Source organism: Hyperoodon ampullatus (assembly GCF_949752795.1).
Source record: "Hyperoodon ampullatus genome assembly, chromosome: 9".
NCBI classification, from domain to species: Eukaryota; Metazoa; Chordata; class Mammalia; order Artiodactyla; family Ziphiidae; genus Hyperoodon; species Hyperoodon ampullatus.
The window spans coordinates 24,547,417-24,835,774 of NC_136922.1; the positions used below are offsets into that span (position 1 = coordinate 24,547,417).

General features: G+C 45.2%; 4 protein-coding genes and 1 pseudogene across 6 annotated transcripts; 2 read left to right on the forward strand and 3 right to left on the reverse strand.

The window, feature by feature from the left end:
* The first annotated feature begins 9,688 nt into the window (after positions 1-9,688).
* DBNL (drebrin like) lies at positions 9,689-22,123 on the forward strand. Of its 2 annotated transcripts, none has more exons than XM_079710853.1 (13): positions 9,689-9,811; positions 13,465-13,520; positions 15,400-15,512; positions 16,125-16,199; positions 17,199-17,345; positions 18,142-18,219; positions 18,523-18,674; positions 18,782-18,827; positions 19,249-19,342; positions 19,943-20,038; positions 20,118-20,254; positions 20,488-20,584; positions 21,065-22,123. In XM_079710853.1, exons 1-13 carry the CDS (start codon positions 9,729-9,731, stop codon positions 21,202-21,204), a joined length of 1,314 nt encoding a protein of 437 aa, XP_079566979.1. In that variant the 5' UTR covers positions 9,689-9,728; the 3' UTR covers positions 21,205-22,123. The 2 variants fall into 2 exon arrangements, with proteins under 2 accessions (XP_079566979.1, XP_079566978.1); XM_079710852.1 differs by having other exon boundaries at positions 18,785-18,827; positions 20,142-20,254.
* Positions 22,124-22,999: 876 nt separating this feature from the next.
* On the reverse strand, positions 23,000-25,291 carry PGAM2 (phosphoglycerate mutase 2; the record flags this gene model as incomplete). The annotated part of the gene is made up of 3 exons (XM_079711466.1): positions 23,000-23,166; positions 24,592-24,772; positions 24,878-25,291. The coding sequence occupies 3 exons, from the start codon at positions 25,289-25,291 to the stop codon at positions 23,000-23,002; spliced, it is 762 nt and encodes a 253-aa protein (XP_079567592.1).
* Positions 25,292-77,407: 52,116 nt separating this feature from the next.
* On the forward strand, positions 77,408-139,779 carry VOPP1 (VOPP1 WW domain binding protein; the record flags this gene model as incomplete). Its single annotated transcript, XM_079711304.1, has 5 exons — positions 77,408-77,461; positions 112,024-112,082; positions 125,081-125,158; positions 130,066-130,202; positions 139,589-139,779. 5 exons carry the CDS (start codon positions 77,408-77,410, stop codon positions 139,777-139,779), a joined length of 519 nt encoding a protein of 172 aa, XP_079567430.1.
* Positions 139,780-155,759: 15,980 nt separating this feature from the next.
* Positions 155,760-221,891, reverse strand: LANCL2 (LanC like glutathione S-transferase 2; the record flags this gene model as incomplete). The annotated part of the gene is made up of 9 exons (XM_079711718.1): positions 155,760-156,075; positions 158,664-158,736; positions 161,511-161,687; positions 172,150-172,332; positions 175,273-175,419; positions 176,778-176,925; positions 178,041-178,248; positions 196,587-196,704; positions 221,703-221,891. The coding sequence occupies 9 exons, from the start codon at positions 221,889-221,891 to the stop codon at positions 155,960-155,962; spliced, it is 1,359 nt and encodes a 452-aa protein (XP_079567844.1). The 3' UTR covers positions 155,760-155,959.
* A 15,550-nt stretch (positions 221,892-237,441) lies between these two features.
* Positions 237,442-237,813, reverse strand: LOC307057900 (mitochondrial intermembrane space import and assembly protein 40-like; annotated as a pseudogene). The gene has a single exon. The product of its transcript is annotated as a mitochondrial intermembrane space import and assembly protein 40-like (transcript).
* Positions 237,814-288,358: the final 50,545 nt, after the last annotated feature.

Sequence of the window (288,358 nt, forward strand, 5' to 3'; positions counted from 1 at the left end):
GGTGAATGACATGCTCAGATCTGTGTTGTAAAAAGAGCCTTCTGGCTCTTATGTGGCCTGGAGTGGGCCAGACACTGGAACAAAGGGAGAGTGGAGGGTATTGTGAAAGTCCAGCAAAGACTTCATCCGAGTGAATGACCATGGAATGGATACCGAGGCAAGAACTATACTTGGATGATGTGGAAGGGCAGAACTGACAAGACTTGAAAAAGAGTATGTGGTGAAAGTGAGAGAGGGAGGTGCACAAGATGGGTAGCTGGCTGGATGGTAGTATTATTGCCTGTGTTGGGGAATCAGACATTGTGAGGGCAGGGAGCAGGGTGCGGGAGATAAGGAGGGTAGGTTTGAACTTACATGTGTGAACATGTAGGCTGGTAAGATTTACAAAAAGGAGAACTAGGAGTAACAAGCTTGGACCTTGAGGATGACATGGGAACCGTAGATGTAAGGTAATTGAGGTCACAAGGCCAGGGAGAACTTTCCTTGGTAGGAACCAATAAAGGAAGTAAGCAGAACTGGCTTCACCAGTATGTGACTCATAAGGTCTCACAGGGCCCCTTGTGAAGGGCCCTGCCCTTGGTTTAATGCTGTGCAGTCACCGTCTTGAAATTCTCAATAATTTTGACCAAGAAACCCCGCATTTTCATTTTGCATGAGGAACCTGCAAATTCTGTATCAAGACCTGGAAGAAACAGCCCACAGTGGTCAGAAGACATCACTGGGATGAGTTAGGAAGCCCTGGCTGCAAGTAACAGAGACCCAGCCACCCTTGCTCACAGAACTGAAGGTCCATAGAGCTTTGGAAGTGATTTTGGAGCTCCTGCTCTGTTTTTGTGAAATTCTCTGGACTGAGTAGCTCTGGGCCCCAGAGCCCACTGGACATACCCTGGGAGACAAGGAGGCGTTGGCTTCCAGAAGTTCTCAGAAAGCCCAGCAAATCATTTTTTTTTTCCTTTACCCCTTGTTATGAATCATTTCACATGCTCATTCTTGAACTGGTGGATAGTAAGGGGTGCAGCTCCTCTTAGACCTGGGGCTGAAGGTGAGTCTGCCTCTCCTGAGGGACTGGAACTGAACAGGAGCTCTTCAAGACAGAGGAAGAGGAGTGGATGCCAGCAGTATGAGGCCTGATCAGTAGGTGGCCTTGCACTAGCTGTCCCCTTAGCTCCCAACCCACAGCCCTTGCCAACCAACTTCATACCTTTTTAAAAAGATTTTTCCAAAGAGTTGAGTATTTGTGCATGAACTTTCAGTTTATTGATAAAGTATTTCCTTCAATTAAACAAGAATTCACATTTAAAAATCTGAATATGTGTCAGTGTAACATTTCTAAATGTCTTCAACAGGGACAGGAATTTATGTGGCAGCTTTATATTTATGTTTACATTAATGATTATTTTTTGCTTTTTAAGGTAATATGTATCCTTTAGAGAAAATTTGGAAAATACCCCAAAATGCAGTCTTTTAAAAAGTCATCTGTAGCCCCATGAGATAATTATGGTTAACGTTTTGATAAGATTTCATTCCAGTCTCTTCAGTGTGAATGTATACTTCTGATTATCATAGTCACATGGTACATCCAGTTTTATATTCTGCCTTTTCCCCCTCTTTTTACCTTAATGTTGTTTCATGACTTTTACTCCTATAGTCTTTAGAAACTATAATTTTTAATGATTGCATAATACTTGATTTAGCTTTTCAGAAGAAGTTAACTCTTTTTCTGACTATGAATGTTAGTTGTTCTTCAGACAGAACTTGGAAAATCAGGAAAGTATAGATAATACCCTATTTCATCTACTCTAAGATGAACTTTTTTTTTTACATTTTCACATCTCTGAAATTGGGATGCTGCTTAAAATCGCTGTCAGCCCGGCAGCAGCTGTAACTTGGTTTTCACCGTCTGTATGTGAAAGCCATGTCCCAGCAGTGTATATTGAGGTTAAGTGCATTGTTGGTGTGTTGAGTAATTGCTTTAAAAATGTCTTCAAGAAGATACTGTGGGAGGGAGACACAGGAGGGAAGACATATGGGGATATATGTATATGTATAGCTGATTCACTTTGTTATAAAGCACAAACTAACACACCATTGTAAAGCAGTTATACTCCAATAAAGATGTTTAAAAAAAAAGACACTGTGACTTAATGCTGAAAATAAAAGCTTTTGTGGACACAGGCACAGAAGCAGAACAGTGGGGAGTAAGCTTTATATCAATGGAATAAATGTTGCTGGAGAAAGGACTGCAGTTCTTTGTTTCCACATCAAGCTAGCCAGATGCTTCATAGACCACAGAAAGGAAGGTTCCACCTACCCTCAGGTCGGTGAGGCTGGGTCACCTTTATTCACCGAGGTTTGTGCAAAGAGATTGTGTATTGTGGGCCTTTGCGGAATGGGTATCAATGGCTTGGAAGAAAACTCCAGAAGCAGTATAGTGGAGGACTGTTTAAGAATTGCCACATCATCATTGCCTGAAAGGCACAGAGGATGATCGTGAGGACATCCGTGACCCAGGGTTAGTATTGGACTCTAAACGGGAAGAATCAATTTATTTATTTCACTTGTTTTTCCTTTTTTGTGTGTGTGGTATGCATGAGTGATTGAAAAACAAAAGCATGTGCCCAGGTGAGCTTAAAGCTGAGTTTTAAAATAAAAGTTTTAAGTGTAAAGGATATCATATGATATCACTTGTGTGTGGAATTTTTTAAAAATGAGACAAATGAACTTATTTACCAAACAGAAATAGATTCATAGACATAGAAAACAAATTTATGGTAACCAAAGGGTAGAGGGTTGGGGGCGATAAATTAGAAGTTTGGGTTTAACAGATACATACTATAAAATAAACAATAAGGACCTACTGTGTAGCACAGGGAACTATATTCAATATCTTGTAATAACATATAATGGAAAAGAATCTGAAAAAGAAAAAATATATATATGTGTAACTGAATCACTTTGGTGTAACCCAAAACTAACACAACATTGTAAATCAACTATACTTCAATAAAAAAAGATTTTTTCTAAAGATAGCAAGAACACAACCCACAGAATGAAGGAAAATATTTGTCAAATATCTGAAAAGGGACATGTGTCCAGAATATGTAAAAATTCTTACAACTCAACAATAAAAGACTGTCCAATTAAGAATAGAAAAAAAAAGAATGCATTTGGTCTTAGTTTAATTGCCAGTGTGTTTTCTTTCTTAGTTGTATATAAGATGGTCGTACATTGAATGAGATCTTGGATTCAGTGAAACAGTAACATAATTGAGTGTGTAACTATTTAAAGTGTAATGGTTTGCTTAACTATTTTCCTCTGGTAATCTGCTATGCTTTAACCTTTTCCCTCTTCAGGACTCACTTTTATCATCAATGTTATTTATAACAATAATTATTACACAATTTTAACCTGCGTAGTCCTTTACAATTTATAAAATATATTTTTTATGTGTTTATTGAATAGGTAAGAAATTCCCATGATTCAAAATTCAAAAAATACAAAAGGGTTTACAGGGGAAAGTCTCCCATCCACTCCTGTCCCCAGCCATCCAGTTTTTCTCCCAGGGTGTCATCAGTGTTATTAGTTTCTTCTGTACTCTTCCAGTACTAGATATCTCTACCCATTCCTCATTCTTCCTTTTTGTAATAGTAATGACTGCATCCTCTGTGCACTGTCAGCCTTGACTCTACTGGGTATACTTGGGAACGGTTATACACATTACAAAATTATAGCCAAACATTAGTGCTGGCCGGTTGGCAGGCACGTGTTATAATTACAACTGAACAGATAATTATACTGAGGCCCAAAGAGGTCAAAGTTATTTTCCCAGTGACAGAGCTGGGACTCAGACCTGGGTCTTCTAGACACTATTGGGAAAACACAGGAATGCGATATATTAGTGAACTAGTTTCTTTCAAATCACACTGTTCTTCCTTGAAATGCCAGTTAGCATTTGAAACTCCTTGGTGCTAGTTGGAACCTGTCAGTTGAGACCCACTTCTGGGCCTTCAGGAATCATCAACTCTTAGTAACCTTTCACCACACCTTTTATGAGGTATATGCGCTCTAGGGACAGGGAACAGCCCACGCAAATGCCTGCAGGTGTGGAGAAACCTGCTGAGTTGGGGGGAATTGGCCAGTACTGCTAGCTTTTCCTGCCCCTGACTGCTCATCTGGTCTCTCTGGGATTTGCCTTAGTGCAGAGGGTATAAACAATCCCCTACAGAGTGGTAGTGGAGGTGTGGAGGACACAAAGCAGAGGGAAGCAGGAAAGGAGCTGTTCTGAGGTTCCAGGAGCCATACTGCATTTTTGAGCATGTCCTCTGGTCCCCTCACATGACCTTAGTTGTTCCCCAAGCTCATTTCTATTGTGACAACTAGCAATGCTGAGTACTGAGTGCTTACCAAGTGCAACCTATTTAGATACATTAGATACTAGCTAAGAACTGACCAGTGGTATACTGGTAGGTGTTTAAAAACCAACCCTCTGGGGCTTCCCTGGTGGCGCAGTGGTTGAGAGTCCGCCTGCCGATGCAGGGGATGCGGGTTCGTGCCCCAGTCCGGGAGGATCCCACATGCCGCGGAGCGGCTGGGCCCGTGAGCCATGGCCGCTGAGCCTGCGTGTCCGGAGCCTGTGCTCCGCAAGGAGAGAGGCCACAACAGTGAGAGGCCCACGTACCACAAAAAAAAAAAAAAAAAAAAAAAAATGTCGGCAAAGTTGTAGTTAAACCGCAAAATCCCCATCACCAGTGTCTTCTGTTCCTTTGAGCCTTATGGAATTTCTGCTGACTCCTTGCTGCGGGCCCACCCATCTACAGCAGGGAGCTTGGCTGATGCACGCATGTCTCCAGGTCTATGAGGCTGAGGCCTCAGGCAAGACTTGAGAAGCTGGAGGCCCTCACAGCAAGAGTGATGTGAGCAGCAAGCGTGCCTTCTCTGTGGCCTTTGTAAATGGTTAGGGTGGCAGGAAAGAGCACTGCTCCTCCTGTGAGCCACCTCGTACCGACCTGTGGCTGCCCCTCGTAGCCAAGCCTTACATGACAAGCAGACGGCACTGGCCACTCCCCACCTGAGGGCCTGGGTCCCAGACCAAGGTCAGGACTGCAGCCCTCCCACCTTCCTGCTACTGACTGCTTACTCCCTGTTTAAATCATAACAGGGACTCAACTAGGAAGGTTTGGGTTGGTTGGTTGGTTGGTTTTTAATCTGTCAAGATGTGAAGTATTTGTTTACTGGATTCCACTTACCATGCAGCATAAATAAGTTTTCTTTTTAGGGCAGGAAAAGCAACGATTTCATTTCTCTAACTCTGTAGTAATGTGGCCGTGTGTGGCTGGAGCAGAGAGATGTAATCCTGGTGGTTTTTAAGAAAATGGTTTTCTTGCTAATTGACACTTCTGTGGAGGAAGACTGAATAAACACCTATTCTTTCCTACTGATGGCTGTGGTCTGAATGATTGCGTCCCCTCAAAACTCCTATGTTGAAATCTTAACCCCCAAGGTAACGACATTAGGAGGTGGGGCCTTTGGGAGGTGAGTAGGTCCTAACGGAGGGCATGGCATTAGTATGCTTATACAGGAGGCCCCCAGAGAGCTCCTTTGCCCCTTCCACCATGTGAGGACACGTGACGGCCATCTATGAACGAGGAAGTGGGCTCTCACCAGATACCAGATGTACCAGTGCCCTGATCTTGGATTTCCAGCCTCTAGAACTGTGAGAAATGAATTTCAGTTGTTTGTAAGCTGCCCAGTCTGTGGTGTTTTGTTACAGCAGCTCGAATAGGTGGAAACCCTGGGGGACACTGCTGTGGCAATTCTTTTTCTTAACGTTGTTGACTCCTTCTAGGCAGTGGGCTCCGAAGGCGTTTACCAGCATGGTCCTTCCACACTTGGGCCCAGAGGCCTTCAGGACACAGCTGCCCTCAGAGTGTGAAGGACACTGACCATTTGGAGCCCTGCTTTCCTACCCTGGATCTGTTATCCAAACGCACCAGGAGAGCATCAAGAAGTAAAGAAGATCTGAGTCTATCCACGTGCAAGAAGAGTATACAGGCTTGTGTGAATGACAGAGCAGTTTGCTAAGGAGAAGAGAGAAGAGTCCTAGGAATGACCTGTGGAGACATCTCACATTCTCAAACCAAGGAAAAACCAAAAAGAGGGAGATGGCCAAAAGGAAATAGGAACTCAGGAAAAGCAGGAGTGGGAGGGAGAGGGGCGTGGACAGGATCTACACACAGCAGCCAGAGGGATTTTTTTTTTTATAAATAAATGAATAAATAAATAAATGTATTTATTTATTTATGGCTGTGTTGGGTCTCGGTTGCTGTGCACGGGCTTTCTCTAGTTGCGGCGAGTGGGGGCTGCTCTTCGTTGCGGTGCGCAGGCTTCTCATTGTGGTGGCTTTTCTTGTTGCGGAGCACGGGCTCTAGGCACATGGGCTTCAGTAGTTGTGGCACGTGGGCTCAGTAGTTGTGGTGCACAGGCTTAGTTGCCCCGTGGCATGTGGGATCTTCCCGGACCAGGGCTCGAACCCGTGTCCCCTGCATTGGCAGGCAGATTCTTAACCACTGCACCACCAGGGAAGTCCCCAGAGGGACATTTTAAAAGCATCCCTAGATCAGGGACTTCCCTGGTGGTCCAGTGGTTAAGACTCCATGCGCCCAATACAGGGGGGACCCGGGTTCGATCTCTCGTCAGGGAACTAGATCCCACATGCCGCAACTAAGAAAGCTCCCACGTGCCACAATAAAGATCCCACATGTGGCAATGAAGATCCTGCGTGCCACAACTAAGACCCGGCGCAGCCAATAAATAAATAAATAAACACAAAAACATCCCTAGGTTACGTCCTCTCTGTTTAAAGCCCTCCAGGGATTCCATCACACCTAAGAATAAAGTCCTCCCCCTGATCCACAGGGTCCTACAGGATCCAACCTGCACCCATGCCTCCTTCCCTCTCTTTTTCTCTGGGCTCCCACCTCAGAGCTCCAGCACCTCTTGTTCCCTCTGCCTGGAACACTTCTCTCCAGGTCGTCCACAGCTGGTCCCCCACCCTCCCACCCCCGTATCCAGTCTCTGCTCCTGTGTTACCTCTGGGAGGCCTTCCCTGATCTGTCAAGCTGAAATAGGCTACCACACACTATAGCAGGAAGTGGAATCCTAATGTCCCCACCTTCCCACACCAGGCACCCCCTCAGCCTTCTTTCAGTGGAGCCTGGGTCTCCCTGCTCTTCCCTCATCAGTATGGATGGACCTGGTCACCACACTGAGCTGATCTAGTGCCAGAACAAAGAGACCTGCCTCTTTGGTCTGCACAGCCTGATTCAGGCAAGGTAGGGCCTCCCCCAGTTGACTAAAGTGTTGAAAAGTGCTCTCTAGTAGGCCTTTGGGATCCAGGACCCCCAGGCTGGGGACTGGCAACCAAGTGGATGAAGGAAACTGGCAACTAGGATGTGTTTAAATAGGAACATTCCCAGGGAAAGAAGAGAAAACAAAGACACGTGGAGCCAAAGAAAATAAGGAACAAGAACAATACGACTGTCTGTGGGTTGAACTCCCCTGGAATATGGAGGCTAAAGGGACTGGGGTGGATCAGAAAGTCACCTGAAGGTCAAGTCTGAGGAAAAAAATGACAGCAGAGATGTTACTGAAGACAAAAAAAAGACTAGAAATCGGGAGAGCTGGGAGGCCTCCATTTACTAGAGTTCATTTTTCCGATGCAAACACATTAGCAAAGTCAAAGTGGAGAAACGAGGAGACCTGTACACTGCAGAAGATCCAGGGTGGTTGGGGAGTAAGGAGGGCCGCAGACAGAGCTGCTGAAGGCAAGGAGTATTTGGCCAGGACCGAAGGTTTCCCCAGGGAGGGACCAGGTAACTGCTCTGCCCATCAGAGAGATGTCAAGAGTTTCTGCCTGTAAGACAAGCAACAGTGATGTGAACAGAAATGAAAATGGACATAACAAATGAAAAGTATTTGTGCCCAAATAAGGTTTACAAGCCCTTAAATGCGCAGTCCAAACCCCAACACCTTAAGATTTTGGTAACTGATTTGGCAGCAAAATCTGACCTGAACTGCCATGAGGCTATTTAGAGTCTTTCTATAACCCATTTAACTGATTTTTCAGACGTCACTGCAGAAAAATGAACACGTTTGATTACCAGACTCTGCTCGGGTTCCTGTGGTAGAGTTTATAGAGTATAAAGGGTATATGCGATATTTTCTTAAAGCTGAACGACTCTGAATTCCAAAGCATGGAATTCTAAGGGGCTATGGGACTGTGGATCTGAATTTTAGGGAAGTGGGGGAGTTCTCTAGGGCAGAGAAGGAAGCTATGAGCTGATGTGGGCCGGACATGTGTCTCTGTTTCCCTCCAGGTAGGTCAGTCATAGTCAGGTGCAGGTTGAGGCATGGTGGGCCCCTTCCATCAGTCAGCCAGGGCCTGGAAAGAACCAGGACCTTGATGGAGCAGGACCCTATGGGGCCTTCCCGGGGCAGACACCCCGCCCCTGCCACCATGTCCTCTGCCTGCCTCTTGTCTTTAGAAAAACTTTAGCCTCCTAGGCCTTCCCTAAGTTCCAAAGAATAAATTTAATCAGAGAAGTGAGAAAACGCAGAAACAAAGGAAAACAGTCAAGCAAGACAAAATAATAATAGTTTAGCCACTAAACAAAGTCAAGGCCCTTTACTGCCTCCTCAAAGGCTATAAATATTATTTGGAGCCATATCCTTGAGCTATTTTTTGCAGATACTGAAGCCCCCACTAGCTGGAAGAAGTTGACTGCGTGCTGTCCACAACCCAGACTGGTTGGAACCAGAAGGTTGACCATGTTGATTACCGGTTACCTCATCACCAACCAATCAGAAGAATGTCCACGAGCTGATCACACACCCCTCAGTCCCCTTGCCTCACCCTATCTTTAAAAATCTTCCCTGAAAGCCAGCGCGGGGAGCTCAGATCTTTTGAGCGCTAGCTGCCTGGACTCCTTGCTTTGGCGCCCTGCAATAAATGCTGCACTTTTCCTTCACCACAACTTCACGACAGTAGATTGGCTTTACTGCACTGGGGCCAGTGGACCCAAGTTTGGTCGGGTAACAGGACCAGCACGGGGCAGGTTCTCATCTCTCCTCCGCTACCGCATCCTCTACCTCACTATAAAATGCAGGTGAAGTCAAAGAAACACGACAGCACTTTGAGTTAGGTTTGTGACAGTGTGACCATCACTTAGTGTTCATTTTTATTCTTCTCATTAATTCATGCCTGCTTCATTCATAGATAAAATTTCTTTTGAGGGTCCACACAGAGGGTCGGGGGATCCCGTGCCTGTCATGAATCCAGGATTCTCAAGCAAGTGCTTTAACTGCAACAAGAGTTGAAGAATAAAATGCACGGTGCTCCGTGAGTGCAGCGAACAGGGGGCTGGGTGGGGTCCCTCCGCCGGACCCACAAGGCGCGCCCGGGCTCGGCGGGACAGAGCACGGGGACGCGCAGAAGGCCGCGCCCTCCCTCCACCCCCTCGTCCAGCTGTCTGCAGACCGCGACCCGCACGCGAGCCCCGACTCCCCAGCAGCCCTCTAGACGCCTAGCCAGCACTCTCCCGCTCCCGCTGGCCCCGCCTGCACCGCTTCCGCTTCCGGCGGTCGGGGCGGGGCTTCCGGCCGACGGGCGGGGCGTTGGGCCGCCCGGGCCCGGAAGCGGCGGCGGCAGCGCGGGCACCGCAGGGTCGGCCATGGCTGTGAACCTGAGCCGGAACGGGCCGGCGCTGCAGGAGGCCTACGAGCAAGTGGTCAACGAGAAGTCCCCGACCGACTGGTGGGCGCCGAGGCGGCCGGGGGCGGGCCGGGGGCGGGCCGGGAGCGGGCTGGGGCCGGGGAGCCAGGGGGCGCGGAGCCCTGTCTGCCCAGCACCTGCGCCACACCCCGGGGGGGGCGGTCCCCACCCTGTCACCCCTTGCCCCACCGTGCGTGGGCAGGTTAAACCCGGCGTGGGGGTCTGGTGAGTCCCCAGCCCTTCCCCTCCGCTGGCCACCGGTCTCGGCCGTACGGGCCTCGTTGATGCATCCTGTGCTTGGCTGTGCTTGAGGGCTTCGCCAGGTTCTCCTTTCTTGCCCGGGGACTTCCGTGGACAAAGGGGCCCTCCACACCCCTTCTTGAGAAAGCGGAAGCTACGCCCGTCGTCTTCCAAACGCTGTGTTCAGGGATGGCACTCTGAGGGTGGTCTGGCAGCCTTGCTTTGGAGATGTCAAGCAGGAAGGTGGAGGGGTTTAAGTCCCTGGTTCCCTGTGAATATGTATTCGAGAACCTCCCTTTCTCCAAGAAGAATATACTTCATATTCCTGAGCTATGGGGAGATGAAGGAAAGGACGATGCTGGTTATGTGTTTGGAAAGAGGTCCCTTCCGTCCACCTCCCAGTGACATCCTTTCCTAGGCTGTCGGTGTTAGGGGCTTTATAGTTCTGGAAGCTTGGATCTGAAGTCTCTGGGAGAGCCCTGGGCAGCCCATACATAGGGTCTGCTGTCTGTCCTGCAACTAGGGTTGTTTTTTGCATGGTAATTCTCTGTTACCTTCCTTTTTGCTTAAATTGTGTTCACTGACCAGTTTTGAGAACTTGTACTTCCAAGAAATATGCTGAGTACGATCGAGTGAGGTGACCAGCTTTTGGGGTGGGAGCCTTTTCCCATTGCCTAGGGAGGGGCCCGCTGGGCGTGGCTGAGCTACTGTGGCTCTCTCCACTTGTCAGGTGCTACTGCTTTCGCATGTCTACTTTCCCTGGTGCCCAGCACAGAGTGGCTTTTGTACAGTGTACTGTTGTGACACTGAGGACATTGTTGCCTTGCCTTTCCTTCACCCCCAGGCCTTTTAGGGAAGAGCTTCAGGACACCAGCTGCCTGAGTCTGCAGAATCTCTGGGGCCACGTCAATGTGGGCAGGTCCCCATTCACTAGCTGAAAAAATATCTAGACCCATGTCACTTCCCTGCTTAAGCTCTGCAGTGGCTTCCTGTTGCATCATAAACACAGCCTGGACTCTTTGCCATGGTCGACAGGCTCCTGACCGCCCCTCCTGTTTACCGTGCTGTGGTCACACCTGTTTACCACCACTCTAGCTTTCTTTCTTTTCCTTAAACTTGCAAAGCAGTTTTCTCCTCATAGCCCTTGTTCTTTCTGCTTCCTCTGCCTGGAGCGCCTTTCCACATCATCCTAGGGAGCTCCCCAAACTTCATTTCTCAGCTCTGATGTTGCCTTTTTGGAGAGGCCTTTCTGGATTCCTGTCTCCCTGGCTGCAGTCACATTTTCCCATCTCCCTGGTTGACTGCCTTCAGGCATGCACCAGACACCCTCACTGATTTTCTTATCACCTTTGCTCTTCACCAGAAAGAGTGGGGTGGTCCCCATCTCTGTCCCTGATGTAGGGGTCCTGAGAGCAGTGCGGAAGAAGTGGCAGAGGATATCAGAGCAAGAACAGGTGGTCTCCGGTGTGGCGGGTCATAGCAAGTTTCTCATGCAGAGTGGGTGCTCTGGGCCAGGCCCTGGAGCCAGCTGGGATGGAGAGCAGCCACAGCATCAACTCTCCATACCGGCTCTCTCTCCTGGTTCCCCCAGGTGGTTCTTCCCCTAGATTGTGGCATGTTTGCTCACTTCCTGCACCCACTGCACTATCTGACAGTACGTTAGTGTTGATGTGTGTGTGTATGTGTGTTTGTGTGTGTGTTTGTGTGTGTGTGTTTTGTTTTGTTTGTCTCCCATTAGAAAGTAAGCTCCACGGGCAGGGCCTCTTAGGGATTATTTGTAGCTGCATTCCCATCGCTAGCAAGCAGCAGGTTCTCAGATTAGGTTTTTGGAAAGTGACTGAATTATAAGGTGCTCAGTGCCCCATACTCCTTGTGCTATATGCCTGCACAAGCCAACACACCATTTTTTTTTTCACGTCGGTTTGAAAGAAGGGTTGTTTGATTGAATCTGGGATGAGCCTTTGAACCGGGAACATTCAGGAAGGAGCCCAGGGTGGAGGGGAATGAAGTCAGAGGGGTAGGTGGCAGGCACGGAGCGTGGCCTTTGCTAGCTGCTGGATCCCTTCTTGGAAAAGCTAAGCTGAGCAGCCATCTCTGTTTCTTGCTGCTTGTCCGGTGCCCCTGTCTTCTGCAGCCAGGGGCTTCTTTCCTCCAGGAGGAAGGCTGGTCAGGACTCTGGCCACCAGAGTCTGGATGTCTGCTACCACCCAAGTCTTCCTTTTCCATTTCTCTGAGTGTTTCTCTCCTTCTGCACTCTCTCTCCTCTGCTGGGAAGCAGTGGTTCTTTCCTGGCCGTCTGTCCTCCCTCCCAGCCAGATCTCTGGACCTGGGTCTAATTTCTTCTGACTTTCTCAGGCTTAGGCAGCTCTGCCCAGTGGCATTAGCGAGGCCCTGAAGCTGAGTGGAAGTTGACGTGGTTCCTGTCAGACTGTTGACCCTGGAGCTTCTGTCTGGCGCGCCTCAGCAGGCCTGTGCCGTGGAGCATGGGGTGATGATACCCCAGACCGGGTTTTGCCTTTGACTTGCTGTCCGATGGATTAGCACCCTCACCTTGTGGTCTGCCAGCACTCCCTGGAGCTGAGCTGCTGCACAGTTCATGCAGATGTCTGGGCTTCATGTGGACTGCACAGAAGCCACCTATTCTAGAATGTTCTCCATGAGTGACCTTTGTTCTGGTCAAGGGACCTTCCGTGGCCCAGATTTAATACAATTTACCGTAATTTATAAGCCCACATCTTTACCAGAGTTCTTATGAATAATTAGGCTTACAGGAGAAGGGCGATGTGACCCAGGATCACCTGTGGAGACCTAAGGCTCTGCTAGATACAGCACGTGCCCAGCCAGGGAGCCTGTCTTGTGAGGAGCGTGACTCCACGTTGAGTCATGGCCCCTGTGGTTTCCAGTGCCATACACAACCAATAAAAGCCTGTGTGTGCTGGAAGAGCCTCAGGCCAGACAGACCTGCTCCACCAACCCTTCAGTCTTCCCGGAAGACCACAGATATACACAGGGTCATTGAAAATGCACATATTTCTCCTTCCTGCTTCTCCTTGGGGTGCTTTGGTTTCAGGAATATGCAGGTATCTTTTGTTTGTTCAAATGCACATACATGGTAGCTAGGTGAGTATTTCACACATAAATGTGTAGACGGTTGCCATAAAACTTCACAGCTTAGTTTTCTTCCGAGTAGATGTGTGCTCCCCGTCTCCGTAGGCTTGTCCTCACGATAGGCCGCTCTGGTAAGTCGGGCCGGCTGCAGCTGAGAAGGCTCAGCCCTGGGAGGCCCAGCGGCCTACTGAGGTCCTGCCTTGTAGTTCAGAGTGGGGTCTGTGTCAGCCTACAGGGTTACTGTCAGACTGAGCTCTTTGGGGTGCAGCGTGAAGCCTTGGTGGGCACAGTGAGGGCAGATGGTGACCAGGGCACTGGCTGTAGAGCCTGTTTGTGTTTTGTTTCAGGGCCCTCTTTACCTATGAAGGCAACAGCAATGACATCCGTGTGGCTGGCACTGGGGGTGAGTATGGTCAAGCGAGGAAGCAAATGGGCTCTTATGGACCATCAGGAGGCAGAAGCCCGGGAGGGAGGGTGAGGTGCGTGGAGGGGAGAGAGTCGTGACATCAGTGCTCCATCTCTGCTGGCGTTTCAGCCGTCACAGCGGGAGGAAGGGCACTCAGGGTGCATAGGTGTCCCCTGCATGTGGCGTGACTGCAGTGACACCTCCCCTGGCTAAGGGTGAGCCTACCCCACATCAGTTTCATTCAATGTTCAGGAATTCCCTGGTACCCTGATCGGGCTGACTGCAGCCAGCCAGGCAGGACAGAGGCTTCCACTGAGCAGTGTGGGCCCCCCCGGCACTCACAGCTCCTGGCCAGCTTTGGGTTTCAGATGTTTCTAAGTGAAAATACCTTCTCCTTGGCTTTCTCTGCCTGGTGGTGCAAGGCAGCACTGCTCTCTGTCTGTGTTGTAGTTGGAAGAGCTGAGATGGGAAATAGGCCAGCCCTCTCCAGCTTGCAGGCAGCCCAAGGCCTGGCCTGTGCTGCATCCTTAGCCCTGGGCTGCAGCTGGGAGGGTAACAGTCCCACAGAGCTGGGTGCTGGTGGTGGAGGAGAAGGTGAGACACATCTTTCCCTCTGTCCTCTTCCCGGTGGGCTGAGTGTCTGCAGGGCACACCCTCAGCCAGGAGAGGTCACATCAGTGCACATGGTCCACTGGGACAGGGTGACCTGGAAAAGTGCTACTCAAATACGGGGTGATAGGAAGTGCCTCGGGAAGAAGAGGCTCTTGGCCAGTGCTGGGCAGAGGGGTAGAAACTGCAGGCCCCCCACCTGATACCCCTGACTCCTCGTTCTCAAGGCCGGCTCACCTGACCTGAGTGACACGGCTTCACTGTTCAGTGCATGTTCACTAGCATGTTCTCTCCTTGCCCGTGAATGGTTCTGATGACTTGTTGGTAGAAAAGGCCTCCCTCTTTCGAGTGCCTCTCCTTGGTGGTCCTCTTTCTAGAAGGACTGCCACTGACGGTGGTCTCAGGTGCAGTGTGACGCCATAGGGGACTGAGAATTGCAGAGTTCAGCTGAGTGTCATACCACCATCCTCAGTGGTATTCACAGGCTCTGCTGTAGGAGCCCAGAGCAGGGCCTCAGGACTGCCCCAGGTTCCCTGGAGCCCTTTAGCTAAAATACCTGATCCAGGTCCTTCTCACAGTCTGAGGAGGTTTGGGATACCTGATGAGAACCCAAAACTCTAGTACATGCTGGGGCTCACAGCCTGAGTGTCAGGGGAGAACGGCATAGGGTGGTTCATTCCTGTGCCCCATCACTCGCTTATCCCTGCTCAGAGAGTCTAAGAGCTGAGGCCCTATATGGCGGAGAGTTAACATCTGCTTGGGACCCTCTGGGTGGCCCTGGAGTCTGAGCAGATGTGTTATTCCAGGGCGGTTTGTGGAGTCCGGGCAAATGGTAAAATTGTTGCAGAGCCCCTCCATCTGGAGGTCTGGTGCCTGCCTGGTTTGTAGCATAAATGACATTTTTGCTTCCAGAATTACCTGTGGGTTTACAGGAGTGGTTTTTAGACTAGTGTGGCTTAAAAAATCACCTGAGGTGCCTTTCCTTCCTTCCTCCCTCCCTCCCTCCCTTCGTCTTCATTGCTTCTTAGGGGCTTTCTCTTGTTGTGGTGAGCGGGGCTGAGGTGCTTTTCACAAATGCAGATCCTGGGTCCCATCCAGTTCTCATAAGCCAGCTTAGTGCGGGTAGGCCTAGGAATGTGATTCAGATGTAGATGAGGCTGAGAACCCTGGTTTAGAGGCAGCTGGGGTTTCCTTTCCTGATGGACCAGGTGCCAGGGTGGGCGTGGGGTGCCTGGGCTGCCCCTGACTCTCCTTGTGACTGCTGCAGAGGGGGGCCTGGAGGAAATGGTGGAGGAGCTCAACAGCGGGAAGGTGATGTACGCCTTCTGCAGAGTGAAGGACCCCAACTCCGGCCTGCCCAAGTTTGTCCTCATCAACTGGGTACGTGGAACTGGAGGGCTTCCGAGTTCTCATCTGGGTGAGACCCGGAAAAACTCCCTTTTCGTCTTTCATGCTTTGCCTTTTGTGACTGGAGCAGAAGAGGACTTGACTTTAGAACAGCTTGAATCCGGTGAATGGACAGAAGAGTGGATTAATTCAGTGTGGCCCAAAGAATACGTAGGGCCTTGCTAGTGCAGAAGTCACTGTTCCAGCCCAGAACTACTCCTGTGAAATGGACTACACACAATCACAGGGCACTCATGTTCTTGTCCCCTTCAGGGTAGTCATCCTGAGGGAACAGAGTGCCTGGATTAGGGCTGGGAGGGCACTGGGAGTATAGGACAGGGGCTCTAATGAAGTGGAGCCCCCTGGGTGGGGACTAGGGAATCCTAAGGCAACACCCCACAGTGGACGCTGGCGACCGTCCTGCTCCAGGAACCTCCCTGACTCGGAGGTATGGGGGCTCACCGTGTCCTCTGCTTTGGGGTTGCGGTTTGCTCTTTCCCGGGACACAGGGAAACTGCTGAGTCCCTGGAGTGGGCAGTGGCTTTGCGGGGAGACCTGGGTCACACCGAGGAATTGGCGGGTCACGCTGGGTGTGCTGTGTTGCAGACCGGCGAGGGTGTGAACGACGTGCGGAAGGGAGCGTGCGCCAGCCACGTCAGCACCGTGGCCAGCTTCCTGAAGGTGAGGGCTGCTCCGCACAGGGCCTCCCAGAGTCCACCAGGTCCCTAGGTTCCTGGATGTGAGTGAGCGGGAATCACAGCCAGAGTGGGAAGTGTACCTCAGTCCCTGTGCTCTGTCTGGACTTCAGGGCATAGCCAGAGGCTGCTCTCCTGCCCAGGAGGTAGCCAGAGCCACCTGCAAGCTGGCTTCAGTGGGAAGGAAGGACGAAGGACCTTGGGGAGGCCCTGCTGGAGCTGGTCTTGGGGTGGGACTAGGCCTCGGGCTGCATCTGTTTTATGAGGACAGACTTCTAGCAGTTCTAGCAGGATTTGGACGAGAAGGAAAGTTGCTTCTGCTCGCAACCTCAACGTGCGTGTTCCCTTTAGCGCATTCTTTCTAGTCCATTTCTGCACGTATTTATTTCAGACATCATATAATGGAACCTTGTTTAACTTCAAAAGCATTTTGTATCAAAAAGCATTTGTTGTTCACTTGTCAGCTTACTCTTTGCATTTCTTTGGTTACTGGCAAGGAGGCTCAGGACTTTGTTTTCTGGTTCTGCCAATGCTTCTTCAGACGCACCTCAGTTTCTCCATCTAGGAGCTGAAAGAGAAGGTCCCAAGCTTATTGGTATTTCATAACAACAAGGTCATAGTTCTAACTTCTCAAGAAGAAATCAGTAACTTGCTTTTTGTAGAAAATGTGCTTGTTTCCAGGTGACTTTTAAAGTTGGATTTCATTCACTAGAAAGAAGCCCTTTAATGCTGGGGCTGTCTTGTAGCACCACAGAACGGGCCACACCGTGGAGGGCAAGGGCCTCCCACGTGGGCTGGGACAAGAACGATGGGTTTCCCTCAGCCGGTTTTCCGGAGACCTTGGGGCGAGCGTGCCTTGGTTCCTGGCAGGGTCTCCCGACCCTGAGCGTGGTGCAGCCGTTGTGCTGTGCAGACCGAGGTGTGCGGCCTGTCCTCTCCTGGGGTTGCAATGCTTCTTCTTCATTAAGTGCTGCTCCTGCTGCAGGGGGCCCATGTGACCATCAACGCCAGGGCCGAGGAGGACGTGGAGCCCGAGTGTATCATGCAGAAGGTGGCCAGGGCCTCCGGGGCCAACTACACCTTCCACAGAGAGAGCAGCCGCTTCCAGGACACGGGCCCCCAGGCCCCGGTGGTGAGTGCCCTGTGGGCCTGAGGTGGCCGGGCAGGAGCGTGCGGTTCTAGCTGCCGGACTGATTCGGCCCGCACTCAGCGCTTCCTCCCTCAGGGGCTGGGCTCCCCCTGCCTGGCTTCCGGTCCTGGAGCCGGACTGAGGTGCAGATGGTGACCCCGAGCCTGACAGGAGCAAGAGCTGCCTGCTGGTGAGGCGGGTGCTGGTGGGCATGAGGCGTGGCCTTTGACCCTGCCTGGTAGTTCCAGAGCCTCTTGTGTATGCTCAGAGGTTCTCTGCAGGGAAATTCCATCCACCCTCCAGGCCGTGGCCCCAGAGTGTCCTGTGCCGCCCTGGACGGTGGTTGCTTTGGAGAAACTTCTGGTGGTGGACAGGGCAGGCCCCTCTGAGCTGTGGGCAGACAGACGCCTGTGGGCCTGTGGTCTGGTGCAGGATGGGAGCTGGGGTTCTTGGAGAGCCTGTGGGTGCTGCCATGGCAGTCAGCTGTCTGAGGGCCCCCTGTCCAGAGGCCTGCCTCAGAACTGCCCCACCTCCAGGAATCTCGGGCAGGCCAAGGGGCCTTTCCTGCCTTGGCTTCCATCCACAGGGGCCTGGTGCAGCCAGAGACTCGTCCAGTGTTGTCTGGGGTTGAGCTTCCCCACTTGCGGTTTCCAGGGCCTCTCAGGCCCTTTTGGTATCAGTCTCCTTAAGGGTCACTGGGCCAGGCGCCACTCCTTCTGCCAGGTGCCATCCTAACAGCTCTTTCCTGCGTGCTGTGCTCCTGTCAATGACCCTACAGTGAATTCTCTATCCGCCTCAGGGCTCTGTGTACCAGAAGACCAACGCCGTGTCTGAGATCAAAAAGGTTGGCAAAGACAGCTTCTGGGCCAAGGCAGAGGTAAGTGCCGCCCAGGGCATGAGGATGAGAGCTGGCATTCGGGCTGGTCCTGTGTGCACCAGACAGGAAGTGGTTTACCTGCTGTGTCTCGGTTTTCCTTACCGTGAGCTCCTAGAACAGATGGCCCTGGTAGCACCCATTCGCAGATGGTTGAACTAGGGGTCAGAGGTGTTAGGGAACAAGGCCAGCGAGTGTTGCTGTAGAGCCCACGCTTGACCGTGGCCCCTGCGGGCTGCCTGGGCGGGTCCACGCTGCCGGCAGCGCTGAGGCCGAGGGGTCAGCCGCCTGTGGCTCTCCCCGCAGAAGGAGGAGGAGAACCGCAAGCTGGAGGAGAAGCGGCGGGCGGAGGAGGAGCGGCGGCGGCTGGAGCAGGAGCGCCGCGAGCGGGAGCTGCGCGAGGCCGCCCTCCGGGAGCAGCGCCACCAGCAGCGGGACAGCGAGGCCGGGCCCCCCAGGTGAGGCGGCGCTGCCCCCGCCTCCTCTCCCCTCCCGAGGGCTGTCCCCCAGGGCGGGGGAGGCCGGGCTGAGGCCGGGCTGCAGCTCTTCCCTCTGCCCCTCCCAGCAGGCAGGGTGAGCAGCAGGAAGTGCCTTCAAGGAGCAGAGAGGAGGTGAGTCTCGGTCGCTCCCACCTTGAGGGCCAGAGTGACGCGCCCGGGTCCCGGATCTGCTGAGGCTCGTCCGGGACAGGTGCGCAGGCTGCCTGCTGTGAGCCGTGGTGGCCGCGTGGGTCCCTCCAGATGCACACGCCCCGCCCAGCAGGCCCGAGGGAGGCGCTTACTGGGAGGGGCCTGCAGCCTGCTGGGGCAGATTAGAACGTGGGACACGTGGTGTGTCAGGGCCGTCAGTGGAGAGGAGAGCCGAGGGCAGAAGCTCAGGCCGGCATGGACCTCCGCCTGGTGCTGGCAGAGGCCTGTGAGCCCCTCAGCTTCGGTGTTTTGCTTCCTGACCCCCTGCACAGCTGCAGGGAGCCAGGCAGGCCGATGGCTCCCGGATCCTCATTCACTGCCGGCTCCGTGCGCGCTCCTTCAGGAGCCTGTCTGTCCACAGCCAGCACACCCACGGGAGATTTTCAAGCAGAAGGAGAGGGCCGTGGCCGCCATGTCCACCTCCAGCCCCCAGCCAGGTGAGACTTCGCTCTGCGCCCAGCTGTGAGGCAGGGGAAGGCTGAAGGGGAGCCTGGGGTCCCAGGGCAGGGCCCCCTGACTTAGTGACAGATGTTTCAGAAGGTGAAAGGGATGAGTAAGGAGAGCCCGTGCTCATGAGTGTCGCTTCTGGCCCGGGAGCCGGGGACCCAGGTGTCCCCTTCCTGCTCTTGACCTGGTGGGACAGGAGGGGCCGTGTGTGGCTCTAGAGTGGACACCCTCCAGCCCCGGCCCTGTAAACCCCCCAACGTTGGGCTGTTAGCTGGGTCTCGGGCCTGCATCAGTCACCTCTCTGGCCCCCAAAGGCTATATCGGACTGCACTGCTGGTCAGCTCTCCAGCCCTGCACGTGGCCCCCAAGGGGCTGCTTGGAGTGTACGATGTGTGTGTGTATGTGATGTGTGCACAGCGGGTGGCATTCCTGCAGCTGCTGCATGTGCCTGTTCACTCCCTGTGTGACAGCCACTGTCCCAGAGCAGGTCCACCCTCCGGGCAGTACAGGGCACAGAAGGGGCAGAGAGGACTCGGCTCTTCCCACTTTCCAGCAGTGTGAGGTCTTCGATGTTTACCGTTGGTTTGCAGGCAAGCTGAGGAGCCCCTTCCTGCAGAAGCAGCTCACCCAGCCGGAGACCCCCCTCAGCAGAGAGTCAGCTCATGCCACCTCAAGGCCCAGGGCAGGCAAGGCTCTCAGCTGCCCTGTGGGGGGTTGGGGGGTGGGAGGGAGACGTGGCACGTCCTCTCCCCTCCCCTGGGTCAGAGTGGGCCGTGTCCTCCCGTGCAGATCTCCGCGAGGAGCCAGTGCCCAGCGCCCCTCCGTGCTCAGTGCCGGCGGAAGAGGAGGCCGTGTACGAGGAGCCCCCAGAGCAGGAGACCCTCTACGAGGAGCCTCCAGTGGTGGGTTCTGTGCAGCAGGGCAGATGGGTGAAGGGCCCACGTGCCCGGAAACGCGCTCCTTGGCCGTATCCATTCCGTGGCTCCCTACCTGTGAATCGCCTTGTTTAATTTTGGAGCATCCCGTGCCCCGTGTGCCCTCCCCCCAAGTCTGCCGTGAGCCCTGGTTACAGGCAGGGTTGAATCTGGGTAACCACGATCCCAGACTTCTCTTCTTCTTTCCCATCCGTGGGCAGGTGCAGCAGCAAGATACCCGCTCTGAGCGCGTTGACCACTACCCGGGGCTGAGTGGGAAAGGGCTCTGTGCCCGGGCCCTGTATGACTACCAGGCAGGTAACGTGCTGCAGCCCTGCCACCTCAAACCACAGGGCCCAAGCTCAGGAGGCAGGATTTGCCGACTCCCTCAAGGGGAGAGCCCGGGGCGTGTCGGAAATGAAGACAGGAGGGTGAGAGGGGAGAGTGGGTGGGTGCCCTGCACAGCTCAGGCCTCCCCCCGTGCTCCGGGCAGCTACTTGCTGTCCACTGGTGTGAATCCCAGTTGCCTGCCTTGTTCTAGTGCCGGAAGGTGTGACCAGAGAAGAGGGGCCAGGCCTGGATGCCGGTGCCCCTGCTGACCCTGGGTAGAGGCCTCGGGGAGCAGGCTGATGTGTGGAAGTGCTGTGCTCCAGCCTTTCGCTGGGACAGTGAGGCCAGGGCCAGGCCCTTTCGGAAGGTGTGTGCTGGGGGAGTGGCCCCAGGAGCAGCGTCAGCACAGGCTGTGGGCTGGCTGGCCCAGGGCCCTCAGCACTGCATCTGGGCTCACCTTCTTTGCAGCCGACGAGACTGAGATCTCCTTTGACCCCGAGAACCTCATCACGGGCATTGAGGTGATCGACGAAGGCTGGTGGCGTGGCTACGGGCCGGACGGCCACTTTGGCATGTTTCCCGCCAACTATGTGGAGCTCATTGAGTAAGGACCCCCGACTGCTGGCCGAGGCCGAGGGCTGTCCTTCCCTTGCCCACCCAGACGCGATTTCCTCATTGCTGGAAGAGGTGGCGTGAGGGTTGTGTACGGCACTTCTCTGGGAATGGGATCCCCTGATGAGGGCAGGCCCTTGGGCTCCCTCTGGCTTGGGTGGCTCGGCCTCTGTTGCCCCAAATGCAGCAATAACCTGGTGATCTCCAGACGTGCTTCCAACAGCAGCTTCCCAAGTCCTCCCAACCAGCCTGGTCCTTGACCCCCAACAGAAGACATTGAGCCAAGCCCTGCCCAGAGCCAGCCTCTCAGTGACCTCTGCCAAGGAGTATGGCACTGCTAGTCTGCGGGGGTGGTTCTGAGCAGGGGCGTCTAGAGGTCTCCTTCTGCACTTGCCTTTTTTTCCTTTTCCTCTTGGCTTTAAGGGACGGTGTCTGTAGCTATCAGTGACCCTTGGGAACAGTGAACTTAGAGTTTATGACCAAAGTCAGAGTGGGTCATGACAATTTTGGTAGCAGTCTTTCTGGAACCTGCTCTGTGCTCCCCATTTCTCTGTCCCTCTACCTGGGCTCTGGGCAGTGGAGATAGGAACAACCAAGCCCCCATCTAAGTATGTGAAAGAAGAGGTGAAAACATCAACAGACACTACGTGTCCTTCCACGTGGCTCACTCTTGTCTGCTGGCCCCGGTGTGCGCCTCAGTTGATACGGTTTAGGGAAAGTAACCATGGTGGCCTGTTCCTACTGTTTTTCCTTCTTTCTGCCCCAGCCCATCCATGTCTGCTTTTGGAGTAAGAATTGCCCCACACCGGCCCTAGCTCCAATCCCCCCTGTTGCAGCCCTCATGTGTGCACCCTCAGACCTCTGACCAACCCTTAGCCACCTGGAGGAGGCATAAAGGTCAATGTGTGACTGCAAGTCAGCCTCCTGCATTTCAGTTCTTGGGGAGGGGCCGAGGGCCCCCCTGACCCCTGCCATGGGGAGCCTCCACCCACTCAGGACAGCCAGTGTGCACATGTACCTGCAGTGAGGCACCTGCACCCACAGAACGTCTGGGGAATTCAGCTCTTACGCTCTGGGAGGTGCCAGGTGGAAGCAGCTTGGGGCAAAGGATGCACTGAGGGGGCTGTCGGCCCAGGTGGTGGCCAATCCCAGTGCCCCCTCCCCACTGGCTGCAGATGGCGTTTCCTGTCTTCTTAGGCTGAGCTGCAGGCAGGCCTCACCATGTCCTGATTTCTTAGGACAGCCTCCAGGGCCCACCCCAGCTATGAAAGCCCCATGAATCAGGTATTGCCAGCTTTGAGGCTACCTGTGGGCTTGTCTGCCCCTGGACAAGGGGACCCCCGTGGGGCAGGGCCCTTCCCACCCTGGGGCAGCCAGGACAGTAGAGGAAAACCAGTGCGAGGGAAGTGGTGTGTTGGCCACAGTCCTCACTCACCATGGGGAGGGCTGGGTCACTTGGACTCTCCTGAAGTGACCCTGGGCACTCGGATTTAGAGCAAGGTTACCAAGTGGCTCTTCTGCTTTGCGGGTCATCGTAGGGGCTTGTCAGGAGCCACTCGATAGCCGGGGATAGGAAGGCTCTTGGCCTCTGTGTTTCCGGGGTCCCTGCACCCAGTGGGGGAGGCTTGGGCAGGCAGCAGGGGCCCGGGGCTGTGTGTGTGGAATCCCGGGCTCCAGGCCCGTGAAACCAGCCCTGAGTGAGCCCTGAGTGAGCGCTGGGGGGCGGGCGTCCTGGGGCCACACTAGCCTGAGGCAGTGAGAGGATGTGCCTTTATTGCCAGAGCCCACCCTTCACTTGACCTTGCCCTGGGCAGCCACAGCTTCCATGGCCTTGCGCACGGTCTCCTCGTCACCCAGGAATCGCATGGGCTTGGTGGGCTTCAGCGCCTGGTCCAGCTCGTACACGATGGGGATCCCCGTGGGCAGGTTCAGCTCCATGATGGCCTGGTCCGACATCGCTGGACCAGAGGAACAAGGGTCCTTAGGCCCTCCCAGCCTGTCTGCCAGGCAGCCACCTGCTCTCGCATTTAGCAAACTTCGTGACCTTTAAGGGCCACAGGGCTGTCAGCCAGGCAGCAGCCCTCCCACCCCGACAGCAAGGCCGCAGAAATGCTCCTTGAGAAGGTCAAGGCAGCACTGAGACAGCAGCCTACAGAAATAGCTGTGGTGAACCGAGGACCTCGCTCCAGCCCGAGCTGTCCTCATCTGGGGTGACGCCATTGGTCCCCTTGGCCCAAAGTGAACTCTGGTCAGACTGGTGGGTGTTTGGGATCAGGAAAGACCTTAACCACTTGGCTTCTAGAGAGTTCTAGTTTCTGGACGTCCTAAGCAGCAGAGCAGGGCTGCTCCTGAGAAGGGGGGTGTGATAGGGACGGCGAGAAGCACTGCCCGTGGCCGAGGTGGAGGGGACGCCCTGCCAAGTGAAGAGAGTTCTCTGTGGAAACCCGACCCAACCCTGCTGGCCTCCCGAAGACCTGGCCTGGAATAGCAGCTCGACCTTTGGTATTCCTGTCAGCCCGCCCACCCCGCTGGTGCAGGGAGGCCTTAAGGGAACATGCTCTGGGCAGTGGGAGACCCTGGTCACGTTTGCCTCCGTGCATTCGTTTCTCCTGGACCAGGCTGCAGGGAGCCCCCAGAAGGGAGGGAGGGCAGGTGGTCTTTCCATCTGCGAGGCTCAGTGCCAGCCGTGAGGCGTCTGTGTGGACTCAGCCTCAGGAAGTCCTCAGAAAGGCGGACAGGGGCTTCCATGGAGGAAGCTTGTCATGCTGGGAGGGGCTGCTCCCCTTTTAGCGGAAGCCAAGCTACCAACCTAAGGTCTCTGGCGTTCTCCGCACCCTGCACCCTTCTTTTGACTAGTCTTTTGCCCTGAGTGGGTGAGCTGGGGTGCGGGCAGGGCCCCACCCTCAGTCCCATATCCAGCAGCTGCCAGTGAAGTGACTTGACCAGGGTCACTCAGCAAGCTGGGATTTGGAGCCAGATGGCTCAGCCTCTTCAGGGGTGGGTGTCCTTGGGCAAGATGCCACCCCCGGGCCTGCCTTCCTCGCACCTGAGGCTTGTGTTGGGGAAGCCGGGCCAGCTGTGGACCCCTGTGCAGGGCCTGGGCCCTGTGTCAATGGCAGCACACATTTTCACCCAGAATCTTCAGGAGACTCAACTGTTAAACAGTGTCCCAGTACACACGGCGAGTGGATGGTTCTTTCTTACAGAGCTGTTTTTTCAAGTGGTTTCTCACCCCTCCCAGTCCAGTTCACAGTTTGGAGGCCCTGCCCTGGGTGCGGATGTCTGCGAAGCCGCCTCGGTGAGGCAGCCGGGGGCTATCTGGTTCAAGGGGACGTGTCACCCAACCCGCCTCTGCCCACACCCTGTGTGAGGATGGGCCTCACCTTCCAGGTGCTTGACGATGCCCCGCAGACTGTTCCCGTGGGCTGCAATGAGCACTCTCTTGCCAGCCTTGATCTGGGGGACGATCTCATCATTCCAGAACGGCAGGGCCCGGGCGATGGTGTCCTTGAGGCTCTCATGCGTGGGCAGCTCCCCCGGCTTCAGGCCTGCATAGCGACGCGCCTGGGGGCACCCGTGCTGCTGTTCACTCCCCAGACAGCCCCCCGCCCCCGAACCTGGGCCCCCGTCCCCAGACCTCCCCTCCAGCCCCGCAGCCCAGCCGCTCACCTTGCTGATGGAGTTGTGGTAGGGGTGCTTCTCATCCATGGGGGGTGGAGGGATGTCAAAGGAGCGCCTCCAGATCTTCACCTGCTCCTCCCCGTGCTTGGCGGCCGTCTCTGCCTTGTTGAGGCCAGTGAGACCCCCGTAGTGGCGCTCGTTGAGGCGCCAGGTGCGCACCACAGGCAGCCACATCTGGTCCGTTGTGTCCAGGATGGTCCAGAGGGTGTGTATGGCCCTCTTCAGCACCGACGTGTAGCAGATGTCAAATTCCATCTTCACGTCCTTGATGGCCTGGGCCCCCCTCTTGGCTTCCTCAGCCCCCTTCTCGCTCAGCTCCGCGTCGAACCAGCCGCAGAAGCGGTTCTCCTGGTTCCAGGTGCTCTCGCCGTGCCGAACCATCACGAGGCGGTGGGTGGACATGGTGGCGGCGGCGGGCACTCGCGGGCTCCAGACAGGGACAGGTGATCCCCAGGCGCCCCCAGCTTTATAACGGTGCCCAGCCCCCGCCCCAGCCAACTGCCAGTCAGCATTCCAGGCCTGACGGGCGGCAGCAGGTGGCCGGCAGCAGCGCTGGGTGGAAGGCAGGCCGAGAGCCGGACTGGAAAAATGGCCTCATCAGCCACCAGGCCCCACGTGCCCAGAGCCCAGGCTGGGCGGGGCTGCCGAGCAGGGCTGGGCATGAAGGGCAGAAGTCCGGGCCTCCAGCAAGCCTGAGAAGGGGGCTAGCGGGAGCGCAAGGGCTGGCCGGGGAAAGACTCCCCCTGAGGGCGGGGCCCCGAGCCCCGTCAGCCTGCCGCCTGCTCGCGGGGGCTGCCGCTGTCGGGCAGGGGCACGGGGAAACCCTGACTGCCTCCTCCGAGTCACTCAACGCAACCGGGGACAAGCCTGCGTCTCGGGAAGTACACTAGCCTGGTGTCAGGGAGCCGAGGGTTGTGAGTACGCACGTGTGTCCGCCCACCCACACGTGCGTGCCTAGGTGCGCGTGCACGTGCTGCGCACCTCCTACTGCATGTACACGTCCGTGTGCCTCGCGCTCAAGTCTGTGTTGCCTGTGCGCACACCTGCGTGCGAACGTGTGAGCTGCCAGGAGGTTCCCCCCGGGGCGCTGTTCTGCTCCCCCGTGAGTGGGGTCTGTATATTGGCAGGGGATCTTCCCCGGGACTCCTGACCGCCCTCCTCAGGTCCTTCTGCCCTGGCAGGCTCTGTGCCCCAGCCTTGCCCGCAGGATGAGCCCTGTGGAAACCTCTGGCTGACAGCCAGGCTGGGAGGGGCTGTGCTGTCATCTCCACACAGGGGAGGAGGAAAGGTGGCCGTGGGCAGAGCAGGGGAGCTGGTGAGCACCATAGCCCTGGGGAGAGGTCTGGCCTTGTGGGAGGTGGCAGCAGTGTAGGACAAGGGCTGAGCTGGGCAGAGCTGGGTTTCCAGGAGAGCCAGGGGTAGCTGGGGGCCTGGCTGCTTGGGCCAGAGAGGAACAGAAGGTTTTCTGCTTTCTCATCCCTTTGTCAAGTTCTTATCCACATGTGCCACACTCTCCCACCCTAGTTACCTTCACCCAAGCCAGGCTCACTCCTCCCAGCTGAAACCACCTTTGAAAAGAAAAAGAAAAATCCAGGATTCATGTCCCCAAGGAACCCCAGAATCAGAGGTACTGATTATTAGGTCTGTGCCCAGTTTATTAGGAGCGCCCAGAGGTAGGCCGAGGTTGGGACTAGGGGGCAGTGTAGAGTTGGGTGCAGGCCCAGGACTAATGCATTCAGGTTTTGGGGGACAAGGGCTACTGCGATCTGGGCTGTGAAGAAACGAAGCAGAGCGGCGGGGTCAAGATGCCAAGTTGCAGCTGCACCAGCAAAGAACCAATCCTCATAGAACAGCAAACAAGTGTGTGTCAGAGAGGCATAGAGGGGCTGGGCCTTGTGTCCTGACGAATGGGGATCACTGGAGAGTCTGAAGCATGGTTATATTTTAAAGTCCCTTGCCGCTGTGGAGGCAGGATTGGAGGCCAAAGGCCCTGGTAGAGGTGGTGGCTTTGGGTTAGGTGAGAACAAGGCTGCTTGGCTTGGGCTGGGTGCAGGTGGTGGCGTGGTAAGGAGCTGCTAGACTGGGGGGCCACTGGGGCCTTACTGACAGCCAGAGGGAGGGACGGGACATGCCTTCCTGCCTGTCTGATGGCTGTTGAGAAAGCCAGGGACCTCAGAGGAGAGTTGAAGCCTGAGAAGACTAGACACAGCTTCTAAGCCTTGGCTCGCTCCAGCCTGACTCTTACTCATTCAAAAAGTATTTGCTGGGCATGTCTGGTGTGCCGGCGCTGTTCAAGCACTGGGCAAGCAAGGCCCTGCTCATGGGGGTCTCCATCCCAGTGATGGGAGATGGACAACATGTGACGTGTGGCATGGTAGGCAGTGATGAGGTCCATGGAGAAGCGAGCAGGGGGGCAGGAGGGCTGCTGTTTCAACAGGACTGTCCTGCGAGGGTGGAGCGAGCACCCTCCACTGGTCTCTCGACGTGACCACAGCTATAAATCCTGGACAAAGGCAGAAAGCAGATCTCAGAGAACTGAAAAGTCAGTAGCAGGCAGATGAAGCAGATCAGATTCCAAGTTCCATGGTGAGTTTACCATTTTTTTTCTCCCAGGATTGCCCAGCTTGAAACCTAGAAGTGTCCCCAGTGTGGACAGAAAGGGCTCCAGAGAATCCCTCTGGTCCAAGGAACAGAAATAAAGTTCCTACAGGCCCCTTCCCTTTTTCCCTTTCTTACCCACCACAGCTCCTGGGCAGTAATGTAGAGGTGGCAGCGTCAGCCAGGCAGGCACCTGAAACCCTGAGAGAAGAGCTACCCTCTAACCAGAGGAGGTGAGGCCACAAGAGTGTATGGCAAACACCCGCTGCTTTCTCTCTCCTCCCTCCTGCAGCGGAGGACTGGATGCAGCTGCAGGGGCTGTGCAGCAAGGGGGGGTGGAACTAAGGCCCCAGATTTCTGGCTGGAAGTCTTGGAAAGCAGGCCCCAGGGAGCTGTCAAGTATCAGGTCAGGCATGAAGAGGAGGGAGATTAGGTGAGTGATGCAGTACAGTTACAGGTGAATTCCTGGGCTCTGACCCAGGCTGACCCACTGGTGACCTGATTACCTGCCAAAACAATACGATCAACATTCTCCTTAGGATTTAAACAGACTCTCAAAATAATATTCAAAATACCTAGGACAATTTTGCATGTGACTGTTCAGTTCTCCCAAAACCATTTATTGAATGTCCTTTCCCTATTGTATATTCTTAGCTCTTTTGTTGTCAATTAATTGACCACATGTGGGTGGGCTTATTTCTGGGTTCTCTATTCTGTCCTTTGGTCTATGTGTGGGTTTTATGCCAATATCATACTGTTTGATCACTATAGCTTTGCAATATAGTTACAAAGAACTGTGATGTCTCCAGCTTTGTTCCTCTTTTTCAAAACTGCCTTAGCTATTCATGGTCTTTTGTGGTTCCATACAAATTTTAGTGTTTTGTCTTTTTCTTTTTTGAGAAAAATGCCATTGGAATTTTGATAGGGACTACATTGAATCTATAGATTGCTTTTGGTAGTATGGACATTTTAACCATGTCAATTCTTCCAATCCATGAGGATGGAATATTTTTACATTTATTAGTGTCATCTTCAGATTTTTCATGAATGTCTTAGTTTTCGGTGTACAGATCTTTCACCACCTTAGTTAAATTTATTTCTAGTTGTTTTATTCTTTTGATGCAATTGTAAATAGGATTTTTAAAAATTTCTCTTTCTTCTAGTTGTTAGTGTATAGAAACAGACTGATATTTGTGTATTTATTTTGTATTCCGAAACTTCATTGAATTTGTTTACTAGTTCTGACAGTTCTAGATTTCTTCTAAATTGTTGAATTTGTTGGCATAGTAGTTTCTTATGATCCTTTGTGTTTTATCAGTTGTAATGTATCCTCTTTCATTTATAATTTTGTTTGAGTCCTCTCTCTTTAATTGATGAGTAGCTAAAGGTTTGTCTATTTTGTTTCTTTTTTCAAAGAACCAGCTCTTAGTTTCATTGATATTTTCTGTTGTCTTTTTAGTCTCTGTTTCATTTATTTCTGCTCTGATCTTTGTTGCTTCTGTCCTTCTGCTAACTTTGGGCTTTTCTAGTTCCATCAGGTGTAAGGTTAGATTGTTTATTTGAGCCCTTTCTTTTTCTTAATGTAGGTGTATATTGCTATGAGCTTCCTTCTTAGAACTGCTTTTGCTGCATCCCATATGTTTTGGTATGTTGTATTTCCATTTTCATTTGTCTTAAGATGTATTTGGGTTTCTCTTTTGACTTCTTTTTTGACTCATTGATTGTTTAGGAGTATGTTGTTTAATCTCCACAGGTTTGTGAATTTTCCAGGTTCCTTGTAATTGATTTCTAGTTTTACACCACTGTGTCAGAAAAGATGCTTGATATAATTTGTCTTCTTAAAATTTATTAAGACTTGCTTTGTTGATATTATCTATCCTGTAGAATATTCCATGTGTGCCTGAGAAGAATGTGTATTCTGTTGATGGATGAAATGTTCTGTATATGTCTGTTAAGTCAATCTGATGTAATGTGTAGTTTTAAGTCCACTGTTTCCTCATTTTCTGTCTGTATGATCTATCCATTGTTGAAAGTGGGATATTAAAGTCCCCTACTATTACTGTATTTCTGTCTACTATTCCCTTTATGTCTGTTAATGTTTGCTTTATATATTTAGGTGCCCCTATGGCAGGTGCAAAAATATTTTTTTAATATTTGAAATTACTCTTGTTGGATTGACCCTTTTACCTTTATATGACATTCTATGTCTCATACATATATAATTTTAAGTGATTTTATTTTTTTAAATTTTTATTGGAGTCTAATTGATTTACAATGTTGTGTTAGTTTCAGGTGTACAGCACAGTGAATGAGTTATACATATACATATAGCCACTCTTTCTTAGATTCTTTTCCCATATAGTCCATTACAGAGTATTTTGTGCAGAATTCCCTGTACTATACAGTAGGTCCTCCTTAGTTATCTATTTTATTTTTTTATTGAAGTATAGTTGATTTGCAATGCTGTGCCAATTTCCGCTGTGCAGCAAAGTGACTCAGTTATACCCATGTATACATTGTTTTTTTTAATAGTCTTTTCCATTATGGTTTATCACAGAATATTGAATAGAGTTCCCTGTGCTATACAGTAGGACCTTGTTGTGTATCCATTCTAAATGTAATAGTTCGCATCCACCAACCCCAAGCTCCCAGTCCAACCCTCTCCCTCCCCCGCTCCCCCTTGGCAACCACAAGTCTGTTCTCTATGTATATGAGTCTGTGTTTTGTAGGTAGGTTCATTTGTGCCATATCTTAGATTCAACATATAAGTGACATCATATGGTATTTGTCTTTCTCTTTCTGACTTACTTCACTTAGTATGATAATCTCTAGTTGCATCCACGTTGCTGCAAATGGCATTATTTCGTTCTCTTTTTACGGCTGAGTAGTATTCCATCGTATATATATATATACCACATCTTCTTTATCCATTCATCTATTGATGGACATTTAAGTTGTTTGCATGTTTAGGTTATGTGAACAGTGCTGCTATGAATATAGGGGTGCATGTATCTTCTTGAATTGTAGGTTTGTCTGGGTATATTCCCAGGAGTGGGATTGCTGGATCATATGGTAATTCTATTTTTAGTTTTCTGAGGAACTTCCATACTGTTTTCGGTAGTGGCTGCATCAGTTTACATTCTCACCAACAGTGTAGGAGGGTCCTCTTTTCTCCACACCCTTTCCAGCATTTGTTATTTGTAGACTTTTTTTTTTTTTTTTTTTTTTTCTGTACGTGGGCCTCTCACTGCTGTGGCCTCTCCCGTTGCGGAGCACAGGCTCCGGACACACACAGGCTCCGCGGCCATGGCTCGCGGGCCCAGCCGCTCCGCGGCATGTGGGATCCTCCGGGATCGGGGCACGAACCCGTGTCCCCTGCATCGGCAGGCGGACTCTCAACCACTGCGCCACCAGGGAAGCCCTATTTGTAGACTTTTTAATGATGGCCATTCTGACCAGTCTGAGGTGATACCTCATTGTAGTTTTGATTTGCATTTCTCTAATAATTAGTGATGTTGAGCATCTTTTCATGTGCCTGCAGGGGCTTCTTTGGAGAAATGTCTATTAAGGTCTTCTGCCCATTTTTCGATTGGGTTGTTTGGGTATTTTTTGTTGTTGAGCTGCATGAGCTGTTTGTATATTTTGGAGATTAAGCCCTTGTCTATCTCATCATTTGCAAATATTTTCTCCCGTTCCTTGGGTTGCCTTTCATTTTTTTATGGTTTCCTTTGCTGTGCAAAAACTTGTAAGTTTGATTAGGTCCCGTTTGTTTATTTTTGTTTTTATTTCCATTGCCTTGGAAGACTGACCTAAGAAAACATGATTTATGTCAGAGAATGTTTTGCCTATGCTCTCTTCTCGGAGTTTTATGGTGTCTTATGTTTAAGTCTTTAAGCCATTTTGAGTTTATTTTTGTGCATGGTGTGAGAGTGTGTTCTAACTTCATTGATTTACATGCAGCTGTCCAACTTTCCCAGCACCACTTGCTGAAGAGACTGTCTTTTCCCCATTTTATATTCTTGCCTCCTTTGTTGAAGATTAATTGGTGTGTGGGTTTACTTCTGGGCTCTCTATTCTGTTCCATTGATCCATATGCCTATTTTTGTACCAATATCATGCCGTTTTGATTACTGTAGCTTTGTAGTATTGTCTTAAGTCTGGGAGAGTTATACCTCCTGCTTTGGTTTTTTTGGTTTTTTTTTTTGGTTGATTCTTATTTATTTATTTATTTTGCTTTATAACAAATTTAATCAGTTATACATATACATATGTTCCCATATCCCCTCCCTTTTGCATCTCCCTCCCACCCTCCCTATCCCACCCCTCCAGGCGGTCACAAAGCACCAAGCTGATCTCCCTGTGCTATGCGGCTGCTTCCCACTAGCTATCTACGTTACGTTTGGTAGTGTATATATGTCCATGCCACTCTTTCACTTTGTCACAGCTTACCTTTCCCCCTCCCCATATCCTCAAGTCCATTCTCTAGTAGGTCTGTGTCTTTATTCCTGTCTTACCCCTATGTTCTTCATGACATTTTTTTTTCTTAAATTCCATATATATGTGTCAGCATACAGTATTTGTCTTTCTCTTTCTGACTTACTTCACTCTGTATGACAGACTCTAGGTCCATCCACCTCATTACAAATAGCTCAATTTCATTTCTTTTTATGGCTGAGTAATATTCCATTGTATATATGTGCCACATCTTCTTTACCCATTCATCCGATGATGGACACTTAGGTTGTTTCCATCTCTGGGCTATTGTAAATAGGGCTGCTATGAACATTTTGGTACATGTCTCTTTTTGAATTATGGTTTTCTCAGGGTATATGCCCAGTAGTGGGATTGCTGGGTCATATGGTAGTTCTATTTGTAGTTTTTTAAGGAACCTCCATACCATTCTCCATAGTGGCTGTACCAATTCACATTCCCACCAGCAGTGCAAGAGTGTTCCCTTTTCTCCACACCCTCTCCAGCATTTATTGTTTCTAGATTTTTTGATGATGGCCATTCTGACTGGTGTGAGATGATATCTCATTGTAGTTTTGATTTGCATTTCTCTAATGAGTAAAGATGTTGAGCATCCTTTCATGTGTTTGTTGGCAGTCTGTATATCTTCTGTGGAGAAATGTCTATTTAGGTCTTCTGCCCATTTTTGGATTGGGCTGTTTGTTTTTTTGTTATTGAGCTGCATGAGCTGCTTATAAATTTTGGAGATTAATCCTTTGTCAGTTGCTTCATTTGCAAATATTTTCTCCCATTCTGAGGGTTGTCTTTTGGTCTTGTTTATGGTTTCCTTTGCTGTGCAAAAGCTTTTAAGTTTCATTAGGTCCCATGTGTTTATTTTTGTCTTTATTTCCATTTCTCTAGGAGGTGGGTCAAAAAGGATCTTGCTGTGATTTATGTCATAGAGTGTTCTGCCTATGTTTTCCTCTAAGAATTTGATAGTGTCTGGCCTTACATTTAGGTCTTTAATCCATTTTGAGCTTATTTTTGTGTATGGTGTTAGGGAGTGATCCAATCTCATACTTTTACATGTCCCTATCCAGTTTTCCCAGCACCACTTATTGAAGAGACTGTCCTTTCTCCACTGTACATTCCTGCCTCCTTTATCAAAGATAAGGTGACCATATGTCCATGGGTTTATCTCTGGGCTTTCTATCCTGTTCCATTGATCTATCTGTCTGTTTTTGTGCCAGTACCATACTGTCTTGATTACTGTAGCTTTGTAGTATAGTCTGAAGTCAGGGAGCCTGATTCCTCCAGCTCCATTTTTCGTTCTCAAGATTGCTTTGGCTATTTGGGGTCTTTTGTGTTTCCATACAAATTGTGAAAAATTTTTTTCTAGTTCTGTGAAAAATGCCAGTGGTAGTTTGATAGGGATTGCATTGAATCTGTAGATTGCTTTGGGTAGTAGAGTCATTTTCACAATGTTGATTCTTCCAATCCAAGAACATGGTACATCTCTCCATCTATTTGTATCATCTTTAATTTCTTTCATCAGTGTCTTATAATTTTCTGCATACAGGTCTTTTGTCTCCTTAGGTAGGTTTATTCCTAGATATTTTATTCTTTTTGTTGCAATGGTAAATGGGAGTGTTTCCTTGATTTCACTTTCAGATTTTTCATCATTAGTATATAGGAATGCCAGAGATTTCTGTGCATTAATTTTGTATCCTGCAACTTTACCAAATTCATTGATTAGCTCTAGTAGTTTTCTGGTAGCATCTTTAGGATTCTCTATGTATAGTATCATGTCATCTGCAAACAGTGACAGCTTTACTTCTTCTTTTCCAATTTGGATTCCTTTTATTTCCTTTTCTTCTCTGATTGCTGTGGCTAAAACTTCCAAAACTATGTTGAATAAGAGTGGTGAGAGTGGGCAACCTTGTCTTGTTCCTGATCTCAGTGGAAATGGTTTCAGTTTTTCACCATTGAGGACGATGCTGGCTGTGGGTTTGTCATATATGGCCTTTATTATGTTGAGGAACGTTCCCTCTATGCCTACTTTCTGCAGGGTTTTTATCATAAATGGGTGTTGAATTTTGTCGAAAGCTTTCTCTGCATCTATTGAGATGATCATATGGTTTTTCTCCTTCAATTTGTTAATATGGTGTATCACGTTGATTGATTTGCATATATTGAAGAATCCTTGCATTCCTGGAATAAACCCCACTTGATCATGGTGTATGATCCTTTTAATGTGCTGTTGGATTCTGTTTGCTAGTATTTTGATGAGGATTTTTGCATCTATGTTCATCAGTGATATTGGCCTGTAGTTTTCTTTCTTTGTGACATCCTTGTCTGGTTTTGGTATCAAAGTGATGGTGGCCTCGTAGAATGAGTTTGGGAGTGTTCCTCCCTCTGCTATATTTTGGAAGAGTTTGAGAAGGATAGGTGTTAGCTCTTCTCTAAATGCTTGATAGAATTCGCCTGTGAAGCCATCTGGTCCTGGGCTTTTGTTTGTTGGAAGATTTTTTATCACAGCTTCAATTTCAGTGCTTGTGATTGGCCTGTTCATATTTTCTATTTCTTCCTGATTCAGTCTTGGCAGGTTGTGCATTTCTAAGAATTTGTCCATTTCTTCCAGGTTGTCCATTTTATTGGCATAGAGTTGCTTATAGTAATCTCTCATGATCTTTTGTATTTCTGCAGTGTCAGTTGTTACTTCTCCTTTTTCATTTCTAATTCTATTGATTTGAGTCTTCTCCCTTTTTTTCTTGATGAGTCTGGCTAACGGTTTATCAATTTTGTTTATCTTCTCAAAGAACCAGCTTTTAGTTTTATTGATCTTTGCTATCGTTTCCTTCATTTCTTTTTCATTTATTTCTGATCTGATTTTTATGATTTCTTTCCTTCTGCTAACTTTGGGATGTCTTTGTTCTTCTTTCTCTAATTGCTTTAGGTGCAAGGTTAGGTTGTTTATTCGAAATGTTTCCTGTTTCTTAAGGTGGGATTGTATTGCTATAAACTTCCCTCTTAGAACTGCTTTTGCTGCATCCCATAGGTTTTGGGTCGTCGTGTCTCCATTGTCATTTGTTTCTAGGTATTTTTTAATTTCCTCTTCGATTTCTTCAGTGATCACTTCGTTATTAAGTAGTGTATTGTTTAGCCTCCATGTGTTTGTATTTTTTACAGCTCTTTTCCTGTAATTGATATCTAGTCTCATAGCATTGTGGTCGGAAAAGATACTTGATACAATTTCAATTTTCTTAAATTTACCAAGGCTTGATTTGTGACCCAAGATATGATCTATCCTGGAGAATGTTCCATGAGCACTTGAGAAAAATGTGTATTCTGTTGTTTTTGGATGGAATGTCCTATAAATATCAATTAAGTCCATCTTGTTTAATGTATCATTTAAAGCTTGTGTTTCCTTATTTATTTTCATTTTGGATGATCTGTCCATTGGTGAAAGTGGGGTGTTAAAGTCCCCTACTATGATTGTGTTACTGTTGATTTCTCCTTTTATGGCTGTTAGTATTTGCCTTATGTATTGAGGTGCTCCTATGTTTGGTGCATAAATATTTACAATTGTTATATGTTCTTCTTGGATCGACCCCTTGATCATTATGTAGTGTCCTTCTTTGTCTCTTCTAGTAGTCTTTATTTTAAAGTCTATTTTGTCTGATATGAGAATTGCTACTCCAGCTTTCTTTTGGTTTCCATTTGCATGGAATATCTTTTTCCATCCCCTTACTTTCAGTCTGTATGTGTCTCTAGGTCTGAAGTGGGTCTCTTGTAGACAGCATATATATGGGTCTTGTTTTTGTATCCATTCAGCCAATCTGTGTCTTTTGGTGGGAGCATTTAGTCCATTTACATTTAAGGTAATTATCGATATGTATGTTCCTATTCCCATTTTCTTAATTGTTTTGGGTTCGTTATTGTAGGTCTTTTCCTTCTGTTGTGTTTCTTGCCTAGAGAAGTTCCTTTAGCATTTGTTGTAAAGCTGGTTTGGTGGTGCTAAACTCTCTCAGCTTTTGCTTGTCTGTAAACGTTTTAATTTCTCCATCAAATCTGAATGAGATCCTTGCTGGGTAGAGTAGTCTTGGTTGCAGGTTTTTCTCCTTCATCACTTTAAATATGTCCTGCCACTCCCTTCTGGCTTGTAGAGTTTCTGCTGAGAGATCAGCTGTTATCCTGATGGGGATTCCCTTGTGTGTTACTTGTTGTTTTTGCCTTGCTGCTTTTAATATGATTTCTTTGTGTTTAATTTTTGACAATTTGATTAATATGTGTCTTGGTGTATTTCTCCTTGGATTTATTCTGTATGGGACTCTCTGTGCCTCCTGGACTTGATTAACTATTTCCTTTCCCATATTAGGGAAGTTTTCAACTATAATCTCTTCAAATATTTTCTCAGTCCCTTTCTTTTTCTCTTCTTCTTCTGGAACCCCTATAATTCGAATGTTGGTGCGTTTAATGTTGTCCCAGAGGTCTCTGAGACTGTCCTCTGTTCTTTTCATTCTTTTTTCTTTATTTTGCTCTGCAGCAGTTATTTCCACTATTTTATCTTCCACCTCACTTATCCGTTCTTCTGCCTCAGTTATTCTGCTGTTGATCCCATCTAGAGTATTTTTTATTTCATTTATTGTGTTTTTAATCTATGCTTGATTCATCTTTAGTTCTTCTAGGTCCTTGTTAACTGTTTCTTGCATTTTGTCTATTCTATTTCCAAGATTTTGGATCTGGGAAATAGAATCTTGGATCATCTTTACCATCATTATTCTGAATTCTTTTTCAGGTAGACTGCCTATTACCTCTTCATTTGTTAGGTCTGGTGGGTTTTTATCTTGCTCCTTCTCCTGCTGTATGTTTTTCTGTCTTCTCATTTTGCTTATGTTACTGTGTTTGGGGTCTCCTTTTTGCAGGCTGTAGGTTCGTAGTTCCCGTTGTTTTTGGTGTCTGTCCCCAGTGGCTAAGGTTGGTTTAGTGGGTTGTGTAGGCTTCCTGGTGGAGGGGACTAGTGCCTGTGTTCTGGTGGATGAGGCTGGATCTTGTCTTTCTGGTGGGCAGGTCCACGTCTGGTGGTGTGTTTTGGGGTGTCTGCGGACTTTTTATGATTTTAGGCCACCTCTCTGCTAATGGGTGGCGTTGTGTTCCTGTCTTGCTAGTTGTTTGGCATAGGGTGTCCAGCACTGTAGCTTGCTGGTCGTTGAGTGAAGCTGGGTGCTGGTGTTGAGATGGAGATCTCTGGAAGATTTTCGCCGTTTGATATTATGTGGAGCTGGGAGGTCTCTTGTGGACCAGTGTCCTGAGGTTGGCTCTCCCACCTCAGAGGCACAGCACTGACTCCTGGCTCCTCAATTTGGGATGATTTGTTGTCTATTCATGTATTCCACAGATGCAGGGTACATCAAGTTGATTATGCAGCTTTAATCCGCTGCTTCTGAGGCTGCTGGGAGAGGTTTCCCTTTCTCTTCTTTGTTCTCACAGCTCCTGGGTCTCAGCTTTGGATTTGGCCCCGCCTCTGCGTGTAGGTCGCCGGAGGGCGTCTGTTCTTCGCTCAGACAGGACAGGGTTAAAGGAGCAGCCTCTTCGGGGACTCTGGCTCACTCAGGCAGGGCGGGAGGGAGGGGCACGGAGTGCGGGGCGAGCCTGCAGCGACAGAGGTCGGCGTGACGTTGCACCAGCCCGAGGCGCGCCGTGCGTTCTCCCAGGGAAGCTGCCCCTGGATCCCGGGACCCCGGCAGTGGCGGGCTGCACAGGCTCCCGGAAGGGCGGAGTGGACAGTGACCTGCGCTCGCACACAGGCTTCTTGGCGGCGGCAGCAGCAGCCCCAGCGTCCCACGCCCGTCACTGGGCTCCGCGCTTTCAGTCGTGACTCGCGCCCGTCTGTGGAGCCCCTTTAAGCAGCGCTCTTAATCCCCTCTCCTCGCGCACCAGGAAACCAAGAGGGAAGAAAAAGTCTCTTGCCTCTTCGGCAGCTCCAGAGTTTTCCCGGACTCCCTTCCGGCTAGCTGTGGCACATTAGCCCCCTTCAGGCTGAGTTCTCGCCGCCAGCCCCAGTCCTCTCCCTGCGCTCTGACCGAAGCCCGAGCCTCAGCTTACAGCGCCGCCCGCCCCGGCGTGCGAGCAGACAAGCCTCTTGGGCTGGTGAGTGCCGCTCGGCACCGCTCCTCTGTGCGGGAATCTCTCCGCTTTGCCCTACCCAGGTATGTGGGGAGTTTCTTGCCTTTTGGGAGGTCTGGGGTCTTCTGCGAGCGTTCAGTAGGTGTTCTGTAGGAGTTGTTCCACGTGTAGCTGTATTTCTGGTGTATCCGTGGGGAGGAAGGTGATCTCCGCGTCTTACTCTTCCGCCATCTTACCCGGAAGTCCCCTGCTTTGGTTTTTTCCTCAGGATTGCTCTAGCAGTTCTGGGTCTTTTATGGTTCCATGTACATTTTTGGATTGTTTATTCTAGTTCTGTGAAAAATACCATGGGTAATTTGATAGGGATCGCATTAAATCTGTAGATTGCTGTGTGTTGTATTGCCATTTTAACGATATTAATTCTTGCAATCCAAGAGCATGGGATATCTTTCCATTTCTTTGAATCCTCATTTATTTCCTTTATTAATGTTTTATAGTTCTCAGCATATAAGTGTTTCATCTCCTTGCTCAGGTTTATTTCTAGGTATTTTATTTTCTTGGTGTGATTTTAACAGGTTTTTTTTTTTTTTTACATTCCCTTTCTGATATTTCATTGTTAGTGTAAAGGAATGTAACTGATTTCTGAATGTTCATCTTATATTCTGCTACTTTGCTGAATTCATTTATTAGATCTAGTAGTTTTTGTGCAGAGTCCTTAGGGTTTTGTATATATAGTATCATGTCATCTGCATGTAGTGACAGGTTTATCTCTTCCCTTCCAATTTGGATACTTTTATTTCTTTTTTTTTTTTTTTTTTTGTCTGATTGCTGTGGCTAGGACTTCCACTACTATGTTGAAGAGAAGTGGTGAAAGTGGGCATACTTGTCTTGTTCCAGATTTTCGTGGGAAGTCTTTCAGCTTTTCACTGTTGAATATTATATTGGCTGTGGGTTTGTCATAAATGGCTTTTATTATGTTGAGATATGTTCTCTCTATTCCCACTTTGGTAAGAGTTTTTTTTATCATGAATGGATGTTGAATTTTGTCAAATGTTTTTTCTGCATCTATTGAGATGATTGTGTGGTTTTTGACTTTTCTTTTGTTAATGTGGTGTATTACATTGGTTGATTTGTGTATGTTGAACCATCTTTGTGAACCTAGCATGAAACCCACTTGGTCGTAGTGTATGACCTTTTTTTTTTTTCAGTATGTGGGCCTCTCACTGTTGCGGCCTCTCCCGTTGCGGAGCACAGGCTCCGGACGCGCAGGCTCAGCGGCCATGGCTCACGGGCCCAGCCGCTCCGTGGCATGTGGGATCTTCCTGGACCGGGGCACGAACCCGTGTCCCCTGCATTGGCAGGCGGACTCTCAACCACTGCGCCACCAGGGAAGCCCTGTATGACCTTTTTTATGTGTTGTTGGCTTCGGTTTGCTAATATTTTGTTGAGAATTTTTGCGTCTATATTCATCAAAGATATTGGCCTGTAATTTTCTTTTTTGGTGGTATCTTTGTCAGGTTTGGGTATCAGGGTGATGTTGGCTTCATAGAATGTCTTTGAGAGTGTTCCTTCCTCTTCAGTCCTTTGGAAGAACTTGAGAAGAATAGGTATAAGTCCTTCTTTGTATGTTTGGTAGAATTCTCTTGTGAAGGCGTCTGGTCCTGGACTTTTGTTTGTAGGAAGTTTTTTTAAATTACAGATTCTATTTCATTTCTAGTGATGGATCTGTTCAAATTATCTATTTCCTCTTGATTCAATTTTAGTGTATGTTTCTAGAAAGTTATCCATTTATTCTAGGCTGTCAAATTTGTTGACATATAATTGTTCATAGTATTCTCTTATGTTTTTTTGTATTCCTATGATATCCGTTGAGATTTCTCCTTTTTCATTTCTTATTTTGTTTATTTGGGTTCTCTCTCTTTTCTTCTTGGTGAGCCTGGCCAGAGGTTTGTCAATCTTGTTTACCCTTTCAAAGAACCAGCTCTTGGTTTTGTTGATTTTTTTTCTATTGTTTTTTAATCTCTATTTTATTTATTTTCTCCCTGATCTTTATTATTTCCTTCCTTCTGCTGATTTTAGGTTTTGTTTGTCCTTATTCTTCTAATTCTTTCAGGTGGTAGGTTAGGTTGTTTACTTGAGATTTTTCTTGGTTTTTTTGATTGTTTGTTTTATGAAGACCTGTATCTCTATGAACCTCCCTCTAAGAACTGCTTTTTTGCCGCATTCCGTAGATTTTGTGTGGTTGTGTTTTCATTGTCATTTGTCTCGGTATTTTTTAATTTCCTTTTTGATTTCCTCATTGACCCATTGGTTTCTTAGTAGCATGTTATTTAGTCTCCATGTAATCATTGTTTTTTTTTTTTTTTCACTTCTTTTCCTGTGGTTGATTTCTGGTTTAATGACACTGTGGTCAGAGAAGATGCTTGAAATATTTCTATACTCTTAAATTTGTTGAGGTTAGTTTTGTGCCCTAGGATGTGGTCAGTCCTAGAGAATGTTCCGTGTGCACTTGAAAATAATATATATTCTGGGTTTTTTGGATGTAGTGTCCAAAAGTCACTACAAAAATAGTGATTGAGGGCTTCCCTGGTGGCGCAGTGGTTGAGAGTCCGCCTGCCGATGCAGAGAACGTGGGTTCATGCCCCGGTCCGGGAAGATCCCCCATGCCGCGGTGCGGCTGGGCCCGTGAGCCATGGCCGCTGAGCCTGCACATCTGGAGCCTGTGCTCCGCAACGGGAGAGGCCACAACAATGAGAGGCCCACGTACCACAAAAAAAAAAAAAAAAAAAAAATAGTGATTGAAAATATCACTATTTAAAATGAACAATTAGGGGCTTCCCTGGTGGCGCAGTGGTTGAGAATCTGCCTGCTAATTCAGGGGACACGGGTTCGAGCCCTGGTCTGGGAGGATCCCACATGCCGCGGAGCAACTGGGCCCGTGAGCCACAACTACTGAGCCTGCGCATCTGAAGCCTGCGCTCTGCAACAAGAGAGGCTGAGACAGTGAGAGGCCCGTGCACCGTGATGAAGAGTGGCCCCCGCTTGCCACAACTAGAGAAAGCCCTCGCACAGAAACGAAGATCCAACACAGCAAAAAAATAAATTAATTAAAATGACCAATTAACTCTAACTCTTCTGTTGTATCATTAGGATCTCTGTTGCCTTATTGATTCTGTCTGGAAAATCTGTCCATTGATGTGAGTGGGGTGTTAAAGTCTCCTACTGTTATTGTATTACCATCAATTACTCCCTTTATGTCTGTTAGTATTTGTTTTATGTATTTGGGTGCTTCTATATTAGGTGCATATATGATGATTAGTGTAAAATCCTCTTCTTGTTTTGATCCTTTTATCATTATATAGTGTCCTTCTTTATCTTTCCTGATAGCCTTTGCTTTAAGTCTATTTTGTGTGATATGAGTATTGCAACTCCCACTTTCTTGTCATTTCCATTTGCATGAAATATCTTTCCCAATCCCCTCACTTTCAATCTATGTGTGTCCTTTGCCCTAAGGTGGGTCTCTTGTAGGCAGCATATTGTAGGCTCTTGTTTTTTTATCCAGGCTGTCACTCTATGTCTTTCAGTTGGAGCATCCAGTCCTTTGATATATAAGGTATTTATTGATACATATGTATTTATTGACATTTCAAACCTTGTTTTCCAGTTGATTCTTTGTTTCTTCTTTCTTCCTTTCTTTTTGTTTTTCTTTTTTGTGGTTTGATGATTCCCTTTTATTTTATGCTTGTGTTCTCTTCTTTTAGGTTTTTGTGAATCTATTGTATGTTTTTGATTTGTGGTTGCCCTGTTTTTCAGTATGTTAACCTCTTCCTATATCTGCTTGCTTTAGACTGATAGCCATATAGGCTCAAATGTTCTAAAAAAAAGGAAGAAAAAAGCAAAAGAATTTGCATTTTCTTACCCTCCTTCCCCACATTTTATGATTTTGATGTCCCTTTTTACATCTTCATGTTTATCCTTTTGCTGTTCCTTGTGCTTATCATTGCTTTCACAAATAGGCTTTTTTCTTTTTCTTCTGTATACTGGCTAATTTAAGTGATTTACTTTCCAATTGTGATTTCCTCCTTCCTGTTTCTTCTGCTTCTTTTCTATCTAGAGATGACCTTTCAATATTTCTTTTAGGATAGGTTTAGTATTGCTGTATTCTTGAAGTTTTTGCTTGTCTGAGAAATTCTTTATTTCTCCTCCTATTCTAAATGATAATCTTGGTGGGTAGAGTATTCTAGGTTGAAGATTTTTCTCTTTCAAGATTTTTAATATATTTTGCCACTACCTTCTGGCCTGCAGTGTTTCTGTAGAGAAATCGGCTGATAGCCTTATGAGGGTTCCCTTGTAAAGAACTCTTTGTTTTTCTCTTGTTACCTTTAAAATCCTCTCTCTATCTTTAACTTTGGCCATTTTTATTATAATATGTCTTGATGTAGGTCTGTTTCGGTTCATCTTCTTTGGAACCCTCTGTGCTTCCTATATCTGGACATCTGTTTCCTTCTTTAAGTTTGGGGACAATTTTAGCCATAATCTTTCAAATACATTTACATCCTCTTTTCTCTTTCTTCTCCTTTTGGAATCCTTATTATGTATAGATTGGCCCGCTTTATATTATCCCACAGGTATCTTATATTGCTCTCATTTATTTTTTTAATTTGGCTTTCTGTCTGCTGTTTTTTTTTTCGTTTTTTTTTTTTTTTTTTTTTTTTTTTGTCTGCTGTTTTGATTGGGTAATTTCCATTAGTCTATCTTCCAGGTCACTTATTCTTTCTTCTGTATTATTCGTTCTGCTGTTCATTGCCTTGAGCTCAGCTTTTGTCTCAGCAAATGAATTTTTTAAGGTTTCTTGGCTCCTCCTTATGGTTTCTAGTTCCTTTTTACAGTAATCTGCATTTCTGTTGATAGCCTTTCTTAATTCCTTCAGTATTTTTATTTGAACTCCTTTTTGAACTTGGTGTCTATTAGACTGAAGAGGTCTGTTTCATTGTTTGTTCCTTCAGAGGAGTTTTCTTGGTCTTTTAACTGAGGATGGTTCCTTTGCTTCTTCATTTTGCTTATATTTCTCTTAGTCTGTGAGTTTAGGAGAAACAATTATCTACTGTAGTCTTGGAGGGCTATTTATAAGTGGGAATGTCCCTGTGTAGCTTGTATGGGTTTAATATTTTTTGGCATGAGGGCTGTTTTTGGTTTGGATGCTTGCCATCTCTTTCGTCAGTGTGTGCTGGCTGTTATCCCCTTGATAGGGGGTGAGCAGGTGCACAGCTCCTGTAGGCTCCCAGGAAGGCAGGGGCAGCGGTTGGCTCCCGATCACAGGTCCCTCCACAGCGGCAGTGGCGGTGGGTCATGCGCCCCCAGGGAAGTTGGCCCCAGCCCCCACGGAGGTGGAGCAGTGACCTTCACCTGCTCACAGGACCCTCGGCGGTGGCAGCGGCAGCAGTCTGTGCCAGCCCCTGGAGCTCGTGTAGGTGATGCCCTGCTGCCTGTGAACTTGGAGAAAGAAGCTCCTATGGCAGGCCGGTCCCTCTCCTTGTGTGCCCCGCAACAATGGCACCTTGCCTCTCTGGTGGGCCCAGGCTTTTTCTGGACTCCCTTAGTTGTGGCACACTACAACCTAGCCCCCTCAGGCTGTCTTCACACAGCCAGTCCCAATCCTCTCTCCGGGGTCTGACCTCCAAAGCCTGAACCTCAGTACCCAGCCTCCACCTGCCCCAGTGGGTGAGCAGATGAGTGTCTCAGGCTAGGGAGTGCCGGTCAGCACCAACCCTCTGTGAAGGTCTCTCTCCACTTTGCCCTCAGCACACCTGTTGCTGCACTCTCCTCTGAGACTCTGAAGCTCCCCCTCTGTCCCTGCCAGTGAGGGGACTTCCCAGTGTGCAGAGACCTTTCCTCTTTCACAGCTCCCTCCCAGAGACGCAAATTCCATCTGGATTCCTTTCTCTCTTTTTTTACTTTTGCCCTACCCAGGTATGTGGAGATTTTCGTGCCCTTTTGGAAGTCTGAGGCCTTCTGCCATCGTTCAGTAGATGTTCTGTGAGAGTTGTTCAACATGTAGGTGTATTTCTGATGTATCTGTGGGGAGAAGGTGAGCTCCACTTCCTACTCCTCCGCCATCTTGATCCAATCTCCCTAGTTATCTATTTTATATACAGTAGTGTGTACACGTCAATCCCAATCTCCTAATTTATCCCTCTTCCTCCTTCCCCCCGACCAGTAATCATAAGTTTGTTTCCTACATCTGTAACTCTGTTTCTGTTTTGTAGATAAGTTCATTTGCACCTTTTCTTTAGATTCCACATATAAGAGATACTATATGATATTTGTCTTTCTCTGACTTACTTCACTCAGTATGACAATCTCTGGGCCCATCCGTGTTGCTGCAAATGGCATTATTTTGTTCTTTTTTATGGATAAGTAATATTCCATTGTATATATGTACCACATCTTTTTCATCCATTCATCTGTTGTTGACATTCAGTTTGCTTCCATGTCCTTGCTATTGTCAGTAGTGCTGCAATGAACATTGCGGTGCATGTATCTTTTTGAATTATGGTTTTCTCCAGATATATGCCCAGGACTGGGATTTCTGGATCATATGGTAGCTCTATTTTTACTTTTTAAAGGAACCTCCATAGTTTTCTAAAAACGTTTTCGTTTTTAAAGGAACCTCCATAGTTTTCCATAGTGACTGCACCAGTTTACATTCCCAGCAACAGTGTAGGAGGGTTCCCTTTTCTCTGTACCCTCTCCAGCATTTATTATTGTAGGTTTTTAAAGATAGCCATTCTGACAGGTGTGAGATGATACCTCACTGTGGTTTTGATTTGCTTTTCTCTAATAATTAGTGATATGCCTGTTGGCCATCTATATGTCTTCTTTGGAGACATGTCTATTTGGGTCTTCTGCCCATTTCTTGAGTTGTTTTTTTTTTTTTTTTTTTGATATTGAATTGTATTAGCTGTTTGTGTATTTTGGATATTAACTCCCTTGTCAGTCACATCGTTTGCAAATATTTCCTCCCATTCCGTAGGTTGTCTTTTCATTTTGTTGATGGTTTCCATTGCTGTGCAAAAGCTTTTTTAAGTTTGATGTAGTCCCATTTGTTTATTTTTCCTTTTATTTCTTTTGACTTGGGAGACTGATCTAAGAAAATATGGCTACAATTTACATCAGAAAAAGTTTTACACATGTTTTTGTCTAGGAATTTGTTGGTGTCATGTCTTATATTTAGGTCTTTAAACCATTTTGAGTTTATTCTTGTGTATGGTATAAGGGAGTGTTCGAATTTAATTGATTTACATGTAGCTGTCCAGCTTTCCTAGCGCCACTTGTTGGTGTCTCTTTTTCATTGTATATTCTTGCCTCCTTTGTTATAGATTAATTGAACAAAGGTGTGTGGGTTTCTTTCTGGGCTCTCTATTCTGTTCCATTGATCTATGTGTCTGTGTTTGTGCTAGTAACACAATGTTTTGATTACTAGAGCTTTAAAGTATAGTCTGAAGTCTGGAAGGGTTCTGCCTCCAGTTTTATTCTTTTTCCTCAGGATTGCTTTGACAATTCTGAGTCTTTTGTGGTTCCAGATAAATTTTAGGATGCTTTGTTCTATTTCTGTGAAAAATGTCATAGGTATTTTGGGTAGTGTTGCCATTTTAACAATATTCTTCCCATCCAAGAGCATGGGATATCTTTCCATTTCTTTGAACGGTCTCCTTATCAATGTTTTAAAGTCTTAGGTTTATAGTTCTTTCACCTCCTTGGTTAAGTTTATTCCTAGGTATTTTTCTTTTTGGACACGATTTTTTGTTGTTGTTCCTTTTTTTTTTTTAATTTATTTTTGGCTTCATTGGGTCTTCATTGCTGCGTGTGGGCTTTCTTTAGTTGCAGTGAGCGGGGCCTACTCTTAGTGGCAGTGCACGGGCTTCTCATTGCAGTGGCTTCTCGTTGCAGAGCATGGGCTCTAGGTGCATGGGCTTCAGTAGTTGTGGCTCACAGGCTCTATAGAGTGCAGGCTCAGTAGTTGTGGTACATGGGCTTAGTTGCTCTGTGGCGTGTGGGACCTTCCTGGACCAGGGCTCAAACCTGTATCCCCTGCATTGGCAGGCGGATTCTCAACCACTGCACCACCAAGGAAGCCCTTGGACATTATTTTTGATGGGATTTTTTTTTTTTTTTTTGCTTTCTGATATTTCATTGTTAGTGTAAAGAAATGCAACAGATTTCTGCCTATTAATCTTATACCTTGCTACCTTGATGAATTCATTTTTCTAATGGTTTTTGTGTGGAGACTTTAGGGTTCTCTGTATGGAGTATCATGTCATCTGCAAATAGTTGCAGTTTTACCTCTTCCCTTCCAATCTGTATACATTTTATTCCTTTTTCTTGTCTGATTGCTGTGGCCAGGACTTCCAATACTATGTTTAATAGAACTGGTGACGGTGAGCATCCTTGTCTTCTTTCAGACTTTAATGGGAAGGCTTTCAGCTTTTCATCCTTGAGTATTATGTTGGTTGTGGGTTTTCATGAATGGCTTTTATTATGTTGAGATATGTTCCCTCTATACCCACTTTGGTGAGAGTTTTTATCATGAATGGATGTTTAATTTTGTCAAGTGCTTTCTCTGCATCTGTTGAGATAATCGTGTGGGTTTTGTCTTTTCTTTTGTTATTGTATCATAATGATTGATTTCTGTATGTTGAACCATCTTTGCAAACCTTGAGTGAATCCAACTTGAACATGGAGTATGATCCTTTTTATGTATTGTAGGATTTCGTTTGCTAATATTTTGGTGAGGATTTTTGCATCTATATTCATCAAAGATATTTGCCTGTAATTTTTTTTTTTTGGTAATGTCTTTATCTGATTTTGGTATCAGGGTGATGGTGGCTTCATAGAATGAATTTGGGAGTGTTCCCTCCTCTTCAATCTTTTGCAATAGTTTGAGAAAGATAGGTATAAGCTTTTCTTTATATGTTTTGTAGAATTCCCCAGTAAAACCATTTCATCCTGGACTTTTGTTTGCAGGGAGTTTTTGTTTGTTTGTTTGATTTGTTTGTTTTAATTACAGATTCCATTTCACTTCTAGTGATTGGGACATTCAAATTATGTTTCTTCTTTTTTTTTTTTTTTTTTTTTTTGCGGTACGCGGGACTCTCACTGTTGTGGCCTCTCCTGTTGCAGAGCACAGGCTCCGGACGCACAGGCTCAGCAGCCATGGCTCACGGGCCCAGCCCATCCGTGGCATGTGGGATCCTCCCAGACCGGGGCACGAACCCATGTCCCCTGCGTCGGCAGGCGGACTCTCAACCATTGCGCCACCAGGGAAGCCCTATGTTTCTTCTTGACTCAGTTTTGGCAGGCTGTATGTTTTTAGAAACTTGTCCATTTTTTCTAGGTTGTCCAATTTGCTGTCATATAACTGTTCGTAGTATTCTCTTTTGATTTTTTTGTGTATTGCATGATATCAGTTGCTATTTATCCTTGTTCATTTCTTATTTTGTTTAGTTGGTCCTCTCTCTCTTCTCCTCAGTGAGCCTGGCCAGAGGTTTGTCAATTTTGTTTCTCTTTTCAAAAAAACAAGGTCTTAGTTTTATTAATCTTTTCTATTGTCTTTTGGTCTCTACTTTATTTATTTCCTGATCTGTGTTATTTCTTCCCTTTTGGCTTTGGGTTTTGTTTTTTCTTATTTTTCTAGGTGGTAGGTGGTAGGTATTTTCTTTTAGGTGGTAGGTTAGGTTGTTTGAGATTTTTCTTGTTTCTTGGGGAAGGCCTGTATGAACTACCCTCTTAGAACTGCTTTTACTGCATCCCACAGATTTTGTAAGGTTATGTTTTCATTGTCATTTGTCTTGAGGTATTTTCTGATTTCCTTTTTGATTTCATCATTGACCCATTGTTTTTTCTAGTAGCATATTATTTAGGCTCCATGTGTTTGTTCTTTCCCCGTTTTTCTTTTGGTGGTGGTTGATTTCTAGTTTCATACCATTGTGGTCAGAAAAGATGCTTAATATGATTTCCATCCTCTTAAATTTGTTGAGGCTTGATTTGTGACCTCATATGTGGTTTATCCTAGAGAATTTTTTATGTGGGCTTGAAAAAAATGTGTATTTGTGTATTTGTTTGTGGTGTCCTGTAGATATCAATTAGGTCCAACTGGTCTATAGTGTCATTTAGGACCTTTGTTTCCTTATTGATTTTCTGTCTGGAAGATTTATCCATTGATGCTAGTGGAGTGTTAAAGTCTCCTACTATTATTGTACAGTTGTCCATTTCTCCCTTTCTGTCTGTTAGTATTTGTTTTATACATTTAAGTGTTTCTATATTGGGTGCCCATATATTAACAAGTGTAATATCCTCTTTTTGTTTTTATCTCTTTATCATTATATAATGTCCTCATTTGTCTTTCTTTATGGATTCTGTTTCAAAGTCTATTTTGTCTGACATGAGTATTTCTACCCCCACTTTCCATTTGCATGAAATATCTTTTTCCATCCCCTCATTTTCAATCTGTGTGTGTGTCTTTTGCCCTGAAGTGAGTCTCTTGTAGGCAGCATATTGTAGGTTCTTGTTTTTTTAATCTAGTCTGCCACTCTATGTCTTTTGATCAGAGTGTTTAGTCCATTGACATTTAAAGTAATTATTGATAGGTATGTACTTATTTCCATTTAAAGTCTCATTTTCCAGTTGATTTTGTAGTTTTTCCTTGTTCATTACTTCTTTTTGTTTTTCCTTTCTGGTTTGATGATTTTCTTTTGTATTATACTTGAATTCATTTCCTTTTGGTTTTTGTGAATCTATTGTATGTTTCTGATTTGTGATTACCTTGGTTTTCAAGTATGTTGACCAATAACTATATCTCCTTGCTTTAAACTGATAGTCTTAAAAGTTCAAACACATTCTAAAAGATCTAATTTTTTTTTACTTCCCTCCCCCACATTTTGAGATTTTGATGTCCTATTATACATCTTAATATGTATACTTTTCTGTTAATAGTTGTTATAATCACCTTTACAAAATTTTTTGGTTGTTTTTTAATCTATGTACTAACTTATTTAAATGATTTTCAATCCCTTTATATATTTGCCTTTTCTATCTTGATTTTCCCCTTCCTACAGATTGTTGCTTCTTTTCTATTTGGAGAAGACCCTTCAATATTTCTTTTAAGGTTTTCTATTGCTAAATTCTCTTTTCATTTTTGCTTGTCTGAGGAATTTATCTCTAAATTATCTCTCCTATTCTTAATGATAATCTGCTTGGTAGAATATCCTAGGTTGCAGGTTTTTCCCTTTCAGGATTTTCAATATATGCCACTCCCTTCTGCCCTGCAAAGTTTCTGCAGAGAAATCAGCTGATAGCCTTAGGGGGGTTCCCTGTAACTGACTCTCTGTTTTTCTCTTGCTGCCTTTAGAATCCTCTCTTTATCTGTAAATGTTGCCGTTTTAATTCTGATATGTCTTGGTGTGGGTCTGTTTGGGTTCATCTTGTTTGGGACCTTTTGTGCTTCCCATACCTGGGTATCTGTGTTCTTTTTTAGGTTTGGGAAGTTTTCAGCCATAATTTCTTTAAATACATTTTTGATCCCCTTCTCTCTCTCTTATCCTCCTGGAACCTCTATTATGCATAGGTTGACATGCTTTAAATTATCCCATGGATCTCATATGTTGCTTTCACTTTTTTTATTTGTCTTTCTCTCTGCTGTTCTGGTTGGGTGATTTCCATTATTCTATTTTCCAGATCACTTATTTCTTATTTAGTCTGCTGTTCATTGCTTCTACTTGGTTTTTATCTTGGCAGTTGAATTGTCTAATTTTGATTGGTTCTTCTTTATAATTTCTAGTTCCTTGTTACAGTGATCTGCATTTCTATTGATAATCTTTGTTGATTCCATTAGCATTTTTATTTTTATTTTTTTAATTTTTGTTTGTTTGTTTGTTTGTTTTGCGGTACGCGGGCCTCTCACTGTTGTGGCCTCTCCCGCTGCAGAGCACAGGCTCCGGACGCACAGGCCCAGCGGCCATGGCTCACGGGACCAGCCGCTCCGCGGCATGTGGGATCTTCCCGGACCAGGGCACGAACCCATGTCCCCTGCATCGGCAGGCGGACTCTCAACCACTGCGCCACCAGGGAAGCCCCTCCATTAGCATTTTTAATACCTCCTTTTTGAACTTGGGTTTTCATAGACTAGTGAGGTCTGTTTTATTATTTGTTCTTTCAGAGGATATCTCTTGTTCTTTTAGGTGCGAGTAGTTCTTTTGCTTTTTCATTTTATGTAACTTTCTCAGTCTCTATGAATTTAGGAGAAACAGTTATCTTCTGTGTTCTTGAAGGGGTTTTCTTATGTGGGAGCATCCCTGTGTAGACTGTGTGAGTCCAGTATTTTTGGTGTAAAGGCTGTTTTTGGCATGGTTGCCAGTCATGTCTTTGCTCAGACTGTGTTGGCTGCTATCCCCTTGATAGAGGGGTGATTGCTATTGTGAAGTCTAGAAACTGTTTTGGATGTTGGGCAGGGCCTCCTCTGCTCTGTGGCTGCTACAGCCCTGTTGGGGGTGGGGTCTGCTCTGCAGTTGCCGCCTGAGGGTTGGGTTCGATAAGTCTCCGTTGCCCTTGACTGCATGCCCTGTCCCAAAGGAGGTGACTGCTGAAGCAAGTGAAGGCCATGTGGTCACAGCAAACCCTATGCACAACCTGTGCAGGCATCTGCGGTCCTGCCCAGAAGCAGTACAAGGTTGAGTCCCTTTCTCTGTTGTGTTCGTCCTAAGCCTAGTATTAGGCTGTGGTGTGGAGTGGGCTGGTGCTGAGGGCTGTGGCTCTAAGAGACGAGGAGATTTTGCTTCCACCTGGGACCTGGGCTAACTCTGTGGCAGACCTCTCCCAGGACCTATCTGCCCCAGATCTGGCTCCAAGTTGTAGTGCATAGTGGGTGGAGCTGGAGTGCTCCCATAGGGAAGCAAACTGCTGTGTATTCCTCTCCAGGGCCTGTCCACGGAGATATACGTTTCTATAGGAGCACCAGGTATGTGCTCCTACAAAGCCCACCACAGCTGGACCCCCCCCCCCCCCGCAGTGCAAGTGCTGACAATGGGCTGGAGGCCAGATGCATCCCTGCCACGCCCATGCTAATGGGCTCCTCAGTTCAGCCTGGAACACACCCCAGACCCTCTGGGCTGTCTCTGCACAACTAGACTAAGTCCTATCCCGGGGACCAACCACCCAAGATTTAGTGTCTAGCCACTGCAAGTACTAGCAGCCCCCCTCACCTTGCATGTTTCAGACTGGAAATTGCAGTGAGGTGGCAGCTGCCAGCACCCGTCTCTCTCTGCCCTGCTTACAAGCAAGCCAGCATGAGTGCACTCCTTGCAAGCAAAATCCAGGGTCCTCGAGCCCCTCTGTCTGTCCCAACGGACCTCCCAGCAGGCAAGGGGGCTCTCCAGGCGAGGGTCTGCTAATGTGGACCTTCCTTTCTTCACACATCCCTCCCAGGGGCACTGGTCCCATTCTGATACCTTTTTTTTTTTTCCCCGTCCTAGACACTAACATGGACATCTTTCTTGCAGCTTTGGTCGTATAAGAGATCTTCTACCAGTTTCCAGTTAATTTCTGTGAGAATTAATTAATTAATTTATATTTGGCTGCATTGGGTCTTCATTGCTTTGTGCACGCTTTCTCTAGTTGCAGCGAGCAGAGACTACTCTTTGTTGCGGTGCGCGGGCTTCTCATTGTGGTGGCTTCTCGTTGCGGAGCATGGGCTCGAGGCATGCGGGCTTCAGTAGTTGTGGCACGTGGGCTCAGTAGTTGTGGCTAAGGGACTTAGTTGCTCCGCAGCATGTGGGATCTTCCCAGACCAGGGATCGAACCCATGTCCCCTGCATTGGCAGGCGGATTCTTAACCACTGCACCACCAGGGAAGTCCCTACTCTGCCATCTTGATCCTCCAGACCAAGCTCTACATTTTCATACCCCCCCACCACCATGTTTTTGTTTTTAATGTTACAATTAAATTTTTTTTGTATTTTGTATTCACTAACAAATTATTGTATTTGGTTATTTTAAGTACTTTTGCCTTTTAACCTTCATTAGGTTTAAAGGTGATTTATAGATTTCTAACTGATTTATCCTTAACCATTACAACATTAGAGTATTCTGAATTTAACTTTGTATTTAACTTTACCAGTGAGATATATATTTTCAGATTTTTTTGTTACTAATTAACGTCCTTTCATTTCAGTTTGAAGTCCCTTTAATAGTTTTTGTAAGGCTAGTCTAATGGTAGTGAACTCTTTCTGCTTTTGCTTATCTAGAAAATTCTTTATCTCTCATTCAATTCTGAAGGACAGCTTTGACAAGTAGAATATTCTTGGCTGTCAGGGCTTTTTTGTTTTGTTTTGTTTCCAGCAGTAGTTTCTGATGAAAATCTGCTGGTAATCTTATGGGGGTTCCCTTGTAGTAACAGGTTTTTTTGTTTTGTTTTGTTTTGTTTTTCCTCTTGCTGCCTTTAAGATTCTCCCCTTGTTTTTAATTTTTGACAATTTAATTATAATATGTCTTGGTACGAGTCATTTTGGATTCATCTTACTTGTAACTTTATGGGCTTCCCGGATCTGGATGTCTGTTTGTTTCCCCAGCTTAGGGAAATTTTCAGCCGTTATTTCTTTGAATAAGCTTTCTGTCCCTTTCTCTCTTCTTTCTAGGACTCTTATAATGCCTATATTGGCCCAGTTGATACTGTCCCATAAGTCACTTAAACTATCTTCACTTGTTTTCATTTTTTTTCTTCTTTCTTTTCTGATTGGATGAATTCCACTTCCCTGTATTTGAGTTAGCTAATTTTTTTTCTGTTTGATTTAGTCTGATGTTGAATCTTTCTACTGAATTTTTCAGTTCAGTTATTATATTCTTCAGCTTTGTGATTTTTGTTCATGACTTACTTATGTTTTCTGTCTCTGTTGAAATTCTTGCTTAGTTCATGCATTGTTCTTCTGAGTTTGCTGAGCATCTTTATGACCATTATTTTGAACTCTTTATCAGGTAAATCACTTACATCCATTTCATTTAGATCTGTTTCTGGAGTTACATCTTACTTTTTTTTGGAACATATTCCTCTGTTTCTTCATTTTCCTTCATTCTTTATGTTGGTGTCTGTGCATTAGATGAAATAGTTACCTCTCCCAGTCTTGACAGAATGGTCTCATGAAGGGGATGAACCTTATCATTTAGCCTGTCCTGAGCTCTTGGCTTTCTCTCAAACCTTTGTGATTGTCCAAGCTATCTTCTTATGTTCTTAGTGGCTCCTAGTAGTTGAGAGTGTACCAAGATCAGCCCTAGATATGTGCTGACTTAGAAGCCTGACCCTCAGGCAGCAGATTTTAAAGTAGGCAAATAAACCTCTTTCAAGGAAAGACTGCAAGATGGAATTTCTATCTGCGTTCTCTGTGCTGAACCTTGGGAAGATAGCTGGTTAAAACCTGTTTCTTTGAACAGACCTGTGGGACCCCACAAATGCAAGCCTCACTGGCCACCAGAGACAGATGATCAAAGGGTATGTCCTTTGGTTGGCAGCTGCCAAAACTAGGGAGTCAGACGTGTGCACAAACTCTTTCCAGGGAGACTGGTGAGCAGTTTTGATGTGGGTATTTTCTTGTTCATCTGAGATGTGGGAATTGCTTAGCTACTTTATGGATTTCTTTTAGAGGGAGTTGCTTCTTGTGTAGTTGTAGATTCAGTGTACCCAGAGGAGGAATTGAGTTCAGGAACCTCCTATGTTACTATCTTGGACCGGAAGTCAGAACTAGTCAGCTTTGGCCAAGGAGATGCCAAGGATACCATAGTCAAGGGCTTAGAAGTTGTAAGATGTTGTAGTCAAGTTTATCTGAAAGCCTATACCTCAGTCCTGACTGTTGAGAAGGAAGTCCTGGTAGGTGCTTAAGTTTCCCCAGCCGTCTGAGAAAGCTTTTACAAAAATAAATTCAAATAGATTAAAGATTTGAACATAAGAACTGAAACCATAAACCTCCTAGAAGAAAACACAGGGGAAAATCTCCTTCATATTGGTCTTAGCAATGATATTTTGGATTCTACATCAAAAGCAAAGGAAACAAAAGCAAAAATAGACAAGTGAGACTACCTCAAACTAAAAAGCTTCTACACAGCCAAGGAAACAATCAACAAAAGGAAAAGTTAGCTTATGAAATAGGAGAAGATATTTGCAAACCATGTATCTGATAAGGGATTAATATCCAAAATATGTAAGGAACTCATGAACTCAATAGCAAAACCCAAACAATCTGATTAAAAATAGAGGAAGTGAATAGACATTTTTCTAGAGAAGACATACACATGCCCAACAGGTACATGAAAAGATGCTCAACAACACTAATCATCAGGGAAATGCAAGTCAAAATCACCATATTACCTCACACATGTTAGAATGGCTATCATCAAAAAGACATGGGATAACAAGTGTCAGTGAGGATGTGAAGATTTTTCACACCCTTGTGCACTGTGGTGGGATTGCAAATTGGTGCAGCCAGAATGGAAAACAGTATGGAGGTTCCTTGAAAAATTAAAAATAGAACCATATGATCCAGCAGTCCTCCTTCTGGGTATATAGCCAAAAGAAATGTGTTCATCAGTGGATCAATGGATAAAGAAGGTGTGTTTGTGTGTGTGTGTGTGTGTGTGTGTGTGTGTGTATAAAATTCAGCCATGAGAAAAAAAAATCCTGCCACTTGCAACAATGTGGATGGACCTTGAAGGCATTATGCTAAACAAAAAAAGTAAGAAAGAGAAAGACAAATACTGCATAGTATCATTTATTTGGGGAACTTAAACAACAACAACCAAACTCATAGAAACAGAGAGTAGAAAATTGGTTGCCAGAGACTGGAGAATTAGGGAGAGTTTGATAAAATGGTACAAACTTTCAGCTATAAGATGAATACGATCTGAGGATCTTAGGTAAAAGATGGTGGTTACAGTTGACAGCACTGTATTGTACAATTGAAGTTTGCTTAGAAAGTATAACTTAAATGTTTTCACAAAACAAATAAACTTTGTATCAGGCCCCAGGAAGCACTCCACTTTCTAACTTCCATGCTACCCTTTCTTTTCCTTCTTGTCCCTTCCTGGCTACTCCCTGCTCAGCTCTCATATTTCAATCCTGTTGTTACTTCTTCCAAACCTCTGCTTCTCTAACTCATCTGCTCATCTGGCATTGCTGTCCATTCTATGTCCAGTCTGTGTCTTGAGAGCACTGATTAATTCTACTGTAGCAGTTTGAGTGTTTCCCAAACTGTAGCTGTAATCTCCCTAACAGCAGGAATTATATTTTATCTTTGTATCCTGACAGCTGGAAGGTACCTATGGATATACTTCACAAAAGTTTGTAGATGAATATATATAGATACATATCTGTCTTTCTATCTCTAGGATACAGTCCAAAGTTATCCAGTATATGAAAATCAAGGACACTTCAACATGTAAGAAAATAGACAACAGATGTCCACCCTGAGATGACATAGATATTGGTATTATCAGATAAAGACTTTACAGCATCTCATAACCATGCTGTGACAAGTATTGGAGAACATTCTTAAATTGAATGGAAATACAGAAAGTATCAGCCAAGAAACAAGATAAAAAGGTGAACAAATGGAAATTTTAGAACTGAAAAATAAAAGTAACCGAAATTTAAAATCCAGTTGATAGGCTCAATAACAGAATGGAAATGACAGAAAATAGAGTCAGTAAACTTAAGAATAGTTTGGGAAAAGATAGAAACTTATAAATTCATGAAGTTCAGTGAATCACAATCAGGATAAACAACCAAAAAAAGGAAGCCCAGAAACATCATAATTAAACTTCTGAAAACTAAACACCAAGAAAAATTCTAAAATCAGCTAGAGGAAAATGATGCATTTCATGTAGGAGAACAATTCTTCAAAAGGCTATGGATTTATCACCAGAAGCTGTGGAGGCCAGAAGGAAGTGGAACATTTTTAATTGTTGAAATGAAAGAATTGTGGTCCATGAATTTTATATCCAGCAAAAATACCCTTCAGGAGTGAAGGTGAGATAAAGACATTCTCAGATTAAGACAAATTAAGAGAATTCATGACCAGAGCACCTGCTGTAAAAGAAATATTAAAGGAAGCTCTTCAGGCATAAAAGAAATGATACTAGAAGGAAACTCAGAACACCAGGAATGCAGGAAGAACACCATAAATGGTAAAAAAAAAAAAAAATCTGGGTAAATATGAAACTATTATTTGCCTCTTCATATATATATGTGTGTGTGTGTGTGTGTATATATACACACATATTGTGTATACACACACACACACACACATATATATAATTATAACATTGTCTGATGGGGATTTCAATGTATGTAGATGTAATACAACTACAACATGAAGGGAAAAAGGTAAATGTACCTATATGGTGGTGAGGTTTTTACATTCTACTTGAAGTAGTAAAATATTAATCCTAAGTAGACTTTGAAAAGTCACTATATTGTATATTATAATTGCTAGAACAACCACTAAATAGTATGTATACAAAGAAATATAATCAGGAGAAAAGAAGGGCAGGGAAGAAGAAACAGAACAAAACCCAGAAAACAAATGACGTAACAGTGGACCTAAACTAAAACATGTCAATAGTTTCTTTAAACAGAAATGGTCTTGCCTAGGAAAAATGAATGATTTTCTGTATACCAACAGTAGGAACTATGTTTCCTCTCTGCTATACTAATCTACTCACACCACTTTTAACACAAAAGATGTGGGGTTTTCTCCATCAAGCTATTCTCCAATTATCAGTAGACACTGATAGGGTGTCCTACAATTTAACGGAATTCTGACACCATCTACCTGGACATAGCATCAGAACCAGTTAAGAGCTCAGAACCACAAAACTGCTCCCACTTCAGACACTAATCACAAGTCCCAGGTACCTGTACCTCTGATGGACCAGCTGTAAATCAGGGCTCCCACGGCCCCCTCCTTGGGTTTGATAATTTGCAAGAGAAACTCACAGAACTCATGGAAACACATACTTTCATTTACTGGTTTATTATATAGTAAAGGATATGATAAAGATACGAATAAACAGCCAAATGAAGAAGTACATAAGGTGAGATCTAGAAGTGTCCCAAGTGCAGGAGCTTCATTTGGGATGATCCACCCTCCTGGCATGTGGTTGTGTTCACCAACCCAGAAGTTCTCTTAATGCAGTACTTTAGAGATTTTTATGGAGGCTTCATCACATTTGCATGATTGATTATTAACTCAATCTCCAGCTCCTCTCCCCTCCCTGGAGAATGAAGGGTGGGGCCATAAGTTCCAAGCTTCTAATCATGGCTTGGTCTTGCTGGTGACCAGACCCCATCCTGAAGCTATCCAGGAGCCCACCAAAGTGCTTTATTGGAACAAAAGACACTCCTTTCACCCAGGAAATTCCATGGGATTTAGGAGCTCTGTATTAGGAAACAGGGTCAAAAACCAAATATTAGAACAAAAGGCACTCCTAGCACCTTTATTGCTTAGTAAATTACAAAGGCTTTAGGAGTTCTTGCCAGGAGATGGGCATGAAGACCAAAATATATATTTATTATTATATCACAATATCACAGGTCTAAACACACCAATTAAAAGATAAATGATCCGTTTGGACTTTTTAAAATAAATTTATTTATTATATTTATTTATATTTGGCTGCATTGGGTCCTCGTGGCTGCACACGGGCTTTCTCTAGTTGTGGTGAGCGGGGGCTACTCTTCGTTGTGGTGCGAGGGCTTCTCATTGCGGTGGCTTCTCGTTGCGGAGCATGGGCTCCAAGCGCGCAGGCTTCAGTAGTTGAGGCACACGGGCTCAGTAGTTGTGGCTCACAGGCTGTAGAGTGCAGGCTCAGTAGTAGTGGTGCGTGGGCTCTAGAGCACAGGATCAGTAGTTGTGGCACATGGGCTCAGTAGTTGTGGCTCACGGGCTCTAGACCAGGCTCAGTAGTTGTGGCGCACAGGCTTAGTTGCTCCGCGGCATGTGGGATCTTCCCCGAGCAGGGCTAGAACCCATGTCCCCTGTGTTGGCAGGCGGATTCTTAACCACTGTGCCACCACCAAGGAAGCCCCCCGTTTGGACTTTAAAGTGGCCCAATTCCATACTTTCTTCAAGAAACTCACTTTAAATATAATTATATATTTAGGTTAAAGTAAAAGTTAATAACTCATTCTATGAGGCCAGTGTTATCCTAATACCACACCCTGTGAAAGACATCACAAGAAAACTACAGACCAATATCTCATAAATACACACACAAATATCTTCAATAGAATACTAGAAAACAGCATCTAGCAACAAATAAAAAGGATTATACACCATGACCATGACCAAGTGGAATTTGTGCCAGGAATGCAATATTGGTTTAACACCTGAAGGTCAATTAATATAATACACTATATTAATAGAATATTTTGTCCTTTGACAAGAACAACACACAATTAATAGATGCAGGAAAGGCATCAGTCAAAATCAAACACACTTTCATGATAAAAAAATACTCAACATTAGGAATAGAAGGAAACCTCCTCAATCTGATAAAGGGCATCTACAAAACAGTCCCGTAGCTAACATTACATTTAATAGTGAAAGGCTGAGACCAGGAACAAGACAAACATTTGTTCTTGCCAAGTCTATTCAACATAGGACTGGAGGTTCTAACCAGGACAGTTGGGCAAGAAAAAGACATAAAAGGCATCCAGTTTGGAAAGGTAGAAGTAAAACACTATCTTCACAGATGGCATGGTCTTATGTATAGAAAATCCTAAGGAATCCACCAAAAGAACTAATAAACAAGTTCAGCAAGGTTGCAGTATACAAAAATCGATTGAATCTCTATACACTAGCAATGAACAATCAGAAAATGAAATCAACAAAAGAATTCCATTTACAATAACATCAGAATAAAATATTTATAAATAAATTTAATAAATGTGCAAAACTTACACATTTTCCCTACTGTCCAAAAGTAGAAACCTTTCATAAGCTGAAATTGCATAAAGCAAAGAAGCAATCCATTAGGACACATCTTGCTAGTGGATGCACAAAATAAATTGAGATAAAGCTCAGATGCTCACAGACATAATCAAAGCCATGGTGGTAGCTTGATGCTGAGATGCTGGGTGTAGTTCCTGGGAGAGGAGCTTGGAAGTGCTACTCCGACTGCTCAGGTTGCTTCTATAACAGCTCACTGCAAAATAAACGTTGAACACTATTTTTTGTTTTTTGCCTTTTTTAATAAAAGCAAAAATTCTCTTTAATTTCTTTTAGTCAGCAAAAGCAGGTACTAATGTATGTCTTTTGTAAAAGTGAAGTGGTGTAAAGCAAACTTTTGAAAAGCAGGGGATACCTATATTCTGAAAATTATAAAACATCACTGAAAGGAACTAAAGGAGATATAAGTAAATGAAAAGTTTATTAATTGGAAGGCAATATTGTTAAGATGGCAGTACTCCTCAAATTGACCTACAGATTCAATGAAATCTTCCAAAGTCCTTAAAAAAATACACAGCATGAGAGTTGCAAGTTAAGTTTTATTTGGGGCAAAATGAGGACTACAGCCCAGGAGATGGCATTTCAGATAGCTCTGAGAAACTGCTCCAAAGAGGTAGGGGGGAAGGTCAGTACATATGTGATTTTGGTGAAGAGGGAGTACATGCAGTCAAGCACATAGTTCTTTTTGTTTGTTTTGCGGTACGCAGGCCTCTCACTGCTGTGGCCTCTCCTGTTGCGGAGCACAGGCTCCGGACACGCAGGCTCAGCGGCCATGGCTCACGGGTCCAGACGCTCCATGGCATGTGGGATCTTCCTGAACTGGGGCACGAACCCGTGTCCCCTGCATCGGCAGGCGGACTCTCAACCACTGCGCCACCAGGGAAGCCCAAGCACGTAGTTTTTGCAGAAGGTCTCATGAGGGTTACTGCTAGTCACAAGAAGCAGATGTCACCATGAAGGAATTTAGTGCTTTTCTAGATATGAGGAGATTCAAGAATTGGGCTCATAAAATCAGCTCCTGAAAATATCTAACTATCTGAAGACATGTTCTGCCAGTTTTTCTCAGAGCACAGAGTGCCTCATTCCTGATCTCCACCCTGAATTCCTTTCACGGGGTTTTGAAAGTAATCAGGTGCAGCGGCAACCAATTTAATCTTTGTAGAGGTAGATGGCAAGTGCCCATGGCAAGTGCCAATTTGTAGTTGGCAATCCCAAGTGGCTTCTTTGTAGATATTGCCAAGCTGATCCGAAAATTCATAGAAAAATCAAGAGACCCAGAATAGTTTAAAATATTTTTGAAAAAGTATAAAGTTGGAGGACTCACACTTCCCAATTTCAAAACTTTGTACAAAGTTACAGTAACCAAGTTGGCCATGGTCCTAGGATAAGGATAGATATATAGATCAATGGAACAGAATTGAGAGTACAGGAATAAACCTTCACATTTATGGTCAACTGATTTTTGACAAGAGTGCCAGAAAAATTCAATGGGGAAAATGTAATCTCTTTAACAAATGGTGCTGGGACAACTGGGTATCTACATGGAAAATACTGAAGTGGGACCCCCTACTTCACATCACATTAAAAATTAACTCGGGCTTCCCTGGTGGCGCAGTGGTTGAGAATCTGCCTGCCAATGCAGGGGACATGGGTTCAATCCCTGGTCCGAGAAGATTCCACATGCCACGGAGCAACTAAGCCCATGCGCCACAACTGCTGAGCCTGTGCTCTAGAGTCCGTGCACCACAACTACTGAGCCCACGTGCTGCAACTACTGAAGCCCGTGCACCTAGAACCCATGCTCCGCAACAAGAGAAGCCACTGCAATGAGAAGCCCGTGCACTGCAATGAAGAGTAGCCCCCGCTTGCCACAACTAGAGAAAGCACACATGCAGCAATGAAGACCCAACACAGCCAAAAATAAATAAATAAAATAAATTTATTTTAAAAAATTAACTCAAAGTAAGTCAAGAACCTAAATGTAAGAGCTAAAACTATAAAACTTTTAGAAGAAAACTTAGGGGTAAACTTTTGTCATCATGGCAATGGTTTATTCAATATGACACCCAAAACACAGGCAACCAAAGAAGAATGAGATAAATCGGACTTCATCAAAATTAAAACATTTGAGCTTCAAAGGACACCATTAAAAAAGTGAAAATATGGGAATTCCCTGGCAGACCAGTTGTTAGAACTTCACACTTTCACTGCTGAGGGCCTGGGCTCAATCCCTGGTCGGGAACTAAGAGCCCATAAGCTACATGGCACAGCCAAAAAAAAAAAAAGAAAATGCAACCCACGGAATAGGAGAAAATACTTGTAAATTATTATCTGATAAGTCTACTATCCAGAATATAATAAGGAAAAAAAATTATGAATGAATAATAAAAAATTAATTCATTTTTAAATGGACAAAGGGCCGAAATAGAAATTTATGCAAAGAATGGATACACATGGCCAATAACCACATGAAAATATGCTCAACAGTATTAGTTATTAGGGAAATACAGGTGAAAAGCACCAGATACATCACACTTACTAAAGCAGTTATAATAAAAAAGGCAAAAAATAAGTATTGACAAGGATGTGAAAAAATTGGAACCATTCTACATTGATGGTGGGAATATAAAATGGTGCAACTACTTTGGAAAACAGTCTGCATGTTCCTCAAAAAAGGCAAACATTAGAGTTACCATATAACCTAGTAATTCCACCCTTAGGTGTATATACCTGAGAGAAATAAAAACATGTCACATACAAAAACTTGTACATAAATATTCATAGCAACATTATTCATAATAGCCAAAAGGTGAAAATAACCCAAATGTCAATCAACTGGTAAATGAATAAATTAAATGTGGTCCATCCATATAATGGAATATTATTCAGTTATAAAAAAGAAATGAAGTCCTGACATATGCTACATTATGGATGAATCTTTGAAAAAGTTATGCTAAGTGAAAGAAGCCAGACACAAAAGACCACATATTGTATAATATTCTTTATGTAGAATGTCCAGAATAGGCAAATCTGTAGGAACAGAAAGTAGGTTAGTGGTTGCCTAGGGCTGGGGGGTTGGAGGAGGTGTACTATGGGGAGGTTGAGAGATAATGGCCAAAGTGGTTAATGTTCTAAAATTGTGATGATGGTTACATGACTTTGTGAAGATACTACCATTGAATTGTGCCCTTTAAATGAGTGGATTATATAGTATACGAATTAAATATCAATAAAGCTGTTTTTAAAAAGTAATAATATATATAGATTAGAAAGAAAGGGATATATATCATGCAAACACTAGTCAAAATAAATTTGAAATGACTATATTAATATCAAACAAAGTAGATTTCAGAGCAAGGAAAAATCAGGAATAACAGTACTGCACTGGGAAGGTGAGTCCCCGGAACATTTGGTTGTTAGGCTGGCAGGTCTTACTTTCAGGAGAACTAGAGGGCTGTGGGAAATAGAGACTCCACTCTTAAAGGGCAACACAAAATCTCACGTGCTCCAGGACCCAAGACAGAAACAGTAATTTGAAAGGAGCCTGGCTCAGACTCACCTGCTGACCCTTAAGAGCCTCCCATAGAGGCAGGAGGCAACTGGAACTCACCCTGGGGACATAGATACTGGTGAGAGTCATTATTGGGAACTCATTCTACCACAAGGACACTGGTGTTAGCAAGCACCATTTTGCAATCCTCCCTCTAGCTTATTAACATCATGACCCAGTGCTGCCCATCAGCCTGTTGGCACTAGTCATGGGATACTCCAGGCCAAGCAACTAGGCAGACAGTGACACAGCCCCACCCACCAGCAGACTAGCTGCTGTATGAACCTCTAAGCCCCCTGCTGCACTGAGACCGAGCCACACCCACCACAGGGCCCAGGACCCGCCCCCATGCACAATGGGGCTGGCACAAGTTCCAGGACCCATGGGCCCCCACAAACAGCCACCCCAGGATCTGGACCTACCTACCAGAAGGCCAACACCAGCCCTGTGACACCCTCAGGCCATGATCCCATCCACCAGCAGGCTGACACTGCCTCAGGACCCCCCCAGGCTATGGTACCATCCATCAGCATGCTGGTGCCAGGACTGAGACTCCCTAGACCATGCAGACAGCTGTGAAAGGACCTGCCCCCACCCACCAGCAACCAACAAACTTCATACTAATCAGGGTCTGGCAACCAACAGGACTAGAGACCAGCCACACCAACCAGCATGCCCACAGTAGTCAGCCTATCATAACAGAAGGGCCTGTGCAGCTCACATAGAGGACACACCTAGAGCATATAGCTCTGGTGACTAAAGGGGAGAGTGCTGCTGGGCCTCATAGGATGTCTCCTACATAAGGCCACTTCTCCAAGTTCAGGAATCATAACCAACCTACCAAATACATAGAAATAAAAACAGAATTAGGTAAAATGAGGTGACAGAGGAATATGTTTCAAACAAAGGAACAAGGTAAAACCCCAGAAAAAGAGCTAAGTTAAGTAGAGATAAGCAATCTACCCTACAAAGAATTCAATGTAATGATCATAAAGATGATCAAAGAATGTGGGAGAAGAATGGATAACACAGTGAGAAGTTAGAAGTTTCTAACAAAGTGTTAGAAACTATAAGGAAGAACCAAATATAGATGAAGAATACAATAACAAATTAAAAATTCACTAGAAGGAATCAACAGTAGATTAGATGATACAGAGGAATGAATCAGTGAACTGAAGACAGAGTAGTGGGTCTCACTCAAGCTGAACAGAAAATAATTTTTTTAAGTGAGAACAGTTTAAGACACCTGTGGGACAACATCAAGTGTACTAACATTCACATTATAGGGATCCCAAAAAAAAGAAGAAGAAAGAAAAGAGAAAAGAGCAGAGAAGATATGTGATGATGTAATAGATGAAAACTTCGCTATCCTGGAAAAGAAAACACACACTCCATGTCCAGGAATCACACAGAATCCCAAACAAGATCAACCCAAAGATGACCACACCATAAGACACTGTAATTTAAATGGCAAAAAAATAAACATAAATAGAGAATATTAAAATCAGCAAGGGCAAAGCAACTAGCTACTTACAAGGAAACTCCCAAAAGACCATCAGCTGACTTTTCAGCAGATATTATATGAAGCTGTTGCACCCAACATAGGAACACCTCAATACATAAGGCAAATGCTAACAGTCATAAAAGGGGAACTCGACACTACCACAATAATAGTAGGGGACTTTCACACCCCACTTTCACCAATGGACAGATCATCAAAAATGAAAATAAATAAGGAAACACAAGCTTTAAATGATACATTAAATAAAATGGACTTAATTGCTATTTATAGGACATTCCATCCAAGAACAACAGAATACACTTTCTTCTCAAGTGCTCATGGAACATTCTCCAGGATAGATCATATATTGGGTTACAAATTAAGCCTCGGTAAATTTAAGAAAATTGAAATTGTATCAAGTATCTTTTCTGACCACAATGCTATGAGACTAGATATCAATTACAGGAAAAAAATCTGTAAAACATACAAAGACATGGAGGCTAAACAATACACTACTAAATAGCCAAGAGATCACTGAAGAAATCAAAGAGGAAATGAAAAAATACCTAGAAACAAATGACAATGAAAACAACCCAAAACCTATGCGATGCAGCAAAAGCAGTTCTAAGAGGGAAGTTTATAGCAATACAATCCTACCTCAAGAAACAAGAAATATCAAACAACCTAACCTTCCACCTAAAGCAATTAGAGAAAGAAAAACAAAAAAACCCCAAGTGGGCTTCCCTGGTGGCGCAGTGGTTGAGAGTCCTCCTGCCAATGCAGGGGACATGGGTTCGTGCCCTGTTCTGGGAGGATCCCACATACCGTGGAGTGGCTGGGCCTGTGAGCCATGGTCGCTGGGCCTGCGCATCCAGAGCCTGTGCTCCACAGCGGGAGAGGCCACAGCAGTGAGAGGCCCGCATACCACAAAAACAAAACCAAAAACCAAAAAACAAAGTTAGCAGAAGGAAAGAAATCATAAAGATCAGATCAAAAATAAATGAAAAAGAAATGAAGGGAACAATAGCAAAGATCAATAAAACTAAAAGCTGGTTCTTTGAGAAGATAAACAAAATTGATAAACCATTAGCCAGACTCATCAAGAAAAAAAGGGAGAATTCTCAAATCAATAGAATTAGAAATGAAAAAGAAGTAACAACTGACACTGCAGAAATACAAAGGATCATGAGAGATTACTACAAGCAACTATATGCCAATAAAATGGACAACCTGGAAGAAAAGGACACATACTTGGAAAAGCACAACCTTCCAAGACTGAACCAGGAAGAAATAGAAAATATAAACAGACCAATCACAAGCACTGAAATTGAGACTGTGATTAAAAATCTTCCAACAAACTAAAGCCCAGGACCAGATGGCTTCACAGGCATTCACAGGCGAATTCTATCAAACATTTAGAGAAGAGCTAACACCTATCCTTCTCAAACTCTTCCAAAATATAGCAGAGGGAGGAACACTCCCAAACTCATTCTACGAGGCCACCATCACCCTGATACCAAAATCAGAGAAAGATCATAAAAAAGAAAACTACAGGCCAATATCACTGATGAACATAGATGCAAAAATCCTCAACAAACTAGTAGCAAACAGAATCCAACAGCACATTAAAAGGATCATGTACCATGATCAAGTGGGGTTTATCCCAGGAATTCAAGGATTCTTCAATACCTGCAAATCAATCAATGTGATAAAGCATACTAACAAACTGAAGGAGAAAAACCATATGATCATCTCAATAGATGCAGAAAAAGCTTTCAACAAAATTCAACACCCATTTACAATAAAAACTCTCCAGAAAGTAGGCAAAGAGGAAACTTACCTCAACATAACAAAGACCATATATGACAAACCCACAGCCAACATCGTTCTCAGTGGTGAAAAACTGAAACCATTTCCTCTAAGATCAGGAACAAGACAGGGTTGTCCACTCTCCCCACTATTATTCAACATAGTTTTGGAAGTTTTAGCCACAGCAATCAGAGAAGAAAAAAATAATAAAAGGCATACAAATCAGAAAAGAAGAAGTAAAGCTGTCACTGTTTGCAGATGACATGATACTATACATAGAGAATCCTAAAGATGCTACCAGAAAACTACGAGAGCTAATCAATGAATTTGGTAAAGTATTAGGATACAAAATTAATGCACAGAAGTCTCTTGCATTCCTATACACTAATGATGAAAAATCTGAAAGAGAAATTAAGGAAACACTCCCATTCACCATTGCAACAAAAAGAATAAATACCTAGGAATAAACCTACCTTAGGAAACAAAAGACCTGTATGCAGAAAACTATAAGACACTGATGAAAGAAATTAAAGATGACACAGACAGATGGAGAGATAAACCATGTTCTTGGATTGGAAGAATCAACATTGTTAAAATGACTCTACTACCCAAAGCAATCTACAGATTCAATGCAATCCCTATCCAACTACCAATGGCATTTTTCACAGAACTAGAACAAAAAATTTCACAATTTGTATGGAAACACAAAAACCCTGAATAGCCAAAGCAATCTTTGAAAGGAAAACAGAGCTGGAGGAATCAGGCTTCTGGACTTCAGACTATACTACAACGCTACAGTAATCAAGACAGTATGGGGCTTCAATGGTGGCACAGTGGTTGGGAATCCAACTGATAATGCAGGGGACACGGGTTCAAGCCCTGGTCTGGGAGGATCCCACATGCCATGGAGCACCTGGGCCCGTGTGCCACAACTACTGAGCCTGCGCTCTAGAGCCAGCAAGCCACAACTACTGAGCCCATGAGCCACAACTACTGAGCCCGCACGCCTGGAGCCCATGTTCCGCAATGAACAGTAGCCCCCTCTCGCCGCAACTAGAGAAAGCCCGTGCGCTGCAACGAAGACCCAAAGTAGCCAAAAATAAATTAAATAAATAAATAAATAAATAAATAAATAAAATATCATTAAAAAAAAAAAGACAGTATGGTACTGGCACAAAAACAGAAATATAGATCAATGGAACAGGATAGAAAGCCCAGAGATAAACCCATGCACATATGGTCACCTTATTTTTGATATAGAAGATAAGAATATACAATGGAGAAAAGACAGCCTCTTCAATAAGTGGTGCTGGGAAAACTGGAGAGCTACATGTAAAAGAGTGAAATTAGAACACTTGCTAACACCATACACAAAAATAAACTCAAAATGGATTAAAGACCTAAATGTAAGGCCAGACACTATAAAACTCTTAGAGGAAAACATAGGCAGAACACTCTATGACATAAATCACAGCAAGATCCTTTTGACCACCTCCTAGAGAAATAGAAATAAAAACAAAAATAAACAAATGGGACCTAATGAAACTTAAAAGCTTTTGCACAGCAAAGGAAAACTTAAGCAAGATGAAAAGACAACCCCCAGAATGGGAGAAAGTATTTTCAAATGAAGCAACTGACAAAGGATTAATCTCCAGAATTTACAAGGAGTTCATGAAGCTCACTATCAAAAAAAAGAAACAACCCAATCAAAAAATGAGCAGAAGACCTAAATAGACATTTCTCCAAAGAAGACATACAGATTGCCAACAAACACATGAAAGGATGCTCAACATCACTAATCATTAGAGAAATGCAAATCAAAACTACATTGAACTATCACCTCACACCAGTCAGAATGGCCATCATCAAAAAATCTACAAACAATAAATGCTGGAGAGGATGTGGAGAAAAGGGAACACTCTTGCACTGTTGGTGGGAATGTAAATTGATACAGCCACTATGGAGAACAGTATGGAGGTTCCTTAAAAAACTAAAAATAGTACTACCATATGACCCAGCAATCCCACTACTGGGCATATACCCTGAGAAAACCATAATTCAAAAAGAGTCATGTACCACAATATTCATTGCAGCTCTATTTACAATAGCCAGGCCATGGAAGCAACCTAAGTGTCCATCGACAGATGACTGGATAAAGAAGATGTGGCACATATATACAATGGAATATTACTCAGCCATAAAAAGAAACAAAATTGAGTTATTTGTAGTGAGGTGAATGGACCTAGAGTCATACAGAGTGAAATAAGTCAGAAAGAGAAGAAGAAATACTGTATGCTTACACATATATATGGAATCTAAAAAAAAAAAAAAAAAAGGTCTGAAGAACCTAGGGGCAGGACAGGAATAAAGATGCAGACTAGAGAATGGACTTGAGGACACGGGGAGACGGAAGGGTAAGCTGGGACAAAGTGAAGAGAGTGGCATGGACATATATACACTACCAAATGTAAAATAGATAGCTAGTGGGAAGCAGCCACACAGCACAGGGAGATCAGCTCGGTGCTTTGTGACCACCTAGAGGCGTGGGATAAAGAGGGTGGGAGTGAGACGCAAGAGGGAGGAGATATGGGGACATATGTATATGTATAGCTGATTCACTTTGTTATAAAGCAGAAACTAACACACCATTGTAAAGCAATTATACTCCAATAAAGATGTTTAAAAAAAAGTTATTAAAATTCGGATTCTATGTTCCAATTGGCTTGAAACTGAATCTTAGTTATGCACACACTATTGGAAAAAAAAAAACACGTGGCCCTTCTTCATGTGCATTTCTAACTAAATGGACTGATGGGACCAAAGGCAATTTAGAATATCAGTGGCCATATGGGAAACTTTTGAAATCTCCAACCTTAATTTCCTTAAAAAAAAAAACTGGACTACAATAGATTAAAGTTTTCCAGAACTGAGTGGAATGCTTATTTTGATTGGTATTTTGAGTCTTCCCAAGGTTATCAGTGGTCTAAAATGGCCTCTCTTCAAAATAAGATTTTAAGATTAACTGGGGCAAACAAATGATTAAAGAAAATCAAAGGGCTCCTGAATCTGCAGGCCTTTCTTCCTGGTCTCTTTTTCTCAGGTTTTGTGTCCTGGGCTGTCCTGTCTCACTCAACTCCTGTGCTCAGACTCCACCTTCAGCACCATCTTCCTCCTTCTCTTCTGTGCTGCCTATGCCTCCTCTATACCCTCAGCTCCCTCACACTAATTCTCTCACCAAACTTTTACTCTTCTCTGAAACTCTCTTCTCCTCTGAAACTATCAGAATCTGTCCCTTTAATATTAAGCCTTCTGAGGATCCCAAGGGTAAACTCTTAATTTCTTACACTCCCTGGACTAAAGCTGAACTGTGAGCCAGTCAAAAATTTCCCAGAGTAATGCAGATCCTCATAAATTTACTGAGGAATTCAATACAGTCATTCAAATGTATCAGCCTGGTTTCACTGACTTATTCTTGTTCATATGCTTGTCAGCAAAGGGCAGGCCCAGCACTGAATGAAAACCACTAACTGGGAAAATCCTGAAAGATCTCTAGAGTTACAACTGGGAGGCCAACCCTCTTGGCTATATATAATAGGCTAACTTATTATACAATCAGGCTCAGGCAATCGCTAGATGACTTCACTGAGCAATGCCTAGGGCTCTTCCAAAGTCTGTTGGTTGGAACAAAATTCAGTCTTGTGCACAAAAGTCTGATGAACCTGTTCATGAATATTATAATTGAGTTCAGGTTGTTTTTAAAGAAATGTCTGTAGAGAACAAACTTATGGTTACCATGGGGGAAGGGAAGGTGGATAGACTGGGAGTTTGGGATTGACATGTACTCACTGCTATATTTAAAATGGATAACCAACAAGGACCTACTGTATAGCACAGGGAGCTCTGCTCAATATTATGTAACACCTAAATGGGAAAAGAATTTGAAAAAGAATTTAAAAATAAATAAAGAAAGAAAAGTCTGGTCTTCCAGATGTTGACTCCACTGAGTAGCTTTTAACTCTATGCTTATTAATTGGCCAGACCAGGAACTTTCCCTTCTAGTAAAAAGGACCAGGATGGAAAGGGAAACTATGTCCACTCCAGGTTTGGTTAGTCTGGCAAACCAGTCCTCTCACACTCCAGATGAGTCATCTCAAAGGAAGACTGCTAAAATTCATAATCTTCAACTCCAGCAAATGAAGGCCCCTAAACAAAAACAAAACCTTCCTATTTGTTGCTGCTATTATTACCCAGAGCCAGGACACTGGAAAAGAAATTGTTACAATTCAAACTCTTCAGGTACCTGCAGCCCTCTAACCAGCCTTTCTAATGTACTCCCAATTCTCAAAGATGGGGCTCCGTAGACGGGGCTCTTCCCAATTCTCCCTCCTAATTGGCTGGGAGAAACGTTTCTCCAGAGGGGGGATGAATCTCTTCCAGTACGAATTGACCCCAGAGCCACACTCTCAGTGCTCATCCACACTACTATAAAGCAGCCCCTGCATCAGAGGACTAAAACTGTTCAAACAGTAGGGATCTCTAATGAACCTCAAGAGGTTCCTGTCTCTGAACGTATTCCGCTTTATTTAGGCCCTTTGAGAGATACACACCCTTTTCTCCTGGAATTTCTCTCCCCAAAGGGGAAAATGATTCTAGAAATTGACAGTGGTCATCAAAGTAACCCACCATGTGAATTAAATGACCCTTTGACATCTTTTATTTGTCCCATCTCTGATGGTACCAGAGCTGATTCTGGAAACACTGATCATTTGTCCCTATTGAGTCAGCTACCACCCTCCTTATGGGCAAAATCTCCAGCTGACCCCTCAAATCCTCTTAATCAATGTCCTACAAGTAAAGAAGCCCTTAAAGGTATAAAGCCCATAATAGAAGATTACAAGGCTCAAGACCTCATATTCCCTTGCACTAATCCCTGTAACACCTCCATTTTACTGGCAAGAAAATCTAAGGACCACAGGTGGAGGTCTGTCCAGGACCTCCAAGCAATAAACAACTTTAAAAAAAACCCATTATTTATTTTTGGCTGTGTTGGGTCTTGGTTGCTGCGCACGGGCTTTCTCTAGTTGCTGCGAGCAGGGGCTACTCTTCCTTGCGGTGCACAGGCTTCTCATTGTGGTGGCTTCTTTTATTGTGCAGCACGGGCTCTAGGCGTGGGGGCTTCAGTAGTTGTGGCATGTGGGCTCAGTAGTTGTGGCTCATGGGCTCTAGAGTGCAGGCTCAGTAGTTGTGGTGCACGGGCTTAGTTGGTCTGTGGCATGTGGGATCTTCCCCGACCAGGGCTCGGTCCCCTATCCCCTGCATTGGCAAGCGGATTCTTAACCACTGCGCCACCAGGGAAGCCCTAAACAACTTTTTTTTTTTTTTTTTTTTTTCCCGGTACACGGGCCTCTCACTGTTGTGGCCTCTCCCGTTGCGGAGCACAGGCTCCGGACGCGCAGGCTCAGCGGCCATGGCTCACGGGCCCAGCCCCTCCGCGGCATGTGGGATCTTCCCAGACCGGGGCACGAAGCCGTGTCCCCTGCATCGGCAGGAGGACTCTCAACCACTGCGCCATCAGGGAAGCCCTAACCAACTTATTTTTTAACACCTTGTTGTTCCTAATCCTCAGATGTTACTAACATCCATTCCCACTAGAAGCCAATTCTTTACTGTAATTGGTTTATGCTGTGCATTTTTTAGTATTCTGGTTGATGAACGAGCCAATATCTTTCTGCCTTCATTTGGGAAGAAAAACAACTCACCTGGACAGTAATGCCTCAGGGTTATACTGAGAGTCTTTCTTATTTCACACCAATCCTGAAGGCTAACCTGGATGACAAAACATTCCCTAGAGGTTCTACTTTGTTGCAATGTGTAGATGATTTGCTTCTTTGCTCTCCTTCTCAAGCCTCCTCACAGGAAGAAAGCATCCACTTGCCGAAGCTTTTAGCCTTAAAAGGACATAAGATCGCCAAAGAAAAATGCAGTTTGCCCAAACCCAGGTTCAATATTTAGGGCATCTGATAACAGAACAAGGCTATACTTAGATCCAGATAGACTTCATGGTGCCCTAAGTTTCCCCAAACCCAAAATTAAGCCCCAACGGGGAGGTTTTCTCAGGTTACTGCCGAAATTGGATTCCAAGTTCTCTGTTATGGCCAAACCTCTGTATGCTCTACTCAACAGTAACAACCCCACGCAATTTTGTAGGAAGAACTGAACAACACAGCCTTCAAGGCCGTAAAGGCCTTGATGAATCCACCTGCCTTTGGGCATCCCAATGACCAGATTCCCTTTTTCCTTTTTGTACTATATATGAAAAGGAAGGAAATGACCTTGGGACACTCACCCAAAACAGGGGGACCACCATTGATTCATAGGGTATTCTAGCCAGCAACTGAATCCTGTGGCCTTGGTTCTTCCTTAGAGCCATTCCAGCTGCTGCCCTTTTGGTTAAGGCCTCCAAGAAAATTGTGGCATCCCTCTTAACCATTTTTGTACTTCATGCAGTAGAAGCTCTCCTGAATTGTCATGACACTCAACATTTCTCAGCCAGCTGCCTCACTCCTATGAAGTCTTTATGTTAACAGCCCGTCCCATAACTCTTTCACATTGTAATAACCTTAATCCTGCTACTCTTCTCCCCTCTGTCACTGGCAATACTGATTGCTCAATGCTGACGGGACACCTCCTGACTCCTTGTAAAGATCTACAGGAAATTCCGCTGGGTAACATAGACTTCTCATGGTTCGCTGATGATGACAGTGGCAAATATCGTGCTGGGTGTGTTACTGCAACTCCTTTTGATGTTGTTGAGGCAGCAACTTCACCTATGGCTACTTCAGCCCAACAGCATGAATTATATGCTCTTATGAAAGCTTATACTTTAGCTAAGGGCAGAACTGCCAATATTTATACTGATAGTAGATATGCTTTTGGAGTACCTCATGATTTTGAAATGCTGTGGGAGCAATGTGGCTTCCTTACTTCCAGTGGAAGTAGGATCTAAAATGAAGTGTTGAATGCAATACTTGTATCTGCTGTTTAAGCTATCAGTAAGATTCCAGGGCACTCTAAACTTTATTCTCTGGAAGCTAAGGGAAATCACCTTGCTGACATTTCTGCAAAGAACGTTGCCCTTCAAGGGATCAACAGCAGTCAGACCACTTTCACAGTGCAAAGGCATATCTTCCCAAATGATAATTTAGAAAAACTGGCTAGAGGAAAAGACTACTCCCACCTGGGGAACTCCCCTCGAACTTCATAATGATGGAGGAACCCATTTTACTGGCCAGGTGCTTTGACAAGGCTATGCTGTTTGGCCGGTTTTACAACACTTTCACTGTGCTTACCACACCAATCCTCTGGTTTCGTGGAATGCACTAATGGCACCATTAAGACTCAACTGGCAAGATTTGTAGAGACCCTCCCAATAGATTGGTCACAAGTATTGCTGTTGGTCCTTCTAAATCCACCTCTTTGGGAACTCATAAACTCTCACCCTTTGACATAGTCACAGGATGCCTAATGTACTTGACTCCTGCCTCTTTTCACCCACAACTGATAAGAGTTACTCCAATATTGCAAAGGCCTAATTGCTTCTGTTAAAAATAACCATCTCGGGCTTACCTGGTGGCGTAGTGGTTGAGAGTCCGCCTGCCGATGCAGGGGACACGGGTTCGTGCCCAGGTCCGGGAAGATCCCACATGCCGCAGAATGGCTGGGCCCGTGAGCCATGGCCGCTGAGCCTACGCGTCCGGAACCTGTGCTCCGCAACGGGAGAGGCCACAACAGTGAGAGGGCTGCGTACTGCAAAAATAAAATAAAATAAAAAATAACCATCTTTGGGGAATGCAATCTTTTGACAGTGCATTCTCAGGAGATAAAGACCTTAAGCATCACACCTTGCAAACTGGAGCTTTTGCCAGTTGGAAAAGACACCTCCAGAAGGATTCTCTTCAACCTCACTGGAAAGGTCCCTATCAGGTGCTGCTAACCAACCCTTGTGCTGCCAGACTCCAAGGAAAATACTTGTGGATTCACATGACACACCTAAAAATAGCACCAAACCCTGACTGGACTTGCACATCATCTGGTGACCTGAAAGTAAAGATTTATCAGAATTGAAGCAGATGACATCTGATGAGACAACTTTCCCAAGACAATCAGACCAGGCCTGCTACAAGTTTGTAGCTAAACCTTTGACGATGACCTAACACTTCAGATGATCTCCAATGTCTATGATCTTGATAATAGATGCACTTCATATAAAGTGCCTGAGAATTCTCCCTCCTACTGCTCCTTGTTCCTTGAATGTGACCTCGATAGGTTTTCCATCTGTGTACTTTCCCTCTGATGTGGGGCACTCTACACCCAGGAAACATTCTTCCTAACAGTAAGGGATAAAAAGTCACTGCAACTAGAAAAGCTATTCATTAGCAATGCTGTCACAAAAGGATCTTGATCAAAAGGGGTAAATGTAAAAAATTAATAAACAGAAACCTCAATTCAATAGAGTCGGGAGACCAGGAGAGCTCTCACAGCCTGTGATGATAGCAGAGCCCAGCAGGAAGAAGAAAGACTCCTCTTCTTTCTGGGAAAGGACTCAGGCAGAAGAACACAATGGACTCTTTACTTTAGCCATCCCAGTGTTACTGACACAAGCTCATGTGTCCAATGCACAGTGAGTCCAAACAAACCAAAATGTCTGAATTTGGAGCAAAGAAAGGTTTATTGCAGGGCCAAGTAAGGAGAATGGGCATCTCGTGCTCAAAAAACCTGACATCCTCGACTTTTCGGAGAGAAGTTTTTACAGGCAAAATTTGGGGTGAGGGCTGCAGGGTGTGTGACTTTCTTCTGATTGGTTGGTGGTGAGGTAACAGGGCGGTGCTCCAGGAACCTTGTGCTCAGCCTAAAGTTACCATCCTCCACCTGGCTGGGGGCCTTAGCTCCTGCAGAAGAACTCAAAGATGTTGTTATGTATACGCCTTGAGGAGGAACCCACACCCTGCTTTAATCACTGTACTATTGTTTCTTGATTGCTCCTGCTTTGTTTCTGAATTTCCTGATTAGCAATTGTCTGAATCTGCCCTTTGGTATTCAGGACCATATAGGAGGCTAAGGCCTTTTTCCTACAAACAAAAAATTGGGGAAACAGATAGGATTTGTACTTGGGAGGGTCCCATAGGGTCCTGCTTGGTTTCACCAACTTCCTTTTCCCCTCTATGAAAGTGTACTCTTTATTTTTAATTTTTTAATTTTATTTTGGCCATGCCACACAGCTTGCAGGATCTTAGTTCCCCAACCAGGGATTGAACCTGTGCCCTTGGCAGTGAAAGCACAGATGCCTAACCGCTGGACCACCAGGGAATTCCCCAAAGTGTACTCTTTCCTTTTCCTGCTGGGCCTTGCATGTGGCTAGCCATGGTCCTATACCTCAAACTGTAGTTCTCTGCTGATCTTGTAACTGAGGAGGACCCTATGGGGCCTTCTGGGGACAGGCCCCTCCCCCATACCTCTGCTTTAGTTCCTCTCTGAAGCACCTAGATAATAGTATGGGATGCACATTTCCTGAGTGCCTTTGCAGATGTGAAACACTATCCCCACTCCCCCACCGAATGGAAGAACTACTTGATGATCCTGAGCACAGAGCCCCAGGCCTCCTGGAGCCTAAGGACTGATAAAGTGAACCCCTGTGACACCGTCCTGTAGCCTCACCATCAGCCAGTCAGAGAATGTTGTACAAGCTGATCATCTACCCTGCGACACCCCCCACCCCCCTCATGGCCTTTAAAAATGCTTTGCCGAAACCCTTCGGGGAGCTCAAGGCTTTTCAGGGAATGAGTCACCTCATCTCCTTGCATGGCCTTGCAATAAACCTTTCTCTGTTCCAGACTCCGACGTTTTAGTTTGTTTGGCCTCACTGTGCTTTGGGCACACAAACTTGCGTTAAGGATCGCAAATAAACCCATCTTTGCCGTAGAAATAACTGGCAGTCATACTTGTTTCAGGTCAACAACCCATTAATGAGGGAACCAGAGGATGACAAAGCTGCTTCAAAGGAGAATGCAGGCAACTGACTATGTATACATAGCCAGTGAAAAAGAGGAGAAAAGGAAACTCTTGGGATGAGATCGATAAATCAGGCAGAAACCTGGTTAACATTCTGAGCTGGCAGAGGTCATTTGCATTTTTACCAGATGAAATCATTTACATCAACAATGGAGGAAAAAATTTGCATCTCTATTACACAACAAAGCTTGTGTTTGGTTTTCTACAAGTTAACTTCTACCCTTAAAAGAGTAATAAAATGCCCTCGTTTAAAATAGTAAGTCAAAGTTACTAAAATCCCAGGCAGTACCCTTGGTGGTCTTGTCTGATAGTGTATTACCATGACAATGAAGGCCACCAAGCATCTTTTCTGCTTGACTTGCAAGTTCTGGTTCCAACAGGTGTGGTCTGGTGGTGCATGTTTTATAGTCATCAGATGAGTACATATGTTGAAGTCTGCAAAGAGTTTGGGACATGCATTAGGTAACATCTATTTCCCTGACCCCTCCCTTCACCTCCAGTCACCCGTAGGTTCATGTCCTTTATTATCCTGTACCCCCTGGTGTGTGCACTCAGCACTTTGCATCCTATTCGTGTAAGTAACTATTTCTCCCTTTAGACACCAGGCAGAGTTTTCTTGCCCCCCTCTATGTACTGGCTCTCCAGCTCAGGGTCTGGTACAACTTACAAGTTCAATAAAATGCTTGTTGAATAACTGTATAAATGAGATGGAATCTGAGCCATGTTGTGAACAAAACATGGTAGGTACGAGGTAGTGGGGGGAAGAAAGTCAGTTCAGCAGAGGCAAGGACATCGCAAACTTACTAGCAGGAGGGTGGGCTTCAATGTGGGCCAATTGTGCGGGGAGTACAGGCAGGGCCAGCACAGGAGGATGCGGACATGAAAGCACCACATCTAAGCGAGAGGTGAGGCGCAGGGATTCTTCCATTCTCCGTCTGCCTCCTCATCCTTTGGCTGTCCTTGCCGTCACACGTCGCGAGGGTGCACCGCCCCACGGTGTGCAGGGATGGGAGGGACAGTGAAGAACCTGGAGGCACACAACGGGTTCACTTCGCTTCTTTTAAAAACCTTACCAGGTCTATTCAGGGTTGACAGGGCGGTCTCCTAGGAGGGAGGAAACAGCTGGCCCCTCCCCTCCCACCCGCCAGCCTCCGCGACTCATCTCCCAGCTCCTGGCGCGCGCACTCCGGCGAGGCTGACCCTGACACCCAGTAGCTGAGCCGGGGACGCGCGAGCCGGGGGCGCGCGAGCCGGGGACGTGCGCAGCGAGGGCTTCGCGGCTCAGTCCGGCTCCCCGCCCGCCAGCCGGCTGGCCCTCTCGTAGGGGACGTGCTGCTGACTCGCGCCTGCGACCAGGAGGACGCGCAGCCATGGGCCGCCTGGCCGGGAGTGCGGCGGCGCTGCTTCTCGGGCTGCTCGTGGAGGTAGGGCCGGGCCGGGCGGGGCTGAGCGGGAGCGGCACCGAGGCGCCCGGGAGACCGTGTGCGGGAGTCCTGAAGGCTGAGGGCCGAGAGCCACGGCCTCACGGACCGGCATGAGCCCCCGTGCGGAAGGCGTCCGCGCCCTGGTGACGGGGTCGTCCCATCACTCCCCGCTCCTCCGACGGCCCTCAGTCCCCCCGCCCCGCGTTACCGACTCTCGCGCGTGGGGAGGACCCGGGAGAACCCTGTGCGCGCTATGCGCCCGACCCCTCCCCTCCCCTCCCCCGGGGGCCCGGGGCTGGTGGGGCTGGTGGGGCTGGCGGGCGGGTGGTCCCTGAAGCGGCGCAGGCGCAGAGTCAGGGCGACCAGCGGTTTGGGGCTGGGGAGGGGGCGCCGCCGGGTCGGGGCGCGACCGCGCGGAGACGCGGATGAGGGAGGTGTCACGGGTCCGTGAGTGAGATGGCGGGACTGAGCAGGAGGAAATGTCCCCGCCGGTGAGGATGAGGCGCAGTCTTCCGAAGCGAGAGAAAACCCCCGAAGAGCCGGGGTGGTGGGTGTGGTCTTTTGGAGCCGAGACAGGGGACTTGTTGAAGCCACGGCGGAGGAATTGCTGGTGACCGCAACCTCGTGGGGACCTCGGCTGCCCCCGGCCGGAAAGTTGCGCCCTCGGATGGCGGCCACCCCCTTCTTGCAAAAGCGGGTTCTTTAAAATGGGAGTTAGTGGGGCCCTAGGGTGCAGTCTGGATTAAGGTTTGTTCTATTCCCTGCTCACTTCCATTATTTTGAATGAAATTTTATTAAATTAATGAAGTCAAAGTAAATGAGTGATGAGGTTCTTACGTTTTCTCTTTTAGGTAGTAAAACTCTGGAAACGACTCCTTGGTTTTCTTCATGTATAAGGAAATCAATGTTACAAAATGTTGGGAGGGAGAGTCTGAGCTCTCCTGAAAAGAAGGTTGATGGAAAAGTTTCTTGCGCCCGGCCCCGCCATAGCAAAGACTTCCTGGTTTTGTTCTTCTGTCTCCCTGGCTGAGTGGTTCATGATTTTGTGGAGTGCCCTCCACTTGCGTCCTTTTTGTTGATTCATAATTTTATGACCTTAGGTATCACATCTCCTGGGTGATCACCAGACAGATAATGGAGAAGTGAATCTGAGACCACTGTTCACATAAAAGCGCATGCATCTGTACCTACACATGCGATCCCCCCACTTTTAAATCAGCACTTGGTGAAATTACCTAGCATTTCGTTGGTTCTGCCTCCTGCAGGTCTTTAGTGTGTGTGGTGCTGTGCCCTGTACGTAGCCTAGACTGCTTCAAGGACTCAGTTCTTTTCAAAATACTTAAGCCTGGGACACAGCCTCTCAGATCACTCGGAGGGACTGCTCTGAAGGGTTAAGGGAGGAGCCGGGATACAGAGGAGGTTTGTTTTTTTTTAAATATAAAATTATTTATTTATTTTTGGCTGCGCTGGGTCTTCGTTGCTGCCCGTGGGCTTTCTCTAGTTGTGGTGAGCGGGGGCTGCTCTTCGTTGCGGTGCGCGGCTTCTCACTGCAGTGGTTTCTCTTGTTGCGGAGCATGGGTTCTAGGCACACGGGCTTCAGTAGTTATGGTGCGCAGGCTCAGTAGTTGTGGTGCGCAGGCTCAGTAATTGTGGCTCATGGGCTCTAGAGCACAGGCTCAGTAGTTGTGGCACACGGGCTTAGTAGCTCTGCAGCATGTGGGATCTTCCCGGACCAGGGCTCGAACCTGTGTTCCCTGCGTGGGTAGGGGAATTCTTAACCACTGTGCCACCAGGGAAGCCCCCTATAGAGGAGTTTTTGCCAAACAAGAACAAAAACCAAACAAAAAAACCCCAGGTAGTTGGAACATCAAAAGATTACTATTAAGGAAAACCAGACATCTCAGGTTAATGAATTTAGCACTTTTCTATGTATGGGAAGTTGCAAGAGTTTGAGCATATTGAAATCATTCCTTTGATATGCACCTCAGCTATCTGGGGCCAGTATCCTGTTTTTCTCCATCCTGAATCCCCTCTGGTTGCACAGTCTGGGAGACTGCAGTGGCTGCTGGCTAGATGGCTGCAACATCCTTTGTTTACTGAAATGGCAAGTGACGTTCTTCAGGAATTTATCATCTTAAGAGAGAGTTCAAATCAGGCCTGACAGGTTCAAATGATATGAAGCAGAACTGTGACAACACTAAATTTTTTTTTTTTTTTTTTTTTTTTTTTTTGCGGTACGCGGGCCACTCACTGTTGTGGCCTCGCCCGTTGCGGAGCACAGGCTCCGGACGCGCAGGCTCAGCGGCCATGGCTCACGGGCCCAGCTGCTCCGCGGCAGGTGGGATCTTCCCAGACCGGGGCACGAACCCGTGTCCCTTGCATCAGCAGGCGGACCCTCAACCACTGCGCCACCGGGGAAGCCCATACACTAAAATGTAAAGGAGTAAATTGATGTTTTCACAAAGTCAGATATCTAGATGATTGGTAATTTTTGTTTTCATGGGATGGTGTGGTGTAGCCCACTTTTGCATGCCTGTCCCAAGCACCTGTTTTGTTTGTGGTAGAGAGGTGTCTCTCTGAGGAATTAAGGATATTTCTTTCTAATGTATCACATGGAATCTTACATGTGCGTTATATATCTGAGATGTTTTCATCTTAAGTGGGTTGCTCTGAATTTCATCTAATATTGGTTGTTATCAGTACGCCTCTGATGCTTTTTTTTTTTTTTTTTTTCTCTGATGCTTTTGAGGTCCTGAATCACATACCTAAATGTGCTATTTCCGTTGCCGAGCATGTGAAGAGGCAAAGAGCTCTCTTCAATTTGAGGGCCTAAGACAACTGAGGGAGATGTCTGAAGGCTTCTGACAGCCAGCTGCAACCTGGAATACTTGTCTTTGTTCTGCTTGAGCTGGTTTCACTGTGGCTGTGGTGTAGTTGACCATAAACCACCTGGCAGCCTTTATGCTGCCCCTGGCCCTCTGGCATCCTGTTCCTAGGCAGCACTGCTCAGGGTTGTGTGGGGCGGGCATGGGGCGGGGCGGTGTGCTCGGGAGAAGTCTTTGAGCATGGAGGGTGTCTAAAAGTTGTTTAAGAAGGGCTTTCCTGGGCTCCCCTGGTGGCTCAGTGGTTGAGAGTCCTCCTGCCGATGCAGGGGACACGGGTTCGTGCCCCGGTCCAGGAAGATCCCACATGCCGCGGAGCGGCTGGTCCTGTGAGCCATGGCCGCTGAGCCTGCGCGTCCGGAGCCTGTGCCCTGCAGCGGGAGAGGCCACAACAGTGAGAGGCCCAAAAGAAGGGCTTTCCTCCCCTGCCTCACATCCTTCTATAGAAGTTCACTTACCTGTGAGACAGCTAGACTGCGTCTTGGTTTCTCACTCAGCAGACACAGAGTGTTTCCCCTGTGTTCTAAGCGCTTTACAAATATTAACTCGTTAATCTTCTTAGCAATTACTTTTAGTCCCATTTTTGTGTCAAATGGGGACGTTAAAGAGCTTGTCCACAGTCTCACTGCTGTGATGTGTGAGGGCTTGAGATGCTAACCCAGGCACAGGGTCTCCGACCACCCCATCCTGTGCTTCAGCCTCTCCCACTGCTGGACACAGAGACATGGAGAGAATCTGTACTCGGTCTGTCCCGAGGCCAGTGGTAGACTTGGACGGGTGTGGTCCCGTGAAAACAGGGAAACCAGCAAAATCCCCTCTAGGAACTCAGCTCCATTTAGGGGACCATATAATTTAGCATCCAAACTATGACACTGGAGAGTGACGCTGGGGACTGTTAACAGTCGTGCCCGCACGGCAGGCATCAGCAGGACTGTCCTGGAAGCCCCGGCGTGTGCTCACCCCAAAGCCCAGACAGAGCCGTAAGTAGGAACAGGCTGGGGGGCAGCATTATCCCTTCCCCAGGGAGGCTTCTGGGGGGCTCATCACTGAAGTGACCTTTCCTTTCTGTTAACCTGGCCTTGCCTGTGAATCGCATGGGAAGCCGGTGAGGACCCTTATTTCATCTTCCCTCCTCCCCAGTCGCTCTGTGCCAGCTGGGTAGATATCCCAGGCACGTGGGCCAGGGGGGCGGCCACAGAATAGGGGGATCCCGTGGCTCTTCTTGGGTCATGAAATTCTCAAGTTGTGTGTTGTCCTCCTGTCCACTGGTCTGTGTGAGGCCCTGTGAACAGTGGCTGCGGGAACAGTGACGGTGCTGAGCCGTCTCCCAGTAGCCCTGGTGAGCTAGTCCGCTAGTGCACTGGGTTGCAGCTGCAGCATAGAAACTGAAGAAGAAAAGCGGTTCCAAGCCTGAGTGTGGCTTAGTAGAACCTGGGGAGTCATTAGGTGCTGAGCATATGCACCCCCCGTGGGCTTTTGTCAGAATACGTGGTCTTCTGGATGTTGTCACAGCAGTCTCTTTCCAGAGGTCAGGTTGTTGACACTTCTGTAATATACTGGGCAGTATTTGCTATGCGTTCTGTCCTCACTGAAATGAGCCCCGAAATGTGTAGTGTACTATTTAGTATAAATTCCCTCTGTGCCAGGGTTGGGGGTTCTGCTTTATCCATCTGTGGAGGAAAGAACTCTGTACTAGGTTATTTTATTCAAGAGACCGGCATCAGTATCCTTCTGCCCCTCCCCTGGAGCCCAAAGCTGGAAACCTTTAAGTGAGGCCGCCATGTGTTTCAAAGTTATTCTGGCCAAAGAACATCCCTTCTTGGGCTAGAAAAAGGAGTGGTCTTCTCTTCGAGAGAGAGGGTTGGAAAGGGAACATTGTCTTTTGAAACTAGGGAAATTCACAGGATTACTGAGTATTTTTCTAAAGTCCTTTGTATTTTGATGCCCAGGAGTCTTGAAATTAGAACCAAGTCATGTTTAAGAGTGTTTTTTGTCTCATGCCGAATGTTTTTTGTACCCTGGAATTGCAATGAATGTGGCAGCCCTTGGATGCCAATTTTCTGAAATAAACTACTGCCACCTTCCCACTCTTTAGAGTTTTTAGAATCTGAGCAACATGCAATTTGAGTGAAAGAGAAGACTGTGGGGAGTTTGTTATCTATGGAAGCTCCACGGAGGCTGGGTGCTGAGGATGAGGGGTGGCAGTGATACGTGAGCCTGGTGGCGAGGGCTCCACTCTGAACTGGGGGAAACTGGCTCCGGGTGTGTGAGGAGGGCCTGGGGCTCTGGGCCCTGACTTGGGGCCCTCATTGGCCCTTGCTTTCCTGTGGCTTGTGCAAAGCTATAAAGACCAACTAGGGGGCCGTGACTCTAGAAGCCCATGGATTAGGCTATTGGCCCCTGGATTATCATTTTCCAGTGACTAAGAAATGACTAAGAAAATTAGTCATTTTCTTAGAACCTACATTTATCCTCTCAGTGAGGCCTCACATGTCACCCTTTTGATGAGGCCTACCTTGACCACCCTATATAAAATTCCAACCCAATTCTCCTCCCAGCACTCTGGCCCTGACCAATTTTCTCCTTTCTCTGTATCTATTACCTTCAAAATATGATGGAATTTACCTTCCACAATCTACACATTATGGGAGCAAAGGTTTTGATCCATTTTGTTAACTGAAATATCCTCAGCTCCTGGAACAGTGCCTGGCGCACAGTAAGGACTCAGTAAATATTTGAATAAGTAAAAAGAACCCGTGGTAATGACCCTGCGGGAGGGAGCTGACTAGGTCTACAGTAGAAGAGGGGAAGGTAGTTGATTAGCTGTGACTCTGAAGGGGGCCTTGTGTGTTAGGACTTAGAGCTGATCATTATTTGAATACCTCTAGTGATGGAAACTCACTATCTCAAAGCAAGGCATCAACTTTTTGGACAATTTTAGTTGTTAAAGTTTTCTCTTATACTGAGTAGAAATGTCTGCATTGTTTCTACCTGGTTCTAGTTCTGTACTCTTGGGCTTTTCAGAATAAATATGATCACAATGACAGTCCCTCAGTTGAACACAGCTGTGCTGGTCTCCACGCACCCCCTGCTCCCCGCCCCGTGTTCTTCTCCAGACATCATTTCCTTCTGTTATTTCTCACAAGATGTGGTTTTGAATCATCTCACCGTCCTCACAGCTGCCCTCTGAAAACTGCCAAACTGGATGAACAGTGGTCAGGAAATCATCACTGTATGAAAAAAAATGGTCCTAGAAAAAGGCCACTCAAAGTGAATCCACTTAAAACAGGGATCAAAATTTCATAGTTAATAGTGAGGAAAAAGTTGCAGCTTAATTTGGAAAAACAAAGCCCAGATAATAAAAATAAGTTAATTCCATCCCAAGTACCCATTTTTAGAATTGAATCAATTTGGGCGGGGAGATTAATTTTTCTGATAAAAGTCTGTGATGCATAATTGCTTAGTCTTTACTTGACCTTGAAAGTTAGTGGCATGATCATAGTAAGGGACTTTTCTTTTTGTTCCAGAATCATTTGCTCGAGTAATCAAACCCCGCCCTACGTCCACCTCTAGCTTCTCTTGGTCTTTTTTATTCATATCATTCTGTTTTGGGCATCTGTTGGGTCATTATTAACGGGTACCTGCCAGAGTCTTTTGTGTCTTCCATAGACTTCATGTATCTTTGCGAGATCTGCAGGGTCACTTTGCTGCCCATCTGTGTGGTATTTGTGTTGTACTTGCCTGTGATCCTGACACCGGAGGTTGATTATGGAGCTGCTTGTGTTAAGTGGGCTGCGGTGATGGTACACTGTTTTAGAAGGAATGAGTTCAGTGTTGAGTGCATTTTGTCATGCAGCCTTTGGCTTGCCTCCCATCTCTTCCCCATTGGGACTTGTTTGAACAATAAGGACACTCTGTTCTGTAGATGTGGTCTCACTGGCACTGTCACAGCCCTTGTTTGGACCTTTGCATTAGGCAGATAAGCCAAGAGATTTACACCGAGTTGGCAGTGACACAAATGTTTTTAACATCTGTTGGTGGTAACCCACAAATCCTCATAACAGCTGTAGAGTGTTGAGTATAATATATAAAACCTAAATTGAGGACTATATATTAATTCTATTTTACATTACTTCCTTCATCTCATCTTCTTAAGCCTGTCAACCTCTGTTTGAATACTATTTTTTAAAATCCAGTACCCTTTATGTTTTGTGCCATATACAGATTTGATTATCATACCGTTGTCGGCTTTGCCCAATGGAGTAAAAAAAATGTTAAATTGGGCTTCCCTGGTGGCGCAGTGGTTGAGAATCTGCCTGCCAATGAAGGGGACATGGGTTCGAGCCCTGGTCTGGGAAGATCCCACATGCCGCGGAGCAACTAGCCCCGTGAGCCACAACTACTGAGCCTGTGCATCTGGAGCCTGTGCTCCGCAACAAGAGAGGCCGCGATAGTGAGAGGTCCGTGCACCGCCGCAACTAGAGAAAGCCCTCGCACAGAAACGAAGAGCCAACACAGCCATAAATAAATAAATAAAATAAAATAAAAATGTTAAATCGAGCCAAGTCAAAGATGGAGGCTTACATCTGGGTTGAAGTAGATGATTAAGATTTTTTTAAAGTTAATTAATTAATTAATTAATTTTTGGCTGCGTTGGGTCTTCGTAGCTGTGCACAGGCTTTCTCTAGTTGCGGCGAGCAGGGGCTACTCTTCATTGTGGTGCGCAGGCTTCTCCTTGCGGTGGCTTCTCTTTGTTGTGGAGCACGGCCTCTAGGCGCACGGGCTCAGTAGTTGTGGCTTGCGGGCTCAGTAGTTGTGGCGTGCAGGTTCAGTAGTTGTGGCGCACGTGGGATCTTCCCGGACAAGGGCTCGACCCTGTGTCCCCTGCATTGGCAGATGGATTCTTAACCACCGTGCCACCAGGAAAGTTCCTGATTGAGATTTTGACTTGGAGAATACTGATGTCCTTAATTTTAAAAAGTCAAAATTTAGCTTTAAACATGCAGTGTTTTGAAGTGTTTGATCATCTGCCCTCTGTGAGGAAAGATCCAACAAGAGTCTAGCAAGATGCTAAATTTGGGAGTTATCTGCACTCATGCTGCAGAGCAGTTGAGAGCCTTATGCAAGGCCATTGTGTTTGGTGAGTAGGACACGGTGACCTTTGCTGGTTGGGGTTAAGGAGTCAAGTGGTCAGCAATACAGGGAGGCAATAAATATGAATATATATATTTTCATGAAGTGTAGCTGCATACTTCAAAGCTCTTGATTAGAGCACAACATCCTCAGACCAGAACAAAGAAGTAGTATCTTATAAATCAGGTTTGCAATTGATCAATTGTATACTTGAGGCACAGAAGACATGTGATGGTAGTTAAGTTTCTTGTTTAGATAGTGTCTTAGTGCATTTGAGCTGTTATAACAAAATACAAAATACTACCTACCAGGTATTTTATAAACAGCAACATTTCTGGAGGCTGGGAGGTCAGTCAAGGCACCAGCAAGGTCCAGTTCGGTGAGGGCCCTCTTCCTGGTTCAAAGCTGGCCCCTCTGGCTGTGTCTTCACATGGTGGAAGGGTAAGCAGTCTCTGTATAAAAGCATCTATCCCACTCGCGAGGGCTCCACCCTTGCGATCTGATCACACCCTAAGTGCCCCTACTTCTTTATCCCACCGCATTGGCGTTAGCATTTCAGCGTGAATTTTGAGGGGACATGAACATTCAGACCATAGCAGATGGCAGCATAGCGATGTGTTGTTGAATCTCAGCTCTTTGTGTGTTGGCTGGGAATCTTTTGGGTAAATTACTTAGCCTCTCATTGACTCAACTGAGTCACCTGTAAGAAGAGAAGTGCCCCAGGGTAGAGGGAATCTCTGGGAAAATCCACCACTTGGAATTTAGCTCTGCACTGTTAGGACCAACAGATTGTGAATGTTGTCAGTTGTTTCTGAGCAAGGTGCCTTGCCCAGGTTCCCTGCCAAAATGGAGAGAGGGCTCCAAAAATACCTTTTTATTTAAAAATTGTGCTTTCTTCCCTTTTTAGTATATCTGTGACTAGATTGAAGAGAAACTTGGTCATTAGTGTCCAAAACAAGGGAAAGGAAGATTGTGATTACTACCCTCTTTGGCTCTTCATTTTTGCTCTGGGTAAAGCAATAAAAGGGTTCAAACTAGTATGCTAGTCCCCTTCGATGCTTTTTGGATGGCGGAGCAGAAGGCAGCATCCACAAAGGTAACACCTTGACTTTTAACTAACTGGGAGTAAAGTTGAGCAAAACGCTTTGCCTCTTTAGCTGGTCTCCGTCTCTTGGTATCTTGTGATTTATGCCCTTGTTGTCCAAAGAATCAAACTATGGCTTCCTGGAGAGAGTGGGGACGGATCTTAAACTCTTATGGGCGGGGGGCAGGGAGTGTGGGAGTTTGCTTGTGAGGGTTTGTGAAAGTTCCTAGTTGTGGTCCTTTGTTTCCTTAGTTGTATAGAAAACAAGCGGATGAGAAGGGGGTGGGGTGTGTGAAGCAAGTCCCACAGCCTCAGGGCATCGTTCTCACACTGCTGCAGGGTCTCCCCACTTGGTTAAAACCTCTGCAACCTCAGCTGCTCTCTACTGACTTCAAGGTACATTCCAAGCAGTTCAGGATTCTTTTTCCGGAACCCTGGCTTCTTTCTATTGTTCTTTTTTACTTATTTCTTGTCACTTTCCTCCTGACCATTTTTCTCTAGCTCAGAGAGTGTCAAACCTTTTGTTTGTATACTCTCTTAAGGAATTTTCAAAAACTATATACCCCTGCACATATTTTTTGAGTTGACATGCAATCTTTTTTATTACAGATTTTAAATGACTAATGAATTGGATCCAGTGAGATTATTGGATTTGATCTCTCGTGTATTGTGAAAATTAGCTATTTAAAATTGAACTAGAACAGCACTCAGTGTATACAGTGGAATTTAAATATCAGTAGCAATTTGATACTGATTATTGTAGAGGAAGAATGTCACCTGCCACATCAGTAAACAAAGGTTGTTGCGGCCATCAAGCCCTCAGCACTGCAGCCTCCCCAGACTGTGCACCCTGAGGGGATTCAGGATAGAAGAAAACAGGTTCCTGGCCCTGAGTAGTTAAGATGCTGATCAAAGGAACGATTTCAAAGAGCCCAGACTCTTGCATCTTCCCGTACATAGAAAAGTGCTACATTCATTAACTTGAGATGCCTGGTTTTCTTTAACAGTAATCTTTTGATGTTCCAACTACCTGGGGGGTTTTGTTGTTGTTTTTAGAGAAAGAGAGAGATATAGATATCTCTCTATATACATATCTATCTCTTCGCTCCTCCCTGACCTCTTCAGAATAGTCCCGTAGAGCCTATCTCCAGGGCTTAAGTCCTCAGTGTATCTCCTGAATAAAACATAATTCTCAACCTTTAGGTTGTGCATTATCATTCCTTTAAAAATATGCAAACAAGCTCATCTTGAACAGTTGGAAATTTTACATCACCTCCTTTTCTCTTTGATTTTCTGCTTCCATTCTGCTTCCCACACAGAACTTTAATCTAATGAAATCTATGCTTGAAAGTCTGCTTTTGCTATCCTTTTTTTGGTAACAAAAATATATATCGAGTTAATTTTTAAAACGTTTCCTCAGATAAACGATTAAAAGATTAAAAATTTACTAACAGAGCTATCATTACAGTTATTACACATTTGATGGAAACACTGTAAGTATATTACAAACTGAATATTAGTAAACAGAAAAGTTTACTGGCAATATTTCTGAGTGAGCTGGGGGAGGATTTTATTTTTTCAGTTGGATCATGTATCACTGGTAGAAATGGAAGAAGTTTCATATTGAACTTCTTCTGAGTAATGTGCCCAAATCTCACAGTAAACTATGATCAGGTCATTTTTCAATTTAATTAAAAGCGAAGAATTTGAGAGCACCTGAGGTGTAAAGTGTGTGTTGACAAAGGAAGTCTCCTTGACGGAACTTCAGTGAGGTTCCTCTGCGCTGTCTTCTTGACTGGGCCTCTCCCTGGCCTTCTTTGCCTATCTGCACTGACCCACGTTTAGCAAGAATCTTGCTAAATTATCCCCCATCCTTGATATGCGATTACGTTGACCTGCCTTCAGCAAGAATTCTGTTAAACCAACTTAGCAAGGATGCCCCTCTCCTTGATATGTCCTCTTAGTGATTTTCTGTCCCTTGACTCCTTCACTCTGCTCCTTGGCTGTAAATCCCCACTTGTCCTTTTTGAGTTTGGGATTGAGCTCCATCACACTCTCCCCTGGTGCCATAGTCTTTTTTTTTTTTGCTGTATGCGGGCCTCTCACTGCCGTGGTCTCTCCCGTTGCGGAGCACAGGCTCCGGACGCGCAGGCTCAGTGGCCATGGCTCACGGGCCCAGCCGCTCCGCGGCATGTGGGATCTTCCCGGACTGGGGCACGAACCCGTGTCCCCTGCATCGGCAGGCGGACTCTCAACCACTGCGCCACCAGGGAAGCCCTGGTTTTCTTTTTAAAATGCATTATAAAGAATTATGTTTTCAGCCAAAGGCACGCCACTCCTGTGAAAATAATTAGCCACTACTACTATATTTAATAATGAGGTATGGGGCAGGGAGGTGAGGGGCCCGTACTTAGCTTTTGCTACTTGGACACTTAGGGAAAGGGCCACCTGGAACAATACACTGGACTAAGATGGCGCTCCCACCCGTAAGAGCCGGATCTCATCTGCACTCAGTGTGCAGCGCACCGTTTTAGTTGTGTGCCTTACTTGTGTTCCCCACGGGAACCTTGTAAATGTTGTCACTCCACTTTACAGGGTGCAAACTAAGGTTGAGAAGTTAAGTGATTTATTAAAGGTCACGTGTGCAGTCAAAGAAGATGGTAGGAGCTTTCTTTTCAGCTTTCCCGTGTGGGGAAACAGGCACTAAAGGTTAGTGATTGTTGCAAGTCAGCATCTGTTATACCTGTTGTCCTTCAAGGGCTGGGGTTTGAGCCGGGGAGAAGGGTGGGGGCAGCAGCGCTGACGGGTGAGGGAGTGTCGACACAGGGCCCCGCCTTGCTCAATCCCCCACACCCTCACCTTCTATCCCAGCCCCACATTTCACTGCTTTCCTTCCCCTTTTTTTTTGCTACTTCTCCCAAGTCTGCAGACAGGCTGATACTTTTTTAAAAGACTTTTTAAAGGTGTATTTCTCTGTGTACCTTAAGTCTCAGGTGGATCGTCCTTTGGCTTACAAGCATGTTTCAGTGTAATGGGCCAACCTGGAAGCAGCACGTCTTCATGAAGCTCTTCTTCCCAGCACACAGCAGCATCCCTCCTCAGGGGCTCTTCTTTCACCATCCCCGTCCCGACCTCTCGTCTGCACCTTTGATGCTCACGTCTTCCAGGCTTGGTTGAGCACCTCCTCTTCTTCTCATTCTCTGAAAGATCTCGAGGAATCTCATTCACATCTAAATCTTCAATCACAGTATTTACGCCAGTGTCTCCAGAATCTATGTTTCTAGCCCAAGAATTCCCTGCTGAGTGACAGCCCTTATTGATCCAGTTGTCTCATAGAAATCTCTCAGACCCTGTATCTGAAACAGAGCCCATCCTTTCTCCAAGTGGCCCCCGTTGGTTTTCATCTTGGTCAGTGGCCACGCCACCCAGCCAGGAGGCTGCTCCAGAAACCTGGGCCACTCCAGCCCCGCCCCCTCTGCATTCTCTGCAGTCCTGTTGACTCTTCCTCCAAGGTTCTAGAATGCACCTCTCTCAGGCCTCCATCCTGTGTGCCTGCCTCAGTCCTGGCTGTTCTCCCTGTGGGCGGCCCTCTTTCTTCTGCCTGTGTTATCTCTTGAAACCCTAACCCAAGCTGTCACTTGCTTATTTGAAATCCACGAATGACCCTAAAATTTCACCCACCCTTAGCTTAGTTCAAAGTGCCCATCAGTGCCCCGTCCATTCCTTAGGTGATGTGTGGTGTTTCTGTCCTGTCCCAAGCCTTGCTGACTCCACGCCCTTGCCCTGACCAGGTGTTGTGTCTAAGAGTGAGGCAGCAGACGTCACACATTTTTAAGTGTGTTTTTTTATCTTAACGAGAATTAACTGATCACTGTACGAGTTTGAGAGCCTGTCCCGTCAGCAGTAAATGAGGGAGGAGGGCCTCTGAATGGCTCGTTCTCTCTGCCTCGCCTCTCTTTACCCGTGATCACAGTTCTGGATAAGGGTTCACTTTTTGGAAATCACAACGGGTTGGAGGGAAAGAGATCCAAGATTGTAAATTTTGAACAGGGTGGGCAGCGTTGCTAAGATGCAACCAGGATATGCCTGTCAGAGCAGAGTCTTTCTGAATGGCACCCACTGTGTTGTGCAGTGTGCCGACCAGGACAGACTTGGGAGCAGCCCTGCTGTGAGGCTCCAGGGTCTGGAAGGAAACGATGCCTGGCTGTGCGGCAGGCACAGCCTGCCTGAAGAGTGTGAGTGAGTGTGTGTGTGTGTGAGTGACACAGAGCACGGTGATACCAGTGGAATCAGAGTTTGGGAGGGCTTCTTACGTGGTGATGAATGACCTAAGCAGCCGTGGTTTGTGCAGGGATGGAGCTGCTGGGGTTGAGGATAGGGACTGGGGGCGTCTGGTAGGGCTGAGGGGAGCCCCAGTGTGTCTCACTGGTTTTGTTCTGGGAAATATTTAAAGCAAAACCACAATCTTTAGGCCTAGGTCTGTAATCTAAATATTGTTTGTCTGGCAGGAGGTGAATTGGCGCTTACAGCCAAGCCTAGGAACCTTGTCTTAGGGTCTATGTTATAGGTAAACAGCCTCTGGCTCCCCCAGGCTAGTCTTCTATTTCCCTCACTTTGAACGCAGGCCTCTTACAAAGATTTTTCACTGGTGAGAATGCCACCAGCCCTGCCCTGACTCTTCCTCCCAAGTGGTGCAAAAGTGGAAATGAAAATATATCCCCATTAAATTCTGCTAGGTGGTGGAACTATAGTTGCTAGGGACTAGAGGCATTAAAAACTTGCCCCCAGGGCTTCCCTGGTGGCGCAGTGGTTGAGAGTCCGCCTGCCGATGCAGGGGACACGGGTTCGTGCCCCGGTCCGGGAAGATCCCACATGCCGCGGAGCGGCTGGGCCCATGAGCCATGGCCGCTGAGCCTGCGCGTCCGGAGCCTGTGCTCCGCAACGGGAGAGGCCACAACAGTGAGAGGCCCGCGTACTGCAAAAAAAAAAAAAAAAACTTTTCCCCAAACCTCTCCTTTTTGCGAAAAAAAAAAAATCTGAATTCAAAATTTAAAATTAGCCGGTACGACAGATGAACGATGGTTCCTTTCCAGCAATAACCTCCTGGCGGTGTAACACACACTGGGAATAAGGTTATGAGATGCAGTTAACTGCTGTACCTATTGTTGCTCCCTGAATGGTTTCCAAGTTTAATTCCTTGTAGGAAGATTGACAGTTGTAATTATGTTGTCAAGCGTTTGTCTTTTTTGCTGTAGCAACATTGACACCCAGACAGAGAGCTCCACCCTGACTTTGACTAGTGCGAGGCGCAGGTCTTGGTCGCATGTCTTTCCTAAAGTATGTCATCATTCATCAGCACTTTGCAGCCAGTGCCATGTGTACTTTTTTCTTTGGGTTCAAGGGTACAGTCTAGGGAATCCTGTGTCTCTTCTTCCCAGTGTTCTGTCAGCTTTCTGAGTTTAGCACAGTTGGCACTTGGACATTCTCCTGGGAGAACAGGGCTCCACTGGCTGTCTTATCACTTTCTTCTGTGAGTGAATCTCCGTCAGCTGCCTGGTAGATCAGACTCCATGACCTGAGGTCTCCCCCAGTTTTGGGAGGTGATGTAATGTGTTAGGAAAAGGGCAACTTTGGAGCCAGGCAGACTTGAGTTTTAAACTGACTTCTAACATTTTGTTTTGGGGCATGTTGCTTAGCTTTCCTGGACTTCATTTGTAACCCAGGGGAACTCGTGCACGTCTTGCCGGGGGTGTGTGAGTGTGAAGGTCTGCCAGGTAAGAGACATTTAGTAGACCGTGCCTTGTGTCCTTAAAATGTCTTATGCTTTCTGATAGGGACAGCCATTCAATTTAAGGTGGGAAGGAAAGTATTTGCCACCCCATTTCTAGAGACAGTGTGAAGAGAACAGCCTGTGAAGGCAATTTAAGCTTCTTGTGGGGAGGGGCGTTTTGTGCAGAGCTTTTGAAGTCACCTAACTTCTCTCCTTGCTGTTCCTAAATCCAAAAGTCGCTCGTGTTTTTCCGTCTCATCTAGTCCTTTAATGGACTGCCTCACCCATGCAATGCATGTTAAAAACCAGCAGAAGGCCCAGGCCTCGACGGCAGCAGGTCCCACCATGGCCTTCGTCCTGTGTCGCTGGTCTCTGACCTGGCTTCCAGCGCTGTCCCTCCACCTCTCCGCCCTTTATCAGTTCAGCACCCACTTTGTATTGTCCTGCTGCTCCAGCTTCCATTCCCTCCTTCACTGTGTTTCCGTTTGCCTTCTTCCTGTACCAAAGGGAATCCAAGCCCTCTTCCTCTGCCTCGTGGACCCCTCCCCACTCAGGGCTTCCCTTGGGAGGAATGAATAAGACGACCCTTCTCCATTTATTTTTGTGCACTTTAGACATTTGCTTGGATGGGAAAATGGACCTTTGAGATATGAGGTGTGCTCAGAATCTGATTTGACACAGAACACGTCTTGTGCTGTTTCAGCCCACTAGGAAATTTGTAGGTAATTTGCCAATCAAACTGGAGTGATCAGTGTTTCCACAGAAGAACATGTCCCTTTGCTTCTGGTGGCGCTGTTCCCCACTCTGGGAACGCCCTCTCTCCTTGTCTTTCTGTTTTCACTTGAAATACAGCCTCCCCCGGGAAGCCTGTCCTGATGCCTCGAGCCAGTGTAATCTCTGACTTTCCAACTTCATAGTTAAAACATTGCTATGTTTATTATGAAAATAAAACTAATGCATTCTAATCATGGAATAATTTCAAAGTAGAGAAATACACAAAGAAACAAAACCACCTCTCATAATTCACCAGGACAGGAGCTGTCAATGTCGAATGACGTTTTCCTTCCAGCCATTTTCTTTGCATTCTTCATACAGTGGTCATAACATGTATAAAGTTTTGTATTCTCCGGTCATGATCACGTCCATTCCGTTTTAAATTACCTGTAAACATTGTAGTAGCTGTATAATATTTCATGATGTCGCTATTGATTGACTCATCCGTTCTCCTGATGTTGAATATTTAGCTAGTTCCACATTTTCCTGTGTTTTAAGAATTCTAAGATAAGCATCTTTGTGCATTTTGGATTTTTTTTTAAGATAGATTTCTAGAAATGGGATAACCAGACCAGAGCTCATTGACAGGTTTTCTTTTCAAAGAATGAAGTGGAGGGCTTCCCTGGTGGCACAGTGGTTAAGAATCTGCCTGCCAATGCAGGGGACATGGGTTCGAGCCCTGGTCCGGGAAGAGCCCACATGCCATCGAGCAACTAAGCCCGTGCACCACAACTACTGAGCCCACGCTCTAGAGCCCATGCTCTGCAACAAGAGAAGCCACCGCAGTGAGAAGCCCGCGCACCTCAGCAAAGAGTAGCCCCCGCTCACCTCAACTAGAGAAAGCCCACGTGCAGCAGCAAAGACCCAACGCAGCCAAAAACAAATAAATTAAAAAAGAAAAAAAAGAATGAAGTGGACTATTTTAAAAATATTTATTTATTTATTTATTTATGGCTGTGTTGGGTCTTCATTGCTGTGCATGGGCTTTCTCTAGTTGCGGCGAGCAGGGGCTGCTCTTTCTCGCAGTGTGTGTTCTTCTCACTGTGGTGGCTTCTCTTGTTGTGCAGCACGGGCTCTAGGTACGTGGGATTCAGTAGTTGTGGCGCGCAGGCTCAGTAGTTGCGGCTCACAAGCTCTAGAGCCCAGGCTCAGTAGTTGTGGTGCATGGGCTTAGTTGTTCCGCGGCATGTGGGATCTTCCTGGACCAGGGCTTGAACCTGTGTCCCCTGCATTGGCAGGCGGATTCTTAACCACTGGGCCACCGGGAATGACCCCGAAGTAGACTATTTTTTAAATCTTTATTGAATTTGTTACAATATTGCTTCTGTTTTATGTTTTGGTTTTTTGACTGCAAGGCATGTGGGATCTTAGCTCCCTGACCAGAGATCGAGCCTGCACCCCCTGCATTGGAAGGTGAAGTCTTAACCACTGGACCGCCAGGGAAGTCCCTATTGACAGATTTAAAGGCATCTGATATGTCTTACCAGACTGACTTTCAGAAAGTTTACTTTTTTGTGTGTGTGCGGTACGCGGGCCTCTCACTGTTGTGGCCTTTCCCGTTGCGGAGCACAGGCTCCAGATGCGCAGGCTCAGTGGCCATGGCTCACGGGCCCAGCCGCTCTGCGGAATGTGGGATCTTCCCGGACCGGGGCACGAACCCGCGTCCCCTGCATCGGCAGGCAGACTATTAACCACTGCGCCACCAGGGAAGCCCCGAAAGTTTACTTTTCTTTTTTTTTTTTTTTTTTTTTTCGGTACGCAGACCTCTCACTGTTGTGGCCTCTCCCGTTGTGGAGCACAGGCTCCGGACGCGCAGACCCAGGGGCCATGGCTCACGGGCCCAGCCGCTCCATGGCATGTGGGGTCCTCCCGGGCTGGGTCACGAACCCGTGTCCCCTGCATTGGCAGGCAGACTCTCAACCACTGCGCCACCAGGGAAGCCCGAAAGTTTACTTTTTAAGCCAAATTTATACTCCTTCCCACAGTGTATATGACTACAGGGTCAAATGTTATGTTTGCTTATTTGAACAAAAATACATTTTCCCCATGTTACAAGGCACAGAGGTTTAAGACACTAGCACATGTGTGTGTTCACTGGGTGTTGGCTGATGTCCTCTCGGAGGCAGACCAGGAGTCCACCCTTTTGTCCCGGCTCTCACGCCGGGTAGATTGGCCTCTCGGCTGGTGTTGGGTTGGACTGAGTTACTAGGAAGTGGGATTCTTCTGGGAGTTCTTGGACTGACGCTGTGCCCTCTCCCAAGCACCGTGTTTTCCGGTGTCCTCCTTCATTCTGTTCGGCTGTTCTGGCCCCTTGACCCCGGCCCTGTGGTCCTCAGGGACCTGGGCTCTGGGAGCATCCTGGAAAGCAGCCCAGTCTTGATGTGGATGACCCAGGGACTGTTTTCCTGGTCAGGGCAGTTGGTCCCTGCAGTTACCCTGAGGGGAGTGGGTGAAAATGAGCCTTTTCTTGATTTGAGAGCACCATTTTTTCCTTCAGAAAGGATGGAAGTGGAAGCTTTTAAATATATGGGATTTCTATAAAGAAGGGGGATTTCTTTTAGAATAGTTCCACATTCTCTTGTCTGGAAAGCAGGCAAAGTGTTCTTCATATAGTTGGGTATGTGTCTATTTAGAATGTAGCGTTTGGGGTAAAGGAAGTAGATACAGCCTTGCACACATCAGCATATGCTTCCTCTTTTTGTTTTGTCTTCAGGGTAAGTGTTCAGTGCAGAGTGTCCGCCAGTGCAGCCCTGCCTCTACCAGTCCCCCTGGGGAGGACGTGAAGGCAGAGCAGAGTGTTTCTAAGGGTGGGAAAGTGAGAAGGTCTCTAAGAACATGGGGCTCTGGTTGTGTCCCAGTGGCAAAAATGATGTTTGAGGGTCACTGCCTTTCTCAGCTTTTGTCCAGATGAGTCACAGATTTGGGGGTTTTCGTAGAAATTAAGCCATATCATCAAGGCTCCTGTTCCGTGGAGTATGGATGCCTGACCTGGGGGCCACTTGCCCTGAGGGAAAGGCAGATAGTAAAAGACTTGGGCCCCTTGCTAACCTTCTTGTCCCCCGACGTCTGTAGAAATGGACCTTTGCTTTAAGAGCCTGGGTGTTTGTAATGCTTGGGAATGGTTTATGATGAGTTAGTCCTGTCTCCTCTATCAAGCCTTTAGGTAATTTAGGGTCCATTTGGAATACCTGGTCTCCAGCTGCCTGCACTGTCCGTTGTCGGCTGGGAAACCTCTCAGATGTGCCTTCTCCCTGCCAGGCAGGACCTCACATGACCCTCCTCCAGTGCTGACACCAGGCCCTGTATCTCCAGGTGACCAGCCCCACTGTCGTCACTCCAGGCTGTTCTGAGACGTAAATGGTGACAAAACAAGATGCCCTTCTCTCCCTCCTGAGACTGTACATCTTGTTGGTTATTGGAGATGCTGTTTTTTCATTATCCTGTAGTACCTGTTGCAGAACCCATAATATTTGCCAGCTTTTCCTCATATTTCGTTTACTCCTAGCTTCATCTCATCCCAAGTAATGGGAAGGAAGGTGGTGATCCAGAGCAGTCTCGTCACGTGAAAGGCATGTTGGCGGGGGGGTTGGGGGAGGGAGACAGGAGATACCACTCAAGGTCTGGGTGATTGTGGACAGGGCTTTGGATTTGTCACAAAAAGCTGAAAATCTAGCTTTTTCTGTAAAGTTTCCTTATCTTAAAACTGCTGTGGGCCAAACAAAACACATCCGTGGGTGGCTAGTTGGAGGTGACCATTCTCAGCTCAGCTTCCAGTAAGGGCTTGAATGATTGGTGCATTTAGTTCTGGGTGTTCAGAGGTCTCTGTAAAGGAACTTTCCTGCTGTTTCTCGAGTTTACATGGTTCTGTAACTCCCAAGAAGCTGGCAAGATTTATTGGTACGCAGAGACTTAAGTATAAGTTATTGATCCCTGCCCTTATATGTCGCAGAAGAACAGGACTTCACTATAAGATTAGCCATGGGCTTCCCTGGTGGCGCAGTGGTTGAGAGTCCGCCTGCCGATGCAGGGGACACAGGTTCGTGCCTCGGTCCGGGAGGATCCCACATGCCGCGGGGCGGCTGGGCCCGTGAGCCATGGCCGCTGAGCCTGCGCGTCCAGAGCCTGTGCTCCGCAACGGGAGAGGCCACAACAGTGAGAGGCCCGCGTACCACACACACAAAAAAAGATTAGCCAAAATGCCCTGCCTCAGTACTCCATATGGCATGACAGTTAGAAAGAGCCTCAGAGGTCACTTGGGCTCCCCTCCTCCTCTTCGGGCTTCCGGGGGAGGGGGTGTCCGTCCTCCTGCGGGATTCTATTTGTGAAATCCCTGGAGTCTCTGTGTCTTGCTCCCCAGCCTCAGAGCGGGGGCAGGGTTTGACAGGAAAGTTAGTAGGCATTAGCTGAGAGGATTGGAAAAATACCCAGCGCACCAACACCCAGCTCTGCTTCCTAGGGCTGTGCAGCTGTCCCCGTGTCCTTACAACTGACCTGGGGCTGCTGAAATCCAGGTCACAGGGATTATGAAGGGCCCAGCCTCCTGCCACGCTGGACAGTTGGCATCCTGTGGGTCAGGAGAGCTGACTCCGAAGCACAGGCTCCGGACGCGCAGGCTCAGCGGCCATGGCTCACGGGCCTAGCCGCTCCACGGCATGTGGGATCCTTCCGGACCGGGGCACGAACCCGTGTCCCTTGCATCAGCAGGAGGACTCTCAACCACTGCACCACCAGGGAAGCCCTCATAGAGTCTTTATAATACCCTCAGTGAGGGAGATGTTATTGTCTGCATTTACTGGATGAGGATATGAGCGGAGTCTGCGTTTTATTTATGGTCGATCTGTAATTGGTTTTGTTCTTGTGGCCTGTCGATGGCAGGTAACTGGGGGCTAGCCACTGACTGTGCTTCTTTGCTCTGTGTCTTTCCTGGCACCCAGGGTGATGCTGAACTGAACACAGGATATCCTTATCCATTCAGGTGGTCGTAGGGCGGATGGCTGAGATTGCCGAAGCCTGGCGCAAAGTTTGGGCGTCTCTTCTCAGAAAGAAGAGTGTTGTTCAGATATTGTACTTATCTTCCCCAGAACTTGAACGTGAGGTTACTTTGTCTGACTTGCAGTATGCCTCTACTTGCTCAAAAGCGGATGGCCTGATCGCTGTTCCCTGCTGGGTTTGGTTCCTGTCGATTTTCTTTCTTTTTAAATATTTATTTATTTGGCTATACCGGGTCTTAGTTGCGACCCGCAGGATCTTCGTTCTCGCACGTGGGATCTTTAGTTGCGGCATGCTAACTAACTCTTAGCTGCAGCATGTGGGATCTAGTTCCCTGACCAGGGATCGATCCCAGGCCCGCTGCACTGGGAGCGCCGAGTCTTAGCCACTGGACCACCAGGGAAGTCCCTCGGTTTTCTCATAGTGAAAGCATCCTCAGGCATGACGTGCGAGCGAAAGTGCCAGCTGAGCTAGCTGCCTCACCTTAGCGAGGCTTGAAAGAGGTGCGTGGCTCGTCTTTCATGGCTTTGCTGAGCACTATGGGTGCTCAGAGCACGCAGATTGACTATGGGGGAGCAGCCTTTCTCCCCACAGGTCCAGCTGGCTCCAGAAGAGGGTCCTGACAGCCCTTCCCGGTTAGGGAATGAGACAGGGTTAGGTGGAAGGGTCTTTGACTCACCATCGACATTCGGTCGGCTGTCAGAAAATGGCCAGTCCCCTCCCTCCACAAGTTTCTGACTACTTGGAGTTTCTATTAAACCCTCCAAACTTCTTAAACACAACTTTATTGATTGATTGATTGATTGATTGATTGATGGCGGGACGCGTGCCTCTCACTGCTGTGGCCCCTCCCTTTGCGGAGCACAGGCTCCGGATGCGCAGGCTCAGCGGCCATGGCTCACGGGCCCAGCCACTCCGTGGCATGTGAGATCCTCCCGGACCGGGGCACGAACCCGTGTACCCTGCATCGGCAGGCAGACTCTCAACCACTGCGCCACCAGGGAAGCCCAGACACAACTTTAAATCCAGTTCTGCCACCAGTTCTCCTGCCTCCGTCCGCAGTTCTGCTGCAAGAGCTATCTATGGATTTCACACTGTACGAATTCTATTCTGTTCACTTTCTGTGAAAGTTGTGGGGAGTTAGTGCATTTCCCGTCTTGCGGGGAGCAGCGTGGTGTGCCTGCATTGACCCGGGATGGGGGCTGGGGGGAAGCGTGCCTCTCCTGCTGCTGACGCCCTGCCCGACAGTCGTCAGAACTGCTGCCCTGTCGTCACTCTCCCCGGCACCCCGGCCGGTGTCCTCCACCAGTGGTGTTTTGTTTTCACCTCAGTCTTACTCTTCAATCCTGCACGTGTCACGTGCTTTCCCATCACTCTCGCCCTTCTTTTGGAGACGCGCCGGGATCTCGTCCCTCTCTGTTCCCTCAGCAGCCCTCACAGCACATTGGGCTTTCAAGTTGTCTGTCCTTGCTGAGCTGAGGGTCGCCTTGGTGTGAACTGGAAAGCGAGCAGGGCCGGGGTCCAAACTGCAGTGTGTTTTAGTCAAATCAAATGAAAACTTCTGAGCAAGCAGAGGAGGAGGAGGAGGATACGTGAGCATTTCCACAGCAGCGTTTCCTGAACCCCTGCCCTGGGCCAGACACTGGCGGTCACAGGGCGGATGTGACAGGACCCCTAAACTCCCGAGGCGCCTGGTCTGCGGGAGGAGAACACCCCAGCAGTGGGTGGGCAGGGGTGTGAAGGAGTGGGCCTCCCAGGGGAAGCACACAGGCACTTGGAGACAGCCTCACACCGGCCGCCGGGCGGGCGCCACGCGCTCCCTGATGTAAGAGGGACAGTGCCCCCCATCACAGCATGGGACGGCCCACCCCACGCTAAGCATGCCTCCAGCCTCAGCAGCCTGCCCATTCATACAACACTTTTAGGACCAAATAAGATAATGCAAATGAAACTCTTTGTGCTAATGATTTTAGTAAAATTTAGAGCCCCAAGGAGAAAACTAACATCTCCTTTTCTGAAAGTTCAGGAAATTTGCATCCACGCGACACTGAGCCTGGCTCCAAACCATGCGGACTCCAGGGAAGAGCATTGCAGGTGGAGATAAAGAAGATCTAGACCTGCCTTCAGGAGCTTGCCATCTAGAGGCAGGTGGATGGCAGGGGATGGAAGGTGGCTATGGAGTGGCAGAGACTGGAGCTCTAGCAGGTTGGGGGCCGTGGCCAGGAACTTCCCTGGTTGTCTGGAGTTTAATCTGTCAGTGAGGGTCAGGGTTTCTGGGGAAACCGGTACAGGCCAGGCTCTCTGAGCCCCAGCACTTTTGCTTGTTCCATATATATGCAGTCCTGTCTAGGATCAAATTATATTCAGAAGGAAGGGTTTTGTGACCTCCAGGAAAGAAGAAAAGAGTGCAATGAATGGGGCTTCACCGGAGAACCGCAAGCAGGGAGTGGGTGTGCTTGCTCTCCTTCCCTCTGGGTTGTCCTCTGCAGAGCCCTGTGTAGCCACCTGAGCCTTGTAAAGCCTCGTGAGAAGGGAGGGAGGCAGGTGCAGTGCCAGCAGCGCCCCGAGCCTGGCCTCCCGGGGTGCAGGTCGTGTGGGCTGCTGAGGGTGCAGGAGCGGCCCTGGGCCTGCCCAGCCTGGGGCCCTGCTCTCCTGTCCCCACTGGTCTCCGCCTGTCTCTCCTCGTCTCCCTCATCCCCTCCTTTACTACGGGCTCGCTCTTCATCTCCCGGCCCCGGACCAGGCTCGCTGACCAGGTGCGCGGGGAGGAGCTGGCCCTGGCGGGCTGCAATGCTGTCTTGGGCGGTGCTGCTGCTCCCAGCTAGCAGCCCGAGGGGCCAGAGGCGGTGGAGGCTATCCGCTGGGATGCCAGCATGAGGTTCCAGCAGGCACAGGGTCGAGGTGCCAGGCGGCAGGTGGAGAGGTCCCCGGCTCAGTAGAGAACCCTGCACAGCGTTGCATTCTGGCATGTGTTCTGCTCAGGACCACCCGCAAGAGGGCCACACTGGAGAAACGTGGGGGACTTGAGGTCAGACTTGGGGAAACTGCAGAGCAAACTCAGAAGCAGAAAGCCAATTGGGGGCAATACTGAACATCAGACTCTGAATGACAGACGGAGGCAGAGATGCAGCGTGAGGCTGTGGGCAGCCCCAGCTTCCCAAACAGCTGCCCGCCCCGGGGGTAGAATCGGCACGTGCTGCAGGTAACTGTTGCAGGACCTTTTCCTTGCCAGGACCGCACAGGAGAAAATTGCATGAGAATTGAAGCTGAGTCCACCAGTGGAATTTGTCATCTGCTTGCATTTGCTTTTTTACCTCCAGACGGTCTTCCTCTTCTCTCTCCATCCCCTGTTCCCTTAAGGAAAAAAAAAAGCCATACAAAACAATCTACGTCACAGATTTTAAAAAGCAGGACACAGTGACAGCTATTAGAAGTGATAGCTGACAGAGCTAGGAGACAGAGCTATAAAAAGTTTGCTGACATTCTTCCAGAAATGTGCGGCATTGGGCGGAAAGCCATGGCTGTCTACGATACTTAAAGAATTGCTTTCCTTTTTGACCTGAGTTCTGCTGTCCTCCTCCCTGTGGGTGTTTTCCCCCAGCCCACCTCCTCAGTAGGAGAAAAGGTGAGGTGGCACCCAAAACAGAGCATCAAGAGGGTGATGTCCCCATGAGATCAGTTGAGTGTAGCCGCTGTCAGATGTGGGCAAGCAGGTCGTTCAGACTACATGCCCCGGACTGTTTCAGGGCATATTTCCTTTCACTTTTTAAACTCATATATTATGCACCATATGCCTGCAAGGGCCAAGTGTGAGGTCATGCCGATGTGTCCCTGCCCTCCTGTTTAGGGGGGGCAAGGGTGGTGACAGAGGATAACACCAAACACTGCGCTCGTTGAACATTTCCTGGAGAGACGAGAGTCCAGGAGATGCACGCATGGGGCTCAGACGGCACCGGGGTGGTCAGTTCAGCAGAGTCCTCCCGGGTAGATTCAGATCTAGGAGGAACTTCATGTTTAAGCTGAGACCTAAAGGAGGCATGGCGGCTGCTGTGGAGTTGGCATGGGGATGCACCTGGTAAGTCGAAGCTGTAGGAAGAACAGGGCACAAGACGGCACTTGCGGGGCACAAGCAAAGGGCTGCAGGTTCCTGCCCCAGGGTGAGGGGTAGGTCACATCGCCTCTGACCACGGGGAGCCACGTCAAATCTCAGCTCTTTTCACTCTCGTGTCCTCTTTACAGTTAGAATCCAGACTTTTAGAAACCTATCTGTCATCACACAATCCGACACACATTCCTTCCAAAATATAAATCGAATAGGGAGGGCAGTACACAAGCTAAGTTAGGGAATCCTTACCTACTCTTTGGCATTTTTGCTCTCAAAATGTTAGTAATCTTTCGAGGCATTCCTCTCCACACAAGTAGAGAAGTTGCTATTTTCTCCTCTGGTGGTTAAGTTTTGGGTCTGCTGGTAAAGACTTAGGCTCAGTATATATCTGTTATCCCATTTGGGGAGACTGTGTGATGTGGTTGGAAACCACAGATCTTCCTCACATTCTCACTCACTTCCCATGAGGTCATTAAAGCAGCGTGTCCCCTGCCCCCCGGCCCACGGTTGCAGAGCTGCTCTGTTGGCCTTTTCACATTGCAGCTCTTGAGCTCTGGGCAGTGCCACTGAAAGGGGTGCCTTTCCTGGATTAGGCCCTTAGGGAGAGTATTGAAGGTCTGGTCTTTCTTCAGTGCTTTTGTTGGAATTGAGCCCATAACCAAGGTTGATGATATTCGTTTGTTGCCAGCAAATAACAGTAGCTCTGCTATTTCCATCTGTTATCACTGCTTTCAGATCATTCTAATTAAATCTACTAGTCATCAGTTTCTGAATGAATTATGTTTTGGGGCATTTGGAAAATTTGTCACATAAACCCTTTTGGCTGCAGCCCATGCATTCATTTCATGTTGTTTTGTGCCCCACAGTTGCACCTCTGAGTATTTTTAGTAGCTAAGAACTCTCTTCTAAGGGCACAAGGGGTTGTTTTGTGGTTTGCCTCTAAGACGAGCTTTGGGCCCCCTTGGTTTGTGGTTGTTCATGGCAGGTCAGCCATTCTGAGCACCTTTGTTTTGATTTTGCTCTCAGAGATGCAGTAATTGGTAGTTGAGATAGCTGAAGTATAATCCCTGATAACCTGTAAAAGGAGATGGAGGTGGGCTCTTCCGTGTGGTTTCAATTGTCATTTTAGTTTTCTTCTAGACAGTGAAATGATGCCTAAAATAAATCTCATTCTGACTCCTTGTGGGAGATGTGTCAGACATCCCAGAGAATGAGATTATGCATTATTGTGGCGCAGGAAACGGCAACATCTATACACCGCCAGAGAAAGTGCACAGACGTTAGAAATCGACTGACCTCATTCAAACCCAACTTTCTGCTTGCTTCTGTGTTACCTTGGCCAAGTTAATTCACCTCTCCGATACTTAGTTTACCCATCTGTAAGTACATAAGCTGCCTAATTCCCAGGGTTGTTACGCTGTTGAAGGAGATTTCATATGAAAGGCCCCTGGAGGATAATAGGTTCTCCATAAATGGCGGCTGGTATTTTTACCTTACAATTGAGCTGGCGTGAAAAGATGCTCTACCTAGTTATTAGGGAAATGCCAGTTAAAACCACAGTGGGATACCAGTACAATACCAGATGATTAATGTGGAGAAACTGTAACCTCATACATTGCTGGTGGGAATGTAAAATAGTGCGGCTGCTCGGAAAACAGGAGGTTCCTCAAAAAGTTAAATGTAGAGTTGCCACCTGACCCAACAATTCCACTCCTAGGTATCTACCCAAGAAATGTAGACACATGTCCACACAAAGACCTGCATGTAAATGTTCGCAGCAGCCGTATTCATAGTAGCCAAAACGAGGAAACAACCCAAATGAATGGATAAACAAATTGTGGTGTATCCATTCAATAGAATACTATTTAGCACTGAAAAGGAGTAAACTGCTGATAAATGCAAGATTGATGGACATATGCAGACGTAAAAGACTATAAGTTGTATGATTCTTATTTAATTGAACCTTGTAGAAAAGGCAGAGCTATAGAGATAGAGAAATGGTTAGTGTTACCTGGGCTGCAGTGGGAGCTGGACTTGACTGCAGAAGGAAGTGAGAGAACTTTTGCGGGGGATGGAAATGTTCTAAAACTTGATTGTGGTGCTGAATGCACAGCTGCGTAAATTTCTAAAACTCGGCAAGCCGTGCATTGAAAATGGGTGACTTTTAGGAACTCCCTGGTGGTCCAGTGGTTAGGACTCCATGCTTTCACTGCCGAGGGCCTGGGTTCAATCCCTGGTCAGGGAACTAAGGTCCCACAAGCTGTGCAGCTCGGGCCCCCCAAAAGAAAGAAAAGAAAGAAAATGAGTGACTTTTATGGTTGTGATTTTGTGACTTATAGTGAGAAATGTATATCCCTCTAAAGGTGTCTGTTGTTAGGTTAAGGGAGTGAATTTTGGAAAGCCCGTAGGTAGTCTAAGGATGGGGGCTGCTTCCAGGGGAACCAGCCATGTGATTAGAGGTGGAACTTTCAGTCCACCCCCAGATCTCCAGAGGAAGGGACAAGAGCGGGAGATTGAATCTGTTTACCAATGGCCAATTATTTCATCATGCCTGTGTAATGAAGCCTCCAGAAAAACCCAAAAGCATGGGGTTCACAGGCTTCCAGGGTGAACACGTGGAGATTCAGGAAGAGTGGTGCACAGAGAGCATGGAAACTGTGCCCTTCCCCTCCCCTAGACCTTGCCCTATGCATTGCTTCCATCTGGCTGCTCCTGAGTTATATCCCTTTACAATAAACCAGTGATCTAGTGAGTAAAATGTCCATGAGTTCTGTGAGCTGCTTTAGCAAATTAACGGAACCCAAGGAGGGGGTCGTGGGAACCTCCAATCTATAGCTGGCTGGTCAGAAGCACAGGTGACAACCTGGACTTGCGATTGGCGTCTGAGAGGGGAGGGGCGTAAGGCAGGCTTGGGGGACTGAGCCCTTGACCTGTGGGCTCTGACGCCATCTCCAGGTAGTGTCAGATGGAGGTGAATTGTAGGACCCCCGGCTGGTGTCGGAGCATTGCTTGGTGAGGGGGAAGCCCACGCACATTGGGCATCAGACGTGTTGTGAGTGTGGTCATCGTGTGTGAGAGAAGCACAAGAGGAGTGTGGCTTTTCCAACACAGTGGTATATAAATTAAACCTCGTGTTGAGCTAGAACTTGGGTGACATGACAGTCTCATAAATTATGCTTTCTATTGATAATTACGTTAAAAAAATAACGTGTTTTTCGGAACTCTTGTGTTCAGACGAACAGGAGCGCTGCATGCCTGTTTTGAGTGCTTCAGGGGATCCTGTCTTTTGCACTAATTTAGGGTTATGTGCCTGTTGTTACCACAACAGCTTCTGATTATTGTTAGAGGAACTTAAGACTCAACAGAGAGATATTTGTAAAGTAACCCAAAAGAAATCACACTGTCCAAAAAGAACACTGTAAAGTTAAGCTTATCTATAGTCCCATTCTTTTTCCTATGAATATACATTAATATTTATTTTTATATTGTTAAAATCAAGTATATATAATGTGTTTAAGACCGACTGCATAAAATGAGCATTTTCCGTGATGTTAAAATTTTTATAAATACAGTTTTAATTACTGACTACGTGAGTATTTGTTTCAGTAACCCCCTCTAGCTTTGTATATTCTTTTTAACAAACTTTGCTTATCTGTTACTTCTTATTTAATTCCTAGTTGTATAATGTTCACTTTTGTCAACCAATTATATTTCCTTAATTTCAATATCTCTTTATATCCACTCTCATATTCTGTATTGGACCACAAATGATCTGCTTTTTAAAGTGACATTTATCATCAGTATTTTGAAATATATCTTTTCATATTATTTTCTCTCTCCTATGATTTATAACAAAAATATACTATCTTAGATATACTATTTTACTGACTTTATTTTTCTTAGCAAAATATTCCCGTGCTATTGTATGCTTCTCTACAATGTCTTTTGGATGTGTTATAATATTGTTAGCCAAACCCATATTCTGAAAATTTTGGTCATTTCCAATTTTTATTAATAACATTTTTTCACAATTGTTAATATTATTTCCTTGGGATAAATGTTAATAACCCTGTTTAAGTTATGTACATTTCAAAGGTTTTTTGACATATATTGAAAAATTGTCCTCCTGAGACATTACATTTATACTCCCAACAGTATTATGTGATACGTATTTTCCTTCATGCCCCCATCAACTGTAGATACTAGGTCTTTTTCTTTTTCATTAAATAATTTGATATATAAATCCATACTATTATAATTTACATTTATTTGATTACTAATGAACTACATCTTTTTTTTTTTTTTTTTTTTTTCACGGTACGCGGGCCTCTCACCATTTTGGCCTCTCCCATCGCGGAGCACAGGCTCCGGACGCGCAGGCTCATGGCTCACGGGCCCAGCTGCTCCGCGGCATGTGGGATCTTCCCAGACTGGGGCACGAACCCGTGTCCCCTGCATCAGCAGGCGGACTCTCAACCACTGCGCCACCAGGGAAGCCCTGTACTATTTTATTAAACAGTGGCATCCTGGTTCTTCCTATAGGCAGTAGAGATAGATGTAGAATAATTTATGTCAATATGAGGATTATTGTTTGGGATTAGCAAGGATTTGTTCTTTGGGGCTTATTTAGATCTTGGCTAACTGGGTAACTATATTTAGGAGGGCTTCACTACATTTATAGATATCCTAGTCCTTCAGTAACAGACCACTGGGATTCTTCCCTGACTACAGGTGTCTTACAGGCCTTTCCAGTTTAAAGCTTAGATTCCCTCACTTGGATTTCTCCTCACACTAGATGTTCTCTCACAGTTCCACAGATTCTGCTTTGTGAATAGTTTATAAATTGTATGTTGCTACTCTTTACACTGTCTTCAGGAAATAGATGGTTGTGCTATTAGTGCTGACACTAGACACATCATGAGCTCTTTGAAGGCCGGCCGTTTGCCTGGAACCTGGTAGAGCATCCTGGCTACTGTGGACGCCCAGTCAGTGACAGAAAGTAGCCGACCTGACCTCTCCTAACAAGTGTATTTTCTGTTTCGGTAGATGGTCAGTTTTTGAGAAATCACGGTAGTATCTTTGCAGAATGCATAGAGCTACTTTTAAAACCCTGAAATTGATTTTTGTTTTCCCCTTATTTACTTTTCAAAGTCTTTTTGGAGAGGGGCTTATTGTTTTTAGGGAGATTTTGGAAAACTGCATACCACAGAGTTTTCCAAAATGTAAGGTATTACATATTTAGAATCTTTGTTCTCAAGAGGTTCGGAAGCATGGCTTCTGCTTAAATGATAGATGATCACGGGAAAAATGAGCCTTGGAAGTCATTTGTTCTAGAGAATTGAGAAAGCTGGCTTCAGGGTGCGCATTTCGGGATAGAGTTGCTAACTGTGGCTGTGGCATTTAGTGAGCTATACCCCTGGTCTGGCCAGACATTTAGATATATGCGGTCTCAGTTACTTCATAAAGCCGTCTTATACATTCAGCAAGGAGGAGAGTCTGTCCTGTTTTATTTATTTATTATTCAGCAAGGAGGAGAGTCTGTCCTGTTTTATTTATTTATTATTTTTTATAACATCTTTATTGGAGTATAATTGCTTTACAATGGTGTGTTAGTTTCTGCTTTATAACAAAGTGAATCAGCTGTACATAAACATACATCCCCATATCTCCTCCCTCTTGCGTCTCCTTCCCACCCGCCCTATCCCACCCCTCTCGGTGGTCACAAAGCACCTATCTGTCCTGTTTTCGAAGTAAGGAAGCTGAGATCCAGACTAACTGGCGACATGGCTGGTGAGTGGCAGTCAGGATTGGAACCCAGTTTTCTAGGCTTTAATCCATCCTTCCTCTATGGGGTGGATTCATCCGGGCCCCTGTGCCGTGGAACCTGGCACAGTGCCTCTGTCTGCTTTTCCCCATGCTGCCATCTGCCTGCCTATGGGGTTGCCTCTGACAGCCCAGCATTGTTGGGCAGTATTCTGGAAAGCCCCCCCTCACTCATCCTTTACAAACTCCCATTTTGACCACATCTGCAAAGTTCCAGCTGTCTGGCTCCGCCCTGAATCCTGGTGTTTATGCTGATTTGGAAATTGGAATCAGTAGGCTAACTGTGGCTCTGCTGGTGGACTTTCACTTGGCAGGAACTGGCTCTTCATCCTGGGTGGTTTCCAGCAGGAATCTCCCTCTGCACTTCCTACCTGTGGAACCTAATCTCCGTTTTTAACACGAGACCTCTCGGATGCTGTGCAAACCGACTTTGACAACTGTGTGCAGTTACCCAGCGTTTACTGGAGGAGAGGCTCAGCAACGGAAAGGATCAGAGCTCCCCAGTCCTCATTCAGTGTTTTTCAGTTGATTAATGAAGTGTGACTTGTGTTCTTCCTATTATCCAGCTCTAAAATGATATAATAATGTGTTAACTTTTGTGAGGTACCATATATACGTGTTGCTACAGTATCGACATTCCTTCCAGGAAAGCTGTTGTCAAAGTCCAACGTCCAAAAGTAGTGAAGACGTTGCCTGGATATTAGCAAATTTCAAGAACTTAACTTCTAGGCAGCTCAGTTTAAAAGAGATTTTTCTCTTCTGTCTCAGGTAATATGGCCGCAACATTTCTTAAGAGAATCTTTAATAAAGGAACAAACGGGGTTAACACTTTAAAAATTGGTCTTATTTGAGTGGCTTAGTGAAAAATGGTGAAAGGTTATCAGCAAAGAACTGAGCAAGAGTAACCAACAAGCACCAGTGGAGTTCCTGGATACCCCAGCAAACGCTGGGAAGAGATTGTGGGAGGTCTGAGCTAGCGTGGGTGGAACTAGTGACCTTGGCATCTGAGGGCCCAGGAGGAGAGGGTGTTCTTGTAAGTTTCGTGTGAGCGTTAATCCCCGCTTCCTCCATGGGGTCACTCCTGGCAAAGTGGTGGCCTGTGTAGGAGCTCCGTGATGGCACTTAGGGAATCTCTTTGGGCCGGGGAGAGTGGATTTAAAAAAAAATATGGGCCCATTTCCCTGAGTCTCCATTGAGATGCCTTTTGGGGTGGCCAGGGCAGCAGGAAGGGAGGTTTTTTTTTTTTTTAATTTATTTAATTTTGGCTGCGTTGGGTCTTCCTTGGGGTGCGCGGGCTTCTCATTGCGGTGGCTCCTCTTGTTGCAGAGCACGGGCACTAGGCACGTGGGCTCAGTAGTTGTGGCACTTGGGCTCTAGAGCACAGGCTCAGTAGTTGTGGTGCACGGGCTTCGTTGCTCTGCAGCATGTGGGATCTTCCCGGACCAGGGCTCGGAACCCATGTCCCCTGCATTGGCAGGCGGATTCTTAACCACTGCGCCACCAGGGAAGTCCAAGGGAGGGGTTTTGGACTTGGGCTCTGGTGTCCTGAGCTTCGGGACTGGCATCAGGGACACCGTTTCTTGACTGTGTGTGGAACTTGAGTGTCAAATTCCAAGACAGTGTGTCTGTCTCTAGTGGTGATGGAGAATGAAGAAGAGACGTTGGAAATGCCACCTGGAAATAAGACCCAGTTTCTCAGTTTATTGTAGAAGACTGTAGTGAAATGAGTTGTAATTTAGGGCAGAGACCTGAAATTGCTCTTCCTTGCCAAAATAAATTGATTTCTTCAGCTGTCTGAACTTCATTTCTTGAACTGGACAAGAGCTAACCTAGTCTAAATTAAACTGATTTTCCATTAATAAAACTGGGTCACTTCAGGCTGCCTGAATGTGCTTCTGAGTGTCTTAAAGCATATATATATTTTTAAATCCCATGTTTCATGCTCTTTTCATAGCTCATCTAATTTAGCCAGCATAACACATAACATTTTTTTAATTAATTTATTTATTTGGCTGTGTTGGGTCTTCGTTGCTGCGTGTGGGCTTTCTCTAGTTGCGGCGAGCGGGGTCTACTCTTTGTTGTGGTGCACAGGCTTCTCATTGTCATGGCTTCTCTTGTTGCAGAGCACGGGCTCTACACGTGCAGGCTTCAGTAGTTGTGGCTCGCGGGCTCTAGAGCACAGGCTCAGTAGTTGTGGCACATGGGCTTAGTTGCTCCTCGGCATGCGGGATCTTCCCGGACCAGGGCTCGAACCCGTGTCCCCTGCATTGGCAGGCGGATTCTTAACCACTGCGCCACCAGGGAAGGCCAACACATAACATTTGAACTCACCTCTCCCTTGGCATTCTGTAGTAGATTTAGGGTCTGTTTCTGAACTTCTACAGTTGTCAGGCAGACTGCGGCAGGAGGGCATCACCATACTCCCGCGGGGGTAGGGGCTGGACAAGACAGTTCGTCCCTGCCTTGCCCAAAGAAAGCTTTGTTTTCACTGTGCCTTTTCCTGCTGGTAGGGAACGATGAACATGGATCATGGAGGTAGGAAGTTGTGTATTTAATTAATTCATTAATTCATTCATTCATTTATTTATTTTGCGGTATGCGGGCCTCTCACTGTTGCGGCCTCTCCCGTTGCGGTGCACAGGCTCAGGACACGCAGGCTTAGCGGCCATGGCTCACGGGCCCAGCTGCTCCGCGGCATGTGGGATCTTCCCGGACCGGGGCACGAACCCGTGTCCCCTGCATCAGCAGGCGGACTCTCAACCACTGCACCACCAGGGAAGCCCAGGAAGTTGTGTATTTTTAGAGTGGAGTAATTTTAGAAGAGCCTTGCTCAGCTAGGTCAGAGCGTTTCTGCTTGGAGCGCTCACTTGCAGTTGGTTCCACTGGCTTCCTCTTACTTGTCAGGTGTTTGAGATACTGAAGCCTCCAGGGTGGCATCGCACCTGCTCTTCCCTGCCCTCCCCTCCAGAAAGTTCTGCATCAACTTCCTTGGAAAGCACAGAGAAGTCCCTTCTTGTCCCCCTCTTCCATCTTTCTCCTCCCTGGGAATGAGCAAGGGCAGGGCCCCCGCGGATGCGTCAGGTCAGTTCTGCCTCACGGAGTCTGGCAGACATAGGTGTCCACTGGCGAGTCAACGACTTGAATATGGCTTTTGGAAGACAGTGGACCCTTGAACAATGTAAGTTTGAACTGCATTGATCCACTTATACCTGAATTGTTTTCCGTGGTAAATACGACAGCATTACACGATCTGTGGGGACGGAGGGCTGACCGAAGTTCTACGCAAATTTTCAACTGTGTGGACAGTGGGTGCCCCGAACCTCTGCGTTGTTCGAGGGTCAGCTGTATTCTGAAATATAAAGGTCTAGAAATGGTAAGACTCTGGGAAATGTCTTTCAAAACCAAAAATTGGGGGAAATCTTTGTAATAATTTACTTCTATCATTCTTTAGATATTTGAAGTATCATACCATGTGAATTTTTAAGAATGGATTGTTTTTAATCTGCATTTTTAATGAATTATTAATCCCCATTTATTTATTTATTTATTTATTTGTCTGGGCTGCATCTTAGCTGTGGCACACGGGATCTTCGTTGCAGCCTGCTGGGTCTTTAGTTGTGGCTTGCGAACTCTTACTTGCGGTATGTGGGATCTAGTTCCCTGACCAGGGATCGAACCCGGGCCCCGTGCATTGGGAGCACAGAATCTTAGCCACTGGACCACCAGGGAAGTCCCCCCACCCCTTGTATTTAGAGCTATGAAAAGCTAGAAAAATTATAGGGAAATAGATGTTTTCCTATGTTTTCTTCTCTTTTAAAAATTTTGAAGAAATAACAAGTCATGTTCGGGGTGGATCTCCCTCTAGTTCATCGTCCCCCCAACCCCTGCTTCTCACACTTTAAGCTGCATTCACTCATCCTTCTTTGTTTCTTCTCATGGGATCTTCTCAACAATATGCAAACTACTTTTCACTGACAAAGCTTTTCTTCCTTCTATTTCCAGTGCACAGAGGCCAAAAAGCATTGCTGGTATTTTGAAGGACTCTATCCAACCTATTATATGTAAGTATTTGCACTTATCTGTTGGTTTGATTCTGTGGTCACATCTTTCTCTGGGAATTATTTCTTTCATAGGTCACAGGACTGGTTATGGGATGGGGCATGTCCAGCCTCACGAGGCCTCCACCCCTGGTTTCACCTGCCTCCACCCCACAATGAGCAGGCAACCTCCCTAAGGATGCTCTCCCTGCCCAGACCAGCTACTCTGAGGACAGCATGGAATTCTGGGTGCTTTGTTCTCTGAGGCATGTTAGCTTGTACATGGTTGGTCACAAAGGGCAAAATGTCTGAACAAGGCCAGAGTTATGCTGGTTTATACATATCTTCCTAGGCAAAGGGAGCAAAGGTAGTGGGAAAGAATTTTGAACTTGAGCAGGACAGGACAAAGTACTTAGCTCAGCTGCTGTGACTGTGAGAGAGAGAGAGAGAGAGAGAGAGAGAGAGAGAGAGAGAGAGAGGGATGACGGTGATCACAAGGGTCACCCAGCCTGGCACCCCCCCCCCCCCCCCAGGCAGGTGCAGTCAGCCTTGTATGGCTCTTGGCTCAGGGCAGGTTATGCCTCTTCTTGTGCCCTCAGCACCTGCCAATATTACTCTTATTAAAGCATTGCCATATTTTCTCCCTATTGTTCTTCTGTATTTTTAATATCTGCTGTGTTAGCCACTAGCTCTGCTGAGCCACCTGCCTAGGTGGCCAGATTAACTCTCTAGATTATTAATTATTATTTTTATTTATTTATTTATTTATTTTGGCAGTACGCGGGCCTCTCGCTGCTGTGGCCTCTCCTGTTGCGGAGCACAGGCTCCGGACGCGCAGGCTCAGCGGCCATGGCTCACAGGCCCAGCCGCTCCGCGGCATGTGGGATCTTCCTGGACCGGGGCACGAACCCGTGTCCCCTGCATCGGCAGGCAGACTCCCAACCACTGCGCCACCAGGGAAGCCCTAATTATTATTTTTGATAGTGTTTTGAAGTTCCGTAAGTTTTGAGTGGAATGAGCCAAATTAATTTTTCCCCAAAACTCTTGTGTTGAATTTTGTGAAACGTGAGAAATTTCAGTAATGCATATAATTGTGTTATAGCAGAAACACTCTCTTTTCTAGTATATAGGGAGATTGGACAGGAAATACTACACATGGTAGCAAAGAGGATTAGTTCTTAATTGGCCAAGATGTATGTTTTTCTTACCTGGCATTATTGGGGAGTTTTTAATCTCAGAGAGACCAGTGTAGTTGGGGAAGGTTGCTGGGCTGTGAATGGGGACGAAGCACAGGGAAATGGGCAGTAGTTGTGGCTCGCGGGCTCAGTAGTTGTGGCTCGCGGGCTGTAGAGTGCAGGCTTCAGTAGTTGTGGCTCATGGGCTCAGTAGTTGTGGCTCATGGGTTCTAGAGTGCAGGCTTCAGTAGTTGTGCCTTGCGGGCTCAGTAGTTGTGGCTCGTGGGCTCTAGAGCACAGGCTCAGTAGTTGTGGCGCACAGGCTTAGTTGTTCCGCAGCATGTGGAACCTTCCTGGACCAGGGCTCGAACCCTTGTCCCCTGCATTGGCAGGCAGATTCTTAACTACTGCACCACCAGGGAAGTCCTAAAATGTACTTTTTTTGTGCTTTGGTTCTGAGCTTACTAGATACGTCCTCTTAGCAACAGTGTGATTTAAAAATAGCAGGGAGGTCACGTGGCCTCACCAGCTGCGTCCCTTTGCTTTCATTCTCGACTTGAGTTGTTCTTGGGCCGAGGACTTGCTCATTCAGCCCCTCTGTCTGCTGCAGGGGTAGGCGAGGTGAGCAGATGGGGACGGGCCTGCTGAGGAGCCCTTGCCACTGGCCACACGGGGCTGCACAGGGCCTGGCTTCCTTCCTGTGTGTTCAGAGTCCAGAGGGCACTGCAGACCAAGGTGGCAGTTGTCAGGGAAGAGTCCCAGTGCAGTGTCACATCCTGGAGCACTTCGATGCCCTGGTGGCTGGCGGGAGCGCCTGTCCTGCTGGGAGGTGCACCCCAGGCCCTGCTCCTGCGTGTGCAGGAGGGCAGGCATGGGGCACGGGGCCTGGCTCTGCTTCAGCTGCTCTCGCCAGCAGACCCCTTGGCCTCGAGGCCTTGGTTCTTGGCGTCACGTGGCTGTGGTCATGGTCACTACCACGTTCAGTTTCTGAGAGGGTAGATACTGCCCTGCGCGTCCCTAGTGTCTGTAATCATCACTGATATTCACAGTTTCCTGGTGGCTTGGAGAGGGTCAGTGGGTCTGTGTCCAGAGGTGACCAGATGGGGCCCCTGACTTTAGATATGGTCACTGCTGCCCCAGAGAGGGGCAGGAGGGATGGGCGAACCTGTCTCACTGTGGAGTACGCTCCTGGTGACTCTGGGAGGGCCCTTCCGCTTGTCTCCAGTGTCCAGAGGGGCCCTGGTGGACCACCACGGCCACAGTCGACCCCCTTGTGGGCAGAGGGGGCCTCTCAGGTCAGGAGCAGTGTCTCTCTGTCGACGAGAAATGTCACGCTTTCTGCTGAGATCTGTAGCCCCGAGGCTCGCTTGCCCGCCGTCCGCGGAAGGACGTGAGTGTCCAAGGGCAGAGGTGGTTAGCAGAACCAGGTGGAAGGCGGAGGGTGCTGAGTCTGTGTCGGCCGCTTGGACTCGTGCGAGTCTCCAAGTCTGGGGCCCAGGGACCTCAGGGCCTTCTCCGAAGTTCACGGTGGTGGAAGGACCTCAGTTCCCTGGCACACCCGCCAGCACTCACCAGGAGCCACCCATGCTTCCGTGTCTCCCTCAGACCAAGACAGAGCAGAGTGCGTGCCTGAGTTTTCCCAGACTGTAGCTGAGGCGGAGCCCTCCATAGCGGCGAGGAAATTGTCCGGGAATTAATCATAATACAAAGACTAAGAATAGTAACAGCTGAATTCATTGAGTGCTTACGGCATGCGGTGGGCTTTTCTGAGCTTTTGCTACATGTATACTCTTCCGAGAGCTTTCGAGGGTGGTCCCTCTCTCCTCCCCTCCCTTCTTTTCCCTCCGTTTCAGCTGAGGGACCTGTGTCCTTCTCGTCCTTTGGCACCACGCTCCATCCTTGGACTTACTGTTGCTGAAATAAAACATCCATTGTTTCCTCCCTAGACTGGGGGATCGTTGAGGGCACGAGTTCTATCTTCTGTGCTGACACACGGCCAGGCACATGGAAAGCACTCGGTACTCATTTATTAACGCACACGTGGTGGCCTCGAGCAGGGTTGGGGAAGGAAAGGGTGACTCACTGTCATTCTTCAGTGATGGAAATTGTTTTAGGGCCCTAACGTCAAGAGACCTCTAGCCCTGCTCTGCCATTAGGTGACTCTGTGATCTTGATCAAATCTCCTAACCTTCCTGGGCCCCAACTTCCTGGGCTATATAATCTCCAAGGTCTTATACTGCTTAATTCTATGACACCCTCTGGCTGGCTGTGCAGAATAATTTAGAGCATAGAGAACAAACAATGAACGACCAAGCAGGCTTATGTGTTGTAGCAGAGACAAGGGTACAGTTGTAAGATAGATTTTAGTGCATTAAGGGTCCAACCTGCTTGCCAAGTACAAAGCAATCACCTAACATTTCCTTTCTAAGCCGTGAGTCATCTTTCTTCTGCAGGTCTTAGTATTGACACAGCAGTGGGGAGGAGATGTTAATCACACAGTCAGATGGTGGAATGGATCTGGGAGCCTGTGACCACTCACTGCTCCAGACTCTGAGGTTCCTGAGACGTCTTATTAGGTGCTGAACTGGGCCTTCGTGGCAGTCAGGTACATGGATGCTTACTTAAACCGTGACTGTTTTCATTTGATTTTAAACAAGCCAGAGAAAGCTGGTGATTTAGATGTACATGTTTCCTGTTCTTTATGAATAGAATTGGATCTGGTAATTCCTTCCAGAAAATTGAGGGTAGGTTAGAAATGGGTTGGGTCTTCTTAACTAGACACCAGTGATTTAAAAACAAGATGAACCAGTGGCGCTCTGTAGAGCTGGCCAGTGGGAAAGGACCCAAAGGGGGTCCTTGATTTACCTATATTCTCTTGGAATACTAAGGAAACCTTAAGACCCTCCCTACCTAGTTTTACAAATGAAGTAATTGACAGCAGGAGTTGCTAAGCATCCACCTGGGCCCACAGTGTCTTCAGGGGTCTTATTGTGTGACTGGGTCACACCTCTGGCCGCCACGTGGATGGAACAGAGCTGCAGGGCATTTGGGTCCTGGGTGTTGTGTTTGCACACTTATTCTACTTTTTGGTTCAGCTCTAAATACCACTGAAGGAGAGAATGTGGGGACACTTGTCTTAATCATCTCCACTGAGACTTGAGGGAATCCCCAACTGCCCAGCTCAAAGGAGAGAGCGAAAGGGAACGGATGGATGGAAAGCACTTTGGTCAGATACACAAAAGAAAGATAGGACGCATAAGACAGTGAGTGAGGACACACGTCAGGGTCATGCACTGATGACCCTGATGTGTGGACTTTGTTGAGTACCTGTTACGTGCACACCACCGCCACGGGGGAGGGAGTGAGCGTGTACCAACCTTGGGAGTAGAGACACGGAGGCAGGCCTCAGGCCCATCTCCTGCGGCTCTAGGAAGGGCCGTTCCTTCCAGCACTGCTCTTCTCTGGCTATCGATTTCGACCAGGCCATTTTCAGGCCCTATGCCCAAGTTTCCCATTGGAGTGTTGAAGCTTCTTTCAAAGTACTCACATTACCCTGGTTTATCTTGTCCTTTGGGTTCATTTCTCTGCTGTGAATAATTAATGGTGTGAATGGGTGAAGTGTTTGCAGGTGTCAGATCAAGATCCCAGATTCAGGCTTTGCAGAGCCCGCACCCAGCTAGGAGGTTGGTGCCAAGGGGACACCAAAGACACAAGGTCCCCCCGAGCAGTAGCAGGCTGTGTTGTGACCTGGGCCCGGTGCCCTGTGCCCTCTGTGCCCAGCTCCCCAGCAGCTTGGGGAGCCTGAGGTGTGTGCAGGGTGGGGCAGGGCAGGGGGGCTTCAGCTGGTGAAGCAGCTGAGCACAGCCTTTGGAAGCAGCCTGGGGAGGGGGAGGTGTCTGGTCTGGGGACAGATACTCTAAAGAAGAATTTTTCTTCTCCCTCACTCCTTGTTGCTGGGCTTCTCATTGAAGACGGCTGGTGTAAGTTGGGGGCATCTTCACGTCCTTAGAACAGGGAGAAAGGTTTCCCCGTAATCCCCCTTTCAGATCGCTAGACTCCTGTTGTGGTCTGAATATTTGTGTCCCCCCAGAATTCACATGTGGAGTCCTAACCCGCAAAGGTGTTAGTACTAGGAAGTAAGGCCTTTGGGAAGAGCTGAGGTCCTGAGGGTGGAGCCTGTGTAAGTGGGATTCCTGCTCTTGTAAAAGAGCCTCCAGAGGGCTCCCTGGCCCTGTCCACCGTGTGGGGACACAGGCTGGGAACCAGAAGGGGGCCCTCACCAAAACACAACCATGAGCTTGATCTCGGACCTCCCAGCCCCCAGAACTGTGAGAAGTAAAGTTATGTTGTTTGTAAGCCACCCAGTCGGTAGTATTTTGTTATAGCAGCCGGAACAGACTACGACAGCCTCTAAAATGTCATGTTTCTCTCTATATTCTGTAACTGGATTTTTTTTCCTTAACTATAGATTATAAATCTTCTTCTAAATCAGTATACAAAGCAACCTCATTGTTTTTCTTAATGACAGAGTGTTCCCTGGGGAGGTACCATAGTTCATTTACACATGCCATTATAATCATTGTACATTTAGGTTGTGCCACTTCTGTTTTGTTTTTACTACTGAAGGTCTGCAGTTCCTTATCTGTTATTCCAAAATTTGAGACAGTGCTCATAAACAAATTTTTTAATAATTGGTAGCAGGAATGTATTTGGACAACACAAGGCTTTTAAAATTCTTTTTAGAATTCCATTTAGTATGATGTGCTAAAATATAAACGGAGGCATATTAAAGTTTTCAAGAGTTTATTTGAGGAAACATCCATTCAAATTGGGCAGTGATGAGCATTCCACCGCCAGAAGCCAGGGGCGAGGTGTTTATAGAGAATCAAACAAGGAAGTGATGTGATTGGCTACAGTTTAAGAGATTGCCTAGTCTGGGAAAGTCCTGTTGGCTGTTGGTCATTGGTTTCCTTCCCAACTTGAGGCATTCACAGGAATCCACTCTGCCTTAGGTTTCAGTTTGCTTCCAAAGACAACACAACTGTCAGAGCCCCCTCAGGCTAACGGCCTCCTTGTTTGAGAACTTTAACAGATGTTTTGTGTATTTCAGTGCAGATTTCTGCTGGTAATGTTACGTAGCACGTGGTTACATATCTTATAATTCATGAATCCAGACAGTTCTCAGTCTCCACATACCTGGTCCCCAGAGTTTGGAGAAAGGATTCTGATACGCCCCCGTACTCACTAAACATCTTCCTACACATACTAGAGCTTATTTTGTTGTGAGATGGATTTGCAGAAATAGAATTGATGAAGCAAAGGTTATGCTTGTTTCATATTTTAATAAATTGCTGTTAGTTTCCCAAACATTGTCATGATATAACCGGCCATCAGGGTGTGAGAGCAGCTGCTTTTGACCATCCTCAGCACCACTGGGTGTAACACCGTAATCAGAGGACGCTTTGCACTCTGGGTTCTTGTTAGTTATGTGTTGTCTCATCCTAGGGAGTCTCTTTCTTCTGCGACATCACTTCCGCTCAAGGCAAACACATATGATGTGCCGGGAACCATGGTAGGCACCTGGGCTATATACATAGAGGAATGAGACAGGATTGCTCTTAAGCTCATGGTCTGGTGGCGGATCTATAGATGCCTTTAACGGTGAACAAATATTGTACGTGGTCACAGCTGGAGACCCAGCAAAGGGAGGATCCTGGCCTGGCAGGGAGGACGAGGGGATGGTGCTGAGAAAGACCTCACAGAGCTGATCTCTGACGGCTGAGGAGCAGTTTCAGAGGCTCTAGTGAGAGTGTATTTGGGGCACCACAAGGCTGGAGTGTAGGCTGCCCTGCTGACGGCAGGGGCTGAGATGAATAAGGAGGGGGAGGGGCCTTGAATGTCCTTCTGAGGAGCTGAGACTTCCTTCTGCACAAAGCAAGGCAACAGCACCAGCTTGGCCTCTCAGAAGGCTGCTGGCACAGCGCTGGGCTGGGAGGTGGAGGCTGGAGCTAAGGACGTTGCTGTGTAGTAAGGGCACAGTGTGGAGGGTCTCCTTCAGTGAAGATGGGCTGAGAGACCAGTCGGTGGGCCCGAATGTATCTCAGAAGCATCAGTGTGGGGCTGAAGAGTGGTCTCTGCTTGGCAGACAGTGAGAGAGGGTGCAGAGAACAGGTTCAGCCAGGGGTTTCACAGAAGGGAGGGGGGGCGGTGAGTTGAAGTTCTTGCAGAGCATCCAGGCAGTGGGGCTTTGCCTCTGCAGCTCAGGAGGGTCCACGGACAGAATGTAGATTTGAGAGTTCTGAGCAGGAAAGGAAAGTTCAACCAACTCAAGTAAAAGTCAAGCTGAGAAAGTCAGCTGGGTGTCAACCTGAATCCAGGTTTCTAGATTTTTTTTTTTTTGCGGTACGCGGGCCTCTCACTGCTGTGGCCTCTCCCATTGCGGAGCACAGGCTCTGGACGCGCAGGCTCAGCGGCCATGGCTCACGGGCCCAGCCGCTCCGCGGCATGTGGGATCTTCCCGGACTGGGGCATGAACCCGTGTCCCCTGCATCGGCAGGCGGACTCTCAACCACTGCGCTACCAGGGAAGCCCCCGAGGTTTCTAGATTTTTGAGCTAATGGGGACTGGAAGCTGTCTGCTTTCCAGAGCTCATGGCCACACTCATCATGCCATTTATATTTGCCTTACTTGTGTTATTTCAGTGAAATGAAACCTAGTATCGGGTTTCAATTCTATAAAATCATAGGAGGACTTCTGTTTTTCATTTTCAGTATTACCTCACTGACCAGTGTTTATTTTTTAACCTGAGGGTTAATCAACCCAAGCTATAGAAGGATAAGTTTCTTGTTTTCCAGGTTAGAGTTGAATAGAACTGATATTAAATGATCAGCAATTTACTGAAAGGAGGAAGAGGAGAAACCTCTACCCCAGAAACACAAGGGCAGAGTTTCAAAATCTGGAGCCAGCAAAGGTCAGCAGTCATGGGAAAGCGTCTAGGCCATCTTTCCTCGTCCGCTCACTCAGTTCCGGGGGCAGCTGGGCTTGGAGGCAGCAGCTGTTCAAGGGTTAAAATGGCAAGGAAATGAGCACTTTCTAACCCATTTGGTCTGTTAATTTTAGGGCTTATAGTAAGCACTTATAATACTTTCTCCGTGGAAGAAGTAGAGTGGAATTTCCCTATGTAAACCCCATAAGCCACCCTAAGTACAAGCAATTTTGGTTTATTCCAGTTTGAGATGTTTTCTGGTAAAAGATGTGTCTCTGGAGGAATGACTCCCAGGGATTGACTCTGCCAATCCCCAAAGGCTCAAGGTCAGGTCTCATCAGAGCCACTGTGGTCCCCTCTTTAGAGCCCAGAGATGTGTGACTTTGCTATGAAGTGTTAAAAGGTCATCAAACTCTAACCATCTGTTTCCACAGACGGGCACATCCCCGCCTGTCAGGGAAATCAAGTCAGACTGGAAGGAAAATATTCTGACATATGAATTGTCAGCTGAGATTGACAGAAAGAACCATCAATTCATCCTCAGATCTGTGAAATTTTTGACTTGACAGCCAGACACGTATAAGGTCTAAAACCTGTGACTGGAGAGATGAAAGTTCTTTTTTATTTAAATTTAATTTATTTATTTTTGTCTGCGTTGGGTCTTTGTTGCTGCACGCGGGCTTTCTCTAGTTGTGGCGAGCGGGGGCTACTCTTTGTTGCGGTGCATGGGCTTCTCATTGCCGTGGCTTCTCTTGTTGCGGAGCACGGGCTCTAGGCGCGTGGGCTTCAGTAGTTGTGGCACGTGGGCTCAGTAGTTGTGGCTCACGGGCTCTAGAGTACAGGCTCGGTAGTTGTGGTGCATGGGCTTAGTTGCTCTGCAGCATGTGAGATCTTCCTGGACTGGGGCTCGAACCCGTGTCCCCTGCACTGGCAGGCGGATTTGTAACCACTGCACCACCAGGGAAGCCTGAAAGTTCTTTTGAAATCACTTTTTCTCACAGATATTCAATATTGAAACTTATGAGAATATGTCTATTACCTCTTGTGTGATGATGATGTCACGGGTTTGTATGTGTCCAAACTCAACAAATTGTACCTATTAAATATGTACAGTTCTTTGTATATCAATTATACTTCAATAGAACTGTTTTTTTTTTTTTTTTTTTTTTTTTGGCTGTGTTGGGTCTTCATTGCTGCACGTGGCCTTTCTCTAGTTGCAGGGAGCGGGGGCTACTCTTCGTTGCGGTGCGCGAGCTTCTCATGGCGGTGGCTTCTCTTGTTGCGGAGCATGGGCTCTAGGCACGCAGGCTCAGTAGTTGTGGCACTCGGGCTTAGTTGCTCCGCGGCATGTGGGATCTTCCCGGACCAGGGCTCGAACCCGTGTCCCCTGCATTGGCAGGCGGATTCTTAACCACTGCGCCACCAGGGAAGCCCGGTTTGCTGTTTTTTTCTAAACCTACTTTGCGAATGAATGGGGCGGAGTGAGGCTCTAAGTGTTACTCAGATTGTGAAACTGAGTTTTTGGATGGTTAAGTGACTTTTCCAAGGTCACAAAGCCATAGAATGGCCAAGCCAAGGCTTCAGATGCACCCCCTGGGTCACTCCCAAGTGCATATAGGGTGAATATGCCACCCCTGCTCTTAACCAGGTCCTAAAACCAGGTGTGTGATCTCAGTTGGAATACTGTGGGTTTTGGCCAGGTTCGAGTCTTGGCCAAAACCCAGACTGGGACTTGAACCCACGTGGCCGAGTGCTTTCAGGACTTAAGGAAGCTCAGGTAATAGAACTGTTTTTTAAAAAAAACCGATCAGGGGCTTCCCTGGTGGCGCAGTGGTTGAGAGTCCACCTGCTGATGCAGGGGACACGGGTTCGTGCCCCGGTCCGGGAAGATCCCACATGCCGCGGAGTGGCTGGGCCTGTGAGCCATGGCCGCTGAGCCTGCGCGTCCGGAGCCTGTGCTCCGCAACGGGAAAGGCCACAACAGTGAGAGGCCCGCGTACAGCAAAAAAAAAAAAAAACCGATCAGGAAAGGCAAAACAGCGTCTCCTCCCCTGCTATGTTCCCGCCGGGTGCCCCGAGAGGAAACACCGACAAGCGGGTGGTTCTCCGTCCCGGCTGTGTCCTAGACTCACCTGAGGAGCGATTACCAACCCACAGGCAGAGGCGTGTCTTAAAGCTGCCCAGTAATTGGGATGTGAGCCAGGGTTGAGAACCACTGCTCTCCAGAGTGCTCATCACAGAGTGACCACCTGAAGCTGCAGAGGTTCCTCCTGGGCTGCCTCCTTTCCTGTTATGCGCCCACAGGTGAAGGGTTCTGCTACTTCGTTCAAATGGAGAACTTTCCCATGGCAGGTTTGGGCCCTAAAGGAAAGGCTGGAGAGATGGTCTGCCGTGTTAGGCCATAATAAGGCTAAAAATAAATAAATATTGAAACATTAAATAATATTTTAAAAGCTTGTTATAGGAAGGTAGAATTGGTGGTGAGTAGTATATTTTAGGATGATAGACTCAATATTGCGAAAGAGATGGCTGTGACACATTGATATCCATCTGAATGGGAAGCGTGCTTCAGGGAATTAGTGGGAAACCTGAAATGTCATGGAGATCACAGAGACCTGGTTTAAGGAGGGAAGAGGCGGGAATTCCCAGGATGTCAGTATGCTAAGGAAACAAGCAGCCTACTGGGGTGAGATTTTAACAGCAGACGTGCAAAAGATGAAAAGTGGGCTCATCACCCAACGCAGAATGGCAGGGAACCTACGTGAAGGCTTCAGGAGAATCATCTAAGAGAGATTATTAAAGGGGCCTTTTGTGATCATTTGGAACTAATTTGGGTTTGCCTATTAATGTCCTGTGAGGTTGGGCTCATTTTGTCAATGGGACCGTGAGGCGGGGAGATCTGTGACTTGACAGCGTGCCCAAGTTGCATGAAGACATTTAATAGCGACTCACTCCGTATTTCAGCTGATAAGATAGAAAGTCTGGTCTAAACAAACAGGCCAGTTAGGTAGATTTGTGGCTGGTGTAATAGCTGTACCTATAAAAGTATGATTAGTAAAATACCACCATGGAAGGAAGGTCTTTAATGGAATTGACCATTGGCTCCATCATCACTATTTTATAATTGATTTGAATGAAAATATGGAAGGCATGCTGTAGCAGTCACATTCTCAGGTTGTAGGGAGAGGGGTATTGCATCCAGCTCTTTCTTTTTTAAAGTTTTTTAAAATTTTTATTTATTTTCTTTATTTATTTTTGGCTGCATTGGGTCTTCGTTGCTGTGCGCGGACTTTCTCTAGTTGTGGCGAGCGGGGGCTGCTCTTCGTTGCGGTGCGTGAGCTTCTCATCGCGGTGGCTTCTCTTGTTGCAGAGCATGGGCTCTGGGCATGCGTGCTCAGTAGTTGTGGCTCACGGGCTCTAGAGCGCAGGTTCAGTAGTTGTGGAGCGTGGGCTTAGTTGTTGTGCGGCATGTGGGATCTTCCTGGACCAGGGCTTGAACCTGTGTCCCCTGAATTGGCAGGCAGATTCTTAACCACTGTGCCACCAGGGAAGCCCTCCATCTCTTTTCTTTTTCTTTTCCTTTCCTTTCCTTCTTTCTCTCTCTCCCTCCCTCTGTTCCTTCCTTCCTTCCTCTTTTTTTTTTTTTTGCGGTACGCGGGCCTCTCACTGTTGTGGCCTCTCCTGTGGCCGAGCACAGGCTCCGGATGCGCAGGCTCAGCGGCCATGGTTTACGGGCCCAGCCACTCCGCGGCATGTGGGATCTTCCCGGACCGGGGCACGAACCCGTGTCCCCTGCATCGGCAGGCGGACTCTCAACCACTGCGCCACCAGGGAAGCCCTTAAACTAATATTTTATAGGGAGCTATTTTCTACGTATTTTTCTACATAAAACAAGTCAATTTGTACTGGAATTACCTACAAATTCAGTGTCCAAGGTCTTGCATCAAATTGTGTCTTTCTCCCAACTACTTTTTTTTTAAAAAAAGAAGAAAATTGGTAGGAACCTAGATCACAATTCTATGATCATTTAATATAATTGAGAAACAGCCTTGCCCACCCTTGCACACACCCAGTCCACTGCCACTTGGACTGAAATTGCTTTAGTGAAAGTGTCTCTGTGAAAACCAAAGTGCAGAAGTTTTCACAGCTCCATAACCCCTTGGAGCCTGGACCCTGCTCCGGACCTGTCCTTGGAGGGTGAGGGCCTTTCTCAGCGATCTTCTGGGGGAGGAAGGGTGCTGAGCGCTGTGAGTGTCAGCCTCACGGGGGCAGGACAGGTGTGAGCAGCCATGGCCCTTGTCGGCACTTTACATGAGCATGCTGGCCTTCAGACTTAAAACAGCGCTGTAAGGAGGTCCTGCCCACCCACCCCTTTTGCTTATGGGGAAACTGAGGCTCTCAGAGGTTGAATAACTTGCTAGAAGTCCTGCAGCTGGTAAGTGGCAAGACCAGGACTAAACCACCTGACTTGTCTGACTTCATAACCTCTGCCCTTAACCTCGCTGGCCTTGTTGGTACAGATTCCCATCTTCTGACGGGGGTCAGCACTGAGCAGGGTCTACAGCACTCTGACGCTCCCCTCTGGTTTCATGCAGGTGTTTGGTCATCCAGTTACAGGGCCTCCCCAGAAGGAAACCACTGTGATTGCGCCCACAGGATATGTAGCAAACAGGTGCTTTGCGTGACACTGTCCCTCTCGCGCCTTCCGTTTGGGCCACCCGTTTGGACTACCACAGCTCTGCTAGTTTCATAAAATGCAGTGGTGGCAGTTCTGTCCGTTGCACTGAAGTCTGCCTGGACCTCCTGACTGGCCTGGCCCTTCTTCCGCAGGATGCTGACGGCCTGTGCCCTCTCTTCCGCAGATGCCGCCCTTACGAGGACTGCTGTGGCTCCAGGTGCTGTGTGCGGGCCCTCTCCATACAGAGGCTGTGGTATTTTTGGTAGGTCACGACTCTTCCTCGTCTCAGATGCTCCCCCTGCCCTCCCCCAGGGCTCTGCCCGGTCAGTTTGTCACAGCCAAGGTGACATCACCTCCCCCTGAGGCTGTGGTCTCTGGGTGGCCTCAGTCAAGAAAGCAGGTACGTTGGGGCTGGCTTCATGTCAAGCACTTCTGCTCACAGAGTTTGGAGAAAGCTCGTCCCCATTTCCACAGACTTGTGGCTCGGGAAGAAGACTTATTCTTTTCGAAGCTGGACTGTACAGCAGCCTGGACCTTCAGCGGCTCCTCCACCAATTTCTGAAATGGAGCTGAGGCCAGTTGTGTTAATCAGAGAATCAGCACATCTCGTTATAAAGTTTCCACTGCCTGGAAATCTTCCGTATTCACATTGTGTCAGCTGAGTCCTAACTTTCCAGACAGACAGCCTGCATCCTTGCCCATCTTCCAGCTCTACTGGGCGAAGTTGGAAGTGCTGTCTGGAGTCTGTAAGATTGTACCCTGGGAGAGAATGAGGGAGTAAAGCTGACAGAGTCCTAAAAGGATAGGATGCAGAGTTTCCACTAAGGAGAGGAACCTCCTGTGAGTTGCCACCCTCAGAGGATGCCCGTTTGGAGGTTTGTCTGAAGATTCACTTGACTCTGTAGATAAGAGATAGGCTTCAGATGACAGAGATGGCGGAGTATGTGTGGGAAAGGATTTGCCTAAAACCAAAAGAGCATTTCCTGTGCCTGCCACGCTCTCCTCTGCACCACTGCAGAGGTACAGTCATCGAGGCAAACCCCGTGAAGGATTAGGACCCAGCTTTAAGATTTAAGCCTCTTCATGGATTTCAGATTCTGACATTCCTGACATCTAAAGACTTTAAGGCCTTTCCTGAGCATGTGGCGGCAGACACTTGAATTTTTGGTGAGATTTTGCCTTTGCCTCCTGACAGCTGTTCCTAATGTGTGATTAGGGAAATCAGCAGGAAGTGGGTACTCCACACGCCACGTTTGCTTTAATAGGAGACCCTCTTTTCTTTCTCACCATCACCACCTCCTTGATGGGGTTTTGGCCATTTGGGGGCTGGACTCACCTGCCACGTTGGGCCCTGACAGTGCCATGCTGGTCTTGGCTTCTCTCCACCTCCTAGTTGCTACTGCCTCAAGCTCTGTAATAGAAGGAGAACTTTTTTACCCTGAGATTTTTCCAAATGTTAACACCTCTGTGTACCTATCAAGGTGGAAAGGGACTGGTACCAAAGCTGGGGTGAGGAGGACCAGGGGAGGTGGCATTTCAGAGCTTTGCCTGGCTTCACACATGCGCCCCCTCAGAACTTGCGTCCACGGGGCCTTATGGTCGAGGGTCCCTAAAGGGATCAGCAGTGCTTCAGGTTGGCCTGAAACACCAGACGAATGATGATGAGATTGTGGAAATGCTCCCCAAAATGAGAAAACTTGTCAAAGTTTAGACATTACATGATTAGAAAGAAGGAACAATTGAAAGTCCAGGAGAGCTCTGAGGGCCTGGCTGCTAGAGCAGCTTCTGTCGACCTTCCCTGGAAGCGTTCCCTGAGCTGGTAGCCGGTGCTTCTGAGCTGTTGGCCGGCGTCACTTGTCAGGGTCAGGGCACCTCGGCGAGCCAGTGGGTCCCTACACAGAGGCATCTCATGAGAGCCGTGGAAGGAGGGCAGGTCTCCAAGGTCGGGGTGCCAGATACCAGAAGGTTTGGTTGAGTTCTTTGAGTTGAGATTCTGATACCAGATACCAGCTTCTAAACTGGGGATACAGCCAGAGAGCACCTTGAGATGCAAGTCTGAGGTGCCCCAGATGAAGTCAGAGGACACTTGGTTTCCGCTCCATGGGTTCCTTCTCTCAGTATGTGTCTGGTATGGAGAAGGCCCTACGGCAGCCGGGCTCCTGAAACAGACAGATGTGTAGACACATGGAGAGTTTTAAACCAGTGTTCTGGAAACAAAGCGTGCGGCCTCTGATGCCACAGAAGTTGGGGAAGGCTGCACAGTTTCTGACCGGGTCTCAGAGAGGGCCTTCCTTGCGAAGGGCCCAGCACATTGCACGGGCAGGGACATAGGCATGGACCTGGTGAGGGAGTGATGGGGAGCTGGCGTGGGGGCAGGTTTGGAGGGAGGGGCCGGATGGAGCTGGGCATCGCGTGAAAGGAGGGCGGCTCTCCAGGCTGGTCCCACTTGACTCTGGAGGAATTTGGGCTCCTTACCGTAACACAAGAGGTTTTGGAGGAGAATGCTTTCAGAGGTCCCTGCCAGCTCTAAAATCTTAAGTTATCTTTAACCAGGATAGTCTAATGAAATCCCCGGGATTAGAAAAGGTGTAGAGTTGGAAAGCGCACTGCAACAGAGCGCAGCCTGGCAGGTGAGTGCTGCCCTGCTGCCAGGGCTCCCGCGGATCTGGGATCTGGGGCGGGTTGGCCCTGGATCTGCAGGGGCTCTGCTGCTGCCTGGGGCCTGCATTGGGAGCTGAGAACTGCTGTTCCAAGTGCTGCGGCAGAGAGGCAGGAAGGGACTGAAAAAACAAATTGAATTGAAGAAACCAGATTACTTTTGATGACAGAAAAGGCACAAACTTCCTCTCTTAATCCCAGGGAAGCTCCCCAGACCTGCTCGGCAGTGGAAGAGAATGTCTAGGAAATAATCGTCCTGTAACTCACAGCGCTCCCAAGAGCTGCTTTCTTACCTGGGCACACCTTCCCTCACTGACACCCTGCTTCCTCTCCCTGTTACCAGAAGCTCATCCCCTGCACCCTTGTTAGTTTCTCTCAGACTACTGCTTCCATAAGGAATGAGTCTGATGATGTTAATGGCCCCCTAAGCCAGGGGCTGGTCTCCGGCCATGTGACTTTGTTCTCATTTGCTTGCACCTGTGTGCTCTCCAGCAGTCCATGGTGTGAGGTGCGTATCGCTTTTATTTGTCTAGGAAGAAATATGTATTCCATTCGACAGTGTAACCAACATTTTGGCTTGTCTCATGGAAGAGACCAAGATCTCGCATGGCTTCTGCATTTCTAATCCAGAGAGCCTGGTCCCTTGGGAGTGAGCAGTAGTGTTACTGAGAAGGGAAGGGAAAACCTTATGCGCATTTACCCTCCCTGTGCTTTACCTTTCTGCTCAGATGTTTACAGCTGGACCCAGGGTTGAACGTAAGATTACCATGGAGTCCAAATGAAGCTGTTCCCTTTGGATTCCAGCATCTGACTTCGGAGAGGACCTTGTTTTGCACACCTTGGATTCCTCTAGCTCCCCAAGACTGCACCCCTCTGACCCCCTCCCCATCTGCAGCTCACAGCTGTCCTCTCCGGGTCTCTCACCCACCCAGCTTTTCCTGTGGGAGCACCTGTGCTGTGCTTTCCACCCAGAAAGCTCCTTCCCTTCCCTTCAATTTGTCTCTTTCTTTCCATCATTCAGACTTAGCTCAGATGTTGCTTTGAAGGAAAGGAAGCTTCCTCACTCTGACGGATACCCTTGTTAACCCTCTTGTTGCATTGAATTGTACCCTTGAAATGATGAACACAATTGTGTGTTGTGTATATTTTACCCGCCACTCCCACCCCAAACCTGTGTTGTATCCTTGCTTTTCTTGCTTAGCGCTACCAGAGTTGTAAATAAACACTTCTGTTAATTTGTCCTTTACTGTCCCCCTCCCCTGTGAGAACTCAAGTTCAGTGAGGGGGAGGCCCCACCTGTCTTACACCCTGGAATGCACAGACTGGTGCTGGGAGCATGGCAGGTGCTTAAAAATTTTTTTGTTGAATGAATAATGAATTAGACGAGAGGTCAGAAAGCCACAATTTCAGTCCTTTCCTGAATCATTTCCTTTCTGGTGCCCCTGATCTTTGTTCCTGTTCAGGTTCCAGGGTTGTCCGGTAAACGCTTACTGACTGACTAATGGACTTAATTTAACCCTTAACATTATGTTAATTATTCTTGAAGGCTTTATTGTCTACTCTTTTCTTAAATTTCATTTGTGTGTGGACAGGTGCCTTTGACCATGACATGGCCAGCTCTGCTGTGTGTGCATCCTTCACAAGAGTGTGTGTGCAAGTTGAGTGAGGTTCTGGAAGGTTCTGTGAGTCCTGTCATCATATCAGTTTAGAGATGGGAAAGTTTCTCAGTTGTGTCTGTGTGGAACAGACAACTTGGCCCTTCTCAGAATGACTCCCCCTGTTTCTAGAAAAACAGGTATAGTGCAAATGTGAGGTGGGAAGAGTCATTCATTCATTCATTATTTATTGAATGCCAGTGATGCATCTGAGAATTCTTAGATGATGTGGACAAAGGTCCGATCCTTAGCAGTCTGCTCTGTGTCCGTTAGACTGTAGGGTCATGGTAGAAGGTTCAGCCATACTTAGAACCTAGAGATTTAAAAACAGCCTGTTTATTGATTGTGAGCATTTTCTCTATTCCTATAGTTTCTCTATAATTAAGATGTGCTCTAGGAAGGGCACTTAAAAAATTTTTTTTAGGGATGTTCATATAATAATGGAGAGAAAACTGCTAGGAAGGATCACGTGCTTACTCTTCTTGCTTTAACAGTAAAGAAAAATGGGGGAAATAGACAGTGAGGACCAGCAGTAGCGTTCAAACTGGATTGAAAAGGCATCTCCCGTTTTGACTAAAATATCGAGTTTAGGTCAGAGCCATGCACAGGAAGGTAATTGCACCAGCCCTTTGAAGCCAGCAGCCATTTGGAGCTTTGGAAGCAGAAAGCTCACTTCGAGAGCTTCTCAGCATGAGTGGCCTCCAACCAGGGGCACCCAGGGCTCTGCAAGCCAGCTGTCTCCCTGGTGTGCTCCACCGGGCCCGTCCCGGGGGAAGGTGGTCGGGGAGGACCAGCCAGGGAGCCCTGCCATGTGCCCGGGCCTCTGCCTGGGGCCTCACCCTGTGCTCTCGCCCAGGTTCCTTCTGATGATGGGCGTGCTCTTCTGCTGTGGAGCCGGCTTCTTCATCCGGAGGCGCATGTACCCCCCGCCGCTGATCGAGGAGCCGGCGTTCAACGTGTCCTACACCAGGCAGCCCCCGAACCCCACTCCAGGTCAGCCAAGCCCTCTGTCCTTGTCTCTCCTCCTTTCAGTTTACATGTTCTCTGTAAGCATGTTCTCTGCCACGGAATATGCTGGAAGACAAAATTCAGGCCATGTTTCTTCATTTAAGTTCTGATGATCAACCTTACTGTGCAGTTGTGCTGATAATAAATGCAGTGTCTGCTGTGTTGTATGTCTGTCACCTCTTATTCTTACCTAATTATTGGTGCATCTTTTATGCATGTTTATGCAGCACATTATTTGCTCTTTTTTTCTTAAAAATTACTTCATGTGTAAATTTTTATGTAGAAACTGTATTGTCCATGACATTCTTAATACTTCTGGACTAAATATTAATCATGTTACTAAATGGTGATTTGCTTAGATAGTCTGTCCTTGCTGATCATTTGTTTCCTTTTGTTTTGCTTTTCATTCGTTCATTCAATAAGCGTTTGCTGAGCATTTATGAGTATTGTGAGTACTTATTAATTGTGCTGCTATAGACATGTCTGCACAAGTTACATTTGGCCTATTTAGGGAACATTACCCAGAATGGTGCCCCAGGGTCAGAAAGAATTTGTGGTTTCCTAATTCTTATAAAACACTGCTTTAACTACCTAAACCTCAGACATACTGTAGTGGGTGAATTCAAGTTTCCCTCGGGACATGGGCCCATTCCTTTTTTTTGAAATTACGTGTGCAATGTTTCCCTTCCCTTTGGGGGCAGGGGGCGCCAGGGACTCTGCAGGGCTGGGGAGGCACTGCTCCTTGAGCTCCTGTCTTTGGGCCCGTGTGGTGGGCCGGGGGCTGTGTGGCTCCCTGCGTTCCACTCTGCCCCGTCATGCTTCCCACCTCCAGAGTGTGGGCAGGCTCCCTCTATTCATCACACATCACAGGGAGACAGTCGGAGATCTAGAGTTCTGTTCCAGTTTTTACAGAGTTCCGGTTCTGTAAGATAAGTCCTAAGACCTGCTGTACAGCATGGGGCCTATAGTTAGTAACACTGTGTCGTATACTCACGCCTTTGCTGAGTGGAGGTCTTATGTTGTGTCATCGCAAATTCAGAGGGCAGCAGGAAATGCTTGGAGGGGATGGATAGGTTTATGGCATATATTGTGGCGATGGCTTCACGGTGTATCTGTATTTCTAAACTCATCAAGTTGTAGACGTTACATATGTTCACCTTTTTTTTTTTTTTTTGCGGTACACGGGCCTCTCACTGTTGTGGCCTCTCCCGTTGCGGAGCACAGGCTCCGAACGCGTAGGCTCAGCGGCCATGGCTCACGGGCCCAGCCGCTCCACGGCATGTGGGATCTTCCCGGACTGGGGCACAAACCCGTGTCCCCTGCATCGGCAGGCGGACTCTCAACCACTGCGCCACCAGGGAAGCCCTGTTCACCTGTTTGTATGTTTGTATGTCGATCACACCTCAAAGAAAAAAGAAAGAAGTTGGGGGATTGAGTGTGGGAAGAGCTCTCTCTGCCCTTTAGACACAGAGATGCAGAGATGGGCATTTGCTGGTCTGTTTTTTATAGTTTTATTGCACCAAACACTCTGCCATGTTTTCTTTTATTATTTTTTAAAACGCTGCTAAAGATCTAAATATGTATTTTCCACAACAGTTCTGAGGTTGCTGTAGCTTAAACTTTCTCTCAGGGTTAGTACCACTTTTCATGCATAAGTGGATTTTTATTCTTTCATATTTGGAAAGATTTGAACAGCTTCAAATCTATGCTCCAGCCTAGGGCAAAGTGAAAATTTTCAGTTAAAATGGGAGGCCAAACCTAGATTTTATCTGGCTTACTCTGAGTTTTCAGTCCTTTGATTTTTTCTTTTTTTTTTCAAGAAGCAGACAGTAGACCAGAGAAATGGGTAAAAGACTAATGAATTTCCTTTTCCTTCTGTCTTCTTGACATGGATTTTTAGTGTCCCGTGTGGCCACAGATGCAAGATGCCGCGTGTGCTTGGCCCACAGCGTCAGGCCTGGGCTGGGGCCCGGGCGCTGAGCTGCCTGCACACAGACCCTGCTGAAAGTCTGCAGCCTCTCAATATTTTGAAACAAGAACGCCCTGCATCCCCCGTCACCCTCTCTCCCTCACCCCCGCCTCGTGTTTTCATCCCAGTGCACACATCTTTCTAACTGGAATCCTCGGCCCCCTTATAATAAATAGGGCATCAATCCTACAAGCCTTACTTCAGACTCTTACTCACCCCTGAGCAATGTCTGCTAAAAGCTTTCCCAGTCACTTGTCTCTGCCAGCTCTTCTCTGTCTTCCATGTTGCCACCAGAAAGTTCTTTGGGGAAAAAAACAAAGCACCTAGGTCATGTTGTTCTCCTGCTTAAGGGTCTCTGCCGTGTCAGTTTGCTCCCAGCAAGTCCAGACTCCTTAGCCAAGGACCCAGAGCTCTGTCCTTGCCCCTCCTGTGCCCCGTGTGAGCAGCCCGCTCCCCAAGCTGTGCCACCTCACACCTCACTGGGCCTAGCCCATGCCCTCCCTTTGTCCCAGGCCATTTCCTTTCATTCTCTTTCTCTCCTGGATTCTCTCTGCCAAGTACTTTAACTGTGTTTATTATGGTGATTTTTGTTGTTGTTTTTTTTTTATTGAGGTAACATCAGTTTATAACATTATGTTTCATGTGTGCAACTTTCTATTTGTATTGCTGTATACCCTACAGTGTCCTTACCACAAAAAGTTTACATTCCATCCATCACCATACAGTTGATCCCCTTTACACATTTTACCTGCCCTTCCTTCACCCCTTCCCCCCCCCCATAACCACTACTCTCTTCTCTATATCTATGTGTTTGTTTTGGCTTGTTCATTGATTTTGTTTTTTATATTCCAAATATGAGTGAAATCATATAAATTTGTCTGTCTTTCACTTAGCATAGTGCCCTCTAGAGCCATCCATGTTGTCACAAATGCTAGGATTTCGTTCTTTGTTTATGGCTGAGTAATATTCCATTCTGTATATTGACCACATCTTCTTTATTCATTCATCCACTGATGGACACTTAGGTTGCTTCTTATCTTGGCTTTTGTGAATAATGCTGCTATGAACATTGGGGTGCGTGTATCTTTTCAAATGAGTGTTTTCATATTCTTTGGAAAAATACCCAGAAGTGGGACTGCTGGATCATACAGTGATTCTATCTTAATTTTTGAGGCGCTTCCATACTGTTTTCCACAGTGGGTGCACCAATTTACATTCCTAATGATAGTGCACAGGAGTTCTGTTTTCTCCACATCCTTGCCAGCGCTTGTTATTTCTTATCTTTTTGGTAATAGCCACTCTGACAGATGTGAGGTGATAGCTCATTGTGGTTTTTAATTGTCATTTCCCTGGTGATTAGTGGTGTTGAGCATCTTTTCTTGTATCTGTTGGTCATCTGATGTCTTCTTTGGGAAAATGTCTGTTCAGATCCTCCACCTATTTTTTAATCAGGTTTGTTGTTGTTGTTGAGTTGTATGAGTTCTTTATATACTTTGGATATTAACCCCTTAACAGATATATGATTTGCAAGTATTTTCTCCCAGTCAGAAGGTTGCCTTTTCGTTTTGATGATGGTTTCCTTCGCTGTGCAAAGACTACTACTACTATGACGTAGTCCATTTGTTTATTTTTCCTTTTGTTTCCCTTGCCTGAGGAGACATGTCCAGAAAGATATTGCTAAGACCAATGACAAAGAGCTTACTGTCTATATTTTTTTCTAGAAGTTTTATATTTTCAGGTCTTACAATCAAGTCTTTAATCCATACTGAGTAAATTTTTATGTGTGGTATATGATAGTGGTCTAGTCTGATTCTTTTCCATGTGATTGTTCAGTTTTCCCAGCTCCATTTGTTGAAGAAACTGTTCTTTCTTCATTGTATGTTTTTTGCTCTTTTCTTGTAAATTAGTTCTTCATGTATGTGTGAATTTATTTCTGAGCTCTCAGTTCTGTACCATTGATCTGTGTGTCTGTTTTTCTGCCAGTACCATGCTGTTTTGATTACTATAGCTTTGTGGTATCATTTGAAGTCAAGGGGTGTGATACCTCCAGGTTTGTTCTTTTTTTCTCAGGATTGCTTTGGCTATTTGGGGTCTTTGTAGTTCCATATAAATTTTAGAATTTTTTTTTCTATTTCTGTGAAAAAAATGTCATTGGGATTCTGGTAGTGATTGCATTGAATCTGAAGATTGCTGTAGGTAATATGGACATTTTAACAATGTTATTCTTCTAATCCATGAGTTTGGAATATCTTTCAATTTCTTTGTGTCATCTTCAATTTCTTCCATCAGTGTCTTACAGTTTTTCAGTGTATAGGCCTTTCACCTCCTTGGTTAAATGTATTCCTAGGTATTTTATTCTTTTTGTTGTAATTATAAATGGGATTGTTTTCTTAGTTTCTCTTTCTGTGAGCTCATTGTTAGTGTATAGAAACAACAGATTTTTGAGTATTGATTTTGTACCCGGCCACTTTACTGTATTTGTCTACTATTTCTAATAGTTTTTTTTGGTGGAGTCTTTAGGATTTTCTGTATATCATGGTGAGTTTTAATCCCTACGTATATTTTGGGTTCCCCACTGGGCTGAGTGCTTTCGCAGGACTCACATCTCAAGCACCAAGCAGACTTACATCTGCCAGCTGAGTGAACGGTAAACCTGGGGTAGGGATTTACCATGGCCACACTTGGAGCGTCACTTGACCCATATTTCACACCTGCTAAGGTGCTGCAGGTACTTGGGACACTGGAATGCAGCCTGGGTTCCAGCCCTCACTCACCCCCTTGTGCATTGCATGGTTTGCACAACCTTGTGTTGGAGCACTGTGTCATTGCACAAGTTACTGTACAGTCACCAACCATGTTGAGACGTGTGTGGAAAAAGTTCAAGATGCTGGGAAGCCGTGTAAGCGGGAAACTCATCCATACATCAAGTTGTATGGATGGAGGGGGCAGGAGAGTTTGTAAGTATATTTAAGTGGAAGTGAGGGCATGAGGGGTGGGGGACTGAGGAACAGCCAGCGAGGCTCCTGTGTCTTCCTTTGCTGCCTGCCTTTCACACGCCTGCCCACCGAGACTCCTGAGCTGCAGAGGCCAAGCAGCTGATGTCAGTCCCACAGCTATGGCGTCAACGGCAGGCGCTGTTGTAGGCATCTAGGGCAGCAGAGATGCCACATCAACTATATTGAGCCTCTCTGTGAACAGTGGAGACTGGGGGTTCTCCCATGACTAGGGTAGTGTGGTTTGACCCGATTCGGTTCTACCCTGCGTTTGGGGGCATTCAGAGAAATGGGGGCTGTTTATTTTCTTCCAAGCCCTCTCCTAATGCAGTCACCAGTGGGGCCTGTGAAAAAGAGCCCGCTCACCTTCTGTTGGGAGACTCTGATGTGGGTATCCTCAGCTCTCTGCAGAGAGTCACAGCTGCTGCTTAATTTACCATCCTCCTCCATTTGTACCCTTCTTACAGGCCTGTAAAGTATGAAATGGTCAGTCCCCGACACACCAGAGCATCATATGAAGGCTTGCTTTGTTCCATGGGCGTATACATAATTTCACCACAAAATCCAGGGCTGTGTCATTAATTAACAGCACTATGCTTGGGAAGAATTTAATTACTTTGACTTTTTAGAATTAGTAATAATGAAGAAAAATAGGGTCTATTGGTTTCTCCATGATTTCGGCCTGGAGACCCGCCTCTTTCTGTGGGTGGGATTCACGCCCCTGCGGCTGCTTGCTGAGACCCTGTAGTGCTCAGGCCTGTGCCCATGGGGTGTGTGTGTATGTGTAAGGGAAGGCCGGGGGCCAGGCAGTCTGGGAAGGGAACAGGGTGCGCTGACCCTACGTGGTAGGTCCTCGGGCCCAGGAGGAGCCTGGCTGGTGTGGAGGGAGAGACAATACCTATGAATCGCGGGCAGCGCTTGCCGGTCTGCCAGGTGGCTCCGTTTTCCCTCTACTGCTGATCTGGGGGAGGGGAAGTGGATTCGGGTGAGTTTTGCTTATTCATGAAGAAGAAAGGGCAGGTTTTAAAGAATCAATACTCTTGCCCTGGAGGGCTGGGGAAGCGCGGCACTCGAGCCCGGTATGCAGAAGGGTACGCAGTGGTGTCCAGCTGGGACCAGCTCCCCAGCCCAGCAAGGCTGAGTGCAGAAGAGCAGAGACCTGCACATTACGAAGATGCTCAAAACTGGGTGGGGTGCGTGGCAGCATCACGGTTCTAGGGCACTGGTGTGTGTTGGAGCAGGACTGGGGGGAAGAGGCCAGCAAAGTAGGCATGGAAGCTGAGGTTCAGAGGTAGGGCTCCAAGCCTGCCCAGGAACCAAAAGAAACAAGGGCTGAAGCTGCCGGTCAAAGGCCGTGGCTGAGATCCAGCTCCCTTGGGCCTGTGCAGGGAAGTACCAGCACGGAGAGTGCAGAGAAGCTGGTCTGGGGACCGAGGAGAGGCACCTGGGCCGGGAGTCAGGAGGCCTGAGGTCTGTGGGCCCTGGGGTGGGCACTGTCTCTTCTGAGCCTCTGCATCTTATTGGCAAAATGAAAGTATATGAAGAAAGGCAGTCTCAATGATAGTCTTTATGTCCAGCGGTGGCCAGAGTAACTAAGTGCCTCAGCCTCCCCCGTCCTCCCCGACACACCGCTGGCAGGGCCCTGGTTATGCCCTCCTCGGTAGAGAGGAAAGACAGACTTTGTTCATGCAGAAAACAGCGGCTGGCTGGCAGCAGCACTGTGTTCACGTGCTAGGAGGGTATGAGGGATACGTGCTCACTGCCCTGCAAGAACTTGTAGAAAGGGGGCGATCGGTGTAGGGACAGTGGGTGCTAAGGTGTCAAACTTCCAGTTATAAGATACATAAGTCCTGGGGATGTCATGTACAGCATGGTGACCACAGGTAACTTTATATTTGAAAGCTGGTAAGAGAGTAGATCTTTTTTTTGCGGTACGCGGGCCTCTCACTGTTGTGGCCTCTCCCGTTGTGGAGCACAGGCTACGGACGCGCAGGCTCGGCGGCCATGGCTCACGGGCCCAGCCGCCCCGCGGCATGTGGGATCCCCCTGGACCGGGGCACGAACCCGTGTCCCCTGCATCGGCAGGCAGACTCTCAACCACTGTGCCACTAGGGAAGCCCGAGAGTAGATCTTAAAAGTTCTCATCACAAGGGAAAAAAATGTGGAACTATGTGCAACTATGAGGTGGTGGATGATAGCTCACTGTGGTGAGTATTTCACGATGTGTGTGTATATCAAATCACCGTGCCATACACTGTTATATGTCAGCTACAGCTCAATAACACTGGAGAACTTTTAGAACAAGGGGAAGAATATAAAACCTTGGCTACAGCAGAGCTGTGAGTCTGGAGGAGAGTGGGGCTGGATTTCAGGGCTCTCTGAGCAGGGCCTCACTAAACTTGTGCACTTGAGGCTGAGTGTGGGGAGGGGGCTCGGGGCCACAAGGGAAAAGATGATGACATTATGGTCTCTCTTCTTTATGACGTATTATGTGGCACTCAAGTTGACAGTCAAGGTCAAGGTCGTGTAACTGGCAGGACACGTGTGAAGCTGTATTTAGGGAAGGGGCGGGCTGCTGTGTTACAGCGTGGTCATGAGTCTGACTGTGTGATCACACAGGTGCACAGAGACTGGAGAGAACAGTTGGTAGTGACATCTGAGATGTTAACATGATTTAAAGTGTCTTTAAAAATGGTTTCCTTTCATGTGACTAATACTGATTTTCAAAAAATAAAATAAAATAGAAGTAGATGGAGTATTCCCATTGGGAGATACATTTTTGTGTGTGTGTGTGTGGTACGCGGGCCTCTCACCGCTGTGGCCTCTCCCATTGAGGAGCACAGGCTCGGGACACGCAGGCTCAGCGGCCATGGCTCATGGGCCTAGCCGCTCCGCGGCATGTGGGATCTTCCCAGACCGGGGCACGAACCCGTGTCCCCTGCATCGGCAGGCGGACTCTCAACCACTGTGCCACCAGGGAAGCCCCGCGTCCCTATTCTTTTGTCTCGGTTTATTCTTTTTTCTTTTGCCCTACCCAGGTACGTGGGGGAGTTTCTTGCCTTTTGGGAGGTCTGAGGTCTTCTGCCAGCGTTCAGTAGGTGTTCTGTAGGAGTTGTTCCACGTGTAGATGTTTTTCTGGTGTATCTGCTAGTGTTGGAGGGTCTCCTGCAGAGGCGGTGTTGGGGGGCTGTGGCTCACGGTGGGGACAAGGACACTGGCAGTTCTGGGAAGTACTCCTTGGTGTGAGCCCTCCCAGAGTCTGTCATTAGCCCCACCAAAGAGCCTGAACTGACATTTAAAGGTAAATTCATAGCCTTATTCTTTGTTAAAAGCGTAAAATAAAGTGTATTAGCTGACCTCTCCTTAAAAGAGGTTCAGAAATTAATAAAATAAACTCACAGAAAGCAGTAAGAAGTACATAATAAAAACTAAAAATTGGGCTTCCCTGGTGGCACAGTGGTTGAGAGTCCGCCTGCCGATGCAGGGGACACGGGTTCGTGCCCCGGTCCGGGAGGATCCCGCATGCCGTGGAGCGGCTGGGCCCGTGAGCCATGGCCGCTGAGCCTGCACGTCCGGAGCCTGTGCTCCGCAACGGGAGAGGCCACAACAGTGAGAGGCCCACGTAGAGCAAAAAAAAAAAAGAGTTAGGGCCAGATTTGGGGCAGGGTGACCAGTATATTCCCTCTTGTCACCGTCTATGCTCTCTGGACCCCCGTGCCCTGCACCCTGGCCCGCAGCAGGGCTCAGCCTTCATCCTACAGCCTCTCCCTGAGACAAGAGCATCCTCCTCCTGCAGCATCCAGGGCAGGGAGAGAGTCCACAGACATGTCAGCCCACCCCGCTGGCATCCGCCCTGTAGGTCGTCACCTTATCTGGGAATTGGGTTCACCTGGATGACAGGTAATCTGCCCTGATTAAATGTTAATCCAGCAGGCGGGAGTGGAGCTGATACTTCAGCAAACTGTTCTCAAAAAGTGTGTGGAGGTGCTGGTGATGATTCTGGCCGAGATTCGGGAACACAGGGTCCTCTTTTCAGTTCTCTCTGAGTTGACTTACCTTTCTACGCCCAGGCTTTTTAGGCTCTAAGGGACACTCAGCCCTCTCTGTTGGTAATTTTTTGGTGCACCTCCCCAACGTCTTGGCAGAGCTGCCCTGGTGTGTCACTCAGCTGCGGCTTGGTCCCTGCCACACCTGACCCCGCTAATGTCCCTCCATCACTCAGACACCCTCTCGGGTTGTGGTGCTTTCTGGCTGTCTGCATCCAGTAGAGGAGAAGCTCCAGGAGGCCGGGGCTGGCATGTTGCCTTTGCTCCTTACCTGATCCCAGGTGCCCTGCTGTGTCTGGGCCCTGGCTGTGATGGGCTGTGGGTTTTTTCTCCTGTGCTCACATCTGCTTTCCTGTCTTTCAGGAGCCCAGCAGCCGGGGCTGCCGTTTTACACCGACCCTGGAGGACCAGGGATGAATCCTGCTGGGAACCCTGTGGCGATGGCTTTCCAGGTCCAACCCAACTCACCCCAGGGAAGCATGGCCTACCCACCACCCCCTTCCTACTGCAACACGCCACCGCCCCCATATGAACAGGTGGTGAAGACCAAGTAGCCGGGAGCTGCCTGGCACCTGCCTGTGCAACTGGCCGGGGAGGCCGGGAGAGGCTGTCACTCACCCTCCCTGTCCCCATCACTGTTCACCTCTAGGAATGGTCTTCTGAGCCACTAAGGGCAAATTCCTTTTTGATATCTTCAAAGCAAGCACAGCTTCAAGTTTTCCTTGGAGGACCAGTATTTGAATTCACCCCGTGTCTCCTCTGTTGCTTCTGTTTCCAATGTAATCTGTGCTCTGGCCGAGTGGAGAGTCCTGAGGGTTGACCCCCTAGGGTGTCGTGCCCAGACCCTCAGGGGAGAAACCCCGGTGGAAGGTGAGGCAGGGCGCGTGCAGGTGAGTACATGTGAACATGAGGAGGGGCCCGGGCCGCCCAGAAGGCCCCGCACATGGCAGGCAGCCCGTCTGAAACGAGGCACCACAGGGCCAGCTGTGTAAGCCCCTTGCCTGTCAGTCTTCCTCTTCAAAAGGCTCTCAGAGAGACAGGCATTGGCGGCACAGCCTAGGAGCCCTCTCTTCTCCATCCCCTTCCTGAAGACCAGAGCTGCCCTCTGCACAGCCAGGGCTGGGAGAACCCTGGGCACGGCTTGCATCTCAAGGAGATGAGGATCCGGAATCAGACCAAGTTGCTGTCTATAGTTATCTGGAAGTCACTAAGGAAAGTTATTTAAATTCATGGGAAATTGCCCCCTGCCTCAAACCGGACATTGCATTTGATGAGCTCTTGGTCTGACTTGGGGAAAAAAATGTACGAGCCCTTTTCAGTGTGTCCTGTGGAAGGTGGTGTGGAGTCCTGTCCTGAGGTCAGACTCGGAGTCTTTCCTGGACATCGGCAGCTCTCTGGCCTGTGATCACGGCCAGGCACCTCTGTGCCCTCCCCTGAGGTAGCTCTGACGGTGCGTTGTGATGGATTGGACACTTTCAAAGCAGAGAGGCATGTCCGGCTGGGAAGCCACATCAGCCTCTGGAGAGAGGTGTCCCAGCAGGGCACAGTCAGTGGCTCGAGCCTGGGTTGGGCAGGCCTGGGCCCTGGCTGGTTGACCTCAGCAGGTGTCCGCCGGGCTCTGAAGAGGAGCTTGTAAAGAAAAAGACGGGAACGCAAGACCCCAGGACTGCAGAGCGATCTCTTCAGAAAGGACCAAATAGATTTCACTGATGATGAGTTCATCAAAATTAGAATAAAGAAGATCTGATTGGAAACGCAAAGCCTGGCTCAGAAACCTCTCTGGCCTTGGGATCACAGGTAGTCCTGGGGTTGTTAGGGGGCCCGGGTCCTGCTCCTCTGCGTTGTCAGGAATGCCCACGATCGCGTATTTAAACCCAGAGTGAGACCTGACAGGTCACGTATAGGAAGGGCAAAGCTGCGTAGCTGAGACATGTAGTAGACCCCTGTATACGTAGTGGTGGGGTGGAGTGCTCATTTTTGAAGTGAACTCAACAGAGCCTCTTGAGGAGTTGTCACTCATTGAACCTGCGCGTCAGGACATCTCACCGGAGTGGATACTAAGGGTTTTCATTCCCTAGCCCTAGTCTCTGTGTCCCTGCTTTACTGGGACACGTCTGTGGCGTAGGGGTGAGGAATCAGGATGGGGCCACAGTGACTTACCTTTTCTAAGGGTGGGGAATCTGGGAGCCTCCCTGGGAATTCCACAGGATGCTCTTGAAGCCAGATGAACACCTTGGAAACAGTCTGTGAACACAGATGCTGCTGCCGGTGTCTTTGACCACCGAGTGTGACCTCTGAACTCCTGTGCCCAACTTCAGTACCTCCCCGCACTCAAGTCCTTGATTCGAATGAGACAACAAAGGGCAACACTTGCTGTTTACAACCCAGGATGACTACATGGGTCCAAAAGGTCCTCTTCCTCCAGGTCATTCATTTTGCATTTTCAGGTCCAGTTTCTCCCTTTATTGTTCTGATGAGGAAGCGCCCCGACAGCTGCCCCTGGAGTTGGATTGGGTGCAGCTGAGTTGCCACCCAAACGTCCATGACGAAATTTTGTTTATCTTTTTGATAGCAAATGATCTTGAGACTGAATGATTTCGGTAGCACTCAACCATTTTATATTCATGTTTGTGTGAGATAAATTTTGTTTTCCCTTGAACCGGGGTGAGAACCCACTACTGTGGGCACTGACACTGTGTGTGGAAATTCCACTCGCAGTGGCATTTCCTGCCCCTTCTGTTTCCCCCCGTGCTGTCGGTGGACAGTGCCCACCGCTTGGAGCCAGTCCAGCTCCTGGTGTGTGAAGTTGCATAGAGTTCCTTAGCGGGTGTGGCCAGGAGCGAACTGGGAGCAGATCGGTGCATGCTTTTCCTCTTGTAACACTTGGCTCACTTCTCTTTTCTGTTCTTTTGATAGGGTCATGTTTCCTATGTATGCAAAATAAAAATAAATTTGGGTGTGTGCTTTGACTGTTCTGCTGGGGAGTGGGAAAGAGGGGAGAGATGAAGTTTCTAAAGAAGGATGCACAGTGGGCTCTCAGTTCAGCTGGGTGGGGTGGAGTGGGTGAGGAATGCACCCAACCTCAGGAGAACTGGAAATTAGACGCTATCCAAGAAGATAAGGGGGCTTCCCTGGTGGCACAATGGTTGAGAGTCCGCCTGCCGATGCAGGGGACACGGGTTCGTGCCCCAGTCCGGGAAGATCCCACATGCCGCGGAGTGGCTGGGCCTGTGAGCCACGGCCGCTGGGCCTGCGCGTCCGGAGCCTGTGCTCCGCAACGGGAGAGGCCACAACAGTGAGAGGCCCGCGTACCACAAAAAAAAAAAAAAGATAAGGAACTTTTGTTTCACCAACACATTTAAAATATCTAGCTAAGGAAAAAATTACTGGAATAGGAAGACAGAAGCATTAATTATGTGGACTCACAGCTAATACTGATATTAGTTATCTGGCGGCCTGAGTGTGCTTGCATAGGTAGGGGAGCCTTGATTTTAAAATCCAACTCTAGGGCTTCCCTCGTGGCTCAGTGGTTAAGAATCCGCCTGCCAATGCAGGGGACACGGGTTCGAGCCCTGGTCCGGGAAGATCCCACATGCCGCAGAGCTACTAAACCCATGTGCCACAAGTACTGAGCCCGCGTGCTGCAACTACTGAAGCCTATGCACCTAGAGCCCATGCTTCACAACAAAGAGAAGCCACTGCAATGAGAAGCCCGCGCACCACAAAGAAGAGTAGCCCTCGCTCGCCTCAACTAGAGAAAGCCCGCACACAACAACGAAGACCCAACGCAGCCAAAAAAAAAAAAAAAGAATCCAACTCTATTTGGTCAGAAACTGTATTTCTCTCACGGATCTATAGCTGCTACAGTTAGGCTGTATTTTACATGAATCACCAACTGAGACAATGTTTATAAAGTAGTGTTTTATAATTTACTATCTTAAAACAGGACAGGAAATAAGGTAGAAGAGGCCAGACAGCCTGCTGGTGAGGAACTCAGAGCTGATTTACACGCCTCACTGGACAACCCGCTGGTCATCAGCCTCCCCCAGTGAAACGGGAGCAGGGTCATTTACACATCAAAGGTCATGACTGGAGACGGCAAACACAGGACTCACTCTTGTCTGTCCCTCCCAAATTTCACTGAACTCCAAAAAGTCCATAATAGTTATCAAGGCAAAAAAGTGCAAGATCAGAAATTGTAATTTCTGAAATAGAAGGTGGCAGGTGGGATTGACAGGTGAAGAAAACAGATCTGAGAAAAGATGGGAGCTGACAACGTGCAGAGGAGTTTCAATGACTCAAATGATCCCCAATCTCAGTTTCCTCAAAATCACATTATGGTCACTCAACAAATGTTAGAAATCCTCTGTTCTCCCTCATTCCTCTTTTGCCTGAGCAAGAGGAATTGAAGCCGAGTGGGAGAGAGAATGAGTTCCCACCCAGTCCTTTGCCCGTCAGGAGATGAGCTCCGTGTTGTGAGGGGAGCAAATTCCCCTTGAATACATCCAGGATGTGAAGATGGAAGCCGAACGGGTCCCATACACTGCCACTGCCCCCCATGTCACCTTACCGTCTTGAAATGTTGGCTGTGGGCGGCTCAGCAGTGGGTGTTGAGCCCACCAGAGCTGGGAAGGAGAAACCTTGGGCAACCATCTTTTTTCCCCACCACTGACGTTGAATGAGGTCTGTGCGTGCCCCAGGACCAGCCATGATTATAAGCAATCCGTCCTGTTACCTGGGTGTGTCTCTTGCCATTCCCTGACGCCCCCATTGTTTTTTGTTCCAATGCTCCTGCCTCCATGGCTGTGCCGCGGTGTCCAGGGTGGATCCTGCTCCAAGCCTTCCTAAAACTGGTGCGGTTGGTGCAGGGACGATTATTGACACCTCCCATCCCCCCGTAGAGCTGGGTTCTGTTGCGTCTCCCGTTCTGACTCCAGCTTTGCTTTGTGAGGCTTTGTCCGGCTTTGCTTTTGTGAGGAAAGGCTCCTGGTCCCCAGGGCCCGTGGTCTCAACGGTAGCAGGAATGCAGGGGGGCCCTGCTTTTTCTTCCTCTCTGGACTCGAAATCACAAACAGTCCTGAGGTCCTGAAAGCCCTGAGTCACATTTGCCACAGACTGGTGCTCATTGTACAGGAACAGGAGACCATGTACCTTTGTGTGTACAGAGTGTGTGCCTTTGAAAAGTGCCTGGTCACAGCCCTTACAAACAATAACGATCCCTCATGTTTTTGAGGAAGAAAGGAATTTTTCATCTTGCTTTAAAGTTTATAAGGAGAAATGCTTTTAGATGTATGTTCTAGACCAGGCCTGTGCATTAAAAAGATGTCAGCTAAGCACGTTATACTAAATTTTCACTAGTTACATCAAAAAAGATGAAATTTATTTTAATAATATTTAACCCAATGTATCAAAATATTATTTCAACATGTAGCAGTGTAAAATATATTAACAAGAAATGTTACATTCTTTTTTCCATACTGTCTTCCAAACCCAGTGTGGATTTTATATTCACCAGCACGGTGAACTTGAGGCAGCTGCATCTCAAGTGCACAGTAACTCCACCGCCAGTGGCTGCTTTATTGGACAGTGTGAGGGAAGTGCATAAGAAAATACTCCGCTCCTATGTTCTGGCCCGTCAGTCACAACAAAATCCAGTGAGGTTAAAAGGAAGTTAATTATTGAAAAGGTTGAAGGTAAAGTTCAACCTCAGCTGATACAGTCTACAGTTTTTAGGGACCCAACACATTCTCTAAATTAAACGTCTGATGTTGTAGATTCTGTAACAAAACTCAAGAGTCTTAAGGTTACAAGTCAACAGTCTTGGGAGGTATGGGGCGAATTCTTCCTGAGCTTCTGGGGACCGTGATGGGTGCTGCCCCCATTGCAGCTCAGCCTTTCATTCCAGTCCCCAAAGGCACTGCTAAGGAACACGCAGGTGGCGAGGCCGCAGGTCCAGTGGGACCTGGAGAGCGTGCCCAGATCACGTGCTCAGGTCTGGTAGATGGGGCTAGGACTAGCCCTGAGGTTTTCTGCCCCAAATGTCCCCCAGCCACCAGCTGTCACTCCTTTGTCCTCACCAGGTTCTCCAAGGAAACAGGAATCCTGGGAGGAGTGAGTTGCTATCAAGCAAGGGAAGGGAGGGAAAGGCAGTAGTAGTTGGCTTCTTCAATCCTGTCACGGTCAGGAGGAAGTTAGCAGCGTGCCCCCATGTGGGTGCAGAAGAGTATGCGGATACAGATTGCAGAAGTCGTGTCCTCTCGCCAGAGCCCTCATCCCCCAAAACCTGCTAACCATTCGTGCCCTTGAATGAGTTTCTGCCGTCAGAGGTGACAAGGTTGTACTCACAGGCAGCTAGGACCTTTCTCACCTGAGTCTAGGACTGGGCCCTAGGATGCAGGTACAGGAGTTGGATGGGTGGATGGGTGTGGGGGACAGGAAGAAGGTGACAGGATCTACCGAGGGCAGAGTCTGGTGGGCGGGAGGCCTCCTGTCTCCAGGACCCCGGGCAGGCAGTCCTGCTCTCCACGCCCCTTCTCTGCGCTCCCCTGGGGAGATACGAAGCCCGGTCCCTCCCCACAGGCGGCCCATCCACTCGCAGAGATGGCGGCGGAGCGGGGAGGGTCCGTGTGTCGCCCTCAAAAAGGCCCCAGTGCCCGGCACGTGTAGTTCGGTTCTGGGGAGCCCTGGGAAGGCACGTCCGCGCCTAGCTCAGGTCGGTGCCTGGCCAGCCGTGTCCCCCAGAACCTGGGGAGGACGCTCTGGGCGCGCTGACCTTGGAGAGCGGCTCCCTCTACCCACCTTCTGCTCTTGCTCGCGCCGTGCTGTCCTCGTCGCCCTGTGTTGTGGTGAGGGCTCTGGCTTACACTCGCGGTGGAGCCGGGTGAGCACGGAGGGACCATACGCGCACATGGACGGGCGTTCCGGACGCCCTGCCTCGGCGTCGCCCTGACGACTGGGCGCACGGGACGTCCTGGTGTCCTCGTTTCCCCATCTGGAAAGTGGGGCTACGGAGGCGCCCGGGGTGTGGTGCGAGTTGGACAGCCAACGACGCACGCGCCACCCCGCGATGAGCCCGGGACCGGGGACCGCGGCCCGCGGCTTCTGCGCCCAGATCGCCCGCCCAGAGACGGGCCCGGGCCCCGCCCCGCCCCGAGCCAGGTTGGGGCGCGGCACCTGCGCGAAGACGGTGGGGCGGCCCCGGGGAGGCTCCAGGAGGGGACCCTGCTTAGCCCTTCTTGGCAAAGTCCCTGCTGATATTTTTTTTACTCAAAACCCAACCCATGCCTTTATTTTTAATCTAAAATGTAGACCGTACAGGAAAGCACAAAGCAAAAGGTAAACAGAAATCACCTGCGACCCCAGTATCCCGAGACTGCAGCTGGGCGTGTTTCCGTCGCTTTCTAGGTCCCTTGCTCTGACGACACAGGTGCACCGCGGGATCCTTCGTAGCCCGCTTTCCTCTAGCATTTTTCCAGGCATTTAAAGTCTCCTGCTTCTTCCCTGCAATGATTAAACAGCGCCCCACCACACGGCTGTCCACCCCCAAATACCTACGGCACTCTCTTCCTGAACGTCCTGCCTCAGTTTATTATTCGGGTGGCAGCATCACTGTCTGGGGCAGCCTCTCCCCTGTTGCTTGAGGACATACACATCCTACCTCTTGAAGCGTTTGAACCAGCCCAGACCTGGCAACATCAGAGTCCTCGTTTTCATTCTTCAGTGAGCACACTGTACTCATCATCGGCTCTGGAGTCAAAGCATCTCTGCCACTTAACTCACTGGGTAACCCCCGGTGAGGGATTCTGCACTCTGAGCATCAGCTTCCTCAACTGAACCGTGAGGAAAGGAACACCTCCGTTGTTGCTTGGTTTAATCCAACCCCCATTGCCTTCCCTATTTCTTCTGTAGAAGCCAGAAGAGCCACACATTTTCTTTGCAACGGGCACAGTCTTGGCCAATGATGGATACTATAGAAGTCTACTCTGGGCCTCTGGGAAAGATTTCACTTTTGTCATAAATGAGACTGGAGTTGCTGGCACTGCCACATGCAGGTTTACCCTGCTTTCAACATTGATGTGATATCTGGAGCTGCAGCAGCTACCTTGTGACCATGATGGAAAGGCCAAGATGATCACAGAGATACCAGCTTTCACAGGGTTGAACCAATTCTAGGTTTCTTATTACCTGAAAAAATAAATTCCTGTTAATCAGAGATTTTCTGTAAGTAACCTTCCTTGTGGGGTGGTTTTAAGAATCACGTGAAGTAATTTTTTTAAGGACTAAATACAGTACCTAATGCTGATACTCAATAAAAGGTATTTTATGGTTATTTTTAGTAGTGTGATCTCAGTTGCCACAGGGTATTTTCAACTCTGATACATGAATGGCCAGGAGAAGGAAGATGCTTGTTGAAGGTGATTCTCTGCTTCCAATTAGCATCAGTGACCTTGAGCAAGTCTTGAACCTCTATGGGCCTCAGTTTCCTCAGCTGCTTATAAAATAATATCAAACTTCCCTCTCAGCTCTAAAATTCTTTGATTTTCTTTTCTTTTCCCTAGAAATCTTTCCATCACAGGATGTAGCGTCCCGACTGACGACCAGAGAAGGATGTGGAGGGCGTGTGATATTCCTAGTGCAGTTTACAAGTCCCTCAGGGCACCCTGGGACTCCCAACCAGGCCTCTGCATGTGATGCAGTACGGAGTACAAAATACCACCTAAGAGGCAGTCTTGCCAAAAATGTCCAACCAGGATATAACCGCATCTGGAGCAGTGTTATCCGACAGAAATTTTTATGATGATGGAAATACTTGCACTGTCCAGTACAGTAGACACGGGCTAAATGTGGATACTGGGCACTTGAAATGAGGCTAGGATACATATAGCTGATTCACCTTGTTATACAGCAGAAACTAACACAACATTGTAAAGCAATTACACTCCAATAAAGATGTTAAAAAAAAAAAAAAGAAAGATGAGGCTAGGGAGATGCAGGAACTGGATTTTAAAATTTAACTTAATCTTCATTAAACTAATTTACATTCAGATACTCATCGGTGGCTAGTGGTTTCCATATTGGACAGTGTAGCTCCAGAGTCCAAATCTAACCTCCAAGTTACAGGAAGTGGGAGATGGCAGGACAAGTTTCCGTGGGGTAAGAATCAGACAAACTCATGGGGTAGATTTATAAGACAACAGTCCTGGTGTCTTCAGAAAGTTGATGTCATTAAAAACAAAACAAAAAAGCAGGTGAGTGTCCTAGGTTATGAAAAGATTAACAAAATATAAAGCAGGAACCTAGATTGGATCCCGATGGAAAACAACAACAATACAGACTTAAATCACTCCTGAGTTGGTCTGGCACTGGACATGGCCTGGATGCAGCATAATATTACAGAATCATTGTTAGTTTTCTCAGGTGTGACACTGGTATTGTGATTATGCAGCACATTATTATTTTTTTATTTTTTAATAAATTTATTTTTGGCTGCATGTGGTCTTTGTTGCTGCGTGCGGGCTTTCTCTAGTTGCGGCAAGCCGGTGCTACTTTTTGTTGCAGTGCACGGGCTTCTCATTGCGGTGGCCTCTCTTTTTGTGGAGCAGAGGCCCTAGAGCACAGAGGTTTCGGTGGTTGCGGCACGTGGGCTCAGTAGTTGTGGCTCGCGGGCTCTAGAGTGCAGGCTCAGTAGTTGTGGCGCACGGGCTTAGTTGCTCTGCAGCATGTGGGATCTTCCCGGACCAGGGATTGAACCTGTGTCCCCTTCATTGGCAGGCGGCTTCTTAACCATTGAGCCACCAGGGAAGTCCCTACATCATTTTTTTAAAAAAGCTCCCATTGGATCACATTGGTTTACAAACATGCTGTTATTTTTTGGGAAAAAAAAAAAGTTTTTTCTTGATCTTATTTCTCTTACCACCTATGGCCCCATTTCTTTCCTCTCTTTTGCAACCAAACTCCTTTTAGCGTTGTCTGTTCTGCTCACCAATTCACCAAGGACCTCCAGGCTGCTGAATGCCATGGCCAACTACCAGCTTTTCTCTCACTTATCAGGATCATCTGAGACAGCCGGTCACTCCTCTGCAAACGTAAAATTTCCTCACTGGCCTCCAGGAAAACAGACCTCCACCCAACGAGTGCTTCTTCTCATCCTCCTTTGCTGGAGCAAACTCCTCCCGATTCTTGGTGTTACGTGGCCAAGGCTCTGCCTTAGCTCTTTCCTCCCCTATTCCTTTTCCCCTCACTTTCTGGGTGAGCTCTCCCAGCTCATAGCTGTAAATAATCAATATGCAAATGACTCCAAAGTGACAGTTCCCTCCCGGATTTCTCTCCAAACTCCAGCCGTCCGCGGTCACCTCAGACTCCACATGCCCTGACCCCCGACTGGCCTCTTCCACATCTCAGCTGCTGGCGACGCCCCTTCCAAGGCTAACTCTGCCCTCTCGTGCTCTGCACTGCCCGTCAGGAATCCTACTGGCTCTAGGACACAGCTAGAGGCCAACCATTCTCGCCAAGCCCACATCATTTCTCTCCTGGACCAGCCTTCTGGTTTCCCTACGTCCACCAGGCATTCTCTCAGGAGGTCCCCTTCGACGCATAAATCAGATAACGTCCTTCCTTTGCTCAAACCCTCCAGTGGCTCTGTACTTCACCCAGAGCAAAAGCCAAACTCCTCCGAATGGCCTTCCAGGCCCGGGCCTTCCTTCCTCCTCCCCCCGTGTGGTCATTCACTCCGCTCTTGAACAGGGCACGGCCTCTGTCAGGTGCTCTTTCCACAGATACTCATCTGGCCAGCTCCTTTAATTTCTTCAAGTCTTGGCTCAAATGTCACTGTCTCTAGTCTTACTCTGACCATCCTGTTTAAAACAGTAATTTGTGTTCTCTCCACCATCAGTCCCTCTTATTTTGTTTTATTCTATCTTTTTTCCATATTATTTATTACCTTATAACATAGGAGAAAATTTGCCTATTTAGCCTTATTGTTTGTCTCTCGCTGCTATACCACAAACTCTACAAGGTAAGACTTTTTGACTGTTTTGATCATTGATGGATTCCAAGTGCCCAGAATAATGTGTGGCATTGAATATGCCCTTCATGACTATGCGTTGAATAAATTAACATCCTCAAAGAGATAAAATATTGCAACAAGAAATAAGAAGAGGATATACACAAAAGATACCCTGAGAACAAGAAAAACTCCTGGAACTAAACACACAATGGAAAGATTCGAAAATAAAGTTGAAATCTCTTGGAAAGGAAAGCAAAAAGGTGGAGGGAAAAAAAACATTACGAAATAATTCAAGAAAATTTCCTAGAATTGAAACACACGAGTTCCCAGATTGGTAGGGCCTACCAAGAACCCAGGAGTACATCGACAGATGAATGGATAAAGAAGATGTGGCACATATATACAATGGAATCTTACTCAGCCATAAAAAGAAACGAAATTGAGTTATTTGTGGTGAGGCGGATGGACCTAGAGTCTGTCATACAGAGTGAAGTAAGTCAGAAAAAAAAAATACTGTATGCTAATACATATATATGGAATCTAAAAAAAAAAAAAAAAAGTTCTGAAGAACCCAGGGGCAGGACAGGAATAAAGATGCAGATGTAGAGAATGGACTTGAGGATATGGGGAGGGGGAAGGGTAAGCTGAGATGAAGTGAGAGTGGCATGGACATATATACACTACCAAACGTAAACTAGATAGCTAGTGGGAAGCAGCAGCATAGCACAGGGAGATCAGCTAGGTGCTTGGTGACCACCTAGAGGGGTGGGAGGGAGGGAGACGTCAAGAGGGAGGAGATAAGGGGATATATGTATACATATAGCTGATTCAGTTTGTTATACAGCGGAAACTAACACACCATTGCAAAGCAATTATACTCCAATAAAGATGTTAAAGTTAAAAAAAAAAAAAAAAAAAAAAAAAGAACCCAGGACTGGGCTCGTCATCATGACAGAGAAAAAACTGTACAATCTGCAAAGTGCTCACATCAGAACACAAGATGTGAGCACAAGGAAACAAGGATCACTGTGGCTCTGAGGTTCTCGGAGGTAACAGTGGAAGCTAGAAGTCAGTGTGATGCCTCGCAATTTCAGGAGGTAAGTGACTTCCAGTGCAGAATTCTCTAAACAATCGCTGATTCAAGTGTCGGGGCAGAACGATGACACCCTTCAGGTAGGCAAGTTCTCAGAGCTTCCCGTTCAGCTGCAGGGAGCGTGGTCCTTCTTGCTACTGGAGAGCCTCTGGAGGCAGGACCGTGCTGTTCATTCCCCCGTTAGTTCCCAGCAGCCAAGCATAAAGCGTTGGATAACTTCCCTGTGGCCTGACGAAATGGTTTGAAAAGCTGGCTTCCTCAGTTCTTGGGACCGTGGGGGACATTTATATGATTATGGGTGGATATGTGATCATGCTGCTTGCCACGTTTTCTTCTCTCATGAACAATACTTTAAGGCGGGCGTAAGGTCCCTGTTAACATGTGACCAGCACTGCATCTGATGACGATCTTATGAAAGCCACAAGAATCTACCTGGTACAGAAGCGGGAAGACCTCCAGGGGCATTAAACAAAGAACAGGCCAGAGGACGGAGAACCCAGCCTCTGTGAACTTTTAGACTTTGTGCAAGCCTGAAACTGTGGCTTGGTTCCTCCTTGCCCGTGGCAGGCTCTTCCCCTTGAAGAGGAGCCTGGTGCGGCTGGGCACACACACGCCCTCGCCCACGATGGCCGAAAGCTCGGGGCTGCCAGGCAGAGCAGTGGTGCGCGACGGTGGTGTGGCTTGGGGTTTTGGCGCTGGACAGACCTGGGTTTTCATTTCATGACTCAGGAGAGCCAGCCCGTTTCTTCACACAAGAGCACTACACGCACACCTTCAACTTCCCCATCACAGAGCACTTCCACCTGCTAGGTGCTTTCTCCACCTGTTATTCCGTTGTAATTCTCCCACTAACCAAATAAGATTGTCCTGATTACACAGAGAAACTCTGTAGGAAACGGCGGATCCAAATCCACACAGGCTGGTCCAGCCTCTGCTCTGGACGCCCACTCCACAGGCTCCTTGACGACAGGGGCCAGCCTCAGCCTCGTGCCCGAGGTCATGGCGCCCTAAGGCTGAACCGGTCACACTCAGCCGTGGTGCCCTCCTGCCATTAGCAGGAAGCGCGCGCCCGGAGGCCGGCCGCCCCGCCCGCGCTGCGGAGGAGCTGTCCGCGGTCCTGACAGAGGCGGGCCGGCCCTTCCGCAGGCGCCCGTCACAGGGCAGGTGAGCTGCAGGAGGGTGGCTGTCGGCCGTCACGCTCAGCACCGAGCACAAGGCCTGGCATGCTGGGTGGGGGACTGGAGCAGACCGGAGAGGGAGATGGGGGCAGGGGCGCTTTGTGCGGCCGACTGGATGTCGTCACTGCCTCAGTCATCCAGCGACCCAACCCCAAGGAGCAGGGGCTGTGAGGAGCCGGCGGCCTTCCTCTGATCAGAAGTGATGACGCAGCACAGCCTTCCGGGCCACCGGCCAGTGTGACAGAAGGCTGACAGGTGCTGGGGGTGACCGTCAGGTTGGAATGGACACCTGGCTCTCCTCCAGAAAACATGATGTGGAAAAACTGAGACCTGAAAGGAAGGGGCCCTTGAAGCTTAGCAGAGAGGCTGGGAAGGAGTAAAGACAGTCTGTAAAAACGTTTGGGGGACCTGGACCTCACACCTGGGTCCCGCTTTTGTGAATTTAGCAAATGAAGTAATAGCGGTTGAGAACTGCCTCACGAAGTTAAGAGTATGGAATTGCACTGAATGGTTCGAGGGACCCAGGAGGGCAGCGGTACAGATGACAGGGCCTCTCCGGGGTTTCAATTTCTCACCTTCCGTGTTGGGCACGTAGGGGAAGAGGTACTGAGTACAAGTCAGAAGTATGGCCACTGGCAAGAACTGTCGGGTCAGAAGCCTCACTGTCCCTCATTCCGGCTGTGACCCTGGGCAAGGCCATCAGCTTTCTCACTTGTAAGACAGTGATGAGAAGAGTGCCCACCGCCATGCACGCTGTGACCCCAGCCGTGCTGGGGCCATTCAGGGTGACTATGAGTATAAAGGCCTGTCACACGGGCAAGCTCAAGACAGGCTTCTCTTGGTACTGCCTAGGGCTCGGAGGCCCTTGGGATAGAGAGAGAAAGCCGTCATTCTAGTGAAGCACGTAGGACGCCATAACATGAGCAACAGCCACGTTTTCCATGAGGAAGTCCATCTTCAGAACCATGGCCGAGGCTTCCAACCATCGCTCTCAAAGGCAGACAGCGGTGAGAAGAGACAAAGACCCCGCAAGTGTCACAACAAAACCGTGTTTTTACTAAGTACCGAACCAGGGAACCCCACACACTTTCTGTGGACATCAACGTTTTCTCTTTCATATTTTAAAATGGCATTGTGCATACACATTATTTTAAACACTCAGACACATCTTGGATACACAAACGTAAGAAATCACTGTGAGCCGCTCTGAGATCCGAAATCGCACTCATCAGAACCACTAAACCAGCTCTGGGACTCCTCTGTCCCGCTGCCTCTGGGGACTGAGAGCTGGACCCGGCACCATGCAGCCGCCCGCGTCGCACCCACCTCGCACCCCAGGAGGTGGGTTACTGTGGAGTCACAGACTGTGTCTCTGCTGACATCTGGTGGGTAAGCGGGAGGGGTCAATCCAGCTGGCTTCTTAAAAAACCCTGCAAATACAATCTCCTCCGTTTACCTTATAAGCGCTCCACCTTCCCTCAGTGTGCGAGGCAGAAACAAGCCAAACATACAAGGCATCGTGACGCCCAGGTGTCACGAAGGCTCACCCTCACTGCTTCCGGTCAGGAGACACGTGGCCAGGGCCAGGGCCTCCATGAGCTGCCCCCTCTTGCTGAGGGGGGTGAATCCTGTGCAGCCCCACTGGCCTCCCGTGAGAAATGAGACAGCTTGGGTAAAACTTTGTGCCGAAGCCCCGGGGGCTGCTGCTGAGCTTTGGCCGAGGTGGCAGCGGGGCAGCTGGGCTGAGCTGTGACACCAGGGGAGCTCTTTGGACAAACAGCCCCTCAGCTCACTCACATCCCGCCTGCAGGTCCCGGGAACCGGGCTGCCTGAGACGCACATGAGCAGGCCAGGGGAGACGGTTAAAACACAACCGTGAGGATTTATACCCATGGAAGTCATCAACCTAACTTGAAAAGAACAGTCGTGACTGAGACTCACGAGGCATCATTTAGAAACCGAAGGGCACGTGTTAGGGAGTCAGCCCCACCACCAAGGCTCAGCCAGCATCCTAAGAACTGCACAGATTTACACCTGTGTGAAGGGATCTGTCTTCTACATGGACGTTCTTTCACCTTTATGAAAGGAGTGGAAATGAGGGCTGATAAACATTTGACAATCGCTTGCAGATAAGGACCAGACCATCAGAGAGACCTATCTTGTCTTTTATGAACTGGCCTTAGCTCATAAGATGAGAAGTCTGTACAAAGTCCTAGACCACTCATACCATGACAGCAAAACTCTTCTAAAAACAGATTTACAGGGTAAAATTATTGAGGGTATGCTAAGCCAAATTAATGCCCAGTTTTAAAATACAAAATGTCAGACAGACAGTATCGTAATCTTCTTGGTTAGAAGACTGTTTTCCATATGCATAAATGCAGACTAGTACTTTATGCTTAATACATTTCATCAAAGGTGAGACTTTTATCACCCAAATAGTAGACAAAAATAAGGACTAAATTCATTCCAAATTTGTACTTTGATAAACTTATTCCAAAATTTGGTAAGTTAAGTGGAGAGACATGGGAAGAGATGAATATCTTTCTGCTTATTATGCATCTGGAATTGTATCCACTGTACTTTTAACACTAAGTTATAATGTTGATAGAACTGAGGTACAGCCTATTTTAATAATATACACTGAATCGAGACTTGCCAACCCTCAGTCACTGCTACATGATTTACAATGTGGCCACGAAAACGGCTCCCTTGAATGGCCCTGGTGTCATAAGTCCACTCCCCAGGGCACGAGCTGCCTTGGATTGCGAGGAGGGTCCAGAACTTCACACAAAGAGCCTGAGAATGGGAGCCCCAGCAGAGCTGCAATGCACCCCCTTTGGCTTCTTAAAAACACTGAGGTGAGCACAAAACACAAAGAGGGAAAATTCGACTACCTGGTGGAAAGGCTCACCACACCCTACTCCGGCAAACCCCCTCTACCTGTTCTATTCTTTTCATTTCTGGAGTGGTCTTTCTCTCATGCTGATCTAAAAGGTACCCACAGAAAATGCTGTAAAGTCTTACCACTGGGACATCACTGCGAAGAATCTTCTGTTACACAGGAGAGACACCACCTGCCTATTTCCTGTTTGTCAGTACAGAAAACACCCCACTTTAAATGTTATGTACAGAGAAGAGGCTGCCGCGTGCCCTCATGCACAGCCAGCTCGGGCTCGTGGACAGAGAAGGGCTTCCGTTTACAACAACCTACACCTACAGACAGCAAACACCAAGACACATGCACACACTACAGAGAACTGGACATGAGGAATTCGTATTTTACACCAGTGAGGGGACACTGTTACAGATCGCTGATGGGACGGTCTGTCATCACACTCTGACACAGGGGGTCTGGGACGGTGCCTGCTTCTCCTTTTTCTCCCTCTTTCAGGATTCACACTTGGTTCTGTGTCAGGTACTAAGCAACCCGGTGGCTTCTGGTCCAGCTGGATCTCTCAGTCGTCTTTTTGCACCTCTGTATCACTCTGTGGAGAGCCGAGTTCAAATGCTGGAAACCGTGATGCCTCTGGGGCCAGGATGTCGGAGAGGAAGTGAACAGTGCCAGCCATACCTGCAACGCAAAACGCGGTCCTTCGTGAGAAAGGGTGCGTGGCGGGGTCCAGAACCAAGTGACCTCTGATCACTGCCTTTACTGGGGCTGTAAGGATGTGGGAAAAGGTGCAAAGGACTTTGAAAATAACTTCACACACACAAAAAGGAAATCTTCACATTAGCACCCAACAGGTAATACCAGTTTTCTTCATTATCTTAATTTTAAAAATTGGTTTCTGAGCTTTAATCTTGTATCTTGACACTTTAAGATGATTTCACAGAAGTGCTAACAAAAAAGTTAAGGGTGCTGCTACTGTGATATTCCAACATGTAAACTTCCTCTCAGAGCCTTTATGTTCTTATTCCAAATGGAAGGTTGCATTTTGGGTTTCAAAAATTTTTTTTTTTTTTTTTTTTTTTTGCGGTACGCGGGCCTCTCACTGCTGTGGCCTCTCCCGTTGTGGAGCACAGGCTCCGGACGCGCAGGCTCAGCGACCATGGCTCACGGGCCCAGCCGCTCCGCGGCATGTGGGATCTTCCTGGACCGGGGCAAGAACCTGTGTCCCCTGCATCGGCAAGCGAACTCTCAACCACTGTGTCACCCACCAGGGAAGCCCTCAAAAATGTTATTTTAAAACGAACTTTACTTGCTTGGTCAAAATCCCCACCGCCACTCACTGCAGTAACTCAGCAGCCTACCCGAAGGATCCCTGGGCGGGAGGGAGCTCCTCCACAAAGGGTCCTGGGCGCTGTGGGCCCTTCCAGCCTAGTGGCCTCCACACCGGCACTCACCCATCCAACGAGAACCTAGTCAGTGTCTCCTGCCAGGCACTTGTGAGGCACAGGGGCCCAGAAGAATGCAAGAGCTTCCCAGCCTCTCGGGAGGGTACATTCAAAGATTTTCACCTGCTGGGGCTTTGAATTTGCTATCATAAACTTGAATTTATGAACCTGAATGAACTCCATTTAGAGTTCAGGTATTAACTGTGTTATATCTGATACAAATACACCTCATTTTTATGACACAAAAGACGAAAATTTTTTTCTGAGAAACATTTTTCCGTTACGTTTCCTTGAATATTAAAAAGATCTTATTCTGCAAAAGATAATGACAAATGCTCTAATTTTTGCTCATTTATCTATTATATGATTAAAATATTATCAGTAGCAGAAATAAAACATGGCATAGCACTACAGACAATTCAGACATCAAGAAGATAATGAAGGACTACTACCAAAGCTTTATGCACATAAATTTAACCCCGCAGGTGAACTGGAGCAGTATCTTGAAAATACAAACTACTAAAACTCACTGAATATGAAACAGATAACTTGAACAGCCTTGTAACCTATTAAACAAATTGAATTTGTAAATTTAAAACTCCGGAAAAAGAAATCTCTCGGCTAGGAAGGTTTCGCTGAAGAATGCTACCAGACATTTAAATGAGAATTCTCCCACCAATTAATATACAATCTATTACAGAAAACAGAGGAGAAGGTACTTCTCAGTACAGTTTATTAGGCCAGTATTACCCAGATATCAAAACCAGACAAACACAGTATAAGAAAGGAAAACTACAGGCCAATATTCCTCATGAATATAGACGCAAAAATCATCAACAACGTTTTAGCAAATATAATTCTGCAATACATAAAAAGAATTGTACACCATGGCCAAGTAAGGTTTATTCCAGAGACACAAGGTTGGCTTAGTATTTGAAAATCAACCAATGTGATCCACAATGCTAGGGGCCTGAAGAAGAAAAACCACATGATCTTATCAACTGATGCAAGAAAAGCACCTGACAAAATTCAACACCTATCTATTATTTGATTTTTTAAAAAGTATTCATTTATTCCTTCTGAAATTTATTTTGGAATTACTATAAAAGGTGGCTCTAAAGTAATTAAAAAGTTACCATCCATTTATCATAACACCATTTAACGTTTGACCTCTGGTTTCTGTGGCTTATGTTCCAAATTACCATTACACACACACACACACACACACACACACACACTAAACAAAGAATATCTGAGTCTCTGTAGGACTTCCATTTTGTTTTCCTGAATTATATTCTATGTACTGTGTGTGCCTGGAGCAGACTCGCAATGTGTTTGCTGGTTTCTTTCATTGCTCTTGTTTTTCAGAACTGTCTTCAATATTCTCATTATTTTTTCCAACTACTAATACTTGTATTTACTAATACTTTTAAATTACTAATATTAATTATTTACACTTCTTTACATGACTTAAATACATTTAAGTAACTAACAAGTTTGCTGTGAATAGATCAATACTATACGCACAATATTACCGATGAAACGCACAGGAGTAAACTTGTTATTTTCTTCCATTACTGCGCAGCAGACAGTCTATGCCTATACACGTCACAAAAGATCTAAAAATACTTGGAAGAAGTTCACAGGAGCACAATACAGGCAAGGTAAAGAGACTCAATATAATTTTCAGCAATGAACGACTTTGCTCACGGTATTTACCAGCTGTGCAGCGATTACTAATTAAGATCGACTGTGATGGTGCAGTCAGGAGAACCAAATGCACACACCCAGATACTCAGACCTGGAGCTTTCCCTCACTCTTACCTTCAAAGAGAGAATAGGGTCTGTCAGGAATGCGGCAACCATGTGTTCCATATTCTAGGCACCATTCTGCAAACTAGGGAGAAAGACATTTCTTTTTAAGAGTGGGGATTTCACTTGGTGAAAATGGAACGCGTAAGACACTGCAGTGAATTCACCAAGAATCAAAGACAGCAGACTCGCAGGCAACAGAGCGTCAGGAGTGTGAGCTCCGAGGGACTCGGCACCACCTCTTCCGAGCAGGTGAGACCTGGCAAGCTGTCACCTGCCTAGGCCTGTTTCCTCCTCTGTAGCGGGGAATTCACCTAGGAAGGTTGTTGGGAAGGCCGAAGTAAGAAATCTCACAACCCAACAACCTTCGGTCTTTTCTAAGCACCGCCTCCTGCCCCTGCAGGCGCTCGGCCCAGATTAAAACACTGGCTCTGAATCCGCTCGCCGAGCTCTGCTCTCTGGGCTCACCGCCAGCCCCTCTGCTGAACACGCAGCCCTCCCCCTTCTACTCTCCCCACCGCTCCCCGGCCGGCCCACCCCACTGCCCACTGACCACCCTGCTCATCTTGAAAACTCATCCCTTAGCTTTATCAGCAATTTCCTCTGAGCTCCCTGACCCTTGCTTCTTAAACCTCTTCAATGGATTTTTATAACATTATAATAAATTTCCCTTTTTTGCTTAAGGTAACTTACTTTTTGTCATATGTATATAAATAATCATAAATTCAGCACATATACAATAAAACTTTCCACCCTCCAAATCTGCTCACTTTTCTAGCTTGTTTGATGCACTACCATCTATCCGGTTTCCTTAGTCAGAGAGCAGAGAGACATTCATACATTTCTGTCTTCTCCACATTTAAAAAAAACCCACTGAATTCTGTGGGCTCAGCTCAATATCTGGGGTTTTTTTAGTGTCTATCAAGAGGAATTTATTTTTTTAACATCTTTATTGGAGTATACTTGCTTTACAATGGTATGTTACTTTCTACTTCGTAACAAAGTGAATCAGCGACATCAATATCTTCAGTGTTTCTGAATCTCTCCTCTTCAGTATCACAGCCAATGCTCTTGGGTTTATGACAACATTTCTTACAGTAACTATTGAACAACAACTTGGAGAAACCCACATTGTTTACCTCCACCTCATCCATTCCGCCGTGGCCACGGCAATCCTGAGAGGAGTCTGGACACGAATCACAAACCTTTGGGAAGCCTCGCCTGCAGATGAGAACCACCCAGGAGCTGGCACCGGGGGGCCTGGGCTCCCGCAGAACTGGGCCCAGGGTGGGGTCCAGGCACTCTTTCAAAGCTCCAGTGATTCTAAGGTGTAACCAAGGCTCAGATCTACTGACTAAGGGGAAGGGCCAGCTTTCTTTGGCCTCGGCCCCTCTGACTTCACCCCTCGCCCTTGCACCCTCCCGTGCTGAGCGCTCGGGGTCAGGCTGCACTGTGCCATGCCTGCCTCTGTGGCTCTGCAGGGGCTCTTCTCCTACTGGGGTGCACTTCGCCTCCCCATGCCCTGCCTTCCTGTCCCACCTGAAAAGCTCCACATCTTTAGAAAACTCGCTGTGCCTCAGCCCCCACGAAGCCTTCCCCAATCCCCGTATTTTCTTACCCATCTGCTACTGTGACTGCCGTCCACCCGAACTGCCCCTTGCCTCGCTGACCCCAGCTCCTGCCCTGCTCTGCTCTGGCCAAGGGAACGCTGCAGGCCCCAGGGTGCTCACCCCGCCAGCTTCCTCGGCTGGCGGCACCGCTCCCACCCGCCTGCTCGAGCTCCAGCTCTGCTCTGGGTCTCAGCCTACATGGCACCCCCGACGCCCGGGTCAGGCACCTGCCCTTTGCATCCCCACAATACCCTGCACGGCCTCTGCTAAGTGGGGGCACGACGACTGCGTGCGTGTCTCGGGGCACCAGGTCAGAGGGCTCTGTTCCGTCTGGTGTGAGAAAAGGCTTCCGAACAGTAATAAATATACAGAATAAGCCACCCGAATGCCTCCATCTATCAAGGGTCACTGGACATTTTGGTGCGTTTTCTTCCCATCTTTTTTTCTGTGTTCCTGTAACGTTATTTTGTGAAGTGTGTATAGTAATAAAAACACCAGCAAGCATTTACTGAGTCTTGTTTTGTGCGTCCATTTTCCCACACCCGATGTGTATTTATTAAGCCTGTCCTTGGTGCCGGCACTGCCCTAGGTACTGGGCATGTCGGGACGTCGAATAGGAAGACCACGCAGCTCGTGGTCTAGGCTGCGGCACACTCGGGAACGAGCAGAAGCGCACGGTGAGCGACCTGGTGGCTCTGTCACCAAGGAGACCTCAGAGGTCGCCTCCCCCAGGCAGATTTCAGGGAAGCCCCAGGAACGCTGCGCCCCGTGGAGAGTGTGGGGCAAGGCGGGGGAGAGGCAGGCAGGGGCCGAGGCGCACGGGGCTGTCCACTTCGGGGCTGTGGGTGCCGCTCCCGGGCAGTGGGAAACCACTGGAGGATTTTAAGCAGGGGCAACTACCGACGACCTGCCCATTACCTCAATTAATTCTTCCTGGAACAAATTTAGGAGGCGGGTAGTATTTTTACAGATGAGGAAACTGAGGCTCGAAGAAGGGGCGCCCCAAAGTCATGAAGCTAATAAATGCACAGGAGGGCATCCTAACAGGTCACGGGACTCCAGAACGCATTTCCTCCCCTTAGTCCCATTGTGCAGATGGAAAGGCCAAGTCACGCAGCTGCCAGGGACAAGGCTCTGCGGAAGAAACCACAGAGCTGGGAGAAATGTGTCTGAAGGAGGAGAGAGCTGTATCTGGGCTCTGTGTGTGCCCTGGAGGGTTCAGAAGCGGTTTGGATAGAGACGTCCTTACCTTGCAAGCGCGGTAGAGGTACTTTTTATCCCGCGTGAGGTGGTAAAGGGAAAGGAAGGAGTAGCCGTTCCCGGCGGTCCCGTGGCAGATCCCGTAGCCCTTCCGCAGCAGACCTCGCTGCCAAATCACATCGCTGCACTCCATGGCGTCCTTCAAGTACTTCTCCTCCTTAAACACCTGGGTGATGAGAAGCAAAGCAGTGTTCAACAGGTGTCTTACGCAACGATCAGCGAAATACTTCCCCTTGCTGTTTAGAAAACTGCACAACGTTCAGAAACCTGAAATGACGGGTGAACCAAGCCCAGAGACAGCAGCACTGCACCAGGTACTGTGCAGCCCCATCCACTCCTCTCCTGCCTTTGCCTGCCTTCGAGGTCATGGTTTTGCAAATGCAGTTCTAAAGTTCCAACAGTTATAAGGAAGGCTACCGGATCTCCCTGGTAAGATGCTCTGTCACAAATGAACCACCCTGTGCCTCCTGGGACCTGTAGGCTGAAGCTGTGACACTCCTACTCGTGCAGAGGGCAGTCGAGGATTCCACACTGTTCCGTCATCCAGGTCGGGAACATTCCACATCCTAGGTTAGCCACACATCCAAGGCACCCGACGAGCTATCATAAACTGTCACGAGGAACCCCACAGAGAGTGTCCTCAGCCCCAGCGGCACCATCTCCATGCAATGGTTTACGGGACGGAGGGACAAACATGCTCGGTGGAGGCAAGTGTGCCAGCATGAGGAAGCTTTTGCCCCCCGAGATTCCCCTTGACACTCTTCTCTGTCTCCTCTCATTTCATTTATTTTCTTTCCCTGGTCCTCTCCTCTGAATCTGTTATTAGCAGTCTCCCCTGCTTAGCTCATTCCATTCTAGTGCAAATGCGTTTTGGACCATGGATTAGAGGCAAAAGGTCACTGGAGAAGAGCTCCTCAGGGCGGCAAAGGGGACACTCCTTGTGACTGCTGAGCGGTGACTCCTGGGCACCCGCCGAGGAGGCTCTGAGGTGAAGGGAAACCGAAGCGCCTGAACTGTGATCAGCGTGTGCCGTGGCCAGCAGGGGAAGGAGGCGGATCCGCACTGCAGTCACTGCTCCTGGTGCATGGCCTCGCCAGGGTCAGGAGCAGGCTTCTTGGTCATGAAAGCAGCTGAGACGTGGACTCTGGGGTCCCTGAGTGTCAACCTCAGCTCTGTCACCTTTTAAATGTGACTGAGGACAAGTCACCTCTTACTTCTTTATGTACTATAAAAAGATACCCTGTCTTCATCTCAGCGGCTTGTTGTATTAAAATGAAATAACATACAAGAAGCTCTTAGTTAGTGCTAACTTCTGGCACACGGTTAGTGCTACTTCTGAGCTGTCATTAAGCACCATTCTTTCTGTGTTATCCTGCCAGCACAAATATGTCATCCTCTCATTTGCATCTTAACCCTCTTAAAATGAATTATAAAAGGGACCTTTTTCCCATCCTGAAAAAGATTAGGTCAAAGTTGACAGGTGAAAGGAGACTGTTTTGGAGGCTATGTCATAAAATCACACTGAGAGTAAGGCCAGTCCCAGAGAAAACCTGACTGGCTCCTTTCTGATCGTCACCCAGGGGTACGTGAAATCAATCGGACTTCTTTCCTGTTGTCCCTGTCCCCCTGGTGAGACTGAGGCTGCTAGAGGCACCCCACACAGCGAGTTTTACCTTCCTTCCCCGGTGCGTGCCCGCAGCACACCCACCACGCCCACCACGCCCACTACTGTCACACACTCATGCTCCACATGAGGAGCTACTCTGAATAGTGGGACATTTGAGGGGCTTCCCTGGTGGCACAGTGGTTAAGAGTCCACCTGCCAATGCAGGAGACATGGGTTCGAGCCCTGGTCCAGGAAGATCCCACATGCCGCGGAGCAGCTAAGCCCGCGCGCCACAACTACTGAGCCTGTGCTCTAGAACCCACAAGCCACAACTACTGAGCCCACGAGCCACAACTACTGAGCCTGCACTCTAGAGCCCGTGAGCCACAACTACTGAGCCTGTGCTCTAGAGCCCGTGAGCCACAACTACTGAGCCCACGTGCCACAACTACTGAGCCTGCACTCTAGAGCCTGTGCTCTGCAACGAGAAGCCACTGCAATGAGAAACCCATGCACCGCAACAAAGAGTAGCCCCCACTTGCCCCAACTAGAGAAAGCCCACGCGCAGCAATGAAGACCCAATGCAGCTATAAATAAACAAATAAATATTCCTTAAAAAAAATAAATAGTGGGACATTTGAAAATTTAATGAACACTGAAGCTCCCAGATTTATCTTCTCTACATTGTAGCCATTATAACTTGGCCAGAAAATCTATTTACTGATCCACATTACCTCTCTCAAATCGAAATGTCATGACAGAAAGTTTGAAGAGACAGTGCCATGCAGAGGAAGACGTAAGAGATCTGGAGTCGGAAGACATGGCTGGACTCCCTCTTCCACTACAACTGACCGAGTAACTTTGGGTGAGTCATTGTAACTTCTCTGAGTCTGTCTGCTCACATTAGAAAATGAAGTGATGCTGAGATGACCAAATGTTGAAAACAGAGACAAGCATATGGGCAGTTATTAAAAATCTTTAAGGATGAAAAAGAAACTAAACACATCATCAATGAATGGTTTGGAAATCTCAGAGAAACATTACTATAAAAAGAAATAGATATTCAGGAACTGAAAAAACACCAATAGATGAAATTAAAAACTTATTGAGTAAGGCTTAATAAAGAACTCATTAGTGAATATAAAGCTAAATAAATAGAAATTATACACTCTGAATTACAGAAAAGAAAAGAAATTAAAAACAAAAGCCTCAGAGACCTGTTGGAAAGTAAAGGCCTAACATTTACCAAATGTAGTGGAAGACATACAATTACAAGTTCAAGAAGCTTAAAGGCTCTCAAGCAGGATAAATACAAACAGATACACATGGGTACATGATAAAAATATTGAAAACCAGAAAGAGGAAATCCCAAAAGCTTCCAGAGAAAACACAGACTACTTATAAGAGAACAATATAAAGAATGACTAACATTCTAGAAATAGTGAAGGCCAGTAGACAGGGGAGCAGTATCTTTAAAGAACTGAAAGGAAAAAAAAAAAAACTGTCAGAGTAGATATTCAGCAAAAATATCTTCAAAGAATGAGGGTGAAATTTACAATAGCCAAGACATGAAGTAACCTAAATGTCCATAGACAGATGAATGGATAAAGAGGTGGTACATATATACAATGGAATACTACTCAGCCATAAAAAATAAGAAAATAATGCCACTTGCAGCAACATGGATGGACCTAGAGATTATCACACTAAGTGAAGTAAGTTAGAAAGACAGATTTTATATGATATAGCTTATACATGGAATCTAAAATATGACACAAGTAAACTTATCTATGAAACAGAAACAGACTCACAGACATAGAAAACAAACTTATGGTTACCAAAGGGGAAGGGGGGGAGAGATAAATTAGGAGTTCGGGATTAACATACACACATTACTTCATATAAAATAGATAAACAACAAGGTCCTACTGTAGAGCACAGGGAACTACAGTCAATATCTTGTAATAATCTATAAGGGAAAAGAATCTGAAAAAGGATGTATATGATATCTCTGAATCGCTTTGCTGTACACCTGAAACCAACACAACATTGTAAATCAACTAGACTTCAATAAAAAAAATAAAATAAGTGAGTGAAGAGTCGGAGCCAGTGGTACCACAGCCCTCTGAGACCACACACAGTTTCACATCTAACCCTTCGTAGGGTGAACCCAGCTCTTCTGCACCACTGTGGACTAGAACACACCCCGTCCTTCCTCAGACCTGGTCACCGAGACCTTGCTCCTCTCTCTCCTCGGTATAACCCTCTTGTGGATTGCATGGTATGAAGCAGAATTCAGAATTTTTTAATAGCTGGTGTAATTTTCCGTTGAGCTATAAGATTCTGACCTTACTCCCTCTGCCTCTTAAGCTTTTCCGAGGGAAAACTGGGTTGATTTTTTTCTTTTATGGCTCAATACATGACTACACGCAACAGCCTTTGGGATGCAAGTCATTATTTGTCTTACTGCCATGGTGTTTACCATTTCTTCATAAACACTGTGAATAACAATGTCTGCTCCAAGGAAATGAAGGTTTTTTTTTCCCTTCCTTCTTAATGCTTTCATCTTTTTATCTAATATTTCCTTTATCTTCTTTAAGATGACTTCAACTACTAAAATTAAAGCCTTCAAGGAAAATATCAAAACAGGAAAAATTAGCTCATATTCAGTGAAAACTGGATTGGTAAGAGGGTTTGGACTTGCCAAGAAACAAACATGACAGGAAGTTAATAACACTACTTAACATTTTTTTTTTATTCTCATAAGTAGAAGTGACGTTTCAGCTGATTCATTTACAAGACCTTTTCCAGTAACAATACTCAATTTATTAGGAGATTAAACTTACAGTATTTTAGTAGTTAATTAAAAAATTAATTCCTAAGAGGCATTCCCACTGTAGGTCTTGGAGAGAAGGAATCCTTCACAATTTTCCACTTCAATTTTTTTTACACCTTCCATTTAGACTTAGTAGCCAATGTGATGGGGAAGCAGAATTGAGTTTTCTTAAGTACAGGGTAATATTCACCTCTCTCATTGCTTTTGCTTATTATTAGGCATTCCTAAAGTGCAAGGGAATCTTTGGATCAGTTATTACAAAACCCCTGTTCTCTGCAGTTTTGGCGATAATAAAGAAATGTCCACAGAATTGATCTAGTTGGTCACGGTAAGGATAGCATTCTTCACAAACCACCACAGGATGTGGAAGGAAGATTGAAGCACCACCCCCAGAGGGACTGTTTCGGATTTTGCCCATGGAAATCACCATTGTAGGAACAACCAGGAAGTAACCAAAACTTTCACCTATATTAGGAAAAGTTCCCTGGTATGTAAAGCAGATATACTAGTAATCCCAAAATGTCAAGCTCACCTTGAAAACTATAAAGCAATTAGGTACAAACTGCACCAGTGCCACAGGAATATGTAACAGTAGGAATTCTACTGTTAGAATTGTATCAGTTCATCTGGATGTCAAGAACCACACATCATCATCACAGAGAACTGCAAGAAATTTTCTTAAATTAGAGGAAGATACAGAATTCTCGTTATCACAGATTCCACAATGATCTACAAACTAGAGGCTGTTTGCCAGACATGCATTCCTTGCAAGAATCATCTCTTTGACAATGGATCATCCTCTAAGTAATCTGCTGAATCAATGAAAGCCAGGCCAAAGGAGTTCCCACTGGTGCATTCAAGTGGGTGGCTCCAGGCAGAACATGGTGTCCATATGGCACTCACCACCTGAGGCAGGGCCAGAGGCACGGGACTGTTTAGCAATGAGTTGGGATCCAAATGCATGCACTACAACTAAAATATACTGTCCTTTATTTTCCATTTATAAAAAAAGAATGAATGAAAGTGAAATAAAGACAAATTTAAGATAAGTGATCAATCTGTTGTCACCAAACCTGGACTATAAGAAATGCTAAAGGAAGTTCTCTGGGCTGAAGGAAATGATACTTGATAGAAATCTGGACCTTCAAGAAGGAATGAAGAGCACTGAAAAGAGGAAATATCCAAATAAATATCAAAGACCATCTTCTTTGCTTGTCTTAATTTCTTTAAAATACATAGGGCTATTTCAAAAGCAAAAATTATAAAACTATACTGGGGGTTTATAACATTTGTTGATACATCTTGACAGATGTAATAAAGATGTACAGAACTGCTGTCAAGAGAACTAGGCACTTACTATTTTCTTACATTTTATATGAAGTGTACAATGTTAATTCTAAGCAGACTGTGAAAAGTTAAGGAGGTATATTGCAATGATAAAGATGTATATTTAGCAACCACTAAAAAAATGTACAAATAGATAGTTAAAAGAGTCAACAGAGAAATTAAAATGGAATTCCAGAAAATATTCAGTTACTCTCTCCTACCTCCCTAAAAAGGCAAGAAAGAAAAAACATAGGAGGAAAAAAGAGTTCCAAGATGTAGCCAATAGAAACCGTATGGAAAAATGGCAGGGCTAAATCCAACCACAAAATAATTACATTAACAATATATGAACTAAACATTCCAAATTAAAGGCTGAGGTTGTTAGACTGCATTGCTAGACAATGCCCAACTATGAAGACACACACTTTAAATATAAAGACATCAAAAACTATAAAACATTGCTGACATAAATGAAAGGAAATGTAAAAAGATATACCATATTTGTGGATAAGAACACTCAATATTGGTATCAATTCTACCAAAACTGTTCTACAGATTGAATGCAATCTCAGTCATAATCCCAATAGGCCCCTTTTGCTGACAAACTGATTTCTAAAACTTATACGGGAATGCAAAGGATCTAGAATATTTAAAGCAATTTTGAAAAAGAAGAACAAAGTTGAAGTCTTAAATTACCTGACGTCAAAACTTAGAGTAAAGCTAAAGTAATCCAAACAGCATGGTATCACAGTGACAGATAAAGAAGCCAAAGAAACAGAAGAGAGCCCAGAAATAAACCTACACTTACTAGGTCATTTGACTTTTGAACTAGTGCCTCTACAGGTACCAAATCAATCAATGGGGAAATCAAATGATGTGGGAACAATCAGATACTCCTATGGTTAAAAAAAGTACTTCACTCCTTACTTCACATAATATACAAAACTTAATTTGAGACAGTTCTAAATGTAAAATCTAAATCCATGAAGCACGTAGGAGAATACTATCTGTATAACGTGGGAGTAAGTAAAATTTCTCAGACAAGATACAGAAAGTAGTTACCATTACAAAAAACACACTGATAAGACAGATTTTACCAGAATCTAAAACTCTATTCATTAGAAGATGCCATGAAGAACATGATCAGGCCAACTACAGACTGGGAGAAATTATTTCCAAAATGTATCTGACAAAAGGACTTACAACCAGAACATATGAAGAATTTTTATGACTCCATAATAAAAGGAAAACAATAAATACATAAAACAATGTGGGTAAAAGATATGAACAGACACTCAACAAAGAAACACAGTTGACCCTTGAACAACATGGGGGTTGGGGTGCCAGTCCCCACCTCGTTGAAAACCCTTGTGTAACTTTACAATGGGCTCTCTCTGTATGCCGTTCTGCATCCCCGTATTCACCACACTGCACGCCGTGTGGTTCCACAGTACTGTATTTACTGGAAAAATCCATGTATAAGTGGCCCCACGCAGTTCAAACCCATGTTGTTCAAGGGTCAACTGTACAAACAACCCATGAGCACAAGCAAAACTGCTCGACATCATTAACCATCAGGAAGGCACAAATTAAAGCCACAATGAAATATCCACCAGAATAAAATCAAGATGACTTACAACACCAAGTGTTAGCAGAGATGTGGAGCGACTGGAACTCTGTTTACACTGCGGATGGAATGTAAACCGGTACAGCCCTTTGAGAAAAGGTCTGGCAGTGTCTTATGAAACTAAAAAAGCTACCTTCTGATCAAGCAGTTCTACTCCTAGTTATTAGCCCCAAAGAAATGCAAACATATGTCTACGAAAAGACCTGTACAAGAATGTTCACTATAGCTTATTCACAATAGCAAAAAAACTAGAAACAACTGAAAAACAAAGGCATAAACTGTGGTACGTTTATAAATGATGCTTAATATTAGGAAGGTACCAGAATGTTGAGGAAGAAGGAAAGAAAATATAGTTTGAAAATAATCTCTCCAGGTGATCCTGATATACACCACCTAGAAAGACATTCCACGTTAGAAATAATCAACTTACAAATGAGCTTTTGGAAAATAATTCATATGAAAACATTTTCTGATGGACAGGGAAGAGTTGACCATGAGGACGCATTCTAACCCAGTTCTACTGTGGGAATTTCAGAGCAGGCTTGTGGGTGCAGGAGGGGAAGGTATGGTTGTTTCACACATTTGGCCCAGAATCAAAGGACTACTTTGATATCACTTTGGTAGGACTTACCTGGTTTTCCTGGACAACATATTTACTTTTCCAAATATAAGTTTATGTGACCAATGCTAGCATTTGTTTATTAGTGGCTGAGCCCACACAAACTGCTAATGCCCTAAGGCCTAAATGTGTGGTTAGAAGGTGGTAGAATTTGTTACCGTAACCTGTAATTTACTGTCAGATAATTAAGAACTGATCGTAACTATTCATCAAAATGGTGTCCAGCTATGAGGTCCACAAATGTAATTGTTAGGAAATCATTTGCAAGTAACAAAATTCCTAATACAGCATAGACATATTGTTAAAAATCTTGACATTTTTTCCAAGACCATCTACACTACTACATAACTGTGAATAATACATGTTCAGACCAAGAGTATACCCTATGTGAAATGTGATTAGCATCTATAGGAAGGGAAAACAAATTTAGTGTGAATCTGGACTCAAATTATAGTTTTATTTGTGAAAGATATTAATATATTTTTAAAATACTTGAACACCTTATGCCTTCCTAAGTGCTCCTGAAGAACTTACAACTTTATATGCCAGCATAAGAAACTGCTGAAAGCTCGTTATTACACAAAATTTAAACATTTCCTCATTTTGAGAGATGGCTTCAATGGACAAGGACCCTCTTAATCTGAGTTAACAATAACTTGAGAGAAAATAGAGTCTAGAGCTGTGTTCCTCTAGCTTTGTGACACCCATCCTGGCCAAATACAAATTTCATACTCCACCAACTTATACTCTGAAGACGTATTTTCACCCCCAACTGTAAAACTACATGATTTATCTATGCTTCTTCAAACTACCACTGACACCTTCTACCCCAGAAGATTCCGCTATTCCTCCCCTTCCTCAGGTTTGGGAATTTTGAAGTACATGGACAAAATTAAGTTTTAGTGACTAAGTATGGGATCTTATTGTCATTGTCCATGCTTCTAGAAAAGAGGAACTTCTGTTTTGGAATCAGTGTGCGTGTGTTGGGGGGGGGCGGGGACAGGCACCCAGTGGTCTCTGGAGCGGAAGCCCTGCAGGCAGAGCCGGGCTGAGACGTGGCGGCCCTGCCACTGGCAGGGGTCTGTGGCGCTTGCTCCCTTGGTACCAGCAGTGGTGGAAGCAGATGGTGGCCACGGTCAGCATGGCTAATGGAAATGGAACTGCCCAGGACAAGGGCCCACAAGGACAGAGCCCTGGCTCCTGACCACTTCTTACTGCCCACAGCTCAGCTGCTAAAGCAGGAGTGGGGAGACCCCCAGAAGCCAAGACTACCAGCCACCAGGAGTGCCCACCTCTATAGCTGATCCTCTTTAAAGCAAAAGGGAAAAGGAGTTTTGACAAATAGAAGCTTTCAGCTTTTAACAGTCAAACATCTGTTTTGAATATCAAAGGATTCCTGTTTGTGCTGTCAGTACTGTGCTCAGATACTATGGTTGGATATTTATAATATTACAGACTTATCTCTATGTCACTGAAGTTACATTTCCTCTAAAGCTCTAGAAAAGGGGAGGCAGTGATTTGAACAGAAGTCTGTTCTAATTTAAAAGCTGAGGTATTGTTAAGAAGACGAATCATTAAGCTCTTCAGATCTCCAAAAAGTATACTTCGCTGTGCTTTCCTCTCATCAAACATCATAACTTTCTGAGTTATTTTCTTGAATGCTCATACCTGACTTTTATATTATGTGAATATTTTTGGTGTTATTGTTGTAGGACTAAAAAATTCTGAGAAATCAGCCTAAATCATGAAAGGTTAATTCCCCACAATTTTTCTGAATAATTTATTATAGTTAATGACAAAAGGAAAGTAAAATTGATTCAGGGACCAGTTCTTCTGTAATTTTCAGGTAGACATATGAATTCTGCTCCAGTAAGTCTATTTCTGCAAAACTAAGAGACCTTGCCAAAACACTAATCAATCACTGTGGTTACATTTGTATACTCTGGTATATAAGCAACAATCTCCAACATCAACTATTACAAACAAAGATGCATTAAAAGAAAAATTAAATTGCAAAAGAATTGTTTGCTTTCAACTTACATGATAATTCTAAGTCCAGGAGAGAAATCAACAGTATTCTTAATACTGTGCCCAGATAGATCTACAGAGTCTACTAAAATTCATCAGTAAAGGTACTGCCTAATTTCCAGTAATACCTCATATGTGTAAAAATTTGAATGCCACATCGATCTTTTGTAAATAATTTTATAATAATTTAAAACTCAAATTTAAAAGCTCCTGAATCATCAGCATCATCACCTAGCAATAAAGGCTTATTCAAGCAAGGAAATCAAATGATGTGAAGTCAAATAAAAAGCATTTTGGTTATAATACTACCTCCTGCCTTATTGGATATTCACACTTATGTCACCTAGGTTTTCTTTTACACATGAATATAATCCCTGTTAAAACACACACACATATACTTACAACTCTAATTATAGTGGTGATGAACAGTGAAATAAAAAGACTTTCTGTTTACTAGTAGAAATATTAACTCTAAAATGTTTTTAGTTTGCAAGCAAATGCGCTTACCAAAACCAAACTGAAAACTTGGTGGTGAAAACCGTGTCTGTGCACATCGGGTGCTAAGGACACGCCCTGCAGCACTGACCTTGTACGCCTGCATGAGCATGTGGATGACACCGGGGGCCCCGTGACACCAGTGCACCAGTCGGTCTGTCTCATTGCTTAGGGATGACGGATAATTCCCAGATCGGAATCTTTTGTGGCGCATATAGTCAATACTAGGTTTCACCATTTCTGTCAAGGTTTCTTGGTCCACTTTTGCTGCTGGCTTTTAAACAAACAAAAATAAAACATTTAATTTATGTTTCCATAAGCTTTTTTTTTTCTTTTTTTTTAAACCTCTGCATTGTGGCTAATATAGTTAAGCATCAATTACCCAGAATACTGAGGAACACATAAAATTAGAATTAATCCACTTCTCTGGTTACTTAAGGCCTGGGCAGACCTTTGCATCAACCCTTGCTGACGCTGCGCATGAAACTGATGGCCATCCGCTGAGGAATTCCCTCTTGCTCAGGGGAGGCAACTGACTGGATGAGGCCCACCCACAATGCAGACAGCAAACTGCTTTACTACAAGTCCACCTGTTTAAATGAAAATATCACCCAAACTTCCTCAGAGACACACCCAGAATAATGTTTGACCAAATATCTGGGCAATGGTAGCCCAGCCAAGTGAACACATACAATTAACCACCACAGACAGCTAGCTACCTTTTTTAATGGGGACTTCCATATATCTATAACTACAAATCTTTTATCTGAGCTGTTTCTCCAAAAGAGAGACTTCACTCCCCCAGGTGAGGTGGTGGCCGTGTTGCCGGCTGGGGCGGGGAAAGGTGCTGGTGCAAGGATGGCTGTGGCAGCAGGGAGGTCTCCCGCTGACCGTGTGGACAGTCACCAAGCCCCGCTTTCAGGTCTGTGCTCCACTTCCACTCTCCTCTCCACCTGCTTCTCTGGAGTCAGAAGAACTGGTTTGACTGCTCCAGACCACGTACTGTTTCCTGCAGTCACCTCACCCTGCGCGGTGATCTCACTGCACAGGTCCAGCGGGGCTGCACAAGGATTTCCAAAGAAGCTCCCCTGCAGCCCAGACCTCACTCCCCACCTGAACACATGTCTGGCGCCGACATCGATGGCGCCCTAAGTTCCCGAGTGCAGGGTCCTGCAGGACATCTGGCTTGCTTTTTGCTGGCATCCCCCTCCTCAGGCACCTTGTGCGGGCATCCCTGTCCCGTCAGGTCACCTGCTGTTCCTTTGTTCCTTCACCCGTTCTCAGTCCACTTGTCGCGCAGGGCTCCAGAAGTCTCTGAGTCTCATCAGAGAAGCTGGGTGTCTGTTTTCTGTTTTCCTTGAGGTTTTGAAATGATTTTCCAGAGGAGAACTGTGCTTTTATTCTTCATCGTGAGAATGGAGTTCCCTTTAAGTGATATTTTGAAAGTTCTTGTGTATGTTGTTCTCACAGCTGTCCAGATGAAACCACACATGGAGCCCCCGCACAGCCAGGCCGGCACCACTGGGGAGCGGTGTGTGCAGCCAGCCTCGTGAGACCAGCTCTGGCACACCGCTGCTATCAACCAGGAGAACGCTGACACCAATTTCTAAATAGGATCCTCACGAAAGAGTGTTTCCATGTTCTTCACTTTAAAAGCAGATGAGTTGTAAATTTTATGATTTGTGATTCTCTCAAGGAACCCCCCAGTATCTAGCAAAATTAAACTAAACACCTAAATCTAAATTATTTTTTATTGGTGTGATTCTCATATGATTATGTTTCCCTTAAGGGTCTAGTCATTTTTAAAACAGGGTTCAAAAGCCACTGTTAAAATCTTTTTCTGGGAGAATAGAGAAAAATGGACAATCTACCAACTGTCTAGAACAACACTGCCATTTAAAAATGAGACATGGAATTGATTATTTTGGAAACATGTCTGCACCTAAATTCACAAATTGGAATACATACGTGTTTTACTTTCTACAGTGATAACCAAAGACACCTACTAATCACCAGAGAAGGGAGTTCTAGTCCTGTGCAGATAGGAATCTCCTATTTTCCTTTAGTGAGGAGTGGCATGATGCAAAATGTAAAAATAAAAAAGGAATTTGTAAGTGAAAATTTTAAAAAGGAATATATGGGCTTTTAATTTAAAAGATCTAAATTCTAATCCATGCTCCTTGACTTACTAGCGTTGTAATTTTGAACAAATTTATAAGGTATTGTTATGGGTGTAGTAGAATAAATAAAGGCTTAATTGGGGGAAAAAACAAACAAAAGGCACAGCCAAACCCTGTTTTACTGTTCTTTGCTTTAATGTGCTGCATTTGCGGTTTTTAAAAATTGAAGGCTTGCAGCACCATTTTTCCAATAGCATTCGCTCATTTTGTATCTCTGAAACATTTTGGTAATTCTCACAATATTTCAAACTTTTTCATCGTTATGTTTGTTATGGTTATCTGTGATCTGTGATCTTACTATTGCAAAAAGATTACAATTCAGTGAAGGCTCAGATGATGGTTAAGCGTTTTTTAGCAACAAAATATTTTTAATTTCAGGTATGTACACTTTTTTTTTTAAGACAATGCTACTGCACGCTTAACAGACTACAGCATAGACTTGCTTCACCGAGATGTTTTGCTTTATTGCAGCAGTCTGGAACTGAACTCGCAATGTCGCCGAGGTCTGCCTGCAGGCTACATACAGAGTGGAAGAGGGACCCAGAGGCCATAAGGCTGGAAGCAGGTTGAAGCAATATTTGGGGTGAGGTCTTTGACTGCCTGACACAAGAGTCAGTACTTAATTCAGTAGATGTCAGGGATGATTCAGAGACAAAATCATAACCACAGCAATAAACTAGTTAAAAAAAATTTTGAACACAACTGATAGTAAGTTGGGGGTATCTGAATATGAAAAGTCTCTGCCCTAGTCTGCATTCTGGAAGCCCTTTCTGCTCCCCGAAGGTTTTCCCCTATTAAAAGAGCAGGAGGACACGGACAGAAATAAAGTGTGGGCCACAGACACCTAATCCAACACGAAACCGCACACAGAATGTGCTCTCAGGAGGTCACTGCTTGGGGACCCATGATTCAAAGCAGGATCCTTATTTCCTTTCAGCCTGCTTGGTTTGTAGTAAAATTTCAGTACCCATTTCCGATTTGATCTAATATTTTACAATACGGTCACTGCACTAGTATTTCAGAGTATCACTCACCTGCATTAACATGTAGTAGATTCCGGCCATGCCATGGGCTGCTCCAACATACTGCTTCCTGTGCCACTGATACAACAGGGGACAGCGCTCAGCCTTCCTTTCTTCCCTTGACAAAGCCTTGCCCGATTCAATAATAGCATCAACTACCTACAGACATAATGAGATAGCATAAGTCTAAAAAACTTACGTGTAACCTGTTTTGGTCTAATTAACAATAACAACATGCCTTTATATAGATAGATTACTTATTCTAAAAATCTTTAAGCAGTTAGTAGCCAACACTGTTATCTTTATTTTATAAATAAATAAATACAGGCAGAGAGAAACCAGAAGACAATCTCAGAGTAGAAAAAAATATTAAGAAGTAGAACCAAGAGATCAAAAGGTCTTTCCATGAACAGTTTACTGGAACCTGGAAAAACTTCCGATAAAAACTATCCTAGACTACTTAGTTGCTTTGTGGCTTCAGTGTTTTCCCCCAAACACTGGCAAGTACAGTCGGCCCTCCATATTTGCTGCGGGTTTCACACCCATGGATTCACCAACCTCAGATAAAAAATATTGGTAAAAAAACATTCCAGAAAGTTCCAAGAAGCAAAACTTGAATTTGCTGCACGTGGGCAACTTTTTACATAGCATTTACATGGTGTTAGGTATTATAAGTAATCTAGAGATGATTTAAAGTGCATGGGAGGATGGGCACAGTTTATATGCAAATACTATACAACTTTATATAAGGGCCTTCAGCATCCCGGCATTCTAGTATCCAAGGGGGCTCCTGGAACCAATCCCCAACAGATACTAAAGGATAACTGTACATCTTCCAAGGCTGGAGGAACTGGCTTTATTTATGAAAGGCTAAGGAAGTGGGGTCTGTTGCAGGATTTTAGAATGACTGTGCGGCAAAGACAGTAATTGTTTCCTCATATCCTCTCTCCCCTCACACTTTTGGTAACAGCGCCCCAAGTTATAGCGAGGCATCTGGCCTCAGAGATACAAACAGCTGGACCTGGTCATCTGACTGAGCTCTGGAAGTGGGATGGGAGCAGAAGGGAGGTGGGCAACTTCTAGTTCTCAGGCTTAAAAAGGAAGCTGCTCATCTCCCACTTCCTCACCGCCCCCTGGGCTGGGGGTGCTCAGCGAGCTTTAGTCGTGCAGATAAGGGCACAGCCCTAGGATAAGGCAGAACAAGACAGAAGCTGGTGCCTAGCCATATTCGTCTGGTTTGCCTACCAGTTCTGATACCTCCTGAAAGAGAAATAAACATTCTATCTTCTTGACGCTGCTGTTTGATTCTAGTAAAGACAGCTAAATTAATACAGACCTAAAGTTTTTAAAAAAACATTCCTGGAAGAGAAAAAAGGAGCAATTTATTAATTTTATGAGTGGCCTTGGGAAGTTACTCCTACCTAGAAGCAGAGCCCAGCCACTACTGCTAGTCTCTGCTAGCAGACAGGCTGCGTGGCAGACAGGAGAGGATGCCCCGGGGCGGGACCCCACAGTACCTCTTTGACAGCTGACCCACACACGGTGCCCGGACCCATCTCCGTGCTCACGTAGAGTAAGGCGTACAGATAGCCTGCCCGGCCCTGAAGCAGCTCGTCAGGAAGGTCTGAATCTCGGCAGACGATGGCTCTCTGGAGCTGCAAAAGTCTACCCAACAAGAAACATCCTGCTTTCCCAGAGAGAGAATGTCTAACATACCTCTTCCTAAAACTGCAAGGAACCCTGTCACTTTAGGAACCATCTGTTACTATTTTTAATTTAAAACTAATTTTTAAAAATACCAAAAAAGAGGGAAAACAACGAAAACTTCCCCACTACAAAACCAAACAAAAACTTCTCTCTCAGATATCAACACGAATGATAAAACACCTTGCTGTTCAAAAGTTCTACATTTATATCTAAAATGTATAGGATATATGCATATAAGAGAAGATACTCTAAACCATATATGAGAAGATACTCAATTTTGTAATCCAGAATTACAAGAAAGTGATTTCAATTTTTATTTTTTATTATTTTTTATTTTTTTATTTTTTTGCGGTACACGGGCCTCTCACTGTTGTGGCCTTTCCCACTGCGGAGCACAGGCTCCGGACACGCAGGCTCAGCGGCCATGACTCACGGGTCCGGCCGCTCTGTGGCATGTGGGATCCTCCCGGACCGGGGCACGAACCCACGTCCCCTGCATCGGCAGGTGGACTCTCAACCACTGTGCCACCAGGGAAGCCCGAGATTTCAATTTTTAACAAAAATGTTACTAAAATGTAGCCAATGCTTGAAAATTAGCTTGAGTCACCCCATCTTAAACAAACATTAACTGACCAGCACCTGCCAGACACTCCACCAGACCATGGCCATGAGCTCTGATTTCTGCTGCTTCAAAAGAGAATATAAACCAATAGGTACCATAAAAGCTTATATTCTCTAACTGTTTCCTAACAATTGAACCCAAAAATAACTGAGCTATTATAGAGAATCTAAGGCATATAAGGTAATTTTCATGCATTGAAGGCAAGCAAAAATTATTTAGGAAAAAACATGTCTATTCCTCCCTCAAATTAAGGCAAACGCATGCTTGGATAGAAAGGTAGCATACAATCCCACCATTATGCTCAAGATTAAAATACAAACTCTTCGCTTATTGGAGAGAACTGTCTGCAAGAGCAGGTGAATTAAAAGATAAATTCTTTTTCGTTTTTTGAGTTTCTTTCTACATCAAGACTGAGAATTTGGAGAAAATACTTCCAGTTGTAAAAACTCACTTTGTGATGCATTCCTGGGACTCGCAATCACTTTTGAGTTTATGATATACCACAGCTCCGACGGCCAAGGGCCCAGCATCTCCACAGAGGAAAGTGACCCTCCGGCCACTCAGATTCCGAAGTGTTCTCTTTACGTAATCCAGGGATCTGAGCAGATAGGTCTGGTCACATGTGACCCGATACAACTGCAGGTACAAAAGGGCTATGCCTGGAAAAATCACCCCCACCCCCGCAAAAGCAAAGCATTATTGTCTTTCCTTTTTACTGTCAGGACATTATTTCATGATTACGTGAAAAACCCACATAAAGACTACATTTCTGAAGGAGTAACATCAAACAAATTATATATGATCTGTTTCTTAAAAATGGGAAAAAAAAGAACCCAGTGTAGAAAAAATTGCAAACAAGTTAAAATGTTGCTAACTGTTCTGACACAATGATTCACTACCTCCTAGATAAGGGAAATACAAGACTTCCCACTCATTCCCCTTTAATTGTCATTCGTTTCCAGGTTGTACTTATTCCCCTTTGTATTATAAGCTAATCTGGATCCTTTTCTTCTTTCTTCTCATATAATAATGTCCTCCTATCTTATGCCAAATTACATGATTGCTTTTCTGAGCTTTATACCATCTTCTTTCTAATTTATCTATTTCTCACAATTTTTCAATTTTCTTTAGTGACCAACCAACCAGTGAGTCAACTCACTGTTTACAGAACAGCTACATGATGCAGAGTAAGGTAGTGAATTCAGAAGACATAGCTTATCACCTATCCACACTTCTTATTTTAGATTAAAGAACAGATCTGGTTACTCAAGGGAACCAGAGAGGGGTCTTTTTCTGAAAATCTATGGAGGATGACCTATATGACTTCTAAAAGAAGCATGCTATTATTCCTGGGCTCAAGAAGTCAATGTGACAGATAAGTAATAAAGGAATCTGTATAAATATATACCTAATAAAGTACACTGTAGGAAAAGATATTTAAAGAAATGATATGATGGTGAAAAGGCCATCATAGAAAAAAATAGAAAAAAATCTATTAATGTTTGAATTGAGGTTCTCTAATATTCTGTTCTTTGTCTGATATCCTACTCTCACTTTTATTATTTTTCATTTTGCTTTTCAAATTTCTCTAAATAGGTAGCTTCTTCTTTAATTCTCCTATTCAGGGTATCCTACTTGCCTTTCAAATTAATTCTTAACACCTACATATATTTTTTGAGAAGTCCTTCTTCTGTCATTATCCATTTTTTCTTTTAAAGACATTAAGTCAAACAGATATAAAAGCAGCATATTTGTAAGCCCTGAAAAAAACCCCTCCATGTGAATTGCTTATGATCTCCTTGAGTGTCTTCTGTACGCAAAAAATTGAAATGATAAACATACAGAAAACAAGTTAGAAGTTAAATACCTACAAATTTCAAACATAATAATCACTATAGAAGGTTTTTCAAGTACTTCATGATTGACTCAGAAACCCCTAAAAATAGGATGATGATCTGGTCAACCTGTGAACCTAAAAACCTATGGTTATATACATTCAAAGCTTAAGTATTTTAAAGTAAATGATGATGGGTAAAATATTAAAAAAAAAAGTCATCATGTCATTCTGCCCCTGAATACTTCAGTACGAAAATCTAAAATATATGAACCTTTTCTTACAAGCCAAAACAGCACCATAACTATCAGTTTTGGTACCAGTATTAACCTTGCTTCATAAAACAATGGGACGTATTCCTTATTTTCCTATTCTCTGAAACACTGTAAGAGGAGCACTGCGATTTCCTGTTCTTTAAAAAAAATTGTCTCTTTTTATTAGTTTATTGTTTCTTTTTCCCCAGTTTTACTGAGGTATAATTGACAAATAAAACTGTATATATTAAAGTGTACAACAGGATGATTTGACATACAATGTGGAAATATTACCACAATCAGGTTAACACATCCATCATCACACACAGTTATCATTGTGTGTGTGTGTGTGTGTATGAGAATGCTTAAAATCTACTCTCTTAGCAGATAACAAGTATACAAGTATACAATACAGTGTGTGTATGTATGAAAATGCTTAAAATCTACTCTCTCAGCAGATTACAAGTATACAAATTACAAGTATACAATATAGTCCCAGGTTGTACATTAGATCTATAGAACTGGTATATCTTATAACTGAAAGCTTATGCCCTTTGACCACCATTTCCCCATTTCCCCTACCACACAACCCCTGGTAATCACCATTCTATTGTTTCCATGAGTTTGACATTTTGTTTGTTTGTTTTAGAATTAATATGTATGTGTGATCATACAGTTTGTGTCCTTCTCTGTCAGGCTTTTCACTTAGCATAATATCCCCTAGGACCATCCATATTGTCAAAAATGACAGGATTTCGTTTTTTCTTGTGGCTGAACATTCCATTCATAGACAGCATAACATTCCATTAGATATAGTTAGAGAGATCAACCAATCGATCACAACTTCTTTATCCATTCAAGGATGGATGGATATTAAGGTTGTTCCCATATCTTGGCTATTGGGGGTGCAGATGTCTCTTTGAGATACTGACTTCCCCAGAAGTGAGACTGCTGGATCATATGGTTCTATTTTTAGTTTTTTGAGGAACCTCCATACTGTTTTCCATAGTGGCTGCACCAATTTATGTTCCCACCATGTACTAGGGTCCCCTCTTCTCCACACTCTCACCAACACTTGTTCTCTCTTGTCTTTTTGACAAAAGCCTTCCTAATAGGTGTGAGGTGGTATCTGTGGTTTTGATTTGCACTTTGCTGATAACTAGTGATGTTGAACACTTTTTCATATATGTGCCAGCCATATGTATGTCTTCTTTGGAAAAATGTCCACTCAGGTCCTTTGCCCATATTTTAATTGATTATTTTTTTCTATTGAGTTATGTAAGTTCCCAATATACTTTGGATGCTAACCTCTTAGAAGATATATGGCTTGCAAATATTTTCTCCTGTTCTATGAAGTTGCCTTTTCACTTCAACTGTTTCCCTTGCAGTGCAGAACTTTTTAGCTTGACCTACTCCCGCTTATTTTTTTATTTTATTGCCTGTACTGTTGGTGTCATATCCAAAAAGTCATTGCGAAGACCCAAGGAGCTTTTCCTTTGTTTTCTTCTAGGAGTTTCATGGTTTCAGGCCTTACATATTTAAGTCTTTAATCCATTTTGAGTTAATTTTTGAGAGCAGTGTAAGATAGGAATCCAGTTTGATTCTTTTGCACATGGCAATCCAGTTTTCACCATTTATTGAAGAGGCAATTTTCCCCACTGTGTGTTCTTGGTTTCTCTGTCAAGAATTAATGAACCATTTATGCACGGATTTCCTCCTGGGCTCTCTATTCTGTTCCATTGGTCTCTGTGTCTGTTCTTATGCCAGTGACATATTGCTTTGATTACTATACCTTTATAATATACTTTAAAATCAGGAAGTGTGATGCCACCAGCTTTGTTCTTCTTTCTCAAGATTGCTTTGGCTATTCTCAGTCTTTTGTAATTCTATATGAATTGTAGGACTGATTTTCAATTTCTCTGAAAAATACCATTAGAATTTTGATAAAGACCGTATTAAATCTATAGATCACTTTGGGTAGTATGGGTATCTTAACAACATTAATGCTTCCAATCCATGAACAAAGAATATTTTTCCATTTATTTGCAGCTGCTTCAATTCCTTTCATCAATGTCTTATAATTTTCAGTGTACAGGTCTTTTACCTCTTTGATTAAATTTATTCCTAAGTATTTTTCTTTCATGCTATTGTAAATAGAACTGTTTTCTTAGTTTCTTTCTTCAATAGTTTGTTGTTAATGTATAGAAAAAACTGATTTTTGTATACTGATTTTATATACTGCAACTTTGCTGAATTTATCAGTTCTAACAAATTTTTTTGGTGGATCTTCAGGGTTCTTTACATATAAGATTACGTCATCTGCAAGCAGAAGCAATTTGACTTCTGATTTGGATGCTATCTATCTATCTATCTATCTATTTATTTATGGGCAGGCCTTAATTGCTCCCCCTTAGAATTTTCAGTACTATGTTAAATGGAAGTGGCAAGATTGAGCGTCCTTGTCTTGTTCTAGATCTTAGAGGAAACACTGAGTATTGTTAGCTGAGTACGAGTATCCTTGAGTATGACGATAGCTATGGGCTTATCATATATTGCTTTTGTGATATTGAGGTACATTCTTTCTGTACCAAATTTGAGAGTTTTTATTATGAAAGTATGTTGAGTATTATCAAATGCTTTTTCTGCATCTATTGAGATGATCATGATTTTTATCCTCCATTCTGTTAATGTTGTATATCATATTTATTGACTTGTGTATGTTGAAACATCCTAGCATCCCTGGGATAAAACCCATTGATCATGCATATTCTTTTAATGTGCTCTTGAATTGTGTTTGCTAGTATTTTGTTGAGGATTTTTGTATCTGTGGTTCATCAGAGATACTGACCTTTAGTTTTCTTCTTTGCTTCAGCTTTTTTGGAACAGTGTGAGAGGGACTGGTATTAATTCTTTAAATGTCTGACAGAATTCACCGGTAAAATTGTCAGGTCCTAGGCTTTTGTTGGGAGGTTTTTGGTTACTGATTCCATCTCTTTACTCATTATTGGTCTGTTTAGATTTTCTATTTCTTCATGATTCAGTTTTGGTAAGCTGTATGTTTCTAGGAGCTGATCCATTTCTTCTGGGTTATCCAATTTGCTGGCTTATAATTGTTCATAGTAGTGTTTTATGATCCTTCGTATTTCTGTGGTATCAAGTATAATGTCTTCTCTTTTACTTCAGATTTTATTTACTTGGATCTTCTCTCTTGTTTTCTCAGCTAAGCTTGGTAAATTGCCTATTTTGTTTCTTTACTGAAAAACCAACTCTTAGTTTCACTGATCTTTTCCACTGCTTTCTGGTTTCTATTTCACTTATTTCTGCTCTGATCTTTCTTATCTCCTTTCTGCTATCTTTGGGTTTAGTTTGTTCTTGTTTTGCTAGTTCCTTGAGATGTAAAGTTAGGTTCTTTATTTGAGACCTTTCTTTTCTCTTAATGTAGTTGTTTACTGCAAGGTACTTCCCTCTTAGAACTGCTTCTGCTACATCCTGTTAAGTTTTAATATGTCGTGCTCCCATCTTCATTTGCTTCAAGATATTTTTTGCTATTCCTTTGATTATTCTTTGACCCACTGGTTGTTCAGGAGCTTTCTGTTTTAATATCCACATAGTTATGAATTTTCCAGTTTTCCTACTATTACTGATTTCTAGTTTCTTACCATTGTGGCTGGAAAAGATACTTGATATAACTTCTATCTTCTTAAATTCGTTGAGACTTGTTCTTAGTTGTAACACATGATCATCTTGAGGAACGTTCTGTATGCACTTGGGAAGAATGTGTTCTGCTGCTACTGAATGCAGTATTCTGTATATGTCTGTTAGATCCATTTGGTCTAATGCATAGCTCAATTCTAATGTTTCCTATTGATAATGCAGATGACCTGTCCAATGTTGGAAGAGGGATCTTTTTTTTTTTTAATAAATTTATTGATTTATTTATTTATTTTTGGCTGCTCTGGGTCTTTGTTGCTGCGCACCGGCTTTCTCTAGTTGCGGCAAGTGGGGGCTACTCTTCGTTGCGGTGTGCGGGCTACTCATTGCGGTGGCTTCTCTTGTTGCGGAGCACGGGCTCTAGGGCACATGGGCTTCAGTGGTTGTGGCATGCAGGCTCAGGTTGTGGCTCAAGGGCTCTAGAGCACAGGCTCAGTAGTTGAGGCGCACGGGCTTAGTTGCTCCGCGGCATGTGGGATCTTCCCGGACCAAGGCTCGAACCCGTGTCCCCTGCATTGGCAGGTGGATTCTTAACCACTGCGCCACCAGGGAAGCCCTGGAAGAAGGATCTTGAAGTCCCCTATTATTGTTGCATTGTTGTATATTTTCCCCTTCAGAACTGTTAGTATTCGCTATATTTTTAGGTGCATATATATTTGCAACAGTTATATTCTCTTGATGAACTGACTCCTTTATCATTATATAAAGACCTTCTTTGCTTCTTGTTAAAGTTTTTGAAGTTAAAGTCTATTTGTTCTGACATAAGTATACCTACTCCTGCTCTATTTTGGTTTCTAGTTGCATGGAATATAATTTCCCATCTCTTCACTTTCAGCCTATGTTCATAAAGCTGACATGAGTCTCTTGTAAGCAGCATATAGTTTTTCTTATCCATTCAACCACTCTGTTTTTAATTTGAGAATTTAAGCCATTTAGATTTAAAGTACTTACTGATAATGTAAGGACTTACTAATGCTATCTTATTATTTTTCTGGCTGTTCCGTAGTTCCTTTCTTGCTCTCTAGCTGTCTTCCCTTGCGATTTGATGATCTTCTCTATTGGTATGCTTCAATTCCTTTTTTTAAAACAATTGCTTGTGTATCTACTACAGGTTTTTGTTTTGTAGTTACTATGAGATTTACATCAAACGTCTTACAACGTTCTATTTTAAGCTAGTACAAAAACTCTCCTCCCCTCCCCCAACATCTTATGTTTCTGACATCACAAATTTACATATTTTATGTTGTATACCCAGTAAAAAATTATTGTAGCTATAGTTAATTTTAATACTTCTGTTAAAACCTTTGTAGTAAAATTAAGTACTACATGACCATATTACATTACTATAGTATTTGGATTTGACTACACACTTGCTTATAACAGTATGTTTTATATTTTCATGTTACTAATTAGCATCCTTTTGTTTCAGCTTGAAGAACTCATTTCAACATTTCTTGTAAGGCAGGTTTACTTGTGATGAACTCCTTCAGCTTTTGTTTGCTTGTGAAAGTATTTGTCCTTCATTTCTGAAGGACAGCGTGCCAGGTATAGTATTTTTGGTTGGCATTTTTTTTTAAGTACCTAGAATACATCAACCCACTTTCTCCTCACCTGTAAAGTTTCTGCTGAGAAATCTTCTGATAGCTTTCTTGGGGTTCCTTTGTATGTAAGGATATTTTTGTTTCCTGCTTTGGAAATTCTCTGTCTTTGGTTTTAGACAGTTTTATTATAACGTGTCTCAGTAAAGTCCTCTTTGGGATGAGTCTGTATTGGAAATTATGGACATCATTAACTCCCCAGATTTGAAAAATTGTCAGCCATTATTTCTTTAAATAAACTTTCTGCCCCTTTCTCCCTGTTTTTCCTTCTGTGACGCCTATAATGCATTAATTGCTTTACTCGATTATGTCCCTTAATTCATGTAGGCTTTCTTTACTTTTATTCATTCTTTTTACTTTTTTCTGCTCTGACTGGTTAATTACAAATGACCTGGCTTCGAGTTCACAGATTTTTTTATCTTGTTGATTCATTCTGCTGCTGCTGCTGCTCTCTATTGCACTTTTCATGTCATTCATTTATATTCTTCAGCTCTACACTTTGTTTTTGGTTCTCTCTCTTAAACTTCTTGTTTTGTTTATGTATGGTTTTCCTGATTTCATTAATATGTCCCCTGCATTGGAAGGCGGATTCTTAACCAATGGACCATCAGGGAAGTCCTCTAATTTGAGTTCTTTATCAGGCACACCATAAACCTCCATTTCTTTGGGGGTGGTTACTGGCAAATTATTTTATTATAAAATTATAAATTATTAGTGCTGTTATATTTCCTTGATCTTTCATTTTCCTTGAAGTCTTGTGTTGCTGTCTTAGCATTTGAAGATGCAGTCACCTCCTCCAGTCTTTACTGACAGCCTTCAGGAATGAAATGTCTTCTGTCAGCCTTACTACAGATTCTCAGGCTTTCTCAGGCCTTCTCTATGGATATGCCTGCTCCACACTTTTTGTTCCCTGTTAGGGGAGAATTCTTAAGACTGTATGCCTTCTCCTGATTCCACAAAGCCAGGCTGAGTGCTGACAGTCTCCTGTTTGCTTTCCCTAGGGCAGTGAGGGATGCTCAAGTGTCTATGCCTTCTCCCAATTCTGCAGGGTTGGGCCAGCTTTCTGCCCATGCTAACTGTGCACTAAGGTTTGCACACACTGCCCTCGAGGGCACACACAGTTATGGGGTGGGTCAGTGTGTGGGTGAGGAATGCAGAACGTTGGAGGTAACCATGGGCTAACTGGGGGATCCACTGGTGAGGTGTCCCCAGTGGCTCACAGGCAGGTTTCCTGATGGAGTCCTCAAAGTAGCTAGTGGACCTGCATCCCTTGTTGAATTCTGAGCCCTGGTTGCTATGCTCTTAATCTTTCCTTGCCCCTTGGTCATGCAGATCTCCTCTGTATTCTGAAAGGGATGAGAAAGAAGTGGGTATCCTTTGTAGCTTCCCACATAGCTGGGGAAGCTGGGCACTCATTCACATGTTCTCACTTTCCCCTGTAGGAGAAATCACAGGCTGAATGTGTCTCTCTTGGCACTAAGCTGTGCCACCTTGGGGATGGGGTGACACGGGTGAAGTGAAAATTTTCCTCTTACCCTTTTCAATGTGTCCAATCTCAGTTTTTGTTTTGTATCCCCCGCCCCCCGCCCAATGGTATTGTGTAACTCCTCCACTGGACTCTTGGGTCCCAGAAAGGTACTCTCATCTGTGTATAATTATCAAAACCAGTGTTCTTTGGGGAGGAAGACAGTAGAAAACTCCTATTCCACCATTTTACTGTTGTCACTCCTAAGGATTTCCTGTCCTTTAGTAAAGGTTTGGTATAATTTCCCAGTGAAATTTTTGGGTAGATATTTGACATTCTCAAATTTTTATTTGAAATTTTGTCTGCTTACATGTCTTATCTCTTCTAGGGTCAGGTTTGGTAGATTGTGTATTCACAGAGAATTATCCATTTCAATTACATTGTGAAATAAATTTTTGTAGAGTAAAAAGTAGTCATGTGATTTCTAAAATTTCCTCTATTTTTTATTTATCTGGCTGCGTCGGGTCTTAGTTGCAGCATGTGGGATCTTCATTGTGGCATGTGGAAACTTTCGTTGTGGTGCGCGAGCTTCTATGTTGTGACGCTAGGGCTCTAGAGCACGTGGGCTCAGTGGTTGCAGCACGCGGGCTCTCTACTTGAGGCATGAGGGCTCCAGAGTGCGCAGGCTCAGCAGTTGTTGTGTGTGGGCTCTCTAGCTGTGGTGCACGAACTCTAGAGCACACGGGCTCAGGAGTTGCAGCACATGGGCTTAGTTACCCTGTGACACGTGGGATCTTAGTTCCCCAACCTGGGATTGAACCCGTGTCCCCTGCATTGGAAGGCAGATTCTTAACCACTGGACCACCAGGGAAGTCCCTAAAATTTCCTCTGTTTTAAGGCTTCCCAATTTCATTTATGTTTTTGTGCCCTTCTTCCCCTATCTGCAAACTTCTGTTCCTAATTAATGTAACTATAAAATTATGCCCATTTCCTCAATCATATCTTGGCTAGTCCTCTAATACAGGAATCAGCAAATTTTTTTTCCATAAAAGACCAGATAATAAACTTTAGGTTTGGCTTCAAGGGCCACATTTAGTCTCTGTTGGGTTTTCTTTTATTTCAAAATTCTTAAGAATATAAATAAAAACGCTTCTTGGTTCAAGGCCTGTGAACAAACAGGCTGTATCCCAGATTTGGCCCATGAGCCACTGTTGGTCAACTACTACACTAGTAGAGTCCTCTGGAATGCTCTTGATAAAAGTATTTCCTAGGTTCCTGTTATACCTTTTGTTATATTTCATATGCCTGGAGAGCAGTAACCTAGCTGGATTTAACATCTTATCTTCATATTTTCATTCCTTGAATATCTTGTAGGATGCTAGTGAACTTCTTTTTTAAAAAATATTTATTTGGCTGTGCCAGGTCTTAGCTGCAGCACATGGGATCTTAGTTGCGGCATGCAGGATCTAGTTCCCTGACCAGGGATCGAACCCCAGCCCCCTGTATTGGGAGCATGGATACTTAACCACTGGACCATCAGGGAAGCCCCTGCTGGTGAATTTCTGAATGTGGCCACTTAAGAGGTTTGATACCAATGTGATTTTCTCCCTTGTTGATATTTCTGTCATATACCTCCTCCTCAACTACTGACATCCCACACCACAGTGGTACATTTATTACAATTGATGAATTGACACTGACACATCATTTTTCCCAAAAGCCCATAGTTTTTATTACGGTACACTCTTGGTGTTGTACGTTCTGTGGGTCTGGACAAATGTATAATGAGATGTATCCACTACTGTACAATGATCCGGAGCAGTTTCACTGTCCGGAATATCCTCTGTGCCCTACCTATTCATCTGTCCTTCACCCTCTAGCTCACTGAAACCACTAACCATTTTTATTGTCTTCACAGTTATACATTCTCCAGAATATCATATAGTTGGAATCACATAGTATGTAGCCTTTACAGAATGTCTTCTTTCAATCAGAAATATACAATTTAAAATTTTAATTAATTAATTAATTTTTTGGCTGCATTGGGTCTTCGTTGCTGTGCGTGGGCTTTCTCTAGTTGCCGCGAGTGGGGGCTGCTCTTTGTTGTGGTGCATGGGCTTCTCATTGTGGTAGCTTCTCTTGTTGTGGAGCATGGGCTCTAGGCGCGTGGGCTTCAGTAGCTGTGGATCATGGGCTCTAGAGCACAGGGTCAGTAGTTGTGGCGCACGGGCTTAGTTGCTCTGCGGCATGCGGGATCTTCCCGGACCAGGGCTCGAACCCGTGTCCCCTGCACTGGCAGGCAGATTCTTAACCACTGTACCACCAGGGAAGCTCAGAAATATACATTTACGTTTCCTCCATGTCTTTTTGTGGCACACTTCCTTTTAAGTCTGTATAGTGTTTCCTTGTTTGGATGCACCATTTATTTATTCACTCACCCATTGAAGGACATCTTGGTTACTTCAAACTTTTGGCAATTATGAATACAGTTGCTATAAACATTCATGTGCAGGTTTTTTGGTGGGCCTAAGTTTTCAGTTCATCTGGGTAAAAAAGAGCACAATTGCTGGCACATATGATAAGTGTATGTTTAGTTGTGTTAAAAACTTCTGAACTGTCTTCCAGTGTGTCTATTTTGCATTTCCACCAGCGGTAAATGAGAGTTCTGGTTGTTCCACGTTGTCACCAGCATTTGGTACTGTCAGTGTTTTGAATTTTGGCAATTCTGTAATGACATTAGACGTTGAACATATTCTTATACACTTACTTGCCATCTGTATATCTTTTCTGGTGAGGTGTCTGCTCATGCATTTTGCCTATTCTGTAATAAGGTTGTTCATTTCTTATTGCTGAGTTTTAAGAGTTCTTTGTTTATGCTGGGTAAGAGTCCATTATCAGATATGTCTTTTGCAATTATTTTTTCCTTGTCAGTGGCTTGTCTCATTCTCTTTCTCTTTTTTAATTTTAAAAAAGCCCAGATTATCATTTACAGGGATACCTCATTTCACTGTGCTTCACTTTATTGCACTTCCCAGATGTTGTGTTTTTTGCAAATTGTAGTTTTATGGCAACTATGAATTGAGCTGAGTCTGTCAGAGTCTGTCAGTCATTTTTCCAATAGGATTTGCTCACTTTGTGTCTCTGTGTCACATTTTGGCAATTCTCACAATATTTCAAACCCTCAACCAGCAAAAAAGACTGACTCACTGAATGCTTAGATGATGGTTAGCATTTTTTAGCAATATTTTTAAATTAACACATGTACATTGTTCTTTTTGGACATGATACTATTGCACAATGTACTGTAAACATAACTTTTATATGCACTGAGAAACAAAAAAATTCATATGACTCACTTTACTGCGATACTTGCTTTATTGTGGTAGTCTGGAACTGAACCCACAATATCCCCAAGGTATGCCTGTATTTCACAGATCACATCTTTGGTGTTGTATCTAAAAAGTCAGTGCCATACCAAAGGCCACCTATGTTTTTTCCTGTGTTATCTTCTACGACTTTTATAGTCTTGAATTTTATGTTTAGGTCTATGATCCATTTTGAGCTAATTCTTTCGAAAGGTATCTACATTCATTTGTTGCATGTGGATGCCCAGTTGCTCTAGGACCGTTTGTTGAAATGACCATCTTCACTACACTGCATTGCCTTTGCTCCTTTGTCAAATATCAGTAGCTATATTTATGTGGGTCTATATCTGGGTTCTCTATTCTGTTCTATTCTTTCACCAGTACTACACTGGTTTGGTTATTGTAGCTTATAAGTCTTATAGTCTTATAAGTCTTAAAGTCAGATAGTGTCATGTCTCCAACTTTGTTCTTTTCCTTCAATATTGAGTGGGATATTCTGGGTCTCTTTCTTCTCCATACAAACTTTAGAATCAGTTTATTGATATCCAGAAAATAACCTGCTGCAATTTTGATTGGCACTGCATTGAATCTATAGATCAGGTTGGGAAGAATTGACATCTTGACAATATTGAGTCTTCCTATCCAAGAATATGGAATATCTCTCTTTAGTTCCCCTTTGATATCTTTCATAAGAGTTTTGTAGTTTACCTCACCATAGATTTTGTATATACTTTGTTAGACTTATACCTAAGTATTTTGGGGGGATGCTAATGTAAACAGTATTGTGTTTTCTACTTCAAATTTCACTTATTCATTGCTGGTATATAATGAAGCAATTGACTTTTGTATATTTACCTCATATCCTGCAACCCTGCTATCACTGTTTATTAGTTCCAGGAGATTATTTTTGTTGATTCTTTCTGATTTTCTACATAGAACCGCATGTGATCTGCAAAGGCAGTTTTATTTCTTCCTTCCCCATCCATACACCTTTTATTTCCTTTTCTTGTCTTATTACATTAGCTAGGACTTCAAATATGATGCTGAGAGCAGTGGTGAGAGAGAACATCCTTACCTTGTTGCCGATCTTAGCAGGAAAGCTCTGAGTGTTTTACCATTAAATACAATGTACGTTTTTTTGTGGATGTTCTTAACCAAGTTGAAGATGTTCCCATCTATTCATAGTTTGCTGAGATTTTTTAATCATGAATAGCCACTGGATTTTGTCAAATGCTTTTTCTGCATCTATTTATATGATGTGATTTTTTTCTTGTTTAATCCCACTCCACTTTCAAATATTACTGTACCACTTCATGGGTAGAGCAAGTATCTTATAATAATAAAATATTCCTAATTCCTTCCTCCTACCTCTTGTATCTTGCTGTCATTCATTTTACTTATACATAACATATAACATGTTATATATATATATAACATATATACATAAACATATATGCGCACACATATAAACATATACTTAAGCATATGTAATTGAACACATTATTGCTATTATTTTGAACACCATTTTGATCTGTTAGATCATCTGAGAATAAGAAAAACAAAAGTTTTTATTTCACCTTCACTTACTCGTACTCTGAAGTTCTTCCCTTTTTTAACATAGATCCAAGTATCTAACCAATACCATTTTTCTTCTCAGAAGGATCTGGCTTACCATTTCTTGAAAATCAAGTCTAATGGCAACAAATTCCCTTGATTTTTGTTTGAGAAAGCTTTTATTTCTCCTTCACTTTTAAGGATAATTTTGCAGGGTACAAAATTCTAGGATTTTTCTTTCTTTTTTTTTTTTAACTCTCAATACTTTAAGTATTTCACTCTACTCTTATCTTGCTTACATTATTGCTGAACAGAAGTCTGGTGTAATTCTGATCCTTGCTTTTCCGTAATAGGGCAGTTTTTTTGTGTTCTTTCAATATTTAAAAAAAATTTTTTTGTAATATAGGTGATTCACAATGTTGTGTTAGTTTCAGTTGTACAGCAAGGTGAATCAGTTATACATATATCCACTCTTTTTTAGATTATTCTCCCATATATGCCATTACAGAGTATTAAGTAGAGTTCCCTGTGCTATACAATACATCCTTATTAGTTATCTATTTTATATATAGTAGTGTGTATATGTCAACCCCAATCTCCCAATTTATCCCTCCCTCCCCCCTTTCCCCTCTGGTAACCATAAGTTTGTTTTCTACATCTATGACTCTATTTGTTTTGTAAATAAGTTCATTTGTACCCGTTGTTTTTAGATTCCGCATATAAGCAATAAGATATTTGTCTTTCTCTGTCTGAATTACTTCACTCAGTATGACAATCTCTAGGCCCATCCATGTTGCTGAAAAAGGCATTATTTCATTCTTTTTTATGGCTGAGTAGTATTCCATCATATATATGTACCACATCCTCTTCATCCATTCCTCTGTCGATGGACATTTAGGTTGCTTCCATGTCCTGGTTATGGTAAATAGTGCTGCAATGAACACTGGGGAGCATGTATCTCTTTCAAGATTTTTTATCTTTGGTTTTATGAAGTTTGGATATTATATGCCTAGATGCAGGTTTTTTGTTTCTTTGTTCTTTGTTTTTGGCATTTATCCTCTTTGGTATTCTCTGAGCTTCCTGGACCTATGGTTTAGCGTATATTAATTTGGAAAAATTCCTGGTCATTATTGCTTCAAATATTGTTTCTGATTCTTTCTGTTTCTTTTCCTTCTGGTATTACCATTTCACAAGTGTTGAACCTTTTGTCATTGTTCCCTAGTTCTTGGATATTGGTTTTTTTTTTTTTTGGGGGGGGGGGTTCAGCTTTTTTTCAGTTTTAGAAGTTTCTACTGCCATATCCTCAAGCTCAGTGATTCTTTCCCTACCTGTGTCTAGTCTACTAAATGAGCCCATCAAAGGAATTCTTCATTTGTCATAGCGTATTTGATTTCTAGCATTTATGTTCAATTCCTTCTTAGGATTTACATCTCTCTGCTTACATCATCCATGGGTTCTTGCATGTTGTCTACTTTTTTCATTAAATCCTTAGCATATCATCATAGTATTTAAAAATTCCTGGTTTGATAATTCCAACATTCCTGCCATATCTCATTCTGGTTCTGATGTTTGTTTAGTCTCCTCAAACTGGTTTGTTTTTGCCTTTCAGTATGTCTTGTAATTTTTTAATTGAAAGGTGGACATAATGTACTGGGTAAAAGAAACTGTAACAAATAGTCCTCTAGTAATGGAGTGGTAAGGAGTGGGGGAGTGGAAGCATTCTACGGTCCTATGACCAGGTCTCAGTGTTTTGATGAACATGTGCCCCTGGACCATGAACTCCACCAGTGCTTCTCAGTGTCTTCTTCCCCTTAGGTTGGACAGAATGGCTAGAGGGAGTTGGAGGTGGCTACTCCTTCCTCCAGGTAGGTTAGTTTCTGATAAAACTCCAGTAGGCGAGGCTCTGGTAAAATAGTTTCTCCTGAAGGCTGGCCTTGTTAAGAACAGAATGCTCTAGCATATTTCAAAATGGTTCCTTTTCCCCTCCCCCAACCAGAGGCATAAGGGGATTTTTCTCCAATATTCAGTGAGGACCTGGGATAACTCTGAAGTTAACCTCACAAAAGTGTGGATGCCTCCCTATGATTGGGTCCTCCTAGAGTTTTTTTTAACTCTCATATTTGCCCACACTGAGCTTCTAGCAATTAATCAATTACAGTTTAGGCTCCTGTGGAGATCTCTCATAGGTCTCTGCTCCAGTAAATTGTGATTTTCTGAATCTTCCTGTCTACTGCTATTTTTGGTGTAGCCGTCTGTCATGTAACCCCACTTCTCTGATGGATCTTAGAAAAGTTATTGATTTTTTGGTTAGTTCAGCTTTTAACTTTTTAGGACAAAGTGGTGACTTCTAAACTCCTTACACATCAGACCAGAAACTGGAAGTTTTTCTCCAGTTTGATTTTTTTCCTTTTATGGTATTGCTGTGTTTTCTGTGGTGCCAGTTCTTTCTTCAACTCCTTGCAATTTGGTCCTCATTTCTGAAGTGATTTTGCCTTTTCCTTTAATTTCTTTTCTGAGTTTTGTCAATTCTTATTTCACATCACCTTTCTGTCTTGCCATCTCTTCTCTGAGTTACTTTATTTCTGCATTGTGACTATATTGCATAATTAACTTACAAAATTAATGTTGAAAGTGCTGCCCTTTTTCTCCATCTTGTAGTAGAATTTTCCTGGTGTGTTTTCTTCTGCTGACAAAATCTGATTTTCTTTTTCCTAATATTATGTAAATAATTGTAGATTTTTTTTCTTAAATTCAAAACAGATGGATTTTTCTGGATCAACTATTAACAGGAAGAGGAAAATGGTTAGGGTAGTTGTAATCTGAAAGGCATCCTCTTCTTAGTAAGTGATGAACAGTTTAGTTAATAAATGATGACTTTTGGTAGCCAGATTTCCTTTGAGTCTCATATTCTTTCTTGTTTGAGGAGGGCCCCTATCATTGCTGTTTCTCTCCTTACCTACACCATTAGCCAGTGCCACCAGGAATGCAGCTTCTGCTTTGTAAGTTAATCCCCTCTTTTTCAGAATAGTGTTTTTAGAAAGTCTAAAATAAAACCTGTTCCCTGTATACCCTAAATACCTTTTTTCTCTGCTTTGTCCAGCATTACTTGCCCACTTTGCACTTAGATACGCCCTCAAAAGATCCCCCTCAGGGTGTGTCTCACTCCTTCTGGGAATAATTACTCGTTAATTGGGAAAGTGGGGAATGGTGGGACAGATTTTGCCACCCCTGGATCCTTTGTCTTTCTTCACCAGCTCTGCCACTGTGACTTTCCACAGTTATTCCGGATGCTATTTGTTTTTCACCCCTTATTATTATTATTAGTATTATTATTATTTTTTTTTTTGCGGTACGCGGGCCTCTCACTTTTGTGGCCTCTCCCGTTGCAGAACACAGGCTCCGGACGCGCAGGCCCTGAGGCCATGGCTCACAGGCCCAGCCGCTCCACGGCATGTGGGATCCTCCCGGACCGGGGCACGAACCCGTGTCCCCTGCATCGGCAGGCGGACTCTCAACCACTGCACCACCAGGGAAGCCCACTCCTTATTATTTGTGTATATTCTCTACCTCACTTTTTGCTAAAGGGATAAATTTTGGGTGCTTCATTTATTCTTCTTATATTGTACAGTTTTAGGAGAAAAGACAGGGAGGTATGGGTGTAAGTGGATTCCACACTGCTACATGAACCCCAAAGCCCTAAATATTATTTGAAATCATTCAAACCAAATACTTCCATGATGGCTCTCTCAGTGATTCCAAAAAATGACAACAACTGGGGATTTTTAAGAAATAGTGATTCTTAGAATCCTCCCCCCAGAGTTCCTGATGTAACTGTCCTGGGGTGGAGGCTGATAGTCTTTGTTTATTATAAAGCTCTGGATAATTCTGATGCATAGCCAATTTGGGACCTAACAATCATGGAGTTAAAACCCCTTTTCAACAAGAAGAAATGCTTTAAGTAAAAGACTTTATAGGGGGAAAACTGTGCTACTAATAACTTTTTTCTTTCAAGATAAACTTATTCTCTGTATTTTACTTCAAGTTAGCCAAAACTATTCACTTTTACATTTAGGGGACTTCCCTGGTGGTCTGGTGGCTAAGACTCTGCGCTCCCAATGCAGGGAGTCCGGGTTCGACCCCTGGTCGGGGAACTAGATCCCACATGCCACAACTAAGAGTTTGCATGCTGCAACTAAAGATTCCGCATGCTGCAACAAAGATCCCGTGTGCTGCAACTAAGACCCAACCCAGCCAAGTAAACAAATAAATAAATATTTTAAAAGAATTACATTTAGGATAAGTTTCTTTGGCTCTGTAAGAGAACTAGCTCCATGTCTGTCTGGGTATAAAAGTTTGAAAAATTCAATTCTAATGTTACTATGTACTACTGTATTGATAACAGGCAAATAATAAATAAAGCATCGCATAAATGAGTACAAATATAAACACAAATAATAAAAAAGATCAGGGCCATCAAGTTTGGGCGTGCACTGCAAAAACAAATGCCAGCTCTTGGTGACTCCAACATGTACACTTGTGTCCATACTGTTCACTGATTAAACTATAAAAACTTAGCAAGAAAAGGCTATAACAATAGCAATGCTCATGCTGCAAGCTAATCCCTCAGAACAAGGTCTGTCTCATTTCTTTTATATTCCCTAAATAGCTATGACAATATTATGGCTACATGGTAAAATAATAAAAAGAATGTAAAGATTAGTTAAGGCAAATTAATTTTGAAATTAAGTTTTTTGATGTGAAATGTATTACTGGTTGCTTGTTTAATTATTATTATCAGACTCAAAATCAAAATCTTTATGTGTACAAATGATGTAAATGACTACAAAAAGTAGGTTAAATCGTTTATATGTATCGGGCCAGAGAAATCACACAAATACATCTTGTTGCAAAGATCAAAGACCCAAAAGCAAACAAAAAAGCTGATCTTAACACATTTTCAAAAACAGCCATATATTATGTCAGATAATTAATGTTACAAAAATATGACATACAAACTCATATGCCATTCAAACTTCAGGCAGAAAGAATTTCTTTAGAAATAAAATTACAAAGCATCTCACCAATGAAGATAGCTCAAGACTTCTTTTAAAAGGTATAAACCTTTGACTTAAAAAAAAAAAAGAATTCAGATCCAAGGCTTATATATCATAATCCAAAAATAAAACATATCAATTACTTATATCCCATAGTCTTACCTGTCCAACCAGTATAAGCAGAGCAATCATGTGGATCTGCTGTCTTCAGCCCTTCTTCCATTTGCTGTAGAAGATCTTTAATTTTGGTCTGGATCCGCCTTGTGAAATTATTAATAATCTGAGAACCAAAAGAAGACATCAAATTAAATTGCACAAGAATAGGACAATGTTGTAGTAACTAACAGTCTAAGTTGTAAAAACAAACAGACAAAAATTATATTGCCTGGACCATTTCAATGTTTCATTGATTGGAGGGAGTCTACCTTGGTTTTACAAGGTAAGTTTTAAAATGAGAGAATGCCCTATACAGACTCTAAGTCATAAGGAGAATTAGAATGCCCTGTATGGACTCTAAGTCATAAGTATTGTAGAATCACAAAAAATAAATTGCAGAAATCAAAGGAAAAAACTAAAAAACATAAAAAGAGGAAAGAGATGTATTTGACCACACAAACATTTTAACTTCTTTAAGTTAAAAAACATGAGATGGTTTAAAAGTCAATGACAAGGGGAAATATGTGCAATATAAAATATTATAAATAAAAGAAGACTATATAACAATATAGAAATACACTTAAAATTATCAACGTACCTTATAAAAAGAAAAAAAATCAAATGGCAGGCATATGCAAAAATGTTCAATCACTGAGCAATTAATGAAATGCAAGTAAGTACAAATACTATGGTTTGCCTATCAGATTAACAAATAATAAAAAAAAATTTTAATGTTAACTCCCAAGCTGCCAGGAGCTAAGATAACAGGTATTCTTATTCACTACTGGTGATCTTTCTCAAGGGAAATTTATCAGTATTCTTAAACATGTAGTTGACAGTGTTGTCCAGATTTTTCTGCCTTTGATGATTTTTGAAGACTCCAGTTGCTACATCAATTGCTGAGGTGTATTAATATCTCCAGTTGTGACTGTGAAATTGTCTGTTTCTCCCTTTAATTCTGCTTTTTTTTCCTTTAGTGTACTTGTAGTTCTGTCATTTGCCATAGACAAATCTAGGAATGCTAGATCTTCCTGACAGATTTTATCATAAAGAAACATCCCTCTGTGGGACTACAGGGAAAATGTTTTCATGTTACTGGACAGTTAGGGTTTTGAGGCCAAATTTTACTGAAATTTGGGATTCTGGACTAAAAGCAACCTTAGGAATTAAGTTACAATAGTATACATTGTAAAAGCTCTGGAGAGGTTTTACTTAACCCCGGAGGGATGTGTCTACATTTCAAAGGGGATGAGAAGCTAGAGCAGGGAGACCCTTCCCAGTCATAGAACTGAAGACAAACAGGCCTGTCTTTTCACAGAGAGATTTATTTATATTCCAAAGACTTTGATATTTCCAATGAAACTCTCTCAGAAAGGGAAGGAGAGACAATTGTCTCCTTCCCTTGTATAAAAAGCACAGAAAACTTGTTTTTCTTCATTCTTTGCCTACAATACAGACTTTGTGTACGTAGGACATTTGACCTGGCTTTCACTGCCAAAGAGGTAAGACGTGAGACTGAGGGAACCACTCACTGGTTATTTTCTGTCTAGTAAATAAGAAATCTCTGATCCAGAAACCTCTTGTGTACATTCAGGAAAAAATTAATAAGTATAAATATTGAAAACCTAAACCAGGGTATTATCAACATCATGGCAGTACAACACATCCCTTGTTTTTGTTTTCCCCTTTAACAACAAAAATTAGGCATCCATCCACCAATGGAAGTGCCTTCATGTGAGCTGTGGAATGCAGCACCATACACCAAGGGACCCACGGCAAATCTAGCCCACTAGAGAACTAGGTAAGAAGCAGAGAGACTTCAATACCAGCTGTGAAACCTACAGGAGACTGAATCGGTTCCAGCCCCTCAGCTACAGTCTGGGAGTGCAGGCAGAACAGTGACTTAGGCAGTCGCCTTCGGATGAGATAGCCTTTGTGGAAGTCCAGATTTCCCGAGGAGAAGTACCAACACTCCATTGGAGGAAAAAGAAAAAAAGGAGTTTGGATCCACTCAAGTGGGTAAGAGGAACAGCTTGTCTCTGCTGGCATCACCTAATGTTCAGGTATAGCATATGGCTAAATAGATGGCCCATTATTTCTCCAACTGGGGAAAGGGAGAGCCACTGAGTGACTGCCTGGTTTCTAAATCTGTGCAGGACTCTGATGAAGAGACCTATTTCTCTCATTTCTCATAATGCATCCAGAGCATTACATAGGGAATCCAGGCCTGGGGAGAGGGAACAAGTCAGAGACCAGCATATAAGATTCCCAGGGCATTAAAGGAATGTAGTTCCTGCTGGTCCATTTTGGACTCTACCAGGAACATGAAAAATCAAGAAGACATGACATCACCAAAAGACCACAATAATCTTCCAGTGACCAAACGTAAAGCATGGAAATCTAATATTTACACAATAAAGAATTCAAAATAGCTGTTGTAAGGAAACTCAATGAGCTATAAAACACAGAAAGACAATTCAATGAAATAAAAAAACCAGTATGTGATGAAAATGAGAAATTTAACAAAGAAATAGAAATCACTAAAAAAAAAAAAAGAAATTCTGGAGCTTAAGAATTTAATGAATGAAATGAAAAATGCAATAGAGAGCATCAAAAGCAGGCAGATCAAATAGAAGACAGAATCAACAATATAGATAGGAACTTAGAAAGAACCCAGTCTGAAGTGAAAAAAGAAAAAAGAATAAAAAAGAGTGAAGAAAGCGTACATGATCTATGAGACATCCTCAAAAAACCAACAGCCAAATCATTAGAGTTTCAGAAGGAAAAGTGAGGGAGAAAGGGGGCAGAAAACTTATTTAAAGAAATAATGGCTGAGAACTGTCCAAACCCGGGAAGAGATTTGCACATCAAGTTCATGAAGTTAATAAACAGGTTACCCAATTACTTCAACCCCAAATGTCCTTCTCCAAGACACATTTTAATAAACCTATCAAAAATCAAACACAAAAAGAGAAACCTAAAGATAGCAAGAGAAAAAGAAGACTGTAACCTACAAAGGAACCTCCAATGGGACATCAGTGAATTTCTCAGCAGAAATCTTACAGGCCAGGAGAGAGTGGGATGATATACTCAAAGTGATGAAACAAAACAAAACAAAAATACTCCATTTGGGGACTCCATGTGGGGACCTCCCTGGCGGCCCAGTGGTTAAGACTCTGCGCTTCCACTGCAGGGGGCACGGGTTCAATCCTTGATCGCGGAACTAAGATCCTGCATGCCATGCGGCACGGCCAAAAATTTTTAAAAAACAGAAACAAAAAACTCCCTGTGGCAGTTATCCTTCCGGAATGAAGGAGAAATAAAGACTTCCCCAAACAAAGGCTGAGGTAATTCATCATCACTAGATCTGTCTAACAAGGAATGCTGAAGGAAGTTCTTCAAGCTGAAATGAGAGGAGGCTAACTAGTAATGTGAAACATAAAAAATACACTGATCAAGACAAATACAAAATCAAATTCAGAACACTGCAATATGATGGTGTGTTAACACTTAACACTAGTATAAAGATTAGAACTAGAGTATCAAAAGTAACTACAGCTACTATAATTTGCTGATGAACACACAATATGGAAAGAGGCAAACTGTGACATAAAAAAACATAAAAGGTGGAAGAGTAAAAGGGTAGATGTTTCATATGAGATTAAAATTAAGCTGTTATCAGAGTAAAATAGACTGTTATAGCTATAAGATGTTTTATGTATCTCATGAAAATCACAAAGCAAAAAATTTGAGTACACTCCCAAAAGATAAAGACGAGGGAATCAGAAGCATACAACGGTGGGAAATCACCAATTCACAAAGGAATCCAGCAAGAGTCAAAAAGGAACAAGAAAACTACAAAACAGCCAGAAAGCAATTAAAAAGATGGCACTAGTAAGTCCTTACATATCCATAATCACTCTAAATATAAGTAGATTGAACTTCTAATCAAAAGGCAAAGAATGGCTGAATGAATAAAAAACAAGACCCAACTATATGCTGCCTACAAAAGACTCACTTCAGCTTTAAGAACACACACAGCTCAAAGTGAAAGGATGGAAAAAGACATTCCACAAAGTGGAAACCAAAAGAAAGCAGGGGTAGCTGTATTTATATCAGACAAAACGACCTTAAGTAAAAAACAGTCACATGAAACAAAGGTCATTATAGAAAGATAAAGGGGTCAACTCCTCTGAAGAAGACATTAACAATCAGAAATACATATGCACTCAACACCAGAGCAACTAAATATATTAAGCAAATAATACCAGAGCTAAAGGGAGAAACAGACAACAATACAACAATAATAGAGGACTTTGATACCACACTGTCAGCAATGGGTAGGTCATCCAGTCAGAAAATCACTAAGGAAACACTGGACTTGAACCATATGTTAGACCAAATGAGCCCAATAGACATATATAAGACGTTCAATCCAACAACAGAATATACATTCTACTCAAGTACACACAGAATACTCTTAAGGATAGATCATATGACAGGGCACAGAACAGGTCTTAACCAAATTTAGAAGACTGAAATCATACCAAGTATCTTTACTGACACTGGTATAAAAATGGAAATCAACAACAAGAGGAAACTGGAAAATCCAAATATAAGGGGAAATTGAACAACATACTCCTGGACAACCAATGAGTCAAAGAAATCAAAAGGGAAATCAGACAATATCTTGAAACAAATGAAAACAGAAACACAACATTACCAAAACTATAGGATGTTGCAAAAGCAGTTCTAAGAGGGAAGTTTATAGTGATAAATACCAACAGTAAGGAAAAAGAAAGATCTTAAATAAATAAATAACCTAGCTTTATACCTCAAGGAACTAGAAAAAGAATAAACCAAGCTCAAAGTTAGCAGAAAAAAGGAAATAACAAAGATCACAGCAAAAATACATGAAATAGAAACTAGAGAAATAATAGAAAAGATTAACAAAACTAAGAGCTGTTTTTAATTAGTTAATTTATTTTTAATATTCATTTATTTATTTGGCTGCACCAGGTCTTAGTTGCGGCATGCAGGATCTTCATTGCAGCATGCGGGATCTTTAGTTGCAGCATGCGGGCTCTTTTAGTTGCGGCATGCGGGCTCTTTTAGTTGCAGCATGCAGGATCTAGTTCCCTGACCAGGAATTGAACCTGGGCCCCTGCATTGGGAGCATAGTCTTAACCACTGGACCACCAGGGAAGTCCCTAAGAGCTGTTTTTTAAAAAGATTTTTTTAAAAATTGATAAACCCTTTAGCTAAACTAAGAAAAAGAGAAGACTCAATAAATAAAAACAGAAACTAAAGAAGAGATATTACAAGTGATACCACAGAAATACAGCTGACCCTTGAACAGCACGGATCTGAAATGCACAGGTCCACTTATATGCAGATACTTTTCAGTAGTAAATACTACAGTGCTACATGGTCCATGGTTGGTTGAATTCAGGGATGTGGAAGACTTGAGAATATGAAGGGCTGACTATAAGTTATATGCAGATTAACCCATATGCCAACAAAATGGATAACCTAGAAAACATGGATAAATTCCTAGAAACATATAACTAACCAAGGCCAAATCAGAAATAGTGGTCCAGTGGTGGTCCCTGGTTGTCCAGTGGCTAAGACTCTGTGCTCCCAATGCAGGGGCCCAGGTTCAATTCCTGGTCGAGGAACTAGATCCCACATTCATGCTGCAACTAGGAGTTCGCATGCTGCAACTAAAGGTCCCATGTGCCGCAACCAAGACCCAGCTCAGCCAAATAAATAAATAAATATCTTTAAAAAGGAATAAATAGAAAGTATGAGTAAACTAATAATGTATAAGGAGATTGAATCAATAATACAAAACCTCCCAAAAAAGAAAACCCCAGACAAGATGTTTTCACTGGTGAATTCTATGAAACATTTAAAGAATAATTAGCACCAACCTTTTTCAAACTTTTTCAAAAAATTGAAGAGGGAACACTCCCAAATACAAGACCAGCATTACCCTGATACCAAAGCCAGATAAGGACACTATGTGAAACAAAAACTACACACCAATATCCCTGATGAACACGGATGCAAAAATTCTCAACAAGATATTAGCAAAATGAATTCAAAAATACACTAAAAGGATCTTACACCATGATCAAGTGGGATTTTTCCCTGGGATACAAAGATGGTTCAATATATGCAAATCAATAAGTGTGACACAATCACATTAACAGAACAAGAAATAAAAATCATATGATCCCTTCAACAGATGCAGAAAAAGCATTTGACAAAATACAACATCCTTTCACGATAGAACTCTCAGCAAATTGGGAATAGAAGGAGAACACCTTAACATAATAAAGGCCATATACTTACTATATGGTTATAGCTAACTTCATACTCAATGGTGAAAGGTTGAAAGCTTTTCCGCTACTATCAGGACCAAGACAAGGGTGCCACTCTAAGCACTCTTGTTCAACACAGTACTGGAAATCCTGGCTACAGCAATCAGGCAAGATAAAGAAATAAAAGGCATCCAAATCAGAAAGGAAAAAGTAAAACATATTTACCGATATGATCTTATATACAGAAAACCCTAAAGACTCAACCAAAAAACTGATAGAACTAACCAATAAATTCGGTAAAGTTGCAGGATATAAAATCAATATATAGAAATCAGTTGTTTCTATACACTAACAACAAACTATCCAGAGAAAGAAATAAAACAGTCTCATCACAATAGCATCAAAAACAACAAAATACTTAGGAATACATTTTACCAAAGAGGTGAAAAAGCTGTACTCTGAAAACTGTAAGACTCCGATGAAAGAAAGTGAAGAGATAAACAAATGGAAAGATATCCTGTTTTCATGGATCAGAAAAATTAACATGTACTGCTGTTATGTGTCAAAGAGGATAGATGTCTGATTCTCCATCCAACTGTTTAATAAGTTTTTGACTCCAAGTTAGTAATTTAAGCCTCCTGTGTCTTGACCTTTGGTTTCCACCATTACTCAAAGAGATACAGAATAATTTTCATGAGAAGAAAAAAAACTAAAGTACTACCACTTCATTACCTGGTGTGGCAGAACCCATAAGGTAGTACCTAGCCCACACTTACTGCAGACACCCTTCTTCCTTATCAGAATCCTGATTAGATTCACAGCAGCAATGCATCCAACCCCAGAAGAGTTACTTGCTTTCCCAGACTGCCTTATGACCAGGGGCAGCCATATGACACAGTTCTAACCAGTGAGATGTAAGAGCAAGTCTTCTAAGGGCTCTTGGAAGGTTCTCATTTTTCTTGATAGAAGAGAAAGATACAGCCGGTACTCCCTTCTTTTTTCTCCCTTCGTCCTATTGTAAACTTGGACAAGAAATCTGGGACTAAAGCAGCCATCTTATACTATAACACAAAAAATATGAGAGAAAGACCAACGTAACTGCAGAAATCCTGAAATGAATCAACACCGAGAGTTGCCTACTTCTAGACTTCCTGTTACACAGGAAAAATAATCTAACTAAGATACTTCCAAGTTGAGTCTTCTGTTTATTGTAGCTGAATGCAGGCCTAACACATTCATGTACAGTTTTAGCTCTGGCATGATAACTTTATTCCAAAGCATATGCTTTATTCCTCATAAATGATACTGGAGTATAGTTCTAAGGCTTACGATTACTCACTCTAATTCCTTTTAATACTTGACAAAATTCCATTGTGAAAATAATTTCTCTGCCTTCTCTTTAAGGTATTTTTTCTAGTTCCTAATTTTCTAACTCTCTGTCATCAAAGAGATTTCTAATTTGTTGATGTTGGAACCAAAGTCTCAAGAACAAAGAAAAAAATTTATTATGCTGTAATTCTATTTGGAGAAATTTTAACTGGTTCATCTCATTTAATAATGGTATTATTATAAAGATAACTAATAATTATTGAGTACTTTACCATATGCCTAGCACTAAGTGCTCTATGTGACATTTCAATTAATCTTCACATTACTGAATGATTCTGTTTTTTAGGTGAGAAACCCGAGGCCAGCCCAAGGTCACATGAGACAACAAGAGACCGAGCTTTTGGGGCTGTAGCTAGACTGTCTAATTCGAAAGTTCCTGGGCCTCCCTATGCTGAGCCCTTGTTGTGAAAATCTTTGCTTGATTTTCTATTTACAGTTTACCTTTAGATTTTTGAAAGGCTTACTACAGCGTTCACTCAATCACACCATATGAATACAATACACATCTTCCACAAAGCACAGAAACAGAACGAGTAGCTAAAGAATTTGGGAGGTTTTTCTCTGACTCAAAGATTAATTTTTAGTAATTGCACTGCAATTAGCAAGAAAATATTCTTTTCCTACATACTAGGCAATTTTCCCAAACAAGGATGCCACAAAGTGCTATAAAGCAAAATGATGTTGGTATTTCTAATACTTACATGTTTTTCTGTATTTTTTTAATGAAAGCTGTGTTTGAGGAAATACAACCCTAAAATACAAAAATACAGAAATCGTAAAAGAGATTGATCATTAACTTTAAAATTCATGATCTTAACTTCAAATAGAGGAGAGTGGAAACTCTCAAAATAGGTGTTTAACATGCACAAATAACTCCTAAAGCAAAAGGTAATGTTTGGAACAGGTATTTGTGAACCAAACTTCTGAGTCTGAATAATGCACCAGGAGAGCTTATGAATACAATCATTTATTATACTCCTCACATAGGTGGGCACTTGTGACACTCCATCTAATTCAATCCTGATAACCCTGTAACAACATTATCATCCCCCTGTTATAGACAAAGAACCTAAAGCTAACAATGACTTGTCTACATTTTTAAAGATAATAAAAATGGCTTTTTAACCCACATTTTGTGTATGTGCAATACACAGATTATACACTCCAGAATATGTGCAAATATATAGACACCAGTAATTACAAGTATATGTATACACAGGCACATATATATACATCAGCAAGTAATTCTTTTTTTTTTTTTTTTTTTATTAGTTTCTGCTTTATAACAAAGTGAATCAGTCATACATATACATCTGTTCCCACATCCCCTCCCTCATGCATCTCCCTCCCTCCCACCCTCCCCATCCCACCCCTCCAGGCGGTCACAAAGCACCGAGCTGATCTCCCTGTGCTCTGCGGCTGCTTCCCACTATCTATCTACCTTACGTTTGGTAGTGTATATATGTCCATGCCTCTCTTTCCCTTTGTCACAGCTTACCCTTCCCCTTCCCCATATCCTCAAGTCCATTCTCAAGTAGGTCTGTGTCTTTATTCCCGTTTTACCCCTAGGTTCTTCATGACATTTTTTTTTTTTTAAATTCCATATATATGTGTTAGCATACGGTATTTGTCTTTCTCTTTCTGACTTACTTCACTCTGTATGACAGACTCTAGGTCTATCCACCTCATTACAAATAGCTCAGTTTCGTTTCTTTTTATGGCTGAGTAATATTCCATTGTATATATGTGCCACATCTTCTTTATCCATTCATCCGATGATGGACACTTAGGTTGTTTCCAGCTCCGGGCTATTGTGAATAGAGCTGCAATGAACATTTTGGTACATGTCTCTTTTTGAATTATGGTTTTCTCAGGGTATATGCCTAGTAGTGGGATTGCTGGGTCATATGGTAGTTCTATTTTTAGTTTTTTAAGGAACCTCCATACTGTTCTCCATAGTGGCTGTACCAATTCACATTCCCACCAGCAGTGCAAGAGTGTTCCCTTTTCTCCACACCCTCTCCAGCATTTATTGTTTCTAGATTTCTTGATGATGGCCATTCTGACTGGTGTGAGATGATATCTCATTGTAGTTTTGATTTGCATTTCTCTAATGATTAATGATGTTGAGCATTCTTTCATGTGTTTGTTGGCAGTCTGTATATCTTCTTTGGAGAAATGCCTATTTAAGTCTTCTGCCCATTTTTGGATTGGGTTGTTTGTTTTTTTGCTATTGAGCTGCATGAGCTGTTTATAAATTTTGGAGATTAATCCTTTGTCAGTTGCTTCATTTGCAAATATTTTCTCCCATTCTGAGGGTTGTCTTTTGGTCTTGTTTATGGTTTCCTTTGCTGTGCAAAAGCTTTGAAGTTTCATTAGGTCCCATTTGTTTATCTTTGTTTTTAGTTCCATTTCTCTAGGAGGTGGGTCCAAAAGGATCTTGCTGTGATTTATGTCATAGAGTGTTCTACCTATGTTTTCCTCTAAGAGTTTGATAGTTTCTGGCCTTACATTTAGGTCTTTAATCCATTTTGAGCTTATTTTTGTGTATGGTGTTAGGGAATGATCTAATCTCATACTTTTACATGTCCCTGTCCAGTTTTCCCAGCACCACTTATTGAAGAGGCTGTCCTTTCTCCACTGTACATTCCTGCCTCCTTTATCAAAGATAAGTTGACCATATGTGCGTGGGTTTATCTCTGGGCTTTCTATCCTGATCCACTGATCTATCTTTCTGTTTTTATGCCAGTACCACACTGTCTTAATTACTGTAGCTTTGTAGTATAGTCTGAAGTCAGGCAGCCTGATTCCTCCAGCTCCGTTTTTCGTTCTCAAGATTGCTTTGGCTATTCGGGGTCTTTTGTTTTTCCAAACAAATTTTGAAATTTTTTGTTCTACTTCTGTGAAAAATGCCAGTGGTAGTTTGATAGGGATTGCATTGAATCTGTAGATTGCTTTGGGTAGTAGAGTCATTTTCACAATATTGATTCTTCCAATCCAGGAGCATGGTATATCTCTCCATCTATTTATATCATCTTTAATTTCTTTCATCAGTGTCTTATAATTTTCTGCATACAGGTCTTTTGTCTCCTTAGGTAGGTTTATTCCTAGATATTTTATTCTTTTTGTTGCAATGGTAAATGGGAGTGTTTTCTTGATTTCATTTTCAGATTTTTCATCATTAGTGTACAGGAATGCCAGAGATTTCTGTGCATTAATTTTGTATCCTGCTACTTTACCAAATTCATTGATTAGCTCTAGTAGTTTTTCGGTAGCATCTTTAGGATTCTCTATGTATAGTATCATGTCATCTGCAAACAGTGACAGCTTTACTTCTTCTTTTCCAATTTGGATTCCTTTTATTTCCTTTTCTTCTCTGATTGCTGTGGCTAAAACTTCCAAAACTAGGTTGAATAAGAGTGGTGAGAGTGGGCAGCCTTGTCTTGTTCCTGATCTTAGTGGAAATGGTTTCAGTTTTTCACCATTGAGGACGATGTTGGCTGTGGGTTTGTCATATATGGCCTTTATTATGTTGAGGAAAGTTCCCTCTATGCCTACTTTCTGCAGGGTTTTTATCATAAATGGGTGTTGAATTTTGTCGAAAGCTTTCTCTGCATCTATTGAGATGATCATATGGTTTTTCTCCTTCAACTTGTTAATATGGTGTATCACATTGATTGATTTGCGTATATTGAAGAATCCTTGCATTCCTGGAATAAACCCCACTTGATCATGGTGTATGATCCTTTTAATGTGCTGTTGGATTCTGTTTGCTAGTATTTTGTTGAGGATTTTTGCATCTATGTTCATCAGTGATATTGGCCTGTAGTTTTCTTTCTTTGTGACATCCTTGCCTGGTTTTGGTATCAAGGTGATGGTGGCCTCGTAGAATGAGTTTGGGAGTGTTCCTTCCTCTGATATTGTTTGGAAGAGTTTGAGAAGGATGGGTGTTAGCTCTTCTCTAAATGTTTGATAGAATTCGCCTGTGAAGCCATCTGGTCCTGGGCTTTTGTTTGATGGAAGATTTTTAATCACAGTTTCAATTTCAGTGCTTGTGATTGGTCTATTCATATTTTCTATTTCTTCCTGAGTCAGTCTTGGTAGGTTGTGCATTTCTAAGAATTTGTCCATTTCTTCCAGGTTGTCCATTTTATTGGCATAGAGTTGCTTATAGTAATCTCTCATGATCTTTTGTATTTCTGCAGTGTCAGTTGTTACTTCTCCTTTTTCATTTCTAATTCTACTGCTTTGAGTCTTCTCCCTTCTTTTCTTGATGAGTCTGGCTAATGGTTTGTCAATTTTGTTTATCTTCTCAAAGAACCAGCTTTTAGTTTGGTTGATCTTTGCTATCGTTTCCTTCATTTCTTTTTCATTTATTTCTGATCTGATCTTTATGATTTCTTTCCTTCTGCTAACTTTGGGGGTTTTTTGTTCTTCTTTCTCTAATTGCTTTAGGTGCAGGGTCAGGTTGTTTACTCGAAATGTTTCCTGTTTCTTAAGGTGGGATTGTATTGCTATAAACTTCCCCCTTAGAACTGCTTTTGCTGCGTCCCATAGGTTTTGGGTCGTCGTGTCTCCATTGTCATTTGTTTCTAAGTATTTCTTAATTTCCTCTTTGATTTCTTCAGTGATCACTTCATTATTGAGTAGTGTATTGTTTAGCCTCCATGTGTTTGTATTTTTTACAGATCTTTTCCTGTAATTGATGTCTAGTCTCATAGCATTGTGGTCAGAAAAGATACTTGATACAATTTCAATTTTCTTAAATTTACCAAGGCTTGATTTGTGACCCAAGATATGATCTATCCTGGAGAATGTTCCATGAGCACTTGAGAAAAATGTGTATTCTGTTGTTTTTGGGTGGAATGTCCTATAAATATCAATTAAGTCCATCTTGTTTAATGTATCATTTAAAGCTTGTGTTTCCTTATTTATTTTCATTTTGGATGATCTGTCCATTGGTGAAAGTGGGGTGTTAAAGTCCCCTACTATGATTGTGTTACTGTCGATTTCCCCTTTTATGGCTGTTAGTATTTGCCTTATGTATTGAGGTGCTCCTATGTTGGGTGCATAAATATTTACAATTGTTATATCTTCTTCTTGGATCGATCCCTTTATCGTTATGTAGTGTCCTTCTTTGTCTCTTCTAATAGTCTTTATTTTAAAGTCTATTTTGTCTGATATAAGAATTGCTACTCCAGCTTTCTTTTGATTTCCATTTGCATGGAATATCTTTTTCCATCCCCTTACTTTCAATCTGTATGTGTCTCTAGGTCTGAAGTGCGTCTCTTGTAGACAGCATATATATGGGTCTTGTTTTTGTATCCATTCAGCCACTCTGTGTCTTTTGGTGGGAGCATTTAGTCCATTTACATTTAAGGTAATTATTGATATGTATGTTCCTATTCCCATTTCCTTAATGGCTTTGGGTTCGTTATTGTAGGTATAGTCCTTCTGTTGTGTTTCTTGCCTAGAGAAGTTCCTTTAGCATTTGTTGTAAAGCTGGTTTGGTGGTGCTGAACTCTCTCAGCTTTTGCTTGTCTGTAAAGGTTTTAATTTCTCCATCAAATCTGAATGAGATCCTTGCTGGGTAGAGTAATCTTGGTTGCAGGTTTCTCTCCTTCATCACTTTAATTATGTCCTGCCACTCCCTTCTGGCTTGTAGAGTTTCTGCTGAGAGATCAGCTGTTAACCTGATGGGGATTCCCTTGTGTGTTATTTGTTGTTTTTCCCTTGCTGCTTTTAATATGATTTCTTTGTGTTTAATTTTTGACAGTTTGATTAATATGTGTCTTGGCGTATTTCTTCTTGGATTTATTCTGTATGGGACTCTCTGTGCCTCCTGGACTTGATTAACTATTTCCTTTCCCATATTAGGGAAGTTTTCAACTATAATCTCTTCAAATATTTTCTCAGTCCCTTTCTTTTTCTCTTCTTCTTCTGGAACCCCTATAATTCGAATGTTGGTGCGTTTAATGTTGTCCCAGAGGTCTCTGAGACTGTCCTCTGTTCTTTTCATTCTTTTTTCTTTATTTTTCTCTGCATCAGTTATTTCCACTATTTTATCTTCCACCTCACTTATCCGTTCTTCTGCCTCAGTTATTCTGCTATTGATCCCATCTAGAGTATTTTTCATTTCATTTATTGTGTTTTTAATCGATGCTTGATTCATCTTTAGTTCTTCTAGGTCCTTGTTAACTGTTTCTTGCATATTGTCTATTCTATTTCCAAGATTTTGGATCTGGGAAATAGAATCTTGGATCAGCTTTACTACCATTATTCTGAATTCTTTTTCAGGTAGACTGCCTATTACCTCTTCATTTGTTAGGTCTGGTAGGTTTTTATCTTGCTCCTTCACCTGCTGTGTGTTTTTCTGCTTTCTCATTTTGCTTATGTTACTGTGTTTGGGGTCTCCTTTTTGCAGGCTGCAGATTCGTAGTTCCCGTTGTTTTTGGTGTCTGTCCCCCGTGGCTAAGGTTGTTTCAGTAGGTTGTGTAGGCTTCCTGGTGGGGGGGACTAATGCCTGTGTTCTGGTGGTTGAAGCTCGATCTTGTCTTTCTGGTGAACAGGTCCACGTCTGGTGGTGTGTTTTGGGGTGCCTGTGGCCTTATTATGTTTTTAGGTATCCTCTCTGCTAATGGGTGGGGTTGTGTTCCTGCCTTGCTAGTTGCTTGGCATAGGGTGACCAGCACTGTAGCTTGCTGGTCGTTGACTGAAGCTGGGTGCTGGTGTTGAGATGGAGATCCCTGGGAGATTTTCGCTGCTTGATATTATGTGGAGCTGGGAGGTCTCTTGTGGACCCGTGTCCTGAAGTTGGCTCTCCCACTTCAGAGGCACAGCACTAACTCCTGGCTGCAGCACCAAGAGACTTTCATCCACCCGGCTCAGAATAACAGTGAGAAAAAGTAGAAAGAAATAATTAGTAGAAGAAAGAAAGAGAGATTGAAAGAAAGGAAGAAGGGAAGTAAGGAATGAAGGAAGAAAGGAAGAAAGGAGAGAGGGAGGAAGGATGGAAAGAAAGGAAAGAAAGGAGGGAGGGAGGGAGGAATGAAAGCAAAAGGAAGAGTGAATGGAAGAAGAGAGGGAGGGAGGGAGGAAGGAAAGAAAGAAAGAAAGACAGGAGGGAGGGAGGTAGGAAGGAAAGAAAAAGAAAGTGGAAAGAAGGGAGGGAGGGAGGGATGCAGGAAAGAAAAAGAAAGAAGGAAAGGAGGAGTGGAGGGAGGGAGGGAGGAAGGGAAGGGAGGAAAAAAAGAAAGAGCAGGTAAAGTAAAATAGAATAAAGTATGAAATATAGTAGCGTTATTAAAATTAAAAAGTAATTATTGAAAAAAAACACGGACCGAAAGAACCCTGGGACATATGGTGGAAGCAAAGCTATACAGAGAGAATCTTACACAGAAGATTACACATACACATTCACAAAAAGAGAGCAGGGGGAAAAATCAAAAATCTTGCTCTCCAAGTCCACCTCCTCGATTTGGGATAATTCGTTGTAAAAAGAGGAAAAGGGCGAAAAGTCTGAAATCTTGCTAAGTCCACCTCCTTAATTTGAGATAATTCGTTGTAAAAAGAGGAAAAAAAAAAGGGGGGGGGGAAGTCTTAAATCTTGTCCTCAAGGTCCACTTCCTCAATTTGGGATGATTCGCTGTCCATTCATGCACTCCACAGACGCAGGGCACATCAAATGGACCGTGGAGCTTTAATCCGCTGCCTCGGAGGCTGCACAGAGAGATTTCCCTGTCTCTGCTCTCACAGCTCCCGGGTCTCAGCCTTGGACCTGGCCCCGCCTCTGCGCGTAGGTTGCCGGAGGGCGTCCGTTCTTCGCTCAGACAGGACGGGTTTAAAGGAGCCGCTGATTCGGGGGCTCTGGCTCACTCAGGCAGAGGGGAGGGAGGGGAATGCCCTCTCCTCGCGCACCAGGCAACAAAAGGGAAAAAAGTCTCTTGCCTCTCCGGTAGCTCCAGACCCTTTCCCCGGACTCCCTCCGGGCTAGCACTAACCCCTTCAGGGTCTCTTCCTGCCGCCAGCCCCAGACCTCTCCCTGCGCTCTGACTGAAAGCCGATACCCGAGCCTCAGCTCCCAGCCCCGCCCGCCCTGGCGGCCGAGCAGACAAGTCTCTCGGGCTGGTGTGTGCCTGAGGGCACCGATCCTCTGTGCCAAAATCTCTCTGCTTTGCCCTCCACACCCCTGTTGCTGTGCTCTCCTCCGCTACTCCGAAGCTTTCCCCCTCCGCCACCTGCAGTCTCCGCCCTCGAAGGGGCTTGTAGTGTGTAGAAACCTTCCCTCCTTCACGGCTCCCTCCCACTGGTGCAGGTCCCATCCATATCCTATTGTCTCTGTTTATTCTTTTTTTCTTTTGACCTACCCAGGTATGTGGGGAGTTTCTTGCCTTTTGGGGGGTCTGAGGTCTTCTGTCAGCGTTCAGTAGGTGTTCTGTTGGAGTTGTTCCACGTGTAGATGAATTTCTGATGTATCTGTGGGGAGGAAGGTGATCTCCGCGTCTTACTCTTCCGCCATCTTCCTCCGGCTCTCAGCAAGTAATTCTTTTATAGGAAAGGTTTTAGCAAATCTTTTTAATCCAGGGCACAGGTTGAAGAAAGTATATTTTGTAATCTCAGATCTCCCAGGGGAAGATGCTCTGTGACAGTTTACACATATGAAGTAGGTGGGCTTGGTTTTCTAACACTTTATTTTCCAACAAAAATGAATAAGCAAAAGTACCCCAATCATTACCTCAAAGTTAATTACTAAAGGAGAAAAGGGGAAAAAAGCTGTATGTTTTGACAGTAAAGAATTAGATGGTGGGGGCACATCTACCCTCACTAGCAGTATTTTCAATAAACAGAAGAAGGATCATTACCTATACTGAATGTGTGTCAAGGAAATGCTGTTTGCTTAGATGTCTGAAAATAGTTCATTCTTTTAAAAATAGGTATATATTTACATAATCAGGTCTGTTTCTGTTTTTCTTCTTTCAAACTCAGTAACACTATTAATAGAAAATATTCTAGACTACATATCCTAAACACACATCTGTCCAATTCTGATGTACTTATTTTGTGTCATAAAAATTGATAATCTGCTGTGTATACTCTCTAGGGGATATATATATATATATATATATATATATATATATATATATATATATATATATATATATATCATAACCACAAAAGAAGTTTATAATTGCCATAAAGAACCAAGGACAGCTGCTCAGTAATGGTATATTAATAAACTGATTACAAGGGCTCAAAGCACACACAATTATAGTTAACATAAGGTTTATAGGACTTTGTGGTCAAATTGTATTTATTTTTGGAAAGCTCTCAGTGAAAAACTAGGTTTCATTTTTGATTAAACAATTGTTGCACAGTATTAGCTAAAATCCAGGGAAGAGAAACATTTTCTGAAAAGGAAACTCAGTTTGTTATATTCAATTCTATTCAAGTAAAATTGGCTCAAACCTATTCTGGCCCTAGCAGGCTCCTAGGTGGCCGCCCTACAGAATATACGCCTCACCTGGGACACCCATGAAGTATATTACAGTCTTATATTAGGTTAGAAGATTGTCTAGAGGACCTAGGTCATGACTCATATAACATTCTAGACACAGAAGAGATTTTAAAGATAAAATGATGCTATTAAATAATATATAAAAATGATTCTAATAAAAAAAGTTTTTTATTTCAGTACATTTATTCATTCAACATTCACTGAGTATCTATTCTGTCCTAGCTCAGTATCAAGTGTGGTGATATTTTTTAAAATAATAATAATTCAATAATTATTAATAATTCAAAAATTATTAAATTAATAATAATTTAAAATAATAATTCAAGCATATAATAATAGTTCAAGCATAAGAAAAAATTCCTGTCTCAAAGAGTCAAGTGGGGAAGAGAAACAAAAATGAATCAGTCAGCCCTGACTAACCATGGATTACACCTTCAGAGCTCCTGTTTGGGGGTTCAAGCATAAGCATGCGAATCTGAAGATCTATGTCATGATATACAACAATTTTCAATTTTGCTGAGGCCCCAATAAAAAGAGCATGAGTTGACAGAACTGTGGGCAGAGAGTTTAGCTGACTTTCCAACATCCAATAATCCTTTTTCACCTTCCCCACCATCAGCAGGCGTGTTAGTGTCCCCACTGCAGAGATGTGAGTGAGGAAAGTATGGTACGGAATCTATAAATCTGAGAACATACCCACAAGAATACTGCATGTTTGCCTATATTTTCCTCAGAAGGAAAAGGCACAAGAATAAGCATTTCTCTAAGAAGGAAAAAGTAAAGGATATGCAATATTTTTTTATATTCCACTAAAGATATAAACTTTTAAGCAATTTTTCATTATCACATTGTATGCTATAGTGACAAAAAACAGGATACCTAATAATGCTAATAGCTATCATTAACTGAACTCTTAAACTACTTACCTATATATTAGTAACTATGTGTAACAAGGTACTAATTGTATCAGTATTAGGCACCCTTTTGAGTGCTCTAAATGTATTAACTTAAACACCGTAACAACCTAATGAGGAATGGGTTACTCTACAACTATATTATTATCAACTTTCAACCAATACATTATATTAAGAACTTCAATTACCTTTTTCAACTTAACCATTTACTACAAGCTGATGAGATAAATGCTATTATCCTATGTTAACAGGCATTGTTCTAAGCGTTTAAATGCATTAATTAAATAGTCATAACCTATTAGGAAGGTACTATCATTGCCCAAATTACTTGCCCAAAGGCTATAGCTAGTAAGTGGCAGAAAAGTAGGAGTCAAACCCAGGTCTATCCAAGTTCTCCCCTGCTCTATACTCCATATCTTATTCCCAACTGATGGGAAATGCTGATTTGAAATATTTTTGTAGTCTCCCCTACATAACCTTCCCCTTATGCTTTTATGTCAGTATCTTTCCATATCAGGAATTGAAAACTGGCTGGAGGTTAAAATTAAAAGAAAATTCAACAAGCTGTAGAGCAGTGCTCCTCCAATATAATGGGCACATGGACTGTCTGGCCTGGGAATTTGGTTAAATGCAGGTTCCGGTTCTTTAGGTGTAGGGTGGAAGCTGAATTTTCTAACAAGCATTCAGGAAAGGCTGATGTTTTGGGTCCACAAATCTCACTTTGAGGAGAAAGGCTGTAGAGTATATTCCCTCCCTTATCCCATTTTAGCTCATCTGAATGAAAGAAAAATTATTGGGTCGGCCAAAAAGTTCGTTTGGGTTTTTCCGTAAGATGTTACCAAAAAACCCGAACGAACTTTTTGGCCGACCCAATATATTTTCTGGGCAACTGAAAAGTGCTATTTCCTTATGCTTCCATGATATATTATGACATTCAACAAATTTTGAAGTGAAAAGCAAAAATACAGAAAATTAAGTGAAAAAGTATAAAATGAAGAATTTCCAACAGCTCAAGATAATGTCAAGTTATAGATTCCAAGTAAAAATTCTCTTTATCTTCATTTTTGTATGGAAAAAGTTTTAAAATCCTTAGGACCCATCAAGTCCTTTAGAATTGGCTCCAATCTACCTTTTCAGCTCCCTCCTCTGTAGTCAGATTCTACTCCCTGCCTTTCCCTTCACGCAGCGCTCCCCCTTAGCCTGGCAAAGCCCCACTGTTAGATTCACTAGCAGAAGCCACTGGACTCAGGTGGCTCCAAAGCCCTGGGAGTGTAGTAAGCAAACCAAAACCTGAGCCCATAGATGCCTCAAGGTTATGAAATCAAAACACCAAGGACAACCAACCACAAACAGCTAGGCTTTAAGCTACAGCCAATCAAGAATGTCCTTGCTTTGCTTCCACACTTCTTCTACAGAGCTGACCCTTAAAGAAGACAGGTTTGAACTGCTTGGGTCCACCCACATGGGGATTTTTTTCAACAGTGAATACTACAGTACCACACAATCCTTAGTTGGTTGAATCCACGGATAAGGAACCACAGATGTGGAAGAAATGCAATACAGAGGAACGACCTATGCAGAATTAAGTTATGGGGACATTCGACTGTTCGGAGGGTCAGGGCCCCAACCCCCTCACTGTTCCCTGGCTCGTCGGAAAAATGCTCCTAACCACTTCCAGTTTGGCGCTGCCTGATTCAAGTTCATTTGTGCTCCCTAAACTCTTAACATTTGTAATATGCCTCAGTTTATCTTTTGACAGTTCCGCTGTCAGAAGAGGAAATCGAAGGAGACCCTTGACAGCCCCCAGGAGGTCCTCTCATTAAAACAGGCCAAGTTTAATGAGATGACTTATTTTGCAAACAAATTAGCCTTACTTTGATTATCTTTAATAGAAATGAGGGTGATTGTAGAGAAAAAAAATTAGGTTTCAGTAGAAAACTGTAACACAACCATGTGCATATGAGATTTTAGTCCTGTTCGTTGCCTTTGAGGTTTGCTATATACCTGTAAACTGGACTGGATCCTGAATTCTTCCAGCTTCTTCAAATACCTGGCTATGACTCTCCAAACTATCAATAATATTTCCAGTTTTCTCCCACCTTTCTGATCTGGAATCACTAAGAACAAAGATTGCCCTTGAACTTCCTTGAAGGGCCCCTCCTCAAACCCAGATGGAAGCCAAATTTCAGGACCCTGAACCTTAGATCCACATCCCTCAACTAAAAAGGGCTCCTCCAGACTCTTGGAATGCACACCAGGTGAAGATCTAAAGTGAAACTGACCAGGGAGGTTCCTCCCCAGAAGCAGATGGCATCTCCCAAGATCCCAGAACAAGATCTTTGTCTCCAATATAAAAACCTTTATTCCTTTTGCCACTTCACTACTTGCTTTTTCTCTCTGCTAATGCACAAGAAGATAATGCTCCTTAGCTCTGGCAACTATCACTGAATCTACTGCCAAGGCCATAGCTGCACAACAAAAGTCACTAGGCTTTCTTGCTAAGGTGGTTCTAGATAATAGAATTGCTTAGATCACTTACTGGCTAAACAAGGAGTGGGCACCAAAGCAAATACTTCCTGCTGTACCTGGATCAACCCCTCTGATATTTTAGCAAATGTAAGAAATTAGCAAATAAGCTACTTGGCTAAAACAGGCTGATATCCCTTCAGGTATATTCTTTGATTTATTTGATACCAACTGGCTTGGTTCATGGGGGCCCTGGCTTAGGATTAGTCTTCAGTCTCTGTGTTATCGTCCTCATAGTCGCCAACTGGTGGGCGACATTCTCTCAACCGTCTTAAACGCATGTTCACAGCCATCAGCAGTACATCAAGCGGTCTCACTGCTCTTGGAGAAACAGAAACAAGTGAGCAAAGAGATGAACAGCAAAAGCAATTCTTCCATGGACCTGACACCACACCCTGTGAGTTTCACAATGAGACAAGAGCAACTCAACTCTGATGGTGACCGAGGGTGGTGCTTATACACCATCTGAGATCAATCTCTCATGTACAAGAGCGTGACCAAAAGGGGTATTGTTAGATTAATTAAACAAGGAGACCATTAGGCTGAGGTGGCTCTATTGCCTTGGCAGCCTCTGTAAGCAAACTAAAACCTAAGCCTGTAAATGCCTCAAGGTTACAAAAGCAAAACCTAAGGACAACCAATCACAAAGCACCAACTGGGCTTCAAGCTATAGCAACTGGATTCCTGACCCTCAGAAACTATGTGAGCTAATAAATTTTTATTAAATTATTAAGTTTGGGGATCATTTCTTACATAGCCATAGATGGATAGTAACAGTGGCTTCTCCCTTGAGTGCCCTCTTAGCCCTAGGAATGGGGCTGCGCCTCATATAGGCTATTCCTATATTCTTTAGAGTTCTCTTTACTTCTTATGAGGCAACCTCTCGTTACTCCAATCTCTTTATGGTTAGGAATAATTCTTTATATTAAACTTTCCCTATCAAATCACTGTGTGGTTTCTACCTCCTGAGTGCATCCTTGATGATACAGCAGATAAACGGGACGCTGCTCATCAGAGAAGCACTCTTTGAGAAACACTGGTGTACGTTAACCACGATTCAGCTCCTGAAGTTCATGGCCACAACGAAATCAAGCAAAAAGAAGGGAAGAAATGGCTATTAGAGAAGTAGCCAACAGTGCTGACTTTAGATACCTTCCATAATTTAAAAAACAAAAAAAGCTGCTATGACACTGGTTCACTGCTTTTCATAGTATCTGGACTGATGTTGTCAAAATGTTACAAAAGCCTACTTACAGAAACATAATTCAGTGAAGTAGACTTAATCTGGTTTTAGAATTTGAGGTGAATTTTACTGATTGATTACACCACAACATATACACAGCTAACCTAAATAGGATCAAATAAGTGACTTCAAGAATACTTAGTAATAAAGTTACTGTGTTGGTAGATTTTACGTAGTCTTTTCTCACTAACAGCACACATCATCATGATAAAATTATTCCTCAATGCCTAATTTACAAATTATACTCTGTATTAATTTCCTAGGGTGCCGAAACAAATTGAGTGGCTTAAAACAACAGAAGTTTATAGTCTCACAGTTCTCGAGGTCATAAGTCCAAAATCAAGGGTTGGCAGGGCCATGTTCCCTCTGAGACTCTGGGCAGAATCCTTCCTTGCCTCTTCTAGTTTCTGGTGTTTGCTAGCAATCTCTGACATTCCTTGGCTTACAAATGCATCACTCTAATGTCTGCCTCCATCATTCCATGGCCATTTTCTCTCTCCCTGTGTGTCTGTGTCTCTCTTCTAAGGACACTAGTCTATATTGGATTAAGAGCCTACCTTACTCCAGCATGACCTTACTTTAATTACACCTAACATAACCTTATTCCCGAGAGTCACATTCTGACATTCCACAGGTTAGGACTTCATCTTTTGGGGAGACACAATTCAACTCATAACACCCTCATTTTCATGAAACTTCATGTATATCACAACAAATGCATAGTTTGACAACTTCTATTTTAATTATTCTTAATATTCTAAGAATTAAAGATGTAATAATCTGTTAATCACAATCTATCAATACAGAAGGCAGGGGAACTTAATTCATGTTCATTTTATTTTACGACTTCCCTAAATCTAAGCATTCTTTCTCTTACCTTAAGTGGGGTCTGGCTGCTTGCTGCTCTAAAACCAATACTCTAGAGGTAAGGCTAGTGGAAATGAAAGTTTGCTTTATTTTGGAGGCTGGCAAACCAAGGGAGGGGGTATTCGTGTCCAAAGGCTGACGCCCCCCGCCCCCAAGGATGACCAGTGGGTAAGAGCTTTTAAAGGTGAGTTTCTGGGGTGTGTACGTGGAAGCAGGGGGCTACATGCAGAAACAGCATAGTCAGCTCTGACAGTCATCTTGAAATTGGTCATGTGGTGGTCTGATCAACATCATCTTGATTGTTTTAACAACACTTAGTTTTCAGTTCCAGGGTCGGTTTGCTCCCATTTCTTTGAGGCCAGTTCTCAGAATTGTGGCAGCTGATGTCATGGCTACAGTCTGGTCATCATGTAGTTCACTTCTTCTACCTGGTGGGGCTTTCCATCTCTACAAAACAGCTCAAAGGCCATGGCCCAGAATACTATCTACAGCCCTTGAGGAGGAACTAAAGGTCCTTCACTTTGCTTCATGACTAAACTATTATTATTTTGTCCTGTTTGACTGCTTTCCTTTGCTTCTGCATTTTCTCACTTCTCTAATTCAACTTATTCTTTGACTGCGGGTTTTCTACAGACGAAAGGTGGGCTGAGGACATGGGCGGGGGGCGGCGGTGCGGGCCACAGGGTCCTGCTCTATTTCATGTCCACCTTTCAAAATCAGAAATCCCTCTCTCCCTTTAATGTGCTCTCATTTTCATGTTCAAGAACATGAAAAAACTCTTCCCCTTTCCTTTAGCATATAACAACGACCACTGGCATGGGTCCCCCACCCTGACTTATTTTAACTGTTTAACTGCATGGAGATATCACAAGCCTCATTAGTTATTTGTGGTTTAATTTTCTTTTACATAAGCCCGTTTGGTATGTAGTTGACGTCAACATTATGTTTACTGGATATAAAAGGTTAAGAAGAAAAACATGTCATTTCAGAACCAGTGTTTATCTCCTTCTCTGAGGTAGAAAATGAAACTCAACTGTTCTCACCTCTTTACTGTTCTCAGGGAGACTCAAATCGTGGTTCCTTTCACTTATCTTTAAACTGCAGTGGTTCCTTTCACTTATCTTCAAACTGTCTCCTTACTCTAAGGATAATATTGAGACAGCAACTGATAATATGTATGAATGACAGATTTTTCAAATGTTTGCCAGAAACTTATTTTTACTACAAAGGATTTAAACACCAAGTCACAAACACAACAGAAATGTATGTGAAAACAAAAGAAATCCAGAGAAAAATCAGTGCTGACATATGAATTCTAAACCACGAGCGCTGACTTTTCCAGAGGAAGAATGAGGATGCAGTTATTGGGGGGCTTACCAGGTACCACGTAAGGCAGTTTGACAGGCCATTTGATATACTTTAATTCAATCACTAACATCTCTGTGAGTTAGGAATTGTTCTCCAGATTTGAATTACATACAAGAAGAGCGAGTTTAGAGAAGACACTTGCCTGAAATTCTATGTTCAGACCAGTAACAGCTCTTTCAAAATTGCCTTCATTGGGGCGAACTAATACCTTTTCAAACACAAAATACATGGGGAGCCAGGGAGGTAAAGTGGGAGTTGGAACAGAGATCAGCGGAAACACAGGAACCTAACAGGTGAACGCGCGGTTTTACCAAAACGAGAACAGCTGTGCCGATATTCACGTATTCCTTCCTGTCCACCTCCCCCCTACCGAGTTAGCTTGTTCACACGTATCCCACTTCCGACTCCTGGGCGCACATACCAGACCCATTACAGTGACACTACTGTGCAGAAACAAGGCCTTTTGGTTGCTGTTCCCAAGCCCTACATTCCAAGGGCAGGGGACCGGAGACCAGGGCTGACGATAATCTCGGCCCCAAGGAAAGTGCCAACAGGCGGTCAGCAGGTACGCTTTACAGCTCTGGGGGCGGGCCCTCGATGGTAAACAAATCTGCACCTCAACAGACCCCGGAGACCTGACCCGCACTTCCGAGAGCCCCGAAAGAGCGTATTTCAAAGGCACGAGGGGCCAGGAGGCGCCTACCAGGAGGAAAGCGGCTAACAACGCAGAGCTCCACAGCCTTCCAGGGCCACATCGCCCGGGAAGGACCGCAGCTCGGCGCCCGCGCGCTGGGAGCTCGCCGGCCCCGGACCGCCCAGCGGCGGAACCCAGGGCCTTGACCCAGGAGCAGCGCGCGGCGCGGGTGGGTGACTTCCGCGCGGCGAGGGGGCGGCGGGTGGACGCTACCACCGCCGGCGCTCTCCCTCCCCCAACGCCTGGCGCGGCCCGAGTCCGGCCGCCGGTCGCCGACTCACCTTCCCATCGCTGTGGAAGGGGAGGCCGAGCTCGTCGGGAGTGAGCTGGGGGCGAGCACTTGGCGGCTCCTCAGCCGGCACGGCGGCGACGGCCTCGTAGTCCGGGAAGGGGTTGGGAAAAGCCCGCTCTTCCATATCCGCGTCCCCGCCCAACTGCAACTTAAGCCTCCGGGACATGGTCTCGCCCATGTCGGCCGCGCGCCCTGCCCTCCGCGGGGCCGCGCGGTACGGCGAGCGAGCGGGGACAAGCCTCCTCCGAGGCGCTTGGGCCCGGCCGCGGGCGGGTCTCAGGCAAGCCCTAAGGAAGGCGGCGGGCGCCCCGCCCCGCCCCGGCTCTAGACGGGCCCTCGGGGAGGCTGCGGCGGTTCGCAGTCACCGGGGCGCCGCGGTAGCGGGGTGCCCTCCGAGGAGTAGGCTTCGTCCAGCGGCGCCGCAAGGGCAGCGTCTCCGGGGAGGGCGCTGTCCCTCCCAGTCATCCCGCCGTCGGGGGGGAGGGGGGTCTGGAGGAGGAGCCACCGCCTTTTCTTTTTCCCTTTTAGGTTTTAAGCCCCTTTGTTTTGAATAATCGGGTATCTTTGGTAGCAGCACGTAATGTGAAGGCATCCTTAATCACCTAAATAGTTCATTGACTCCCCCAGGCTCGTCCAATATTAGTTTAATTGCCCAGGAGCATAACATGTATAATAATAAAAGGACACAAGCAAGTACATCTGCATTTATGTAATCACAACATAGTTAGCAGCCTTTATTGGTTCTCTTTGTTCTTCTTGTTGTTTCTTTAATTATTTGAAACTAAATAGATGTAATGATTTCTCCTCGAGGGAAATATATTATTTCCCCCCCCCCTTTTTTTCCATTTAAACATTGAATGCCAGATGGTACTAGGTGAAGACAAAAGATAGTTTCTACCCTCGGGATTCCAAGTTAGTGGGTGAGAAAAGTAAGCATAGCTTAGCATGATGTGGATACTTTTCTGAAACCAAGCAAGGTATACATTAGTATATCAAAAAGTGACATGATAGAGGAAAACAGTACCAAGCACTGGAAAGGCTCCATCCTCCTGCCTCTGTGGCCTGGCTTCCCACTCTTGTCTGTCCTGTTGTCTCCCCCAACTGTACAAGGATGCACATGTGAAACAGCCCCTACCTATAGGATGACCATGGGAAATTCCACTGTTGGAAAAAATCATTATAAAGGGGTTACTCAGCATAAATATATATCCTTAGAGTTCAAGGAAACAGAACTGATATAACGGGGATGCCTTAAGGGGCCCGCTCCACTCTTGTGCTTCATTCGTTTGTCCCGGGGTCCATCTTTCTCCCACCCTCAGTCAAGGACATTTTCTAACTGCTCCTGAATTCTGATACTTTTACCATATAGGAAATTCAGTCCCCTTGTTAGGTAGTTAGTCAGACATTAGCAGCAAGGAGGTGACAGTGGCGAGAAAGACAAGGAGAAATCGAGTCACACACCTAGCCATCTGGGGACCCTCCCCTGACCCCCCCAGAACGGGCGAAACTATGGTCGTGTGGTGAGCAACTTATCCTGATAAAGAGAGGCACAGTGATACGAGGGGGACTTCCCTGGGCTGCGCATGCCCAGACCACACAGGCATATAACCTATAGTGAACCCGAACTCATTATACCATAATTATAATAAAATCTAATGTGAAAAAAAAATCTACATGTGGTTTTGCCCCCCTGCCCCCCAGTGGGAGTTTCTTAGCGATTCAAGGGTGAGAGCATCCACAGCAGTAAACTTGTTCCATAGCTCGGGACTGTCAATCAAATAATGATCCCCTGTCACTCACCCCCGCCTCCCTGCAAAATGCTCCTTAAAAGCGCTCTTAAAAATAAAATAAAATAAATAAATAAAAAGTTTAAAAATTAAAAAAAAAATTTACAAAGCGTTCTTAAGCCTGTACAGGAATGCTGCTTTCAATTCGCAGAAACAGCTCGCTCGCTCTCTCTCTCTCTACCTTTGCTTCGATGAACTTTGCTTTGGGCTTCCTTCACTTCGCTGAAACAGCCCGCTCTCTCTCTCTCTCTCTCTCTCTCTCTCTCTCCCTCTCTGAGAGTGTACCTATGCTTAAATAAACTTTGCTTTGTGCTTAAGCTTAACGTAGTAGTTTGCAATTCTTTGCTTACTATCGTGAACCGAGATTGCTGCTCCGGGCCTTCCGTTGACCTCCTCGGTTGAAGCTACTTTGTTACAACGCAAGTCCACACGGTGACACCCGAACCACTGAGGCTGACCTGTCTTAGGAGCCATCCCTCTCCCACCTTAGGGACTTTACTACACAGAATAACCCACAGCAGACGTTTCCCAAAGCCTGTGTTATGTAGACCCTAACACCACAGGTAGGTGCAGCAGAAACATCCACTGCTGGCTTTGTTATGTTAAGCCTGGTGACCTTTGATCTCCCTCTACCCCTGTTGACTGAAAAAAAAAAAAAAAGCACAACCTAAAAGTTGAGAATTATGTTTTATTCGGTGGCCTTACTGAGGACTATAGCCTGGGATGGCAGCCCCTCAGAGAGCTCTGAGGAACTGTTCCAAAGAGGTAAGCTAGGAGCTAGCATATATAGGAGTTTGCTGAAAAAAACAAAACAAAACAAACCCTGTTGTTGAATATGAAAATATTACTGCAAATCACACACACACAAAAACCCCAGACATCGCAAATTAATGATTTTAGGCTCATTGACATTATTCCTTTGGTCTGTATCTTAACTGTCTGGGGCCAGTATCCTGCTTTTCTCCATCCTGAATCCCCTAGGGTGCACCATTGGGAACGGCCGCACTGACTGAAGGCTTGATGGTCAGAACATTCCCCATTTACTGGAATGGCAGGGCAACATTGTGTCCACAACCTGGTACGAGGTAAAGACAGGTTTTCTCATTCTTCTTAAAATCTTGGGCATAACCATGGATAACTATTGGCAAGTACACAAACTTGTCCTAAGGACAACCGGTATATTCGAAGACCGAAACATCTAAACCCAGTTTAAGGAATTGGCAAATTTTCCTAAATGCTGTCCGATCTGCAGGTTCCTGCCCTCAGTGGAGATTTCACTTACTGATTACATTATTTTTCAAGAAGTGACTGTCTCCTTTTTTCACCTTCTTGTCTCCAAGAGGCTTCTTAATGCAGGAGGTATGGGGATCCGTTCTGCCCTTTCAAACCTCAGGACCATCCTCCTCTGGTGTACACTCTTTAGTAGTACAAAGACTCGGCCAGTGCTTTGAATTACAACATTTTAATTATTTTAGGCCAAACCAAATTCTTAGACAGGGAGGGCATCCTTCCCAGCCCTTCTATGTAAGTGAGGTGGAGACGGTACAAGGATTAGCTAAATGCCCATCCGAAACAAATCCCAGGAGTTGTAAGGACAATTTGCAAGTGACCTGTCCTTTCTTTCAAAGGAATCTAACTGGGAGGGGGCGCCTCTGTGTTCCCTGGCTGAAACCTAGGGCACCACTCACGGTTGGGAACTCTGAAAGGGCCCAGGGAGTGAGACTTCTCCCTGTCACAGCAGGTTTTCCTGAGGGAGGGCAGAGGGCTGCATGGCTGAGAAACTTCCAGATGGCATGCATGTTGGCAGGGGGTCAGGGGAAGGAACATTTGTTGATGACACATGAAGGCCTGAGGCTTTGTTTGTTTTTGATTTATTAAGTGTTTTTATTATGTTTATTCTTCATGTTTGTCATCTGACAGGCTTTAGATTTGCCCATGTTCCTCAGCTACCAGTGAGTCCTCTGGTCCCATTGCCAGAGCTGCCCAGGCTTTCATTAAGAATGCTTTTCCTTTGGATGGTACGAGGGGAAGTCCCAGCAGGCAGACCAGCAAACTCCCTTTGTCTTTCACTGCATTTTCCTCTGAGATTTCCCTACACTTTGTCCATCCATCAGGGTCCAAGTTGTTAGCTAGTTGGGTAAAGAAACAAGCCCAGGGATATAGGGGAGGGGTTTGCTTTACCCCCTTTCTCTGTTGATACATAAGACGGTTCCTTCCAGCTGCAATCCATATATAGGACCTATGTATGCTCTACAGCCCCGATTTAAGACAAATTTGATCCCTTAAGCTGGCAGTTCTCAAAGTGTGATCAGAGACCCTTTTGGGTGGCTATGAAGCCAAGACTAGTTTTTGGTTTTTTGATTTTGAGAATAATTTAATATGTTAACTTTAACATAAAGGATTATATCTTAATATCATTATTTTAAATGTGAAGAAACAGATCCTTACAAGACCAAAATAACACACAAGCCATAAGGTGGGTTTCTCCCTTTTCCTTTTTTTAAAATTTAAACAAATGTTCACCAGGCCAGTTCAACAAGTAAGGCAAATAACATGGATATGAACGCTGCAGTTCGCAATATACCACATCTAGAACTTAGGGAGGTGCATTAGACAGAAGGGGTAGTCATTCTAATTAGACAATCAAGTAACATCATGACAAATGGATTTGCAGCATCAAAACTGTTCATTTAGATTTCTTATCTCTTAGTGACCAGAGGTCCCATGTTGTCTCCAGTCTTTTTGATACTGACCAAGGTTAGGGGCCGTCCCCAAACAATAGAAATTGACTAGAGGCTGGTCAAGGCTTTATTGGGCCCCCTGCTGCAGCAGGAGGAAGAACAAGTATCAGGCTTCCCTGCTTGCTTCCCGGGGGGTTGGGGAGTGGGGGGCTCTGCGGTGCAAGCTGTTTCCTTATATGGGGTGCAAGCAAGGGTGTATCCAGGGGTCAGGCCAGAGGGATGGCTTAGGTTGTTTGCTCACCCCTTAGGTGGTGTTGAGTGCAGGGGGCACATGCAGTGTCCTGCTTTTGCTCCTGATACCCTGTTTTTGCTGCCAGCTCTTCAGAAGTGGCAGTTGGGCTTTTTTTGGTCTTTTGTATCTTTTGTCCAGAATTTGCCCCAACTGCACATGCACACAGTTATTTTTAGTCCCATATAGTTTCTTTGTATCTTGTTGCTCTAGGAGCCGATTGTCCAGGTGCAAGCACGGCAGCCCTTCAGCAGAGGGTCCCAGGTCCCAGCCTGTCTCATTTTTGTTGTGTTTTGTGTGAAATCCGTTACAGAATGGAAACCTTTTGGACCTCCAACAATGGCAGGAGTACAGATCAGTGTTGTTTTTCTGGATATGAAAGCTGCAATGATCTTTAACATAAAATCTTTTGTAAGCTAGATGACCAACTGCAGCTGTCCCAGCAGCAATGGTACCTGGTGCTCTGGTAGTCAGATATGTCACTCATACACGTGCACAGGACACTGAGCACGAGTGGGTCTGTGCAGACAGCTGGAGTCACGTGCGAGAGGAGTGCCCGTGAACTACCACCTCTCATGAGTGTACCGTGGGGTTTTCCAGAGGCAACATGATACATGATGTCATAGCGGATTAAGTAGAGAAGCAGCCGGGTGAAAAGATTTGCAAAAATATAAAACAATGCCCCTTTTCTCATGCATGTTATTTTTTTTAACATCTTTATTGGAGTATAATTGCTTTACAATGGTGTGTTAGTTTCTGCTTTATAACAAAGTGAATCAGCTGTACATATACATATATCCCCATATCTGTTTTTTTGGTTTTGAAAATAGTTATCTTTCATAAAAATATGTTGTGTATGTTAACCTGTAGCATGTAATTTATGTTAATATATTGGCAAATGAATAAATATCAAAATGTTTTCAGTTTGAATTTCTAATTTGGTACATATTGATAGATATTGCCCATACAGAAATTATTTTGGGTCCTCAATAAATTGTAAAGGTGTAAAGGGATTCTGATACCAAGCATTTGAGAACCACTGCCTTCAGCAAGCTGTTGCATCAGGCATATTTCACTTCAGGGACATGGAGCATTCAAAGCAGTACAATGTGTAGGTGAGCCCTGCAAAGAGCTGCACCCTCACCTGCTCATGTTTGTCACTTCCTGTAGTCTTTTTTTACTAGGTCTCCCTATGACACTATTGTATTTTGATGTCATTTGTATAATTTCTTGCTTTGTGGAACTCAATTTGTGATTGGAAAATTATGATCAAAGAAAGGCTAGGTGTCAATTCAAACATGTAAAAGGAGAGTTAGGAGATCCTGATCCAAATTGTGTGTGTAGTCACGGATGTATCAATAGATTTAAAGCTTGTGCCAAAATTTAAAACGTAAGCTGGATGTTAGTTCTTCCATGATAGCTGTAGAAACCAGAAACAATTTAGATTGTAACCAGTGTCGGGTTTTGCAAGCATTTGCAGGAAGAAGTGGTGGTGGATTGGAGGGCATCTTTCTCTGCTCCTGTCCCTGTGGCAGCTCTCAGCACCGGTCCTCTGTGGCAGTGCCCCTGGGTGCTGAGGACAGGGCCACTGCTCTCGTGGGGATGCTTCAGCGGCTCTCACCAGAGGAGGGTGTGGCGATCTCTGAAAACCTTTGAGTCAATGGGCAATTTCATGCTCTCTTTCTACATCAGATCAAAATCTATCATGACTGCCCAAAATATTTAATTTGCTTTCTAGATCTCTGCAGGAATCCGTGGGACGATTTAACTTGTTCTAGACTAACAGATAGATAAAAAGGCAAGGGTGAATCCAGCAGTTGGTTAGATCACAGAAAAGGCTAAGGAGCAGACAGCACTGAAGTGGCCACAGGCTCTCAGCATGAGCTCATTTGGAATGCCCCAAAATATGAGACAGAAAGGTTGACTCAGCTCAGCCATCTCTGAGAAGGTCTGGGGACACACAGTCAGCCCCAGCACAGTCTATTTGCAAGGAATGTGTCTTCCTTTACCCTCTGAGGGCCAGGTGCAACCATCGGGCCCAGGAACAAAGCCTCAGTTGCAGACGTGGTGGGATTCTGAGAACAATGCGGGGCAGGGGCTCATCCCCAGCTCAACCCGGATTGGTCCTTAGAAAAGAGAATGTCATCATTTCCCGCCCTCCCACAGGAAATGATGAATTTATTACATAAGGATGTTATTTGTACATTTAAATGAGCAATACTGAGGAATGAACTTCTAATTTAGCAACACAACATAGTTTTATATTATGTAAGTTCTACAGAATCTTACATTTCCTGTAAATACAAACTGTACGTCTGTTCCAAAATTTATTGCCTAGATGTTACATTGTAGGTGTTCAAGTAAAAAATGAAATGAAGGGATACGTAAATAATTTAATTGAAACTGAAAACAGGTAAACTATAAGTAATTTAGACTGCATTTGAGACATGGTTCTTACTAACTGCACCTTGCATATAATAGTTTACTAAACATGCAGTTTTGACTTTTTAAAAATAAGAATTAGACATACATCTATATCACGATCTATAGAATTCTCTACTGAAAGAACTGATTTCAAGTTTTTCTTATGCTGTAATTATTAAATTTTTCTTCCTGGCACTCAAGTACAAGGATAATCTCTATTCCCACAAGAGTTTTCGAATCAAATCTATCTATATATCTATATCTTCGAGTTGCTCTCTGAGCAAAACTGGGAGGACCCATGCCTCTGCATTTTGATCAATAACAGAGCTTTACAAAACACTGGAAGGAAGAATGGGCCTCATGGATAACTATGCACTTCCCCTTCCTTCCTCCAGACCAGGCACCCATGAGGGTGGCAAAGGCAGCATGGTGCCCTGCGAAGCAGATGCAGTGCCGGAGGAGCAGACCCCCCCTAGAACATAGGAGACGCACTATAAAGATTCCCATAAATATTTGGTGGCGGGGTGTGGTTTGCAGGTAATGAGCCAGTGAACTGTGACTTCCAACTGTTCATGAGAAGTTCCTCATAAGCTAGGGGAACCTGGCCTACCTGGTGCACAGAGCAGTTGCAGAGATAAGTTCTTTCCAGGAAAAAATATAGGATTTTTCAGTAACGAGTACTACAAGATAGCTTTTCTACTCAGGTGGCTGCTCTGCCTCCATCTAGCTAATTATTTCCTTAGCTCTTCTCCATGCAAAGAAATAGGCCTCTTGGGCTTCCCTGGTGGTGCAACGGTTGAGAGTCTGCCTGCCGATGAAGGCGACACGGGTTCGTGCCCTGGTCCGGGAAGATCCCACGTGCCGCGGAGCGGCTGGGCCCGTGAGCCATGGCCGCTGAGCCTGCGCATCCGGAGCCTGTGCTCCGCAACGGGAGAGGCCACAACAGTGAGAGGCCCGTGTACCGCAAAAAAAAAAAAGAAAGAAAGAAAGAAATAGGCCTCTTCTAATGCAAACTGGACTTCATTTGGGACAATCCTCCCATTCATAAGGAAAGAGCTGGCTTACTAGCTAGCTACCCGATCTCCTTAGCAGATAATGGCATGGAAAGATCCCCCTCCTACTCTACATATTGTGCTATATAAACTGTCCAGAATAGGCTAATCTGTAAAGACAGAAAATAGATGAGTGGTTTCCTGGGGCTGAGGGGAGAGGGGATTAGGAAGTGACTGTTAGGAGATACGGAGGGTTTTTTTGCGGTGATGAAAACGGTCTAAAATTGATTGTGGTGATACAATCAATTGCACAACTCTGTGATATACTAAAAACCATTGAATCATACACTTTCAATGAGTGAATTATATGCTGTATGAATTATATCTCAATAAAGCTGTTACACACACAAAAAAACAGTTGAGGGACTGATAGTTAGGCAGAAGAGTGCCATGATCCAACTCTCCACCAACACAGGTGGGTGCAGGACTGTGCTAACCTGTACCATGTGAGGTGGAGAAACTCAAGACACCTAGGCTCTAGGTTGGGACACAGATTTATTATTGATTTTTGGCTAAAAAAAAGCTTTGGGAGTGACATCACATAGCATCACTCAAATGTGCTCTGATATGGTCTCCATGAGACTTACTACGGTGACCAGAGGAAGAAAGAGAAGGAGAAAGAGAAAAAGAGAGAGATGGCATAATACACCCTAGGCCCTTCCTTGGAATTTTCCAAGTTTCTTTCCTCTGCCCAGAATTCTTGAAGACTGGATGTGCCTTCTGGGTGGAGTGCCCCAGGCCCTGGCAGGACATACAAGGGTCCGTTCCCATTTCTTTTCTTCAGAGCACTTGCTCCCTGCAGGGTCCAAACCAGATGCCCCAGAAGCTCTGGGACTTGTGCCTCTGGAGATTCCCTAGGGTCCCCCTGGCTGGACCCAGGTTCTAGGAGAGTGGTCTGGAGAATGATTAGGCCTCAGAATGGGGCTGATACACTGACTTGGGGTGATTCAAATTGTTTGTGTAAATAATGGCCCTGCAAAACATTACTTGCCTTGGGCCCTATACACCCTCCTGTATGTATTTGTCAATGAAAACTCAATGAGTCATCAAGCTAAGAAGGAAAGATTGAGAATTTTGAAATTGAGGATTATAACCTGGGAACTGTTCCACCTGTTAGAAGTTGAAGGCACAGTCAAACACATTTTCGAGACAAAGGATCGTACATAAAAATGACATACTGATATTTTACATAAAATTCACCAAAGACACACTAGTCCAGGTAATCATGTACAAAGTGAGAAGCAAGTCACCATGACCCCCTACAGACCTGGGAAAGAACACTAACCTTTTAAGACATTCCATTGCTAGCATCAGAAGAAAGGAAAAAAATTGATCTTTACCATCGAGCAGGCGCTCCCACTTTTGAGGAGGTCTGGTTAATGTATAACGCAGATACACACGGCACCTTAAAGGGGGAGGGAGGTCTCCCTCTCTCTCTCTCTCTCTCTCTCTCTCTTTTTCTCTCTTACTCCTCTTCCTCCTCCTCTTTCTCTTTTTCTTTCTCTGCTATGTGAGGACACAACACGAAAGCAACCATCTGCAAACCAAGAAGAGAGCTCTCCCCAGAGCCCAACCATGCTGGCACCTTGACCCCAGACTTCCAGCCTCTAGAACTGTAAGAAAATAAATTTCTTCTGTTTAAAAAAAAAAAAAGGGGGGGGAGAGGGAGGAGGCCCAAACAGAGAGAATTTTATGCTTAAATTTTCTTGTCTTGCCTTAAAATGTAAATTTTATTTCAGCACCTTCCCCTACTTCAGAAATAATGTTAGTAGAGAAGAAGGAACACCATGTTCACCCCTGTGACTGTCACAGTCTATTGTATGGTCAACTCTTCTTCAAAAGGGAGTCAAGAATACACAAGAGTACAGCATGGGGAATACAGCCAATATTTTTAAATAACATAAATGGAGTATAACCTTTAAAAATTGTGAATCACTATATGGTACACCTGCAACTTATAAAATATTGTACATCAGCTATACTTCAATAAAAGAAAAAGAAAAGAAAATATGAGAAACAAAAAGAATACACAAGGATATACAATTTATCTTCCAGAAATGGTGATGGGAAGACTGGGTATCTATAAGCAAAAGAATGAAATTGGACCCTTTTAAACCTGTTGACTGAAAAAAATGCACAAGCTAAAAGTTGAGAATTATTTTTTATTTGGTGCACAAAACTGAGGATTTAAGCTCGGGACACAGCCTCTCAGATCGCTCTGAGGGACTGCCCCGAAGAGGTAAGGGGGGAACCGGGATACAGAGGAGCTTTTGCAACAAAGACCAGGTAGTCAGGACATCAAAAGATTACTGTTAATGAAAGAAAACCAGACATCTCAAGTTAAGGAATTTAGTGCTTTTCTATGTGTGGGAAGATGCAAGAGTCTGGGCTCACTGGAATCATTCCTTTGATATGCACCTCAGCTATCTGGGGCCAGTGTCCTGTGCTTTCTCATCCTGAGTCTCTTCAGGGTACAAGTCAGGGGGTGGCTGCAGTGGCTGACTCCTTGATGGTGGGCATCCTGTTTCTACCCTGAGTTCCCTTAGGGCTCACCACAGGGCGGGCTGTAATGTGATGGCTTGATTTGATCCTTTGTTTACTGATATGGGACGGAACTTTTTTTTTTTTTTTTGCGGTACGCGGGCCTCTCACCGCTGTGGCCTCTCCCACTGAGGAGCACAGGCTCCAGACGCGCAGGCTCAGTGGCCATGGCTCACTGGCCCAGCCGCTCCGCGACATGTGGGATCTTCCCGGACTGGGGCACGAACCCGTGTCCCCTGCATTGGCAGGCGGACCCTCAACCACTGCGCCACCAGGGAAGCCCCTAACTCTTTTTTTTCTTTCAGGTTTTATCAGTGTTATCTGCAGGAGGATTTGACCTCCTGCAGATAGTTTGGTGAAATCGTTCCCCCATTATAGAAGCCAGAACTCCTGTATATATTTTATGTTTTTCTTTAGCAATAAATCATGAATGTTTACCTCTGTCCTTAAATATCTCCTATAACATGATTTTATTGGCTGCATAGTATCCCACTGTATGACCTATCAGAACTTATTTTATCACGTCATTATGAGAGATTTAGTTGTTTCTGTTTGTTTTTATGGTAACAAATAATAAGATATTAATGGCCACTGGCCATTCACCAAAGTTGAAAGCAGCTCTTTTGCCCCTTTCCTGTCTTCCCATTTCTGTTCCCTTCTAACCTTGAAAGAACCTAATTAACCTGTTGATTCTTTTCCTAGATAAGAAGAAGTAAGAATGAAGAATTAAGTAAAGAATGACTAGCTCTCTACCCTCAAGAGACCTTCTTAGTAATCCTGCAGGCAGATCACACAGACAAGATAACATATGAAGAGAGGGTAAACCAGTCTGCACACAATGGAGAAGGATGCAGAACCCAACCTCCTGCCTCGATGATTCACTGAGATTCTTCCCCTCCTTCTGTCCCTTCAAAAATTATAATGGCTGAGCAGAATCTTTGGAGTTGGTCTTGGGACATGAGTCCACCTTCTCCCCAGATTGCCAGCTTTTCTGATTAAAGCACCTTTCCTTCCTATTGACACATGCCTCTCGACTATTGGCTTTTGAGTGGCGAGCAGCTGAACTTGAGTTCAGTAACAAGGTGATCATGTGACAGTACATGGCACTGCCCAGCTTTGGGTGGCACCAGTTACACTGTACTGTGCCTGAGACATCCGTAGAAGCACATCTTAGAATACACATAGTTCTGTAGAGCTGTGCTGTGCTGGGGCCATGTCTAGGAGCCCAGGGACACTGTCAGGGAAAAGGAGGATATGAAGTGCTAGAGAATCCCAAAGAAACTATGAGTTGAAGTCTTGGAACTAAATGATATCTTTTCTGCTAACCCTGAAATTACTAGTCATGCCTTTATGCGTCTGCCTGTGGTGCTGCTGAGAAAGTGTGGACTACACACTGTACCAAAGTCACTGGCTTCTTTCTACTTTCATGCATCCCTGCTTTGTCTCTGAATCTCTTACTTTGTCTGACCCTTCCAGTCCCCTCCTTCTCCATTGCTCTCCATGCTCAGCTCCAGGAATTAGCGTGGATCTGTGTAGGTCTTGGTCCAGAGAGTGGCACCTTGACCACAGGGTGTTTGTGAAGACTTGCCCAGGGAAGAAGACAGCATTCTTTATTGCTGATTATATTGAGGAGCTCTCCTGCTGAGAAGAACTTGGCTTAGAAGAGAGAGCATCTTTACAAAAAAATGACATAATTATAGTTTCTTTACTGACATGGGTATGTTAAAGATTCTTAATTAGCTAAGAGACCTTTGGAAATAACGAGACTTAAGAATTACATTTACTTTTGGCTGTGTTGGGTCTTCCTTGCTATGCGTGGGCTTTCTCTAGTTGCAGTGAGCAGGGGCACGGGCTTCTCATTGCGGTGGTTTCTCTTTGTTGCGGAGCACAGGCTCTAGGTGTGTGGGCTTCAGTAGTTGTGGCACGTGGGCTCTAGAGCGCAGGCTCAGTAGTTGTGGCACACAGGCTTAGTTGCTCTGCAGCATGTGGGATCTTCCCGGACTAGGGCTCGAACCTGTGTCCCCTGCATTGGCAGGTGTATTCTTAACCACTGCACCACCAGGGAGTTCCCACGTTTACTTTTCTTTATATTCCTTTCTAGGATTAGGGTAACATCTTGAATGAAATTTAAATATAGGGCTATAAAATAGAACAATAAAATACTTTCTATTGGAAAGAAAGAAATAAGAAAGGAAGGAAGAAAGGGAAAGAGAAAGAAAGCAGAAAGGAAGGAAGAAAGGAAGAAAGGAGAAGGAAGGAGGGAGCAAGGGGAAAGAGCAAGAAGGAAAAAGGACAAAAGAAGGGTGGAGGGTGGAGTGAGGGGGAGGAAATACTTTGTGTGGCTTCTCAAGTCAAAGCTCCTTCTGGGGGAAGCCAGTTGGGGTCCCATAAGCAAAATGCTTGATGTGTTGTCTTTTCAAATGATCATTAATATAATATTCCTACAAGTGACTACATTTTAGACTGTTAATTCTTACTATATACACAGTTTTAGATCTTTTATCTCTCCATCTGTGAGGGAAAGAATTGGCAGGGGTAGGGGTGACTCATCTTGGTAATTTCTTCTAGTCCTGTATTATTTCTCTGGCAATATGAATATCATGGAATTCTATCTGATTGGGCAAAAAAATCTCTCTATGTTCTTTTATTATTATTTTTAGTAAGTTATATCTACCCAGAATTCATATCACTAGTGGAGGCTTCAGTTCTTAAAAAGAATTGATTAAGTAAGATTGATTCCATCTGTACTTGGTCCTGTTGAATATAGCATTCACCCTCCTCCTAGCACCAGGTTAATAAAGATAGTGAGAAAGTCCAATAGAACCCCTTCAGATTAATAAGGAAAGATGCAAAAGAAAAGTTACAGTTTGGCCATCATGGATCTCATTAATGTAAAGTTTATTGTTACCACCACCAATACAATCAGATGTATCCTTATTAAGAGGGAAACAGAAGGAGATTTCACATACACAGAAGAGAAGGTAGTGTGACCCTGGAAGCAGAGACTGAGTGATGTGGCCCCTAGTCCAGGAATGCTGGCTGCCACCAGAAGCTGGGAAAGGCAAGGGATGGATCTCTCTTATAAGACAGAAGAAGTGCAGCTCTGCTGACACCTTGACTAAGGCTCAGTGATATTATCTTTGGACTTCTGGCTCCAGAAACATGAGAGAATAAATTTCTATTGTAAGCCACTGTGTTTGTGGTAATTTGTTACAGCAGCACAGGAAAGGAATACACCATGCAATGGAATGCTATATGGCAATAAAAATAAATGAACTGCTCCGCACATAACTCGGATAGATCTCAAAAACATAACACTGAACAAAAGGAGCCAGAGTCAAAAGACAACCCACTGTATAGTTCCATTTAGGTAAAGGTTAAAAACAGTCAGAACTCATCTCTGTTGTTAGAAGTCAGGACAGTGGTTGCCTTTGTGGAGTGGACAGTGACAGCGAGGGGCATGAGGGGTGCCTGTGGCTTCAATGATGTTCAGTCTTTACATCTAGGGTTGTGTTCAACTTTGTGTTGGTTCATTGAGCTGTAATCTTATAATTTAATTTTAATAATTGATTCTAATTTAGTTACAATTAATGCACTTTCTATATGTGTATTTCACTTAAAAATTTATTTTAAAAAACTAAAGGAAATCTGGTCCAGTTGCATCTGGTGTGAGTTTTCCCCACCATCATCTCTATAGAGACTGTGGCTCAAGGGCTGGGATGGGAGTGTGGCTGCACCTGCTCTTTAATCCTCTTTCCCTTCTGGACCTACCTTGGTTTGGATTGTTTCAATCTGACGCTGGTGGCTTCTCTGCTATGCCATTGTCTGTGTAGATGGTATGTGTGTTTGATTTGGGAGGGGGCAGCATTCAGCTTCACTCTGACCTACCCTTTATCACAGAGTATTCCCTCAAAAGGGGGCAACTGTGTGTCCCGTTAGCCGCACCAACAGTCCAGGTCTATAGCATCTGTTCAGGGTAGGGCTTGCCGTCTCTGGTCCTGTGCCTGAGTGACCCGAAGGCTCCTGTCTCCCCCAGCATCTAAGCTCCACACTGGAATGCCTTATCCCCCCTTCATGTCTCCAAGAGCTTCAGAGATCTGGGCTGGGTGGAGGAGTAACGCCCTTTGGTTCTCTGGCACATCCCGCAGTGGGTCCCTCTCATCTTGCTGGCATGGGGGGCATCAACAGGGGAGAGAGAGACCAAGCTTTTTTTTCTTTTTTTAAATCAGGTTTTTCTTTTAATTGACACCGTTTCCTTTCTCGGGTGCTACTTTGGTAATGATTAGGTCCCTACCTCTCAAGAACACTGCATCTGAACAGGCTGAGACAGGGCCAGTGTGAACACAGATCTCAAACCAGGGCTTTCGGAATAAAAAGAACAGGAAAAAACAGCCTTTCTCTTCACTTACAAAGGGAGTCCCTCAGAGGGTCCAAAGCTCTGTTTTCCAAATGTAGAAAACCTGGAGCTCAGTGCAAACTGGAAACCAAAATATATCAGAAAAAAAGCAGAGCGCCCCATCATATACTCAAGGTCTGATCATCCCGTCTCTTCAACAAGGAATGGCCTTACTCCAGTATTTTTTAAAGGAAGATGTTTGTTTCTATTTCACTTTCCAAGTAGGTATAAAATCTACTAAAAGGGACACAATGAATCAGAATAAATCAGCTCACTCACAAGAGACAATCCCAGATAAAGATTTTTGGTTGCTGAGATTATTCAGCACATTATTTCAAAGAGAATTTAAAAGTGGCAGCTACATTCGCTGATAGGTTATGTGAGACACACATACATACAACCCATTTTTCAGTGTATATGTCAAGGCGCCAAGACCCCTGATCAGCTCAATAAGTTATTTTATACATTACAGTGCCCAGAACAACAGAGGGAAAGATAATTTCTTGGAGAGATTCATGTGCTCTGAAGGAGGCTGGAGCCCAGCGCCCCGCGCCTTCGTTAGCTGGACCCCTCCTTTTCTTTGGTTGCGATGGCCTCAGAGGCAGCCGATTCCTTTAATCGATCTGCTGGCTTCTCCTCCTCCTGGGGATAGAGGTCCGGGTACTGCTGCATGCACTCCTGCATGGCCCGGAACTGGTCTACACAGTCTGACCCCTTGACATCCTCTGTGCTGCAGTGGAAGCAGGAAAAGGCCACCCCCAAGGCACGGGCAGTTCCAGCTGATGTCTCTCCGTGGGGCAGGATCAGTCCATGCTCCTCGTATGGATCACTGGGGTCGTCGGCCACCAGCTCCGCGTTGCTTGGAGTTTCATGGTTTTCTTTGGTCACAGATATGATTCGATCCTTCCCCTCCTGCCGGCAGCAGGCCATGGTGCAGCCGGGCGCTCTGACCTCACGCCATGACCTCTCCACTCCAGAGAGGCCAATCTTTTTTTCAGGCACTTCTAATTCTCCTAAATAATTCTTCTAGCACCTCCTTCCTCTCCGGGCTCTGGGTGGGGATAGGTAGGGGAGAAGCACTTCCTGCTTCTCTGTAGAAGGAGAAGAGAGAAGCCTCTCATCATGAATGCTAGGCAAGATCACAAGGTAACTCAGGGACCTACCCACCCGCACTCCTCCTCTGGTGAGGCAGGTGGAAGCCACAGGTCTCCTTTTTAGTTCGGGGCGGGGGGAGGCTATAGATGACCTTGACTATAGTGGGTATACTCAGCACCTTTCTGTCCTTGGTATTGGACTTTAGTCACTTATTCTGGGGCAACTGGAAAAATCCCACTGGATCTGTTGTCCCAAGGACCACTGCCCCAATCTCTGCAGATAAAAGAAGACTCAAAAGATGGGTCCAAGCAAAGTGTGCAGGCAATATTCCTTCTCCCAGAAGTATCTAAGAATACTAGAAGATTGGCTCCAATCTTCGGAAACTTCTATATTTTTATAAGCTTGTATATTTTTGTCTGGTTGGACCCCCAACTATAGTTGTAACTAGAGGAACGAATTGTCTTCATATTCCTTGATCCCTGAAAGTTTACTTGTAATTGAGAATAATAAACCCTCATTCTACCTGCATTCATCTATGTTGTTACACTGGGCAGGTAACACTTGCTTTTTTGTCATTTGCAATTCTTCTTTCATGCCAAGACTGTTCTTTCACTCTAATCAAGTGGGTGATGTCCCATCATCATCCACTAGTTCCATGGTTTCCTGGAAGAACTCACTAGACTCAAGACTCTGATTTGGCCCAAGGTACATAAAATCATTGCAGAAGATACTTGGATTAGTTCTCTCAACTTCTGTTGTGTTCTCAGGGAAACATATTCTGACTTCTCTCTCCTCCCCCTTTCTGACCTCTGGTCAGTGCCTTCCACTGGCCAAATGCTTCAGGAAGCCAGAAGGTGAGAGAGCACCAGGAATCATGCCCATAAGGGTCAGCCTCCTGAGGCCCAGAGCAGAAGGCCGGGGTGGGGGGATGGATTGAGGGGTTAGAGCTGGGGAGGAATAGAGTGTAAACAGCACAGACGTCCCTTCTACTAGAGAAGCACAAAGAATCCAGGTCATTCCAGACCTTTAAGGAAGAGCCCATTGGCTTGTAGATTGCACTAGTCACCGTCATTTGCCCCTTGTCCAAGCCCTTGTGGTTCCTTGGAGGTGGGGCTTCCTTGGCTTCATCCTGTGCTATGGGGCTCCTGCCCAGGCGGGGCACCCTGACCACTCCCCCAGCTCCATTTTCCTCAGGTTTGCCCTGTGAATGTTCCTCTCTGAGCTCCTGCCAACTCTCCAGGGAAAGCAAAGGCATGGAGGACGGGTCCTGCCATTCTAGGGTCTACAAATAAAATAAAATAAAACTAGCTAACCCTTTTCAGTCAGTTTGGGAATAAACTTTTAGTAAAATTGGTCATGGTAAAGTTTATTTACCACATTTTAAAAGGAATTGATTCCTTGTGACAAAAATCTAGAAATTCAGAGTTTACCTACTGTTGCTTATTTCTACTAAGTCAAAATGTCCAGATTTTACAAGGTTCTTCTGTTAGTTCTACAAAATCTCTAACAAACGTTTTTTCTTGTGTGTAGAATTAATTGTTGCCAGTGTTTTGCGTTGATTGTTTCTGATGGTGATATTATAATTTGGATGAAAAATTGATACTTGGTATTTATTTCTTTAATAATCTTTGAGAAAGTGTGTACAGTTTTGCCCAGGAATTTCAGGGCTGCAATATTCCTGATGATTGGTCTAATATTTTACTAATTCGGTTTCTGTCTATTCTTATCTTCCCTTTTCTGGCAATGTTCTAATTATCTATTAAAAAACATGCCTATATGTATGTGTATAGATAGATAGATATAGACCCTGACTTTTACCCATAAACATTTTATCATGAGCATTTCCTCAAACTATGCTATAGTCTGCCAAAATGTGATCTTAGTGGCTGTGTAATAGTCCACCTAAAGGAACCACCCTAACTTCTTCAGGAGGCCCCTATTTTTGGACTCTGAGTTATAGCCAATTTGTCCATATTATTAATAACACTTGGAAAATATTCTTATTTGTAACTCTGCATGTCTGATTGTTCCACTATAACTATTCCTAGAAGTATAATCAGTGGATCAAATGATGTGAAATTTTAAAGCTTCTTGAATCATTTTTCCAAAAGATTTTCTTTGGGAAATAATTCAAACACAGAGAAAAGGGGAGAAAAACACCCAGTGTTATACATCATAGAGCATTACTATATTATTTTTCCCTGAAAAATGTTTAAAGTTGATATTAGAAAATGCTCACTTAATCATAAAAATAAAAATCAGTGCAAACATTACATTCAACAGCACAATTCTCATAAAATAGACATTTCTCCAAAGAAGCCACAGAGATGGTCAAGAGGCATATGAAAAGATGCTCAGCATCACTAATTATTAGAGAAATGCAAATCAAAACTACAGTGAGGTATCACCTTATACCAGTTAGAATGGCCACCATCAAAGAAGTCTACAAACAATAAATGCTAGAGAGGGTGTGGAGAAAAGGGAACCCTCCTCCACTGTTGGTGGGAATGTAAATTGGTGCAGCAACTATGCAGAACAGTATGGAGATTCCTTAGAAAACTAAAAATAGAGCTATCATATGATCCAGCAATCGCATCCCTGGGCCTGTATCCTGAGAAAACCATAATTTGAAAGGATACATGCACCACAGTGTTCACTGAAGCACCATTTACAATAGCCAGGACATGGAAGCAACCTAAATGTCCATCGACAGAGTAATGGATAAAAAAGATGTGGTACACGTATAAAATGGAACATTACTCAGTCATAAAGAAAAATGAAATAATGCCATTTACAGCAATATCGATGGACCTACAGATTATCATACTAAGTGAAGTAAGTCAGACAGAGAAAGACAAATACCATATGATATCGCTTATATGTGGAATCTAAAAAAAGGATACAAATGAACTTATCTACAGATAATAGAGTTATAGATGTAGAAAACAAACTCATGGTTACCAGGGGGTGAGGGATAAATTGGGAGATTGGGACTGACATGTACACACTACTATATATAAAATAGATAACTAATATGAACCTACCATATAGCACAGGGAACTCTACTCAATACTCTGTAATGGCGTATATGGGAATAGAATCTAAACAAGGGTAGAGATTGGTGTTTTTATAACTGACTCGCTTTGCTGTACAGCAGAAACTACCACAACATTGTAAATCAACTATACCCCAATAAAAAATTAATTACTTAAAAAAATGGCCATGGTTCTGTAACCCAACCGCCAGCTTGCCCCCCAACCACCACTCAACGCTCCTCCTGACGTCCTGGCGTGGCTTGCCTGCCGAGAAGTGGGGGTTGCTCAGTCTTGACTCTGCGCCTGTGCTATCCTCTCAGCTCTCCTCACTTCTCCAGCCTCTTCCTGCCCATCTGCTGGTCGCCTTCAATGGCTGGAGGGTGGGTGTGGGAGGGAGCACACCTCCCTTTATGCTCTACTCTTCCATTTTTTCTTAATGTCCTAATTCCTTTATTCCCTTTTGAAATTGCTATCTTTGCCTTCTCCTCCCGGTTTATTTTTTTCTCTATAGCCCTTACCAACATTTAAAAATACTATCTTTTTTTGGGGGGGGGTCTGTGTACCAAAATGATCTAGAAGCAACAAACACCAGATCTGTTTTTTTTTATTGAAGTATAGTTGATTTACAATATTGTGTTAATTACTGCTGTACAGCAAAGTGATTCAGTTATACAATATATACATTATTTTTAAAACAGTTTTTTCCATTATGGTTTATCATAGGATATTGAATGTAGTTCTCTGTGCTGTAGAGTAGGACCTTGTTGTTTATCCATTCTGTATATAAAAGCTTGCAATTGCTAATCCCAGCCTCCCACGCCATCCCTCCCCCTTGGCAACCACCAGTCTGTTCTCTATATCCGTGATTCTGTTTCTGTTTCATAGATAGGTTCATTTGTGTTATATTTTAGATTCCACAAGATAGGTTCATTTGTGTTATATTTTAGATTCCACATTAAGTGATATCATATGGTATCTGTCCTTCTCTTCCTGACTTACTTCACCTAGTGTGATAATCTCTAGTTGCAAGAGCTTGTTTTCTAAATCCCATTTCTTACAAAAAGGAACCAGGACTCCTTGAAGAAATATTTGAAGCTAGGCCTGGGACCGGGGGAGTCTGAGGTGAGCCTGGGATATCATCTTGTTTTACCAGAAATCAAGGAAGAATTCAGTGAAGGATAAATTGGGTCAAAGGACACAGGATTTGCTTTTCTGTATTTATTGTATACCTCAATAACACTTACCAAAAACCCCAAAAAACCAACAAACACATGGTCTGGAAGAGGCTCCCACTGCCCCAAAATGGGTCAGTTTGACAAAAAGAATAATGACAATAGTAAGTCATAATAGTAAAAAATTTGCAATTTTTCACGAGTCCATATAAAATTCAAAAGCAAAAAGAAAGAAAAGGCAGAAGAAGGCAAGTTCTTATTTACAAATGTCAGCGAATAAATTTAGAAAGAATGGTAGAATTTTAAACATCACCCCTAAGTGATCATTAGATAGATGATAAAACAATGAGATAAAATGTTGTGGGAACAGGATGTTATACACAAAAACCCTTATCCCACAGATTACTTACAGATTACATAGGTTAATTACTAATTAGATAGGGGAAGATGTGGTTTTAGAATTGAGAGACTGGTTGGTTCCTTATCCAAGTGATCTAATTTAACAGCACCAACAGTGAGAAAACCTGACATTTTGGAATTCCTGACGTGGTACAGTAAGAAATATTCAATATCTTCTATTTATACTCTTACCGAAAGAATTTGGCTTGAATCTCATCACAAGGAAACCATCAGACAAATGCAGAATGTGGTTAATTTAAGAATCTGGCCCAGATTCTTAAAAAAACAGTCAATTATCATGAAAAGGAAGAAAAGGCAAGGGGTAAGTTTTAGACTAAAAGAAACTAACATTTAATGGCTTCAGTGTGTGAACCAAGTTGGATCTGGGGTGGGGCAGTACTTTAGATGACATCTTGGAGACAGTTGGGGAATATGAAAATGATTTCTCTCTTAGATGACATTATTGAATTATTTTTGTAGCTATGAGAATGGTATTGTGGTCATGCAAGAGAATGTCACTCTTAAGAGAAGAATGCTGAAGTATTTAGGAGTGAAGTGACATAACATCTGCAATTTACTTTCAAATCATCCAGAAGTTTTATATACATACTTATATACACATACAGATAGATATATACATATGGTTAATGAAAACCTGGCAAAACACTAACCACAGATGGAGTTAGGCAACTGTATGCAGATGTTTGATGCTAGCTAGAGAATATTGAAATGTTGAGCACTTCTGGGAAATACAAGTAGTCCCACAGTTCATGGGAAAGCAAAGAAAACAAAGTAATAGGTAAACTTTCCATGGGAGATGCTCTCAGGATACTTCCCAGGTCCCAGACTAGCTCCTTGTCCTGAGAACTCAGCTTCCCTGCAGGCTCCTCTACAGTGGGAACTTCCACCACCTTCTAGAGAAACTCCATCCCCAGCTCCAACCTTGCTTATGAAGCCCTCACCGCAGGCCTTGAGGTCTCCAGGTTACAACCAGCAGTGGCTCTCAGACGCCCTGCCTCAGGGCTTGCTGTGAAGGCCTAGGAGGACACTCAGGCCTGCCCAGGAGCAGTGGAGCTAGTGCCCCTGGGGGCAACCCAAGCCTCAGGAAGGTGGAAACCTGTGGACAGATGTTCCCATCTTCCTGTGAGGCCTTTCTGAGGCATTTTCCCCCAGGCTCTTCAGAGGCTCCCAGGTGGATGAAGCTCCACTCGCCTACAGCAAGTACAGCTCAAAATATAGCCTCTGTTGACTTTTCTCCCTTCCCTGCCTCTGCCCAGTCTCCTGCATCTGCTTCCTGAGACACTCTTTCCAAATAAACTACCAGCACCTATGAAACTGCATTTTGGGGAACCCAGACCAAGTTACCTACTCTGGGTGTTGGATTTATTTCCTCACCCACCGGTACATTCCTATCCCACTGGTACATTCTTATTGTATAATAACCACTTTAGCATGCTTCCGAAAGTCTGATTTAATCAAACTATATCAAGTTGCAGAGGACGAGCTGTCAGTCCTGTTGGGCTCTTAGCCAACCGCTTCCTAGCTGTCCATCTGTGAACCCTTATACCCTGGCTTCAGTCACGGACCGTCCCCTGATATTTGCTTTAGCAAGATGGTTTTGGATGAAGGAAACCCCACTAACTACTATTTTATATTGAATTTTCAAGCAACTTTCAAGTTCCACAAGTTACATTTTTTCCTTCGGCTGCGGGTCTGAGAAAGGACAACAGAGCAAAGAGGAACGGACCGTCCTCTTCTTGGTAACAAAACCAGTAACTACTGGAACCCCAGGCCTTCCTCTAGTCCCACACCACTGCTGGCCTCAGCGAAACACTGAGGCCTGAGCACTGCAGCTGATTCTCCAGGCCCCTCCATCTGATCATGCTCGCTCAGCGACCGCGTGCAGGCTGAGGCACCACGGCTCGGTTTCCCTCAGAAATATTTTTTATTTTAGAATTCTGAAGAGTACAGTTAACACAATGCTCATATCACTTTAGCCGTTACGTGATGGCACAGAGTCCGATGTGCCCCTGTGGCCAATGAGGGTCACTGTGTTGTTTCCTCATCTTCCCAAGTGTTGACCAATCTGTTTATTCCACTGCTGTGGTCCTGCTTTCTGCCATTGCTGTGTGTTCATCTGAGTGGTTTTGATCCATGTTGGTTGACAAAAGGCACTCAAGTGGTGTTGCTGTACGTGCCCACCAGGTGCATGCCAGGGCCACTTGAAATGCAAGTGAAAATGTAAGTTTCATGGCACATTTATGGAGCTACTGGAGTGATGAGTTAGCATAAAATCAGAAATATACGATTGTTGGAAGTTGGACTTTAAAAAATTTTTTATTTTATATTGGAATATAGTTGATTAACAATGTTGTGTTAGTTTCAGGAGTACAGCAAAGTGGAAGTAGTTTCACTTTTGAGAGGGATTCTCATTCATCATACAACCTGTGAAGAAGTGACTGGCAGTTGGGTAGTAACGGGAAGAAACTGTGGGGATGTATGTCCTTACTGCAGGGGATTTCAAGTGAAGGAGATACTGGGGAAGCACCTATGCTCCAGTGACCAATTTAGCAAGCACTCTCACTTCCGGCAGAGCAGTGCCTGGCTTAAAGGGATGTTTCCTGTAGTCAGAGCACATCCGTTGTCTGTCCTGAACTGCCAGGAATGACCCATCACCTCTCGCTGATGACCCTGCCCACCAGGTCAGCACCTCCTCACTCAGCAGGGCTCCACCCCCGCTGGGAGGCACCTCAAGTGGTCTCTAAACCAGCGAACTTCCTGCCTTTCTAACCTCTTTCTTTCTTTCACGCTTCCATAAAAGGATTTTGAAAAATTCTCCATACCTTTAAGTTGATATCTAATACTTTTCAATTTAGGTTTAAATAGTTGCAAAGGAAGTAATTTCCTAGGTACTGTAAATATTGACAGGATTTATTGACTCTTTGACCCCTGAGTCAAATAAGTGTGTTGTTGATCTTCCAGTTATGTGGTATCTTTTCGTTATTTATTTCTAATTTATTTGCACTGTAGTCAAAGAGTATTATCAGTCCTTTGACATTCCTTGAGATTTGCTTTCTGACTTTTCATACAGTAATTTTTCTTAAATGTTACAAATGTGATTGTAAAGAATATATCTTCAGGCAAATACATAGAGACAGAAAAGTAGATGAGGAGTTGCCAGGGGCTGGGTGGAGGGAGGAGTAGATAATGACCACTAATGATTATAGGGTGTTTTGGGAGAGGTTATAAAAATGTTCTGGGGCTTCCCTGGTGGTGCAGTGGTTGAGAGTCTGCCTGCCGATGCAGGGCACGCGGGTTCGTGCCCCGGTCCGGGAAGATCACACATGCCGCAGAGCGGTTGGGCCCGTGAGCCATGGCCGCTGAGCCTGCGCGTCCGGAGCCTGTGCTCCGCAACGGGAGACGCCACAGCAGTGAGAGGCCCGCGTACCGGGAAAAAAAAAGTTCTGGAGTTAAATAATGGTGATGTTTGCATGATTTTGCGAATATACTAAAAGCTACTAAATTTATGCTTTATAAGGGTGGATTTTATGTCCGTGAATTATATTTCAATTAAAAATATATTTTCTTCAATTATGGATGTAAGCTTGTTAATTATTTTTCAAATCTTCTATTACCTTTTGATTTCATGATCTAGCAAATCTTAATTTGTGATCATCATGACACAAACACAAAAGAAACTTCGCTGATTACAGTTGCAGAATGCTAGTGAATCACCTCATTATTTTGAAAAGTGGTACATTGAAAATGATACATAGAGGAAGAAATCAAACAGTTGACCTACTTTTCCTCTATGAACTATACCAGTGGGTAACCAGATAGTAGAAGAGGGTGGTTTCTTTCTGTGGATGTAGTTTAGCTAACAGATAAAGAAGGAAAGACTGAATCAGAATGCCACCTTTTCACAACTGGTGATGAATGAAGGGAACTAGGCTTTGAATATTTAAATAGTAAACGGCAGATAACTTCAGAGAGAGAGAGAGACAGAAAAAGAGATGGAGAAAGAGAGATAACCTCCTGGAAGTAGACAGCACCACCTGTGAAGAAGTTTTCCAATAAAAGGTGGATCAAGCCCCCATTACCAGTTTGTAGGAAACACAGAGGCAGAGAAATAGGTTCAATGACATCTCAGGATTCAATCAGAAAAATCCATACTATGGTAAACTCTACAGGACAAATCACTTGGTTTCTTCAACAAGCAAATTGCAGGGAAAAAAATAATATAGAAGGGGAAGTTATAGATTTAAGAGATATGTCAACCAATCTGAGTGTGTAGACCTTATTTGGATCCTATTAATTCAAATAAACCAAAAAAAGATTTATGACATTTATGAGATCAATGGACATTTAAACGTTGACTGGATATTTGATGCTACTGGAAAATTAACTCTTTCTTAGGTATGAGATTGGTAATGTGGCTATGTTTAAAAAAGAGTTCTGATCATTCAGAGAGTCATACTAAACATTTCTAGATGAAATAATGTAACGATTAGGATTTGCTTTAAAATAATATGAGAGAGGGGAAAGTGGATGTTGAAATAAGATGGGCCATGAATTGATAATTTTTGTAGTTGAGCAATGGGTCCATGGGTATTCACTATATTATTCTCTCTACTTTGTATATGTTTAACCTTTTAAATAATATTTTTTAAAAATAAAAAAATCATTTTTATGTAGGAGTCTTATTACTATTCTCTGGCCTGATCTTAAGTAAACTTAGTGCCCCTATGTCTCTCTTACAAAAAGGAAGATAATATTTACACCCACTTATCAAATATGACTGTTGTGAATCTTAAAAAGTATTCATGTAATAATGGCCTTGAAGAGCTCTGAGCCATCTGGAGTAGGCCAGGCATGTGACTTCTGTATTTATTCAGACTTTTCTAATGAGTGACTAAAGATGACATCCTAGGAGCTGCGACTTGCCATGGAGCTCTAGGCTGGAGTTCAGACCAGGCCCTGTGGGTGTATGCCTCTGAAGACCAGCCCATGCCTGTTCTTCCTTGGGACAGCCAGCCTTTTTGTCCATGTCCCTGCCTCTCTCCCTTCCCGGCAAAACTAGACAGAGTTGAGGCCTGAAAAGGTAGCTTTTCGAAGGCACTTCTGACCACAGAGTTTCAACCAGTTTCTTAGCTTTGAAAAGGCTAAGCCTGGGGGTAGGTTCAACCCGGTTGGGAGAGCGAGGACATTAAAACAGCACCACTCCTGGTCTCTCTCTCTCTCTCAGGTGTTTTCGGACTTCTCCAGTCTTCCTCACGGTCTTTGTGTCTGTCATGATGACACATAACTTTTTTTTTTTTGCAGTACACGGGCCTCTCACTGCTGTGGCCTCTCCCATTGCGGAGCACAGGCTCCGGACGCGCAGGCTCAGCGGCCATGGCTCACGGGCCCAGCCGCTCCGCGGCATGTGGGATCTTCCCGGACCGGGGCACGAACCCGCATCCCCTGCATCGGCAGGCGGACCCTCAACCACTGCGCCACCAGGGAAGCCCCGACACATAACTTTTAAGAAGATGCCACTGCCTGAGTGTCTCTCTCCCTGGTTTCGCTTCTCACCCAAATAGAATCAGCTCAGAATGCTGGTTCCATGGCACACCTAACAGGTCTGAAAGGACCCCTGGCACTTGAAGGACACTCCTCTTGACTCGCTGGGAACCCATCCTTAGGGAACAGAATGAACGGGAGCACTGTGTGGGGAGTGAGAGGCTCTGTTTTTCCCCAGGATGAAAGAGTAGGGGGTGAGGAGGAAGGTGGCACCAGGACAGAGACCTCCTTGATTCTCATCACGTTTGCTGTAGGTTCAATGCCAGCTTTACGATGGGAAAATAGATGCCCTGAGCCGAAAGGACAGTCAGGAGGCACCGAGGGAGGGTGTCAGGGTCTCTCAGAACCTGCCTGGGTCTCTGACTGCCCCGGGGGGGACCTGTTCTGCCGTCTGAGGAGGACCTTCTCTTCAGTATAAAGAATAAGTGACCACAGCTGGCAACAGAGTCACCTAGAAGGACACAACTTTATTCAGGCACTTCCCATCCTTTCTGGAACAAGGAGGGACCTACTGACAAGTGAATAAACACATTTAAATACTTCTTTAAGGAGGCTGAAGGTCCAATTTCAGACCTCTCCATGGTGCAGCTGTCAGATTTAGTAATAAAAGTGCAGGGTGCTCAGCTGAATTTCGGTTTTATATAGATGATGCCTATTTTTGTTTTTTTTAGTGTAAGTGTGTCTTATGCAATATTTGGGACATAAGTATACTAAAAACTTGGCTGTTTTTCTGATATTTAAATTTAACTGAATGTTCTGTATCTTACCTGGCAACCCTACTCCATGCACAACGTTTTAGTTTTTTCACTTTTCAATTCAGTTGTGACCAAGTGACAGAAGAGACAGTGGATGAGCCATAGCGGTATTTTTTGGATTGATGAAAAGGGATGAGGTATAGTCTTGGTTCATAATGGGGGAAGCATTTTTCTTCCTAGAAATTTTTAAAATAAGTTTTCAAATTGACCTATTTTCATCTCCATTTCATACACGTTGCCAGCTTGCCACATTTTACCAATTTATTTCATCCCTTGAAACACCCTGAGCAATGTCTGCAGCGTAAGGAGTTCCCAGAGCCTCACAGAACGGGGTCGGCGCCATGGAGCCTGCAGCTCAGCTCAGCGGAAGTGCTGGAAACCTACACTAAATTTTCACAGAAGACGAGGCCTGAGCGGGCTGCGTGAGCGGGGAGGTAGAGGCTCAGCCTCCCTCCAGGTGCAGCCACGCCCCGCGGCGCCGGCCGAAAGCAGTTCCAGGTGAGGCCTCAGCGCTGACGCCGGAAGCGCTCCTGCTCCCAGTTCCGGCGTCGCGCAGACCCTCCGTCTCCCCGCCCGGACCCTGGCTGTTTCCACATGGAGACTGGAAGTCCGAGCTGTACCAGGGCGGCGGTGGACATGGTGAGATGTAGGCAGCACCCGGCTCAGAACCCCGGGGGAGGCGTGGGGAGTGGTGGGGGAGGACGTTGTTGGAAGGACCACTGCTGGGGCCCGACTTCGCTCTTAAACAGGCCAGGAGTCTAGGAGCCTGGGGTCAGTGCGCTAGAGGCTGCTGCCGCTTGCCTGTCTCCCTCCCACACCTCAAACTCTTTCCTAAACTCACACTAATATCTCCCAGGAAATCTAGTTCTCACCCTGAAGTCTCTGGCCCTGCTGCGCCAGCCGGAGGTCATGCTGGAGCCGCCCACCCTCTCGCCTCTTGAGGAATGGACCTCAGGAGACACCCCGTCTACAGTTTCACTCTCTTAGCAGAGGCCCTCATTTCAGCTGCTCTGGACCTTGTCTGAGTTCCTTAGGCTGCACCCTGCTGCACAGATTGTTCACATTGGCTTTCCTCTTCCCTTCTCTGTCTCTAACCAGTTTTTTTTTTTTTTTTTTTCTTGCTGTATGTGGGCCTCTCACTGCTGTGGCCTCTCCCGTTGCAGAGCACAGGCTCCGGACGCGCAGGCTCAGCGGCCATGGCTCACGGGCCCAGCCGCTCTGCGGCATGTGGGATCTTCCCAGACCGGGGCACGAACCCGTGTCCCCTGCATCGGCAGGCGGACTGTCAACCACTGAGCCACCAGGGAAGCCCCGGCAGGTGGATTATTAACCACTGAGCCACCAGGGAAGTCCCTAACCCTGCACTCATTGCCTGCCCCACTGAGTTAGCCTGACCACTGACCCACGGCACCTTCTCTTCCACGCCTCTGACCTTTCTTCACATAATGGCATGCTGAACTTTAGGAATGCTAATTTGATCCTATCACCATCCTGCTTAAAATTCTACTGGTTTTCCAGTGCTTTTAGGATAAATCTCAAAATTCTTAACATGGTCCACCAGCTCTAGCTGGTGTGATCTTTGTCCAGGTCACTGGTCCCACTCCGTGCCTCTCCTCTCACTGCTTGTGCTCCACGTGTGCTGCTACTGGCCTTGTTCAGTTCCTTGAAGTCAAGGGCTCCTTCCCTCCTTAGGTCCTTGACATTTTCTCTTTCCTTTTCTCTTACTTCACTTCACTATTCTTCCAACTCCTGCAGATTTCAGCTCAAATCTTACCTCACCAGGGGGTTTTTCCTTACTTCCCAGACTAGTTGTGGGGAACTAGATGATTGGGAACACCTAAGTTGGGGAGCGTTTTCTTTTTGCAGTGCTTATAATTAACTACTTTGTGTAATTGGTTGTTGAAAGTCTGGCTCTTCTGCTAATACATAAGCTCCAAAGTTTGGGCTACATCCCAGAGCCTAATGTGGTGCTTGCACCTACTAGGCCCACAAAAGAATATTAACGATTGGATGAAACTGTTGGTACCCACCTAGCACAGTTTCTGGCACATAGTAGGCACTTAATACATACCTGATGAATTACTGACTACATGAATGTCCTTGAATCTAAATGCTCTCCTGCTTTACTGGGTGAGGTTTTTGGAGTCTGTGTGCAGTTCCTGCCCTAGTAGTTCAGGTTAGAGACACCATGCTCTTCTGAAACGTGTTTCTTCACTTTCCTTCCATTTCAGGTTTATTTACAATGACAAGTGAAAGTGCTGAAACCACTTACTCACCAGATTGCAATGGTGACCCTCTAACCCTCTGACTTCAGAAAGTAAATTTAAAACTTCCCTGACTCATAAGGAATAATTACCATTCTCATCCACACTTCATTTTCCCAGACCATTTACACACAGTTTTATCAGACAGTTTTACTGTTAAGCATTCTTAGTGGTGTATCCAAAACAATGACTTCATTTGTTTAACAGATTCCTATTTCCTGAAGCCCACAAAGAACATGAGCCAAGAAGACACGGGGGGAGTCATACTCAGATGAGCTCCAATTTAAAAGTGGGCAAGGGCTTCCCTGGTGGCGCAGTGGTTGAGAGTTCGCCTGCCGATGCAGGGGACACGGGTTCGTGCCCCGGTCCGGGAAGATCCCACATGCCGCGGAGTGGCTGGGCCCATGAGCCATGGCCGCTGAGCCTGCGCATCCGGAGCCTGTGCTCCGCAACGGGAGAGGCCACAACAGTGAGAGGCCCGCGTACCGCAAAAAAAAAAAAAGAAAAAAAAAGTGGGCAAACACAGAACATGAGAGAAGGGAGACTGAAGTATCACAGAGCTGGAAGAATAGTATCTGGAGGGCTAGCACCCTTACCCCCAAATATGCTGAGGAGAGCCCAAAATGTTGAGGTCAAGAAAAAAAAAACCAGTCTGAATATTAGGTTCAGAGCAGAAAACATCCGTAGTGTAAGGGTTATTTGAGCAGAAGATGCAGACATGGCAGTTGACTGAGAGCTCTGAGCCTCAGTGTCTCCACCTGTAAGGGCGGGTGGGAGTGATAGCACTTTCCACACAGGGTTGTTTTGAGTGTGACATGAACTAATAGTTCAGTGTCTGTGGTGCCTGGCAGGTGCTAGGTTGGTATTTGCCATTGCTCTCAACTCAAATTTTGCATCTTAGTTCTCATCTGGGGAGTATTAACCTCAGATAGGAAGGTTGTAACTGGAAGGGGGAAACCGAGTCCAGGGTGAATGTTGAAACTCTAAATCAGGGATCAGAAACGCCACACCAAAAGGGGCCAGCAAGCTGATATGGGGGAGCAAGTGGGCCAGGTGGAGAGGCAAACTAGAAACGCGTGCTACCCCAAGACACCCGATGTACCATGTGGAAATCAGGGCCCAGGGGTGTCATAGCTTCCACGTTTTCAAGAGAGGTCAGGAATCCTGATTTTATGTGATGTCTTCAATGTTCAACATTGGCAACTAATTCGAAGTTTTTAAAACCTTGTTTGAGTGCATCAAATACAGCTGTGGTCAGGATATGTCCGAGGTCTGCTGGTTGGTGAGCTCTACTGAGAGATTATCTGGTTGTTCTATAGGTCTGAGCCAAAGGAACTTCAGAGCAGCTGAACTCACCAGATCACAGGTATTTGGAGTATGTAAGAAGAACAGACATGAAGAGGTGCTTCCATTTTCTCCAAGGGAAAGAAGGTACATCCTACATTCTATAGACTGTGGTCTTGTAGAATAGGTTAGCAAATGAATTGCTTGTTTATACTTGCACAAGCAAGAGGTGACTAGAATTTGGCAGTAGGTTCAATTAAAAACTATACTGAAGTAGCTTCATTTCCTTTTTTGATCCAGTTATAAAATTGAGAGATTGACAAAGTGGTCAACGTTGCTACTGAAATTTAGCAAGGCATATAATTTTTTTTTAAAGATTTTTTCCTTGTGAAGAGAATTTTTTTTAATATAAATTTATTTATTTATTTTTGGCTGTGTTGGGTCTTCGTTTCTGTGCGAGGGCTTTCTCTAGTTGTGGTGAGCGGGGGCCACTCTTCATCGCAGTGCGGGCGCCTTTCACGGTCGCGGCCTCTTGTTGCGGAGCACAGGCTCCAGACGCGCAGGCTCAGTAGTTGTGGCTCACGGGCCTAGTTGCTCCACGGCATGAGGGATCTTCCCAGACCAGGGCTCGAACCCATGTCCCCTGCATTGGCAGGCAGATTCTCAACCACTGCGCCACCAGGGAAGCCCCTAATATTTTAAAAAACATTATCCCTTTGGATAAGAGGAAAATGCAGGTTAAATGCTAATGCAATTAGGTGTAAGTGCTGAGTACTGATACCTGATCCCTGATTATTTAAAGACATATCTTCCTATTTAAGGGCCAAGTAACATCAGGGAAAAGTACAGGGGACATAGCTCTGAATGAAGTGAGATTTTAGAAAGAAATGGAGAAAACTACATAGAAGGGGAATTCAAAGTGAAGAGTATGAGAGTGGTGTGGCTGCAAGTGGGTGTTATGACCCTATCTCAGCCCGGTCCTCTTCTCTTTCACTGGGGGCTTCAGTGATGGCACGGATATCTCATTTCCCAGTTTTTGCCTTCTCCGTTACTTGCAACTGTCTCTTGCTGGATTCATCCCCAGAACCACCCCCTTTCATCCCAGCCTCCAAACCAGTCCTGTCCAGGCAGGTCCATCAGCAAGTTGTCACTCCTGGACTCAGGTCAGGAAGTGCTGTTCCTGCCCCATGCCCTTGCCCAGCAGAAGCTCTCCTTAGGCTCTGTTTGCTAGGACTGGGTTTCCATTGTGCTTCTTGTCCTGTTCTTGCTAGATCTACTTCCAGGGACCAAGCCTTTTCTTTGCACATTCCAAATAATTGTAGCCCTTCGGAGAGCTCCCCTGGACCGTGGCTTTTTGCCAATCAGATTCTCAGTCCCTTCCATTGTAACCCCCCAGAACAGGATTTCACTATCTTCACTATCCTAGCACCAGTGGCCAGATTGAAGCCTAAGTTAGTCGTATCCTTTGGCTGGCCGTACCTTGCTTGCCCCTCCACGCACAGCATTCTCTGCAGAGGCTCCGTCTACTCCTCTTACTCTCTCGATAAAGGTTATCTCAGGTCCTGGCTCCCTCTTTGATCTCACCTGCTCCAGGGTGCTGTAAGAAAGCATCATGTCTCCTGCCAATCCTGCAATATGACACAAAGAAGGCACAGTTTTCACACTTGTACATTACATTGAGCTGTGGAACAGAAATCAGGACTCAGAAAAATCTTGACAAGTACAAGTTAGGAAAAGTCCTGGTCTTGATCCATATATACCCACTTGCTCAAATGCAGAATGTGGACTGTGTAGTTTTGTGGCATCTCCTGTTAAATAGACTTCTGGATTTTTAGTGCCTTTCTTAAAAAGTTATCTCAGTGTGAGTCATCAGTTTGTGAAGTGACTGCCAAAAAAATCCACAAAAAACAGAAGCCCTAGAATGAGCTCAGACTGCGTTATTAGAAGTCTAGAAGTTGGGAAGAGGAAAGTGATAGGCCATTTTACTCTGTGCTGGTCAGCCACACCTGGAGTAGTGTGTTCATTTCTGAAAGCCACATGTTTGGAAAACTGTAAATAATCTGGAACATAGATGCAAGAGTCGGGATGAGGACAATACTAAAAATGTACCCAAATGAGAATTTATCCAGGGACTAGAGAATGACAGCCTTGTGCATGTGCAAGATGGGAACCCGTGTCTCCAGGATGATCCTGGAACCAAGAATCCTCAGTCTACGGAACTCAAAGAATAAACATGCTGCCACCAGAGCCTTTTATGAAGCGAGAAGTCCTTCAATGGGGGAAAAATCTGGCTTCCAGCAGCATGAGTAGCTTATATGGACTGATTCAAGACTAGCCAATCAGCTTCCAAGTTTGAAACTCCCCTAACTCCTTTGTCCCTAACTCCTTTGTCCCAACCCTGGATTGGGAGAGAGCTTTAAGCCTTGCCTCCTGTCTCCTTGCTGGTCGACCTTGCAATAAAGCTCTTTCTTTTCTCAAAAGCCAGTACCACGATATTGGCTCCTATGCATGTCAGGCGGCGAGCCTTTGCTCGGTAACACTTGTATGGTGAATAGCCTTGGAAAATAGAGAACTCGTGTCCTTCTGGAGCAGAGAGTAGGGTTTTGTTTGCTGTCTAGTATAATAACGTCTCCCTTCAAGGTAAAAGTCAGACAGGTTTGCTAGCAGCCTGTATAATAAATAAAAGATTAATGAAATATTTTGGTTTCCTAAGCTTGGTGTTCCTCAGTTGTGATACAGATGTCTAAGTGACCCCTCTTGTGATTTTAGGTTGGTCTTTCTCATTCCAAGGATGTGTTTAGAGCTTTCCTCATGACTTTGGAAAGACAACACAGATAACTTCTTCCTTCTCTTTACTTTTTTTTCTCTTTCCTCCTCCTTCTTGTCTGAATCTTTTTTCTCTTAAATTTTTAACAGCTTTATTGAAATATTATTCCCTTACCATAAATTCCTCCCTGTAAAGTGTACAATCCAGTGGTTTTTAGTTTATTTACAGAGTTGTGCAACCATTACCACAGTTTAATTATAGAGCATTTTCATCACTCCCGAAAGAAACCTTTTACCCGTTAGTAGTCACTCCTAATTCCATCCCCCTCCCCACTAATCTCCTCTGGCTCTGAAGATTTGCCTATTCTGTAGATTTAGTGTAAATGGGCTTACACATAAGTTAGTTGTTTGCATCTGGCTTCTTTTATGTGTTCAAGATTTATCCATGTTGTAGCACGTCAGTACACTATTCCTTTTTATTTATCCGTGTTGTAGCACATAAATATTTTATTCCTTTTCATTGACAAATAATATTCCCCTGTATGGATCTAACACATATTATTCATACATTCATCAGTTTATAGACAATTTGGGTTGTTTCTGCCTTTTCTCTGTTATCAGTAATGCAGCTGTGAACATTCACCTACAAGCCTTTGTGTGGACATATGCTTTTCATTTCTTTTGGGTATATAACCAGGAGTGGAATTACTGGATTGTATGGTAACTTTATGTTTAGCCTTTGAGAAACTGTTACACCGTTTTCCAAAGTGGCTGCTCAATTTTATATTCTCAGTAGCAGTGTATGGGGGTTTCAGTTTCTCCACATCTTCATCTTCATTTGTTATTATCTATCTTTTTTGATTCTAGCTGTCCTAGGAGGCATGAAGTGGTTTTGTTTTGCATTTCCTTAAAGACTAAATGATATTAAACATCTTTTCATGTGGCCTTGTATATATTCTTCGGAGAATTGTCTGTTCAAACCCTTTGTCCATTTTCGGTTGGGTTACTTAACAACTCTTTCTTGAGTTGTAAGAGTTCTTCATATATTCTGAATCAGAGTCCCTTCTTTGATAACACGATTTACAAATATTTTCTCCTTTTTTTGTGAGTTGTCTTTTTACTTTCTTGATGGTATCATTTGTGGCACAAAAGGTTTAATTTTGATGAAGTCTAATTTGTATTTTTTTTCATCACACGTTTTTGGTGGTATACCTAGGAAACCGTTGCCTAACCCAGGGTCATTTTCTTCTAAGAGTTTTATAGTTTTGTTCTTACATTTATGTCTATGATCCATTTAGAGTTAATTTTTGTGTGTGGTGTAAGATAGGGGGTCCAAATTCATTCTTTTGTATGTGAATATCCAGTTGTCCCAGCAATATTTATTGGAAAGACTATTGTTTCCCATTTTATCTTGGCACCCTTATTGAAAATCAGTTGGCCATAAATGTAAAGGTTCATTTCTGACTCTTAATTCTATTCCATTGATTTATATTTCTATCCTTATGCTGGTATCACACTCTCTTGATTTCTATAAACTTATAAGTTTTGAAATTGGGAAATGTGACTATTCCAACTTTGTTTTTCTTTTTCAAGATTTATTTTGGATAATTGATCCCTTGAGTTTTCATATAAATTTAGAATCAACTTATCAAAATTTCCAGCTAGGGGCTTCCCTGGTGGCACAGTGGTTGAGAGTCCGCCTGCCGATGTAGGGGACACGGGTTCGTGCCCCGGTCCGGGAAGATCCCACATGCCGCGGAGTGGCTGGACCCGTGAGCCATGGCCGCTGAGCCTGTGCATTCGGAGCCTGTGCTCCGCAACGGGAGGGGCCACAACAGTGAGAGGCCCGCGTACCGCAAAAGAAAAAAAAAAATTTCCAGCTAGGAATTTGATAGGGTTGACATTGAATCTGCAGATCAGTTTGGGGAGTGTGGCCATCTTAGAGTCTTCTAATCATGTACATGGGGATTTTTCTACTTATTTAGATCTTTAATATCTTTTAAAAATGTTTTACAATTTTTAGTGTACAATTCTTGCACTACTTTTAAAAATTTATTCTTAAATATTTTATTCTCTTTGGTACTACTATAAGTGGAATTGTTTTCTGAATTTCATTTTTGGAATGTCCATTGCTAGTGTATGGAAATGGGCTTTTGTATATTAACCTTGCTGTGATGGTTAACTTTATGTGTCAACTTGGCTAGGTTTTGGTACTCAGTTGTTTGGTCAAACACCAGTCTGGATGTTACTGTGAAGATATTTTTTAGATGTTATTAATATTTAAATCAGTAGACTTTGAGTAAAGTGGATTACCCTCCACCATGTGGACTGCCTCATCCAGTCAGTTGAACACCTGAAAGAAAAAGACTGAGGTTTCTCAAGGGGGAAGGAATTCTGCTTCCAGGCTGCCTTGACTGAAGACTGCGACATTAACTCTTCCCTGCTGGCCTGTCTTGCAGATTTTGGACTTGCCAGTCCCCACAGTCGTGTGAGTCAGTTTCTCATAAATCTCAATCTTTCTCCTCTTTGTTCTGTCCTCTCTCTTCTCCCCTCTCCTCTCTTCTGCACCCTCCCCCTACGTTGGTCTTGTTTCTCTTGAGAACTGACTAATACATGTGTTGAACTCATTAATAGTTTCTTAGTGGATTTATTAGGGTTTTCTATATACAAGATTATGTCATCTATAAATAGGGATTTTACCCTTTCCTTTCCAGTCTCTATGACTTTTATTTCTTTTTCTTTCCTAATTGCCCTCCTAGCACCTCCAATACAGTGTTGAGTGGAAGTGGTGAGAGCAGACATCTTTGTCTTGTTCCTGATCTTAGGGGAAAACCATCTAGTCTTTCATCATTAAGTGTGATATTAATTGTTTTATTCATAGATGGTCTTTATCAGGTTGAAGAAGTACCATCTATTCCTAGTTTGTTGGATATTTTTATCATGAAAGGGTGTTATATTTTGTCTAATGCTTTTTCTGAATCTATTGAGATGATCATGTGGACTTTGTCCTTCATTCTATTAATATGATCTATTATATTGAATGATTTTCATATGTTAAACTAACCTTGCATTGTTGTGACAAATTCCACTAGATCATTGTATATAATCCCTTTTAAACGTTGCTGGATTTGATTTGCAGTTGGTTAGCAATGTTGAGCATCTCTTCATGTGCCTGTTGGCCATTAACCTTCCCTCTTTGGAAAAATGTCTATTCAGTTCTTTTGCCCATTTTTAAATTTTTTTTTGATGTTGAATTGTAAGAGCTATTTATATATGTTGGATATTAACTCCTTATCGGTCATATCATTTGTTCTTTTTTCCTCAGGATTGCTTTGGAAATTCAGGGTCTTTTATGGTTTCATATAAATTTTAGGATTATTTATTTTAGTTCTGTGAAAAATGTCATATTTTGGTAGGGACTGAGTTAAATCTGTAGATAGCTTTGTGTAGTACACAGTAGTAATTTTAACAATATTAATTTTTCCATTCCAAGAGCACAGGATATCTTTCCATTTCTTTGTATCACGTTCAGTTTCCTTCATCAGTGTTTGACAGTTTACAGAGTATAGGTCTTTCGCCTCATTGGTTAAGTTTATTCCTAGGTATTTTATTCTTTTTGGTATTTTTTTTGTTTACTTTCTCTTTTTGGTAGTTCATTATTATTGTATAGAAATGCAGCAAATTTCTGCATATTAGTCTTGTATCCTGCTACTTTGCTGATTTCATTTAGTAATTCTAATTGTTTTTGGGTGGAAACTTTAGGGTTTTTATATAAAGTATCATGTCATCTGCAAATAGTGACAGTTTTACCTCTACCCTTCCAATTTGGATGCCTTTTATTTCTTTTTCTAGTCTTATTGCTGTGACTAGGACCTCCAATGCTATGTTAAATAGAAGTAGTGAGAGTGGGCATCCTTGTCTTGTTCCTGAATTTAGAGGAAAATCTTTCAGCTTTTTAAAAAAAAATTTTATTTATTTGGCTGCGTCAGGTCTTAGTTGTGGTGCTTCACAGGTCATAGTAAATGGGAGGTGGCGGCAGAATCTAGGACCAAGGGAGAGGCAGGTTCTGGGGAGGCTGTGGAGACTCCGGGAACGTCAGGGCTGCCTGGGCGCCGGGTGCGCTCTCCTCTGGGTCCCACCACAGCCCGGCGCTTGGTGGATGGACACATCCTGCCAAGGCCACAGTGCTGCTGGGGGACTGGGCAGGGCCCTGAGCCGGCTCTGAGGCCCCGGGCCCTGCTCCTGACACCCACTTGGCTCAGCCAAGCCTGGTCCCTGGGTCCCACAATGTGGAACCAGCTCCAGCCCTTTTGACCTGCTTGGCGGCTATCTAGTACATTAAAAAAGTCGATAATACTCCTTTTCTTCGGAAAGGGAGCTGCAGGTGACGCTGTCAGTTGCTGTCCCGTTGTCCTAGCTACGATTCTGTCAGGTTGTCCTTGTTCCCTGGTGGAACTGAAGGAACTGAAGCCCAGCGCAGGTTGGCGCCTTGGTGGAGGTACCAGGCACACGGTGGCACCAGTAAGGCACGGGCTGGGAGTGGCCTGAGGCCTGGCGGGGGATGGAGGGGGGCTTTGGTCATTGAGAGGGCCTCTTCATTCCTTCCCTCAAACCCACCCTCATACGGAAAGGAAGGTCCGTGGTGTCCAGTGCACGAGCAGGTGTCCCTTGAGCCCTGTGCTGCTTTGAGTTCCTGTTTTCTGATCACGTGCTGTGGTGCAGTGCAGAGTCTTTGGACCAAGAAAGGATTGTTTCTTATCCTGGGCCCACCCATAGCTAGGAGTCCCCCACCCACCTCAAGAACACCCAGGCCCTCCCCTGCACCAGCCCTCAGACTCCCGGCCTGGGATTCTGGGATTCTGGGATTCCCGGGTCCCTCCCTGAGTTCTGGGATTCCGGGGTCCCTCCCCCACTGGACTGGGGGGAGGAGGAGCATCCTCCTCCCCCCAGTCCAGGCTTTGACTCTCCCTCCAGCGCCCCTCCTCCAGGCCACCAGGGGTCATGGCAGTCTGCGTGGGACTCTTGAGGTTGTGGCCTCCTGCAGAGTTTGGGATCTGATCCACACCCAGTGATCCGGTGAGGGTGGGGTGAGGGCTGTCAGGTTGTATGGTCTCCTAAGCCAGCTGAGAACATTGTCGGAAGTTCAGGCATCTGGGCAGAATTTCCCTCAGCTCCCTGAGGGGTGCGGGCACAGGGGTTCACAGTGACAGCGCAATACTTGTCTTCCAATTCCACCTCATGGCCCAAAAGTGAGGGCAGAGGTGGGAATGTTTCTTGGGGGCTTCACAGGGTTAAACCCCCCTGTTGCAAAGGCAAATCTGGGATGCGTGCAAGCGGCTCTGCTCTGTGGGTTCAAACCTTGTTCCAACTGCCTTCTTATGGGTTGTGGAAACTTGGCAATTCCTTAAACCTCTTTAAAACTCAGTGCACTGGGTTGAAATCCATGTTCAGCGGAGCCTGAGAATGTGCTCTTATTTGGAAATTAGGTCTTTGCAGATGTCGTTAGCTAAGGTGAGGTCCTCCTGGATGAGATGGGCCCTAACCCAATGGCAGGTGTTCTGAGAAGAGGAGGGGGTTCAGGAGAGATGCACCCAGAGGAGACATGGCAGGAGGAGGGGCGTGGGGTGGGGTGGGTTAGGGGAGACAGGCAGGGCCTGGCGAGGTGCGTCCACAAGCCTGGGAACGCCAAGGACCGTAGGCGCCACCAAGAGCCAGGTGGAGGCTTGGAAGGGTCCTCCTTGAAGCCTTCAGTTGGAGCAGGCCCTGCCCACGCTGGGAGAGAACACCTTGCTCAGTTTGTGGTCGTTTCTTACAGCAGCACAGGAGAGGAATACACTTAGTTTCTTCAGATGCAGAGTGGGGATGACATCACTTCAGAGGCTGCCGGGAGATTGACGGATATGACGTCTAATGAATGGCTGTGTGGCCACATCTGACAGCCAAGCCACAGCTCTGGACGGGCCCATGCTTTGGCTTCTTGCCAGGCATATAGTAACCCCTTGAAACAGTCATCACTTGGGCTGCTTCTTTGTTCTTGAGGATCCTCGTAGTAACATCCTCCTGATCTTTGGGAATCCCCTCTCAGCTCATCTCAGGTCACCTTCCCTGTGGCCTTGTCATGCTTCACCCAGTTAGCAAATCCCTCTGGCTGACACCTTGATGGCAGCATTAGGGCGCTGTGTCCTGCTGCCCTAGCCACAGCTGAGGTTGCACCCTCCACCCCGTGGACTTCCTCCCATCTGCCCTCCCAAGTGACACCAGTTTAATGGACGCAAGAACAGGGTGATCTGTGGAAATTCCACGTACATTGTACTCTTGTTGTGAGGGCTGGAGGGGCCTCTGGGAGGAGTGCCCAGGGCCGGCACCTCTAGCGAGTATCTGACGTCTGGTCACAGAGCCAGGCCACGGCAGCTGAAGGGCTGTAGCAGCCTTGAAAAGTTTGCCTGCATTCCAGTACCACTGTGTCTTGTCATCCACATCTGAAACGAATTCCAGCATCTCAGCCCCAGCCTAATCCCCCTCACAGATTCCCACGCTGTCTCCTCAGAGCAGAAATCTATCCCAATAACTACTTATAAACAGTCTCAGCCCTCTGCTGCTGGCTCCCATCTCTGTCACTGGGCGGCAGGTGGACACCTTGTCCTCTTAATGTCTTCTGTTCTCTTTTTAAAATTAATTAATTAATTAATTAATTTTGGGCTGTGCTGGGTCTTTGTTGTTGTGCGCAGGCTTTCTCTAGTTGCAGAGAGCGGGGGCTACTCTTGTTGTGGAGCACGGGCTCTAGGCATGCGGGCTTCAGTCGTTGTGGCACGTGGACTTCAGTCATTGTGGCTCGTGGGCTCTAGAGCGCAGGCTCAGTAGTTGTGGTGCACTGGCCTAGTTGCTCTGTGGCATGTGGGATCTTCCTGGACCAGGGCTCGAACCCATGTCCCCTGTATTGGCAGGCGGATTCTTAACCACTGCACCATCAGGGAAGCCCCACTTAATGTCTTCTGTTTCCCAACAGGCAGACCAATGCCAGACATAGGATGGAGATGATTCAAGCCCAGGGCCTTTCAGTTGGGCTCTCAAGGCTGTGACTGAGGTGGTGATTGAGAACCGAATTCATCCGTTCACCAAGTGTTTATTCTTCACCTCCCATGTGCTAGGCAGAGCACGTGTGTTGGAATTTTTAAAATAAGTGAGAATCTCCTCTGTTGCTTTCCTGGTGAGACCACCAAGTCAACCTCCATTCCTCCCATTTCGGCTAGAAAGGGTCTGGGAGCTGCAATTCCAGGAAATCTATGGATTACAAAATAGTTCTACCACTGATCATCTATAAAATCCCAGAAACTTCTCAGCTATAGACTCACCAGCATGAGGCTTGATGTATCGTAGAGGTGTTGTTTATGTCCATTCTATTTTAGGTGCTTTTAAAATATGCTTGCAAGTCCTTTAACACTCTTCCTAACAAGAGGTGGAGTCTTTTGTCTTAGTCTGCTCAGGCTGCTATAACAAAATACCATAGACCAGGAGCTTAAACAGCATTTATTTTCACAGTTCTGGAGACTGGAAGTCTGAGGTCGAGGTGCCGGTGTGTTTGGTTCTGGTTAGGGTCTTCTTCCTGGCTTGCAGATGCCCTCTTCTTGCTGTATCTTCACATGGCAGAGCCAGAGAGAGAGAGGGGACAAGCTCTCTGGTGTCTCCTACAAGGGCACTAATCCCACCATGGGGGCCCCACCCTCATGACCTCATATAAACCAAATCACTGCCCAAAGACCCCATCTCCAAATATCATTGGGGGTTAGGGCTTCAACATACGGATTTTGGGAGGGACACAATTCAGTCTGTAGCACCTTTATCTTGTGACTTTGTGACTACCTTGATGATACAATGTGGTGATGCTGCCTCACTCTCACTTCTCTTCAACATAGTATTGGAAGTCCTAGCCACAACAATCAGACAAGAAAAAGAAATAAGAGGTATCCAGAAGGGAAGAGGTAAAATTGTCACCATATGCAGATGACATGATACTATATATAGAAAACCCTAAGTACTCCACACAAAAACTACTAGACCAAGTAAATGAATTCAGCAAAGTAGCAGGATACAAGATTAACATTCAGAAGTTGGTTGCATTCCTTTACACTAACAATGAAATATCAGAAAAAGAATGTAAAAAAACAATACCTTTTAAAATCTCACCAAAAAATAATACCTAGGAATAAACCTGACCAAGGAGGTGAAAGACTTATACACTGAGAACTGTAAAACATTTCTAAAGGAAATTAAGGAGGATTCAAAGAAATAGAAAGCTATCCCATGCTCTTGGATTGGAAGAATTAATATTGTTAAAATGGCAATATTACCCAAAGCAATCTACAGATTTAATGTGATCCCTGTCAAGTTACTCATGACATTTTTTACTGAACTAAAACAAATAATCCAAAAATTTATAAAAGACCCAGAATTTTTAGAGCAATCCTGAGGAAAAAAAACAAAGCAGGAGGCATAACTGTCCCAGACTTCAGACAATACTACAAAGCTACAGTAATCAAAACAGTGTGGTATTGGTACAAAAACAGGCATATGAGTCACTGGAACAGAATAGAGAGCCTAGAAATAAACCCACACACCTACAGTCAATTAATATTTGACAAAGGAGGCAAGAATGTAAAATGGGTAAAAGATGGTCTCTTCAGCAAGTGGTGCTGGGAAAGTTGGACAGCTGCATGTAAATCAGTGAAGTCAGAACACACCCTCACACTGTGCACAAAAATAAATTCAAAATGGCTTAAAAACTTAAACATAAGACATGACACTGTAAAACTCCTAGAGGAGAGCATAGGCAAAACATTCTCTGACATAAATTGTACCAGTGTTTTCTTAGGCCAGTCTCCCAAGGCAATAGAAATAAAAACAAAAATAAATGAATGGGGCCTAATCAAACTTACAAGCTTTTGCGCAGCAAAGAAAATCATTAAAAAAAAATCCACAAAATAGCAACCTATGGAATGGGAGAAAATATTTGCAAATGATGAGATAGACAAGGGTTTAATCTCCAAAATACATAAACAGCTCATACCATTCAACAACAAAAAAACAAACGACCCAATCAAAAAATGGGCAGAAGACCTTAATAGGCATTTCCGACATATAGATGGCCAGTAGGCACATGAAAAGATGCTCAACATCACTAATTATTAGAGAAATGCAAATCAAAACTACAACGAGGTATCACCTCACACCGGTCAGAATGGCCATCATTAAAAAGTCTACAAATAACAAATGCTGGAGAGGGTGTGGAGAAAAGGGAACCCTCCTACACATTTGGTGGGAATGTTAGTTGGTGCAGACACTATGGAAAACAGTGTGGAGGTTCCTCAGAAAACTAAAAATAGAATTACCGTATGATCCAGCAATCCCACTCCTGGGAATATACCCAGACAAAACTATAATTCAGAAAGATACATGCACTCCTATATTCATAGCAGCATTATTCACAATAGCCAAGGCATGGAAACAACCTAAATGTCCATCGAAAGATGAATGGATAAAGAAGATGAGGTACATATATACAATGGAATACCACTCAGCCATAAAAAGGAACAAAATAATGCCATTTTCAGCAACATGGATGAAACTAGAGATTATCATACTAAGTGATGTAAGTCAGAAAGAGAAAGACAAATACCATATGATATCACTTACATGTGGAATCTAAAATATGGCACAAATGAACCTATCTACAAAACAGAAACAGAATCATGGACATAGAGAACAGACTTGTGGTTGCCAAGGGGGAGCGGGGAGAGGGAGAGGAATGGACTGGGAGTTTGGGGTTGGTAGATGCAAACTGTTACATTTAGAATGGATAAACAACAGGGTGCTAATATGTAGCACAGGGAACTATATTCAATTTCGTGTGATAAACCATATGGAAAAGAATATTAAAAAAAAAGAACGTCTCTGTGTATAACTGAGTCACTTTGCTGTACAGCAGAGATTGGCACAGCATTGTAAATCAACTATATACTTCAATAAAAAAAAAAAGAAAAAAAGATGTGGTGATGCTGCATGACTTCCAGAGCTGGCTTAGAAAAGGTCCAATAGCTTCTGATGGTTTATTTTGTGAAGCTTACTTTTGGAACTGGCCACCATGCTGTGAGGAGGTCCATGCCACATGGGAAGCCTGCACGTAGATGTTCCACCAACAGCCCTATACGAGATTCAGCTGATAGCCAGTGTCAACCATCGTGTGAAGCAGTCTTATAGAGGACTCCAGCCCAGCCACTGTCTGACTGTAACTACTTGAGAGTTCAGTAAGCACCATCTAGATGAATTCCATCAATCCCAGACCAAGCATGATAATTACAATAAATGCTTATTGTGGTTTACGCCACACAGCTATAGATAACTAGAGCAGCAATCCTCACTGGCTATTTGTTCAGTTATTACCCTTCATGGGAATTCTGTGGCGGTTCAGTGGTTAGGACTCTGCGCTTTCACTGCCGAGGACCCGTCTTCAATCCCTGGTCGGGGAACTAAGATCCTGCAAGCTGAGCAGCTTGAAAAAACAGCAAACAAACAAAAAACAAACCCAAAAAACCAACCAAACAAAAACACAAAAAAACAAACCAAAAAACCCCCCAAACATATTAAAAAAAAATTATTGCCCTTCAGAAGACCCTGACTTTAGTGTGCATGGTCCCAGCGCCCCTGCATACTGGGCTGCATTAGAACAAAGGTCCACAGTTTTCTGCCCACCCTTGCTGCACATATATTTAGCCCAGCTCTAGGAAGATGCTGAAGCTCTTTATCTACAACAGTGGTCCTCAGCCAGAGCTGCATATCAGTCACCTGGAAAGATTTTAACGTTACCCATGCCCAGGCTACAGCCCACACCAGTTAAATCAGAATCTTTGGGAATATGGCCCAGGAGTCAATATTTTTTAAAGCTCCTCAGGTGATCTTAACATGCAACCCAGCTTGAGACCCATGGATGGCGTCAGTGAGGATCCAGGCCAGCTCCTTACAGAGCATCAAGATGCCAGCTCACCCCCCAGGCTCCGCCCCAGATCCTGGAGGAGAACTGTTAGTGTCACTGGGAAAGCAGGGTAATTTGGGCCCGGGGATAAGGGATAAGTTTATTCTTCTCTATTTGACTTCCAGTGAAATAGATCATTCCGGACCTAGATTACTCTTTAATGCCCTTCCCTTCTCTTCTTATCAGAGCCCAGAGTCCAATTTCCTTCACAAAATGTCCTGATCATTCCAGGCCTATTAGTCTTCTCTTTCTGCTTAACAAATCGCTCTAAAACTCAGCAGGTTAAAACAACAATAAACATTTATTATTTCATACTATTTTGTGGATCAGGAATTCAGGAGTGGCTTAGCTGGGTGGTTCTGACTTGTCTAGTAGCAGGACCCTGCTAGACATCTGAGATATTTGAGTTTGGATCTCAGAGAGTGTTTTTGAAGACTGAAAAAATGGCCTCATGACCGCCCACACCATGGATGGCCTGTATCCGTGGGAATGCGTGGGTGGGGTTTGAATATGTCCAACTCTCTCCAGCTGGGCAGTTCTTTAGGTGAGCTGGACACTCTGCATGTCCAGTCCTCGTCTGTATTTTAGAGCCCAGACTTTGGAGCCAGATTTCCTAGGTTCAAATCCTGCCTCTTCTACTTACTGTCTTGTGATTTAGGGCAAGTAATGACTGTTTCTGTGGCCCTGGTCCTGAGTGTGGTAGCTGGTGGGGATGCCCCTTGTCCCTGCTTATCTTTCACCACCTGTCCTGCCCCAGGGGCTGCAGCACCCGTGGCCTGGCGGCTGTCAGCACAAGAGCTTAGAGAGGGGCCCCAAGCTGGGCCCTTGGGGCTGGCAGGCCCTGGTAGGGAGGGGTTGGATTTGGGATTCATGAAGGAGTGAGTATGACCCGCTGATGAATCCCAGAGTATGTGGGAAAGAGGACTTAGTGAGGATTCCTGGGGTTTTGATTTGAAAATGGGAGCAATGTGCGTGCCGTTTGCTAAAATGGGCATCTGCAAGTTTGAGGGGTGTTGGGAAGAGTTTTGTTTTGATTGTATTAATTTTGAGACACCTACTAGACATCTGAGTAAGCACTGAGATATTTGAGTCTGGATCTCAGGGAACATGTTGGGGCTGGAAATAGACATTTAATAATCATGAGCATTTTGGTGTCATTAAAGCCATGGCATGGACGAGCAGCTGCATATGGAAAAGAGGCTCAGTGTAGAGGGCAAGGGGCCGGCAGCGAGGGAGGCAGCAGCTCAAGGGGAACATGCGTTCTAGTGAGAGAAGTTTTTAAAAGGTGGGAGATCCTAGAACACGTTGTACGTTTATGGTGATAATCCAGGAGACAAGGGTAAACCTCTGATGACAGAGGGAGAGGAGATAACCATAGGAGAAAAGTCCTTGAGTTGACATGAGGGGGTGAGGTCCTGAGCACAAACGGAGGACAGGGGTTGCTTTAGAAGGAGTGAGGTCAGTTCACCAGCCGCCACGGGGAGGACACAGGGAACTGGTGGTTCTCGGTGCGGGGAGTTTTGCAGACAGGCTGTGGGAGATTGCTCCCTCTGTGTCCTCAGGGAAGCAGAAGGGGATGCTGAGGGTGGAGAGTGAGGAGGGGGAGGGGTGTAGGGTGTTCCCGCCAGGAGAAATTGTGAAATAACCTCTCGGGGAAGTGAGAGAGCAAAAGGATTCCAGAAATGTGCTGGGATGACTGGGCGAGGCAGGCGCCCGTCTCATGCCCAGGGTGGTTATTGAGATGGAGCAGGACCCCGTGGTCCTTCCCCACCATGTCCTCTGTCTGTATAAAAGCTTTAGTCAAAGAATAAGTTTAATCAGAGAAGTGGGAAAATGCAGAAACAAAGGAAAACAGTCAAATGAGACCAAATAATAATAGTGTAATCGTTAAGCAAAGTCAGAGACCTTTAGGTCTCTGAGGGCTACAGATAAATATTCTGAGCCACATCCTGTGAGCTGTCTCGTAGACGGTGTCTCGTAGACACTGCAACCGCCACCAGGTGGAAGGAGTGAACTACATGATGACCAGAGTGTAGCCCTGACATCAGCTGCTGCAATTCTGAGAATCGGCCTCAAGGAAATGGGAACAAAGCAAGCCTGGAACTGAAGACTAACTGTACTGAAAGCAATCACGATGACACTGGTCAGAGCACCGCAGGACCGATTTCAGGATGACTGTCAGAGCCGGCTGTGCCGTTTCCATGTGTAGCCCCCTCCCTCCGCCTGTGCAGCCCTGAAACTCTCCTGATAGTTGGGGGAGGGCGGAGTTGGCCTTTAGACACGAGTCCGCCCTCCCCGCCAGCTGCGGGGCTCTGGAATGAAGCAATCTTTCTTGCCACCAACCTTGCCTCTTGAGGACTGGCTTTCCAGGGGCGAGCAGCCGGACTCCACCTTGGGTAACGTCGTGAAGGGGAAGAGCCAGTGGACGCCCAGCCGCGCGATGGGTCTCACCTGCCGCTCGGCCCCTGTCCCTGACGGACGGCTGTGCTGTGCAGCAAGGGTGGAGCTGAGGCAGGGGATTCCCTCTGCTCTAAAGGCCCGGGGAGAGAGCCGCAGGGTGGGAATACCGTGCTGCGTATCCCGGGCAGATGGCCCGTGGTGCTCAGAAGCAGCCGCCGTGATGGCAAGGAGAGGGGAGCGGCTGGGCACTGTCCGTGGGCCCCAGCACTTCCCCCTGTCTGGGAGAGAGCTGGCCCGCCGGGTGCCTTCGTCTGTGCTCAGCACAGGGCGAAGGTGGGCACAGCCAACACGGCCCTGCCCTCCCTGGGCTCGGAGCCCAGGGAGACTGTTTTGCACACTGTCCGGGGTGGCTGCTCTGCTGACCAGTCGTCAGTAGGGGGTCCCTGCCACCTGGCCTCGGATGCAGCTGAATCATCTGGAATTGGAAGGCCCGCTTCATTCTGTGCCCACTCAGCGTCCAAACCGCGGGGCCAGTTGACGGAGCCCTGAGCCAGGACTTTGCCTGACCCCTCATTTTCTTCCAGGTTATGCAGCAGCCCTGACCTCCTCAGTGAGGAAATGGAGCTCCTGGCCAGAGTCCACCCTTCGGGTCTGTAGGCTCCACGGCCCAGCCGTGCTGGTCATCAGGGCAGGGGAGCTCCAGGCAGCAGCCCTGTCCTTAGCACGTGGAGCTCAGCATTATTGAGGTTTAGTCCAGGAAACCACAGGGTCGGGCGGGTGCGTATCTACCCAGAGATCTTCACAGTCCTCATCTTAGTCACCTCAGGGCAATGAAGCAAATGCCACAGGCTAGGGGCTTAACAACAGAAAGTTCTCTCTCCCCAGTTCCGGAGGCTGCAGAGTCCAGATTTAGGTGCTGGAGGATGTGGTGTCTGATGAGGACTCTTTTCCGGGCTCGCAGACGGCTGCCTTCCCACCGTGTGCTCGCCAGAGATCTCTGGTGCCTCTTCCTCTTTGCTGAGGACATTGGTTCCGTGGGCTTAGGGCTCCACCCTTATCACCTCATATAACCTTCATCACCTCCTGAAAGGCTCTATCTCCTCTACAGCCACGTGAGGGGTTAGGGCTTCACCATATGAATTTTGAGGGGGCACAGTGCCATCCAGAGCAATCCAAGGGCCCCACCTGGACCTGGCGAGTCCCTTCCAGGGTCCCAAACCAGCCTGCAGCCAGGCACTTTCAGTGTGGCTCTACCGGGATTGCCCAGTCCCAGCTCTGGAAACAAAAAGAGCCAGTGAAGGTGGTCCCTGGTGGTTTGCACCCTGGAGGAGGATTTTCTGACTCAGTGGCATCTGGACCAGCCTTGCCCTAGGGTCAGGGATTTTGCACCAGAGTGAGTGTACTCAGTGCGACATGCCTGGGCCCGAGGCCGTGGCCCCTTTGGAGGAGAACAGGCTTTATTTCTGCTCTCCTGGCTGTCCTGACACACTGTAAGGTCACTGCCTCATCTTGGGCTCAGCTCTGGTGGGCGCCGCGCTTCCTGAAGGCTCTGTCTCCCTGATCCCTCCCGGGTCACACTGTTTAGCGGGCACTGGGGAGGGCAGGGGCTCTGCCGCTCAGTGTCTGTCCTCGTTTTAGGTACGGGCTCAGCCAGTTTCCCTTTGTTCTAGCTGGGAAGAGAGGCAGAAGCCCAAGTACAGCAACGGGAGGCTGCTGGTCCTCGGCCCCTGCTGTCAGGGGCCACTTCCTCTCATCTGCAGGTCTGCGTTGCACCTGTGAGGTGGCAGGGACGATGCCTTGCAGGGGCTCCCGGTTACAGGATCCCTGCAGCTCCGAATTTGATAAGGAACAGCTCTTGTCACTCAGTGTCCTCTTCCATCTCCCTGAATATTCTGATTGGTTTTGCTGGGCTAATATCTCCCCCTTAACCCCTCACAGTATCTGGAAGGATGGGGCAGTGATAGGCCAGCCTGGTCACGGGCGAGGCTACAACCTTCCGTTCTTGGCTCCGACAGCATTCCATATATCGAGTGCAGAAGTTTCTGTAAGAAAGCATGTGTGGCAGCGTCAGTACACCTCCGCTGCACACCCTGAGGCGAAGGCATGGCAGGGTGCGTTGACCCACACACGAGCGCCAGGGTTACCCCCGCTGCACTCAGGACGGCAGGGGTGGAGGGGGCCACTCTGCTTCCCTCCACCTGGTTCTCATAGAGTCTCCATTCAGAAAACAGCTCAGCTCTGTTTCTCAGCCTTTGTTCATCGTATTTCTCCTGGCGTCCGCGCCGCCTTTGGATATGGGTCAGCTCTGTCCTGAACAACGGGCCATACAGGACGAGGCTCAGGGACACCCCAACTCACACACGCCAGAGGGCCGCACTTGTGGGCTATGATCCTAGAGCCCTTACCACAAGCTGCCGATGCATTTGTGATTTCCTGGCAGTCTTCCTTGATTTACCCTTTTCTTTTCACATGTTCCCCATCATGTCCCACACTCCCTCCCCAGATTCTAGCCCACCCAGCAAAGGGAGCCCAGGAAGATGGCAGCTGGGGTGACTTGGTTTGTTTGAAATCTCGTCCTTGACTTCATGGAGCTTGAGGAGAGGTTTTTTGGATTGTAAATATTTTTTGCTCTTTGGATGAAAACCCAGGGTCCCCCAACTGTTCATCATCCTCCCAAAAGAGGGATAGTGTATATCTTCTTTGGAGAAATGTCTCTTTAGGTCGTCTGCCCATTTTTGGATTGGGTTGTTTGCTTTTTTGATATTGAGCTGCTTGTAAATTTTGGAGATTAATCCTTTGTCAGTTGCTTCATTTGCAAATATTTTCTCCCATTCTGAAGGTTGTCTTTTCGTTTTGTTTATGGTTTCCTTTGCTGTGCAAGATAAAATGGTTCTGAAGAACCTAGGGGCAGGACAGGAATAAAGATGTAGACGTAGAGAACGGACTTGAGGACACGGGGAGGGGAAATGGTAAGCTGGGACGAAGTGAGAGAGAGGCATAGACATATATACACTACCAAATGCAAAATAGATAGCTAGTGGGAAGCAGCCACATAGCACAGGGAGATCAGCTCGGTGCTTTGTGACCACCTAGAGGGGTGGGATAGGGAGGGTGGGAGGGAGGGAGATGCAAGAGGGAAGAGATATGGGGATATATGTATATGTATAGCTGACTCTGTTATACAGCAGAAACTAACACACTATTGTAAAGCAATTATACTCCAATAAAGATGTTAAAAAAAAAAAGAAAAAAAGAGGAATAGTGCAATGCATGAATAGTGTTTGTGAAAATAATTTTAAGACTGTTGCAAGTTCAACAAGGTGATTATGGGAATGTAGCAATGAGTGATCGTCTTTAAGGATCATGGGGGGAAGGAGTAAATGTTCTCCTGTCAGTCATCTGAGGTGACAGTGATGCTGGGACAAAACACGGTCGAGGAGGTGCGCTGAGACAGGAGTGAGGGGCCGTGCTGGTCTACCCGGGCGGGTGTGTGGTTCAGGGTCGGCTGTCTGGGGGGCAGTGGTCTCAGCTCTGGCGCAAGAGTGCAGGATTCTGAAGGCAGGCCCCTGCGTTAGTGCTCAGGTTCCAGAGTCCGTGAGACCCAGGGCGACATGGGCACAGTGGTGGCCTGGACCGCACTGGACAGCACGCAACAGACCCTGGAGGAACCTCCAGGAATACTTGGGCCCGTTTTGAAGAGTGTAATTTCTAAATGGAATTGCCCCTGTGATGAGGGCCAGACACGTCTGACCATCATGTTGGTCATTCTCTGGTTTTCCGTGTTTAATCCTTCTGCTCTGGCATTCAACTATTTATCTTTCTGGCTTCCAAATTATGGCTTTGCTTCTGAACCTCTAGTTCAGTCTTTCCCAAACATGGTTAGTGGTAGGCTTTGGGAAAAGAAGCCAAACTTCTCTGGACTCCAAGTGTCAGCTGATGAGCAGGCAGCCTCAGGTGCCAATCAGAGAGTGACTTCTAGCCTCTGCTGCATAGCGTCATGGAAGTTATCACTGCATGGGCGGCTGTGAGTGTTTCCTGAGTGTGTACATGAAGACCACCCACGTGAAAACAGGCAAAGGCTATTTATGCAGAGCTGGCTGCAGCGAGCGCGGCGACCACCATCACCTGGTTGGTCAGAGACTCAAAGACAAACAGAGGAGTGGGAAAGCTTCATGGTGGAAAAAAAAAGGAAGGTTTCAGGTGTGCCCTGGCTGGAGGCGGCTACTAGACAGGGGCATCCTATGCGATTTTTTTTTTTTTTTTTTTGCGGTACGCGGGCCTCTCACTGTTGTGGCCTCTCCCACTGTGGAGCACAGGCTCCGGACGCACAGGCTCAGCGGCCATGGCTCACGGGCCCAGCCGCTCCGCGGCATGTGGGATCCTCCCGGACCGGGACACGAACCCGTGTCCCCTGCATCGGCAGGCAGACTCTCAACCACTTCGCCACCAGGGAAGCCCATCCTATGCGATTTGTCGGAGGGACATACTTGGCTTCCTCTGGTTGGTTCTAAGTTGGAAGTAGGGACAAAAGTATGCTATCAGTCGTTCATCAGGTCCTGGGCATTTGGGGCTGAATGCTGCAGGGGTTACTGCTTGGCTTTCTGCATTGTCACTAGAGACGGCAGGCTGATTCCCGGGCTGGTTCCTGTGGAGGACCGTGGATGAGAGGTCGGTTCCCTGTGCGGGGAGTGGGGGTCAGAGCTCTATTCTTATATATGGTCTGGCCATTGTCTCTTTGTATATTCTGCCTCTCAAGTGCTTGGACATAGTAATAGGCTTCTAAAAAGTAGCTGTTATTATTATTGTCACCTCCACGGAGGGTGCCCAGATTGTTCACCTGGATGGTCTTAGAACCAGGTCCTGTTATTTCTGTGGCTTCTCTGAAGCGTGCCCGCCCTGGGCCATTTCCAGATCTGGCTGACTGGCTTCCTGGTCTGGGCTTTCTAAGGCAGCTCAGCCGGGGGCATTGGCGGTGTGGTCAGAGTCATGGATGCAAAGAGTTGCTGAATACACTGCTGGCCGCTTTTCCTAGAGGCTCAGGGTTCCACAACTGGTTTTATGGGCATTGCGTTTTAAATTCTTTCATGTTATAATCTTCTCCAGGCCAGCACGTGCCCTCTGCAGGGCTGCCGCTGCAGGCATCCTGTGCTCTCTCCTGTCACATTCCTGGATTTCTCTTTCCGCCTTTCTCCCCCTCCCTCATGTTCTTTGGTATTTTCCCTTGAACTCTAGTTTTTCATTATTATTTGATTATCCTTCTGATCGTTTCCTCATTTTCACAGCTTCCAAAATATTTCCAGACTGGGAAGTTATAATAGTTTTCCTCTTGCTGCTGTAACAAATTCCTGTAAACTTAGTGGCTCAAAACAACACAGATTTATTATCTGACAGTTCTGGAGGTGGGAAGTCTCCCTGAGCTAAAGCCAAGTGTCAGCAGGGCTGTGTTCCTTTGGAGGCTCTAGGGGAGAATCCATGTCCTCGATTTTTCTGGTTTCTGGAGGCACCTGTATCCCCGGGGCCCCTTCCTGTCTTCAAAGCCCGTGGAGCCTACCCCTGCAAGTCTGTCTTGTCTCCCTTTGACTTTTGCTTCTGTTGTCACACCCCCTTCTCTGACCCTGACCCTTCTGCCTCCTTCTAAGGACCCTGTGAGTACAGTGAGGCCACCTGCATGATTCAGAGTGAACCACTCCCCCTCACCAGATCCTTAAATTAACTTAACCACACCTGCAAAGTCGTTTTGCCATGTAAGGTAACACTCACTGGTTCTGGGGATTAGGACATGGACATCTGTGATAGGCTGAATTGTGTCCTCCAAATCACGTATGTTGAAGCCCTAACCCACAGTACCTCAGACTGTGACTGTTAATTAAGCTAACATGAAGTTTTTAGGGTGGCCCTAATGCAATCTGACTGATGCCCTTGTAAGAGGAGGAGATCAGGAGACACACACACAGAGGGAAGGTGATGCAAAGATCCGGGGCGGAGAGAGGGGGAAAGACGGCCTCTGCAGCCAAGGGGAGGGGCCTCAGGAGAAACCTGCTCTGCTGACACCTTGATCTCGACCTCCAGCCTCCAGAACTGTGAGAAAATAAATTCTGTTGTGTAATCACCCAATCCGAGATAATTTCTCTGTGCCAGTCTGTGGTATGGCAGCCTTAGCAAACCAGGGCAGCATCTTTGGGGGGCCATTATTCTGTCGGCCAGAGGTTTAGTCTAAATTTTGCCTAAGTTTAGTCTATTTTGGGAGCAGTAATATTTCTCATTTTACTCGAGACACATAAGAAACCAGAGGCCTACCTGCACTGAACGCTTGAATGAGCCAAGGTGATACGCCTCTCTCAATAACTGAAAGGCTCTGAGTTCAGAATCTGCCATGGACACTTTCAGAGACAGCTGAGCCAGCAGGATTGTTTGGTGAACAGGACCAGGGCTGAGTTAGGGGTTCTGAGCACTGGTAGTTTGTCCACAGCAAAGAAGCTGTGGACCCAACTGGAGATGGTGGTAGAGAGGTAGTTGCACGGGGACGCGGTAGGGACGCAGCCCACCCGGCACACACTGTATGGGGTGTACTGCCTCAGAGAGTCTACAGACAGTAATGCAAAGGACTGAAGTCCGCATGCTTTTTATAATCACCTTGGGCTGGACATTCTACACAATGTCAGAGATAGGGCTCCTGCCCCCTGCTGGGGGGCGTGGGTGGGACCACCGTGGAGATGATCACATGGTGTTAGAGCTGATTGGGAAGCAAGAACATGGAAGAAAAGAGGTCTTTTCCCAGTGGGATCTTTACAGGATCACAAAAATATTTGTGTGGTTATTATTATTTTTTAATTAATATATTTTATTTATTTATTTTTGGCTGCGTTGGGTCTTTGTTGCTGCGCACGGGCTTTCTCTAGTTGCGGCGAGCGGGGGCTACTCTTCGTTGCAGTGCGTGGGCTTCTCATTGCGGTGGCTTCTCTTGTTGTGGAGGATGGGCTCTAGGCACACGGGCTTCAGTAGTTGTGGCTCGCGGGCTCTAGGCACTCGGGCTTCAGTAGTTGTGGTGCACGGGCTTAGTTGCTCCCCGGCATGTGGGATCTTCCTGGACCAGGGCTCGAACCCATGTGCCCTGCATTGGCAGGTGGATTCTTAACCACTGTGCCACCAAGGAAGTCCCTATATTTTAAATTATCTTACAGCAGTTAATGCAGGTCATTATTTAATGTATGACAAATACTTTCTGGGTATCTTTACTGATAGTAACAGTATTTGGGGAGTGGATGAGAATTCACCCAAATGCAGATGAGAGTAGCACCTCTCTCCCTCCCTCTCTCTCTCTCTCTCTCTCTCCCTCTCCCTCTCCCTCCATAAATCAAAGGAAATAACAATCAAATGACATAAAATTTGATAATCTGGTCCACCTTCTTGTGTTATTGCACTCATTTCTGTGGATCATGTAGATGTAAACTTTTCGTTCATTAATGAAGCATCTTAAGTTTTACTTTTCCTCATTTTTCTTAGGCTCCAAAGAGAGACTTAATTTTATGGGTATGGCTTGGCTTGGTTTTTAAGTTATAGTCATGACATGATTGTTTATATAGAGAAACCCTAAGGAATCTACAAAGTTACTAGAACTGATAATAGATTGCAGGGTATATGGTTAATATACAAAAATCAACGGGTACTTAATATATAGCAGTACACAGTTGGAAAATGAAATAAAAAAAACACCATATACCATAACAACAGAAACATCCAATACTTTGCAATAAATCAACAAAAACATGCAATACTTCTATAGTGAAAATTGCAAAACGGTGCTGAGACAAATTAAAGAAGACTTAAATGAAGGGAAAGATATACCATGTTTGTGGGTTGGAAGAAAGTATTATTGAGATATCAATTCTCCCCAAATAGATATTCACTGCAATCTCAATCATAATCCCAGCAGGGCTTGTTGTAGAAATTGACAAAATGATTCTCAAATTTATATGGAAATGCAAAGGACCTAGAATATCCAAAGTCATCTTGAAAAAAAGAAAAGAACAAAATTGGAGGGCTTACATGGCCCAATTTCAAGACTCACTAATAAAGCCACAGTAATCAACACTGTGTGGTACAGGCGTGAGAACCCACAAACAGGCCAGAGGAGCACACAGGGAGCTCAGCACTGGGTCCACGCCTGTATGATCACGACCCGACTGGGGAACAGTGGTTCTTCTGATCCTAGGTTTAGTGTTCTCAGGACAAGGGAGTGTGTGCTGTCTGAAAAAAGACCCTGATTTGCAGAATAAGACGCAGCACATGGTGATAGTGGAAGTTTCGAGCCTTTCACTGTATTCACTGAATGAACCATCCTTCTCCATCCTCCTTCAGCCTGTGTACTAGTAAGTAAGAATTATATGACAGATGGGAATCTGACATTCCAGGATGGGTCAGTTGTTAGACAATTGATCCCATTTTCTCATGCATTTCTTATGTCATCTGTGCATCCTATGTGTTCTCTGGCAGTCCTGAGTTCAAGTAGTCTATCCTGTGGTTCTTACTATTATACTTGTCAGATCATTAGTCCTAATTTGAGGTTCAGATTATCAGTATGAGGGGGTGGCCTGGGTCCTTTCTTAGGTGGCACTGGTGCATGCAGTATCTTTCCTAGTGACCTGGAGCCAGAAGGAGTGCTTCCATCACAGATGGTGATTACAGCACACGTATTAAACCCTCTTGTGCCCACTTCCAGATAAGCACTTTGTATACATTTTGGGCAATTTAGTCCTAAATCAACCCTAGTTGGTAAGATTATTTTGACTACTAAGTTACTGACAGTGATATAAACTAAAACTAGATTGAAATAATTCCTTCTGAAGAGACCAGAGACGTAGGAGCCACTCAGACTGGAAATTTTTTTTGTAGATTTTGATACAGGTTTACAAGTATCAAAATTCTGCAATTCTGAAATCCAAAACAGCTCTAAAAATTGAGCATTTTTAGTAAGAAATTTGGCAGCAAAATCTGACAGGCATTGTGAATCTCCCAGGAGGGAATAAAGCCCATGCAATCGTTTTTTTCCCTTGGAGCATCTCAACGGAGTTTTATTTTGGGAAATCATGCCCTGAGATAATCTTGCTATTAGTTCAAGACCTCCTAATTTATTTTTTTGCATAAATTTGGATTTTCCTTTTCAGTTTCCTTCGATTCATTCTTTACTACCTAACTATGCCAGGTTGTTTTTTTGTTTTTGTTTTTTTTATATAAATTTATTTTATTTTTGGCTGCGTTGGGTCTCTGTTGCTGCGTGTGGGCTTCTCACTGTGGTGGCTTCGCTTGTTGCGGAGCCCGGGCTCTACGCGCGTGGGCTTGAGTAGTTGTGGCATTCCGGCTCAGTAGTTGTGGCTCATGGGCTCTAGAGCGCAGGCTCAGTAGTTGTGGCACACGGGCTTAGTTGCGTCGCGGCGTGTGGAATCTTCCCAGACCAGGACTCGAACCCGTGTCCCCTGCATTGGCAGGCGGATTCTTAACCACTGCGCCACCAGGGAAGCCCTGCCAGGTTGTTATTTGATGGCTTCGCAGCCTAATGATCACATCTATGTGCACAATTCTTCAGGGATGATGAGGCAGTTTTGTATTCATTTCTCTTTAGGTCCTCAGTAAACCCCTATTTTTCAGCAACGCAGGAGTGGAGACGCAGGACCCAGCTGGAACATGGCAGAAGCAGAGGTGGAGCCTGACTCTGGCCTCTGGTATCACCATGCCCCTTGTAGAGACTAACCCCAGTGCTGTCTCCAGGACAGCTTGTCAGTGACCCTCACCGGCAGTGAGTCTCAGGCTTTAGATAATGAACAACCCGCACACTTGTAAGTGCAAGTAAAGAGCAGCAGTGGGCCAGCTGTGACTGGGGGAGGGGAGTGGGATTCCGACTGCGGGAAGGACCGGGGGTGTGCTGGCCACACGTGAGCAGGACGTCTCAGCAGCTGTGTCTCCTCTGCCCCAGGTTCTCTCTGCTCTTGTAGGAAGTTGAAAGGTCACGATGAAGTAGGTGATCTTTTACTGACCGGAGGTGATGGTGGTTCAGGGACTTCTATTGCTTCTACGCCAGGTTGTGAAAGGGTCCGGTTCCCAAACCTTGGATTGGCTCTCCAGCCATCCAGGAACGTAGGAATGTGGAAGCACCAGCTCCAGCTCTTCATTCCAGAACAGACCCCCGAGGCCCAGAACGGGGAATCTCTTACACGATGCCAATTAGTCAATCGGCAGAAGAGTGGGGCTGGAATTCAGCCTCTTCAGTGAAGAAGCGAGCGCACTGTGAATCTCAGCCTCCTTAGACCGCGGCCTGGATCCCTTGTGCTGTACTGCTGCGCTCCACCAGCAGAGGGCACCATTAGTCCGTGGGTGTTTTCAACAACTGTGGTTTCCAGTCCAGGCATTACGGAGAATGCGTTAAGATTTAATACCATATAATATGGGGATACTGCCTTCATGGATTGTAAGAGCTATTTGAAAACTCTGACTTTTACAAAAGGCTATGAAACATCACGATGTGGAGATAAATAGAGCTGGGACAAGGGGAAGCTCTTTGGAAAACCAGATTTAGAGAAACGTCAGTGTTGGCTGAGCTCCTCGGGGGTCCCTGAATGTTCTGTCTTTGTCATCCAGGCACAAAAACTCACTGCCCTTTGTGCTGAGATAAAACAGGTGGAACACGTCGGACTCACTCCCTCTCCAGAGCAATGCATCCCATTAAAACAGGGCACTGCTTCCACGCAGCACCCAGGGCAGGGCAGCAGACAGCTGGGGTGAAACTCTGCCTTGCACCTTCTAGCTTCTCGGTTTGGTGGCAAGAAGACCACCTTGCAGGGCTGTCATGGGAACAAGACGAGGCTGCATGAAGATGCCCAGCGCAATACCCACTGCAGGGAGGACCGAGTGGGGAGGACCTGTGCTCAGGTGAGGGCCTTTAGGGACTCGCTTGGGTTGGAGGCGGCCAGTCCCCTGGGCTGTTGGACAGATTATTGGAATGTGGCCTCGGAGTCAGGAGGCCTGGCGCCTGGACCGTGGGAGACCTGCTGGGCACAGTCTTGTGATTGATCAGGAGGGCCCCGATCAGCCGAGGGTGGGACAACAGGGCAGTGCAGGGGTCAGCGAACCGGCTCCAGAGCCCAGCCAGCCGCCCTCGGGCTCTGTGTGGGGTGAGCACACAGAGGGTACAAAGACCACTTCCTGTTCACACTGGGTCTCTGGACCAGAGGCGGACCTGCAGGTGGTGCTGTCAGTTGGGATCCTGTCACGGTGGAGATGGGCGATGAGGACCCGGATACTGAATGGGTCCCAAAGGGCACTGTTGGCAAAGGGGGAGTGGCTTCCACTAAAAACAAGGAATTCCATTCATCTTTCATTTGAAAAGACATCTTAGTTTTAAGAAGTCTTCAGTGTCTTTTCTAGGGACTCTGCCAGTATCAGGTAGTTGGATTGAAGTCTGATGACAGGTAGGCAAACTTTTGAAGCCACTGTTGATCTTCAAAAAAAATTTTGGGTGGATAGAGGAATTGAAATGTGAAGTGTTCCAACTGTTACATTTCTAAGGTCACACTATTAGGTGAGGGTTCTTTTTTTTTTTTTTTTTTAACATCTTTATTGGAGTATAATTGCTTTACAATGGTGTGTTAGTTTCTGCTGTATAACAAAGTGAATCAGTTATACATATACATATGTTCCCATATCTCTTCCCTCTTGCATCTCCCTCCCTCCCACCCTCCTTATCCCGCCCCTCTAGGTGGTCACAAACCACTGAGCTGATCTCCCTGTGCTATGCGGCTGCTTCCCACTAGCTATCGATTTTACATTTGGTAGTGTATATATGTCCATGCCACTCTATCACTTTGTCACAGCTTACCCTTCCCCCTCCCCGTGTCCTCAAGTCCATGCTCTAGTAGGTCTGTGTCTTTATTCCCGTCTTACCTCTAGGTTCTTCATGACCTTTTTTTTTTTTCTTATATTCCATATATATGTGTTAGCATATGATATTTGTTTTTCTCTTTCTGACTTACTTCACTCTGTATGACAGACTCTAGGTCCATCCACCTCATTACAAATAACTCAATTTCGTTTCTTTTTTATGGCTGAGTAATATTCCATTGTATATAAGTGTCACATGCAAATGAAGCAACTGACAAGGGATTAATCTCCAAAATTTATAACCAGCTCATGCAGCTCGATAACAAAAAAACAAACAACCCAATCCAAAAATGGGCAGAAGACCTAAATAGACATTTCTCCAAAGAAGATATACAGACTGCCAACAAACACATGAAAGAATGTTCAACACCACTAATCATTAGAGAAATGCAAATCAAAACTACAATGAGATATCATCTCACACCCGTCAGAATGGCCATCATCAAAAAATCTAGAAACAATAAATGCTGAAGAGGTTGTGGAGAAAAGGGAACACTCTTGCACTGTTGGTGGGAATGTAAATTGATACAGCCACTATGAAGAACAGTATGGAGGTTCCTTAAAAAACTAAAAATAGAACTACCATACGACCCAGCAATCCCACTACTGGGCATATACCCTGAGAAAACCATAATTCAAAAAGAGTCATGGGGCTTCCCTGGTGGCGCAGTGGTTGAGAGTTCGCCTGCTGATGCAGGGGACATGGGTTCGTGCCCCGGTCCGGGAAGATTCCACATGCCGTGGAGCGGCTGGGCCTGTGAGCCATGGCCACTGAGCCTGTGCGTCCGGAGCCTGTGCTCCACAACGGGAGAGGCCACAACAGTGAGAGGCCTGCGTATAGAAAAAAAAAAAAAAAAGAGTCATGTACCACAATGTTCATTGCAGCTCTATTTACAATAGCCAGGACATGGAAGCAACCTAAGTGTCCATCATCGGATGAATGGATAAAGAAGATGTGGCACATATATACAAGGGTTCTTTTTTGAATATACATTTCAGGAAGCCTGAGCTGTCAGGGCAGCTGCCAGGAGAAGGTTTTCTATGGCAGCTCCTGAGGTCTTTGAGAAACGGCCTGGGGGGTGTGAGGACCCACAGTCAGGGTTCACAGGCATTTGATGTAAGATCCATGGACATGGGTGGGGCAATAAAAGCTGCTTTACCCTTGGCTGTGAGGGAGAATCTCTAGGAATACATGGAATTTCATGGATCTCATCGAGGAATACCAGCTTTTGAAAAGAACACTTAGGAAACATGATGGTGACACTTCCGTGCTATTAGCCCAACCCCAGTGGGCCTTAAGTTCTTTCACAGAAAGGATAGCAGACCGGAATACAAAGCTACTTTTCAAATGCCTGAGGTCACTTGAAGATTTGAAGCCTGGGTGGGAAAGCTCCCCTGTAACCACCGTGGGGAAGTGGAGGGGGTGCTGAGGGGAGTGCTGAAATGTGATTTCTTTTTTTTTTTTATCCTTCATCAACTAACTATTTTTTTTATTAGTTTCTGCTTTATAACAAAGTGAATCAGTCATACATATACATCTGTTCCCACATCCCTTCCCTCATGCATCTCCCTCCCTCCCACCCTCCCCATCCCACCCCTCCAGGCGGTCACAAAGCACCGAGCTGATCTCCCTGTGCTATGCGGCTGCTTCCCACTATCTATCTACCTTACGTTTGGTAGTGTATATATGTCCATGCCTCTCTTTCACTTTCTTATCTGTGCCTCTTCAGTTCCTTCCTGCCGGCTTCTCAGAGCAGCCTTGCTTCTTCATTATTATCATCACCGTTGTCACCCAGGTGAGCAGCTGAAAGACCTCCCTTCCACCTCCCGTGTCCGCTGTGGTCCCTCCTGGTCCTGCTTCTGCTCTTCCTTGCTTTCCGGAGGCAAAGACAGTCCCAGGGATTGCATTTCACCCCACCGCCTCCTCTGGTTGACTGTTAAGAGAGGGATGTTTGTGCTGAATTTTCAGGCCAGAGCAGCTCGGGACCTTGCAGTCCTTAGAGGGACTTGGCCCTTGCTCTAAGGCAAATCCCTCAGATAGACTGCAGACTTCCTTGTGTGGCTCCAAGGCCCTGGACACGCTTGTCTCAGATTTGTGATGAGGTTTCCATGCTCCTTCCCTGCCTCTTCTCCTTCTGCACCCCTGGGGCCAACATCGTTAGCTAAGCAATGTGTTCTTTTTCATAAGCCTCAGACCCTTGAGGGCAGCTGCTTCCAGCTGATGAGCTGGCACCTGAACAGAGCCTTAGATCTTTCTAGACTTGCCTTTTACTGCACCCCATGTCCTCACTTTGCTCTTAATTCCTGATTTGGGGCTTTGCCTACCTAACTCCATTTTCTCGTGTTGTTATTTCCGCCTAGAATGCTCTCCCCACAGCCCAGCAATTCCTGCCCTCAGGCTGTGGGATGCCCAATGAACAACACAAATGCGCTTTCCTTTCTTCTCATAGGAAACTCATGAGCATCCACGACAGACAGAAATGGACAACAGCTCTATAGGGTGATAGCAAAAGAAGACCCTATCCCAATTTCCCGGGAAACTTTGACTCACATCACTGTTAATAAAGGCCAGTTAGGAAGTTAGTTCTGAACTGTGTGTCCTTCCCTTCGCCCTGCCCCGCGTCTCAGCACAGGAGGGAGGGGTGGAGAGTATGGGGATTCATACCGCCGGCTGCCTGTAGCGGGACGGCGGCTACAGCCACCATGATGCCAGGCAGTAGCCCCCTCGGATGTTCGGGAACCCTATGCCCAACCAGAAGGAATCTCCCAACACACATGTGGACAGTGTGGGCTGCAGACATGCTCCATGCCCTGTTTTCATCACGGGGCGGGGGACCAGCCCTCGAGAGAGCTCTCCACACAAGGATCTCTCCCTGCACGTGTCCATCACCTTCTGCAAGAAAACATACAGACTCTGGTGTTTCCAGCAGCTGTGCTTTACTGCACCCTCCCAAAAAGCAGGATGTGCTTCTTCTCTCAAACAGGTCCAGCTCCACTCCATGTCAACACTTACGGCGGCGTAGAGAGTTTACATGGCAACCCCCTCACTACAAAATCCTCTACCTTTTTTCTTTTTCTCCCTCTTGATGTCAGCAGCCTCATCTTTCCACCTAGAAGGCAGTGTGTCCGGGCCCCTCTGGCTGGGCTGGCTTCAGCCCTGTCTTCCCAGACTTCTTCACACCATCTCTTTTCTTATGTAGCGTGATCTCCGTAATTTGTATCTGCATTTTCATCCCTTTGCTGATTTAAAAAGGATTCTCCTTGGAATTTACTCCCTGTACCAGATGCTGTTGGTACTATCCAATGTCTTTTCTTCCATTTTTCTGCAGTAAATGAACTCAGGGTGTTTAGCTGGACATGTGGCCACCACAACAGACCCCATCTCCCAGCGAGCGCGGCTTTGTGAGTACAGGGCACCAAGGGGATGTAGGCGAGTGTGGACACATCTTCTGTGAGGTGTCCTCCAAGACAGGAGGCACACCCTTTCCTGCCTTTGTCTCCTTTTTGCCTGGAATGTGGATGTTATGGCTGGAATTAGAACAGCAATCTTGGAGGAAGAGTTAAAAGCTGTGTGCTTAGGACAGCAGGTGCCACGAAAGAGAAAAAAAGGGCCCCGATAGACGATTAAAACTTCTATTTAAATGAAAACAATTTTAAGTTTTCTTTTCAAAACAAAGTTTAATAACATGTATACATAGGAGAGACCCAGGAAAACTAGCTCCTAAAATTTTCTTTATCGTATTTTTTCCTACATACATTATGTTTATGACTGGAAAAAACCTTAAATTCCATGATTTGAGGCCTATTTAAAATTTCAGTTTCTCTCTCAAGACTTCTGTTATTTTCTCATATCAAAGAAAATAAATAAAATAATTGATCATTTGATTCTTAAACTAGTCCACTGTTTTGATAAAACAGGTTATTGGAGTATTGACAGCAGAGGTCAGATCTGGACACCTGATTTGTCTCTAGGTGTTCAAGTCTTTAACTGAGCCTTCCGTGTAACTGCTCTCCTGTAAAATAGCTGAACCTTGAGACTTCCCTTGACAGCAACACGTGAGGAGCAAAGGAGACAGAAGTTAGGGTGGAGGGGCGCAGGGGGTATTCCCAGAGGGAGAAGAAAGTCAGTTCTTTTCCACGTTCCTGCTTTTCCGAAAGCGGGTCGAATGTTTTTGTCTGGGCAGAACGTAGTTGCTGGGCCTTCTTCTCATTCCTGATCAAACTTAGACAAAACAAGGAGACATGCCTGGGCCCAGCCCCTTGGACAGGGTTCAGAGCGCAGGCCAAGGGCTCCTGCCTGTGGGGGTGGGACTCGGGGTGGGAAGACAGACTCTCCTTGGCTGGCCTCCAAGTTCTGAGGCCTGACGCATTTGGAACCATGTCGGGGGAGCGAAGGCCACGGTCCTCGCCGGTGCTGGCCAACCCCTGCTTTTACAGTCTGTGCGCTCCTTTCACTTAGTGGGTTGAGGAGTGAGCCTTCTGCCTGATCCTCCTCCCTTTACCTTAAACTTGGGTCATGGACTGAAAGGAGGCGGCTCTGCAATCATACTTGATCTGGTAAAACCAGAGTAAAAGGTTCTTACTAATCCAGCTTTTCTGGTGTTCTGAAATTCAGAGATGCAAAGTCTTAGCAAACCCAAAATACAATCAGGCCTCTATTACAAAAAACGTGCAAGGTTCTGGTTCTCTGGCTCTCCTAGACCTTTTTTTACCCAAGGAGGTTCTGTTCTATTCCCAGAACCATCTCTCTTCGTAGTCTCTCAGACTGAATGGTAACTATTATGTAACGTACACCCCACTGTGCTCACAGCTGGGTGCAGGGGCTCGGAACCCAGGAGAGACAGCTAAGGTAAGAGCTACACGTGCACACTCAGGAGGGCCTGGCTAAGTGTGAGGTTTATTTGGCATGGGAGGGCTGTATGTGTTGCATCTGTGAGAACTTGATAGAGAAGGTGGAGTGTGAGTTAAATCCTACAGGATGGAGGGGGGGTAAAGGTCATCCCAGGCAGAGCACAGCTTCTGGAGGCCGTGAGTGAGCAGGGATTGGAATAGGAGATGGTGTGGGCAGCGCTGGTGTGGGGGATGGTGTCACACAGATCCAGACACCAGGCAGGGGCTGCTTCCTACAGGCAATATTCTGCATGCAAAGGGCAGTTTTGTTTTGTTTTGTTTTGTTTTTTCTATACACGGGCCTCTCACTGTTGTGGCCTCTCCCGTTGCGGAGCACAGGCTCCGGACGCGCAGGCTTAGTGGCCATGGCTCACGGGCCCAGCCGCTCCGCGGCATGTGGGATCTTCCCGGACCGGGGGCACGAACCCGTGTCCCCTGCATCGGCAGGCGGACTCTCAACCACTGCGCCACCAGGGAAGCCCCAAAGGGCAGTTTTGTTTAATTTTGGAAGAAAAAAGTGATGGATGAGCTTGTGTGTGTCAGAAGCAAGAGCAAAATACAAAGATGCTTTAAGGGTGACAGGACCCACGTCCTGTCGGTGACGTGAGGAGACCACAGTGCAAGAGATGCTGAGGGAGAAGAGGGTGGGTGTGAACTGGGGCAGCGCGTGCTGGCTGGTGAAGGTGAGGCAGGGCTGGGGGCCCCGTGGGAGGACGCAGCTTTCTGCCTAATTGTGCGCAGTGTTTTCTGGAAGTGAACTGGAAGGCCAGCCTCAGGGCAATTCCCTAAGGAAAGAATTTAAAGCTCCATCGCAGGCTGCCCCTGTATCACAATCAGAGCAAGCCTTCCTGCACAAGAGGGGTGAGGGCGATTTCCAGACTGACTGGACATCTCCAGGGTGGAGAGCCCGGCACAATGAAAGGAAAGAGGCTCATACAGCCCACGTTACTGTGAAATTTCGGAGCTCATACGACAAAAGAAAATATTAATGGCTTCCAGAGAAAAATAAATACCAACAATAAGAACGAAATCCCACCAGCTGGTGGCAGGATTGAAAATATTTCACACTTGGTGTGGCCTGGGCACTGGCCCATCAGAATGGATGCCCCTGGAAGTAGCTCTCAAGTGGGGTCTTGCTATACTGGGTATTAGCCCTTTAGCTGTTTGGATGGTGGAAAGGTCTAAATGTCCAGGAGAAGAGTCTGCAGGATGCTGGGACATTCCAGGGCTGGGGCTGGGGGTCATAGGATGCTGACCATGTACCAACTGGTGCAAAAGAATTTCTGTATTTTAGCAACAGGTGTGGTTGTGTTTCGTGTGGCCCAGCTGACTACCCGTCCTGCCTGCTTCCCACCCCACTCCACCAAAGCAGGGAAGTGAATCCAAATGGTACTCTCAATACTGAGTCAGTGCCTTTGGGTATCTGAGAAACAAAAATTCAAACTAGAATTTTTTACTTGGCCGCATTATCTATCAAATACAAGTTATTTTCAGAATTGCAAGGCTTCAGGAAATGTACTTGCAGTACGGTGATAGGTTCAGGTTTGGTGGGGCGTGAAGCCTGTACAATCTGGGGGGCCTCTCTTTCAGAAAAACATTAAAAATTACTACTATATAATTAGATACAAAGTGAATAGTTACTTAGAATCATATGAGAAATCACAACTGAATACAAATATTAGCCTTAAATATTATAAACATAAAATCCAGAAAAAATTTGATTCACTGACTGATTTCTATTATACTTTGATCCTATATTTTCCCCATACTTTTTGGTTGCTTCTTCATATGACAACAGTTTTATAGTATTTTTGTGGAGAGAAGAGACGCATTCAGTCCTTTCTCTACTATGGTTGGTCAAAATTTGTTATTTCTTACTGATAGTATAGGAAACTCCGTGTTCATATTGGGATGTGACCTCAGGGCCTGCAGGGGCATGGCCTGTTGGGGAGAGAGGTGACACGGTGAGTGGGGTGGCTCGTGGAAGCCGTTCCTTCTCTGGCTTGGCAAGAACCCAGCTCTGCGTGGGGATGGAGGTGCTGCAGCTCAGTGTGTTCCCCACTCAGCTTCCCCTCAGCCAGATTTCAAACACGCGCTAGGGCCACTCCACCGCCACCCAGCAATGTGGGGAATGTGACTGAAGGCAGGCGGGAGAGAGACGTTGCCTTAAACGGTTGCTGTTGAAGGGTCTAATTTTTGAAGAATTTATAAAAACACACAATCATGTGACTCTAAGGCAAAGGCCCTTCCTTCCCAGGCCCTTGGAAGAGGCTCATTAACAGCACAGTAAATCCACTTTAACTCCACTGTGTCTGTCCTGGGAAACTACTGCAAGGCGGTACTCTAGCAAAAACAAGGAGAAAATAAAAAAAGGGAACTGAAGGGTCTAGGAAACAGTGGGTCCAACTCAGGAGCGCTCTGAAGAGAGTTCTGGGAGACAGCAATTCTCAGTCCTAGAAAGAGCATGTCTTCATAGATTTGGAAGAAGGGGGCTCCGGGAATACACACATACATTTCTCCAAAACGCAGGCCATGGATATCGTGAAGATGCCCATAGGATTCCATGAAAGAGCCGAGCCATAGATGGCCAGTCTATGCATATGGGTCATCAAAAGCTCACAACACTATGATAATGTACACTTTTTTTTTTTTTTTTTGCTGTACGCGGGTCTCTCACTGCTGTGGCCTCTCCCGTTGCGGAGCACAGGCTCGGGATGCGCAGGCTCAGCGGCCATGGCTCACGGGCCCAGCCGCTCCGCGGCATGTGGGATCCTCCCGGACCAGGGCACGAACCCGTGTCCCCTGCATCGGCAGGCGGACTCTCAACCACTGCGCCACCAGGGAAGCCCGATAATGTACACTTTGCAGTAGACTTAAAAAAACACTAAGATGGAAA

Excerpts from the sequence above, each read along its gene's own strand:
- DBNL (XM_079710853.1), top strand. The coding sequence starts at position 9,729 with ATGGCTGTGAACCTGAGCCGGAACGGGCCGGCGCTGCAGGAGGCCTAC. Across the intron at positions 13,521-15,399 it reads CCGTGTGGCTGGCACTGGGG|AGGGGGGCCTGGAGGAAATG; the intron begins GTGAGTATGGTC and ends TGACTGCTGCAG. Across the intron at positions 18,828-19,248 it reads CTTCAAGGAGCAGAGAGGAG|GAGCCTGTCTGTCCACAGCC; the intron begins GTGAGTCTCGGT and ends GCGCTCCTTCAG.